At 38.0% G+C, this 288,358-nt stretch overlaps 2 protein-coding genes across 14 annotated transcripts; one reads left to right on the top strand and one right to left on the bottom strand.

Moving 5' to 3' along the window:
* The first annotated feature begins 122,072 nt into the window (after nt 1–122,072).
* Nucleotides 122,073–239,854, top strand: SYBU (syntabulin). 9 transcript variants are annotated; one of them, XM_055287078.2, is made up of 8 exons: nt 122,073–122,742; nt 169,217–169,297; nt 171,002–171,206; nt 194,759–194,956; nt 227,891–227,993; nt 234,047–234,250; nt 236,038–236,187; nt 238,024–239,854. In XM_055287078.2, the coding sequence occupies exons 2-8, from the start codon at nt 169,274–169,276 to the stop codon at nt 239,132–239,134; spliced, it is 1,995 nt and encodes a 664-aa protein (XP_055143053.1). In that variant the 5' UTR covers nt 122,073–122,742; nt 169,217–169,273; the 3' UTR covers nt 239,135–239,854. The 9 variants fall into 9 exon arrangements, with proteins under 9 accessions (XP_055143053.1, XP_055143056.1, XP_055143055.1 ...); XM_055287081.2 differs by having other exon boundaries at nt 122,325–122,742; nt 171,005–171,206; XM_055287080.1 differs by lacking the exon at nt 122,073–122,742 and adding an exon at nt 132,641–132,896.
* An 8,983-nt stretch (nt 239,855–248,837) lies between these two features.
* EBAG9 (estrogen receptor binding site associated antigen 9) lies at nt 248,838–274,476 on the bottom strand. Of its 5 annotated transcripts, none has more exons than XM_055287074.2 (7): nt 274,240–274,476; nt 263,189–263,286; nt 260,118–260,196; nt 259,177–259,335; nt 257,005–257,112; nt 253,085–253,176; nt 248,838–249,560 (listed from the first exon to the last, which is right to left on the bottom strand). In XM_055287074.2, exons 2-7 carry the CDS (start codon nt 263,269–263,271, stop codon nt 249,440–249,442), a joined length of 642 nt encoding a protein of 213 aa, XP_055143049.1. In that variant the 5' UTR covers nt 263,272–263,286; nt 274,240–274,476; the 3' UTR covers nt 248,838–249,439. The 5 variants fall into 5 exon arrangements, with proteins under 5 accessions (XP_055143049.1, XP_063499578.1, XP_055143048.1 ...); XM_063643508.1 differs by having other exon boundaries at nt 274,047–274,430; XM_055287073.2 differs by having other exon boundaries at nt 273,697–274,429.
* Nucleotides 274,477–288,358: the final 13,882 nt, after the last annotated feature.

Below are 288,358 nucleotides of genomic sequence, written 5' to 3'. Positions count from 1 at the left end.
TTATGGAGAATAAGTTCTAACTGTGAATTTTCTTTTTCTGTAATTTCAAAGTATACAAGAGAAACATCTTTAATTATCTCCAGTGAGTTCCAGGTATATGAAACTCAATAATAAAAAAATCAATACCACACTTTGCATGATGACTTTGGCAAGTACTCTACCCATCACAACAATCTGTCCAATTGGGTATTATTGTCCTTATTTTACAAATAAAAAGAATCAGAGGGTATGAACTACTTTCTTTTTTTTTTTTATAGTTTTTTTTTTTTATTATAATTTAGGGTTTTAGGGTACATGTGCACAATGTGCAGGTTTGTTACATATGTATCCATATGCCATGTTGATTTCCTGTACCCATTAACTCGTCATTTAGCATTAGGTGTATCTCCTAATGCTGTCCCTCCCCCCTCCCCCCACCCCACAACAGTCCCCGGAGTGTGATGTTCCCCTTCCTGTGTCCATGAGTTCTCATTGGGTATGAACTACTTTCAATGCCACACAGCTAATTTAATCTTACCCCCGATTTTTTTTATTTCCCGTTCATTTTACTGCTTCATTTAAGCAACGTAATAACTCCCTTCATGTACTCAGAAGTGTTTTCCTCCTTTTCCCTATTGAATTAATGAATGGAAAAGCATATTCTCAATCACAGCATTTGTAAATGGAGGCAGACTATTTCTTCATCTTTGTGGCATAGAATAGAAGCACTCTAAGAAACAGTAGAAAACTGGACTTAGCTATTTTCTTAGCAAACATAAAAATTATAACAAATATCAAAATTTTAAATTTTGAAAATGCCCAATAAGAGGGTTTATCTAGTCTATTTCAATTAATTGTGTTTACTCTATGATGATTTTAGATATTTCCCCATTATTATTCTAAAGTGTCCCAAATTATCACATTATGAAGACTAATTTTATATTCTAAAGTTAATTTATTTTTTTTAAAAAGTCAATTTACCTTACTGAAGAAACTCATCATGAGTTAACATTTGCTTCTATGTTATTTTTATAACTCATTGTTGGTGTTACGTACTTTCTCGTAAGATTTTTTTTTTTTTTTTTTTTTTTTTTACCTTACCTGTGTTCTAGAGCTACGGGTACTTTTCTTCAGTGACACCTAGCCATTGAAAGTTGACATCCAGTCTCGATGAATCATCAGTCTTCCAATTTAGAGGTGACCACTGTGACCCTGGATTCATCTTCTATGTCAAACTTCAATGACTTTATGTGGTGGTTTTTTATTTCTTTCAACAACAGGTAAAGCATTTTACATATTCCCTTATTCCATCCAAAACTTCTGAGTCAAGCTAAGCATCTGCATTTACTCTCTAGTTGTGGATAAAATGTTTCAAAAGATGAACACAATTCAAATAAGAAAATATCCTTGTTCTCTACCAAATTCTGCTAGGCAGCATATAGATTCACTCTTTATGATCTCTAATGCTTCTTTAAAAAATAAAGTATTGGTATAAAGGAAGCACTTTCTGCTTTTAAAAAGAATTATCTGGCTTGCATATTGCTTAATTTTAATGTTCCCTTAAGAACTGAAACAGCATTGGGGAGTTTCCAAAATCCCACTTAGTTTGAGAATTAGTCTGCACAAATCTACGCTCTTAAATGGAGATTTTGGATATGGGCTTCCTTAATGGAAGTTCTGTATCAAGGACATGTTAGGAAGAGGCTGAAGTTTGATGGCACAATATAATACTCTCTAAGAAGAAGCTTTTGATTAGAAATCTTCTTACAAGTAGAAGTGAGGCTTAATTAATTCTGAATCCTGCTCTTTTTATGATATTCCAGGATATAACTGCTTTTCTCATATCAGGCCAGGTCTCCTTAAGTTTGAATATGATTATATCAGTTTATTAAAAAATATGTCTTTTGTTTATTTTATTTAAAAAGGTAAGTATATATGAATGAAGATAATTTTAATGCATTTTAAAGGTCTGCTTATTCACTTTGAATTTAGCTACAGAAGTAGGAAATCACAATCTATTTGTGAAGATTCATTTAAAATATAGTCTAATTTATATAGTTTCTAAGATTATGCAGTGTTAACAGAAGGGTTAAAACAACTATCTCCAGACTTAAGTTGTTCCAATATAATAAATGTTTTTTAACTGAACCAATAAAATGTATTAGCTCTGAAGAGGATCTCTCACAAATTATCAGAAAAAGAGAAAAATTAAGCTCTCCAGCTTTCAAGTGGGAGGAAAATACTGTTTCTGGAAACTGTCCATCTCCTTCCTGCTGTTTAATTAATTATCTACCTACTTTCATTTTTCTTTTCTTCTTTTATACTATTTCCTTACACAAATTATCTTTTTCCCTTGTTAGTTCTTTATCTTTCCGTAATCTCTCTGTTTGGAAATGCGGACTTCAAGCTTGATTAGTAATTCCACGTGGAAATTTTCCTGTTACGTTACTTACAGACATATACTGGAGTGTTGTATTTAAAGACAGATGGCAAAAATCATATGAGCACACCATGTGGCCAGTTCTGAATCCATCAGTTTTCAGCTGAGGAGGCTAGCTTAAGCATCTGCAATCACTGGTCGACAAGAAAATAAAAATGGAGAAGACCGGAAATTTTCACTTGTTGAAGATGTGGTTTTATTTGTTCTGATACCAAAATATACTGAATTTGAAAGCTCTTCAGATGGTTGTGGTATAAAGCACTCCTACAGAGAAGCAACTGTTTTCTAAATATACATAGCTTCTTTCTTCAGAGTGGGAATTTAAACTAGGAGCCATGAACTTATACAGCCACGTTAATGTTTTATAGTGTCAGCCAATAGAGGTACCCATCATATAGGATTCTTCGTGACTTGGCTCCCAGAATGATAGATTTAAAACTAACAATATCACCCACAGGCTCTTCCTTCTAATTGTTCTCACCTGGATCTTTAAAATTTGCTACTGCTGTTAAATATGTAGCCCTGCCCTAAAAACACTGTACCAAGAGTCAGAGAATCTCACCAAATAAAACTAAAACAAACAAAAACCAAAAACCTCTCCTCTGTTTCGCAGACTTACCCAGATTCACTTCTTTCTTAGGCAGTCCATTCCATCTGTGAAATTTTAACTACAAGGAAGGCCTCTCCAATAAAGCCTCTTGCTCCACTGAGTTCCCAGGCTCTTTCAAGGGCATGCATATCGCAGGCATCACTTACTCCGGCCATGACTCGGGTGACCCTGACTCCTCCATCTCAGAGTGAAAGAAGGCCTATGTACCCCACCACACAAATGTAAAGCCATCTGACTGTAACACACCAAGTTTATACACTGACATAAGCATACATGTACACAGACATGCAAACACAGAGCCACACACACACACTCTCTCAATATTGATGAAAGTAATAATCCTGAGAGATGGAATAATAGACTACAAGAGAGAAATGTTAGAAGAGTTAAAATGATAAAATGAAAGAAAAGCCAAACTGTGGAGAGAGGTTATGAGCAAGAAAGACAAAAAGCAGGAGAGATGGAGAGCTGAGGAAACGAGAGAAACAGGGATAAAGAAGAACATCCTTAGGAGGAGATATATGTTGGTGATCAGCAAGGGTGTCAGAATGCACTTATAACCAGTAATATTACTTTCAGTCCTAACTGATGCCTTTTTCTTAGCCTTCTAGACTCTGCTAGTATAAAGCCTTTAACCTGCTCTATGACCTCAGAAGCTCTGAATTAAGTTTACCAAGAATGTTCTTGGAATACTTGAAGCATGAGTGCTTGGGGAATGTTAAGACGCAATCAGATTGGAAAAATCTTTCTCCGAACTCTCTCTTTTATATATCTTCTCTAGTCAAAAGAATCTTTTCTGTAATTCATTAATTCTGTACCTACTATGTGCCGAACTGGTTCTAAATATCATTTATAACATAGGTGAAAGTGTTCTTTATCTCAGAACTTTATAAAGACAACTAAAGAAATATTTGACAATAACTGAGCCCACACTAGAGAACAAAACCTTAAAAAACATAACTTTAAACATTTTGGCAGACACAAGCTAAAATAACCTCTACTACATTTCTTAAGGATGTGTGATCCCCTTCCCAACTTACATAATCCCCTCTTTTGGGGTAGGCAGAACCTGTGATTTCTTGTCTATAGAATATAGTAAGAGTGATGGAATGTCATTCCCTTGACTAGATTACACATATGACAAAGAGGATGAGATATCACTCCCATGATGTCTCCACCTTAGCCAACTGAATCAAGTCTTTAGGTGAGACCACAGCCCTGGCTGACACCTCGATTTCATGCCAGTTAGACCCTGAATGAAGGACTCAGCTAACCCATGCCCTAAGTTCTAACACAGGGAAAGCCTGAGGTAATAATGTGCTGTCTTAATCTGCTAAGCTTGTGGTAATTTGTTACGTACCAATAGAAAACTAAAACAAACATAGTTGTACATAAATCCATTATGAGTTGTTTAATGACAACCATCCTAGACAAGAGGCTCTCTTAATTTTAAAAGTCTCACTGCATATCATATCAAGCATATTTTGCAATGCTTACATCATGCATTAAGAATATTTTTATTGTAACATTTTTAGAGAGAATTTTTATAATTTTGCTTATTTGAGAATAAACATTTTCCTTGCTATTTATTATCTATCATAAGATATAGCAGTTAAGTTGCAGTGAAACAAGTAAAATAACGTTATGCTTTGTGGATATTTCATTAAGTATTAATTCCTTTTAATTTTTCAGTTTTATTTTCATATTATAGAGTTATTAAGTCATTTTTCAGGTTGCACATACATTTGTAGACCATCCAAAAGTTTACAGCCCTAGGAATTGCGCCTATATCACATAATGAACAAAATGGTTCCCCCACAAAAAAAATTGTAAAAAATAAAAGACAAGGTTGAGAAATACACTTCTAATTATACTTCAATAAGGATTTGTTGAAACATTTCCAAAAGTTTGGCTAAGAAAAAAATTTTCACTATTTGTTCTCCTCTTATCCTTTTTCTCTTTCATAGCCTGACATAGTAGCCTTGGCAGATCATCCTTTGTGTGCAATCCCGATCCTTCTCCCATGTGAGTCTGCACTGGAATGACAGCACAATTGCAAAGGCATTCCATTCTTTCTGAATATAACGCTCAACATGATCACCCCACGTGGAGTTTTTATGAATTACTTGTAGCTCCAGCTGTTCCTGCTCCCATTAGTTCCTTCACAGATATGTTCAAAAGCTGAAGTGATGGAGATCTTGTCTCTTTTAATTCTCTGAAAAATGACTGTCTTAGTTACCAATTTTCCTGGAAATGACTTCTCTAACTGGGCTACATGTTTCAGGCTTTCTGAACATTGCTTCTCTTTTAGGAAAAGAACTTGCTGTATGGAAGATTTTTATAAGGCTTTGGTAGGAAGAAAAATCCCTTCTATGGTTCTAAGCACCCCACCCTCAAGACACCCCCTCCTTTCAATGTAAACCCAATTCAGAAGTTATTAACTCCGTAATGCCTTCCTCACTGTGATAGCAAATATCATCCTCCCACTACCCAAGCCCAGATCTTACTGTTTACTTTTTTTGGTCAATTCTGTGTGGCCTACACTTTCTCAATCTTTCTTTAAAATCATGGATATAAAATTAGAAACAAAAGAGACCTCTTACAGGCAGTTATCATGTACCAAAAGACAGAAACTAAACAGAACCTTCCCATTTAAACAACCAAACAGAAAGATATGACAATGGATAATAAACTTGAAGATCATGAAGAGAAAGAGAGTAGCAAATGCATTTGAAGTACAACTTGAAGGAACAAAGCATGGCAAAAGATTGTTCGAAAGTGCCAGGAAGTTTTTGCTACATTCTAAAAAAGGATTGTTGGATGTGTTTCCCCATATGTCAGTAAGAGGCACACATTTCTCCGGGGTTGTACACCAAGTTACATATGGAGATAGGCCTTGAAATCATTCTTGGCAGTAAAGGCAAGATGTGGCGAAACACTCGCACCATCAAATTGTCAAGCAAAAATATGAATAATAGAGTTTTAGAACATGTATTTTTTAATTATGTACGTTCTTGGTCAAAATTAAATATTCAACTACATCAGAAACCTTTGATAATAATTCTACAGCAATGATAATAATGATAGTCATTTGTTGCATTATTTTACTTGGTAATAAATGGCAGTATAATACAATGACTAATCAACATGAATTTTAGAATCAGATAAATCTACATTGGAAATCAATTTCCTCCATTTACTAGAGGAAAGCCACTAGATGAGTCAATTTACTTGTTTCTAAGCCTTGGTATCATCATTTGTAAAAGATAGGAAATGATATCTTTTGGGCAAAAAATAAAAGAGATAATAGATAGTGCTTATCACAGGGCCTAACATGTAGTACGACTTCAAAATATGGTAGCAATTATTATCTACCGCAGATATCTTACAGAAAACAATCATTTTCTATTTAGATATAGTATCACCTCATTCCAAAAATTATGTAGTTTTTAAAACACATGTAGCACATGAAAAGGGAAAAGTGAAGAAATCATGAACAAAAGGAAAATATAGCCAAAAATAACAAGTTGAAGACATTGGTGAGGTAAAATAAATATTATAAAGTCATATATATTTAGCTAGATATAAACCATGGATTTAACTCAGAACTGCCTAGAAGCCAGTGTAAAGAGGAAAACACAATAAGTTATATATGACTTTAAAAATAAATACAGAAAGCTGTTGTTTAAAAGTAATCCAGACATTCTGAGAAAAATATGTCATGTCTCCAGGTATTCATTAAAAAGGATACTGTAGGAGGCATAAAAACTTTCCCCAATTACTTTTCTACACTAAGGTGAATAGAAAAGTGTTTTAATTTTCTTATCATGTCCCTCAAGTTTGGTTAATAGATGCCAAAATGCAGTTTAGTAAAATTAAAACAGTGCAGTTTGGGTGTGTGTTTCTCTGATGAAAAACAATACACCAATAAGTCAGTCTTAGTAACAACCAACTTTGTGTAGCACTTTAAAATCCTCGATTACTTTTAATTTTAATAGCCAGGTCAAGCAAGCATATTATTCTCATTTTACATATAGGAAAACAGTCTCAAACAGGTTCAATGATTTCCCCAAATTTATGCAGAAGAGAAGTAGCAAAGCAGCGCCTTGAACTCTGTCATCTGTTTCTTAATTACCTGCCATTTTCACAACCCTGCTATTGAATGAACTGAGCATCAGAAAAGCATAGAAAGAACTTCAGCCCCTATCACTCACAGGGATAGAAACCATTTCCAACAGCCTTGTTTCCATACACAAAAACAAGATTTGAAAATCTTGTCCCGGCAGAGTTGTTTCCATGACAACTAACTTGGAGGGATTCCCAAAGGTAATTCTTAAAATGGGGGTCACCTTTAAGCTATAAGAAAATAAGAACAATAATGTTTTTTTATTTTCATGGCACTTTATATTTCTCAAAAGATGTGTATATGATACTTTGTAGTTCCCTAGAGAAGTTTGCACCTACAAAACAAAACAATTCGCTTACACCAAATGAGATGTTAATCAAGCTTTTTTTTTTTTTGCAGAGAGCTGCAGATTAGCAAGAGAAATTAAAATTTGATCATGGGCGCTCTTAAATAAGATCCTTGTACACAGAATAACCTTAATCAGTGGCCTTTTACAAATGCATCCGCATGGCATAGAAATTACTCATACATTGAGGGAAAATAGTAGGTAGCAGCTCACCAATTTGCAAGCTGACATTTCACGCACATGAAAGAAGAAATGGCAAAAGCGGGCAAAGATTAAACATTTTAAAAAGAAAAAAGGAGCTAACAATCCATGCTCAGACCTCAGAAAGGATAAAGGTTCCCAACTGCAGTTTGAAAATTTCATACTGCTATTCTTAAATGCAACCCACAACAAAGTACAAAATCTGGTTTTAGGGAAAATATTTGCTAAGTTCTTAAATTATGGAATATTCTGGTTTCCACAAGATGCAAATATTTAGTCTGTCAATAATTAAGTTTCTGTGCTTCCTGTAGGCAGCTGGTATAGGGATAAGAGGTGGTGGTGTGAAACTCAACAGTTACTAAAACTGAGCTGCTCAGAATGAAAATGGGCTTTTTAAATGTTATTATCTAATACAGCTCTGAATATGGCAATGACCTAAGGATTATTAATATAGAAAACATGTCATTAGACTAACATTTTGATCCTAGTACCTCATCTTCTACCAAGAAAATAACATAATGAGGTTGAGAGAATACATACAGAGCAGAATTTAGCCAATTTTAACTAATGCTTTCTGGAACAAGTGCACAGTGTACAAAAGGGACTTTCATTATCTGGGTGATTTGCACCTGATGACAGGAACCTGACTTCGCTGACTACCACAGACTTCCATCTGGTGGCAAAGCGCATTCCTTGTTCGTCTCATTCAGACTGAGCTCTTATGCCAGGGTCTGTTGGGAAACTATCTTGAAAATAATCAATCTGCCAAAACCAAACACATAGCCTCTCAGACAAGGTAAATAATTTCTTTGTGGTAAATCAAAACACCAAAAGATAACTTTAAATTTTTTTTTTAGTCATTGAATTTTCAAATAAGAAAACAGACCTCTTTTAGTAGGTATTTGGACCTACTAAAATTGCATTTTGGAAGTTATTATTTTGCTATTCAGACTGTAAGCTCAATTTTTTTTTTTTTTTTTTTTTTTTTTTGAGACGGAGTCTCGCTCTGTCGCCCAGGCTGGAGTGCAGTGGCGCAATCTCGGCTCACTGCAAGCTCTGCCTCCTGGGTTCACGCCATTCTCCTGCCTCAGCCTCTCCGAGTAGCTGGGACTACAGGCGCCTGCCACCACGCCCGGCTAATTTTTTTGTATTTTTAGTAGAGACAGGGTTTCACCGTGGTCTCGATCTCCTGACCTCGTGATCCGCCCCCCTCGGCCTCCCAAAGTGCTGGGATTACAAGCGTGAGCCACCGCGCCCGGCCCCGTAAGCTCAATTTTTTAAAGGGATATGTTGAGTTTCTGCTTAAACAACACAGCAAAATATAATACTCAGTGTATAGCAATTATTGTGGTAATATATCCTGAAGTATCATACCTCCCCATGATTCTATATTTAACATGAGGCATATGGGAATATAATGTTTTCTTTGCTTGTTATCTTCTTCGGCTTTGTTCCTTATTCATCTATGAACAAAGTTATATAATTAACAAAGAGTAAATTTATGGAAAATGTAATATTTTTATCTAAATCCTCAAGAAGTTGGTTCCAATGGTGATGGAAAAGTTTATAGAAACACACTTGGTTCATTTTTTACTCACAAATTATTTTGGTTACCAAATATTGTTTTGACATATGGTACAACTTCTCGGTCTAAATGCAGACTATGCTCCTATGACAACCTAAGAACAAACACTTTTTCTTCTCTTGCCATTAAAATAGGTGCTGAGGACTCAGTGCCTGGCAGTGCCATTATTCTCATGGGCCCTGGATTGGAATGATAATATGTTGATGACAACTTAAAGCCTGATGACATTCTTTAGATTTTGTTACTTTTCAAATCTGACAAGCATGGCTTTTACGTTGATTCCTTTTTGTTCATGTGTGTGTATATGTGTGTCAGTTCATTTTACTTTGGTTCAACAAACATGTACAGACAATTCACCATACCCCAAGGACAGGGTTAGATCCTGGGGAAACCAAGACTGCGCTAGACCCTAAGGAACACAGTTTTTGTCCTTAAAGTGCTGACATTCTAAGAAGCAACTGATATATAAACAGAACGCTTTAATACAATGTGATAAGTGCTACAATAGGAGGCTTTGGGAAATGCTACTCTCCCTTCGCTGAAGACAAGCAGCTAAAGATAGAAGAGAAACATTTAATTCAAACATTTATCTGAACAAATACACACTTGGCCTTCCACGTTAATTTAAGGCCTGCCATTAATCTGCATTTTCTTCTTGATGGCGCCTTGAAATATTTTCACTTGATCAAATGATATGCCTTGTCTTACCTGTGAAAGTAACTGCAGATGTAGATGTTTAGGGCATAATGGAAATTTAACATATCACATAATCCAACTTCTTCATTTTAGAATTGAGGTAACTTCAGGTTAGAGAAGTCCTGCCCAAATTCCTGTCCAACCCAGTTAAGTGTAACTTTGATCTGTCTTGATAGCAGCCCACCATCCATGTGTCTACTCTCCAGTTCCAAGTCTCTTTCCTAAGCAGGTTGTTGTCTTCAGACCTGGACCATGACCATCCCAACCAACCTTGACAAAGCCCCCATCCTTATGTTCAAACTGAATTAATGTATAAACCATCCCTTTTCATTTTGTTCTCACTTTCAGTGCTGATGATAGTCACATATTGGCCTGATTAGATTCACAAATCTTTTGACTTGCAAGTAAATTTTTCTGTATGCGAATGTGTATTTTTCTGAATTAAGAGGCCATAGATTTATTCAGATTCTCAAAGGTTTAATCACCCCCAAATATTAAAAACCAACTTATTTAGAATATTAAAAGTTGGAAGAATATGATTATTTGTGATCTCAGAAGTTAAACTGGCTCGAAGAACAAAATGCAATATTTTATAGCAAAAACCTGTGTGACCATGGAAAGAGTATTTGACTATCCCATATTATATCACCTTCTCTCTCTCTCTCTCACTCTCTCTCTCTCTCTCATAGTCCTTTCAGTCCTGAGTATTCTCATCTGAAAAATTTAAGTAACATCTGGAAAATTTGGAAAAGTCACTGTATTTCTATAAGCTTCCTGTATAATAGAAAAAATAATCATTATTCAATGGACCGATCTATCTAAAAAATATTTACTGAGTAAAGATGATTATGGACCATCTTTGCAGATATATCAGCGAACAAAAAAACCAAGATTCTTTTTCTCATAAATCTTATGTTATAGGCTATGAATAAATGGAAGACTAAAAGTATAGATAAAGATGTAGAAAGGCTGGTAAATTGGGCATTGGGAAGTTTATGGAATTTTTATCTAATTGATCTTACTTAAAGTATGAGGCAAGATCTTCAGCTGAAAATAAAGTGTGAGAAAGAGGCTATAAGAAGGAAAAAGAGAAAATGTAAAATATTCATTTTGTAGCATATGAGGGTAAAGTGTAGCAAAAATAGTCAAGCAATATCGAGGAATCATTGGAGTTTTGTAGAGAAATAGAAAAAAGAGAGAGAAAGAAATAAAAAAAGAAAAGGAAAAACAGGAGTTTTCACAACATACAGCTGTTCAGGTTCTGTTAGACGATAAGAGAATAATTGGATTTAGGCACAATTAGAATTTTGATAGATGCATACAACAGAGGAGAAGGGGTGCTATAATTTGAACTTTCCTTCAAAACTCATTTTGAAATTTAATTGCCATTGTAACAGTGTTGAGAGGTGATTATGCCAGAAGGGTTCCACTCTTGGTTTAATGCCTTTATTGCAGGAGTGGGCTCTGATAAAAAGTTGAATTTGGCTCATTGTCTTTCTCTCCAACTCATGTGCTTGCTTGCCTTTCTGCCATAGGATAACGCATCAGACAGGGCTTTGCCAGATGCTGGCACCATGCTCTTGAACTTTCCAGGCTCTAGAACTGTGAAAAATAATTTTAAAAAATTTATCCAGTCTCTGGCATTCTATTTAAAAAACAGAAAATAAGTTAAAGTTGCGGCAAGAGAGTTGGATATTGCAAGAGATTGATCATAGTGATGCACTGTGGACAATTAGTAAGAAGAGAAAGGGGGGAAATTAGTGTAAGAAGAGTGAATGAGATGTTTCTATGAGGTTGAAGAATTGAATGAGTCATTTTTATCATTTTTAGAGGTGTTACAGTTCTCACAATAACAAGGTCTAATGACAAAAATAAACATGGGACTTGGCAGCTAAGGAGGAGTAGAAGAAAAAATCATTGGAGGTAAAGAGGTCAAAGAACTGAGAGGAAAGTATAACAGCCATTAAAATATGTCCCACAAATCTCCAGCCGAGGGGATCACAATTAACAGATGACCCCAGCTACTGTGTACCAAAATCCATCACCATGTCACTACAAAGCCATACTTCCCATAGGTTTCTCACAGCCAGTGACTGAGTGCAGCAGGGATTAAAAGGCAGGCCCATTCCTGGGAGACACAAGACCCCTCTTACAAGCAATTTTGCCTCAAGCCTTCCCCATTGTCCTTGAAAAGCTTTCCTTACAACTGAACTGCAATTTAAGTTACTTTTTTTTTTTTTTTTTTGAGACGGAGTCTCGCTCTGTTGCCCAGGCTGGAGTGCAGTGGCGCGATCTCGGCTCACTGCAAGCTCCGGCTCCCGGGTTCACGCCATTCTCCTGCCTCAGCCTCCCGAGTAGCTGGGACTACAGGCGCCCGCCAACACGCCCGGCTAATTTTTTGTATTTTTAGTAGAGACGGGGTTTCACCGTGTTAGCCAGGATGGTCTCGATCTCCTGACCTCGTGATTACTTTTATCCAACCTCTCTTCTCTCCCTCCTTCCTCCCTTGGGGTAAAACCTGCAGTATAGTCTGATGACTCTCAAAATTTCTCTTGAGTTCCTCCACAAATTTTACTCTCAAAAGCATTCATTCCCCTAATAAATTTTATGTATGTTTAATCCTATTTAAGCTTCTTTTCGGAGGACCCAGACTAACACAGCAATGTATTAGCTGAATCTTCCACTTGGATTTTGAAATCACGAAGAATGGTAAATAGTTAAGAAGATATAGAGGGAGACAGTTATCCACATAGTAAAGTCTGCAAAAAATAAAGAAATACAATAAAGATTAATAAAATGTCAAGGTAACACAGAAAGCGCTAATAGTAGCAAAGTCTGATGGCATAAACTTTCAAGGAGGTAGAGACTCAAAAGTGTTAGAACAGTGGGTGAGATGTCTCTTATGAAGTCAAATAATAGTTAAGAAGATATAGAGGGAAACAGTTATCCACATAGTAAAGTCTGCAAAAAATAAAGAAATATAATAAAGATTAATAAAATGTCAAGGTAACACAGAAAGGGCTAATAGGAGCAAAGTCTGATGGCATAAACTTTCAAGGATGTAGGGACTCAAAAGTGTTAGAACAGTGGGTGAGATGTCTCTTATGAAGTCAAATAATTGACTGAGATAAGAAGAAAGAAGGTGTTGAATAAACAGACAAATTGTAAAGGTAAAACATTCTCCTCAATTATAAGCCCTGAGATAAGAATGTTAGGAAGAAAACACATCATCCATTCAAAAGGACCTAAGGAATAAATGGCACCAAGGGAAAGCCTGGTTTCTGCTAGAAAAATAAGATTAAGGGAACAGGAAAAGACAAAAGTAGGATGAAGGTAAAGAGAATTTTCCTAATGACAGCACATGGGAAGAGTTTGGGAAGCCTATGCGGAAAAGAAGACTGGGTCAGAAAATGGAGAAAGATGGCAAGGGGGTTGGAGCAGTGCAGTGATGAGAGTACTAGTGATGCATGACATGAAGAGCTGAGTTTCTAATGGTGACCAGAGGAGGGAGAGATACAAATCATGATGGGATCTGACCTGAGAAAGTCTGGGATAAAGCAGATAAGTGGTTCATGTTGGATGTTTCAAGACCAAGGGATAAGTGAACATCTGCTCAAAGAACTTTGGCCAGAACCATCAGTGGCTAAAGGACCTCTTCTCTCTAACACCTAAGTGGTGCTGTAGTCTGGGAAGGGGTAGATCTTCATGAAGCAGAAAACCAGGATAAATCTCTTTCATTAGTGAGGGTAGTGTGGTGCCTGAAGAACTTATATCATAGGAGTGATGGGAAAAATAAATAAAATCCTTATCAGATGACTTATGATTGTGTTAATGTACCTTATACATTATTTTACTGCTATTGGATGTTCAGAATAATGAGTGTTCTTGCTGCCATCCTTTTTTCCCCAAAGTAACCAAGACTTAGTACTCTGCTTCTGGGCTCCACTGCCTCAGAGAATCTCAGATTAGAAAGTAAAATCTACTTTACACAAGCGCTAACTTCTCCACAGACTTAATTTGAGGAGAAGACCCTTAAAGGAAACAGGGGTGAAAGCTGGTGCTGAGAGAAGAAACCGATGAAGAAGAAATTTTCCCAGGCAGGGCAGGGTCTAGTGGTTTGTAGAGATACCAAGAATGCAGATAACTTGATGGGTAATTCCTCCTGATATAACCGTGGAGACCAAGAACGGATTATCAAGGGTCTTTAGTAACAAAGCATGTGGTCCCTGGACAGGATCTCTGGAGAATTCACTTCTAAGTTTGCAGAGAGCATCAGTGCTTGGTAAGCAATGGAGGGGAAAATGGAAGGTAGATTTTCCAGCAAAAGGAGCTATAAGAACAAGGAGGCCCACTCCACCTCCCACATCTTTCTATATCCACATAAGTACCCAAATTTGGAATACAAGGAGTGAGAAGACACTAAAACCCTTGATTGAGATTTAATTCCTTACCTCCTTGGAGAGTAAGGGCACATAGACATTTTATTTGACTTAGAAAATTAAACCAAAATAACAACATTTCTCGTACTGATGTGTAAGGAGGAAATACTTATCTATTAAACATATGAAAAGTCTGTGTAAATTATTGATGTTGGTCAGTACTCCAACTCCATCTCAGTCTTCCAAGGTTATTATCAAACCAAAATGTATTGAAAACTTTTGATGTTCCAGGAGTAGTACCTACATTATATAATTTAATCCCCTCAACTTCCCTAAATAAGTAGCATCACCTCTATTTTTGATTCGAGGAAATGAGCTCAGACAGGTTAAGAAACTTAACCAAGACCACACAGACAGCAGGATGCCAGTTAGGATTTAAGCCTAAGGTTGGCTAACTCAAAAATTCATGCCTTCATTTCACCAGGGTGCTACAAAAAGCACATGTGAAGGTATTTTTAATGCATAAAAGATCCTCAAATGCAGCATCATTATTATGTTCAAGGCTCTGAGGATGACAGAACATAGGCACAGCATTCTCAGAGCTTTTTTATTCACTTGCAGGAATAACAAGGGGGCCTGCACTTTTGAAGTACATAACTTTGGGAGTAGCATGTAAAGAAATTCTATTTTTGTCTTAAAATATTATCATGTAATGGTCAAATTTGATTTTATAAAGTTAGTTATTCAGATAGGCTGTCATTAAACAAGCCTTAATTTTTTTAAGTGATCAGAGCCAATAATAGAAGTGAGATTATGTAAAACTAAATTTATCAGTAAAAACTAGTTTTTAATCTAAGCTGAAGAAGAAATAATGAGATAAAAATTGCCCTTTGCTGATTGGAAGAAAGTTTAGGGGAAGATATGTTGATCAATATGTGGGATACATGTAAGAGCTATCATTGTTCTTCTAGATTCAATACTAAAAAGAAGTTCTTTACTTCAGAAAGGCTCATGAAATGGACAAGGCTTCAGTGAAATTAAACTTAAGGTTCAGACAGGGATTCAAAATTGTGTTTTAATTAAGTCTAGAAATTAAAATTTGGTGTTAGTAAAAGCAAATGTTATGATAATAAAAATGAAAATGAATACTAATATTTATGCAACAGATGATTGAAAACCTACAACATGCGAAGTACTGTGCTGATATCAATTTTGCTGATATTAGCTGTATGGGAGCTACAGCTTGCCATTAGTGAGTCTTTAGACTTTAGGACATAGCCTGGAATACAGTAAGTACTTCATAAGTATGTATGTTTTGAAAGACAGGGAAATCTACCTCCTTCCCTCAAACCCAGTCTCTGCTCTTAGATAAGATATCTTTGACTGGGCCCAAATTATAACTTAGATCAGTGAAGTTCCTAGTATCTTGAAGAACAAATATATCAAACCTTTGAATAAATTGTCCCATTCAAAATAGAATTTAAACAGCATGGCTTCTTCACAGTAAGCATTGTTGAATGTGTGCTATATAGAAGAACCTGTTACATTAGAAACATGACACAACATGTCCAACAATATCATCTATCTGGGCAGTCTCAGACATAAGAGAACCTCAAGAACATAGGGCCAGAGGGAGTTGGGGAGAAAGAGGAGAGGGCAAAATCAGTACCAAATTGGGGAAGGAGTCAGTCCATTTAATATTTAATAAATAGATTCCCATCAAAATTGTCACAAAGATGATACCCATGTGATTAAGACATGGTGTTTTGGGACCTAACTCTCACAACTGAGGTTCTGGAACTAGTAGCACCATAATCTCCAACCAGGAAGATACATAGAGCAACCAGAAGATTCCTGTATACTTGGTTGTCAAGGAAGAAACAGCTAATTTGCATGAGATCTATATAAAAAAAAAGATAAGGCCCTCCGGAAGATGACCCAATCTCAAGGAAGCTGATCCAGCCCAGTGATATATGGTTAGGGTCAGGACTCCAAGTCCAGAGAGGAGGGACAGCATACAGAGTCACTACTTACACTGAATGAGAAGAAAACCTGAGTCAAAATACAAACCAGGAGCCTAAACAAAAAAGAAGTGGAATGAGGATAACAGATGAAAATGTTTGGTGTTTTGAGCTACTCAGAAACCCAGAGTCCTGTCCTTGTATACTAGATCCCAAGTCTATGTGCAGAAAAGAACATAGTGGGACGGGGGAAAAGTGTGGTAGGGTAGGATAGGAAGCATGAAACAGAAATAATGAAGGCAAAATCAAGGGCCTAGTGGTCATTTCTAGAAAACCAGGTTTATTCCAGTCTCCTAAGAGCCATGCAGAAGATGAAAGATGGTATAGAGAGGGGTCCTTTGATCAGGGCTACAAAGACATACACAGGCCCTGTGAAAATTAATTCAGACTCCATGGATAAAATGGGTTCACAGCCAAAAGCTGACAAGGGTCTCACTTTGGAATAGCTGGATAAGACAGAGGCTGACTGTCTCAGCCCAAAATCTCCTTAAGCTGATTAGCAACTTCAGCAAAGTCTCAGGATACAAAATCAATGTACAAAAATCACGAGCATTCTTATACACCAATCACAGACAAACAGAGAGCCAAATCATGAGTGAACTACCATTCACGATTGCTTCAAAGAGGATAAAATACCTAGGAATCCAACTTACAAGCGACGTGAAGGACCTCTTCAAGGAGAACTACAAACCACTGCTCAATGAAATAAAAGAGGATACAAACAAATGGAAGAACATCCCATGCTCATGGGTTGGAAGAATCAATATCGTGAAAATGGCCATACTGCCCAAGGTAATTTATAGATTCAATGCCATCCCCATCAAGCTACCACTGACTTTCTTCATAGAATTGGAAAAAACTACTTTAAAATTCATATGGAACCAAAAAAGAGCCCACATCACCAAGTCAATCCTAACCCAAAAGAACAAAGCTGGAGGCATCACGCCACCTGACTTCAAACCATACTACAAGGCTACAGTAACCAAAACAGCATGGTACTGGTACCAAAACAGAGATATAGATCAATGGAACAGAACAGAGCCATCAGAAATAATGCTGTATATCTACAACTATCTGATATTTGACAAACCTGACAAAAACAAGAAATGGGAAAAGGATTCCCTATTTAATAAATGGTGCTGGGAAAACTGGCTAGCCATATGTAGAAAGCTGAAACTGGATCCCTTCCTTACACCTTATACAAAAATTAATTCAAGATGGATTAAGACTTACATGTTAGACCTAAAACCATAAAAACCCGAGAGGAAAACCTAGGCATTCCCATTCACGACATAGGCATGGGCAAGGACTTCATGTCTAAAACACCAAAAGCAATGGCAACAAAAGCCAAAATTGACAAATGGGATCTCATTAAACTAAAGAGCTTCTGCACAGCAAAAGAAACTACCATCAGAGTTAACAGGCAACCTACAAAACGGGAGAAAATTTTTGCAACCTACTCATCTGACAAAGGGCTAATATCCAGAATCTACAATGAACTCAAACAAATCTACAAGAAAAAAACAAACAACCCCATCAAAAAGTGGGCAAAGGACATGAACAGACACTTCTCAAAAGAAGATATTTATGCAGCCAAAAACACATGAAAAAATGTTCATCATCACTGGCTATCAGAGAAATGCAAATCAAAACCACAATGAGATACCATCTCACACCAGTTAGAATGGCCATCATTCAAAAGTCAGGAAACAACAGGTGCTGGAGAGGTTGTGGAGAAATAGGAACACTTTTACACAGTTGGTGGGACTGTAAACTAGTGCAACCATTGTGGAAGTCAGTGTGGCGATTCCTCAGGGATCTAGAACTAGAAATACCATTTGACCCAGCCATCCCATTACTGGGTATATACCCAAAGGACTATAAACCATGCTGCTATAAAGACACATGCACACGTATGTTTATTGCAGCACTATTCACAATAGCAAAGACTTGGAACCAACCCAAATGTCCAACAACGATAGACTGGATTAAGAAAATGTGGCACCTATACACCATGGAATACTATGCATCCATAAAAAATGATGAGTTCATGTCCTTTGTAGGGTCATGGATGAAACTGGAAATCATCATTCTCAGTAAACTATCGCAAGGACAAAAAACCAAACACCGCATGTTCTCACTCATAGGTGGGAATTGAACAATGAGAACACATGGACACAGGAAGGGGAACATCACACTCCGGGGACTGTTGTGGGGTGGGGGGAGGGGGGAGGTATAGCATTAGGAGATATACCTAATGCTAAATGACAAGTTAATGGGTACAGCACAGCAACATGGCACATGGATACATATGTAACAAACCTGCACATTGTGCACATGTACCCTAAAACTTAAAGTACAATAATTAAAAAAAAACTATTGAAAGAATAATAAAAAAAAAGACAGAGGCTGACAACAAATTTATTAATACCAATATAAATGAACCCACTTCTAAACATTTTCTTTCCCCTTCAGAAATTGCCCATACTAGACACTGTATTTGTTTAAACTGAACTTCCTTATTTTCTCCAATTCAAATATAAAAGTATACTGAAGAAATGTAAAGGCAACCACTCATAACTGCTGTGTTACAAAGAAGGTGTAACAGACTAGGTTCAGAATTCGCTAGGAAAATGGAAAGTTCGGAGGCTCTCCGTGAAAACCAAGGTCAGAAGCCACGCCTCTGACGCCAGCTTCTGACTTCAATCCAGCTGTCAAGATCTGTTCATTACTGGGACTTCTCCCTGCTCTGTATCTTGTCCAAAATGGATTATCATTTTCAGGGTATTATTATGCTTTTTTAAAACTTTTTTATAACAATAACTTTCCTCCATAAAAGAAAACTCTTGCTGACATAAATGTTTGATTAGAAGCTTTCATATATTCCAATATGAAATGTTCCCTCTCAACCAGGGCTCATGAAATATACATCAAACAAGTTCTTTATGCAGCATAAAACAAATTTCAATATTCCTCTTCAAATAAAATAGTAACAATTTTATACTATCTCTAATTCTTATAATTGGCCTCAGGAAGTAGCTATTACAGCCCATGGATATATAAGCAAATCTGGATTTTCAGTAAACTGATTCTGCCAGCCCTGTGAATCCAAAGATAATGGATAACATTTTTTGTTTGTCTTTTGGTCAAATTATCTTACCAGGAGACATTTACCTGGGTGATTTTTTTCAGTCATCTTACTTATTAGATTTTGCTAGACAATTATTGATAATCCACTTTATTAATAATAACCTTAGTTCCCAATTACACTAAAAGTTCTGGTGCAATAGGATTTACCCTTCAGATCTCATCAGCACTCATCCTTAAGTAATATCTTCCAGTGTCAGAATTTTAAATATCATTTGTAGGGATATAACTGGGCATTTACATTTTTAGCCCAGACCATACTTTGAACCCCAGATTCACAGATCCAGACACCTATTCAACACCTCTGTTTGAGATACTAAGGCTTAATATGTCCCAAAATACACTCTAGATTTTTTCACTAAAACTTTCTTCCCTATCAATATTTTCTGATTCAGAATATGGGAACTCTATGTTTCCAATTCAGGCAAAAGTCTTTGGGGACATTCTTGACCCTGGGTCTTTTCTCTTTCTTATCCAATCCATCATTATATCCTGCCAATTCTTATTTGGAAATAGCCCTAGAACCTGACCACTTCTCCCCAAACCCTACACATCTCTTCCTGAGTTGCAATAACTTTTTTTTTTTTTTTTTTTTTTTTTGAGACAGGGTATCACTCTGTAACATAGGCTGGCTAGAGTACATTGGTGCAATCTCGGCTCACAGCAGCCTTGACCTCCCCAGGCTCAGGTGATTCTCACATCTCAGCTTCCCAAGTAGCTGGGACTACAGGCATGAGCTACCACACCTGGCTAATTTTTGTATTTTTCTGTAGAGATGGGATTTCATCATGTTGCCCAGGCTGGTCTCAAACTCCTGGACTCAAGCAATCCACCTTCCTTGGCCTCCTAAAGTGCTGGGATTATAGCCGTGAGCCACCTCACCAGGCCTTGAATTGCAGTAACCTCTTAACTTGAGTTCTTGCTTTCCTCATACTTCCATTCCATCTACACTGCACACAGCAAACAGAGTAAACATAAGTCAGATCATGCCATCTGTCAGCTCAACACACTCCAGTGGCTCTTGATAGCTCTCAGAGTAAAAATTAATTAACCCAAATGCCCACCAATGATATATTGGATAAAGAAATGTGGTACATATATGCCATGGAGTACTATGCAGTCATAAAAAGGAATGAGATCATGTTCTTTGCTGGGACATGGTTGGAGCTGGAAGCCGTTATCCTCTGCAAACTAACACAGAAACAAAAAACCAAACACTACATGTTCTCACTTATAAGTGGTAGCTGAACAATGAGAACACATGGACTTGGGGGTGGGGAACATCACACACTGGGGCCTGTCAGGTGACAGGAGGGAACAGGGTGAGCATTAGGAAAAATAGCTAATGCATGCTGGGCTTAATACCTAGGTGATGGGTTGATAGGTGCAGCAAACCACCATGGTACAGGTTTACCTATGTAACAAACCTGCACAGCCTGTACATGTATCCTGGAACTTAAAGTAAAATAAAATAAAGTAAAAATAATATAAATAAAACGAAATGAAATTTACTATGGCCAATCTTCTCTGCATACACAGGCACCTCGCTACTGCTCTTACTTCGTCTACTTCTACTCTCCCACTTTTTCACTCTGCTCCAGCCACTGGTCTTCCTGCTGTTTCCTGAGCAAACAAAGCATGTTCCAGCTTCATGGCATTTGTACTTCTGTTCTCAGCCTTAATTCATTTAATTCACAAAATAACCCTACTGGATAAGTACTACAATCAATTTCCTTACTTAGAGTGTTTAGGAAAGCAGATTCTCAGGTCCCACTTGGAGGTAGGACTCCATCATCTGTGCTTTAACAAGGGCTTCCAGTGATTCTGATGCATAATAGAGTTTGACAACCACTACAATACCTGGAGGCATTTTGGGTTCTTGCTACAGTAGAGTGGGGTGGAGAAGGCTACTAGTATCTAGTGGCCACAGATGCTGCTAAACATTGTATAGTGCACAGAACATCCTCCACAACAAAGATGATCTGGCCCAAAATGTCAATAGTGCTAAGGCTGAGAAACCCTGCTGTATTGTCTAGACCAGGCTTCTCAATCTCTTTTTTATTATCATCTACCTAAGGCACCTTAGATATTTTTCCCCTAATTAACTACCTCCCTATAAAATGTTAATACCACAGATATACAGTGTATCTGTTTATGGTCTGTCATCCTTTGGAGGGACAAAAATCATTCTAATATCTAAGAAATTTTTTGTGCTCCTAAAACCAATTTTTACTCCCGTTTAGAATGCATGGACTACCAATAACTAGAATCAAGTTTTAGCATAGCTTGAACAGAGAGGTTCTATGGGAAGAAAGACTTATTTTCTAGCAGATCTGCAGCACTCAGCTAATATGTAATAGCAAGAAATTGGGAAATGAGTTTGAATAGACTGTCAGATTGAGAGCTGAGAGCTTATTGATAGAGGGGTACTCTCCCTTGACATTATGGTGGCCTTAGAGTTTGAATATGATGATGATCTGTGATAATCAAGGTTGAAATGCAGAACTGCCTTGGCAGGGTAATGAGGAAAGGGTCAGAGAGGTGAGCAAGTCAAAATGAAATCAGAAGTCCACCAGCTAGCTATGTTTCATAAAAGAGCCTGAATGACACCTCCTTCACTAAAGCGATAAGGTGTGCATGAGTGAGGAAGATACCAGATTCACTGAAAAGCTTCATGGTCTCCTGTAAGCCAGGGTGATGGTAGGAAATAATGCTTGAAAACAGGCTTCCTAGTGTCAATGAGAATAACAGGATTTTGGTGGACATATTTTATCGCCCGGGAAAACGGAGGAGCAAGGCCAGAGAGGAAACCAGGGGGTCTTGACCACATGGATTTGTGACAATGGCTGATAAACAATGGTATTCCTTGGAACAAGATGAATAGGCAGCCAATAAGGGCACCTCTGGACTTAACAATAACAACAACAAAAGGCCAAAGATTCTTCAGGAAAGGGTTGCTGCAATGACAAGTCATTATTTCTTGCCAGTTTCCAAATCTGAGCTAGTTATTGAGTCCATCACTTAAAGATGAGGTTCACTTAAAAAAGAACCCTGGAATGCCACACCAAGTTGTGCAAAAATATTCTCCCAATTCTTTCCCATAGAAAAGTATGGCCATTTAACAGAATAATTATACACTAGAAGAGGGATAATACCCAGATATTTTGAGAGCTATGATAGAGAGTTTGAGCTGACACTGTTACCAGGAGACCCAAAGTACTATGATAACTCCTGTTAGAGTGGGGGCCTGTGGAGACCAAGGCCATCATACAGTGTGTCCAATGGGCTTTTCTGTCATCATTTCCCTAGGTGATTAGTGCAGCTGGCAGAACACTCATATTGTTTTCTCAATCTATGGATTAAGACCCATTATGATGGGAAAAGTCAAATGGAAACCCTGGAACTTTCCCCTAAAATAGTAAATCTTTAAAATTTAATTTTCTGGGGTAGAATTATAGAAACTAGTGTCAACTTCGGTGACTGAAAGTTTAATTCACCGATATGGTCATTGAAAATTCCAAATAAATCATGGCAGATGATGGTAATCCATTATAAGCCAGCTGTGATGCCAGTCATATCTCCTGTGCCAAATTTGATATCCTGACTAGAACATATCTACCCAGCTCTGACACGGGATGGGTAGTTGTTGATCTGAGCAACACATTTTTTAAATTCAAGCTGTTTGTATTCATCTGAGATAAATACTTTCTTGCCCCAGAGCTGTCTTAACTCTCTTGCTTCCTTTTGTTCACAAAACGGACCTGGATTATTTTAACATTTCACAGAATATCAGATGTGTTTACGTATTGGTGGCACACTAACTGGACTTGGTAAACAGGAAGTGGCAATTACTCTGTAGTCCTTGTAAGACACATGCATGGCAAAAGGTTGAGATAAACTCCATAAAGATCCAAAAGCCTTCTGCTTTGGTGAAGTTTTCAGAGATATGGTTTTCTTGGGCATTTGAGATATTCTCTACAAAGAAAAAGGCAAGTTAGTAAACATCATAACTCCTACAACCAGGCACAGCACTGAAAGGATTGCCCTGAATTTTGGAGGCAATATATTTCGTAGTTGGAAATACTATTCCAGCCCATTTATTGGGTGACTTAGAAAACTACCAGTTTTGAGTGGGTCCTACAGCAAGAGAGGACTTTCAGTGAAAGCTTCACATTCTTTCAGGCCAGCAGATCCAACAGTATCAGAGATACCTGTGGTAGGTATGGACACTGTGTGGACTCTCTGTCAAGCCCTTGAGGACATGCTCTGTAACATACATTTTCTAAGATTCTGGAGCAAGACCATGCATTCTGTAGCACTGATCACTTGCCACCTGAAAAGGACTACCTGGCATGTGACTGAGCCCTAATAGAAACTAACCATAGTTAAGTGAGCATGCAACTGGAACTACCCACCATGAAAAGGATATTGTCAAAACTACCAATCATGAGATCAGGGAGGCATAGCAGCAATCCATCATACAATAAAAAAGATAGTCAGCATTGGGCCTGAGTAGATCCAATAGGCAAAAGTAAAATAGAAAAAGATGCAATACAGACCCTACTTCTATTGTATTAGATCAGCAGCAGTACTGGCCAAGAGTAAGGGGAACCTACAATGAGGAGAAGAGGAGGAAGATAATGCCTATCAAGTATGTGTCAAGACCAGCTGCCACAGCAACAACTGTCCATGAAACCTTCAGTTGTAAGTCTTTCTTACAGATGATTACAGGCTAATCTCTTGAAGAGTCAGTAACAGAGTGGACTTACAGAGAGGCATGAACCAATTTGAGTAGAGATGTTGATGCCATGTCTCAGAATCTCTCGGTCTACTCAGATTACCTGCAGTTGTAATTGAGATGGTTCCTAAAACACAGAAAGCTTTCTACCTCAAGTGCTGATTCCTTCTGCTTTTCTGGCTAAGGGCTTTCTTCAGGACCACAAAGCTTGCTGGACCTATACACAGGGTGTTGCTGAAAGCCAGGTAACTCTAAAGCAAAGAGGGATGAGAGTTGATGGATAAATAAGCCATTTCCTCTTCCATTGGTGAGACAATACTGAACATTCTCAATGGTTTCTCAAAAGATCCCCAGAGAGGCCGGGCGCGGTGGCTCACGCTTGTAATCCCAGCACTTTGGGAGGCCGAGGCGGGCGGATCACGAGGTCAGGAGATCGAGACCACGGTGAAACCCCGTCTCTACCAAAAATACAAAAAAATTAGCCGGGCGTGGTGGCGGGCGCCTGTAGTCCCAGCTACTCGGAGAGGCTGAGGCAGGAGAATGGCGTGAACCCGGGAGGCAGAGCTTGCAGTGAGCCGAGATCACGCCACTGCACTCCAGCCTGGGTGACAGAGCAAGACTCCGTCTCAAAAAAAAAAAAAAAAAAAAAAAAAAAAAAAAAAAAGATCCCCAGAGAAATTGAGTTCCAGTTGTCAACACTGGTAACCAACTCAATCATGCTTTCTTTATTGGCTTTTCTCCTTTCTCTTTATTTCCTCACACACTGTCTGTGCTTTCTGGGATTACTTCCTGAATAAAATATATGTAGTTATGCCATTCTCTTAGGGTCTGATTTATGTAAACCCAAAGTAAGAAAGTGTCTTTCCTGCCTTAACACAACCAAGTATTTTTATGACTAGTTTTTTTTTCCTTAGTTACAGCTAAGAAAAACGTTCTAAGAGAAGTTCAGAAATACAGTGTAGGCCCAGTTCAGCACCTAAATGCAGATAGTTTTAATAAAAGTTTCATAGATTATTTTTGTATCAAATGTCTTCAAGATTAGTTCTATAGATATGAGGATCTTAGTCTCTGACATTTTACCTTTGAAACTGTAAAGTTTAAGCTACCATTTAGGATAAAGAAAATTTTTAAATGTTCCAGGAACTATTACCATGAATTTGAGAAGACTATGCTTTGGGGAACCAAAAGACTTATCTTGTTTTCTGCACATCCTTGTTTCAATCATTTTAGGAGGTATGTCATTATCTGTGGGGAGTGGCATTGCTCTGATAGGCCTTTCCAAAGCCAGCGGAAAATGGAGACCACTTTAAATTTTCATTAGCTTCATCATGCCTCATCGTGCTTGTCATACTGCTAGCCTGCTATTAGAGGGCAATTACCTGATAAGTTCTTTTAGAGGAATGGAAATTATAAATGATGTTCACTTAGTGGCAACTTAAAAATCTGGCCTCATTTCAGGCCCAGAGTTCTTGCTACAGGAGAAGTCCAGAAAGAGGTTAGAGGCACCTCATCAAGATGGAAAGAAGCTAGTTTCTGCTGGGACAGAACATTGTGAAAATTCCTAAATGACATCTTTCTCTCAAAACATCTGACATTTTGTTATTCTCATTCTTCAAGTGAGTAATCCTTGCATTGATTTTTAGATTATTTCAACTACCTTCTAATAGTAAAGTGACAAGACTTTATTGCTAAAATACATCTTCATTCTATCTCTACTTTAAAAAGATTTCTTTGGGTTTGCAAATCATCATTTTTACTTTCACGTGACTTTCTGTGGCTCCTCCAGAGTACTCCCCACATTTGTACTATTGAATTCTGTGCCTATACTGACATCCCTTCTTCTTTAAGGCATAATAAACAGAGATAGCTAAGTCAAATGACAGCACAGGAATCAAACTCAAAATTGTAAGAAGACTTTTCAGAATCTGCTCAGATAAAATAAAAGCATTGCTCCACCAAGATGGACAGATGCTATGAACCATTAACATGTTTAAACTTTGGGAAAACTTATTTAAGTGTTTGTTGCTTGCTTAAACTTGCCTAGAGGACTCAGAATTAAACACATGCACACAATAAATAGCCACTTCATGTGGGAGACAGTATTATACAATCAGAGAAGGAAATGAAATCAGGGTCAGATCCAATGAATAAATGATATGTGCAAGGTGTACGCCATCGCTGGGTAGACTCCTTAAAGAGATGGCACTCATGATCCCACAAAAATTATACTAACCATGTGCCTACCCAACCTCTCTGCTCTTCCCAGAATTTCTAGTCAATTAAATACAAGAAAGGCCATTTCATTTGGAGTAGGATTTCTGAGCCAGAGTCTCATCCCAGATGTTATTATTTTTTAAGGCAGTGATCTAAAACCTCAGTGTTAGCATAGGCTGGTGATTATACCAACAGCTCGAGCCAAGCTAGAGAGGCTGAAGTGATTGCACACTGCTCTGACTTTAATGCCAGCTTTCTCACCTGATACTAAGTCCTCAGAGAGCAGAGTACGAGTGCTTAAATCAGGTACCACATAAATTAATTGAAGTCAGCTAGTTGCAAATAAAGTCATCTAATCTGATATACCTCCATTTTTATTAGAAAGTAAAAAATGAAAATAAACCAGCAGTGGTATTCTGTTCTGTAAAATATGTTATTCATCTTTATGAGTTTTAAATATTTTAATGTTGGATAGTTGCAATTCAAATTTTTCACACATTTGAAAAATTATTTTCCTTTATTTTTTATTTTTATTTATTTTTTTTGAGACAGAGTCTCGCTCTGTCATGCAGGCTGGAGGGCAGTGGCACAATCTCAGCTCACTGCAAGCTCCGCCTCCCGGGTTCATGCCATTCTCCTGCCTCAGCCTCCCGAGTAGCTGGGACTACAGGCACCCGCCACCACGTCCAGCTAATTTTTTCTATTTTTAGTGGAGACAGGGTTTCACCATGTTAGCCAGGATGGTCTTGATCTCCTGACCTCGTGATCCACATGCCTCAGCCTCCCAAAATGCTAGGATTACAGGCGTGAACCACCGCACTGGGCCTTTCCTTTATTTATTAGATAAATCTGCATAAATGAGCTAATGGGGGAAAAATTCTGAGTCATGCTTTTATCCAAGAATGAGCTGAAGTGGAGTACCCTACTTCACTACTCCCTAGTTGTACAACCATGGACAGTCACCTAATCCCTCGAGGTCTCAGATACCTTGTTTTCAAAGAGAGGAGATTGTCCTAGGTCATTTATATGGGCCTTTCCAGCTCTACCATTCTATGATTAGCCAATAATTATAAATTTTCTATTTTGACATCAGATTTCAAGTTATTGTATTCCAAGGCAGAGGCAGAAGTTTCCTTATAAAAATGAGAAGATAGAATTAAATGTTCACCCAGAAATATCTGTCCACAATTATTTCCACTTGGTTTTGATACAGAACAAACCATTTAGATTTTCTAGTTAGAGTTATAATTCAAGAGAGGCATAACTCATAGTTATATCTGTGCCACTATGTGCCTGGCACCATGCAATGTACTTTACACATACTGGCTCATTTGATCTGCATGACAACTCTGTGAGGATATCAACTCAGAAAAAATGAACGACTCATCATTTATCTTGCCTGAAAAAGTGACTGAGGCCAGAACGGCCGGCTCCAAAGCCCATGCTCTTCAGTGCTGCATTACAGTGACTTAATTAGGGAAAAGAAGACAGCACTACACTGGCATAACCTTTCAGCAGGAAAATTCAGAAGCTTGTTTGGAAAAGTGTGTGTTGGTATTTCCCAAGGAGCAAAGAAGTACTAATGGATGTGCAGCAAAACCATGACAAACATCCTTGATGATTTACTATTTAATGTTCTCCCAATATACAAAGAGTAAGTGATTGCTTTAAGGACAGAAAACAAGTCTTTTTATTATTATTATACTTTAAGTTCTAGGGTACATGTGCACAACGTGCAGGTTTGTTACATATGTATACATGCACCATGTTGATGTGCTGCACCCATTAACTCGTCATTTACATTAGGTATATCTCCTAATGCTATCCCTCCCCCCTCCCCCAACCTCATGACAGGCCCCGGTGTGTGATGTTCCCCTTCCTGTGTCCAAGTGTTCTCATTGTTCAATTCCCACCTATGAGTGACAACTGCAGTGTTTGGCTGAGGACAGAAAACAAGTCTTATTTTAAAAATCCTTTTGATTTTTAATTTTTGTGAGTACATAGCAGGTGTATATATTTATGAGACACATGAGATGTTTTGATACAGGCATGCAATGTGAAATAAGCACATGATGGTGAATGGGGTATCTACCCTCTCAAGCATCTATCCTTTGAGTTACAAACAATTCAGTGACAATCTTTAAGTTATTTTAAAATGTACAATTAAGTTACTCACTACAGTCACCCTGTTGTGCTATAAAATAGTAGGTCTTATTCATTCTGGGTTGTTTTTTTTTTTACCATCCCCACTACCACCACCACCACCATACCCCTACTACCCTCCCTAGCCTCTGGTAACCATCCTTCTACCTTCTATGCCCATGAATTCCATTGTTTTGAATTTTAGATCCCACAAATAAGTGAGAACATGTGATGTTGGTCTTCTGTGTCTGGCTTATTTCACTTAACACAATGACCTTCAGTTCCATCAGTGTTGTTGCAAATGACTAGATCTCATTTTTATAGCTAAATAGTACTCCATTGTCTATATGTACCACGTTTTCTTTATCCATTTATCTGCTGATGGACACTTAGGTTGCTTCCAAATCTTAGCTGTTGTAAACAGTGCAGCAACAAACATAGGGGTGCAGATATCTCTAAAACATACTGATTTCCTTTCTTTTGGGTATATACCCAGCAGTGGGATTGTTAGATCATATGGTAGCTCTATTTTTAATGTTTTGAGTAACCCCAGACTGTTCTCCATAGTAGTTGTACTAATTTACATTTCCACGAACAGGGTACGAGGGTTCCCCTTTTTCCACCTCCTTGCCAACATTTGTTATTGCCTGTCTTTTGGATATAAGCCATTGTACCTGGGTTGAGATGATATCTCATTGTAGTTTTGATTTACATTTTTCTGATGTGAAATGATGTTGAGCACCTTTTCATATGCCTGTTTGCCATTTGTATGTCTTTTTTGGAGAAATGCCTATTCAAATCTTTTGCCCATTTTTTGATCAGATTATTAGAGTTTTCCCTTTAGAGTTGTTTGAGCACCTTATATATTCTGGTTTTTAATCTCTTGTCAGATGGGTAATTTGCAAATATTTTTCTCCCATTCTTTGAGTTATCTCTTCATTTTGCTAATTGTATCCTTTGCTGTGCAGAAGCTTTTTAACTTGATGTGATCCCATTTGTCTATTTTTGCTTTGGTTACCTGTGCTTGTGGGGTATGCTTACGAAACTTTTGCCCAGACCAATGTCTTGGAGATTTTCCCAAATGTTTTCTTGTAGTAGTTTCATAGTTTGAGGTCTTAGATTTTAATCCATTTTGATTTGAATTTTGCATATGGCGAGAGATAGGAGTCTAGTTTCATTCTTCTGCATATGGATATTCAGGTTTCCCAGCCCCATTTATTAAAGAGGCTGTCTTTAATAAAGGCCTCAAGAGCAAAACTGTGGTATCTCTGAGAAAAAAAAAAAGTTCTGTCTCAAGACTACGGTATCAGCTCCAGCTCCTACCCAAGAGTTTCCAGCCTGCCAGCCTGCCCTACAGATTTCAGACTTGCCATCCATAAGTTGATTCCTTGAAATGAATACAAACACACACACACACACACACACACATATATTTATAAATTATTTTCATTGAGGGAGATGATAGAACTAGTGTTGCAGTATTTCAAACTTAATAAGCTAAATTCCACTTGTCAAGATAAAGACAGCAAGGAAGAAGGCTAGTTCAGGTAGAAATAATGACTTTACTTGTAGACATCTTGAATTTCAGATACAATCATGAATCACTTAATGACAGGGATATGTTATGAGAAATGCATTGTTAGGTGATTTTTTTCATTTTGCGAACATCGTAGTGTACTTACACAAACCTAGATTTTATAGCCTAGGCTATATGGTACATACCTGTACAACATGTTACTGTACTGAATACTGTAAGCAACTGTAATACAATGGTATTCGTGTATCTTAACATATGAACATAAAAAGGTACAACAGAAATATAATGTAAAAGATTAAAAAATGGTATTCTTGTATATGGCGTTTACCATGAATGAAGCTTGCAAGACTAGAAGTTGCTCTGGATAAGTCAGTGAATGAGTAGTGAGTGACTATGAAGGCCTAGAACATTAATGTACACCACTGTAGACCCTATAATACACTGTGAACTTTAATAACACTGTACCCTTAAGGCTACACTAAATTTATTTTAAATTTTTTCTTTCTTCACTAACACATTACTTAGATCACTGTATTTCTTTTACTTCATAAACTTTAATTTTTAAAACTTTGACTCTTTTGTAATAACGTTTAGCTTAAAACACACATTGCACAGCTGTACAAAATATTTTTATGTCTTTATTCCATAAGCTTTTATTATATTTTTAAAAATTTCTTTTTTTAGTTTTTAAACTTATTTGTTAAAACTAAGACACAAACACTGACATTAGCCTAGGCCTACACAGGGTCAGAATCATCAATATCACTGTCTTCCACCTCCATATACTTTCCCAGTGGAAGCTCTTTAGGGGCAATAACACACATGAAGCTGTCATCTGCTATGAAAACAATAACTTCTTCAGGAACATCTCCTGAAGGACCTGCCTGAGGTTCTTTTACACTTAACTTCTTTCAGTAAGTAGAAGGAGTACATGCTAAAGAAACAATCAAAAGCATAGTGTAGTAAATACATAAACTAGTAACAGCCATTTACTCTCAAGTATTATCTACTGTACATAAATGTATGTGCTCATTTTTTTTTTGCTAAAAACTAAGACACAAACACACACACACATCAGCCTAGGCCTATACAGGATTATCAAAACACCAATGGGCAATAGGAATTTTTCAGCTCAATTATAATCTTACAGGACCATCATTATATATGCAGTCTGTCATTGATGAAAATGTCATTATGTGGCACATGATTGCATATGGAAGATTCCAGCAGATATACTGAGGAGGCAGGTAGAAATTCGAGTCTTATGTTCATAAGAGAAGTTATTCCAGTCAAATATTATATTCAACCACAGTAAATGTAGTTTCTGGCTGCCTAGATAGCACATATAACCCATATCTCTAAAGAGGCTGAAATTTACGCATTACAACTCACGTGCAAAAGAAATGTCTAGCTCTAATTATTCTTTGAACATAACTTACCTTCAAACCAATTTTACCCTAAATGCAAAATTTGCCTAGTAAAGATAATTCGCCGTCTTCCCATTTAAGGCTGTTTCTTCTTGGGTAAATAGCCTCTCAAGTCAGAGTTGAAACCTCCTGTCAAAGCTGTTTCCTCCCTCTTCTAACTTTTCTTTCCCTAGAGCACCTGGATAAAGGTGAAAGTTCAAGTAACACCATGACAGTAAGAAGGGGGAAGAAAGAGGGTTGTTTCTGTGGCCCACAAGGTGCCCTCTAGATTCTAGCTGCCCTTCACTGAGACGTCATCTTCCTGCCTTGTTACTGAATATTACATGCTTTTGTATACTTATAAATGAGCTACATTTACTCAAGAGCCTGATAAATCCGGAATGAAGTATTAGGTAAGTCACACAGTAGCTGCAGGTCTTTGGGAAAGCTGCTTAACTTCACGCATTTTATCTCACTCATCTGCAAAATAAGGTTCTTTCCTACATTCTAGGGTATAATGAAAGAAACCAGTTGACTCACAGAGGTCCTCTTCCCACCATAACCATCTAAGCTATTAGCAGTAGCCACGACTAGTGACAAACTTTCATGTATTAAACAGCAGTCTCCCTATCAGAAAATCATGTGATAATAAAAAAATCTTCTAAGTTATTTTCCTCAGCAGAGCCTCTATAAAAATACTAAGATTTAGGTACTGCACTGCTTAATATTTTCTTGTGCTTTTTATATAACATTCTTTTTTAAAATCATGCTTTACGTTTTATTTACACACAAGATTAATAAAATAAAATAAATTGGTTATTTCTTTACAACATTTTATAACATTCTTCATACACACGATGAAGAAAGGAGAAAACTATGAGAAGACTAAATCTCTTAGTAGACAAACCTTTGTCCACAATCCCATGGGCCTAGGATGAAAGACATTTTTAGAAGACAAACACTTTTAGGATGACTAGACACAACAAGTAATCTTAGAGGTTTCATTAAAGGACTTCACCTGGGTGGTTCAACTGCCAAAGGCTGACTTCAGTGGTTCTCATCTGCCAAGTAAGCCAAATGAAGTCCAATCATTTAACAATCAAATGTTCTCTTTCCCTTTATCTCATAGCTCTTCTACAGATTAAGCAAGATTCTTTTTACGGCAATCAGTAATTAGCAAACCATACAAGAGACATCTGTGACATGAGTCATGAAGTCATAGCAATGACATCTTCAAGACACCCTAGTGTTTCTCAGTGCTTTTCTAAATCCATTCTAGGGGTGTCTGCTGATGGGTAACTGAACATTTTCAGTTTCAAAACACCTACCAGGAAAAGAAAAGAAATATTGCAGAACACAAAGAGGGGTGTGCTTTCTCAGGAAGCATGCTTCTTTCATGTAATAAATTTTTTTTAAATCAGGAGAACTATGGTTGTTTAGTTGCTGCTACCATTGTTGTTTTCTGAGAGCATGTCTTGCCTGCATCAGCATCATAGCTGTCAAAGCATTTTTAAATGACCCATTTTTAGGGGTGAGGATGAGAGTGGAATTGGGTTCCAGGCTTGAATGAACCCAAATCCACTATGAGATACAATTACAATGTGTATTATGTTGACAGTAAGTACAGCCCTAGATTTTCTTGCCCAACCTCATTCATATTATTAGACTATCACTTTCCAAATGCAATTCAGAACCTGCCATCCAAACATTTTGAAGGGAGAATCTTCCACAGTAATAAATTATCACTTTTTCCTATGTGAAAACGCCAAATATCTCCCACCAGAAAGACAACTCTCTTTGCATTTTTCAAAATAATTTACTCTTGTTCTTTTATTCTCTTCTGCTCCCCTGCATATTTTGAGCTATTTTTCCTCCTTCTCAAGCCATCAGTTTTATTAGTTCCTTCGTATGCATTTAACACTGAGCGTGGCAGGTTGCAGCAAGCAAAGCAGAAGATACAGGGGCAGTCAACTATCTGATTCAGGTGATTGTATTTAGGTCCAATTAAATTTGCACTCACACATGCTTTTGGTGTGGTTGCAGATTATGACAATAAGAAATTTAAAAAATACAAAAGTTCAATTTTAAAATGAAAAGGAACGTGGCCAAAAAATTAAAATTAACACATCCATTAAGCTATTAAGTTCAGTCTCTCACAGTCAAAAATACAATAATAATTTCACACATCAAATTGGCAAGCAAAAATTTCTCTGAATTGAAAGTAGTGAAATATGCACACTTATATGCTTGGGAGTAAGAATTCCTAAAATCTTAGTGTCATTATGGTTTAGCATAATTTTTAGTGTTATTAAGGGCCTTGATCTATTTTTACCCTTGACCTCAGTAATTCTACTTGTAGGAATTTATTCTAATAATCAAAGACACATATAAAAATTCATTTTTATTATTTATAACAGAAAAAAATTTAAAAATTGAAGAATCGTAAAACAAATTGTGGCATACCCATATAATATATATATTTTTTAATTCTGGGATACATGTTCTGGATGTGCAGATTTGTTACATAGGTAAATGTGTGCTATGGTGGTTTGCTGCACCTATTAACCGATTACTTAGGTATTAAATTTTACATGAGTTACCTTTTTCCTAATGCTCTCCCCACCACTGCCCTGCCCCAACAGGCTCCCATGTGTATTGTTCCCCTCCCTGTGTCCATGTGTTCTCATTGTTCAGCTCCCACTTATAAGTGAGAACATGTGGTGTTTGGTTTTCTATTCCTGCATTAGATTGCTGAGGATAATTGCTTCCAAATTCATCCATGTCCCTGCAAAGGATATGATCTTGTTCCTTTTTATGGCTGCATAGTATTCCACAGTGTATATCTACCACATTTTCTTTATCCAATCTATCAATGATGGGCATTTGGGTTGATTCCACATCTTTGCTATTTTGAATAGTGCTGCAGTGAACATACGTGTGCACGTATCTTTATAATGGAATGATTTATATTCCTTTGGGTATACACCCAATAATGGTATTGCTAGGTCAAATGGTATTTCTGGTTCTGAATCTTTGAGGAATCGCCACACTGTCTTCCACAGTGGTTGAACTCATTTACATTCCTACCAACAGTGTAAACACATTCCTATTCCTCCGCAACCTTGCCAGCATCTGTTGTTTCTTAACTTTCTAATAATTGCCATTCTGACTGGTGTGAGATGGTATCTCATTGTGGTTTTGATTTGCATTTCTCTAATGATAAGTGATGATGAGCTTTTTTTCATATGTTTGTTGGCCACCTGTATGTCTTCTTTTGAAAACTGTCTGTTCATATCTTTTGCCCATTTTTTAATGGGGTTGTTTTTCTCTTGTAAATTTGCTAAAGTTCCTTTTAGACTCTGGATATTAGACCTTTGTCAGATGGATAGATCGCAAAAATTCTCTCCCATTCTGTAGGTTGTCTGTTTGCTCTGATGATAGTTTCTTTTGCTGTGAAGAAGCTCTTTAGTTTAATTAGATCCCATTCATCAATTTTTGCTTTTGTTTCAATTGCTTTTGGCAATTTCATCATAACGTGTTTGCCCATACCTATGTCCTGATTGGTATTGCTTAGATTTTTTTCTAGATTTTTTATAGTTTTGGGTTTTACATTTAAGTCTTTAATCCATCTTGAGTTAATTTTTGCATAAGGTGTAAGGAAGGGGTCCAGTTTCAATTTTCTGCATGTGGCTAGCCAGTTCTCCCAGCACCATTTGTTAAATGGGGAATACTTTCCCCATTGCTTGTTTTTGTCAAGTTTGTCAAAGATCAGATAGATGGTTGTAGATCTGTGGTTTTACTTCTTAGTTCTCTATTCTGTTCCATTGGTCTATGCCTGTTTTTGTACCAGTACCAAGCTGTTTTGATTACTGTAGCCTTATAGTATAGTTTGAAGTCAGGTAGTGTGATGCCTCCAGCTTTGTTCCTTTTGTTTAAGATTGTCCTGGCTATACAAGCTCTTTTTTGTTGCATATGAATTTTTAAATAGTTTTTTATAATTCTGTAAATAATGTCAATGGTAGTTTAATGGGAATAGCATTGAATCTCTAAATTGCTTTGGGCAGTATGGCCATTTTCATGATATTGATTCTTCCTATCCATGAGCATAGAATGTTTTTCCACCTATAATGATTTTTTTAAATCATCTTTTAAGAGAATAAATATGTAAGAAAATGATCATACTTGGTTAAAAATATAGGCTATAAAATTATATAGAATGTTTATTTCCTTTTTGGAAATAAATAATTTTCTTGGCAACCTCCCTTAAAAAGTTATATTGATTTGTATATATGCATCTGTAATATAATATAATATAATATAATATAATATAATATAATGGTATATATACATATGTGTATATTTATATATTTTAACTCAATAAATAAATTTCTGCTCATCTGTCTTAAGAAATGAATTATTCCAGATAAAAAGATCTTTATTAATAATTATTAATTACTAATAATACTAAAAATATTAGAAATATGAATACTTGAGCAAGCAATAATAGAATGCAACCATCAAAGAAGCAATAAAGATAATGCAATAACAAATATTTGTAATTCAAATAATACTAGGCTGAAAAGATACTTAATGAATATAATTACAACTAAGAAAAACATGTATGCAGAGGAAACATAATAGGCTATAAAGAACAACTCAAACCAACAAAAGTGGTTATGTTAAAAAGAAATGACCTTTGGGTTTTTCTTTTCTTCTATTTTTCTTTAGTTTGTTGAAATTTTCCTAATAAATATAATAAAATGCCAAAAAATATTTAAGAAAAACATTGAGAATAAGTGACAGAAGGTTTAATTGAAACAGAAAGGCTTAGCTTAGAGCAACTGAGAAATATGATGAGAACTCAAGAGTGAGGAAAAAGCCACATATGGAATTTCTCTGCTTATGATGGGAGCAATGGGATCTGAAGCTCAGTTAGTGAGGGGTACACCAGTACAAAGGGGATCGCAAATGCCTCAACAACTTGGGGTGCTAAAAAAGTATTAAGTTTGGTTTTGAAATTTGATGATCTATCACGGAAGAAAATTAGGGATTGGCAAAAGAGAAGACATTGATGTTAATACTTTTAACACACTTTAGTCAGATAAGGTTGTGGATTTTAACTTTTATCCAGTTTTTTTTTGGACTCACGTCTAAGTTTTGCTAATTGTGGAAAATGAATTACTTCCTGAGGTGCATACCAAGTAGGAAAATGAGGAAAAGTCCCCAAAGACAATTTCATGGTAACCAAAGTTAAAAAAATTGAGCAAATGTAGAAAAAAATGCCAATATTAAACCATGAAATACCTATTCCCAGATTATCAAAGCAGAACTGTGTGTGCCAATCCTTGGAGCTATTACTATCATGCTTGGTTAGACAAAAGAAAAAAAAGTATACCATAGCAGTCTTGGCCACTAACCCTGTTCTAGCTAAAAGTAAAACCTGAACTAAGTATAGAATAAGGTAAAGACATGACCAAGAATTGCAATGGAATCCTTCACCCTGACAACGAATTTTAGAGGTTATATTTATCGAGTTTTCACAGATGGCAGAGACCTACCTTAGGTAGTAGGCAAGGTCTCATCATAAAACAACTTTAAAGGAAAAATTTCATGTCACACAACAAGCTAAGCAAATTAGTGTACTACTTAGCTATATCTGGACTTGGGAATGCTTCCTGAACTTGCTACTTTACCATAAGAACGCTATGCACTGAGTTACCCTGATTTTGAGACTTTTTCAGATAGAAAACATGGTTTCAAGCCAAGATGACAAAGAAGGAAACTGAAGACTGAACACTAAAACTCTACCCACAAGTAGATACAAATATTCATTTACACAATGTTTACTGTGAACATTAGGTGCTTACTCAAGACAGAGAAACAAATTGAGTTTGATTCATAAGTGCTGAAGGAGTAGACAGCAGAGAGACAGACTATGTCATCTGATCATCTTCCACTCTCTTTGGAAGTGCTGGATTTTCTTGATCTCCACACTAGAGCTTCACTTGCTGTCCCCAGTGCCAAATACAGAGGGTATAAGGTCCAAACAGATGCTGACGATGATAGACCCCATGGTGCTGGAAACGAGTGTCCCTGGCCTGGATAAGTCCAGCAGGCCTTTGCAGAAGTCAAGAATGTTATAAAGGTCCCAGGTTATCAGAGTCTGGCCTGGTCATCCTGGACCTCACAAACCTCTCAAACACAAAGGGCTGGCATAGAATGTACTGATTCTCTCTCTTCAGATCCCCCTCTAGGAGTCTGATGGCTGCCCAGGCCCTGTGGTCTTCTCCCCTCAGGACATACACTGTGTTGACCACAGTCTTGGGTATGATAAGGGGAAATTTACCAGAGGTGGCAAGTTGCTGGATGGTTGCAAGATGCTCACAGAAGGCCCAGAGTTTGCGAAACAGGTAAGGGGTCAAGGCTGACTGAGTCTAGAGGCCCCTGAGGTCTTCATGAATTATGCCACTTCATGCTAAAGCCAGAGCTGGACCATATGTTTGGAAAACCGAGTCCTTGAAGTTCTCCCCGGAAGCTGCTGAGATGGGTTTTCTGCTCCTTCAAATGTAGTGCTCACAAAGACACCCAACTTACGGTCAAACCTCAAGAACCGTCCAGGGAGTCTAGTTACAAAGTAGCTAATGCTTCTGGGGAAATAGAGGCACACAGCAGCTTCATCCTGACTGCTGAATGGAGGTGGGACCTGCCCTAAATCCACCCTTTCCTGGGAAGCCTGCAGGGGAGACAGCCAGCACAGAGCAATATCCTCAAGAAGTTGCAGCAACCTGGGGATGTTGGAACCTTTACAGCTCTGCAATAGGTCATGCAGATGGTGGGACGGGCCCAGGCCTGGTGCCTGAAGGCCTCCCACTGAGGGAAGCAGGTTCAGCAGCATCAACAGGTGGTCCCACAGGCTACGTGGACTCTACTAACCTGAGTTGAGGAGGTTGTGGTTGGTGAAGACCCAGCCCAGCATCACCTTGATGGTGGGCAGCAGTCCCTCCCACAGAGAGGATCTTCATTTCTTTTTAGTGGTCTGGAGAGTATTGTGAAACTGGCCAATGGAGGCATTCTGCCCCAAATAGGAGCCAGTTGGAGGCTCTAGCTCAAAAAAGCTGCTCATATCATCCTTGTCCTAAGTGCCAAATGCACTGCCGGAGGCAGGGCTCAGCTGAGACTGAGGCCTCAGAATACCGTGACTGAAGGCAGGAGCCAAGCGCAAGCCAGGTTTCGCTTGGAGCTTTTGGCTCAAGGGGGCTGGAAGGGTGGCAGAAATTGTTGTTTTCAGCAGATCTGGGAGATGATGGAAAGGTTTATGTGCCCTCCACTTATCCCTGGGATAAACAGCTTTACATTTGGATGTGGCCCCACTTTCCTGTACTGCTTCTGGATTTGAGAAGCCAGTCTCTTCTTCATCAGTTGTATCTGAATGAAAGTCTCTCTCTGCTTGTTTCTGAGTGGACCTGTGAACTTAAGGATGTGTTTTCCTATTCATCTGTTTCATCCAACTCACAGCAAGAATGAAAATTAGCTTCTGAGTTGTAGTCCTCACTAGAAACATAAGACAGCCTGTGGTTTTTCTGCTATTTTCTGTAGTAGGGCCCAGGACAGGGAGCTAGAAAGTCTTGTTGCCCCTCCCCAGACTTTTCAATCCTGACTTCCATCACCAGGGACAGCGACCTCTGCTGCCAGCTTGTTTATCTGGATCTCAGCCTGGATTCATGCATCCACATGTTGAATGAGATGAGAGAAAGTCAAGGTGAAGATGACTGCTGGCCTGTGCTGTTTTAAGCCTGTTTTCCTCAGGCTGTTCACATTCATGAGTCAAAGAAGCACCATGTGGAATATGAAGAGGTCTGGGAGAAACAAATCACCTCTTAGGAGCTTTCGCTTCATGGACGCTCAGCTTGGGTAAGATGGACATGGCCGATAGGAAAGACAGAGACAAGAGTCTTCCAGAAGTAGCAGAACTAGCTATCAACTTGACTGCCGTGAATTTCCTTTGAGGCTGCAGAAGGCTCTGAAGATAGAGGAAGCTAACCAGTAGCCTTTGGTTATCTCAACACTGCCTCTGCTTGGGAGACACTTTCTTTCCCTGGTACATTTTCAGATGGCTGTACCTTTTCCCTGCATGATCAAAGAGCCCTTTGAGGTTCCAAGATGCCCCTTTAAAAGGCACTTCTGAGTACAGCCAGTGCTGATAGAAGTACATGGATTCAATGTCATAGTATTTGTTCCTTGTGATAGCTCCCAACAGGTTGAAGGGCATTCCCATGTGCAGGGCCACTGACAGGGCTCTCTAATAACTTCTCTCTGCCAAGTTCTTGGTGACCAGAGGTAGGAACTCCCTCTGGTAGCAGAACAAGTCTCTCAGGTACAGCAGGCAGTGATGGCAGGTCATTCAAGCCCAGGTGGCCTCTTCCTCTGAGGTGGGCCCCACTTTCTTACAATCAAATGGATCGTGCTGTGAGGCCAATCTATATAGCTCTGTAACTTCAGCTCGTAGTGATCCTAAAGGAATAGGGAGATATGTTCATAGAATGTGAGGCTGCCTTTCAGATGAGTCTGCAAGGGGCCTTTCAGTGTTAGAAAGTGCCCATGTGTCGGAATGCTGGTCATTAGCAGCATGACAGCCTCAGGGTACATTTTCCACCTTAACAGCTCTTCTATTCTCCTCCCATAAGCCATGAGGTACTAGAACACGAATTTAACGCAGATGTGCTGAACCAGATACTGACGGGCCAGGACATGAGGCTTGAGTGCCACTTTGTGAACATTTCCTTTTTGAAGAAACAGGTCAAGACACTGAGCTGCCAAACAAACCTCCTAGTAGAGGAGTTTGGTGTTCAGGGTGTCTGCCTGGCTTCTCTCCATGGACATGGACTCTTTTTCTGTGATGCTTAAGTTTGCCTTCTGAGAAAATACAGAAACTACCTACTAATGCTCACCCACAGAGACTAAAAACAACCATCATCATCACCATCAGAACAAAAGAATGGGGATACATAAGGCCCAGTTAGATAGAGCAGGTAACTCCTGCTCCTCCTTTAGCTCTCAGTTAAAGTTAAATGAAATGCTTCCCTTTCACACTGCACTGGCCTCCTTTGGGTTTCTTGGACTCACCTGGTTGTGAATTTTTCTTGATTTTGTTTCTCCTACCGTGACACATCTATTTACATTATTTATCATTCTTTCTGATAATCTAGATCACAAAGTTCCCTGAGGGCATGGTATGAGCCATTTCACCATTGTGTCTCTCCCCTCCTTAACAATACCTGATTCAAGTGAATGCTCAGTAAATACCAGTAACTGATGATCCTGCCGAATGTCAGTTCCTTAAATATAGTTATCAATTACATGGTTACAATGTATAAAAGGACTTCATTTTACTATTTAATATACATGTCTAAAGTGACGTAAAATTGTAGGTAATTTCCATAAACTGCAATGCAAAAGAAAGAGGAAAAAAAACTCTCATACCAAAATTTAAGTTTAATCAACCTTGTGGGTTCTTTGGGGAATTCAACCTAGATTCTAGTCAAATATATTTATAATATAAATAATATTTAATGCAAAAAATATAAAATTTCTTATCCCTGAGTAAAGTTTGCTTTTAGACTCTTGGGAGAGAGGGAGAAGAGAAATACATATCTTGTAATACAAACAGAATTCATACAAAATAAAATGCAAAGAGTAGAGGGTCCATTCCAAGATGGCCGAACAGGAACAGCTCTAGTCTACAGCTCCCAGCATGTTTGACGCAGAAGACAGGTGATTTCTGCATTTCCAACTGAGGTACCTTGTTCATCTCATTGGAACTGGTTGGACAGTGAGAGCAGCCCACAGAGGGCGAGCTGAAGCAGGGCATGGCTTCGCCTCACCTGGGAAGCGCAAGGGGTCAGGGGATTTCCCTTTCCTAGCCAAGGGAAGCCGTGACTGTACCTGGAAAAATGGGACACTCTCGCCCAAATACTGTGCTTTTCCCACAGTCCTAGCAACCGGCAGACCAGGAGATTCTGTCCCATGCCTGGCTTGGTGGGTTCCACGCCCACGGAGCCTTGCTCGCTGCTAGCACAGCAGTCTGAGATTGACCTGCAAGGCTGCGGTACAGCTGGGGGAGGGGCATCTGCCATTGCTATGGCTTGAGTAGGTAAACAAAGTGGCTTAGAAGCTCGAACTGGGTGGAGCCCACCACAGCTCAGCAAGGCCTACTGCCTCTATAGGCTCCACCTCTGTGGGCAGGGCATAGCTGAACAAAATAGAGCAGAAACTTCTGCAGACTTAAATGTCCTTGTCTGACAGCTCTGAAGAGAGCAGTGGTTCTCCCAGAATGGCGTTTGAGCTCTTAGAATGGAGAGACTGCCTCCTCAAGTGGGTCCCTGGCCCCATGTAGCATAACTGGGAGACAACTCCCAATAGGGGCCAACAGACACCTCATACAGGCAGGTGCCCCTCTGGGATGAAGCTTCCAGAGGAAGGATCAGGCAGCAATATTTGCTGTCTGCAATATTTGCTGTTCCACAGCCTCCACTGGTGATACCCAGGCAAACAGGTTCTGGAGTGGATGTCCAGCAAACTCCAACAGATCTGCAGCTGAGGGACCTGACTGTTGGAAGGAAAACTAATAAACAGAAAGGAATAGCATCAACATCAACAAAAAGGTCATCTACACCAAAACCCCATCTGTAGGTCACCAACATCAAAGACCAAAGGTAGATTAAACAACAAAGATGGGGAGAAACCAGAGCAGAAAACCTGAAAATTCTAAAAACTAGAGTGCCTATTCTCCTCCAAAGAATTGCAGCTCCTTGCCAGCAAAGGAACAAAGCTGGATGGAGAATGACTTTGACGAGTTGACAAAAGTAGGCTTCAGAAGGTCGGTAATAACAAACTTCTCCAAGCTAAAGGAGCATGTTCTAACCCATCGCAAGGAAGCAAAAAACCTTGAAAAAATGTTAGACGAATGGCTAACTAGAATAAGCAGTGTAGAGAAGACCTTGTGTGACCAGATGAAGCTGAAAACCATGGCAAGAGAACTTCGTGACTCTTGCACAAGCTTCAATAGCCAATTCAATCAAGTGGAAGAAAAGGTATCAGTGATTGAAGATCAAATTAATGAAATAAAGTAAGAATAGAAGATTAGAGAAAAAAAAGTAAAAAGTAACCAACAAAGCCTCCAAGAAATATGAAACTATGTGAAAAGACCAAATCTATGTCTGATTGGTGTACCTGAAAGTGACTGGGAAAATGGAACCAAGTTGGACAACACTCTTCAGGATATTATTCAGGAGAACTTCCCCAACCTAGCAAGGGAGGACGACATTCAAATTCAGGAAATACAGAGAACACCACAAAGATACTCTTCGAGAAGAGCAACCCCAAGACACATAATTGTCAGATTCACCAAGGTTGAAATGTAGGAAAAAAATGTTAAGGGTAGCCAGAGACAAAGGTCAGGTTATGTACAAAGGGAAGCCCATCAGACTAACAGGGGATCTCTCGGCAGAAACCCTACAAGCCAGAAGAGAATGGGGGCCAATACTCAACATTCTTAAAGAGAAGAATTTTCAATCCAGAATTTCATATCCAGCTAAACTAAGCTTCATAAGTGAAGGAGAAATAAAATCCTTTACAGACAAGCAAATGCTGACAGATTTTGTCACCACAAGGCCTGCCATACAAGACTACCTGAAGGAAGCACTAAACATGGAAAGGAATAACCGGAACCAGCCACTGCAAAAACATGCCAAATTGTAAAGAACATTGAAACTGGGAAGAAACTGCATCAACTAATGGGCAAAATAACCAACTAACATCATAATGACAGGATCAAATTCACACATAACAATATTAACATAAATGTAAATGGGCTACATGCCCCAAATTAAAAGACACCGACTGGCAAACTGGATAAAGAGTCAAGACCAATCAGTGTGCTGTATTCAGGAGACCCATCTCATGCGCAGAGACACACATAGGCTCAAAATAAAGGGATGGAGGAAGATATACCAGGCAAATAGAAAGCAAAAAAAAAAGCAGGGATTGCAATCCTAGTCTCCGATAAAACAGACTTTAAACCAACAAAGATCAAAAGAGACAAAGAAGGCCATTACATAATGGTAAAGGGATCAATTCAACAAGAAGAGCTAACTGTCTTAAACATATATGCACCCAATACAGGAGCACCCAGATTCATAAAGCAAGTCCTTAGAGACCTACAGAGAGACTTAGACTCCCACACAATAATAATGGGAGACTTTAACACCCCACTGTCAACATTAGACAGATCAACGAGACAGAAAGTTAACAAGGATATCCAGGAATTGAACTCAGCTCCACACAAAGTGGACCTAATAGACATCTACAGAACTCTCCACCCCAAATCAACAGAATATACGTTCTTCTTAGCACCACATCACACTTATTCTAAAATTAACAACATAATTGGAAGTAAAGCACTCCTCAGCAAATGGAAAAGAACAGAAATCACAACAAACTGTCTCTCAGACCACAGTGCAATCAAATTAGAACTCAGGATTAAGAAACTCACTCAAAACTGCAGCACTACATGGAAACTGAACAACCTGCTCCTGAATGACAACTAGGTACATAACAAAATGAAGGCAGAAATAAAGATGTTCTTTGAAACCAATAAGAACAAAGACACAATGTACCAGAATCTCTGGGACATATTAAAAGCAATGTGTAGAGGGAAATTTATAGCACTAAATGCCCACAAGAGAAAGCGGGAAAGATCTAAAATTGACACCCTAACATCACAATTAAAAGAACTACACAGGCAAGAGCAAAAAAATTCAAAAGCTAGCAGAAGGCAAGAAATAACTAAGATCAGAGCAGAACTACAGGAGATAGAGACACAAAAAACCCTTCAAAAATCAATGAATCCAGGAGCTGGTCTTTTGAAAAGATCAACAAAATTGATAGACCACTAGCAAGACTAATAAAGAAGAAAAGAGAGAAGAATCAAATAGATGCAATAAAAAATGATAAAGGGGATAGCACCACCGATCCCACAGAAATACAAACTACCATCAGAGAATACTACAAACACCTCTACGCAAATAAACTAGAAAATATAGAAGAAATTGATACATTCCTGGACACATACACCCTCCTAAGACTAAGCCAGGAAGAAGTTGAATCTCTGAATAGACCAATAACAGGCTCTAAAATTGAGGCAATAATTAATAGCCTACTCACCAAAAAAAAGTCCAGGACCAGACGGATTCACAGCCAAATTCTACCAGAGGTACAAAGAGGAGCTGGTACCATTCCTTCTGAAACTATTCCAATCAATAGAAAAAGAGGGAATCCTCCCTAACTCATTTTATAAGGCCAGCATCATCCTGATACCAAAGCCTGGCAGAGACACGACAAAAAAAGAGAATTTTAGACCAATATCCCTAATGAACATCGATGCAAAAATCCTCAATAAAATACTGGTAAACAAAACAGCATATCAAAAAGCTTATCCACCACAATCAAGTAGACTTCATCGCTGGAATGCAAGGCTCATTCAACATATGCAAATCAATAAACATAATCCATCACATAAACAGAACCAATGACAAAAACCACATGGTTATCGCAATAGATGCAGAAAAGGCCTTCAACAAAATTCAACAGCCCTTCATGCTAAAAACTCTCAATAAACTAGGTATTGATGGAACATATCTCAAAATAATAAGAGCTATTTATGACAAACCCACAGCCAGTATCATACTGAATGGGCAAAAACTGGAAGCATTCCCTTTGAAAACCAGCACAAGACAGGGATGCCCTCTCTCACCACTCCTATTCAACATAGTGTTGGAAGTTCTGGCCAGGACAATGAGGCAAGAGAAAGAAATAAGGGTATTTAATTAGGAAAAGAGGAAGTAAAATTGTTCCTGTTTGCAGATGACATGATTGTAGATTTAGAAAACCCCATCGTCTCAGCCCAAAATCTCCTTAAGCTGATAAGCAACTTCAGCAAAGTCTCAGGATACAAGATCAATGTGCAAAAATCACAATCATTCCTATACACCACTAACAGACAAACAGAGAGCCAAATCATGAGTGAACTCCCATTGACAATTGCTACAAAGAGAATCAAATACCCAGGAATCCATCTTACAAAGGATGTGAAGGACCTCTTCAAGGGGAACTACAAACCACTGCTCAACAAAATAAAAGAGGACAAAAACAAATGGAAAAACATTCCATGCTCATGGATAGGAAGAATTAATATCGTGAAAATGGCCATACTGCCCAAGGTAATTTATAGATTCAATGCCATCCCCATCAAGCTACCAATGACTTTCTTCACAGAATTGGAAAAAACTACTTTGAAGTTCATACGGAACCATAAAAGAGCCCACATTGCCAAGACAATCCTAAGCCAAAAGAACAAAGCTGGAGGCATCTTGCTACCTGACTTCGAACTATACTACAAGACTACAGTAACCAAAACAGCATGGTACTGGTACCAAAACAGAGATATAGATCAATGGAACAGAACAGAGCCGTAAGAAATAACACCACACATCCACAACCATCTGATCTTTGACAAACCTGACAAAAACAAGCAATGGGGAAAGGATTCCCTATTTAATAAATGGTGCTGGGAAAACTGGCTAGCCATATGTAGAAAGCTGAAACTGGATCCCTTCCTTACACCTTATACAAAAATTAATTCAAGACGGATTAAAGACTTAAATGTTAGACCTAAAACCATAAAAACCCTAGAAGAAAACCTAGGCAATACCATTCAGGACATAGGCATGGGCAAGGACTTCATGTCTAAAACACCAAAAGCAATGGCAACAAAAGCCAAAATTGACAAATGGGATCTAATTAAACTAAAGAGCTTCTGCACAGCAAAAGAAACTACCATCAGATGAACAGGCAACCTACAGAATGGGAGAAAATGTTTGCAATCTCTGACAAAGGGCTAATATCCAGAATCTACAGAGAACTTAAACAAATTTACAAGAAAAAACAAACAACCCCATCAAAAAGTGGGCAAAGGGTATGAACAGACATTTCTCAAAAGAAGACATTTATGCAGCTAACAGACACATGAAAAAATACTCATCATCACTGGTCATCAGAGAAATGCAAATCAAAACCACAATGAGATACCATCTCACACCAGTTAGAATGGCGATCATTAAAAAGTCAGGAAACAACAGATGCTGGAGAGGATGTGGAGAAAAAGGAACACTTTTACACTGTTGGTAGGAGTGTAAATTAGTTCAACCATTGTGGAAGACAGCGTGACAATTCCTCAAGGATCTAGAACTACAAATACCATTTGACCCAGCGATCCCATTACCGGATATATACCCAAACGATTATAAATCATGCTACTATAAAGACACATTCACATGTATGTTTATTGCAGCACTATTCACAATAGCAGACTTGGAACAAACCCAAATGCCCATCAATGATAGACTGGATAAAGAAAATGTGGCACATATACACCATGGAATACTATGCAACCATAAAAAAGGATGAATTCATGTCCTTTGCAGGGACATGGATGAAGCTGGAAACCATCATTCTCAGCAAACGGTCACAAGGACAGAAAACCAAACACCATATTTTCTCACTCATAAGTGGAAATTGAAGGATGAGAACACTTGGACACAGGGCGGAGGAAATCACACACCGGGGCCTGTTGTGGGGTGGGGGGCTAGGGGAGGGATAGCATTCGGAGAAATACCTAATGTAAATGACGAGTTGATGGGTGCAGCAAACCAACCTGGCACATGTATACCTATGTAACAAACCTGCACGTTGTGCACGTGTACCCTAGAACTTACAGTATAAAAATAAATAAATAAATAAATAAATAAATAAATAAATACTGAAGGAAAAATGTTTAAAACAAGACAATACAAAGAGTAAACACAAAATAGAAAATGTCTTGCTTTTCCTCATAATAAAAAAAGCAAATTACAGCAAACTTGAGGTAACAATTTAATCACATCAAAGTATTAAAATAGATTTTAAATTATAATATTTGATACTTCAGGCCATGGTGAAACTTTATTATATACTTACACAGCTGGTAGCATTGAAAGTTTCAAAATTATTCATTTATAAAAACATTTATGTTTATGTTCTTTTACCCAACAACCCTACCTATAGAAATGATTCCTAAAGAAACACACTTAACAAAAGCCAAATCCACATTAACAAAAGGTCTACTCCAAATATATCTTTAATAAGAAGGAAAGAAATTAAAATTAACTTAATATTCTACAATGGATGAGTTTTATATATATATATTTATGTATAAAATCATTAAGTCCATTATATTTAATAATTAATGTAGACTTATAGAAACCACAGGTACTTGGAAAAAGAGTGGAACACAAAACAATATATATACTGAAAAACTACATCTTCAAAAACTAAAATCTAATCTGTAAAAATTAAAAGAGGTTAGTGTGATAATGGCTTGTCCTCTCCCTGCCAAAAGATTCTTGGAACTGTTATTATTCATCATTCCTTTTTTTACCATTATAATATTCAATTTAATTCCAATCCTGTTTTCCTCCGGACTTATCTGATAAGCCTATCGAAACAGTGTATGTTATGGTAGTCATAGGTGTACTTTACCAGATGCTAATAACTGCATCTGATCCTGATTTCTAAGTTTATTTGAGAATGTGTGGCATTCTCAGAAGTGAGTCCCAAAAAGCCTCCCAGGACCCTTTACCAACCCATACATCAAATCCACTAACAGCAAATAAGAGAAAAATCTCAGCTGTTTTTCCCACAGAGCCTAAACTTTCTGGTTTTGTCTAAATTTAACATGCACTAGAATATAGTTCTGTTTGTTGTTGTTTGTTTTTTATTTTTATTTATTTAAATATTTTAACTTTTATTATAAGTTCAGAGGTACATATACTGGTTTCTTATATAGATAAACTCATAACTTATTAGTTATTATAATTTATTAATCTACATTTTTAAATAACTGGCATAAGAGGAAAAATAGTAATTAATCACCTGCCATAAAGATTTGATTCAATAGCTCAATAGTCTTAAATGTCTACTACATAAGACTCATTGAATATGTACAATATCCACTTCGTTTTAGCAGAGCTAGAACAGCATATGAAAGTGCCTATGATCTGTTTATTACTAGGGTGTGAAAAGTTGAGAAGAAAGAGAGCTGGAAGCAGAGAGAGAGAGAGAGAGGATTTGGGTAGGAGAGCAAGGACACAGCCAGAACACAAAGTTGAACCAGCAGTTTGGAGTTCACAATCTCCAAGGCAGCACAGAGGTCTTTTCTGGACAAGGAAATAAATAGCTAGCCTGGCATTTGTCAGTTGTGAGAAAGCTGACTGAAGGAAGGGGAAGAACATACTGAATAGATATCTGGAGAAGACAGACCTGTGTTAGATTAAAACACACACACATGCACACACACACATTTTACTGAAAGAAAATGTAGTTTTCTATCAGACCTAGGAGTCAGAGGTTAGAAGGCACAAGCTAGAGAGAAAAAAAAGTTTAAGCCCTAAAATCTATTAGAACATTTTAGGATAAATGGATTTCACTTGAAAGCAGATAAGAATAGGAACTGACTGAAGTCTTTTATACCAGCTTCTTCTCCTTTCCCCTTAAACTGTAAACACACCTTGTGACTTCAAATGGCAAAGTTTTTATGTAGCCCTACTGGGACCCTACCTGAGCATCTGTGGAAAATCTGCTTGCAAAGAGTGTAGGCCTAGAGCCACTCAGGTTTGAACTGGGCTCACAACAGGATTAGAGACCTCCTTTCCAATCCCCAACCCCATCTTTGCCAGCTCCGATGCAAGGACAGGACCTCAGATGTTAGAACAATTTTGTAATCCTCATAACCCCGAACTGGGATGAAACATGGATGTAGATACACTTAGATTACATTAAACTCATGGACATAGGATATACTAGGAAGAAAACTAGTTCCAAAAACATGTTTTCAAGGGTTTGCCTAAATGATTCTCTCTGAGAACTATAAAAAAGCCTTAAATTAAGTAATTCACTCATAAATGTGATAATATGAAGGTTTTCTAAACATAATCTTACCTCTTAGAGATTATTTAATTCAGGAAATTTCCTTCATTCAACATGTCGAGACAAAGCAGAAAACTGATCATCTTAAATCTATTTTATCAGATTTTAATACATCCAAATAATGTTTGTGAATATTTATCAATTCTCCATTAAGTTCGGTAAACAACAGCAAGCCATGAATTTTGGTCACTGCACTCAAAGACCATGCACACAAAAACACCATAGGGCACATAAAAAATCCCTGGTACTCTACACATCTAGGCATAAATCTATGAAGTTAAAACATAATGACTTTCTCACAGTTAAACATTTCCAAACTGAACAATTCATGGGAATTGTTCATTCTCTGAATAAACATGAATGCAGCCTGGCTCCCTGCCCCACTTCACTCTAACACTAATGACTAGGCCCATTTAATTACTAACTTCCAGGACCTCTTTCTTCTTTTAAGTACATTAGGATAAATTTCCCAGCATGCTTACTGATGCAAGGCAACCCAGCACAGCTATCTCTAATAAAGCCCTAGACCAATCACAATTCTCTGAACTTTGATGTTCCCTGAACTAAAGCTCCAAGAAGCCCAGAATCTTGTTTATTACAGGAATAAAATTAAATCTGTCTGCTGAGATGAATCCATAGGAACCTCTCTGCATCCTGCTTCTGAACTCACCAGAAAGCTGGGGCCCCTGGAGTTCACTCCCACTCAGCCTTCTGGCTCCCCAGGCTTGAATCCCACACACTAGACTCTCAAAGTCGCTAGAATCAATTGCTCTATGTAGGCATCTGAATTGGCTCTGCATAATTGGCATCAGCTGGGTACACTGTGGCCAGGAAGGCTGATTCAGGCTGCTTCCCCAGGCAGGTAATGCAAAACCAGAAATGACCCAGACAATACAGAGACAGTAGGAGAGGCAAAGAGCAGAAGCTGAGATAAATTACAAAAGGACCACAGAAACAAGAAAAGTAAAATCATTCTAATGTACATAACAATATATTTTTTATTCTCTTGAGAAATAAGGTAAGTTAATTACTTGCAACCCAAGTAAGTGGGAGAGTACAGGCATTGCCTTATAACGATGCCTGGTCACTAAGAATTAAGCCCTAAAGGATAAAGTCTTCCTCATCAATGCTAAAGGGTCATCCCTACTTCCAATGCTAGATCCACCTTGGGAATGTGAGAGTCCACACTCTTCTTGGGAGAACTAGCTAGTTGCAGTCCCCACAATGCCTTCAGACTCAAGTATATTTTATACCTGCTTCTTAGTACCTTGATCACTGTTTCTGAATCCTAGCAAAGAAGAATATTCTCAAGGATGCTTTTTTATGGCCTAAGTTCAATAAAGAGATTCCAAGCCCAGATATAGAGATATCATAGATTCCTAGGGAGCTAGACATCAATGTGCTTAAAAATTATTTGGACATCTTAAAATGCAGATTCTTATTCAGGGAGGCTGGGGTGGGGCCTGAGAATTTTTACACTTCTAACTCTCAGGTAATTCCAGTGCTGCTGCTCTGCTGACAACACTCTGAATGGCTAGGCTTTCAATATTTTAAAGAGTATAGTAGGTACTCACAGGACATCTTATTTGCCTTAGAGCCAGTACATAGTATTTCTAATTTCTGCCTTAGGCCTAGAATTAACTCCGTTCATGACAAGTCCTCTTGTAAATTCCATTTCAGGGCTGATTCTTAAGAACTATGGTCAACTTTCACATTAGAGCCACTCCTAGTAAAGTCAACACAACTGAAATGAGATTAAAATCCATAATGAAAATCACTTATTCTCATCCCTTAAGTGTCCATGGTGATGAGATTGATCTGCAGCCTCCACATCCGTAAGCCATACTAGAGGTTAATGCTGTGTAAAGTGCATTTCTGTAACCCAAAAAGCCACCTATGCCTTGCATAAGAAGGCTGATGAAAATAAGACATCTTCCATAAAGACAGCACCACAGCTGTTTTGTCTTCACCCAGCCTACTCTGGTCATTAAAACTGGTTCTCTGGAGTCTTGTATAAGTATGGGAATCAGGAAATCCTTGACATAAGCCTTAGAAAAAGAATAACAAAAAGAAACATCCCAAGCAGACACTGATCATAAGCACCTCATCTTGCCCCCTTAGTCGTCCTCTGCAGACCCTGGAGTAGTAGAGGCTGTAGTTTCTTTTTTTTTCTTTTTTGTTATTATTATTATACTTTAAGTTTTAGGGTACATGTGCACAATGTGCAGGTTTGTTACATATGTATCCATGTGCCATGTTGGTGTGCTGTACCCATTAACTCGTCATTTAGCATTAGGTATATCTCCTAATGCTATCCCTCCCCCCTCCCCCTATCCCACAACAGTCTCTGGAGTGTGATGTTCCCCTTCCTGTGTCCATGAGTTCTCATTGTTCAATTCCCACCTATGAGTGAGAACATGCAGTGTTTGGTTTTTTGTCCTTGCGATAGTTTACTGAGAATGATGGTTTCCAGTTTCATCCATGTCACTACAAAGGACATGAACTCATCATTTTTTATGGCTGCATAGTATTCCATGATGTATAGGTGCCACATTTTCTTAATCCAGTCTATCGTTGTTGGACATTTGGGTTGGTCCCAAGTCTTTGCTATTGTGAATAGTGCCGCAATAAACATACGTGTGCATGTGTCTTTATAGCAGCATGATTTATAGTCCTTTGGGTATATACCCAGTAATGGGATGGCTGGGTCAAATGGTATTTCTAGTTCTAGATCCCTGAGGAATCGCCACACTGACTTCCACAATGGTTGAACTAGTTTACAGTCCCATCAACAGTGTAAAAGTGTTCCTATTTCTCCACATCCTCTCCAGCACCTGTTGTTTCCTGACTTTTGAATGATGGCCATTCTAACTGGTGTGAGATGGTATCTCATTGTGGTTTTGATTTGCATTTCTCTGACGGCCAGTGATGATGAGCATTTTTTCATCAAGGCTACAGTAACCAAAACGGCATGGTACTGGTACCAAAACAGAGACATAGATCAATGGAACAGAACAGAGCCCTCAGAAATAATGCCACATATCTACAACTATCTGATCTTCGACAAACCTGACAAAAACAAGCAATGGGGAAAGGATTCCCTATTTAATAAATGGTGCTGGGAAAACTGGCTAGCCATGTGTAGAAAGCTGAAATTGGATCTCTTCCTTACACCTTATACAAAAATTAATTCAAGATGGATTAAAGACTTACATGTTAGACCTAAAACCATAAACACCCTAGAAGAAAACCTAGGCAATACCATTCAGGACATAGGCGTGGGCAAGGACTTCATGTCTAAAACACCAAAAGCAATGGCAACAAAAGCCAAAATTGACAAATGGGATCTAATTAAACTAAAGAGCTTCTGCACAGCAAAAGAAACTACCATCAGAGTGAACAGGCAACCTACAGAATGGGAGAAAATTTTTGCAACTTACTCATCTGACAAAGGGCTAATATCCAGAATCTACAATGAACTCCAACAAATTTACAAGAAAAAAACAAACAACCCCATCAAAAAGTGGGCGAAGGACATGAACAGACATTTCTCAAAAGAAGACATTTATGCAGCCAAAAAACATATGAAGAAATGCTCATCATCACTGGCCGTCAGAGAAATGCAAATCAAAACCACAATGAGATACCATCTCACACCAGTTAGAATGGCCATCATTCAAAAGTCAGGAAACAACAGGTGCTGGAGAGGATGTGGAGAAATAGGAACACTTTTACACTGTTGGTGGGACTGTAAACTAGTTCAACCATTGTGGAAGTCGGTGTGGCGATTCCTCAGGGATCTAGAACTAGAAATACCATTTGACCCAGCCATCCCATTACTGGGTATATACCCAAAGGACTATAAATCATGCTGCTATAAAGACACATGCACACGTATGTTTATTGCGGCACTATTCACAATAGCAAAGACTTGGAACCAACCCAAATGTCCAACAACGATAGACTGGATTAAGAAAATGTGGCACATATATACCATGGAATACTATGCAGCCATAAAACATGATGAGTTCATGTCCTTTGTAGGGACATGGATGAAACTGGAAACCATCATTCTCAGTAAACTATTGCAAGGACAAAAAAACCAAACACCGCATGTTCTCACTCATAGGTGGGAATTGAACAATGAGAACTCACAGACACAGGAAGGGGAACATCACACTCCGGAGACTGTTGTGGGGTGGGGAGAGGGGGGAGGGACAGCATTAGGTGATATACCTAATGCTAAATGACGAGTTAATGGGTGCAGCAAACCAACATGGCACATGGATACATATGTAACAAACCTGCACATTGTGCACATGTACCCTAAAACCTAAAGTATAGTAATAAAATAAAAAGAAAAATAATAAAATCAGAGCAGAAACAAATCTGAAATTGAACTGAAAAAATGCAAGAGATCATTGAAACAAAAATTGTTTTTTTTTAAAGTGAGGCAAACTTGACAAACCTTTAGCCAGACTAATGAAGAAAAAAAGAAAGATGATCAAAATAAATAAAATCAAAGATGAAAAAGGAAACATTAGAATTGATACTTCAGAAATTCAAAGGATCATTACTGGCTGCTTCAAGCAATTATATGTCAATAAACTGGGAAATCTAGAGGAAATGGATAAATTCCTAGACACATAAAACCTACCAAGAATGAACTGTGAATACCCCCAAAACCTAAACAAACCTATAGAAAGTAATGAGATGGAAGCTGTCATAAAAAAATCTCCCAGTAAAGAAAATCTTTGTATCTAAGGGCTTCATTATGGAATTCTACCAAACATTTAAAGAAGAACTAATAACAAACTATTTGTACTCAGACTATTCTGAAAAATCGGGACTACTTCCAACCTCATCCTACAAGGCCAATTTCACCCTGATACCAAAACCAGACAAAGACATATCAAAAAAGAAACCTACAGACCAATATCTCTGATAAATAATGATGCAAAAATCCTTAACATAATACTAGCAAGCTGAATTCAACAATACATTAAAAAGATCATCCATCATGACCAAGTGGGATTTATCCCTGAAATGCAAGAATGATTCAACCTATGCAAATTAATCAATGTGATATATCATATCAACAGAATGAAGAACGTAGATCCTTCGGTTCAACTTATGCTGAAAAGCATTTGATAAAATTCAACATCCCTTCATAATAAAAACCCTAAAAACAACTTGGCATAGAAAGAACACACCTCAACATAGTAAAAGTCATATACAATAGACCCACAACTAGTTTACTGAATTGGGAAAGGCTAAAAGCCTTTCCTCTAATATATGGAACACTAAAAGGAGGCCCACTTTCACCACTGTTATTCAACATAGTACTGGAGTTCCTAGCTAGAACAATCAGACAGGAGAAAGAAATAAAAGGCACGCAAATTGGAAAGGAAGAAGTCAAATTATCCTTGTTTGCTGATGATATAATCTCATATTTGGAAAAACCTAAAAACTTCACCAAAAAAACTATTAGAACTTATAAACAAATTCTGTAAAGTTGCAGGATACAAAATCAACATACAAAAATCATATCATCTCTGTATGCCAAAAGTGAACAATTTGAAAGAGAAATCAAAAAGTCATTCCATTGACAATAGCCACAAATAAAATTAAATATCTAGGAATTAACTATAGAAATGAAAGGTCTATATAATAAAAACCATAAAACACTGATGAAAGAAATTAAAGAGGACACCAAAAAATGGAGAGATATTCCAGGTTCATGGATTAGAAGAATCAATAGTATTAAAATGTCCATACTACCCAAAGTAATCTACAGATTCAATGCAATTCCTATCAAAATGCCAATAACGTTCTTCAATGAAATAGAAAAAAGAGTCCTAAAATTTATATGAAATTACAAAAAGATCCAGAATAGCCAAAGCTATTCTAAGCAAAAAGAACAAAACTGGAGGAATCATATTACCTGACTTCAAATTATACTGCAGAGCCTAGTAACCAAAACAACATGGTACTGGCATAAAAACAGGCACACAGGCCAATGGAACAAATGAGAGAACCCAAAAACAAATCCACACAACTACAGTGAACTTATTTTCAACAAAAGTGCCAAGAACATATGTTGGAGAAAAGACAGTCTCTTCAATAAATGGTCCTGGAAAAACTGGATATCCATATGCAGAAAAATGAAACTAGACTCCTGTCTCTTGCCATATATAAAAATCAAATCAAAATGGATTAAAAACTTAAATCTCTCAAACTATGAAACCAGTACCAAAAAATATTGGGGAAACTCTCCAGGATTTTAGTCTCAGCAAACATTTTTTGAGTAATACTCCACAAGCACAGGCAACCAAAGCAGAAATGGACAAATGGGATCACATCAAGTTAAAAAGTGTCTGCATAATGAAAAAAGTTAAGAGACAACCCACAGAATGGGAGAAAATATTTGCAAACTACCCCATCTGACAAGGGATTAATAACCATAATATATAAGGAGCTCGAACAACTCTAGAGAGAAAAATTTAATAATCCAATCAAAAATGGGTAAAAGATTTGAATAGACATATCTCAAAAGAAGACATACAAAAGGCAAACAGGCATATGAAAAGCTGCTCAGTATCAATGATCATCAAAGAAATGCACATCGAAACTACAATGAGATATCATCTCACCTCAGTTAAAATGGCTTATATCCAAAAGACAGGCAATAACGGATGCTGGCAAAGATGTGAAGAAAAGGGAACACTTGTACACTGTTGATGAGAATGTAAATTAGTACAATGAATATGGAGAACAGTTTGGAGGTTCCTCAAGAGACCAAAAATAGGAGTACCACACAATTCAAAAATCCCACTGCTGTGTATATACCTGAAAGAAAGGAAATCAATATATCGAAGAGATATCTGCACTCTCACGTTTGTTGCAGCACTGTTTACGATAGCCAAGATTTGAAAGCAGTCTAAGTGTTCATCAACAAATCAATGGATAAGGAAAATGTGGTACTTATATACAATGGAGTACTATTCAGCCATAAAAAGAATGAGATCCTGTCATTTGCAACAACATGGATGGAACTGGAAGTCTTTATGTTAAGTGACATAAGCTAGGCACAGAAAGACCAAAATCACATGTTCTCACTTATTTGTGAGATCTAAAAATCAAAACAATTAATTTCATGGAGATAGAGAGTAGAAGGATGATTACCAGACACCAGTAGGGTAGTAATGGAGTGGTTGAAAGCTTGGGATGGTTAATGGGTACAAAAAAATAGGAGAATGAATAAGACCTTCTATTTGATAGCACAATAGGGTGGCTATTGTCAATAATAATTTAATTGTACATTTTAAAAATAACTAAAAGAGTACAACTGGATATTGTGTAACACAAAAAATAAAAATTAGAGGGGATGGATACCCCATTTTTCCATAATGCAATTATTATGTATTGCATGCCTATATCAAAATATCTCATGTACCTCATAAATACATACACCTACTATGGATCCATAAAAATTAAAAATATTTTTTAAACTACCAACCAATATCTTTTATGAATATATATGTAAAACTCCTCAACAAAACACTAGCAAACTGAATCTAACAACATTAAAAAGAAACATATAGCATGACTAAGTGGCATTTGCCGCAATAATTCAAGGTTGCTATAACATCTGAATATCAATTAATGTAACACACCACATCAATATAATAAAGGGGAAAATATTCTTATTTCGTAGTATGAAAAAGCATTTGACAAAATTCAACACCGTTTCATGATGAAAACACTCAGTGAAGGAGGAATAGATGGAAACTTCATCAATCTGATAAACAGCATCTAGAAAAAACCCATAGCTAACAGCATGCTTAATAATGAAGGTCAATGTTTTCCTTCTAAGAGCGGGAACAACATAAGATGTCTACTTTTGCCACGTCTATTCGATATTGTAATGGGAAGTCTAGCCAGGACAATAGGGCAAGAAAAAATAAAACGCATCTAGGTGGGAAAAGAAAGGTTAAAACTATCTCTATTTGCAGATGGCATAATTTTGTATATAGAAAACACAAAGGAACCCACAAAAATGATTAGAACTAATAAATGAGTTCAGCAGTGTCATAACACAAATCAATTGCTCTTATACACTAGCAATGAACAATCTGAAAGTGAAATTAATAAAACAATTTTATTTACAGTAGCATCAAAAAAAATAAAATACCTAGGAACAAATTTAACAGAAGTACACATTTGTACTCTGAAAATTATAAAACAGTGCTCGAATTAAGACATCCAAGTTTATGAATCGGACAACTTAATATTGTAAGATGACAATAGTCCCAAGTTGATCTATAGATTCAATACAATCTCTATCACAATCCCAGCTAACTTCCTTTGAGAATTTATAAGCCTATCCTTAAATTAAAATGGAAACACAACAGATCAGGAATAACTAGAACACTCTTGAAAAAGAAGAACCAAAGTGGAAGACTCACATTGACTGATTTCAAACTTAGAGCAAAACCAAAGTATTCAGATAGTATGATAATAAAAATAGACATATAGATCAGTGAAATAGAAGAGTTCAGAAATAAATTCTTAAATTTATAGTAAATTTTCAATAAGGGTACCAAAACAATGTAATGGGGAATTGTCTTTTCAGCAAATTGTGCTGGAACAAATGAATATCCATATGTGAAAGAATAAAGTTGGACCCCTTCCTATACCATACACAAAAGAAATGAACTCAAAATGGATCACCGACTAAATATAACAGCTGAAACTTTAAAATTCTATGAAAAAAAAACTAGGAAAAAATGTTTGTGACCTTGAGTAAGGCAAAGTATTATTAGACACGATACCAAAATTTAAGAGACCATACTAAACCTGTTGTTTACCTCTTATCAGATATGTTTTCATGAGCTTAAATGCTAATTCTAATTCTGTATAGATAATATTATTCTATATTTACAGAATAAGAGAATATTATTCATCATCATCTGAATATAAAGATTAAAACAATGAGAAGTTCTCCTCCAGTAGTGACACCAGTTGTCAGATGTTCTGGCTGTCAATGTGATTTTAGAAAGTGTTTGTGTGTACCTGACAGAACGATACCTTAATGTCCTGAAATATTCAGGGAAGAAAGTGTTCTGTTAAATGTGGAGATACTGTGTCCTAGCACAGTCCAGAAATTTTTGGGTGCTGTGAAATGGAACAATAGGTATTAAGAGAATTAAATATTTATTTGAATTCTTTTCTAAGCAGTTAAAACATACATACAGAAAAGTTAGAAACACCTCAGAAACAGATTACAATTATAAATTGTGTTTTTAAACACTAAACAGAACAGTAGATCTTTTTCAAAAATACAAAATGTTCTATGTTTAGAACAAATAAATGGGAATATTTTCTTGTTTTAATTTGTCCACATATAACATAGATGGATATAATTCCTGGCATTAAAAAACATGTAGCAATTGAAGGCAAAGCAATAAAGCTTTTAGAATATAATAAATAGAGATTATTTTCACACCCTCAAGGTAAAGAATAAATTTTGAAAAGGACTCAATATTCAAAATGCACTGACCAAAAGAGAAGAGATTGAAGTAAATCAATTGCATTAAAATTATGATCTTAAATTCAAAAATATTTAAGGCAGTAAATATTTTATTAGCAATGTATATGTGTGACATTCATAACAATAAAGAATTAATATCAAGAATATTATTTTTAAGTCTATGAATTATAAAGAAAAAAGACAATCTAATCAAGAACTTTAAAGAAAGGACAATCACAAAAAATAACAGATGCTGGTGAGATTGCAGAGAAAAGGGAATGCTTATACACTGCTGGTGGGAATTTAAATTAGTTCAGCCAAGGTGAAAAGCAGTTTGGAGATTTCTCAAAGAACACAAACTACCTTTCGACCCAGAAATCCCATTACTGGGTATATACTCCAAGGAATATAAAATGCTCCATGATAAAGTTGCATGCATGTATATGTTTCTCACAGCACTATTCACCACAGCAAAGGCATGGAATCAAAATAAATTCCCATCAATGGTAGACTGAATAAAAAAAATATATATGTGGTACATATACTCCGTGGAATAAACGCAGCCATAAAAAAGAATGAGATTATATCCTTTTCAGCAAAATGGATGGAGCTAGAGGCCATTATCCTAAGCAAATCAATGCAGGAACAGACAACCAAACACTACACATTCTCACTTATATGTGGGAGCTAAATATTGCGTATACGTGGACACAAAGAAGGGGACAACAGACACCACGGCCTACTTGAGACGGTGGGAGGAGTGTGAGGATCAAAAAACTACCTACTGGGTACTATGCTTATTAGCTGGGTGGTGAAATAATCTGAACACTAAACCCCCATGACACACAATTGACCTATATAGCAAACCTGCACATGGACCCTGAACCTAAACTAAAAGTTGGAAAGAAAAAAAAAAGGACAATCAAATGACCAATAAACATTTGAAAATATTCTGAATCTCAGTAATCAGAGATTTACAAATTAAAATCAGAATGAAGTACGGGACATCCTCCAGTTGCCAAAAATACCTAAAGCCTGATGAAACCTAGTATTTGCAAATAGTAAGAATATCTTTTACATATTGCTGATATAATTACTTTAAAATGGTTTAGGCGAATCTACTAATGTAAAACATTCACGTACCTTACAATACAGCACCTTCAGTTTTGGGTTTACATGGTAGAAATCTCTTGCATCGGTGCACTATTTGACACGTGAAGAATATTTCTAGCAGCATTACCTATAATAGATTAAAAAACAAATAAAAAAGCAAAAATTAGGAATACTCTAATTGTACATCAACAGTAAGTTGAATAAATAAATTGTAACATATCCACACAACATTAAAAATAAATGGCAGTCCTCTTCTAGTCTACTAAAAGAATAAAAATAAAGGGCCTAATAGAAATAGGAATATTTCTAATAGAAATAATTCTATTATAGATATTAGATATCTAATTTATATTAGATATTAGATATTTCTAATAGAAATATTTCTAATAGAAATAGAAATACAGGGCTCACGCCTGTAATCCCAGCACTTTGGGAGGCCGAGGCCGGCGGATCACGAGGTCAGGAGATTGAGACCATCCTGGCTAACACGGTGAAACCCCATCTCTACTAAAAATACAAAAAATTAGCTGGGCGTGGTGGCGGGCACCTGTAGTCCCAGCTACTCGGGAGGCCGAGGTGGGAGAATGGCGTGAACCCAGGAGGCAGAGCTTTCAGTGAGACAAGATCACTCCACTGCACTCCAGCCTGGGCGACAGAGTGAGACTCCGTCTCAAAAAAAAAAAAAAAAAAGAATAGAAATAAAAATAAATGAACTACACAACGCACATCCATGTGACTCCATCACATGAACATACTACTGAACAAAAACAGCTAGAAAACAGAAAAATATATAAAACATCATGGTATTTATACCAAGGTCCAAAATAGAAAAAACTGAGCAATGCATTGTTTATGCTTAGCAAAACCACAAAAAGGTAGTTATATAGTTTTGTATGTAAATTTAACAATTAAAAAATCTTAAGATATAATTATTTATAGTAAAAAGACTAGCCACTAAGTATACCATATTTATTTTTGTATCTTCAAAGGATAGTAGAGTAACTCTTGTGACTAATTTGAATAATAAATGTCATTAACCATTAACTACTTTTATTTTCTTTTAAATAGACTGAATCTAATCAAGATGTTTAAAATTATCAAAATGATTATCTGTGTAGAGTAGGAACTAGGAAAAAAAGAAAAAAATAAGTTTTAAAAAAAGTAGAATCACCTCTCAACTAATCTTTCAAATTACAAGTGATTCCCAGGTAGGTGGGAAGAATTAAGAGGTCAGTCACCTGTATGGTTTAGGACGGTATGATGTGTAAGATTCTATCAGAGTAAGTCAGATTCTTTACAAATATTTTAGAAAGACAACACCGGCTATTTTTCTAGTTGTAGCATATTTAAAAATTAATTTTTCTATTTGATTTTTCTCACATTATTGGCCATTAAATTGAAGCTGCAATTAAAGATTAGCTCTCAGGTATAAATGATTATCTTTTCATCTATCATTATAAACTGTATTCCTATTGAAATCACTATGGCTTTGTGAATATGCCCTCATAAAACAGTTATGATCAATTTAAATGTTACCTCATAATAAATGTGCCGTCTCTCAGCAACTGTGTTCTAAGATAAGACTGCCAGAAATAATATGTACCTCTAGATATATCACAGAGAAATACCACATTATAATAATTTTGGACAATGCGTCTAAGATACTTGTAAAGCAACATATCTCAAGTCAAGACCACAGGAACAGAAAGTGGTTCCACTGTGTCTTGTAGCCACTATGTTCTCCCTAGAACCATTATTTTAAGAATATGGACAAATTGGAAAATATCCACGAAAGCATTTGAGATGATTAGGGGTATAAGCATCATAATGTTTTTTAAAAAAGAAAAGAAAAAAGGAAACAGAAAAAAAAAAATCCTGGGTGGCCTAAAGATGTTTATCTCAAAGAGGAGAGAAAATACTAAAAGGAGACCAAATAGATGTCTTCAAATATTGGAAGGACTGTGATGAGGAGAAATATACTTTTTTCTGTATCACTTCAAAAGGAAGCCAGTGTATCTTTAAGTAGATTTTAAAAGGACAGGCATTAATTAAAAAAAAATAGAGAACTTTTAATTTCAGCTGTCCAAAAATAATGGGCTCTCTAACAAGGTAGGGATCTTCCAACCATGAAAGGGCTCTGATCAAAACTGATAGACCATTAGCACACTATAGCTAAGTTTTGCTTTGGGGTAGGAGATTGACTTAAAGGACTGCTCACATCCTTTTTTAAATCAACAATTCTCAAGCTCCCATGATGATTCATTAACTATTTTCAGATGCTACTTACCAAAATACTATGGGTCTACATAAAAACTAAAATTGTGTTATCTGAACATTCATTTTGGCCAAATAAGTTAGAAAAGAAGTGTTCTCTCTTCATTTGATTGCTTCAGTTGCACTGAACAATATAATGATCACTATCAAATCTGGACAGGATTAATCTGGAGCATAACTTTTGCCTTTCAGATAAGATCTGCCATAGTTTAAAAATAGCCCAGATGAACAAAGGAAATTACAATTTCAACTCAAAGGAGAATTGACACGAAGAAGTACCAGAGTGTTGATGGAAGAGTGTAGACAATCATTGTCTAAAGGCAAATACTTCAGTCAGAGAGAACTTCAAGGACAAACTTCTTTTCTCTTTACAGTATGAGAATGAAATCTGAACTTTTCTGTCAGTGACAAGGTTAAGGCAGTACACCACCCACACAGAAAATGAATCAGACACAAAGAACCAGATTCTCCCAGAACTTACAGCACTTTCAGAAGCTGCCCTAACTCTTTCAGAATACTGAGAAACAACAAAACAAGGAAAGTGCACAGTAATATACATTTGTACTTATAAAAAATTTATCCATTTAATGCTATTAATAATGTTGAGACAATGGAAAGAATCTCAAGTGTCCAACAGTTCGGGATAACTAGATGAATTATAGTTTACCCAAGTAATGTATTATTGTTATATTCTTCTATCATTATGCTCATTATGCATCATAATTATAAACCATAACGTACAATGACAGGTGCTAGGTAGACAAAAATTACAAAACTCTAAGTGTGCAATATTTTTAAAACTTATGTAGAAATTGTAGGATGCCTGACAAGATATCAAATTACCAAAAGATGCTGGATCTGCCCTTGTGCTGGACAAATGATCTGCACAAATTAGAGGAAGACTGATTAATTTCAGGTCATAAAACTATAACAAGCTCTGAGGAAACAGAAGTTGGTTAGGCCCAAGTCAGGCAGGACAGTGAGGTAAAGGGAAAAGTTCTGTAGGAGCAGAAGGGGGTACAAAAACATGAATAGACTAAAATGTCCTTCTTATACCTTTTATCCTAGATCATGTGGTCCTGGATCACAGCCCAGCCAATTACCAACTCCAAGCAGTATAACAGCAGGAGGACCAACCAGAGCTAACCAGAGACCTCAGGGCAACATCCAAGTTGAGATAGGTCATGGAACCAGTAAAAAAGGAAGCAAAAAACAATATGTGCCAGGTAGGTGGGCCAACACCTAATTATTTGTTTTCTTCCCTCTCTTTAATCCCATTGTCTAAGTCAGTAGCTCTCAAAGTGTGGTTCCTTATTAGCAGTATCAGCATCATCTCCTACATTATTAGATATTCAAATACTTTTCTCCTCCCTAGATTTATTGAAACTCTGGGGCCCAAACTTATGTGCTTTAACAAGCACGTCTGATGATTTTGATGCGTGCAAACATTATAGAACCACTGGTCTAGGTGATTTAATCCAAAGAAAGCAGCTCTTAGAATAGAACCATTCCCTGGGAAAGATATGGAGTGGATTAATGAGAAATAGCACCAAGGGCATTAAAAGTGAGAGAGGAAAGGATGGGCAGAGGCAGTTGTCTAGCCCAAGTGGTAACATCAGAGGTTCACCACCCTAAGGTGCCACCCCTGAATCTACTCCCTAAATTCAGCAGAAGCTGAAGCCCTATAGGAGGAAAACAGCAAACTCAATACTCTGCAATGGAGGAAGCCAAATTAATGGATGGAATTAAATAAGAATTTTAAGTAAAAATTTTAAAATAAATATCCTCTAAGAAACAAGGGAGAGTCCTGCTTCGAAACATGAAGCAGGAATAGATATAAGGAGGTAATATCTGGAGATAACCAGCATGAAAAATATAACAGTCGAAATTAAACACCCAAAATGGCCATCGAAGAACAGAAAAGATAGCTATGAAGAAATTACTTTAAAAGTATAGGGTAGGGACCGGGCGCAGTGGCTCACACCTGTAATCCCAACACTTTGGGAGGCCGAGGTGGGTGGATCACCTGAGGTCAGGAGTTTGAGACCAGCCTGGCCAACATGGCGAAACCCCATCTCTACCAAAAATATAAAAATTAGCCAGGCATGGTGGTGCATGCCTGTAATCCCAGCTACTAGGGAAGCTGAGGCAGGAGAATGACTTGAACCCAGGAGGCGGAGGTTGCAGTGAAATGAGATCACGCCATTGCACTCCAGCATGGGCAACAGAGCAACACTCCGTCTCAAAAAAAAACAAACAAACAAAAAAAGGAACATAGGGTGGAGTGAAGGAGATCTGTATATCATTTGTATAAATTAAAAGCATGGATTAATGAAACAACACTATATATCTTTCCAGAATGTGTATATGTATGCATCTCAATGAATATCAAAAAAAAAAAGAGTGACTAGTTAGGGGGGTGGGGGGCGTGAAATTAGAGTGGAGTTGAAATGAAGGAGGAAAAAAAAGGCTTTGAATGGAGCATTGATATGTTCTGCTATGAGAAAGAATATGATAAACTCAATTTTCTGCCTCAGAGAACCAAAAATAAGATTCTTTTTAAAAGAAGGCTAGCTATTTAAAAGGAAACTGTAAGGAAGGGAATATGCAAAATAACAATAGCTGTGTTCATATGGATAAATTTACGAGTATGCTTTTCCATAATTTTAAAATTTACTGTAATTTTGTTTATATAATAATATCTAAACAAAAAAATGAATGCTTTCCTCTTAGAGGTAGTTCAAGTACTGAGATAATCTGACCCTAATCAAGTTATACATCTGCAATATTAGATTCGTTTTATTTTGGCTGTGAGTCACATGAAAAGTGGTACATTCAACAGTACAATGCCATTTTAAGATATTAATGCTGTAGATGAAAATACAGACCTTTCAGTCAGTAAATGTCATCAAAAACAGCTTATCTTCATTAAAATACTAAGCTTCTTGAAGTTAGTGTCAGTTGTGTTTTATTTATTAAAAATTCCTATTGTAGTGTTCAACCAGGTTAATAACAAACAACCTTTATATTGTGAGATTAAATTGCCTGATATTTCTTTCTAGACATACAGGAAAATTCGAATAGCCCTAATCTGCATTCTTAACAGGACATATAATTTTTAAGCATATTATTTATAATTTGAATCATTCTAATACATTTTAATTGAGAATAAATTCATGTAACACAAAATTAATCAGTTTAAAATGCACAGTTGGGTGGCATTTAGTTCATTCACAGTGGTGTGCAACCATCACCTCTGTCTGGTTTCAAAACATCTTCACCGCCCCTCATAAAGATCTCAGGTCCATTAAGCAGTCACTCCTATTCCCCTTCCTCTCTGCCCTTGGCAACCACTAATCTGCTTTCTGTCTCTACAGATTTAGCTTTTCTTGATGTTTCATATAAATATAATTATAAAATATATTTTCATATTATCTTTTATAACACTTCTAAAGGAAATGATTTTAATACATTAGTCATTAAAATTTCTGATTAGGACAGGCCTAATGATTTAATCTATATTGCTTTTCAAATAAATATTATTGTTCATATCTGTAAACAAGTTAAACTTAATAAGCTGTTAAGAAAAAGCTAAACAATAAGGCAAATGACACACATCTAAGTCTAGCCTCATCTCCTTCCCCTACTTTTTAAACTCTGTAATCCAATAAGTCAAATCCCTTGCAGTGCCCTGAATCTCATGAATATGCCTTTCGTGTTCATTCACTCCTCCATGTCTTTACACATATTCATTCCTGGAACGCATTTCCCCCTTTTGACCAGCTAAAGAATCCTGACTCATAACTAAGTTAAACACCACCTGTTTTTCAAAAGTCCCCATTCAAAACCCCTCTTACCTCTTTTACATCCCCATGTTGCCGCTTTGCCTTTTCCATGCCTCTCCTATTATACTTACACTTTGGACTATAAATAATAAGTTTACATGCAAATCTTCTACTAGATACTGCATCCCTCATGCCTAGCACAATGCTTGTAACTTTATAATACATCAATAAAGTACTGAATAGATAAAAATTAAGGAATGGATGAGGTGCTCACAAATATTCTGTGGATCACAGTTAGATAACCTTTGACTGATAACAGTGGTTCTCATATTTTAGCCTCTGAACAAGCAGCATGAGCACCAGCACGAACAACCTGGGAGCCTGAACAAAGTGCAATTTCTTGGGCCAAACCCTAGACCTACTGAGTCAGAAACTCTGTAGGTGGGCTGCCAGCAATTTGTGGTTTAACAAGCCCTCCAGGTGATTGTGATATACACTCAAGTTCGAGAACCATTAAACTAGAGAACTGATAACAACGGACAGCTGTTTTGACTTGACCTCTGAAAAACACACCTCCTGATTTTCCTCGGATCAGAGGCTGCTCATTCCAAGTATACCCTATGGAACTTTCTCCAGTTGCCCACACCTAAATGCTGGAATGCCTCTGGGCTCCTGCTTCAGGCTACTTTTCTGTCTACACTCACTCTAGACCCACATACACCTTCTGTATATTGATGAAATTCTAATGTATGTCCTCTAACCCCTACCTCTCTGAACTTGTCTCTCATGTTAACCTGCCTTCTCAGTTTTTCTACTTGAATGTCTGCTAGGCATTTACTGAACTCACTCTTCCCGATAAACCTGTGGCTCTCCGCCTGCCCCCTCTCAGCAGATGGAAACAATTGAGGCTAACAGATATGCTTACATTGAGCTAAAGAGTAGAATACCTGAAAAGAATCTTAGATGACCGTAGCTGTAAGATGAGAGTATGTTTAAGAGGTTACATGCAGAGATTTAGATCTGGGGTGTGTCTGCATGGAGATAATAACTGAAATTATGAAAATGGAAAAGTCCATGAAGAGAAAATCTGTACAGAGAAAAAGGAACAAACTCCCACCACTCAAACAATGAATGTGCTCTTGATTTCTCTGTGTTCTTCACTCTTAGTACCTAGGAACACTCTTAATGTAAATCATAAAGTGTTGGAGTTAGAGGAAACCTTGGGGACCCTCTTTATTCCACTAAGGAAAATAAAGGCCTGAAGGTGAAGTGCCTCTCCCAAAGACAAGTCTGCTAAATGCCGGTAGAGACTGATTCCAATTACAGTACTTTTTTTCACCACTACCAATTGTCTGAAACAATTTTATTTATATGTTTTAAAGAAACAGGAATATTTTTAAGGACTTTGAATTTTATATGGGCTTAATGTAGGTAAGTTTTATGTAGATGGCTATGAATGAAGTCTGAATATATTGTCTAGACCCGTGCTATTCAATACTAAAGCTGCTAGCCACATGGGCATATTTAAATTTAAATCATTAAAATTTAATAAAACTAAAAAGTCAGTGCTTCTATTTTACTAGCCATATTTCAAGTGCCACATAGCTATATGTGGCTAGCGCCCACCATATTGGACAGCATAGATATAGAATAGTTTTACCATTGCACAACATACTATTGGATAGTTCCAGTCCAGCACATTCTAAAACTCAGGAGATACTTCTTTCAGGAAGTTTGAGAAGGCTTAGTTTATAATTCTCTCAAATAGCAGGTGGTGGCTTGTTTCAACTACACACACCCCTATATGTTCTTTGGCAAAAAAGAAACATCTTTCCAACTTTTACTTCATATATTTCAACTTCCCATTGATTTTCATTCAAATAAGGCTAATTTGATTTTTGAAAGGTCAAAAACAGTAAAGTTTTTGATTTTTAAAAAATATAGTTCAGCCAAATTTTAGATTATACCAAAAACTCTCGTTTTCTAAAGAAACTCTGTAGATTCTTCTTCCATTTCTGAAACACGGTGGTCAAATGTGAATAGTAGGTGATTATTTATTATTATTTTATCTAAATGTTGAATTTTCCATGAGAAATTCCTTCACCCATATGCAAATTTTAAACAAAGTAATTCAGTTTCTAAATTCACAAGGAGCTACATAATATGAAAACCACAAAAATGTATCCCTTTATTTTTGAACAAGAATGCAGTTTGATGAGGTTTATGTTTGTACAGAGATAAATTAATAATATGAGAGGTAGGAGGGCACATTGGAAAGATGACTGTGGAGTGAGATTTGCCTTAAGAGCAGGTTTGAAACCCTCAGTTTCTCAGCGGGTGTTAGGAGTCTTCTCAGAAGCACCAGAGAAGGTTGTCTAAAATTGAAGACTCCAGAACTCCTCCCCAAACCTACAAAATCAAAATCTCTGTGGACAGTAGTGGAATCTGCATTTTTAATGTATATCTCACATAATTCTCCTCCCTACTAAAACTTAAGGGGAATATAAATGCTGAATCTAATTGAAGGCTCATAGGTTTGCTGTAATATCTGTACAAATTAAATGTTCTGGCCATAGGAGTTCTGCAGCAAAATATGAAACAACCCGTCATAAGCAGATATCATTGTTTCCTTTTTTGTTGTTTTGTTTTGAAACAGGAATACTGACAGTGGTTTCAATTATAATTAGAAAGTCAGAATATCCTACACACTGCTGAAGAGCTATATAACCTGCATATCCAATTCTGTGATCCTTTTGGATAAATAGAATTGGGATTAAACAACTTCTGAAGGTCCTTTTTAAGTCTTGAGATTTTACATTCTCACTTAAATTAATTTACAATTGCTTTAACTCTAAAGATCAGGCTAAAAAAACATCTGGGCAAAAAAATATGTCTAAAGAATTGAAACCAAAAGTCAAATATTAATAATTAGAGAAGGCATTAAATTTTCAAAACACTAATCTGTTGTTTATAAAGAAAAAAATTAGTAAGGTGTATCACTTGAGTTAACATGTAAAAAAAGTCCAAAATTAACCTATTGAGTTTATCTAATATTTGGTCCAATAGCAAAAAGAAAGAAAAAGGAAATGAATTCATTTATGAGATTAATCTTACCCAGTGACTACTATGTTAGGAATGCACTTGAATTTGGGGAAAGGTGATTCAATATTTTTTCAGCATTAAATGTTTTCATAAAAAGGCAAATTTATATCACATGTGTATGTCATATGTAATATATAGACACATATAGATATTTCATGACTTATTTTGCAAGGTTGCAGTCTTAACAACTGTGACCCCACATAATTATTGGGGCCTTTTTCAATTTTGCTTTCTTTTCATTACAATGTGTCTTTTGTTCTTTTGTGTATCTGCAATGGTTGAGAAGGCAGTTGAAGAGCTTCAAGGCATATGAATGAAGAATACACACTACACCTTCCATAAAAGCTAACTGAGCACCTACTATGTGCCTGGCATTTATTTATGCCCTTTTTACATACTTCAGCACATCTCGTAAACACAGCCAATGCAACACTCAGCTCCATCTTCTACAAACGAGAAAACAGGGAAGTACCCAGAGAATCTCATTTATGCTGAGATACTGCTGGCGCCTGAGTCATCATTTACTTTTTGGGGGAAAGGGTGGAAATTGCACTTATAAACTCCTTTGCACCTGCTAAATCATCTTATTTGGCAACTGCTCTCAGTGTTGCTGACATGCCCAAAGATGACTAAGTAATAAGGAAGCATTTTTTCCTTCTTTTTTAGAAGCCTAAGCCCTCTTCATCAGTTGATCGCTGGTCAAATAAAGTGAAATGATGGCAGGAGCAGGCTAAGGGGGCTCATTCTATTTGTTCTCTCTCTCTCTGTCTCTCTCTCTCATTCTGGCAAGATGATCTATCATCCATCTGAAAGACATTCAGTCCCTGAAAACAAGATCTTAGATTCATCAAAGCTTGAGGAAGCCTGAGGATATGTTGGAAGTTAGCCAATTAGGTGTGCCTGCAGGGTGTCCTGCTTACTTTTTCACTTTCTTTTATCCTTGGCTTTCTGGATTCTTTTATCCTTAGCTAAACAGCAGCTGATGAGCCTGAGGCAGTAAATAAGATCTGAAAAATACAGGTTAAATTGACTAAAGGACAACTCCTTTACTCAGATGGCACATCACAGACTTTACCCTGATCCTGACCGGTCAGTTTATAACTAAACACTATTAAGCAGAGCCCCAAGGGTGAACAAAAATTGAGAATTGTTAGAGAAAATGTATGTCTCTACTAGGCAAAAAAAGAAAGATCCTCTAAAAGTATGTAACTGTCAGGTTATTTTTCTGTCTCCCTTCTTAGACCATGAGCTCCTTGGAGGCAAAATCACCATTTCATTTATCTCCCAAACTCTGGTAGTCACATGGTCTGGCACATGGTAAATATTCAAAAACTGTTCAAGGAATACACGGGAATAAATAAATGCATGCTAGTATTTTTCTTATATTACTTTAAGTAACTCTTTTTAATTTTTGTAATCTTAGAGCCAAGAATGTCAACTTTCATTCTCGTTTATTCCTCAGTTAGACTACTGCAACTGTCCTCTACTTGAATGCCCAGAGTTTTCCTATCCTCAGTACTATACACTGACACTGAGTTCAAGTTACTGTAATATTACTTTAATTATGCTAACCCCCTACAAGGAAGCCTTGCATAGTTCTTCATTCTTTGACAAATGAATTCACCCATAAATGAATTCGCCCATCCAGCCAAATTTCATGTTTCAGCTCCCTTCCACCATTCAACTAATGTTCTTCCAGACATAGATAGGCACTGATTGCATCTGTCTGCAAACGTGTCCTTGGATATCTATTTCTCCATTATTTTTCTCTTCTCAAAAGAGCTTCCTTCCCTCCTTTTTATCACTGAAATGTTGGTTCAGGCACCATTTCCCTTGTGACACCAGCCAAAAAATAATCTTTCCCTATTTGAAACCATAATTTGTTGGTAACCTTCCCATTATGTTTATAGCATACACTGTTAAATTAATTATTAGGAATGCCTTGTCTAAACCGCCAAGCCATAAGGGGAAGAGACTATGATGTGACCATCTCTGTAGTATCCTTAAGCACCTTGTGTGATATCTTGCACACAGTTTGCTCCAATATTTTTGAATGAGTGAATGAATAAAAATGATTTTGCAGAGACTCAAAATATTGGATTTCCTACTTTCTCATTCATCCCCCAGTGGGCATTGCATATATTTTGTTTTTAAGTATGGTAGAGACAACAATAGGAAGGAATGGTTGTAAAAGAAAACCAACAGAACTGTCACCTAAATATGAGAATTGAGAGAAAGTGAAGACTCAAAACTAAATGAAGAAATAAGTTATATTATTAACCAAAAATACGATTTAAGAAAACTGGCAATTTGAAGGGAATTGGTGATTTTATTTCAGGACTTTAGTAAGCATTTCTTGAGGGCTACTAGCAACAGAAAGCAGTTCTAAATTCTGTTTTTAGACACAGTGAGTATTCCTCTGGGCACACAAAATGACAACAATTAAATGCACAATACAGTCGTTGAGAGGAAAATTCCCTATCTTTTCCAGTCTCACTACAAACTGTCAGGAGTTTTGACAGGTATGTCACTAAAAAAAAAATTTTAAACAACCATTTCTGTTTAAGAAGGAAAGCCTCTTATAGGAAAATGGGGACTTACTACTTTTATAAATAAGTTTCAAAATCTTAATTCCATCAGTTTGAACTGCGGAGGCAAAAGCAATGCTAAGCACTCACATCTAAGCCCCCTCTGTGATGCGGAAAAGGTAGGGAAACTAAAGGAAATGAAAAAGACAGGGACATTTTTGTCCTCAACTTAGAGCTGCTCTAGAAAGCATATAGACTCCAAGCAATGTGAACAATGTTCTTAGATACATCTGGCTTTACCCATTTTATTTCTTGAGCAACAAAAATTTACCCAGTACCTATTACTAGCAAAGAGCTATGCTACAAGTCAGTGTTCTTAAGAACTTATATATACTTTAAGTTTTCATCAGTGAAATCACATCTTACAGTTATTAATGTCATTTGATTTAAAAGGGATCTACTCTGAATCCCTTTATAGATAAATGGCCCTTTTGTATTTATTCCATTATGCCTCTATGTATATGTCTCTTCCCTTTTTAACTTAATTTTTTACCTAATACAATGCTATGGAAAAGTCATTGTGAAGAGGATTTTATTTATCAAATATATAGAAATGCTAGAAAGTTGAAATTGTTTTTATCCTGGAAACTGACTGTGAATCAATAAAAATGAAAATCTAGATATACAATCATGTCATCTGCAAACAGGGACAATTTGACTTGCTCTTTTCCTAGTTGAATACCCTTTATTTCCTTCTCCTGCCTGATTGCCCTGGCCAGAACTTCCAACACTATGTTGAATAGGAGTGGTGAGAGAGGGCATCCCTGTCTGGTGCCGGTTTTCAAAGGGAATGCTTCCAGTTTTTGCCCATTCAGTATGATATTGGCTGTGGGTTTGTCATAGATAGCTCTTATTATTTTGAGATACGTCCCATCAATACCTAATTTATTGAGAGTTTTTAGCATGAAGGTTTGTTGAATTTTGTCAAAGGCCTTTTCTGCATCTGAGATAATCATGTGGTTTTTGTCTTTGGTTCTGTTTATATGCTGGATTACTTCCATTTAAATGGAAATTTAAAGACAGGGATAGAGGAAAAATATTCCTATAATTTCACAACATGATATATTACATCAGGTATCATGATTTGTAAACTTTGAAATCTTTTGTAACAAATGTAAAAATTACAATTGTCAAAAATGAAGACCTTTATAACCTACTCAACAAGCAAGAGAATTTTCAATATTGAATTACTCAGAATTCTAAAACAAACATTTATTAGCAAAGGAAATCAGCTACATTAAACACCAAAGAAAAATTTAGTATATTTTCTTTACTTGTACAAATTATTGTTTGCAGACTTATTTCTAAGTGAAATAAAATGAGTGTACATTGCAGAAATAATTAAGAACTGTACAACAGTTACAAATTGTATACAGTGGTACCAGAAGTTATTATTAAGAAGTACTAGTGATACCAATTATTTTCCTAGCAACCAGCTTCATTTTCAAAGCTGTGGCTTTCATGCCTCTTTGTAGGTTGTAAGAAAATCTCTGGATATATAAATCTGTTTTCAAACTGTAAACACTGCTTAACCAAACACCACCAGAAGTCTAAAATATTCTTTATTTGTGAGTTTCTAAAAGCTGTGAAGAATGTTTTTCAATCCAATTGATTTAGCAAATATTTATTTAACATCTATTATGTCCAAACACGACACTAAAATATAGTTTCCATTTTCAAAGAGCTTACTATTCAGTGTGGTAAGTATAGACTAATGAGATAGTGATGTGGTCATATTTGAACAATGAGCTTTTGGCCCACTGGGAATATCTGTACATCAGAGCACTATAATTAGAAGCATCAACTCTGCACTCAGTTATACGGAGTTCAGAAGCTGATTCTTACTCTTACTACATGTGGGACTAGGCAAGGCACTTAATCTCTCTGGTCTACAGAGTTTCTTCACTCAGAAGATAAGGATTTAAGAACACCTATCCTGTAGGGTTGTTTTGATGATGAAGCATTTCCTGGCACAAAGTAATTGCTCTGTAAACAATTGTTATTCTGGTTGTGGTTTTTATTGTCGTTAGAACTGTGGGTATTAGTACTATAGAAGTAGTGCTCGTCTCTGAAGAAGTTATGAGATTTTACCTAACCAAAAGAAAGGGAAGTGTATCTCCGATAAGAGGAACTGTATGTGAAAAGAGGTTTGAAAAGTATATATATTCAAAAAAAAAAGTAATTTTGTATTCTCATATTAGGTACCAATTAGGCCAGTGGCCAGAGAAGAGGTGAGAGATAAGATAAGATAAAATTAAAATGGTTATATTCTCTATATAATATAAGTTTTGGATGTTTTAGTTATTAGTTGTTAGACTAGATAAACATTGGTACCTTAAAAAGTTACTGAACTCAAATACAAGCAACAGAAACTTTACTGGGGGAAAAAAAGCACATTGTAAAGTCAATTCCTCAAGGTATGAATCATACGCACTTGAAAGGAGTCTTCCTCTCTCTCTCTCACAAACACACACCCACACATACATACACGACACACAGAGAGAGAGAGGGAGAGAGGGAGAGGGAGAGAGAGAGAATATACTGTACATCAAATGGGAACCTCTAAATTAAGAACTACTTCCACTAATTGGCAGCAGGTGGGGGGGTATTCCTTTTGAAATAATTAAAATTGGTTCTAATCTCATCATTTCCCCTTTTTAGAAATGTTATTGCTATTTACAAAAGGTAAAAAATGAAAACAGAATCATTTCTGTCTGATAGACCTCTGTAGACAGAAGCATTAATACATATTCATTTGAAAAATTAACAGCTCAAAAAATATTGTGCCAATATACTTCATTTTCAAAATAAAACTTCTACTTTATGATAATGCTCTGAAAAGTATAGGAATCAAAAAGAATATATTGAAATCATTAGGTAGCTCTACCTCCTTTCAAAATTGATGTACCCCACATGGAACTGGGGTACATCAAACAAAATAAACCCTGCTTAAAGACAAAGAACGAAATATATTCAGGATAGGAGATCTCTGAGCTAAGATGAGTAACAAAAACAAGAAACTGAAAACTCCCAGGTGTGTGAATCCTCAAAAAGTAAGAGAAGGGAGGAACATTCATGTACCCAGCATCATTACTTACAGATGTTTCAACCAGATGTCCATCATCTTCGAAAAAGTCAGACTTAAGCTGGACTTCTGGCTGTTTTAGGTGAGCTCAGACAAATCATCTCGTATCTTTGGGCATCGTTTTCCGATTTCAGACCAACTGCAACTGAATCATCTAGAATGCTTATTTAGAAATGAAGATTAATGGGTTCTACCCCACTTTTACAGAATTAAAATAACTGCATAAGAGCTCCATAAATCTGAATTTATTACAAACTTTCTTTGATAATTCTTATGAATGCCAAATTTGAGAGCCAACAAGTTTGGAATTTTATCACATTTTCCTAAAGATAAAAGAGTTCAAATTAAATAATACTTGTTATTGAGCATCTACCATGCAACTTATTTCATGCTAAGTGATAACAGAGATAAGATGTCAAGGCCAACTCTTGCTGTCAAGAGGCTTACAACAGTGGAGGGTGAAGACCTGGGTGACAGACAGGAGATATCACGTTTACAGTCTGCTATGGTCTAGGTATTATGCTAAGTACATTGCAAAGAGAACTTCATGTAATATCACAATAATCCTGAAAAATTTTAAGTTGAGCCTAGCTCATGCATGTCCTTTCCACTAGAGGAGATGAGGTAATTCAATAAGACAGAATAAGATACAAGAGATAGGAGCAATGTAGGCAGTTTTGTATGAGTTCACTCACACGCTCTCATCATCTGCAATGATTGCCATGTGTGAGAAATGTACATTCCCAGAACTCCACCTCCCCAAGAAGAAACACAAAGACAGAGGGAATCACAGCAGGATTCATCACAGAAATTTTCTAGGATGAAACTGGGGACTTCATTCAAGAGTAAAGAACTTGCAGACAACTCGTATGAAAACGATGCTAGAGAAATATAGGAAGCTGGTCTCATCAAAGCTTTCTGATATATTATTTGAGCCCCAAAATAAGAGTATCCACAAAAATTAAAAATAAAAAAAAATATTTTAAAAAAAGAGGAAAAAGAGTTCTAGGGACCCAATTCTCCCCTGCTTTGGGAAGTTTGATTCTTTCAACCTTTACCCAGACCAGATCAGGGGCCTTCCAATGTACTCCCATAGTTGCACAGGTTTACCTGATTAATAGCATATACCTATCAGTATCATAGCACTTACCCATACCATAGTATATCCGTGTTTACTTAAACCATCTCCCATTGAACCATAAACTTCTGGAAAGAAATAGCTACGCCTTTAGCTATATTTCCAACATCATTATCCTCACATACTACCAAACACATAGTAGATACATGTCTGCTGAATTTATACATAAACATCACAATTGCATGATTAATTTACATAGTAAATAATTGTATATAAGTATTTTTATTTGGTTTAGAGAACAGAAAAGGCAACCCTTAGAGGAACACTTTTGAAATGACCTTAGAAGTAGGGGCAGAATTTTAAAATGTAGTGATGGTAAGGGAGATTGTTCCATACATTCAGAAAAACATGGCAAATGGCATGATGGCAAGAAAGCAAGAGAAACTCAGTTTGGCAGGAGCAGAAGGACATCATGGGAAATAAGATTTGGTTGGGTGCCATATTTTGCCAGAGTTCACATTCACGCTCACATAGGGAGTGGGTAGCAGTTGAGTAGAGCTGTAATATAATAAGAGGGACACGAAAATATATCTGGTGGCTAAGTGTAGGGCAGGTTCGAGAGGCAAGACATAGCCATAACATGTGGCTACTACAACAGTAGAGCAAAGAAGTGATGTATGATGGCAATAGGAATGGAACAAGAGCAAATGGGTGAGAGAGAGACTGCAGAGGTAGATTCTACGAGATTTGGTCGTTGCTTGGGTATAGGAAACAGAGAAGACTCACGGATAACAAAAGTTTCAAACTGGTACGCTAGAAGAACGGGGGCCATCGTGGTGATGGCCCAAATATTCCAGGAAGATACCGTTTGAAACTTAATTGAGGGCTTTCAAAGAAAGGTCAGGGTTAAAATTAAAGCGCTGGATGACATAGGGTTAAAGATAAAGGTTTGGAAGACACGCAAGTAGAGGTGATAAAGTTGTGAGAATGGATGAGATCTCAAAAGGAGACAGAACACAAAGGTTAAAGGACAATTATTGGAAATACTTACATTTAAAGAGACAGAGGGAAAAGGATACAAGACTTTTTAAGATGCAGATCGTGTTAAACCCCTCCTTCTTTGTGCCCCATCGTGTCTTTAATCTACCTAACACAGGTCCTTTCAAACTGTTTCACTTTTCTTGTTAAATGCCTGTCTCTATTATTAAGACTATGAGCTTTTTAATAATTGAGTCATGAACTATATTCATCTCTATCACCAGCACTAGTCCCTAAACTTAAAGGAACATTGGGTTTCCAGTGAATGGAGGGATTGAATGCATGGGTGAGGGATGGATGGATGGATGAATGGATGGATGGATGAATGAATGGATGACGGATGGATATACAGTGAAAGAGACAGAGTGGAGGGTGAAAGAGGTGACTCAAACCATAAAAGTGGTACAGAATTAAAGAGAGGATTTTAAAATACACAATGTTCCTCTGCATCTCTAAAATGTAATAAATCTAAAGCAAAGAGTTCAAAGGTTAACAGTTTCAAAAGCACCTCATGGGATCATTATTTTTGTATGATTCATCCTGTTAGTTCAAAATATATTTAGGATTCCAGAACCCAACCAGCTCTCATTATCCGAACTTCCGGCATTTTAGTCCAACATATGATCAGGTCTCACCTGTATTATTAAAACTTTCTCTTCAATGATTTCCCTGCTTCTACCCTTGGCTTCCTATAGCCTATTTCTCAAAACAGCAGCCAGATTGACCCTTTGTAAATAGAAATCAGGTCTTGCTGTTCCTCTGCTCAATTTTTTTCAGTGGGTTTCCCATTTTATTCAAAGTTAAGCCAAAGTCTTTAAAATGGCACACATGGCCCTGCATGAGCTGCCTGCTCCCCTCAACACTCAATCCCGTAATGATCTCTCTCCAACCTCATCTTTTCCAGCTTTCCCCACTGCTGTCTCAATGCCAGCCACTCTGGCCTCCTTGCTATTTCTCCAACATTCCAAGCATGCTTCTGTCTGAGAGCCTTTGCATCTGCAGTTCCCTCAGGCTTGAATGTTACTTCTCTGGATATCCGTGTGAGTCACTCCCTCATCTACTTTGCTCAGCTAACAACTTCCCATGAGGGCTTCTCAGTGAGGTGTTCCCTGTCCACCCTATTTAAAATTGTAATCTGCCCCAGGACTGCCTTTTCTCCACGCTTGTTATTTTCCTCCATAGCAAGTTACTATTTCCATCCAAGTTCCCACATCTGCAAATCTTACTTATCCTTCAAAACCCTCCAGGACTTTACTATTCCTCCAGGCCCATCCCAACAATGGTGGCCCCCAATATTCTCTACCTTTTCTGAAATCTACCAGACTTGATTATGCAGGATGTCATTTATTACTGACACTTGGTTATTTTACATGGTTACTTTAGGCAACCATGTTTTCACCTGTCTTTTTTTCCTCAACAAAGCTGTAAACCTCTTGAAAGCAAATGCTATCACATGATTTCCGTGTATATTCCTTGTTAGCACTCAATGTAGCGCTAAACACATAACATGGTTTGATTTCAATAAATGTTTTAAGAAATGAACAGGCAATGTCAATAATAATAGTTGACACTTGCAGAATTATTACCAAATGCCAGAACAGTAACCCAGTAAACAATGTTATATTATCATCATTTTACAGCTGAGAATTGAGTAGCTCACCCAAAATCTTGCAGCCTGTAAGAGAGGAAGTGTAGGATTTAAACCAAGTCCTCTTGAACTCCACTGTCCACATTCTACTATTTCTCTACCCTTGTTTCCAAATTAATACCTTCTATTTATTAAGCACTTACTATGAGCTAGGCACAATGCCAAACACTTTACATATGGTATCTCAGTTTACTCCAGAACAACAGTGTGGGGTGGATGTTACCAAATTTATTTTACAAATGAGAAAACTCGCTTAGAATGGTTAAGTAACTTGGATAAAAACATCTAGTAAGTGACCATATCAGAGTATTAACTAGTCAACTTAGCTAAAACAATCACACTTACTGTGCATATGCCACTTCACAATTCCGACCTACATAGAACTATTGGAATAAACTACTATACTCTGAATTCTCTGAGTTTTATTAGGGCAAATATACCTCTTAGCAGTGAGTTTGTGGTCTCAGAAATTGCGTCACTTTGAGGTCTGTTCTTTGCTTTTAGTCTCCCGTCAAGAACTGGTATTTAACTTCTATTAAATACATCAGGGTAAAAGTGAGTCAGCACATCAGTGATAGCCACAGAGGGAATTTTCATAATCTCATTTAGTATGGACAGGTTTAATTTTAAACTAGCATAAGTGTGTGTTCTTTTATTTGTATGTTTGTGGAATAGCGTGTGTGTGTGTGTGTGTGTGTGTGTGTGTGTGTGTGTGTGTGTGTGAAAGAGAGAGAGGGCGAGGGAGGGAGGGAAGCACCTCTTCCTTGATGCCTTAATTGACAGCTGGACCTCTCAAAACCCATGGCTTACCAGCAGTGCCCAAGAAGTCCCCCCAAATGGCACCGCTAACCCCTGAGGAGCTCTATGAAGCCTGCCTTTGAATGATTGAGGGATTTGGGGAGAAAATTCTACTTCTGTGCTTAAGAAACCAGAACCCAGTCTTCAAAAGGAGAAGCCTTGGAGGATGGAAAAATTTTTGAAAAAGAAAGGAAGATTTACTTGGCAGAGAACAATGACTCCAAGAAGGAGAAAGATCAGGAAGCCTAAATCACGCCCTCAAGTATGACGCTCAATTGCACAGCTGTTATTCAAACGATGATGACTCCTCTACGGAATGGATTAGTAAAATGGTAGCTCATTTTTCAAGTGCTGTCTACAGCCAAGTTATGTTGTAGATATTGTTTATTTCTGTGTTTTAAGAATGACTTCAGCACAGCACCTTAATCATTATCAAATCACCCCTGTGATAATGTCACAGAAACGTGAGTATGGCTGATGGATTTAGACAGAGCTGCAAAGATCTTTGAGCCTATTTCTCCTTTTCTGTCCTGCTCTTCCCCACACCCACCCTCCCCTGCCACCTGCCAGAGCATGAGAGTGCAGGGCTGAAAGCATAAGGCTTTCTGAGCCTTCAGATCCTCTGAAGATTTATCCCAGCTCAAGAATAAGGCAGTTATGAAAGACCTCTTGAATTCAAGAAAATACTTTGTGCATTTTTAGTATTTAAATTACAAGTATGTATGACGGGTTTTCAGATCCAATTCTGAAGAAGCAGATAGAGTTATTTAAAATTATGACTAAAAACACAAATACAGTGTGGAACTGAGAGAAGAGACGTGGTAGAATGAGAGAAGATAAGCACTTCTAAGAAGTGGGAAGACTGGGGAAAGGAAAGGAGAAACACAAAAACTAGTTTTTTACCGTTAGAGGCTACATTTTGTATTTTATGTTGTTCACTCCTGCCATCTAGTGGTTATTATGTAGTAATGCTAAAGCCAGCTCTGCCTGAAGTCACCAAACTTAAAGATACATCAGTCACCTGAGTGTTTACTTCCGCGACAAGTCCCCTGAGTTCCTCTCTGGTATGAACATAATTGTGAATGTTCAACATCTGTTAATGTCCATAGCATTTCAATAAGAAGCCAAGGCTAGGCCGGGCGCGGTGGCTCACGCCTGTAATCCCAGCACTTTGGGAGGCCGTGGCGGGCGGATCACGAGGTCGGAAGATCGAGACCATCCTGGCTAACACAGCGAAACCCCGTCTCTACTAAAAATACAAAAAATTAACCGGGCGAGGTGGCGGGCGCCTGTAGTCCCAGCTACTCGGGAGGCTGAGGCAGGAGAATGGCGTGAACCCCAGGGAGAGGAGCCTGCAGTGAGCCGAGATCGCGCCACTGCACTCCAGCCTGGGCGACAGCGAGACTCTGTCTAAAAAAAAAAAAAAAAAAAAAAGAAGCCAAGGCTACTAACCTAGAATGAATGGAATGTGAAAAGTTCCAAGATCTCCCCTCACTCACTCAGTATCCCACTGGGCAAGTCGTCTCCCCGCAAAAAAACTGTTCCATTCTGAAATGCCAGCATTTTAACAAGTTCCTTTTGTCCTAAATATTTTATGACCCAGTACCAGTATAACTGTTTCTTGCAAGATACTCTTAAAGAGCTAAATATACTAATGAAATAGAAATGTAGTCTCTAAGTAGTGATCCAATCATAAAAAACATACCCTGCCTTTTTAAAAACTTGATATAAAGAGAAACTCAAATGTGTATTATGTGGGCTCTAGTTTTAATGTTGTAAGTTGCTTTTAGAAGAGTATGGTTCAAAACTTTTTTCTCAAACGCAAGCCTTTTCCATTTCTCTGATTATCGGTATGGGGTAGGAGGTTCCATTGCAAACTCAGCAGCAGCTCAGGCTTGGATGCTGTGCTGGGGGTTCCCAGTAGCACTGTAAAAAAGGCTAGTGCACTGCCAAGTGGCTAAAGAGGTCAAGAACAAAGCCGGCTGTGAGATAAGAAAGTTTTTAAGGGTTGGAAACCTTCAGTGAGAGGTCTGATCTTGGCAATCATATCAAAGGCAGTGGTTCTACATTTTTTAAGGTGGAAAAAACACAAGGGAAGATCCGTCTAAGAAGTAATGAGCTGCAAGCATGACTGGCTTTCTGGAAGAGAGTTTTGCAATGGCATAAAACATTCCCAGGTCTAGATGTGTGGATGACAGGCACGGAGATGGAAAGTGGCAGGCTGAAACAGAGAAACTCAAGGCATATTTTTAAAAAGATAATTTGGAGGTGAGGGGATGTTTGACCTACACTTTCAAAAAACACAATGAAATTTTTTTAAATACAGCTTTTTTTTCCAGTAAGGAGGAAATTATTACTGATCCGTTGTCTTTCTTGAGTCTCTAGATAGGGAGAGAGAAAAATCTGGTATATATAACGAAGCAATCTTGGTGCATGTACGTGACTAACCAGATCTCCACCAGGGCTGTTTTCACTAGTGCTAGGCTGGGCATTGTGACACTTAGTCCCTTTCATGTGCTCCTTACTTCCTGTTCCTACACCCTGAACTCACTGTGTCCAGCCATCCCGGCCTTCTGTGTCTTTGTTCTTTCTCATTCCTACCTCAGGACCTACTGTGCCAGTGATTATCTTCCACCCACACATTATTTTCCCTCCTCATTTTGGCAGTCAGGCCTCAAATATCACCTCCTTCAAAATGTTTTCTCTGCTGTCCTTTCTAATGCTGCACCCCACCCAACACCCTAGTTTCTTTCTATCAAATAAACTTTAATTTTTTTCACAAAGATTATTTCTCTATTCCTATCTTTCTTATTTTTGTTTAATTGTTAATCACCTGTCTTTCCCCTCTAGAATCTAAGTTCCATATGAGCAAAGTCTTTCATATCTTGTTTATTGCTTAAATCAATCAGGGCCCCAACAGGAAACAGACGAGTAACTAGGAGATGCTTAGTAAGGGACTGTTTAGGAAGCAAATGTTTCGTGGCTCCTCTCAGCAGTGCAATATTTTGGTGCTACTAACAGTGGGGCAGGCTATAGCCACTAGTAGGCCTGAAGACCGAGGTAGGTGCATTACCGGGACACCTAATAAGAAAAGAGACCTGCAGTGGAGAGACACAATCAGTCTGTGGTCCCCCTTCAAAGAGAGCTGGGAAAATCAATGTCTCAACTTCCTTCCCCTTCATCTCTCACATTGCCTACTGAGGCTTATACTAATGTGTGCTTATGCTTAACACTTATGTGTGTAATCCATGAATAGCATAAGGACTAGAAATTCAAAACTGAATGACCTTTGACTTTAGAAAAAGCAAGTGATTTTCCCTGAAGATTGCCGTCAGCCACCAGCGGACTAAAGAGACCCACTTCTGCTTCTCAGCAAGGCAGGAAGGAGCCAGACTAACTGGTATGCCAAGGACAAATGTTTAGTCGTGAAGTGCATTACAGAGATAATGGAAAGCTTTTAGAGATACCAGATTGTGGGACTTCAAAATTTGAAGAAGTACATACATTAGAGAGTAGTATAGGCAGTTCATTAATACTTTATAAGCCCTTACTCTAGGTGCCACAGTTCACAGAGAGCTCCACATATCCTATCTCATTCAAGTCTCAAAGTCTTCAGGCAGATAGCAAGTAATGTCCTCATTTTAGAGACAAGGAAAATTTGCCTTAGCAAATTAAGTGTCTTGCCCAAGGTCATGCAGCTATCAGGGGTGAAACACAATTCAGAGAAAGGGAAAAGAATCTTTTAGGAAAAAAAAAATCCTCTAAAACGTGTGGGAGATGAGTCTGAGGGAATTTGATGAGCTAATCTGACCAAGAGTTTTGATAAATTGTTACTCTATTCAAAAATTGCCCATTTCTGTGGGAGTCTTTGCCCCAGGTGTATTAGTAGGTGAAATAAAAATGAAATAACAAGACAACATAACAGAAGAAAAAGTCAAGGATCTGCATAATCCGTCTGAATAATACACAGCCTAGGGAGATGACATGTAATGATCAAAGCACCTCTAAAACTATTGCTCTTTTTCCTACCACCTAAATCTTAGCCTGGGAAGAGAAAGTAAGGTACAAAAAAGGCAATTCCAAGTAACAGCAATTCCCATGAAACAGGAAGAAAACAGAGCTTTCACTTCTCAAATATTAAATCTCTCCGGATAGTGGAATTCTGAACTAGCAGGAGTTGAGTGTTGAAACAGACTGCTAATTTTCAACTACTTATATTCATTCACCTTCTGTTAATGTATTTAATCTCCTTACTCGTTATTTTACCCTAAAATCAGAATTTTATTTTTCACATGCTAGTTGTAGAAGGAATGTAGCATATTCTTACTAGGAATAAAAGTGGTTAGCCTTTATAGATAAGTTTCACCTCTCCTGCCTGCCTCTTGGCAGACATAATAAGGCCAAGGTACAGTCAGCGCCAGAAAACCTTAATGAGATGGGAGACAAGAATTATAAGTTATCAGAGGTACGGTATTCCTGGAGATTTTTAAAGCAATGGCAATGAGCCATGTTCTCAGCAACAATTAAAATATGGTCTTTAGAGGTGCCTCAATCAGTCTCAAACATCTTGCAGCAGGTCTTCAGGGCTAGATTTAGATTTTAGTGCACCAGGCTTGTGGGTAAATACAACACTTAAATTTTCTTTGTTTTTGTTTTTGTTTGTTTGTTTGTTTTGAGACTGAGTCTTGCTCCATCGCCCAGGCTGGAGTGCAGTGTTGCGATCTCAGCTGACTGCAACCTCAACCTCCTGGGTTCAAGCGATTCTCCTGCCTCAGCCTCCTTAGTAGCTGGGATTACAGGGTGCCCACTAACATGCTCGGCTAATTTTTGTATTTTTAGTAGAGACATGGTTTTGCCATGTTGGCCAGGCTGGTCACCTGACCCCAGGGGATCCACCCACGTCGGCCTCCCAAAGTGCTGGGATTACAGGTGTGAGCCACGCACCCAGCCAAGACACTTAAATGTTCAGCCATCAGTGAAAGCCATTTATGTGGCTAATACTGAATGATGAAAAAAACGGTGGTACAGCTGCAATTTTGTTACATGGATATATTGCATGGTGGTGAAGTCCTGGCTTTTAGTGTGCCCATCTCCCGAACAGTGAACATTGTACCCAATAGATACTTGTTCAACCCTCAACTTCCTCCTACCCTCCCCCTTTCTGGAGTCGCCAATGTCTAGTATTCCCCTCTGTTTTTCAACGTGTACTCATTGTTTAGCTCCCACTTATAAGTGAGAACACACCATATTTGACTTTCCAAAACGGTATTATTAAAATGCATTTTTTAAAGTTGGGAGTTGAATCCTTAAGGACATTGTTTAAAATCTACTTTTCAAAGGATCCAATGAAAGTATTTCCCCATGAGTAATGCAGGCACTAATCTGCATTATTCAATGTGATCTATCGCAATTAATCTGAAATCCTTCAGCAAGGGAATAGAACAACCAGAAGAAGAATCCTCTCACTTTATTATTCACAAGCTGTGTTCTGTAGTTGTTATTCATAAACAACTTTTTTCTGAAACCAAAAACAATCAAGTGGACAGAAACTTAATTCTGCAGCATATGCAAGAGAATTCAATAATCTACCTCATAAGTGAGCAAAACCCCATACTGGCTTGGCTGCTCATTTTCTTTATGATACAGGCTGAGCCTTTTGTGCCTCAGCCTTCCAATCTACTAAGCATGACTTGATTTACCTCTGTGTTCTGTGCCTCAAGCAGAACTTACCAGAATCAATCCTGAGCCATGTAGATTGAAACATGCCTTCTGTTTGTTTATATTAGAACAATTGTTGTTTCTCTGTTCTAGGGAGGCTCGTCTATCTAGCAGGATGGCTCTAAAAATGGGATTTGGAGTTGAGCAAAGTTTGATGTTAAAAACGTTCTCTACCAGTTACCAGCTATGTGGTTCTGAAAACTTACTTATTAGTCACCCCCTCAGCCTCAATTTCTGCATCTGTAAAAAGAGGATAATCATAGTACTTGATTCACTGGGTGACTGAGAGAAGAGAATGAGAGAATATGTATAAAATGTGTAGTTCAGAGTCTGGCGTATCATAGGCCCTCAGAGCATATAAGCTGGGTACTGCTCTCTGCACTCTTGGAATAGGAAGCCACACTTCCTCCTTGTAGCTTCTCTAGGACTACAACAAGCAGCCTTATCCTTCCACTCGCAATGCTTTGCTCCCTCTTCTCTCTCACCATTTGCTCTTCTGTATCATTGCTTATATCCTACTTTCTCTAAGAGTCTTAAGGTGGAGGGCTATTGGTACCTGGAAGACTCATCTTCCCCTAACCCTGGGCAACCTTTGGGGCTTTGCAAATAGGAGCATAGGAGCAAAAGTCATAAACACGTAGAGCCCTAGAGCAGGAATGTGGAAGGAAGATCAAAGCTTCAATAAAACATGAAACCACCAAATCGAGCAGAACACCATGCCCTTAATTCCTAAGGAAGTCCTTCATCGCACCTATAGCTTTTGTCATTCAAGTTGTTCCAGGAACTCATCACTATTATTGTTTGTGTGCCTATTTGATGTTCATTCTCATATTTTCATTGGTTTTTGCCCTTCCTCTCTCATTAAACTATAATGCTTTTTAAGCCAGTGTATATTATTTTAACAACAACAAAAAAATAACTATGGCCTAAAATAATTGATATGCTTCTGCTATGTGCTGCCAAAGTAATTCTCACTTCCCCTACTAGAATAATTATCAGCTTGTATGGTTATTGCATGAGTTATCCAAGTGTCTGCCTCCCCATCTTTCGAAGGCCCCCTTCATCTAGTGTATATGACCCGTATCCACTCCTAAGTCACTGTGCCTTATAGCTCTCCTTTACCTACTGCCAGAGCCATATTCACCACTTTAGGGGCTGATTCCTCAGACTAGCTTTTCCCTCCTCGCCCTCTTCCTCCTTCTCTTTCTTCCTTTCTTCCCCCCAAGCATTACCAATTCAAGGCAGTAGAAAGGGGCAAAAGAATTCTAAAAGTTTAGGAAAAGATACCCAGAGTGCACTCTGGGAAGTGGAATGCACATCAGCAGAGCTGGAAGGAAGCACATGTCACTGCTGTGCTCAGGACACAAGGACACAATCTGAATCTTCAGATTGCTTGGTCCTGGAGAGGCTGTTTGGTAGTGCACAGAGCATGCATCCTGTGGACAGAGCACTTGACATCTCTCTCCTTACCAGCCTGACTAGTCACTGGTGCAACTTTAGAAAAGTTGTTTAACCTCAGTGCACTTTCTCAACTACCTGGTCTCTACAATGATAGAGACCTTAGACAGCTTTTATAAATGCATTATTGTGCATAAATCCTGGCTCCAATAATCACTAGAGAAGTATTTGCTATTATTGTTGCCTGTACCTTCCCAAGCCATCTGCTGCTTACTTCTTCAGCCCCGTCTCTTGCTACTTCTCCTTTGCACTCTATGCTATAGCCATGAAGAGCAACTTGAGATTACCCTAAATGTACCCAAGATTTATCTCGCCCTTGACTCATTGCTTAGATTGTTCCCTCTGTAAAAAAGGTATTTGCTCTCCCTGCTCCCTTCACCTAGGTCCTAGTCATTCTCAGGTCTCAACTTCCAAATTACATCTTGCATCTTAAAAAAAAAAAAAAATCCTTCCTAGATCCTCCAATCCAGAGTCCCTTCTATATCTCACATATCATGATGCACTCAACATAAATAATGCCTAGTTACGTGCAAGTGACTTCTTTTCTTTTCTGTGTTTGTCTTGGTCGTACAAGACTGCAAATTCTTTGAAAGCAGGAAGCATCTATCATGGTTCTGTGTCTAGTACCAGCACAATGCTAGCACTTACTAGATGCTCCATAAATGTTTTCAATACAAGTTGAAAGCAAAGAAATTAAACAACATGAGAGCAAATTTTACCACTTATGCATACTTTTCATATTGGACACAAAGGCTTATAAAACTCTAGTAGTTCAAGCCTTCATATTTTAAACTGTAACATCTTCAAAATGGAGTTATATGATCTTCATTATTTCTGAACATGGTGTCAGCTTGGTAAATAGAATAAAAACAAATTTTCTCAGGTAAGCAAAAAACTCTGCACTTCTTTCAGCTATGTACAAGGTATATAGGGCAGACTGGCTCAGGCATCCCTTCCAGGCAGGATTTGAGATATCAGAAAGGGACAAAAATGATATATTTTTTTAGAGCACCTCATGCCACTTGGAGATTTATAAATGTTTCTCGATGATGCTAATGATAGTGATGATGAAAATTCTGAAACAGTGAAAATAATGTTTAGTAGAATAAAGGTCCTAGATGTTCTCATTGGTTATAAATTGAGATTCAATAGAAAGATGAAGAAGGAAAGTCAAAAATCTAATCCTCTCCTACCTTCTGAAGACTTTATAATATTACATTTATTATTGCTTTAATGTTTGATCTTCTTTAAAATGTTTATTATTCTCTGCAATTGAGAGACAGAGAGAAATATAAATCCCTCAAACGCACATCTCTCTACTTTCTTTATTTTTATAGATTTAGGGAGTACAAGTACAGTTTTATTACATAAACATTTTATGTAGTGGTAAACTCTGGCCTTTTAATGTAACCATCACCAAAATAGTATACATTGTACCCAATAGATAGTTGCTTATTCCTCACACCCCTCCTACCTTCCCACCTTCTGGAGTCTCCAATGTCTATTATTTCACTCTTTATGTCCATATGAAGCCATTGTTTATCTCCCATTTGTAAGTGAGAATAGGTGATATTTGACTTTCTGTTTCTGAGTTATTTCACTTAAAATAATGGCCTCCAGTTCCATCCAAGTTTCTGCAAAATACATGATTTCATAGTTTTTCTGGCTGAGTAGTATTTCATGGGAGATATATATATATATATATATTATATATATACACACACACACATACATATACACAAACACATGGTGGTATATGTGATTATATATATACCACAGTTTCTTTAATTATCCATCAATTGTCCATTGATGGACACTTAGGTTGATTTCATGACTTTGCTATTGTGCATAGTGTTGCTATAAACCTGCAAGTTCAGATGTCATTTTATATAATAATTTATTTTCTTTTGGGTAGATACCCAGTAGTGAGGTTGCTGGATCAAATGGTTTCTTTGAGACATCTCCATACTGTTTTCCATTTACATTCCTACTAACAGCATGTAAGCATTCCCTATTCTCTGCATCATTGCCAATATCTGTTGGTTTTTGACTTTTTAATAATAGCCATTCTGACTGGTGTGAAATGGTATCTCACTGTGGTTTTGATTTGCATTTATCTGATGATTAGTGATGTTGAGCATTTTTTCAAAAATTTGTCGGCCACTTCTATGTCTTCTTTTGAAAAATGTCTGTTCATGTCCTTTGCTCACTTTTTAATGGGATTATTTGGTTTATTTCTTGTTGATTTTTTTTGAATTCTTGGTAGATTCTGGATGTTAGTCTTTTGTCAGATGAATAGTTTGCAAATATTTTATCCCATTCTGTAGGTTGTCTGTATACTCTGTTGATTGTTTCTTGTGCTGTGCAGAAGCTTTTTAGTTTAATTAAATCCCATTTGTCTATTTTTGGTTTTGTTGCATTTGCTTTTGATGTTTTAGTCATAAATTGTTTGCCTATGCTACTCTCCAGAAGAGTTTTTCTTAGGTTTTCTCCTAGAATTTTTATAGATTAAGGTCTCATGTTTAAGTCTTTAATCTATCTTGGGTTAATTTTTGTATATGGTGAGAGATGGGGGTCCAGTTTCATTCTTCTGCATACAGTTATCCAGTTTTCCCAGGACCCTTTATTGAATAGTGTATCCTTTTCTCAGTGTATATTTGTTGTCAACTTTGTTGGAGACAAGTTGGTTACAGGTATATAGCCTTTCTGGATTCTCTATCCTGTTCCATTTGTTTATGTTTCTATTTTTATACCAGTACCAGGCTGTTTTGGTTACTATAACCTTGTAGTATAATTTGAAGTCAAGTAATGTGATGCCTCCAGCTTTGTGTTTTTGCTTAGGATTGCCTTGACTATTTGGGCTTTTTTTTTGAATTGTAAGATTGTTTTTTCTAATTCTGTGATACATGATGTTGGTATTTTGATAGGGATTGCACTGAATCTGTATATTACTTTTGGGCAGTATGGTCTTTTCAATGACATTGATTCTTCCAATATACGAGCATGGGATATTTCTTCATTTGTTTGTGTCACCTGTGATTTCTTTCATCAGCATTTTGTAGTTATCCTTGTAGAGAACTTTCACCTCCTCGGTTAAATGTATTCCTAGGTATTTTATTTCTATTTTTAGTAGCTATTGTAAATTGGATTAAGTTCTTGATTTTGTTCTCAGCTTGATTGCTATTGGTGTATAGAAATGTTACTAACTTTTGTACATTGATTTTTGTATCCTAAGACTCTACTGAAGTCATTTATCAAATCTAGGAGTCTATTGCAGTAGTTTTTAAGGTTTTCTTGGTATAAGATTATATAATGAGCAAACAGAGATAATTCGACATCCTTTTATCCAATTTGGATGCTTTTTATCTCTTTCTCTTGTCTGATTGTTCTAGCTAAGACTTCCAGCATTATCTGGAATGGTAGTGGTAAAAGTGGGCATTCTTGTTTTGTTCTAGTTCTTAGGGGAAATGATTACAACTTTTCCCCATTCAGTATGATGTCAGCTGTGGGTTTGTCACATATGACTTTTATTATTTTGAGGTGTGTTATGTATATGCTTAGTTTGTTGAGGGTTTTTACCATGAAGTGATGCTTAACTATATCGAATTCTTTTTCTGCATATATGGATATGATCATATGGTTTTTGCTTTTATTTCTGTTTATATGGTAAATAACATTTATTGATTTGCATATATTGAACCATTCTTATGTTCTTAAAATGAAACCCATCTGATTGTGGTGTATTCTCTTTTTTATGTGCTGGTCGATTCAGTTTGCTAGTATTTTGTTGACTTTTCCATCTGCATTCATAAGAGATATCGACCTCTGGTTTTCTTATGCATGTCTGCGTGTGTGTGTATGTGTGTCCTTGACTGACTTTGGAATTAGGGTGATACTGACTTTGTAGAATGATTTAGGGAGGATTCTCTCTGCCTCAGTTTTTTGCCTTGTTTTTTCAGTATGATTGGTACCAGTTCTTTACATATCTGGCAGAATTCAGCTGTGAACCCATCTGGTCCTGGGCTTTCTTTTGTTGGGGGGGATGGAATTTTTATGCAGATTCAATCTCACTACTCATTATTGGTCTGTTCAGGATTTCAATTTCTTCCTAGTTCAATCTGGGGAGGTTGTACGTTTGCAAGAATGCATCCACTTTCTCTAGATTTTCTAGCTTAAGTGTAGAGATGTTCATAGTAGTCTCTGTTGATTTTCTGTATTTCTGTGTTAGTAGTTGGAATATTTCCCTTTTCATTTCTGATTGTGCTTATTTGAATATTCTTTCTTTTTTTCTTGGTTAATCTAGCTATCGGTCTATCAATTTTGTTTATGTTTTCAAGGAATCAACTTTTTGTTTCATTGATTTTTTGTATTTTTTTTGTCTCAATTTCATTTAGTTCTGGTCTGGTCTTTGTTATTTCTTTTCTCTTGGAGTTTTAAGCTTGATTTGTTCTTGTTTTCCTAATTCCTTGAGGTGTGACATTAGGCTATTAATTTGTGATCTTTCTATATTCTTGATTTAGGCATTTAACACTGTAAACTTTCCTCTTAGCACTGCTTTTGCTGTATACCAGAAATTTTGATATGTTCTGTCTTTATATTCATTCATTTCAAAAATCTTTCTGCATCTTAATTTCATCATTGACCCAGAGGTCATTTAGGAGCATGTTGTTTAATTTCCATGTATTTGCATAGTTTTGAGAGTTCTCCCTTGGTATTGATTTCTAATTTTATTTGACTGTGGTCCAAAAAATAATTCATCTCATTTTGATTTTTTAAATTTTATTGAGACTTGATTTGTGGCCTAATAGATGGTCTATTTTGCAAAAATACTTCATGCACTGATGAAAACTGTATCTTCAGTTTTGGATACAATGTTCCATAAATATCTGTTATGTCCATTTGGTCTAGAATCCAATTGAAGTCTGGTGTTTCCTTGTTGACCTTCTACATCGATAATCTGTCTAGTGCTGTCCCTGAGGTGTTGAAGTCCCTCTCTATTATTGTGTTGCCATTTATCTCTTTTCTTAGGTCCAGAAGTATTTGTTTAATGAACCTGGGTGCTCTGGTGTTGGGTACATACATATTTAGGATTGTTATATCTTCTTGTTGTATCAATCCCTTTATCATTATATAATGACTGTTCTTTCTTACTGTTGTTAATTTAAAATCTGTTTTATCTGATATCAGTGTAGCACCACCTGTTCATTTTTTGTTTCTGTTTGTGTAGAACATCTTTTTCCAGCTCTTTACCTTGATTGACTCTGTCATAACCAGTTAGGTGTGTTCCTTATAAGCAGCATATGGTTGGTTCTTGTTTTTTATTCATTGTGCAAATCTATATCTTTTAAGTGGAGTTTTTAATCCATTTACATTTAAGGTTAATATTAATATATGAGGTTTTGTTTCTATCATAATATTTATAGTTACCTAGTTGCTTTTTCCTCTCAATTGTGTAATTGTTTTATAATACTTCTGAGTTACATACTTTTGTATACTTTTATGATGGTGAGTATTGAACTTTCATTTTCATGTTTAGAATTCCTTTGAGCATTTTTGTAGGGCTAGTTTAGTGGTGACAAATTCCCTCAGAGTTTTCTTTCTGGGAAATACATTATTTCTTCTTCATTTATGGAACTTGGTTTAGTAGGATGCAAAATTCTCAGCTCACAGTTTTTTTTTTCTTTAAGACTAAAAGTAGGATCCCAGTTTCTTCTGGTCTGTGGAGTTTTTTCTGAGAAGTCCACGGTGAGTCTGATAGGATTTCCTTTACAAATGATTGGATGCTTTTCTTCTGATGCTTTTAGGATGTTTTCCGTCACATTCACTTTAGATAGTCTGATGTCTATATGTCCTGGTGATATCCATCTTGTAATGTACCTTCCTGGAGAGATCTGAGAATCTTGCATCTACATGTCTAAATCTCTAGACTAGGAAAATTTTCCTCAGTTATTCCCTCAAATAGCTTTTCCAAACTTTTTATTTTTTCTGACTTGTAGGTTTGGATATTTTACATAATCCCATGTTTCTCAGAGGCTTTGTTTTTTTAATTTTTTTCTTTATTTTTGTCTGGGTTAATTTGAAAAACCTGCCTTCAAGCTCTGAAATTCCTGCCTCTGCTTGGGCTAGTCTATTATTAAAGCTTTCAGCTGTATTTTATAATTCCTTCCATAAATTTTTCATGTCAGAAGTTCTGTTTGGTTGCTTTTTAAAATCTCTCTTTAATGAATTTTCCATTCATATCCTGAATTGCTTTTTGATTTCTTTGTTTTGGTTTTCAACTTTCTCTTGGATTTCATTGAATTTCTTTAAACTAAATATTTTTAACTCTTTATTTGGCATTTCAAAGATTTCATTTTAATTAGAATTCTTTGCTGGAGAGTTAGTGTGATCCTTTGGGGGTGTTATAACACTCTGTTTTGTTTTGTTTTGTTTTTAACAAAATCATTTCTCTGATTTCCTCTCATCTGAATAACCTCTCATTATTTTTCTAATTTACTTTCATTTGAATGAAATTTTTTCCCACTTGAGGTGTGACTATAATGTATGTTGTGTAATCATTTGACTTCAATTCTGAATGCTTTCAGTGGCAAAGACTCTGTATGAGTTCCTTGGTCATAGACAGCCTTTGTGCAATGGCTTTCTCAAATGCTGGTTTTAGTAGCAATGTACTGGACATAAGAGCAGGATCACTGCCTTCTGCAGGGCAGGGAGTGTGGAGGTCTCAGGAAGCTTATCTCATGCCCTAGAGCTGTGCACTACTGTGAGCAACTTTGCATTAGGTTGTGCATTTCAACCTCCAGGCCAGTAAATGGCACTCAGGAGGAAGAGCTGGCTGCGTAAGAAGCAGGTGGATATATGCATGATTTTTGTTTACCAAGAGGAGTTCTTTTTTGCTACACACAGTGGGCTGGTCTGTGGAATGCCCAGTGTCCTGAGTTCCTTGTTCAATCCCAGAGTGGGGGACAAAGCCAAACAGAGCTGGACAGCCAATCTCGTCCTCAGATACTTCAGTGATGGGCACAAGCACTGGCCCTGATGAGGGTGTGGGAAGCTCCTGGTGAAATGCACTGAGGTCTTCATGGAGGGAGGGGGCTGCACCATCTCCACCTCCTAAGCAGATAGGAATGTGACCCACTTCCTTATCATGCCCCTGTCCTGGGGCTCAGGACTCAGTTTAGGTAGTCAGTGCCATCTATCTCCAGGCCACAGTGTAGTTGACAGCTGCAGGAAAAAAAAAAAAAAAAAAAATGCCTGTCTTGTGGCTCTCTGCCAAAATGGCTTTGAGGTGAAACCTCTTCCCTCAGCCCAAAACAGAAAGCTTTGTGGCTTGCCTGTTCTACTGCAGGAATGCTGCCACTCCGTGTGGAGACCTCTCTTGACTTCTGACATTATCTTTTCTCTCTCTTTCACACAAAAATTTCCCAAATGAGTAATCTATTTGGGATCACCTCTCACTCTTCAGCCACCTCTGGCATGGCTTCTGTCTCCATCTGTCTAGCATATCAACTGTTCTGATGAATATTTTTCAGTCTCCTCTTATTTAACCTCTTAGCATTACACTTTCCACTCCAGCCTCCTCCAAATGGACCTTTCCTTAGCACATGAACACTAATGAATGGACTCCTTTCCTTAGCACATTCTAATCGGGTTTCCATCATCCCTACTCCACTGTAACTTTCTTGCTAAGATCATCTAAGACCTCCATGTAGCTAAATCCAATGGACAGTTCCATTTTTCACTTTTCTTGACACTCAGCACATTTGATACAGCTGCTTCCCTGTTTTTGAAATAGATCCTTTCCTCAGCCCCTGTGACACCATTCCTCAGTTTTCCCTACTTTTCAGTGCTTTCTATATCTCTCTTTTATGAGCTCACCTTCCCTTATCTGACCATTAAATGTTAGAGTTCTTCAAGACTAATCTAGACCTTCTACTTACTGTATATACTCTCCCTAGGCAATCTCATCTATGCCTATTTACATATAAGTGATTCAAGTTTTTATTCCCTGCTCTCTCGCTCTCTTTTAAGGTCTGGTTGCACAAACCCAGCTACTTCCTTGGCTTCACCACTTGAAGTCCAAAATGGAGCTCTACCACCCCATTCCCTAAGACCCTTCCAATAGTCATTACTTATATCAAGGATGACATTATCAATTGAATTGCATTTCAAGAAAACTAAAGTCTTCCTTGACAATCTCTTCTTTCATAACTTGTCCCTTATAAAGTCTTGTAGAGTTTACCACTCAAGTATCTATTAAGTTCATTTGCTTTTCTGTATCACCCCTACTATGATCCAAAACATCTGCCATCTAGTACTGGAAAGGCACCTCCTAGTCACAGTCTCATCAATATTCCTTTCCAATCTATTCTTCAAACTGTAGCAAAGTTAACACACACACATGCATGTATACACACACACACACACACACACACACACAAACACACACGCCAGTTTGAAGCCAGTCATTCTCCATGATCCATTGTCTGTCCTTCTTCTCAGCTTGTACTGTCCTACTCTCTAGTGCTCCAGTCACAGTCCTTTCAGTTCCTTAATGAGGTCATATTTCCTCATGTCATAGTTTTTGCATATGCTATCCCCTCCTCCTGAAATGCTCTTTCTACGCCCAGCCCATTTACTCTTCACTCATTTAATTTTTACTTACCCTTCTGCTCTTAGCTCTCATGTTATATCCTCAGAAAACCTTATTTGATCATCCATATGAAGATGGGCCCCACTGTTAGACTCCCTCATATCCTTTTTGTATAGCAATTATCACATTTGCCTTTGTGATCAATTAATTAATACTCATGTTCTCCTTAAGAATGTAAGCACCATGAGTGCAGGGATCACGTCTCTCTTGGACATCAAGATAACCTCAGTCCCTCAGTTATTTTGCTAAAAAGACATTCAGTAATATTAGTTGACTTTTGAATAAAAAAAGGAGTGTCTTCCTATTGTCCTCTCTGCTGTTGAGAAGAGAGAACAATTGTCAGCATACCTGTTTCTCCACTATTATTACGAAGTAGAAAACAAATTACTCATCTGCTGCAATAATAACTTCATTTTGATAATATAAGGACTCTTAATAAAGTTACATTGTAAGTCTAAAAAGAAACGGAGAAACCATCTATTTTCCTGCATAAGATAGAGACGTGCATAACAGAGAAGATATGGTGTGTTGTGTCATAGTCAGAGAATGGGCTTCAGCCTGAGCACGAGATGCACCCCTAAAGGTAGTTTAGTGAAGCAGAAAGGATTCAAATGACAGAACCAGGCTGTTAAGGTCAAATGCTGGACCACCACTTACATTTGTATGATCATAGCAAGTTAACCTCTCTACTCCCCAACTTCCTCATCTATACATGGAATTAAATTAGGACTGCTTCAGTGGGTGGTCGTAAGTGTTAAAGGAGAGATCTATGTAAAACGCTTAAAACAGGTAACAGTTATTATTTAACATTTTCTGGACCATTATTGTGTGTGTTAGTTCAGACCCATTTATTCCACCAGGAAGTAGAATGGGTTTTTTAAAGATCCTTTTGAGTTTCACCATTTCAGTGATTTTAGGCAAACTAATTTATGCCATGCCTAATAATAATAGTTTAAACTATATCAGATTACAATAACATCATAGGAGCTACAATATCCGAATGATAACAGATGACAATAAAATCACAGGAGCTATTATTAGGCACTAAACTGTCTCATGTTAAAATGTGATCCCCAATGTTGAAGGTGGGGCCCGGTGGGAGGTGTTTGGATTGTGGGGGTGGATCCCTCATGAATGGCTTGGTGCCCTCCCCATGGTAATAAGTGAGTTCTTGTTCAATTAGTAACCATAATAAAAGAGGCTGGCAGCTTTCTTGCTCCCTCTTTTGCGTTGTAACACATCTGCTTCCCCTCTGCCTTCTGCCATGAGTAAAAGCTTCCTGAGGCCTCACCAGAATCCAAGCAAATGTTGGCACCATGCTTGTACAGCCTACAGAAATGTGAACCCAAAAAAAGTTATTTTCCTTATAAATTACTCAGCTTCAGATATTCCTTTTTAAAAGGAATATCTTGCTATAAAGCAAGGCAAATGGAATAATACATTATCTCTAGTCTGCAGAGGAGAAAATTGACTCTCTGAGGAACTAAGTGTCTTGTTGAACACCAAGCAATAAAACCAAGCACCGGACCTGGAGGTTTTGTGTGCAATTTGGTACTCTTGACTCAATGTGCACTGCCTCTCTGCTATATCACTTAATAATTCCACTTCCTTGTGTTTGTACTGAATATTACTTAAAGCACTTCCTGTGCCTTATCTTCTTTGGTGCTCACAACAACTCTTTAAGAAGAAATCTAACAGAAAGGCCATGGAGTAGAATGGATAAAGGGCTGGCCAGACACTCACAAGTTTGTTATGATTTATTGGCATTTTTGCTTGGGAAAGTCACTTAATTTCTCTGATCTTCAGTCTCCACACTTGTAACATAGAATAATTGAGCTAGACAATCCTTATTGTTTTCTCTGGATCAAAAATGCAAAAACTCATCAGTCTTCAACCATATTATCTATCCTTTAAGTCATCATTTAAAGGCCATCCTCTTCTGAAGATTGCTTCTCAAGTAATATCACCATTTCTCTCATCAACTAGAACAAGAATTTACCTATACCTATATGGATCTATTGTAAAGTGATTTCTTTGTGGCTGCTGTGGACTTCAAGCCGAAGCTATCTCCATGAATCTAATAATATTAGATATAATTTTGTATATTTGATATAATAATTCCTATGAGTCTAATAACAACTAATACTGAGATGTGTACATTCTGTTTGAAAAGATAAGTGGCTAATGAGAATAGCATGATGCCAGGCTCACAACATCTAAAAAATCTGAAAATACCTTTATTATAATATAACACTGTTCCTCCAAAATATATACAAGTATAATTTGTCACTTTGTAACAAACTAAAACACAAAATACATAAATAAGTCCTAGGAGAAAACGCTTGCCCTGTAACCTTAAGATTTACCACAAGAGGGCAGGGTTGATTCAGTTCTGGACTTCATCCTTTTCTTTTTCTTTCTTTTTAAAGGTATTGAATATATAGATGTAGTGTAGATGGGGCTATACATCAGTAAAAAAATAAAAATAAAAAAATAAAATCCCAAAAATAGAATGATTCTTTTCAAAAGAACCATAAAAATCATCATATGCTTTGACTTGTAGTACAACATATTGAAATAGTTCCATAAATAATAAGCCCTAAAGAACTAAAAAGCTGTATATAAAAGAATAATCCTTGTAACACTTTCTAAATTTTCTCTTCAAAGTGGAAATAATCTAGATGTCTAACATTGTAGATTTAAATAAATAAATATTATATAAATCTGGTGGCATATACTACAACTCTTTTAAATGAATATTTAGAAGATTGGGTACAAAGAGATTAAAATACACATGATTTATTAAGCAAAACTGAACAGAATATATAATGTAATCTATTCCGGATTAAAGATATGTAAAAGTTATAATTGCATATTCAGTGGGACCAGAAAGAGACATAGAAAAACAAAAACAGTACTTTTTAAAGGAAGGTATAGTTATAGGCAATTCCTTATTTACAGTATTTTTGTCCAGTGTTGTATACACCGTGCATTTTAATCCCTTTGCCTGTAACAGAATCAAGGATAAATCGTCCACATTTTTAGGGCCTTCTTTAATACATTATCACCTGAGTTGCCAAGTATAGCAGACACAACTGGTTTCTGCTCAATCTCTCGGTCTCCATTTTTCCCTCCATCTTTATTAACCAAACTGATAATCCAGTCTCAAAGGGCATTGTATAGTATGCTCATTTTCTGTCTTCTTGCAACTAGGAATGACCATGTATCCTAGTTCTGGAAAATGAGATGTTAACTGGAGGTCACAAGTTGAGGTTTCTGGGAAAGCTCTTTAAAAAGTGATGGCCTTGAGTGGCTGGTTTGGGAAAAGGTCTTTTGTCCTTTGGCCAAACTCTCTCCCTTTTGGTCTAGCATGTAGATGTCATGCCTGTAGGCAGAGCAGACATTTTCCAGCCATGAGGATGAAAAAGACATGAAAAGGATGGCAGAACAGGAAGATAGAAGGACCCCAGACCCCTAGTGGTGTCATGGAGCTTGTCATGTCTGCTCTGGACAGATGGCCTCTGAGCTTGTTTTGTAAGAAAATTTAATTTATTTGGGTAAATTTTGTTGACAGTGCTACATACAGTCAAAAACTTTTTATCTGATATACTATGAAGGGAAACAACAAAAATATGAAGTTATCCCATATTTTTGTAACATGAAGAGTTCCACAATCAGCTTGAAGGGCTGCAGTGGGCATGTGTGAAGGATTGGAAGGGTAATACTAGAGACTTCCTTCAAAGAGTACATCATATTTATTATTTGATGAAGTACATCATATATATCATTTATTTCATTATTTATACCATAGGATGAACTGAGGCTACCAATTTTAAAACGTTTAAGATCTCAGAGCACCCCTGATTTAACTCTAGCTTGTAGCCCATTTTTCTTGTTTTTTGTCCAGTGAAGAGAGTATGCCACTTTTAGAACTCCATTCCTGAGTAAATGGTTACACAAACACACAATTATTTTGTAAAATAATTTTTCATACAGCCTTGTTTTAACAAAAATAACAACATTTAAATATCTAATATGGTAGTAAGAAAATAAATTATAGGTTATATATAAGCATATTATTTAAAAACAGAAACATAAGCATTAAAATAACTAAAAATAAATGTGAATCAAGTAGGTGCATGGTGAATGCAGCAAATGCAAAAATGCCAAATCTCACATATTTTATGGTAATGTATTAGTAAATATATTTATATTAGTTGTGTTTATATCCCTACTCTATCTCTCTATATTCATGGGCCTGCATTACTCTTTGTGTTTTTCTACCATCATTTCAGGGAGGTTTTGAGAGAGAGGAGAAGAAAACCGATGTGTTAATCTCTACCTAAAACATCAGCCAAGCTTGGACTTACCCTCTGGGCAACTGAGTCCACTGAGGGATATTAATAAGGGTAACTAGATTTGCGTCACTGGTTTAGTATCGAGAAGAAAAAATCAGAACACAAGGTTAATTATCTTCAAAGGATTGGTGTTCATTTATTCATCCATTCAGTAAATATTAGTTAAGACCTACAAAAGGCCAGAAATGATGCTTGATATTTTCATACGGGAAATGAAAGACAGTTCTTGCTCTCAGGAAGCCAGAGCTTTGTGCCCACTGCAGTCAAGTAAACTTACAGTGATATTATGTGAGGTATCAAGAAAGGCTTCTAGAAGAAATGACATTTGCGAGTGGCCAGCAAAGCAGAGTATGTGTTATTCTGCAAAAGGAAAGGGCGAAGATTGTGAAAGAGAATGGGGCATGTGTGAAACTTTGGCTGTTTAATTGTGCCCAAGGACAAATACATGGGAGGAGCAGAGAAAAGACTAAAAGCTAGCAGAAGTCAAAACTCACCAGAATGTCATACTAAGAAATCTAAACATAGTCTGGATGGTGATAAAATGAGACTGACATATTTCCAGTAGGGAAATAATATGATCAAATTTCCATTTGATGGTGATTACCACAATCATATTCTGGAGAATAAGTTGAAGGTGCTGGTAGGGTGAGATTTGATGCTGTTACAATAACTGGAGGCATAGGTAATACTCACCTGACACTCCCATTGCACCAACTAGAGACAATATGTATGTAAAGCATTTTCTATTGTGGTAAGAACAAAGAAGCCATTCAATAATGATCACAGTGTACAAAACTTATTCTATTTTGTTCTCATAAAAATTATGTGAAGTATTGTTAAGCTTAGATTATTGATAAGGACACCGAGGTTCAGGGAGTTAAGTGACTTATCTAAGGACTCACAGCTAGTAAGTGGCAGAGTCTGCAATCAGATACAAATTGGTTTGATCAGAGCTCTCTGAACCATCACACCGTATTATTCACTGTCTGAACAATTCATTTGAGATTCAGAAGTCCACTTAGCAGAGATACAGACGAAATTCAGACAGATGAGTACAAACACCATCAAAGCTTTCAATTTTATGATTTCATTGTTCTTCAAAATAGAGGCAAACCTACAGAACCGATGCTAATCCAGACCAAACCTGACAGCAGGGAATGAAAGCAGTGTTGTGGGCACTGCAGGTTCCTGACATTACTTTATTTCCATTCCCATTAACTGGCAGCATCTACCACAATATTTAGGATAATTACCTATGAGTCTCAAAGGAATATGCCCATTCCCTCTCTCCTGTCTCCCTGATGGACATAAAAATGACTTTAGGAGAAATGACAAAACATCTCTATGAAAATGAACCCTTAAGTCTGAGCTCCCACTGTAAACCCATCTTATTTTTTTTCTCTCCCATCTTCCAACACCTTGATAATATCATCGTTTTAATATGATTTCTGAGAATAAAGAGCTCTGAGGAACTTGTATTAAGCAATTACCCCAGGGATCGGCAAACACAAGCTCATGATATTTACTTAAAATTCTCAATTCTGTGAATATGTCAAGGTCTTTATAAACAAAACTGACTTTTCGAGGGTTGGCAAATTAGCACCGTGTCCAGAATAATCATTTCTACAAGGAGAACGACATGTCCTTATTTTCCATCCCTGTTCACTGGCGACAAGTGCCATTTCAAGCAATTTGCCAAATAAATTCTGAAGATTGCATGGGAATAATGCCCAGAATGTATTTTTCATGAAGTAAAACATTCTTTATGTGGCATGAATGTTGAAAAAGAAGAGAGAAGGATCTATACTTAAGATCAATTGTAAATAACTATATTGTTCTTGGATGGATTTTGTTTCCAAGTGCTTTGCAAGGCAATAATATGAGAAAAGTTCTTACGATATGGAAACAGGGTAATTACAGAGACCACCTAGGTGGATTAGTATCAGAGGAATTACATACATCAAACTGACTAGGGACCAACTTGAATAGTTCTATGGCAAAAACTTTTCTTGATGATGAAAAGAAGAAACTGATTTAAAATTTTTAATCTAATAAAGATAGATCTTGCCCAGCAATTTCATTCCTGGATATATATCCAAAATAATTGAAAGCAGGGATTCAAACAGATATTTGTCAGCCCACGTTCATAGCAGCATTATTCACAGTAGCCAAAAGGTGGAAACAATCAAGTGTCTATCCACAAATGAGTGGATGAACACAATGTGGAATATACATGCAATAGATTATCATTTAGCCATAAAAGGGTATAAAATTTTGACATGTCTACAACATGAATGGTCCTTGTAACTATTATGCTTAGTGAAATAAGCCAGACACAGGACAAATATGTATTCCATATAAGTGGAATCATATACACCTAGGCAAATTCAGAGTCAGAAAATGAAATAGCAGTCATCAGGGGCTGAGAGGATGGGGGTGGAGGAGAGAAAGAGGGATTATTATTTAATGGCTACAGAGTCTTTGTTGGGGATGATGAAAAGTTGTAGATATACATACTGGTAATGTTACACAATGTTGTGAATGTATTTAATACCACAGAATTGTACACTTACAAATGGTTGGAATGATAAATATGATGTATATTCTACCACAATATTTTTTAAAAGAAGTCTTTCAGGTTTCACCCTAAAAATATTTGGAGTTTATGTAAGGTGTTCTCAGTTGCTCTAAGACTACATATTACAACACAATGAGGTACCGCAAAAACATTTTTTAAAAAATTAATGGATCCTTAAGGAATTTTCTGGAAGCTATGGAATCTCTCTCAAAGTGAAAAGAGATAACCCATAATCATGTACAATGTTGTTACAAACAGGAGGACAGGAATTGTGGCACTCTGAAGCCTCCCCATTGACCTCTGATTCAGAGAGCAGTGGTATTGTGAGATTCAAGTCTATGGCCAGCTATTGAGGATGTCAGAGGGCTCTCATCAAAGGAAGGAGAATCTCAGTTGCACATGATCTCTAACTTTAGCTAAAGGCCCAGAGAAACACTAAAATCCCAAGTTCGATAATAGAGCAAATAAGACAACCATTATCAGGCCAAACACTTATGAACTCATGGATGCCATTTCAGCTTTGCTTAAGCTGAATGCCTTTCTCACAGCCTGAGATCACAAATGGTGAATGATAATAAAGTTAACATGAATGATAAAGAATTAAACGATATGACTTCACCTCATTAAAATACTGAACCTTTTTAATAAGCTATTGCATTCAACTTTGGGGCTATTTTTGAGACCTGCCTGCACACAGCTGTATTTTTTTTCTTTTTTTAAGGAAAGCTTAATAACATCCTTTCTGGGTGAAAAGAGATTTTTGTATTCAGTTGTAATTTGAAAAGGAACAACTAAAATTATACATTTCAGAGTAATATAAGAAATAAACACCACTTCATTACTGGGTACAACGTTCTATTTTTATACTACTATTTAATGTTTACCATTCTCTTGGAAATGTTAAAGATTGGCAGCATTTTTGTGCATTTTGTAGAAATTGGTACTTTATAATCCTGGAATGAGAGGTGTAACAAATTTGTAAAGCTTAAAATAATACCTTTTTTTAGCTTTCACCTTATTAAATGTTCAGCTTCTATGTTGACACATTCTTAGAAAATAAAATAATAGGAAACATTTGGAAGCAGATTATTTCTATTGCACCTCATCAAATGTACAAATCAGTACCTAGAGATTAAAAAAAATGAAGAGAGAATGATAGACAGTAATATGAATTGCATATTTAAACTTTTAGGAAAAATAACAGATCCTTTTGAGATTTTTAAGAATATAGAATACCACAGAGTCAAATGACACATGTAATTAAATCTAGCCTGGCAATGGTCCTCAACCATTCCCAAATCTAAATATAATATTGTGTTTTCTTCTAACTCACATTCATTCTACCACAGAATCTAACAAATTAAGCCTGACGGACAGAGTTTTCTGTAACAACATCTCCCCCCTGAGACCCTACATCCCATTTTCATTGCCCTGCTGATTTCATTTTCCTTTATCTGCATTTAATACTTTCTCTCCTGAATTAAGACAAATGCCATGGAATAGATGGACTAAGAAACAGTTTTAAAGCACAGTCCGTTTGTTTGTAATTCAGTCAGTGCATGGTGAACCAAGCCTTGCTCCATTTGCACATGGTAAAGATTAACACCTTTTAGGATGATAAATAACTAGAAATAAATGTGGGTATCCAAAGATCTGTTCAAACTCTTGCCAATTTATGTCTTTTTATAAGCTATGATTGTACAATGATCTATAAATATACCACGGAAAATATCTCTCTTAAAAGTCTGCCTTTTGATAATTTAATAAATGGTAAAATTGAGTAGTGCTTTGCAAAAGATAGCAGGTGCATAAGTGTTGATGTGCAGGATGATTTTGGGTGGAGCACAGGTAGATTTTTGTAGTAGTTATGCTTTTGTGGGGGCTTTTGGTATAAATTTTGGAGTCCAGGTGTTATTTTGTTACATGCATATATTACTGTATAGTGACGAAGACAGGGTTTTTGTGCATCCATCACCTGAATAACGTACATTGTACCCACTAAGTGATTTCTTATCTCCCACTCCCTTCCCACCCCTGCAACCTTCCAAGTCTCTATTGTCTATCATTCCACACTCTGTTTCCATTTTAATGGTTTTCTCCTATCTATTGCAAGTAACATGGTATCTCCATTTACAGTAGAGATATACAATTTTAGTAGTTATATTTAAATTAAGAATGGTATGTATTTAAAAGAGCCTTTATGTAAATAAGACTACAGGAACATTGGTACAGCAAAAATTGGTGACACAGTGCAAAAGAGGAATATTTACTGTGTCATCATATTTTAAACAAAGAATAATCAATGCACCCAAGCCTAGAAAAGTAAATAGAAATTCCTAACAGGTCAAGGAAAGAGGAAAGTCATTCCAGACGAAGGGGGACCACATACAAAAACTAACATGAATTGCACCCATGGTGTATCTGAGCCCTGTTGGGATAATATGGCTGGATAATTAGATGGTGGCGGCAAATGATAGACTATGTGTTGAATTGGCATCGAGGTACTAGATCTCTAAAAACCTTTGCCATGCTGAAATCAATGTAGACAATGGGAAGACGTGGAAAGGTTGGAAGCAGGAAGAAACAGGGCTGATTTATGTTGGGAAAATATAACTCTGTGACAAATTGGAGTGCAGAGGAAGAGTGAGGAGACCGTGGGAGAGAGACTAGTAAGAACTATGTTGCAGAGACATACAGGAAAAGACCAGGAGTTGAGACTACATGAAAAATACTTCTGAATCACAAAAAGTAACAAACATTATCAAAAGGCAAGTAGCAGAGTGAAAGGGAAAAAGTACTACACATGCACCAATACCCCAGAAAGGTTAATATGCTTATTGCATAAAGAGGTCCTCTAAGTCAATAGAAATGTTATTTAAAGTTTATGATGATGATGATTATGAAAATTCATGAGAATAATAGGTAATTCATATTTAAAAAATGATAAAGATACAAAAATACTCAAACATTTTAATAGTCATAAAAATATAACTTAAAAGAGAATAAAATACAGCTTTTGCCCATCAGATTGTTAAAAACAGATATTTAGCGTTTGCAAGAATGTGCATGAAAGGACTTTCATATAACGTTCGTGGAAGTATAAACTAGTGGAATCACAAATTGATGCAAAGGACACGTCATCATCAGGTAAACCATCCTCATGGCTTGTCTTTAAACTTGAACTAATTTACAACCTTTTAAAATTATATTCACAAAGCAATATAAGAAGGAAAAAGCTTGGGACGTTAATACATTCAGTTTCCATCCTATCCTGACAGAGTGCGCACCACGTCAATGAAAACACTTATCTCCCTGTCCACTCACTTCCCTCCTCTACAAAATATTAAAGAAATCCCCTACCTTAACTGATGTTGTGTAAGTAGTCATGGAAAAGAGGGGAGAAATCCGAGATGTATTCAGAAGATGAAATTTGTAGAATTTAGTGACCTGGAATGCGAGAGGTGACAAGAGGGAAGAAGTCGTTATGACTTCATTTTTGGCAATTGGATGTGTCATTGTCCTAGATCAGAAACACAAAAGAAGACATATTTGAGAATAAATATAATAGTTCATTTTGGGACCTGATGGGTTTGAGGAACCAAAGATATATCCAAATAAAGATATCCAGCAAGGTGCTGAATAAGGTGAATATTTGGATCTGGGTCTCAGGAGAGGGTCTGTGCTGATAATATATTTTCAGAGTCTTTAGGAGATGATGAGAATCATGGATTTGGTAAAATTACCAGGGAGTATGCAGCATAAAAAGAGAGAGGAACAAAGGAAGAGCTTTGGGAACACCAGCGTGTAAAAGGAGAGCAGAGGAAGGAAGCACACCAAGAAAGAGTTTGAGGGGCAGCCTCGTGGACGCACACCCAGGCTCAGACAGAGGGCCTATCTCCCCCTCTGCCAGCTGGTCTGGATGCCCGGGCCTCAGCTCTGTCACAGTAGTGGCCAGATGGGAGTCTGAATCTGTGCCTACAACCCCTCATCACTACTGGAAAAAGAGTTGTGAGTGAAAGCGAACTGATGTGTCCTCTTTGTGTTGGAGATGCATCCTTGTTTCCAGAGAAAGCAGGAGCACTGTTTGTAAGGAAGTCTTAGAAGCCACATGGGTTTTTAGCCCAGAGACACTTTCTCCTCCAGATGCATATGTAAAGAAGCTGGCAGGAGAATAGTCACCTCTCTTTTCTCATATATTATTGAGCAATCTATGCACTTTTGCATACACACAAAAAATAATCATATTAGTCCAATTGGATTAGTTCAATGCATATCATTTGTAAACCTCCTGGGAAAGGATGGGGAGTACTTTTCTTTGTTTTCAGAAAATCTGATTGAAGCAGATCATACGTATGTTTACAAAGGATAAAGAGCCAGATTAATTTAAATAGGTGAAGCTACAGGGAACATTAGTCACAGACATCATTCATTAACAAAAGCCATCTGAAAAATTAGAATAAACCGTTGTCGAGGGGTAGTTGAAATTCATTAAAATATACCCTAATCTATGGTCCTTACATAATAAATCCCAAGGTAAATTTATTTATGAAATCAAATCCTGTGCTACTATCTGTTATACTAAATCCCAGGGTAAATTTAGCTATAAAATCAAACTCTAGTAGGAGAAAAAATATTAAATGTATTTAAAATTAAGGTTAAATTTAGTAAAAATAAAGTAGAATAGGTAACAGAAATAAAATCAAGTATTCTGTCCATTTTTTTCTATTTCTAAAAGTAAAAACCACTTTTTTATGAATCCCAATTTTAGTATTTGCTTTTAAATTAATACCTAAATATAAAAATGTTAATGTTAGAATTGTGTTTATTCATAAATCATCTGGCCTCTTTTAATAGAGTCTAGTAAAACCAGAACTATGGAATCTTGTAGTTTCTGGGTCATTGGATAGGACCCTGAAATCTTTTACTACACAGGGATGTTTGTTGTATTGCTCCTTATTATAACTGCACTTAACTCATGTTTCAAATCTTCATGAAAAGAAAGATTTTTTTTAAATCCAGGAACATATTGAATTCTATGTCCAATTATATATTTTTTTCTGCACAGATACAGCATATTTTTAACCCAGCTAAACCAAAAAGTGCAATATCGCTAAATCTCAGGAAGGGAAGACAATGAATTTTCATCTACATTGGATGACATTTAAAATCTCTGTGTCCTCTCTGCCTTCCAAATAAATGTGGCTCACAACATGAAGAAAGGAATCAGAAATGAAATAAAGACTATGGGAAAAAATTGAGACAGGATGACAGGCTCATTAAAATGTGCAGAAAGCATTCCCGACTCCCTCGAGAAAGCTGTTATCATGAAATAATCACATTGACGAATATGGAAAGAGTGGACTCCGGCAGGGCCTTATATTGCACCCAAGAAGTTGGTGATTATATCCTGGAAATGTGACCCCATGAAAGCCTTGCTTCTTTGTTGCTTAATAGAGTTCACAGAAAACGCTTGTCTCCAAAATGAGATTTCTCCCCTATTCACTGTGCAGCCCGGCAGTCTTGACAGGATGAGCAGGGGGCCATTTCTCCTAATCAAGGGGGGATGCAAACCCCTGGGTGTGGAAGATTGTAAGCAATCAAGCTCAACTGTTGCAGGGAAGAGCCACTGCCCTCTGCTCCTTGTCAAGTGGTCATAAAGGAAAGGTTAAGAAAGCTGTTAGAATTTGGTATAAATAAGGGATAATAGGTCAGAGGGATCTATTTTTCTCAGCAATTATCCCATTTCCATCTCTGAGGCTATGAGAAATACTTCCTTGCTGTCTATGCAGCCAATCTATATAGAGTATTTAGCTCTTAATTAAAATCTTTGTTAGCATTTCCATTTTCTCACCCTGTTGGTTCAAACATCGCATGTATACTTTAATCTGAAGACACAAGCAAGGCTTTCTAAATTGTTGCACTGATTAGAATGTCTTTCCGCTTGATGCAGCTGAACTGTGAGACAATGGGAATGCTAGTGGGAGTGAAATCAAATAGTACAGAAAGGAGGGAGTCTGAGGGAGGCCTTTAGAAAAACTTCTCAAATCTGGGTTTGCAGACAGGGATGCATTCCCAAGCCCTGATAATTTCTGACTTAAATATAGTTAATTTATATTTTTAAATAAAAGTGCAAATAGCAAAAAATGCATACTCTATGATTTATCTAATATTTGCTACACTATATATTTGTATACATTCATATATGTATGAATATAAATGCGTTAAAAAGATCAGAAAAAAGATTTTCTGCTACGAATAATGGCTACTTTTACAGTTGAATCATCTGGAGTGGGATTACAGGCAAGAATGAAGGATGGCTAACTCTTTAATCCCAAATATCGTTTTCCAAAAATATTTTGTTGTTGGAAAAGTTTCCACAAGCATGTATTCATGTGTTGCCTGTATAAGCTAATGAGTACTTTTTAAAAGATGAAAAACTGTGGTTAGTTCATGACCATACTGGGATTGGCTGTGGAATAAAATTGCAACCTAGACTCAGGGACTCCCAGATACAGCTATAATCGAGGGGAAATCTAAAATAAACACTCACCAGTGAGGGATGTGTCTCCTCCAAAGGGTCAGTAAGGTAAGGCCTACGGTGCTTAAAGACCACTTGTTTTTATCAAAATAATCATTTTTTCCCTGGAATCTCCCAAAATGTTCTGGAGGCCATACTAAAAGAGATCCTCAAATAATATGCCAACCCTAGCAAGCTGTGAAAATTGTGGCCCAAACGTGACAGGCTGATTAAGTTACTAGTAGAATTGGTGTAATTTCCCTGTTGTGCATATACACTCTCTGCATCAGAGACTTTAGGAAAAAGGAACTCAGAAATGTCATGTTTCTTATACTAAAACTTTCACAATCCTGTACTAACACAATATGCTGAACAGTTGAGGACATGTGGGAATTCAGGCACAGCTCACTCCCTAACATAAGACTAAAAACTGCCTAACAAATCTTACTTGGAAATGACAACATTTGGAAATGTGAACTAAGAAACCAAATGAAAATAGTCTTGATTGCGGATTTTCAGCCTGACAATTAAGCTCTGGATTTAGTGCTCCCTGGAGTCAGTAACTTCCTACAGATCATTTTGTTTGTTAGAGGTAGACCTGACCTAAGTCCTGCACACAAAAGCTAGCAATGTCTAGGGTGGCACATGTGTCAGGAAATGTTAGTAACTAAAGCCAGGCATCTGGTTATTCACAACATCCTCTCTCCAATTTCAAGGGGTGAGTTCATTCCATGCCACATGCAGCTTCTAGAACAGAGGGCCTAATTGGCCCAAATGTCTAAAATCCTTTTAGCTGAATCCATTATACTAATATCTGACAATTATAAACTAAGTCTCATTTAATATGGTTGGATGCTGTCCCTTAAAGGCAATAATTACCAAAAAGAGTTAGCTGTATAAACCTGTTTCTCAGCATGTTGGTTGACAAGACACCCCACTGGTTATAATGCGACCATCAGGCAGAGCTTTTTATATTTAATGTTGAAGAGATTATCTTTTGTAAATGGAAAACTGAAGACTCTCACTGTCAATCTTGCCTTGTACTCAGCTACATTTCCATTTCACAGAACATCTTGAATTTAGCTGAGGGAAGTAGTGGTCCCTAAAAATACAGAGCAAGAATAAGTCCAAAAGGAAGAGAGAAGACTAATAAGAACCTTTCTGCTAAATCAATGACAGGAAAGTATCCTTTTGGCAATACTCCTTCAAAGAGTGACTTCTAAAACCCTAAGGTGAATTTTTGCTCTGTATCCATGGCAAGAATATCAAGAGGAGTAGGGGTAGGAGGATTTCACTTCCAGGGGTAGAATTGTGTCTGCACTATATGAAACGCCTTACATTGCAGAAAAGGTATAGATTTTAAAGCTGTAAGATACTGTTAGAAGTCAGAAAATCTGACCTACTGTGGAAATTTCTATCCAGATGGAAATTCAAACTCCATGTGATTGCCCTTAATAATGGGTCGCTTGCAGCCTCAAGAAGCAAGTCTTTGCATTGTTGGATAACTCTCTCCCCATATTCTTCTTAGTCATGAGCCATAGCCTGCAGCCTTTTAATTTCATCCCCCACTCTCCTCCCAGAGCAGTATACTCCAGCTGATTTTGAACAATAAACCTCTTCCACTAAAATATAAAATCTCAAAAGTCTCCCTTAAAAATGTTTTAAATCATGTCATCGTTTTGTGAGGATTAAGATTTAAAAATTTTTAAATGATTTTTTTCGTTTTATATGAGGATATTATTAAGCATTCTATTAGAACATTTATTTTGTTATAATTGTGAATACAGAGCAAATATCTGAAGATAAATTTTTGTTTTCTTCTATTTATCAAGTTCTATTAAATGTGTTTAATCATGTAAGAGAATATATTCAAATTATAATATATATGGTTTGGTGAAAGAATGGATCGTGAGCTAAAGATTAAATTTTAAATACCTGTTTTAATGTCAAGAATACTACTTACTAGGCACTGGGGATCCAATAATGAACAATATGTAGCACCAGTCCCAGTCCCCAGAGATTCAGATTCAATTGTTCAGGAACGATGCACTGACATTGGTGTTTTTGAAAATCACCTTGGCATTCTATAGTACACTAGCTTGACACAACCAGTAGTTGGCCCACGTGGAGTATCTGTACTGTGAATGGACTGCAGGTTAAAATTATTCACACAGAGAATATTTGTAATACATATACTTGACAAAGAACTCTTACAACATAAAAGGAAATAAATCTACCCACCCCCTTAAAGTGCAAAATCTTGGACAGGCACTTCATAAAAGCAATGACCAGTAAAAACAAAACAAGACAAAAAAGCTCTTTTTCAGTAGTCATCAGGGGAATGCAAATTAAAACACACTGTAACACCACCATACCCATCCAGAACGGCTCAAACGAAACCAAGTGTTGTCTAGAATGAAGAGCAACTGAACTCTCATATGTTGCCGATGATAATAAAACTAAATATAAATTCTTGGGAAGATTGGCAGTATACTAATTAAAGCTGAATATATCTGTACTCATCAGCAATCTCCCTCCTAGGTATGTCTGCATTGGAAATATGTGCATATGTTCACCAAAAGACATGTAGAAGAATATTCATTTTACTTTCATCATAGCCCAAAACTGGAAGGAACCCAAATGTCCCTCAGTAGTAGAAAGGATAAATACACTTTGGTATATTCATACAGAGGGATACTATACAGCAATGAGAATGAACAAGTGATAGCTACATCCTAAAACATGAATGGATTGCACAAACTTGATATTGAGCAGAAATAGTGAGACACAAAAAGTACATTCTGTATGATTCCATTTTATGAAATTCAAAAACAGGCAATATGAATCCATAGTGTTGGAAGTCAGAATAGTGACTTTGGGAGAAGCAGTGACTGAAAGGGGCATAAGTGGGACTTCTAGGATGTGGTAATATTTTGTCTTTGATTTGGGGGCTGGTTACATGAGTTTAATCACACTTATGATATTGTACTTTTCTGAATGTAGTCATCTTTCAGAAACATTTTTTAAATTATTTGTAACAGTAAATGTAATATTAATCTCTTATTAGGGTAGCATTTTATATTTACAAGCTGTTTTTGTACATGCTATCCCATTCAGTTATCTCTTTAATTTATGAATTCACTCATTCATATCCCAAAATTTAGTATCTTATATATGCAGGGAATAGTTCTAGGTGATGCAAGCAACTCAAAGGTTAGTAAGACATGGTTATTAGCCTCTAAGAGCTTATAGAACTAAAAATTTGAAGGCATGTCTGTAATGCAGCTACAATAATTTGTTGTTTAAAACAATGATAATTTATTGTGTCTTCTAGGTACGGGGCATTGTACCTTACTATGTACATTACAGGCAGTCTCTCATATTTAATAACTTCAAGAAAAATATATTTTTAATGTCATGCTTACTTTCCCCTTAAAACATTTAATGTTATATGAGGGAAAATATAATACAATTTACTGGAGAAAAGAAAAGAAATTTGCCTCCTGAGGGGCAACGTAAAATGCAAATGTAAAATGCAGGACGACAGCCTTCTATCTTCAGTGATTCCATTAACTAGTTCAGGGGATCAGATGATGAATTAAACTGACTTACAGACACAGGAATATTATATAACTGTAAATTCCATTCCAATATTTGTTTTAATTTGATTATTTCACATCACAACACCTAAAAGGAACAGTGTACTAGTCAAAGCTTATTTCCCAAAATTCAACGAATTTCAACTTTTCAAATAAAATATCATGCTGAAAGAAATATAAGGAAATAAGTGAATTAATGCAGAAATGAAGAAGCAAGTAAGCATGTTCTCACTTATAAGTGGGAGCTAAACCTTGGGTTCTCATAGACATAAAAATGGAAAAATAGACACTGTGGACTACTAGATGGGGGAGGAATGGAAAGCAGCAAGGGTTGAAAAACTAACTCTTGGGTACTATGGTCAATACCCTGGTGACAGGATCAATCACACCACAAATCTCAGCATCATGCAATATACTCAGGTAACAAACCTGCACATACACCCCCAAATCTAAAATAAAAGTTGAAAAAAATGGTAGAAAAAAAGAAATATGAGGAAAGCTATAAAACATGACTATGAAGATGATAATATGGCATAAGTATTTCGAAGAAAAGTATGTCTTACATTTAATAAAAAGTGGGTTTTACAAATGCATAAATCTCCCCTGAGTGGGTTTCAAAAAATGTGACAATTTGCAAGTTTTATAGCATTTTAAATGACACTTTCAAAAGTATATGAATATATTTTACAAGGTAAATCCTGTAAAACCCATGGAATTTCAGATTCCCAATTCTGTACCTTTTACTGGATATTTGAGTGGTGCTATTTGTTCTATTGGTAACATTTCATTGATTTTACCCATGTTTGGTCCTTTCTTAAAGTATATATTTTCTACTGTGAGTTTAGTCCAATACCTTGAAACAAAATGGTAGTCTATAAACATCATATGAAGTCATCTGCTGTAACTACAGCATTTACTCGGATTTTATTATGTGATGTTTCAGGTACTGTGCTAGTCACAGATAAAGCCACTGAATAGCTATAGGTACCTTCTATAGGGCAAGGCAACTTGGAGCCATCATGCCTTGGAGGGGCACTCTTAAGGCCTGAGAGACAAGAACACAAAGTTCCATGCACTGTGCTTAGCACTGGAATACAAAAACTGAGGGGTCCTGCTTCAGAAAAGCTCACAGTCACTGGAAGTGAGTGGCATACAAATGCATGAATATGTGTGGGATAAGTATATTATTTAAAAATATTATTAAAAAGGTATAACAGAAATCAGAAAGATTTCCAAGAAGCAACACTGGAACTGTTGGTGAAGGCAGACAAGGCCATTCGCGGCAGAGAAAACTGCATATGAAAAGCGTAGGGGAAGTTATCTACTCTCTCTTTGGAAGCTCCTGTTTCAGATCATCAACAGGGACTACGGAAACTGAAACATGACTGAAAAATATGTCAGATAATATGATTTTAAAAGAATAATGAAACTTGGAGAGTAATTTCATCCACTCATTGATTCACTCAACCGAATAACAATGTTTGAATGTCTTTGATTGTCAAGCCTTGTGCTAGACAGTGGGTATACCAGGATAAAAACAAAGTCCCCAAAAATCTTATCGTCTAGTAGAGGTGGCAAAGATAGAATTATTGCAATATGATGCACTAATTCCTATGATACAGTTAACATCAGGGTGTCAAGGAAGACTTCTTAAAGAAGATAAAGCCTTGAAGAATTCGTAAGAGTTCTCTTACCATTTTGTGAGTGAAGATGTGGCATGGCTGAGGCTCTGGAAGTAATTCAATATGGCTGGAGCGTATATTGTGAGGTTAGGAAGAATGGAACGTTGCGCCTGGTGAGATAGACAAGAAAACTAATGAAAATCCATGTTAAAATGTCTGGATTTTATTCAAAATATAAATTTCTCTGACTTCAAATAATTTCAAGTGCTGCCTCCAAGAATCTGCAGCAGAAAATGCAAGATGACATAGAATGCCAAATAACCCATATGAATTCAGCCTCATGTTTGTCCATATACGATCAAAGATTCTGGTTAAAAATAAACTGGTTTAGACCCAATCCTGAAAATACAGGAGACCTCTTACTGATAGGGCAGATGTAACTCCAAATGTTTACATCAAATTTATTTTGTCTGTTGCAGGAGTTGTTTTTAATAAATCATCTCAAGAAAGTCTACAAAGGTCACATTAAGGGATTTAGACAAATCTAACTCTATACCACATTAATTTAAAACAATACAAGTAAAACCTATAAATCTTTTAAAATCATGGATGAGTAAAATAAAGAATTACCGCACTAAACAGGAACAGTATTTTACTTTCACTACAAAATAGTTAGGGATGACTATCTTTTAATAACCATGCCCTCTAACTATTTGATTATATGATTCCTGGTTAAGGGAATAGTCATAGTGAAGATTGTAAGGAAAAACATTTAAATATTCTATCCCTTTCTCTAGCCACATTTCCACATATTTAATTTCTTTCATACTCTTAGGATGCTGGAAAAAAATCTATAACTGAGTGGTTTCAAAACACCACACATTTACGATATGCAGCCTCAGCTGGGCTAAGCTCCATGCCCTGACCAGAATGTCTTAGTCAGCTCCCATTCGTACTTCCCTCAGCAGCTTTGCCAAACTTTCACCTCCTTACTCAAGACTTTTTATTCATTTGCATCAAATTGCCTTGCTCTTCTTCACTGGATGTAGGAAATGAGTGTGAGAGGTTACATTTGCAGTCACCTAAAGACTGAGAGAACAGCAGACAGCCAGGGAAAACCACATTTAAGGAATAACTAGATGGTGGTTTGCCCTTAGAAAAGACTGAAAAAGGAGAGGATAGGAAATTAGAAGGTAACCAGAAGTTTTATTATTACAAAGCCAAAGGAAAAAGAATATTTTTAAGAAAGAAGTAGAAAGCAGAACCAAAGGCTGCAATGAGATCAAGTGAGTTAAGGGCCAAAAGTGTTCACCGAATGTGGCAATGTTGTGATCACGGAAAGTAGTGAATTTATTTTAAATAATTTCAACTGAGTGATAAGAATAGAAACCAGTTTTTAGTTGGCTAAGTAACAAATAAGAGTAACAAAAAAGGAAAGGCAACGTGATACTACTCTTTCAAGAAGGTTGTTGTGAAACAAGGTGATGTCATGACTGATGAGAGGAATGGAGAACTAAAGGAAGGTTATGGATATGGCAATGGTGGTGATTGTGGTAAAGCTGGTGAAGGAGATAGCAGAGTTGATGTTGGAGGTGATAGTGGAGGTGGTATAGGTGGAGATGGTAGCAGCAGTGGTGGTCTTGGAGGTGATAAAGGTAGTGGGAATGAATATGGTGGAGGTGGTGGAGGTACAGTGGTCACGGGGAGGTGATGGTTTAAATGATGATGAAGGTGGTCAAAGTGATGACAGTTAAGGCTAAGGTAATGGAAATAGTAAAGGTGGAGGTGATGGTGATAGTGGTGGTGATGGTAGTGATGACAGTAGAAATGAAAATAGTAGTTTAAAATATAGGAAACTTTTGAGTATGTTTATCCACTAAGGTAAAAGAGCCAGTAAGAGAGACAGAATAGAGGAAAAGAATAATTGAGTGGGCCCCAGAGGAAAATAGACAAAGAAGTTATAGCACAGATAGAAGAACTAAACTGCGAAACCATCTTCCATAGTTAAAATTCCCGCACCGAACTACCTGCAGCCCTCCAAATGTATCATGGGGTCCCATGCCTGCTGCTCTGCCTTTGTACATGGTGAGAGATTACAAAGGATTTTTTCTTCTTTATGCTTTTCTGCATTTTAAAACTTTCCATAATGTACTTTTCTTTACTTTAGAAAAATCAAATAGAACTATAAGGCAAACTCTGTGCCAATTGATAGAAATTATTCTCTAAAGGTAGAATATAAAGTCATTGTGAAACCTGGGTGTTCCGGGGCATTAGAGGGCCTTTTTGATCATAGACTATACCTTGAGGAAGACAATACCAAAAATCTGTAATCTTTGGCTTCATTATTTCCACTCTAAATTCAAAGTTTTTTTTTTTTTTTTTTTTACCTGAGAAGAACTCTTACAGTAACTGCTACCACAGCACTAAATAAGGATTATGGGAGTTATATTTTCTAACATGCCATAAAAAAATTACACGATAAGCAAAAATGGGCACTCTGGATAATTTTGATGAGAAAATCTAAATTGAGTGATGGTTTGCACACATATCTTAAAAAACAGATATATGAAGAAGCCATTATCAAGTTCAGCTTAGAAGTTGGGGTTATTTGGACACATAACACACTAATCAAAGCATGTTCCTCCAGAGGAGCCTCCAGTCGCGTCTCATCGCAATCTCTGAAATGGATTTGAGGCACATTTGTGGGCCTTAACACAAGGAATAGAAGTGTGGCCATAAACACCTTCATTTTATGATGGCAGACATATGATTAAAGCCTCAAAACGGGAAAAGATTCACTCTCCTCTTTGACAAGATCCGTTGCTATGGTGATGGTCTGCTCGGCCCTGGCTGAGCGGCTTCAGGTGGCTTCAGTTTTGGAAGACAAGCTAGGTCATGTTTGAACCACCTTGCTTACACAGCAACCGGACAAAGGAAAATCACTTACATTTAGGAATGAATTATTCACTTAAAAATTCCATTGCTGTAAAATCTTCTCTGTGATGAAGACTGAAATATTTACCTCCAGCGTGGAAATTTCTGAGCTCCAGGCTTCCACTCAACAACTCCATCTTCCATTTTAACTTCTTTAAAACAATGATTAGTGCCTGAAATGACCTTGTTTTCTCGCACTCATTTTGTCTAACTCTCTCTATTAGAATATCATTTATTTGAAGGCAAATATGCTATTTTGTTCATCACTATAGTCCTAGCATCTAAAACTGTGCCCGACATATAATAGCCACTCAATAAATTTTAATTGACTGACGCTGCCTGTTCTCATTATGCCATTTTTAAAAATTTTTTTTGAGACAGGATCCGGCTCTGTCACCCACACTGGAGTGCAGTGACACAATCGTAGCTCACTGCAGCCTCACCCTCCTGGGCTCCACTGATCCTCCTGCTTTGGCTTCTGGAGTAGCTGAGACCAAAGGCACGTGCCACCTGCCAGGGTTTTTGTTTTTTTTTTTTTTTTTTTTTGAGACGGAGTTTCACTCTTGTCGACCAGGCTGGAGTGCAGTGGTGCGATCTTGGCTCACTGCAACCTTTGCCTCCCGGGTTCAGTCGATTCTCCTGCCTCAGCCTCCCGAGTAGCTGGGACTACAGGCATGCACCACCACGCCCAGCTAATTTTTTGTATTTTTAGTAGAGACGGGGTTTCTCCATGTTGGTCCAGCTGGTCTCGAATTCCCTACCTCAGGTGATCTGCCCGCCTCGGCCTCCTGAAGGGCCGAAATTACAGGCATGAGCCAACATCCTCAGCCCCACTTTCTTATTTTAGAATTTTCAACAATATTCTTAAGAATGTAATGTGATTGTAGACAGTTTACTTTCTCTGGGCATTTGTTTCCTCATTTATAAAACATAGGAAATTAACTAATCTATGCATTTCTTATCTATGCTAAAATTTCATGACTCTATGTGTGCAAAGCTTACTTGAATTATAAAATATTCATTTTCCACTTCATTCACTGTGTTTCTAATGAGCTCTTTTCTTATTTTCATCTACAATAATGTATACATAGTTACAGCTCACAAAGCACTTTTGTTTCCATTATTTCCTTTGACACTTACTTCAAATTCCCGAAGCATGATAGTACTTACTCTTTCTGTTTTCCGGATAAGGATTATAAGCTCAGAGAGGGTATATGACTTCAGCGTGCATCTCATTTCACTAAATGTGTCTGTTACAAATAAAAGTTGTTCGGGCGGGGTGCAGTGGCTCACACCTGTAATCTCAGCACTTTGGGAGGCTGAGGCGGGTGGATATCGAGGTCAGGAGATCAAGACCATCCTGGCCAACATGGTGAAAACTTGTCTCTACTAAAAGTACAAAAGTTAGCTGGGCATGGTGGCGCGAGCCTGTAATCCCAGCTACCTGGAGGCCGAGGCAGGAGAATTGCTTGAACCCGGGAGGCAGAGGTTGCAGTGAGCCAAGATCGTGCCACTGCACTCCAGCCTGGCCAAAGCGCCAGACTCCGTCTCAGAAAAGAAAAAAAAAAAGTTGTTGACTAATATTTTAATACTTGTAAAATTATGACGTAGACCCAGGAATTTTAATAAATAATCTTTTTCCAAAATATGTTTTCAATAAATATTAGTCAGCATATGTGTGGTTTAAGGGAGTCTAACACTACTGCATGTTTAATACACAAAAGATCTACTGTATTCCTAGCACATGACCAAATCTACTCCCCCTACATCCTGCAGTAGCATCTAATATTTCTCTCATTTGACTTATTCCTTTGAGTGAAAGCATCGCCTCCAGAAAGCCTCTACAGTGAGTAGGAATACAAAATAATCATAAGTATTTAGCTTCAAATCCCCATTGGACAATTTAATAGCTTTGTGATTGTCAACAAGTCATGGGTCTCCTTTTTTGCATCAGCAAAGTGTATAGGAATAACTACTTCTTAAGATAAATGTAATAATTAAATTAGACAACGTAAATTAGTGCTTAGTTTGCAGTATATACTCAGCAAATGTGAATTCCTCCCCATTCTGTTACCTTAGAGGAGTAACATATCAATCTAATCACACTTTAGCGAACAAGTCTTGAGGAAATACAGAGAGAGAAAGGAAAGATAAGATAGGTTTGGAATATGGCACTGGATACAGATTACTGAATAAGTAAATTATAGATAGATCTTAAATATTAATTATATTAATTATTAATAGAATATTATTATTAATTATATATGACTAATAATATCAATAATTATTAATATCATTCATATTTTTGATAGAAGCAACAAAAACTGAACTTTAAGTATTTTTAGAACAAGAAAATTACACTTTATACTCTCTATATAAGAAAGGCTAGCATTGCTTTGCAATCACTTTAACTGAATTTGTTTTCCTTTAACTTTGGATTTCTTATATGAGCATGTGGCTTCTGGGCACCATTTGAGCCCTCCAACTTGTGAGCTGCTTATTTAGCACCCTTCTCATGTCTTAGGAAGTTAAAAGAGGGATTTTCTTTAGTCTAATTCAAATCTAAAATCTAGGGGAAAACAAGTAGGTATGGGGAAGGTTTGTAGTTGTTGTTGTGTTGTGTTGTGTTGTATTGATAGCTATGAGGAATAAGTCCTGGTTTGGAAACATATGAGTTTTGGGAAGAAGTTGGGAGTCAAAAAGGAGAAAAACCTGAAACCCAAAACTAAGGAAGCATGACTGATATAACATCTAAAAACCTGGATTAGATCATCTTTTAAAGTCCTGCAATCTCCACTCCACTCTGCAATCTCCAATTGCATAAACTCCCCGATTTAAACCTTCCTCCTAAATGATTTCTACAACTGTTTCTACAATTACATTGTATTCTTGGAATTCCAGCAAAATTTGAGTTTGATTATTTGTGCTTTGATATTCATTGAGAGGTATTTACTATATTCTCAGTTTCAGAAGGTGCTCTTATAGCAGAGACATCATGGAGGAATTATTTAGACAAGGACCAAGGAAGAAAGCGCCTGCATGTGAGCCTCCTCCTTTTATTCCACAGTACAGTCAGGACTGTGGCCAGTCTGATGAAAACCAAAAACAAGATTTTTCCCTTTCCTCTTTCTATCTTCTAGTCCACTTGACCATTCCTGCTCAGGAACTCCATGTCTGCCCTTTCCTCTTCCCTACTTTACCACCCTCACCCCCACCCCTCCCACCTCTCTCACATATACACTCTCGGTGCCCTTAAGTCTTCAGAATAAAAATAGAGTGACATTTCCTTCCAGATAGGTAGCAATCCCCATTCTAAAGAAAACTGTTTATGTGCAAGGGCATAAGACTGGTTATCTTTAACCTAATAGTCTTACATTTTCGTAGCACTTTGTGTACACTTTTTTTTTAGCTTCACAAATGATCTTATAAATAACTAGTTGGAATTCAATAAAAACAATCCAGGAATACTTGATGCAGAGGTCCTGGAAGCCTGGATTATGGATAGAAGGAAGACAGAAAGCCGAGTTCCTAGAGCATACTTCGAAGAGGACATAAGCTAATCTGGTGAAGGAAATATTGGGCAGAGAGCAGTTTTGACCAAAAGTCAAAGGAGGGCACTTACATCCCTTTAAGGCCAAAGGAGGATTAAACTCAATGGTTGGACTTTGAATAGAGGTAGAATGGGAGGAGTGGGGAGGGAGGGAAGGAACATACTAAGACCTCCTATGTCACAGTTTGGCAAAGAGGGAAGGGAAGGGAAGGGAAGGGAAGGGAAGGGAAGGGAAGGGAAGGGGAGGGGAGGGGAGGGGAGGGGAGGGGAGGGGAGGGGAGGGGAGGGGAGGGGAGAGGAAAGAAAGGAGAAAAGAAAAAGAAATTGTTGGGATGGGTTGCACTGTGTTATGAATATGTATTTTCAATGGGGGAGGGATTTCTAGGGCTTAGAAAACACTACAGAGAAGAAATCTTCACGTCTAATCCTTACAGTGAGAAGTAGAAGAAATGATCAGATAACAAAAATAACCTGGAACTAAAAATGAAATGCTTAATGCATTTAACATGTGCCAAGTTAAGTAGGAATATGAGATTGTCAGGTTACCATTGCATAAACTTGCGCTGCCAAGTTTCCTCACAAATGAATGTAAGCAGGTTGGACTTTAAGCTAACTGTGTGCTAAAGGCTAGTGAATACAGTAAGGAAGGGAGGCAGGGAAAGGAGAAGGGGTAGGATGCAGAAGCATCCCTTCCTTTTGTGCAGAAACTTCCTTCAGGGGTAAAAATGAAGAGTAATCTCAGAGTAAGCAAACAACATCACAAGAATCTCACCTAGAAGAGTCTTTAGCCAAACTGTGGTAGCGACTCTTTCACCCTTAGCTATGATAGGACGATGTAACTGGATTCATCATTAAGAGCCGTAGGAAAGCTAGGCGTTCTTTATGGGGCTACCTGGCTGGGACTCTGGCAATTCTGAGGGAAGAAAGCCCCTTTGCAACAGTCTCTTCAGAAACCTATTTTCCAAGAAAAGCAGGTAGTGGGGTTGATTATTAAACTTGCATTTGGACTAAGAAATTAGAACACAGTATCCTTTCCAGTCTGGGGTTCCCGTCAGCCCTACCTAAAGTCAAAACAAATTACATCTCTATTGCACTTGCTATTAAGGAAGTCTGGAGTATTTCTGTTAAACCCAATTGCTGTTATCTCCTGAGAACTAGAAAGTGAACAGCCACATTTATCCCCAGATCAAAGATCAGGAAACTTAAACAGAGACACACTGTTCAGATGAGGCTCCCAAGGTCACTGGTGAAGTTAGAAAGAGCTTGAAGCTGTAGTTAAGTCTTCGCCCCCTAGTTTTGAGCCACGCCTCTTTAGCTGTCCCCAGACAGGCAGGCTGTGGTCGCGAGATAAATTTTCCGAGGGAGACTGTCCTAAAGGGCACCTTAGGTTCACGCTGAAGTCAGTGTTCAGGGCTCTTCCTCTCCAGCGTGAGGACAAGGGTCCTCCTTAGCAGGGGTGTGAGTAAAGACCTGGAGGGAGACTGGGGTCCCAGGCCCTCAGCCACCCCCAGGGATCCGCTCCAGATTGTGCAACGCAAGCCCTCCCGGCCTCCGCTGGGGCTTCCTCATCTGGCAGGAGCCCAGAGGCTCTGCAGCGCGCCACCCCCGCTGAGAGCGGCTTCTTCAAGAAACAGATCCTGCAGCATAATCTGCCAGGGCCCTGGCAACAGGAACCGGTCCTTCCGGCAGCGAGCCCAGGGAGCAGAATCCTGGCGCCCCCCGCGCGCGGCCCTCACCGTGCTCACGCCGCTGCGCCCCACCCAGCGGTGCCTGCCTTTTGGTCCCCCGCCCTTCTCTCCGTTTCGTCCTCAGCCCCAGCAGCCTCCGGGCTGGCTGCAGAGGCCGAGGGGCCAAGGGCACCGGAGAGCAAGGGATTCCGCGGCACCACGTGTCCGAGCCGGGCTAAGGCGGGCGGAGCGGGCCGGGCCCGGCTCCCCGGGCCTGAGCGCAAACCAGCAGCGACGCGGGGTCCAGTCCGCACCGGCACCCGGCCCAGCCGGGGCCCGGTCTTCCGGGCGCACGTAGGTGCCTCCTCCTGGACAGCGCGATGGGGCCCTTCTGGGCGAGAAAGGGTAAGACCGGGGCGCCTATGCGGGCTCTGCTGTCAGTGCCCGCGGACACGGGAGGGCGACTGATGGTCTTCGGTCCAATGAGGGCAGTGATGGGGCGCTCCGGACCCCAGGACCACCCTTTCCAATGCGGGAGGTATCCAGGGTGCTCGGCGATGCACAGAAGAAAGTCGTGGAAAATGGGGAATCAAGGGCACTCTCAGCACATGGAGGCCAAGGGAAAGGCACTCCTGTTTGATTAGTTTGATTGGTTGTTGAGATGGTCGGGCTGGACTCCTTGTTGCAAGGAGCAAGATTGGCCAGGCCAGTGTGTAGGCCGTCGGTTTTGAATCTCCCTGTACTGGTTGTTCTCAGGAGTGGGTTTGGAAATGGTGGCTTTTGATAAGGGAGGTTCATTAAGAATAGGTGTTCTCCAGGAAGCCTCCATTGAGCTCTCCAAAGAGGGAGACAGTCCCAAGTCCCCAGAGGACACTTTTCAAATTTCTGCTGCCTGGAGAAACTTTCGTAAAGACTATTCCGGGTGAGAAAGGATGACCCATTTTCCATTAATGTGCTGTTGAAGGGCTACGTTGATGAGCTCAAAACTTCCTTATGGTAGGTGGTATCAACAGGTTTGGATTTAAAATAGAGGTAAATTGTACAGTAAAAGATATCTGTAAGCTTAATTTAGTATGTGGAAAGAGATTCTGAAAGCTTTTTAAATGAAAGAAGCTACTGGGGAAAATCGTTGCTTTTATCTTCCCCAGTGTCCAGCAGGTAGTGCTATCAAGGAAAACAGGAGACTCCACTGCTAGGTTCCTCTTGCGTCCTCTAGCCCTGACCCCAGAGCCTGTGCAGCAGAAGCAAAGGGCAGCTGTAACATCTGGATATCTCTTCTCAGAAAAGGGCCACATTTGAACCCTACAGATCAGAATCTTCAACTCAAAGTTTCTGCCAGATCAGATTCGTCAGTAGGCACATTTTAGGAATGTTTGCCTTTTCCTCCCCATAGGGCGCCCTTGGGGCAAAAGGAGTCAGGTATTCTCTATGCCAAGTTTTCTCCACTTGCACATTTGGGAGAGCAGTAGCACCTATCTCTGAGAGATGAGCCCAAGTGAAATCATTTTTTTTATATGCTTCGGATTTTAGAGCAGCAATACATTATCATAGTGCAGAGTTTGATTGCTTAATTTATTTTACAATAGCACTATTTTAATGCAGAATATATTTAAAATACGCTGTTCAATTCATAATGATCTGTACGTATTTAAATAATATTTAATTCACTTGATTTGTATTTAATAGTCCTTAAGGTGATATCGTAATTGAAACTAATTGTATGCATTCTTAAATGCTGATGCACTGAACAAAAAATTGGTCCAAAACTTTATTTCTACAGATGATCTACTGAGGCTTACAGAGAGTGAGTAATTTAGCCAGTGGCGCACTTAGAACCAGCTGTCTCTAATAGTCATGTTTTTTTTTTTTCATATTGTAGTAACAGTTGGTAAAAGATAAGCACAAAAGAGTAATACTACAAACTAGTGGTTGACAAGGTTTGGAGATGGGATGAGGGTGAGAAGAATGTGACACTAAAAGTGTAGCATGAAGGAGATCTTTGTGAGGATGGCATAGCTATGTATCTTGATTATTGTGGTTACACAAATCTACATATAAGACAAAATAACAGGCCTGGTATGGTGGCTTGTGCCTGTAATCCCAGCACTTTGGGAGCCTGAGAAGATGGGTTGCTTGAGTCCAGTAGTTAGAGACCAGCCTGGACAACATGGTGGGACCCCATCTCCACTAAAAATACAAAATATAAAAAAAAAATATGTGGACACAGCAGTAGCTGCCTATAGTTCCAGCTACTGAGGAGGCTGAGGCAGGAGAATTGCTTGAGCCCAGGGTGCAGGGAGCTGTAATAACACCACTGCACTCCAGCCTGGGTGACAGATCAAAACCTTGTCTCAAAAATAAATAAATTAATTAATTAATTAAAGAAAATTAAAAAAAATCATAGAGCTGTAAACAGGCATTGCACCAATGTCAATTTCCTGGCTTTGATATGATACCGTAGTTATATGATATAACCATTGGGGAAAACTGGGTGAAGGGTGCATGGGATCTCTCTGTACTATCTTTACAACTCCCTGTGAGTCTACAATAATTTCAAAATAAAGAAACTTTTTTTACAGTCATTTTGTAAGTACATCAAATTCCAACATTGGCCATTTTTCTAAATCTGAATGTATACAAAATATTTCATTTTACTATATATGCTGTTATAAGTACGTAATACATACTTAAAATACTTGTGGTACAAACTAACACCTGCATATAACTTTATTGATATTTAAAAGAGCATACACACCTTTAAGATATAACTAATCATGCTGGAATATCAAATAGCATCTTAGCAATAGGTATTAATTTCATTTTAGTCAATTTCTGTTTATTTAAAATTTTGGAAAACAAAGAGAAAGTGTTTTATTTAAATAGTACTTGTGTGAAAATAACAGCTGGTGTTTTTATTTTCTTCTCTGTTTTTTGTCTGTGTAAAAATACTGAGGTTTTGAGCCTACATCCTTCTTCTTAGCAGGATGTTTTCTGTGGTTCAGGTGACAGAACCCAGAGATATCACCAAGCAGACATGATAGAGGGGATAGGATAGAAAAAAAAAAAAAGAACGAAACTGATGTTCATAAAGATCTCTCATTGAAAGAAATTAAGAAAGTAAATTAAGTTATTTGAAATATCTGAAAAGTCTTTTGTGGATGTTCAGAGCCACCCTCACCAACATCAGGGTTTTTTCTTTGGGGTTGGCCACCAATGGCCGAAGTCCCAGAATACCTAAATCTATCCCCAAAGAAAACAGGGAACTAAAGCTTCTGTGGTCTTGTAGACTGATGGCAGGTGCTGGCAAAGGAAAGAAAGGTTCCTGTGTACACACTTCTGACGAAAGAAATGTTCTTTTGCATGGGAGAAGGCAGTATTTCCAGAACTTCAGTTTTTCTAGTATACTTCACAATTTTTATCATCTCTGAATATGAATCATACTACTATGTACTGATTCTTACTTAAATTAACACATTATTTTTTACTCAGACTTTATCAAAGGAATAATGCCCACCTATGAAATAACATGTTTCATCTGTTTGTTACATTTCTCCTAATATGTACAAATAAATATATATTATAACTTTACAAAAGACATCCATGAACCACCTAAAATTCTCTGTGTACCACCTAATGTATCAGGAAACACTGTACAATGACACAACCTTGGGAGGTGCTCCAGGATCTGAGGATGAGGAGAAGCCTAGCTATGCAGAGTAAGTAGAGAAAGTATTAATTAAAACTTTACCTCTAGATTATTTTTCCTATATGGTCTTGTGAATTGTCAAAATGTGGTTAGAATGAGTACTTCTATTGTTAGAGCAGTCCATTTAATTATTGGGACAATCCACTTATCCTTATATTGAGAGTAGATGTGAACTCACCTAATTACCTCTACTGTATCTCTACTGCCACCCAACCAAAAATTCTCTATAATAATACCATGTGACATTTTGCCAGATGCCTCATCAAAGTCCATATGCTCTGCCAGTTCTAACCCTATCTGTAATAAGAAAAAAAAATCTAGACTTGGTCCAAGTAATTCTTAGAAGCCCAGGACGATCTCTGTCACTTTTTTCTTTTCTAAGCACCCAGAAACCAACATTTTATTAACTTGTGCCAAAATATTGCCCAATATTTCATTTCAGCCTCATCAATCAGTGTTTTACAGGCTTTCCCTTCTCTCTGGCTTTGGAAAATCAGAACTATATGCTTGGCTTCTACATTTCTAATGTCTTGGAATCTCATGCTCAGGGTTCTTCATAGACATTAACAGTGGTGCCATAATTCTATTTGTATGAGATGAGATTGTAAAGCCCAGTTCATAACTTGTTAAATGTCTTAAGAGAAGCTAGTGACATGACTTTCCCTGAGCTTTATTCTCTTTTGCCAAGTTTTATTTTTTCCTTTTTAGTTTGGAAATAATTTTTACTTGACAGAGAAGCAAACGAGTCACTAGAAAGTTATGTGTTCTCTTACTTATTCATCAGTATTAAATGAACTGTAACAAGTAGGGAGTTTATACTTTTCTTTTTCTTCTTACTTAAAACATAAAGTGAATCTTTTTCTATTTCTTATGGTAAGCCATAGTTCAAAATTAGAGTTCAGTCTTCTTGAAACTGTGAACTGAAGTTTTACCGTATCAAATGTTCTTGGGACCAGAACCTTAGATTTTCCAGTTTTTTGCATTAATAGTAATGGTATTTATTATCATAATATTTAATTCAGCTTTTAAATTAACCAAACATCATTATTTTATCTGAAAATGGTGGGATGTGAGAGAGATTACAAAATAAGAATATTCCAAATGACCTTCTAAGTAAAGATGTGCAAGTTGAATGCAGAAAGAGAAAGAAGTAAGAAATTATCTATTTCTCTGAAAATAAGGAATGAAATATGAATTTAATCTCAGAAGAGTACATATTTTCTTATTCCCTAAAGAAAACTGTGAACTTTTGGTGACCCAACTAAAGACAGTTTCCTGACTTAAAACCTTAAAAATCAATTTAGTTTCAACGTACTAACTGTGAGAATTTTCTTCCCAAGGGCAGAACTGATGTCTTTTGTAGTATAAATGAAGAATGGGTGGAAGGTAATATTAACCAGTTCTCTTCCTTCTTTCTTGATTTAACCTGTGCCTGGGGAAACTCAATTCATAATTTCATCAATTTTGCACCGTTAATACACACCAAATTAACTTTAAATGGTATGGAATGATAGTCTAAGTGAGTAGGAGCCATTAAACCTAATGACACTTAAATGTATTCATCACATTGATGCATGTCTTTTAAAGGGCCATTATGTTTTTCCACAAGAGAGAAGGGGTTTGAAAGTGTAAACTTTATATTATCTATATGAACATTCTTTAGTATCCATTTGGTTCTTAAAACATATTAAAATGGAAGTTGGCTATAATAAAGTTATTTTTAAATTTTAATCAAAGGGGAACATTTCCTGTCACTCCCAAGAGTAAGGCTGTCGGAGGGTGCTTTGTCCATGGTGTTGAAACGGGCTCTTCCTCAGTGACCTCACTACAGAATTAGGTACAGAAAGAAAAAAAAAAAAAAAGGCATTTCTTCCAGTTAATGACTTACAAGAATACAAATATTGACTTTAAAAATTATGTATTCTTCAGTTTTATAATCAGCATGGAAAGAGGATTTGCAGACATTACTAGCTTGTATATTTGAGTGATGTGCTTGTAGGACGAATTGACAAATATTTGTTTTTAACCTATTTGAAGTATAGCTTGGAAATTTTTATCACTTTACTCCTACAATTTCTTGATTAATTAAATTACTAATATTTAATGGTTGTCAGTTTCTATTTCTTTTTTAAAAACTCTTCATTTCATAATCTTTTAGTCCCATAGTATTGCTTTCTCTCTGACTTTTATTACAATAGATACTTTGGACATTTTTCACATAATTTTAAATAAGAAAAATAATGCCTCCTCAAATAATGAGCCATTATTTCCATTACAATTTATATGTTTGTAGAATACTTATTGTCCATAACAAATTGTCAAGAAATACTTAATGCATATAATTGTGAGGCTTATGAAGAATTTTTATATATGGCCCTTGCCCCTGAGAAACCTTAAATAAAATAATTACTGCATTTGCATAAAAAATAAAATAACAACACAAAGCAGTGTATATTACTAGAATTTAAGGTCATTGAGGGACTGGACCTGTTTGATATTTTATAGATTTATCTCAAGTATGTAACACAGTTCCTAAGTCATAGTGAGTGCACAAAAAGTATTTGTTAAATGCCATAGAACATTAGTGAATGAATAAGTGCAAAAAGAGCTAGAATTTGTGGCACAAATCAGATGATGTTGATTTACAGCTACCCACTTAAGAAGGGGTATGCATTGTCCAATTATTATGTTACAGAAATTGATATACATTTATCTGTTTTCCTCCATGCATTAAATTATGTAAAGCAAAAATAAGTCTAACATGTTTTCATGTATATTAAATGTTAGGTATTTTTTAAGTGTTTTACACATGGCACCTCACTTATTGCTCACTACAATTATTACAATTTCCTCTTTACAAATGAGGAAAGTTAAGAGACTGTCTTAAGTAACCCAGTCGGTAATTAGAAATTCAGAATAAAACTCAGCCTGTCTAATGCTGTGTTTTTAACTATTACTATGCCAAAACCCCAAACTATCCTTGAGCATCAAAGAGCTTTTGTAATTTTCATGCCATCATGTGAATTCTAGCTCTTTGGAAATCTTTCTCTTGATCTGTTTATGGAAGATCTGTTACCTAGGCAACCTTGCTTTTCTAATTAACAGTAGAGAAGTCACTTTCCTCCCTCTTCATAACAGGCAAAAAGAAACTTTATTCATGGGGAAAAGCATAAAATCCCAAAGCCAGAGCCATCCTTTGGGTTTATGTAGAAAGCAGAGGAAGAAAAATGACAGAGTGGGAAAAGAATAGATAGTCCTCTCTACCCTCTACCCTAAGTTGGAAAGGTTTTGTGGGGACTCCAGTGATTATTCTCTAACAACTAGACTGTTCTCTCCTACTTCTTTTTGAAGTGAAGTAGCTGTGGCATGAGGTTCAGCCAAAGACTTTTGAAACAATGTTCCACACAGAGGCTTATTTTTCAGTTTCCAACAAGACCAATATCAAACACCCTGAGCTAGATTGATAATGTTTATACAATTATATTAAACTTATATACAGTTTAATAAGCCCATTATATAATTTCCTCACAGTATTTCTCAGTCTGATATTTCTTATCTTTATGCCACATTTTTTAAACCAAAACTTTTAAATCCAGCATCTATTATTCAGCTGTCACCACTAATCATCACTGAAGTTTGTCCAGAAAACTTATCAATCATCTTGAACTTAACTCACTTATGATCACTTTTCGTAAAGAAGTACAAAAAGAACAGATTTAGTAGCTTAGCTGTGTTAATCACATAGAATTCTTACCATTCTTAAATTTGCATCTGGACATCCAGCTAGAAACTTAAAAATGAAAGTTAACTAAGCCCAATAGTTCTGAAGACATTCCACACACTGACAATACCTAAACACTTATTTTCCTTACTGGAAAACACCAAAGACAATCTGATTTTCCTTGCTGAAATAATAATAAAGTTATGCATTAGGTGAAGTGTATTAGTTTGTTCTCACACTAGTAATAAAGACATATCTGAGACTGGGTAATTTATAAAGGAAAGAGGTTTAATTGACTCACAGTTCTGCATGGCTGGGGAGACATCAGGAATCTTGTAATCATAGTGGAAGAGAAGGCAAACACATCCTTCTTCACATAGTGGCAATAAGGAGAAGTGCAAAGAAAAAGGGGGGAAGCTCCTTATAAAACCATCAGATCTTGTGAGAACACACTCACTATCATGAGAACAGCATGGAGGTAACTGCCCCCATGATTCAATTGCCTCCTACCGGGTAACTCCCATGACATGTTGAGATTATGGGAACTACAATTTAAGTTAGGGTTTGAGCGATGGACACAGAACCAAACCTTATCATTCTGCCCCTGGCCCCTCCCGAATCTCATGTCCTCACATTTCAAAACACAATCATGCCTTTCCAACAGTCCCCCAGAGTCTTAACTCATTCCAGCATTAACCCAAAAGTCCAAGTCCAAAGTCTCATCTGAAAGCAAGTCCCTTCTGCCTATGAGCTTGCAAAATTAAAAGCAAGTAAGTTACTTCCCAGATACAATGGGGGTACAAGCATTGGACTAATAGACCCATTCCAAATGGGAGAAATTGGCCAAAACAAAGGGGTTACAAGTCCCACCCAGGTTCAAAATCCAATATGGCAGTCATTAAACCTTAAAGTTCCAAAATGCTCTCCTTCGACTTCATGTCTCACATCCAGGTCATGTTGATGCAAGAGGTGGGCTCCCACGACCTTGGACAGCTCTGCCCCTGTGGCTTCGCATGAGACAGCCCAACTCCTGGCTGCTTTCACAGGCGGGTGTTGTCTGTGGCTTTTCCAGGCACACAGTACAAACTGTCAGCGGATCTACCATTCTGTGATCTGGAGGACAGTGGCCCTCTTCTCACAGCTCTACTAGGCAGTGCCCCCAACCCCACATTTCTCTTCCACACTTCCCTAACAGAGGTTTTCCATGAATGTTCTGCCCCAGCAGCAAACTTCTCCCTAGACATCCAGGTGATTCCATACATCCTCTGAAATCTACGTGGAGGTTCCCAAACCTCAGTTCTTGATACCCTAAATCATCACTCTCGAGTTCAAAGTTTCACAAATCTCTAGGGCAGGGACAAAATCCCACCAGTCTCTTTGCTAAAACATAGCAAGAGTGACCTTTACTCTAGGCCCCATCAAGTTCCTCGTCTCCATCTGAAACCACCTCAGCCTGCACTTAATTGTCTATATCTCTATCAGCATTTTGGCCAAAGCCATTCAACAAGTCTCTAGGAAGTTGCAAACTTTCCCACATCTTCCTGTCTTCTGAGCCCTCCAAGTCTCCAGAAAGTTCCAAACTTTTCCACATTTTCCTGTCTTCTTCTGAGCCCTCCAAACTGTTTTAACCTCTGCCTGCTACCAATTTCCAAAGTTGCTTTCACATTTTCAGGTATCCTCATAGCAGCACCCCACTCCTGGTACCAATTTACTGTATTAGTCTATTCTCATGCTGCTAATAAAGACATATCTGACACTAGGTAATTTATAAAGGAAAGAGGCTTAATTGACTCACTTTCGGATGGCTTGGGAAACCTCAGGAAACTTACAATCATGATGGAAGGGGAAGTAAACATGTCTTTCTTCACGTAGCAGCAGTAAGAAGAAGTGCCAAGCAAAAAGGGGAGAATCCCCTTATAAAACATCAGATCTCATGGGAACTCACTCACTATCACAAGAACAGTATGGAAGTAACAGGCACCATGATTCAATTACCTCCCACCAGGCCCCTCCCATGACACATGCAGTTTATGGGAACTATAATTCAAGATGAGATTTGGGTAGGGACACAGCCAAACCATATCACGAAGTGACTGACATATTATTGATATGCTTTCCAGTCCTGTATATATCAGTAAATATCTAGAGGTTTGTAAATTAAGTGTGTGATCGCTTGCTCCAGAATATTTTTTTCCCAGTTATTGAATTACGTATGCTGTTATCCAATTATTGTATATAAAAAGAAGAAAATAAACTTCATCATTTATAAAGACCCTAGGAGAAGGGATGAGATAGCACATAACACATCTTAAATTTCTTCTTAAAAATTTGACATTACATAGCAATCCCTGCTTTACATTCCCTCTGTACAATGAAAAACAATATTAAACATAATTTGAGATTAAACTTTTCCTGTACTTTAAAATATATCATGTTAACACATGAATAAATTGCACTGCTAGGTTTTCTTTTACTCTTTATGGCCTTAACTTTTTCACATTATTTTTCATCCCATTATACTAAGCTTAATCTATATTTCACTGCCCTAAGGAATTTCTTTCTCCTTTTATACTAACTGCTTTTATGTACGTTAATGAAAATTTTGCATGCCAAGGAGAAGAGGTGAAAACATTCAGACACACACTCTTGACTTCCTTAATGGACATTCATAAGAAGTGAAACATTTCTTTCTCAGTGTCTGTAATATATGTTACAAATGAGATCAGGTTAACATTAATGTGACCACAAACTGCCAGCTGTTCAAATTTACACATTCATCGTGTTGCTTGTTTTACTAGTGCCCAAGGGAAATACCATCTTCTGGGACTTTTCTTCCTCCCATCAGGATATTTAAGCTGGAAGCTTTGTCAGACTGCGTCAGTGTTCCCTGAGTAAGCAGGAATGCAAACTGCAATTTTAGCATTAGCATTCTACTTAGAACAAAGGGAGGTGCCTGGAAGCAGTACACATTAGTGCAGAGTTTTCTGGTTTCCCTTTAAAGAGAAGGCACAGCCATTTGACTCTTGAGCTTATTTAAACATGTCACCAGTCCTTGACTCCAGAACTGAAGCCTTATATGTTCTTTCTATTTGGCTGAGCCAGTAATTTTTGATCACTTCTTCTTCCCAAGAGGTAAGTTTGCTTGTTGTGGTAAGGGAGGTATATTTGTTTTGCTAAGGGGTTATATTCTTGTCAAAGATTTGTCATAAACATATTAAGGAAGATGTGGTTAACTAAATCACATTTCATAAAATATTGCTGATATTCCAAATAAGCCTAGTTTTGGAGTTAGAAATGATCAGGAGAAAATTTAAGTTTTCAAGTGAGCATTTAAATAGCAAAGAATTTGTACGGTCTGACTTATGATTCCTGCAAAGAAATTGTAAATCATGTATTATAAAATTGTTCCTAATTTGTCATTAGTGTAGAAAGCTGTTTTCCTTTCATCAAACTGTATAAAACTAATTTCTTCGGGTTCTTCACTCTGAGTCTCTCTGATCTGATTGACCAGGAGAGAGCTGCTAACTACAGTAGCATGCTGCCATTCCTACACTTGGCAGGTTGACAGTAGTTGGGCGAAGGAGTTTAAATTAGTTTCTATTTAGAGTTTATCCCAGATTATATAATAATTTTGTACTGCAGGCTTTGCTCTAGAATGTAAGTGAAAATTAATGCTCTTGATCTAGAAACATTTTAAATTGAATTAATTTGAATGTGATATGCTGTTGTTTTGTAGTTGTACAAATTGAATACGTCTGTAGTATATGAGAGTTTATACATGTTCTCCTGGTTGGGAGCTTTCACAGGTTAAGGTTGATGTGCCATATCTGCTCTTAAGTAAATGTGTTGTATTATTTATTGTTAAACTATCAAGTGTGTACATTTTCAAAAATAGCTACCATGAAGGTAATGGTTTAGTTTAAAACTTGGAGACTCTCACAGGTGAAACTGGATTTAAATACAGCTATTTTTCTTATTGACTCCAATACCATTTGGCATTAAGTGGGTACCAGTTAAACTCCCACCTCAGCAAGAGGGGAAAGGTTGTTGGCCAGTGCTCTAAAGGCAGTTTTATCTCTAGCAAGACTTATAATATTTTTGCAGGTGTTCAGAAATCTATCCTGAAATGGTGGTAATTATTGTTACTGTCAGAGTCATCTCATTCCTAATAACATAGAGAGCTGTCTTACTTGTGCTGTCCTTAATTCCTCACACCTACCTAATGTCCCAAACCTCAACTTGTTTGAGGTCACTTAGGTGTAATAGCAAAGCAATTACATAAGAATAGTGCCATTATTGTGTGGACAAACTAAGAGCAATGTTTTCCAACCTTAACTGCACATTGGAAGATGTTACCGGAAAGGGGTCCTGATCCATACCCCAAGGGAGAGTTCTCAGATCTTGAACAAGAAAGAATTCAAGGCAAATTCATAGAGTAAAATGAAAGCAAGTTTATTAGAGAAGTAAAGAAACAAAGGAATGGCTACTCCATAGGCAGAGCAGCAGCATGAGCTACTCATTGGCTATTTTTATGGCTATTTCTTGATTACATGCTAAACAAGGGGTAGATTATTCATGAGTTTTCTGGGAAAGGGTTGGGCAATTCCCAGAATTTAGGGTTCCGCTCACTTTTTAGACCATATAGGTTGATTTCCTTACATTGCCATGGCATTTATAAACTGTCATGGTGCTGGTAGGAGTGTCTTTTAGCATGCTAATGAATTATAATTAGCATATAATGAGCAGTAAGGATGACCGGAAGTCACTTTCATGGCCATCTTGGTTTTGGTGGGTTTAGGCCAGTTTCTTTACCGCATCCTGTTTTATCAGCAAGGTCTTTTTGACCTGTACCTTGTGCCAACCTCCATCCTGTGACTTAGAATATCTAACCTCCTGGGAATAGAGCCCAATAGGTCTCAGCCTTATATTACCCAACCCCTGTTCAAAATGGAGTTGCTCTAGTTCAAACACCTCTGACAGAATCACATGGTGGGCTCCATGCATCAGTATTTTTTAAAGGTCTTCTTGTAATTCTAAGATTTATTAAGGTTGAGAACCTCTGCCTTAGTAAGAATTGTCTTCCTTCATGATTTTAAAAGTTATTTGAGGCTGGGCACGGTAGCTCACACCTATAATCCCAGCACTTTGGGAGGCCAAGGCAGGCATATCACAAGGTCAGGAGATCCAGACCATCCTTGCCAACATGGTGAAACCCTGTCTCTACTAAAAATACAAAAATTAGCTGGGCGTGGTGGTGCACACCTGTAGTCCCAGCTACTCAGGAGGCTGAGTCAGGAGAATTGCTTGTACTCGGGAGGCTGAGTCAGGAGAATTGCTTGAACTTGGGAGGTGGAGATTGCAGTGAGCAGAGATCACACCACTGCATTCTAGCTTGGGCTACAGAGTGAGACTCTGTCTCAAGAAAAAAAAAAAAAGTTATTTGAAACTGCTCTTCCACCCCACCCCCAGACAGCAATATCAAGTAGTATGTTATTTATCTACTTATAAGACAAAGTGAGAAGTGGGGTCTCAAGCTTAACCTAACAATCTTGAGTTATGGGACATGACATAAAATTCATAGGGGTGCAAATGTGATGCTTTATCTAAATGCTAATATACTTGAGGTCAACTCTGGAAAAGTAAACTTTAAAAGGGTGTGACTTTTAAAGTTTACTTTTACTCTTTTTACTTTAAATGTTACTTTTCCTTTCTCTTTTTTTTTTTTTTTTTGAGGTGGAGTTTCGCTCTTATTGCCCAGGCTAGAGAGCAATGGCGTGATCTCAGCTCACCGCAACCTCTGCCTCCCGGGTTCAAGTGATTCTCCTGCCTCAGCCTCCCAAATAGCTGGGATTACATGCATGCACCACCATACCCAGCTAATTTTGTATTTTTAGTAGAGATGGAGTTTTTCCATGTTGGTAAGGCTGGTCTCGAACTCCTGACCTCAAGTATTCCACCTGCCTCGGCCTGCCAAAGTGTTGGGATTACAGGTGTGAGCCACCGCTCCCAGACTTACTTTTCCATATCTAAATGTAATAAAGTTGTGTTTGAGTTATTCAGCAATGTTTATCACAGTTCTGTGTCTGAGACCCATCTTAGTCTGAAGTTTGGAAAACACTCACTCCAGCCAGTTTGCTCAGGTAGAAAAAGTGACTAGAATACTGCATTTATAGGGTTGCTGAAAGAATTGAAGATATAATGCATGATGAAAGTCTAGCATAGTGCCTGACATACAGTGGGTATTTAATATGTTAGTTTTCACCTTCCTTCCTCAGCTTATTAATTTTAACATTAAAGCGTCTCAGGTTAACCTTAAGGCAATGAGTAGAGAAAAACTATTATTTCCCATATATTATAATGGTTCATCTGTTGTTTTTCAAAGAGGATTAATTCAAAGCTTTGCCTGGAACATGAGGTGTATTTTTTGCAATTTACTTCAAATAATTAAAGAAATTCAAAGTCATTAAAAAATCATGCAGAAAATGCGAAGTTTATTAATTTGTCTAAATGTTAAAATAAAGAAAAGAAATAACTAAAATATGCCCTTATTTTGGTCATTGGCAAATATACTGCAGAAAGCATTTCAAATTATTTGTGTGTGTTCATATTTTTTAATTGAAAAGGTACCAGGGGTTAACTTGTATGTATTACTTTTCGAGTATCTTAATTTTTTTTTCAGTTTTGTAAATGACTATTGTCACTTATTGGCACAAGTTCTTTAAAGGCCTCTCACAAATCTTAATCCATGTGCATAGCACTCACCTGTATCCAACAAACTAACTACAGATTTCTAGCTGTTTTTTCCTATATCTTCCTTCACACACACAGACACACACACACACACACACACACACACTCACACACCCTGAAAGACAGGGAAAAGAGAGAGAAATGGAGACTCAGGCACAAAGATACAAAGAGTGAGTGAGAGATTTTTCCACAACATATATTCCAAGATCTTAGCCAACATAAATGTTGATCACAACTGACTACTGCCAAAGCAATCCAATAAATACCAAAGTGACATGTTCTTCATTATGCAGAGAATCCCATTCCCTCTTGGGTGCCATGTCCATAGCTCAATTTCTGAAGACAATATTTAAGTCATTTTTAATCATACAACTTCTGGACATCAGACTCTGAATCTCAATCCAGAAATTTCTAATACTTTTTCTATTCCAGTTGAATTCTCAATAATTTATATTTGTGTATAAGAAACCTGATGCTATACTGTGAAACTGGAGTTAAGCAACTGTGATTTATAATGAAACCCTGGATTCCAAGTTGCTTGACTACAGTTGATTAAATGCACAGCAGCCTTCAAATGACTTACATTTGCTATATTCTTTCTAATAATGATAACCAACTACACGATAACTTAATTTAATAATGACAGTGTTTTCCTAAGATAAGAATGTTTGTGATTTTTGCACATTGATTTTGTATCCTGAGACTTTGAGGAAGTTGCTTATCAGCTTAAGGAGATTTTGGGCTGACACAATGGGGTTTTCTAAATATACAGTCATGTCATCTGCAAACAAAGACAATTTGACGTCCTCTCTTCCTATTTGAATACCCTTTATTTCTTTCTCTTGCCTGATTGCCCCAGCCATAACTTCCAACACTATGTTGAATAGGAGTGATGACAGAGGGTATCCTTGTCTTGTGCTAGTTTTCAAACGAAATACTTCCAGCTTTTCCCCATTCAGTATATTGGCTGTGGGTTTGTCATAAATAGCTCTTATTATTTTGAGATATGTTCCATCACTACCTAGTTTATTGAGAGTTTTTAGCATGAAAGGGTGTTGAATTTTATCGAAGGCCTTTTCTGCATCTGTTGAGATGATCAAGTGGTTTTTGTCTTTGGCTCTGTTTATGTGATGGATTACGTTTATTGATTTGCATATGTTAAACCAGCCTTGCATCCCAGGGATGAAACCGACTTGATCATGGTGGATAAGCTTTTCGATGTGCTGCTGTATTTGGTCTGACAGTATTTTATTGAGGATTTTTGCATCAATGTTCATCAGGGATATTGGCCTGAAATTTTCTTTTTTTGTCGTGTCTCTGCCAGGTTTTGGTATCAGGATTATGCTGGCCTCATAAAATGAGTTAGGGAGGAGTCCCTGTTTTTCTATTGTTTGGAATAATTTCAGAAGGAATAGCACCAGCTCCTCTTTGTACCTCTAGTAGAATTCAGCTGTGAATCCTTCTGGTCCTGGGCTTTTTTGTTTGTTTTAGGCTATTAATTACTGCCTCAATTTCAGAACTTGTTATTGGTCTATTCAAGGATTCGAATTCTTCCTAGCTTAGTCTTGGGAGGGTGTGTGTGCCCAGGAATTTATCCATTTCTTCTATATTTTCTAGTTTGTTTGTGTAGAGGTGTTTATAGTATTCTCTGATGGTAGTCTGTAGTTCTGTGGGATCAGTGGTGATCTCCCCTTTATCATTTTTTATTGTGTCTATTTGATTCTTCTCTTTTCTTCTTTATTAGTCTGGCTAGCAGTCTATCATTTTGTTAATATTTTCAAAAAACCAGCTCCAGAATTCATTGATTTTTTAAAGGGCTTTTCTTGTCTCTATCTACTTCAGTTCTGCTCTGATCTTACTTATTTCTTGTCTTCTGCTAGCTTTTGAATTTGTTTGCTCTTGCTCCTCTAGTTCTTTTCATTGTGATGTTAGGGTGTCAATTTTACATCTGTCCTGCTTTCTCCTGTGGGCATTTAGTGCTATAAATTTCCCTCTACACACTGCTTTAGCTATGTCAGAGATTCTGATACATTGTGTCTTTGTTCTAATTGGTTTCAAAGAACTCATTTATTTCTGCCTTAATTTCATTATTTACCCAGTGGTCATTCAGGAGCAGGTTGTCCAGTTTTTAGTGAGTTTCTTAATCCTGAGGTCTAATTTCATTGCACTGTGGGCTGAGAGACTGTTATGATTTCAGTTATTTTGCTTTTGCTGAGGAGTGTTTTACTTCCAATTACATGGTCTATTTTAGAATAAGTGTGATATGGTGCTGAGAAGAATGTATATTCTGTTGATTATGGGTAGAGAGTTCTGTAGATGTCTATTATGTCTGCTTGGTCCAGAACTGAGTTCAAGTCCTGAATATCCTTGTTAATTTTTTGTCTCGTTGATCTCTATAATATTGAGAGTGGAGTGTTAAAGTCTCCCACTATTATTGTGTGGGAGTCTAAGTCCCTTCGTAGGTCTCTAAGAACTTGCTTTATTTTGCTCATTAGTTGATGCAGTTTCTTCACAGTGTCGATGTTCTTTACAATTTGGTATGTTTTTATAGTGGCTGGTACTGGTTTTTCCTCTCATATTTAGTGCTTTCTTCAGGAGCTCTTGTAAGGCAGGCCTGGTGGTGACAAAATCTCAGCATTTGCTTGTCGGTAAAGGATTTTATTTCTCCTTTGCTTATGAAGTTTAGTTTGGCTGGATATGAAATTCTGGGTTGAAAAATCTTTTCTTTAAGAATGTTGAATATTGGCCCCCATTCTCTTCTGGCTTGTAGGGTTTCTGCAGAGAGATCCGCTGTTAGTCTGATGGGCTTCCCTTTGTGAGTAACCTGACCTTTCTCTCGGGCTGCCCTTAACTTTTTTTTTTTTTTTTCATTTCAACCTTGGTGAATCTGATGATTATGTGTCTTGGGGTTGCTCTTCTCGAGGAGTATCTTTGTGGTGTTCTCTGTATTTCCTGAATTTGAATGTTTGCCTGTCTTGCTAGGTTGGGGAAGTTCTCCTGGATAATATCCTGAAGAGTGTTTTCCAACTTGATTCCATTATCCCCGTCAATTTCAGGTACACCAATCAAAAGTAGGTTTGATCTTTTCACATAGTCCCATATTTCTTGGAGGCTTTGTTCGTTCCTTTTCATTCTTTTTTCTCTAATCTTGTCTTCATGCTTTATTTCATTAAGTTGATCTTCAATCTCTGATATCTCTTCTGCTACATAAATTTGGCTATTGATACTTGTGTATGCTTCACAAAGTTCTTGTGCTGTGTTTTTCAGCTCCATCAGGTCATTCATGTTCTTCTCTAAACTGGTTATTCTAGTTAGCAATTCCTCTAACTTTTTTTGAAGGTTCTTAGCTTCCTTGCATTGGGTTAGAACATGCTCCTTTAGCTCGGAGGAGTTTCTCGTTACCCATCTTCTGAAGCCTATTTCTGTCAATTCGTCAAACATATTCTCTGTTCAGTTTTGTTCCCTTGCTGGCGAGGAGTTGTGATCCTTTGGAGAAGAAAAGGCAATCTGGTTTTTGGAATTTTCAGCCTTTTTGCACTTTTTCCTCATCTTGGTAGATTTATCTACCTTTGGTCTTTGATGTTGGTGATTCTTGTATGGTCTTTTTGTGTGGACATTCTTTATGTTGATGTTGATGCTATTTCTTTCTGTTTGTTAGTTTTCCTTCTAACAGTCAGGCCCCTCTGTTGCAGGTCTGCTGGAGTTTGCTGGAGGTCCACTCCAGACTCTGTTTGCCTGGGTATCACCAGCGGAGGCTGCAGAACAGCAAAGATTGCTGCCTGTTTCTTCCCCTGGAAGCTTCGTCCCAGAGGGGCACCTGCCAAATGCTAGCCGAAGCTCACCTGTATGAGGTGTCTGTTGACCCCTGCTGGGAGGTGTCTCCCAGTCAGGAGGCACGGGGGTCAGGAACCCACTTGAGGAGGCAGTCTGTACCTTAGCAGAGCTCGAGTGCTTTGCTGGGAGATCCATTGCTCCCTTCAGAGCCAGCAGGCAGGAACGTTTAAGTCTGCTGAAGCTGTGTCCACAGCCGCCCCTTCCCCCAGGTGCTTTGTCCCAGGGAGTTGGGAGTTTTATCTATAAGCCCCTGACTGGGGCTGCTGCTTTTCTTTCAGAGATGCCCTGTCCAACCCAGAGAGGCAGTCTGGCTACAGCAGCTTTGTGGTGCTGTAGTGGGCTCCACCCAGTCCAAACTTCCCAGTGGCTTTGTTTACACTGTGTGGGGAAAATCACCTACTCAAGCCTCAGTAATGGCAGATGCCCCTCCCCCCACCAAGCTCCAGCATCCTAGGTTGACTTCAGACTGCTGTGCTGGCAGCGAGAATTTAAAGCCAGTGGATCTTAGCTTGCTGGGCTCCGTGGCGGTGGGATCTGCTGAGCTAGACCACTTGGGTCCCTGGCTTCAGCACCCTTTCCAGGGGAGGGAATGGTTCTATCTCGCTGGTGTTCCAGGAGCCACTGGGTTTGAAAAAAATGACTCCTCCAGCTAGCTTGCTGTCTCCCCAAACAGCCACCCAGTTTTGTGCTTGAAACCTAAAGCCCTGGTGGTATAGGCTTCCGAGGGAATCTCCTGGTCTGTGGGTTGTGAAGACCATGGGAAAAGCATAGTATCTGGGCCTCGAATGCACCGTTCCTCATGGCACAGTCCCTCACAGCTTCCCTTAGCTAGGGCAGGGAGTTCCCCAACCCATTGTGCTTCCTAGGTGAGGCAATGCCCCACCTTGCTTTAGCTTGCCCTCTGTGGGCTGCACCCACTGTCTAACCAGTCCCAGTGAGATGAGCCGGGTACCTCAGTTGGAAATGCAGAAATCACCCACCTTCTGCGTTGATCTCGCTGGGAGCTGCAGACAGGAGCTGTTCCTATTCGGTCATCTTGCCAGCCACCCCCAACTTTTAAATTACATAATGTATTTTGGCTGGGCTTGGTGGCGCATGCCTGTAATCCCAGCACTTTGGGAGGCCAAGGCAGGCGGATCACCTGAGGTCGGGATTTCAAGACCAGTGTGAGAAACATGGAGAAACTCCATCTCTACTAAAAATACAAAATTAGCTGGGCATGGTGGCACATGCATATAATCCCAGCTACTCAGGAGGCTGAGGCGGGCGAATTGCTTGAAACTGGGAGGCAGAGATTGCAATGAGCTGAGATCATGCCATTGCACTCCAGCCTGGGCAACAAGAGCGAAACTCCATCTCAAAAACAAAACAAAAATTCATTTTGCCTTAATAAATCAGTTTTTCAAAAAGGTTGACACTAATAACTCATTTTTAATTCAAGTAGAGAGAAACATGCCATCCTCATTTTTGTAATTAAATATTTATAAAGTACCCATAGCATGTTTTGTGCATATTAAGTCATAGGCCTAAATCAGTTGTACCTTCTTGCAAGAAGCCTAAATCCAATTTAAATAAATGATATGAACCCTACGAAAATTGAATTAGAGATTGGTTTATTTTCATATTTCAGAAAATAATGTTTCTGAAACACATTGAACAAAACTAGTTTGAAACATTTCAAATGCTTTAATCACTCAAAGTATTTTAGGGTAAGGTGCTATTGGCCTAATTCATGTGGCCAAAAATTAAATTGCAGTGGAACTTAGAACCCACAAGAGCATTACTATAGGAATATATGTGAGGAGGGCCATCTGCCATCCTCAATGAGCTTCCCTCCAGCCCCCACTGAAAAAGACTCTTTGAGGTTTAGGCTGAGTGTACTTCTCAGAGGGCACATCTGAGAAAATGCCCCGTGTGTGTATACTCCTTCCATCTCTAATGGCATGAATAATGAATAAGAAGCTTATGAAATATGCACTCAAATAGCCTTCCTCTCTTTTTAAGAAAACACTATGCCACACCTATAGTAAAGAAAAAAAAACGAAATGCTGAAATAAGATTTGTCTTGAATTTAATGATTTTGACATAAATAATTTTTTTGTATGGAAATTTGAGTTCATTCTTTCTGAGAGAATTATTCTGGGGGTAGGAAACCAACACTACACATTTGAAATCAGCATTTTCATACCCAATTACTATGCTATAAATTAGAAAAAACAAATAACTTCATCTAGAAGATACATAATTTGAGAGCTGTTGACTCTGTCTTTTAAAAAGAACCAATTTTTTATCTGTTTAGCACAAAGAGGAAAAATTCTATATTAAGGTTCCCTTTGATGCCCACATAAAGCAAAGTCTCTCTCTCTCTTCCAGTCTAACTCTATTTCTACCTCTCCCTCCCTCCTTCCTTCCCTCTTGTTTCTTTAGAGAAAACAATTAAATTATACTCCTAGAATTCTATTATAAATGGAAGAAATGAAGGGAGATGGAGAGGGAAGAAAAGAAAGAAAGGAATCAGGATTGTTTGGTAAAAACTGATATGCTGGCAGAAATAAAGCAAATCCTCTTTAATTTAAAATTTTATTTAAAGATCTTATGTTTAAACAATAATGAAAGATAAATTATAGAAGTGAATGACCATTTATATCTTCATTCAGTAGTATTCACAAAAACATAAATTATTACACAGTAGCCTTATCAAAATAGTCCTATAGGAAAAACATCACAGTAAAGTTCAGGAGGTATTTAGAAATTCAATGAGCTAGTATACATGAAAATTATTTGTAAAACTAAAATATATAACGTAATAGTATTAAAAATGTATTTTTCTAAACTTTTTTGTAAATACAAAAAGTCTAATTGTTAGTTTTACTTTTTATTTTTTATTTTATTTTTATTTTTTTGAGATATACCTAATGTAAATGATGAGTTAATGGGTGCAGCACACCAACAAGGCACATGTATACATATGTAACAAACCTGCACGTTGTGCACAGGTACCCTAGAACTTAGAGTATAATAACAAAAAAAAATTTTTAAAAACTTTTAAAGTAGAATTTAAACTGCTTAGTATTCAGCTTGGTATGTGGATGCATACATATATGTGTTGGAAACAGCTAATAACAGAATAATAAAACGGAAGCTAATTTCTACATCATGAAAATGAATTTATTAGAGTTCTGCTCATAATTCTGTTACCATTACTGACCTTTTTTTGTTTAACCTAAGCCTGCTAAAACCTCTACATTTATACTGAAAATAAATGTGACTATGATGAGCATTCATCAGCTTTTGAAAGATTAAAGTGCCTCTATTGCTCACACATGTATGGATTTTTTATTTTACATAGGTAGCTAGGATCCAGGTTATGTCAATATCGCTTGAACAAAGACAGTTGTAATCAAGGAATAAACATTTATTTAAACTCACAAATAAATGTTCATCCTATGGGAATTATAAAATCAATGAACACATTCTTCTCTATTATGAAATAGTAGCCTCTGGCTGCATCAAATTTTCCTTGGATAAGTTGGGGAAGAGATGTGGGGAAAGGAAAGAATCAACGCAAAGAAGCATTTAATTGGTATAAGTGAATTCACATTTTTCTTACTTGCACTTCAGATATTAAAACATACAGTGTTTGAACCAAACCTGACTTAGGATTAAATCGGAAATGACAAAAAGATGCTTTACCAGCTAAACTTCAACACGTTGATATGTTTTATATTATAATACCTCATACATGTAATCTATTCAATCAGATTTTACAAGTATTGGTGACAGAGACAATAAATATCTTCAAACTCATAGATCAGTTGATTTTTTTTTTTTTTTTGACGGAGTCTCACTCTGTCGCCCAGGCTGGAGTGCAGTGGCGCGATCTCGGCTCACTGCAAGCTCCGCCTCCTGGGTTCAGCCATTCTCCTGCCTCAGCCTCCCAAGTAGCTGGGACTACAGGCGCCCGCCACCACGCCCGGCTAAATTTTTGTATTTTTGGTAGAGACGGGGTTTCATCGTGTTAGCCAGGATGGTCTCCATCTCCTGACCTTGTGATCCGGCCGCCTCCGCCTCCCAAAGTGCTGAGATTACAGGCGTGAGCCGCCACGCCTGGCTAATCAGTTGCTTTTTAAACTAATTCAGTGTCAGAGAAATAAACCTAAATTTTCAGTCTAGTAACATTTTTGCTGTTTTCAATGTCTCCCCTTTCGTAGGCTCTTAAAATTTGACATGTGGATGAATTTCAATCTATTTGTATGTAAAATTTAACATGATTGAATTAAATACTTGTGTTCACTAATTTTCATAAAATATTCATCATACAAATTAAGAGGAATTTTAAGTTACAAGTTATTGAGCTTGAGTTACTAGCCCAATCTTTTTCACTGAGACTCCTTTGAAAGACTGTCAAGTTTGAAAATAAAACATTTGCCATCCAGTGTTCACCCTGAGATGCTCTGAAATATGTTTATCTTTGACAGCAACGATCTGAAATAGCAGGATACTATTTTGCTATTTTTAGTAATACCATGAATACTATGTTTTCAGGTTTCATTTTTCTTGTTGGAAAATTGTGTGGCGACATCCCCTCAAAATCATTCCTTCCCCCCTACTCTCCATAGCACACATACATACAGACAGACAAAGGTAGAAGAGTTATATTACATGTTGGTTTGGATTTTAAGGAAAGCAAGTCACAGTAATATAGTTAAAATACCTTTGAAATATTTTAAATTGCCTACTAAGTTACCTAGCCAGTTTCCTTCTACCATAAGAACAGGTCAATTTTTTCAAAATACCAGATGAAGTTGTTGATGTATAATTAGAATCTTAATGTAAAAATAGTTGGATCTTAAAACAGTAGCAACAAAATGGTTCAGTAAGATGTGAGAACCAAGGAGACAGCAGATCTACACCTCACATTTCACTTTAAATCTCAGGCCTTAACTGGAAATGCCTACACTATTAAAAGTCTCTCTCTCTGTCTCTCTCTCTCTGTCTCTCTCTCCTTTCTCTCTCTCTCTCTGTCTCTCTCTCCTTTCTCTCTCTTATTCTCTCTCTCCCCCTCTCCCCCTCTGCCTCTTCTTCCTTCCCCTCTCCCTCCCTTATTCCCTTGTTCTAAACTTGAATACTTGTGACTTGTGTTTGCTTAATTTAAAGGAAAATATGACAAGACTCTACTTTTTTGCCAAAAAGTCCATTAGCCTCCTGTAATTACAAGCTTTGTGGTGGTGTCACTCCAGGTCTCACTAAGAGTTGCCCAAGAAGCAGTAAAACATACAGAATGAACTTGACTTCTGTCATTTTAAAATAAGCTAATAGGCTTTAAAATATGGAATATGCTTCTACTTAAACTGTTCAAATTTTTATATGACAATGAACAGGCTGGGCTAAGGTGTTTTTTATCTGGTCTGGTTTTAAAAAACAAAACACATAAACAACAACAACAACAAAAAAGCCTGTAATCCCAACACTTTGGGATGCTGAGGTGGGAGGATTGCTTGAGACCAGGAGGTCAAGGCTGAAATGAGCTGTGATCGTGCCACTGCACTCTGGGCAACAGAGCAAGACTCTGTCTCAAACAACCACCAACAACAGAACAATAAAAAAAAACAAGAAATGTAAAATTTGCTTTGAAGCATTTTATTTATGCACAGTATTTTATGTGGTAGGAGAAGTTTTAGATACCATTTAAAACACAAATTACTGCGTTTTTTTATTTTTTTTTTTGTGGCACTACTGAAAAATACCAAATTGATGGCAGTGGTGTTTTAATATTCTTGTTTATTTCTAGGGAGTACAGTCATTATAAAAATAATTTTAGTAGGGGCCAGGCGCGGTGGCTCACACTGGTAATCTCAGCACTTTAGGAGGCTGAGGTGGGCGGATCACGAGGAGATTGAGACCATCCTGGCTAACACGGTGAAACCCCGTCTCTACTAAAAATACAAAAAATTAGCTGGGCATGGTGGCGGGCACCCGTAGTCCCAGCTGCTCAGGAGGCTGAGGCAGGAGAATGGCCTGAACCCGGGAGGTGGAGGTTTCAGTGAGCCAAAATCACACCACTGCACTCCAGCCTGGGTGACAGAGCGAGACTCCATCTCAAAAAAAAATAATAATAACAATAGTAATAATAATAATTTTAGTAAACATCCTTGAAATATATCTAAGTTAGTTCAAGCTGCTACATCTTTTCACTCTGTTGTATGTAATAATTAATTTTGTATGAAAGTTGGCATTTTATTATGGTATGCCAATTCCATGTAAAAATGAGATGGGATATTTAAATTAGAGGATAAGCTAAAACAAGATCATTAAGATGGAGAAGGTGGGATACAAGAGAATCTCATGTGAATCTAATACATCTTCCTAAGGCTGTAAGTTCTTTTGAAAAATAAATGTAGTATAGTTTATTATTAATACATTTGTACTCTGAGATTAAAGCTCACACTGTAATTTTAAATATATATTTTCCAGATTTTTTTCTGAAATGGAGTCTCTGTTGCCTAGGATGGGGTGCAATGGCGTGGTCTCCATTCACTGCAATCTCTGCCATCCCCCACCACTGGCATGCAAGTGATCAAGCCTTGGTCTCCCAAATAGCAAGGATTACAGGCATGCATCACCACACCTGGCTAATTTTTGTATTATTAGTAGAGACGGGGTTTCACCATGTTGGCCAGGTTGGTCTCAAACTCCTGACCTCAAGTGATCCTCCCACCTCAGCCTCCCAAAGTTCTGGAATTACAGGCATGAGCAGTGGTTCTCAATTGAGGATGATCTTGTCTCCTAGGAGATGTCTGGCAATGTCTGGGAGACATTTTTTATTTGTAATGACCTGGGTCGGGGGTAGGGGGAGCTGCTACTGGCATCTAGTGGATGGAGGCTGGAGAAGCTGCTAAACATCCTACAATGCAAAGGACAGCCCCTGCTACATGAATTATCCAGCCCAATAAGTTAATAGTGTCAAGGTTCAGAAACTCAGGAATAAAGCCATGAATTTTCAAAGAATATGTTGTGTTGTTGGATATTTTCCATTCCTAATCCACATCCACGTTGGTCAAGTAGCTTCCTACTCAGAAGCACAGCAGTTGCCATGGTGTTCTCTTCCATCTGAAAGCAGCAATTTTCCACAGCGTCCATTTACAGAATGTGCCATATTTACTCAGATTCTAATGTATATTAAATATGCTTTGGAAACTTAACAAGAAACGTGCAAGCTCTCAGTAAAGAAAAGTTGTAGAAAACAAAAACTGAACAGCAGGCTTCTAGTTTCTCCTCTCCCAAAATGGCCTTAGTGGATTCAAAAATGGGAAGTGTGAATAAAACTGCTTTGTATTTTAAATAGAAGCATTTGGTAAGTATTGGTATAATGCCTTCAGGACATGAAATCTTCACTTGTTATGTGATTGCTTATTTAGAAATGTGATGAAGTGTGAAGAGACTGTACCAGCAGGAGGAATCATTTAAAATTTTAAAAATCTAAAAAATAGTTTCTTAGAACATGTACATGGTTACCAGTCAACTGAAATCTACAATAGAGCCTTCTTGTTTCAGTGTCACAAATGCACTGACCGTTAACTCATTAATAGGCCAAAGAGAGCTTCATGGTCATTCATTTACATTAATTAGCTGATTTGAAGTCAAAAGTGAAGCTTTTCACTTTTTCCCTATAATTTGCCTATTTTTAATCCAACCAAAAAAATGGAAACATAAATTTCAGAAACTGGCAAAGCAAGTATGCCTTACCCACTTAATTTTAACTAATTTAAAACTTTTGATCATGGTGAAAGGTATTAGAAAACTACCCAAATCAACTCTGCTTTACCCAGCTGATTTATGCTAACTGGTAGACCTGTGCTGTCCAGTATGGTAGTACGAGGCACATGGTTATCAAGCACTTGAAATATGGCTAGCCTAAACTGAGATGTGTTGTAAGTGTGAAATACAAACTGGAGGTTGGAGGCTTGGCCGAAAAAGTCAACTAATTTTAATTTTTATATTGATTACATACTGAAATAATATTTTGAATATATTAAGTTAAATAAAATACATCATTAAATTAATTTTACTTGTTGCTTTTTTACTTGTTTGATGTTACTGGCAGCAAGTTTAAAAGTGCATTGTATATTATATTATAGACTTATAGTTGGCTCATTATATTTCTGTTGGACTCATTATATTTCTGTTGGAAGCATTGGCCTAGACCATTCAAGTGTTAATTAACCAATAACTTTCCTGATCAAATAAGCATTTTAAAAAGGATATCAATGAAGGGAAATTAGAATATATCATTTGCTAATCACTTCACTGGTGGCATGGATTTCACAGTGTTAAAGCCCCATTTCCCCATTTATGCCCTATAGGAACCTTCTGCTTCCCCAGAAGGAGAGTTTTATTATCAGAATGGTTCTTCTGCCCTCTAGGAACCTTCTGCTTCCCTAGCAGGTTCTTCCAAACCATTCCTCCCAACACCCAGTATTCTCTTTTCTATGTTTTCGGTCACAGTGTTCCCTGTTTGGGATGCCTCACCTGCTCATCTTTCTTCAAGCTTCAAGGCCTCACTCAAATTTTTCCTTCTTCAGAATGGTTTTTTCCAATTTCAAGTGGACTCTCCCTCTTCTAATCTCTTTAATATTTAAACAATACCTGCTTTTCTCAAAGTGTGTTTCTTCTAACACTGGGACTGCCAGGTGTTACATTTTCTGAGAAAAAAAAATAGCTTTGTGGTTAAATGAGTTAGATAAATACTGAGTTAGATAATTACTGAGTTAAATGTAGTCAAATTGGTCTCTACTGGAGGATTTCTTAGGGCCCTTAATAGCTTAATCTGAATTGAGCCATATGGTATAGAGCATTTCTTAGTCTTTTCTTGTTGTTTTTGTTCCATTTATTTATTTGTGTGTTTATTCATTTAAAAACACTCTCATTCTTCTATATATCCCAGGCTCATTCTTCCCTACCTCATAAAATGACCTACACCCTTCCCCACATAATAGAGCACATTTGTTTCTCCAAGCATGTTACAGGACTGAGTTTCTGGCAACAAACTTCGAGAAATCATGTCATGGGCCATTAATCAGCACGTACTTCTTTTGTGACCTTTTTTTCCTCTCAATTGGAGCCATTATATAAATCTTACTCATTTACTTAAACTTTCAATTTTTTTCTTGTTTCCTAAATACATTGTATGTGATTTACTGAAGCCAGAAATTACTATAATTAGCATTGTGCAAAATTAGTCATTATCTGTTTATTTAGCTTAATACATCAAATGATCATACCACATTTGTATTAGTCCTGTTAATAGTAATAGCAACACTAATTGGACATATACAGTAAGCTGAACCTATGGTTCTTGCTCTTGCACAATACTTTTAAGTTTTAACACTGATTTAAATTTTAAATCAGAAGTATAGGACAACCTGTAAGTTGTTTAGTATGAAATAACATCAGAAACAATAAGCAAAGCCAAAAAATACCACTGGCATGTTTTTTGTGGGCAAAAGGAGTAAAATCACTGTAAAATACAGGTCAGGGTCAAATAGATGATTAGAAAATGAGAAAATGAAAAAAAGAGAACTTAACATTTTAAAAAATGTACTAGCGGTAAGGAAAGACTAAAAGGAATAATAAAGTACCACCAGAAATATTTTCATTGTGAAACAAAAAATGCCCACTTCTATCAAATATTGACATGGTTGTATGTTAACTATAATTTATTTTTTCAAAAATATGCACTTACCGACCAGTTTCCAAAGCCTAATTGATTCATTACCATTATACACACTGCACTGACTAACCAAAATTGGAATATTTATGCAAGTTAGGAGATACAAATGAAAGATATTACTTAGGAAATATGATGTGAATTCTGACCCAGAAACTACCTTGTATTGACCCATTGTATCTTTTATTGTCCTGATCAAAATCAGTCCTACTGCAGCCTTTATTCTATTGGTATCTATCTATATCTATCTATCTATCTATCTCTCTATATGTATTTTTATTAAACTGACCCTTCCACACACATAAGATATGACTGAGAGATCCTATGTTTTATGTCTCTTCATGTTTCTTGTGCTTGATATAATTCACTCGATATTTGTGGAATCTCTGACAATGGCATTAAACTAAACATCATATTGAAGAAAGAAGTAGCTATCTTCCTGATTTCCACCTCAAAAATCAAGAGTATATCTTAGGATCCAGGTTTCTTTTAATGACCCATTTAAATGTCATTCATGACTTTGTGTCATCATAAAATATCTTAACAGATTGATCAACGGTGTGCATCTACAATATGTTTACTGTGTTTGGGGCCAGGTCTTAGGGAGAACAAAAAGAAAGTGAGACATATACTTTCTTTGCCTTCAGGATCATGATCTGGTTGGGAGTAAAAGACAAACATAATCTGAAAATAAATGGAGAGTGAATGCTAAATTTTGCGGAACCTATACTCTAGTTCAGAAAAGTGGAACAGAAGGCAAGCTGGAATAACCAAGAAAGTTTGTAAAAGAAAGCCAATTTTGAAAAGCTATTGAAGCCCAAGGCATGGTTTACATTATGTCCTGATAGATACTACAAAACCCATGAAAATTTTTGAGGAGAGCATCTACAAGATAAATCCTGCACTAAAATTAGATTCATATAGTCCAGTGTGGAAATAGGTTAGAGTCTGGGAGAGTCTGCAGAGAGAAGACCATGTCAGAGATTCTTGGCTTTAGCCTACGTTGGAAAGATGAGTGGGCAGTGACCATGGGACTAGAGCAGTGGCCATGGGACTACACCAGGAGTAGTTTTTGAGAGGAGCAGACAGGACCTGGTGACTTACTGGAAACAGCAGGTAAAAAAGTATGGATGAGATGGTCAGAAATGACCCCAGAGTTTTGAGCGCTGATGAAAAAGTAACAATAGCTAATTATTATGAACATTTGCTCTGTGCAGTGTTTTGTGTGCTTTTACTGGATTTTCCCAAGTTTCAGGTTGCATTTATTGATATAAGTAATAATAGTGCCCCCAATGTATAAGAAAACTAAAATTCATGGAGGAAATGTAAATTTTCCAAAGTCAGAGCTGAGCAGAAATTTTAGTTTAGGCAGTCTAGATCCAATGGTCTTAACGTCTATGCTATTCTCTGTCTCACTTCCTAAAGGAATAATGGTAACATGGATAAATTTGGGATGATGAGCTAATTGTGGGAGAATTTTAAAAATGACATATAATTTGAAATATAGTTTGGGTTTGGGACAACAGCATCCAGGTGAGATTTGAAAATAAAAGACCTCGGCTTGGACAAGCTGGAGATCTAAATTCCACAGTAAGCATGAGAAAGAAGTTAAAAGCACTGAAGGAAAGAGAACCTAACAGAGGTACAGAAGATGTCAATTTTAAGTATCTCTTGGAGGTAATAAAGTTGGTAAACATGCACGTTGATATTTCATGTTATGTGACCCTAGACCAGTGCTCTACCAACTTCTTTGATCACACATCTCTATAATAACAGAATTGTTGAGTGCACACCCTTAATATTTAATACATGTGGCTTACTCTCCATTGTTTCTACTTGATAATTTTGCTAATGAAGACTTCATACTGGGTAAAGAGGCAGCTCCATAATTTTCTGGTTTGCTTCTTCTTGCACTATTGGCATTAACTTCAATCTGCATTTCCTTTGCTGAGCACTTTTTAAAGCCATTTCTCCATTTTGTTGAGTTAAAACTATTCTGTATGGTCCAGGCACATGCAAACTGCACTCTGCTACAATACCCTGTGAATGAAAGAGGGACATCCCTGTCTAAGCCTGCATAGGGGATCTCTCATTCTCATTGCATTTACATAGATGACACTAGGTATCTCCAGTTAGAAGCTAAATGAGGTTACAAGTATCATTCTACATATTAAACATCATAATTGTTTTATTTACAAAGTTCAATCCTAGCATTTCTTTTCCATGTCCAATAGTTTCTTTAGCTGCTCCTCACCCTGATAGGGAGCTTCTCTGAACTTTGGAGACCACAGACTTCATCTCAAGTTTCTCAGGAGTCAGAAGGCACTCTCTCATGCTCATATTCCAGCATTTGCTGAGTGGGCAAGTGTGAGATTACTGTATTTACACACTGTATGGTGCACACACTTCTGTCCAAAATCTATTCAGCCTTTGCCTTTCCAGATTTGAATCCTTACAATTTTAGACTTCTCAGGACCTCTCTTCTTTTTGATCATTTTAGTTTCCCTTGTTCCTTTTAATCACTGTGGCCTCAACCTTCTCCTGCTTATCTTACAATTCTTGGGTAGGACATTGAGAATTTCTTAGTACTTCCAGAGTAAGCCACTAGGAATTTGTAGGTGGACAAATTCACGTTTCCAAAATCTTTTTGGATAATATTCAGCAATTCATGTATTTTCCAGCTTCACTCACTGTGGAATGAGGACCTCGTTTTTATTTGTCATAAGTAAAAAAAGGTACCAGTGTCAGAATAAATACCCAATAAATATTTGCTTAGTGAGAAATAATGTAGACAGTAAAGTCAAAGAGAAATGTCAAAAATATTTATTTATAATTGTCAAATGAGTAGAAAATAGTATTAATTAATAGATATGTTCGTTTTTTATTTAGAATATTGCCATTTACTTCTTTCAGCTCCCATATTTTCTTGTTAACCACTTTATTCTTTTCTTTAGCCTGAATTAAAGGTTTCCCTATGTTTGGATAGATAGTAATCTGGTAAACAGTTAGGCAGGCTAGCTACACTACACTTGGAAATATATTTTCATGTGAGCCATGGAAAATAAACCTTAGCTTTGAAAAATGGCCAGTGTGAATATTAAGATATCAGACAACAGCCGTGAACTCCAATTTTTATTATGTGAGATAAGATACAATACTAACGTAGTTAAATACACAGTTCAAAAGTTTAAACTTAACTCTCCAATAGGTATAAATAATGAAATAAATGTTAAAATTACTTGTAGCTTGTCAACATAGTACTGATGGAAGCCATTGGTTAAAACTGTAAATGTAAACAATTTAAAGAACTTATGAATAGCTGTGAACCAACTTCCTTCCTAGGTTAACAAGTAAAAGGACTATTACTTTTGATTTGTAAACAAAAACTATGGTTCTAGTTTTATTTTAAATTTGAAATCAATGTGGAAAGATGTGTTTCTAGATATTTGGTATTAAAATAAATTAAGCCAAATAGACACTGTCAGAAGATGGCTCAAAATTAGAAACATTTTAGAGTCATTTAATTAGTGCTATTTGGCTAATTGGCTGCTTGACTTATAAATATTAAGGTTGATATAAAGGCAAATATTTTTGTTCTTTTTTATGCAACATTTATATTTGCACATAATAAATTTACTTAGGATCTGGTCGATAAATTAAAAAAAAACTGCCTTAAGCAACAATTTTACAAAAATACCCACCTCTGTTTCTAAAACTAATTAATAATAGTAAATATATATTTTCCCCTACTAATACCCAGTTCATTAAAGTGTGTGTATTTACAGAAAACTGCAAAAGACCTATAAGATTTTGGGGGAAAGGCACACAAAAAGACTAAGTGGAAAAACTAGTAGAAGGGAACAACCGAATTGTTCTTAGTGTGGGAGTGTTTTAAATGCAGGCAGAACTGAAGTGCTCTTATGAATGTGGTGATGGAGTTGTGATGAGTAAAGTTTATTGTTCTCTGTGTACAAAAGAAAAACTTCAAATTGGACCAATGTGAAATATAATGCTTTTGTCAATGGCATCATGGGCTTCTCATTAAAATGAACAATGTAAATAAACATTTAGGCAGTGAAAGGCAACAAAAAGCCAGCAGCTTTGAAAAATCCCTACCCCTGCAACATTGGAGAACTTCAATTTGATCATCATGAATAGGAGTTTTGTAGGTGCTGAGGCCAAGAAGGAGCATCAGATTGTCACATTGTTTGATATTGCCTACACATTGGCTAAACCAGAAATTCCCTTTGGCTAATTTTCTCACATTGCCACACTAGAAGCTCATCTTAGAATGGAATTGGAGCAAGACTATCTTTCTGAAAGTAAATGTAAGCTGAGCCACATTACTGGAAAAGTCATCACACATCTTCTAATGGCCACTGTTCAGCAAGCCCAGTTCTTTTTCATCGTTACTGGAAAACACAAGGGTCCAAAACCACAGATGCTAATGTCCTTGAAATGATATATAAGTTCTACGTGAGTGAGATCGCTTTTAAAAACATTAAATTATTGAGTTTTAAAGAGGCCAAGCAGGTGAATGCAGAAGGTTTTAATTTGTTGTTGTTTTAGACAGAGTCTCGCTCTGTCTCCCAGGCTTGAGTGCAGTGTGGCGCAATCTCTGCTCACTGCAACCTCCGCCTTTCCGGTTCAAGCGATTATCCTGCCTCAGTCTCCTGGGTAGCTGGGATTACAGGCACGCGCCACCACGCCCAGCTAATTTTTGTATTTTTCATAGAGATGGGGTTTCACCCTGCTGGTCAAGCTAGTCTCAAACTCCTGACCTCAGGTGATCCGCCCACCTTGGCCTCCTAAAGTGCTGGGATTACAGGCATGAGCCACCATGCCCAGCCATGAATATAATTCTTAATACAGTCTCAGAGCTTAGAGTGGACGTAAATAACAAGCATATTGGCTTAATGGATGAAAGCATTGGCCCCAATATCTAAATGAAGAGAGAAGCTTCTGACCTACTAGAGCAGGAAAGCTCCTTCATTCACATACCTTGTCTTAGTCATCATTTCTAGAGCTACCAACTATGAACACATTTAAAACACTGGCTTTGTTTACATTTTTGTCACATTTATTTCTCCTTATAACTTACATTGAACATCCCCAGTTTGTCTTCGTAAATTGAGAAGTTTGTAGAAGAAACTTTAACAACACCAAAGGAAGCAGATGGAATGCATTCATGATAGCAGAAAAATAGGCAGGCAAAACCCTCCTTTATATATATGTTAGGGCCTCAGCTTAAAAGTAGGCAGTTAGAAAATCACAAAAGGCCTAAAAGTGAGAATCCAGAGCCACCCGAACATGCTTAATTAACCTAAAACTTGTCCTACCCATCCTACTCATAGTTAAGATATTAGCTCTGGCACTGTCTTCCAGAAGGACAATGTGTTTGCTACAGTACCTTCAAGAGGATCAAGAAAGGGACCTTGTATGGTGCACTTAGTAGCTTACTGGTGAATGAAGAAAGAAACCCGCAGGTAGCATCTTTCAGTAGGATCAGACTAATTGGAGGACAGTATTGTGATAAAAATTTTAGGGAAAGAGTCTTTATTTATGCTAATGCTATTCAAATCATGTGCATCACCTTTGAACATCTCCATAAAGAAGATGCATCCCAGTGTTTGAAATTATTGAGTATAAATATATGGCCAACAAATGAGCACCCTTAGAAAAATATGGAGTCAAAGAACATGAAATGTTTATTAAACACTTTGAAGGGCTGCTACAATTAAATCATGTGGATGCTTCCCAGTTGGCTAGAGAAGGGGATTGCTCAAAGGTTTCAGATTGAAAAGCCTCACACAGCTCTCTAGGCAAGAAGTTTGGCAGTGATTCTGAAAAATTACAAAGACAGATTCCCAAATATTTATCATATGATTTGTATTCTGCAGTCATTTCCAGTTTCAGTGGCAACAGTGGAAAGAAAAGGATGAAGTCAGGTTACAGGAATAGAATGCTTAAGAAAGGAGTTGAATATCTAATGTGCATTTCTATGGAAGGCCCAATGCCAGAAGTATATAACTACAGACCTGCTGTCAGCCTTTTTAAATTAAGGCTCTCTAGAACAAACAAATTTCCTATGGTCAAAAGACTACCAGAAAACCTTGGTGTTAAAGGGGCGACATATTCTTTCTGATTTAAAACGAAGGGAAAAAAAACCTTAGAATTTTCTGCTCAAACCACCTCTGTAAATGAACTTTTGCTATATTTTTAAATTATGCGACAGTGACTGGTCTATAATAAATGACAATAATAGAACCACTGTGGCAAAATGAAGTGAAGAAATGAGTACATTTTCTACCGTTAAGAAAATTTTGTATGTCTACTTAGTTTTTAATGTTTATAAAAACAGCAGTACTCTGTGGAAAAGATTCAAAGGATTCAACCAAGGGAGAAAAAAAGAGATGCTTAATTTTCATTTAACCAGATTTCTTAATTATAAAGAAAAAGATACACCTGTATATTGTCCTGTGTTAATAAATAGGATTCTTTTGTCATGTCTTTATGTGCTTTTATTCTTGGTTTATCTTAAAATATAGTTTAGAGCTAGAAATATAATTTCTCTATATTAATATTAAATGAGTCATGGGTTTAAGTGTCAAAATAATATTTTATTTTATTATTTAAAATAATAGTATTTGGGTGAAGCTCATTATTCTGCCATTATTCTCCATGCCATATAGCAGTTCAAACATTGCTTATTCCAAAATAAGACATCACACCTATCTGTACTACCTGGGTAAACTACTTAAATGTCTCCCAACATTCACCAGAGTTCTTGGTACACAGCAAGGGCTCAATTAATATTTGTTGAATAAATAACATCACTTATGTACAAAAAGCCTGGAATTCAAGGGGTAGGATTTACAATTAGTAAAAGTGTAAGTCTGTAAGGCAATTCTTAAGTGAGCATTAGGAAAACTGCCCAATTATTGTTTGCTTCATTTCCTGGTTTTTAGCAATGAATAATCTTCACACTTTAAGATAATATTTTCAGATACACTTACATAATTAAAAGACAAAAATGACAAACAAAAGATTCTTAATTCTATATTTATTCCCCATACTCAACATTTCCATTCCTATAGAGGTATTTCTGAATTTAGAACTCTGCAGAGAGGACTGCTGACATTAGTGTACACAGAAAAAAAATATATGCAAAAATTCCAGGTGTTCACTAAGGGAAATATAAGCACATTGGTTTTAACAAACTTACAGTTCTATACTTAGTGTCTCAAGCATTAGGAAATTGGCTACTCTCAAAGTACATTTAAAGCAGGTTTGCAGTATGAAGTTTTCTAATACTCTCTTGCCAAAGTTTAAAAATAGATCTACCTAGATGGTGTGTAATTTTTTTCTTGAGATGGAGTCTCACTCTGTTGCCCAGTCTGGAGTGCAGTGGCATGATCTCGTCTCACTGCAACCTCCACTTCCTGGGTTCAAGCGATTCTCCTACCTCAGCCTCCGGAATAGCTGAGGTTACAGGCAAGTGCCACCACGCCTGGCTAATTTTTTATATTTTTAGTAGAGATGGGGTTTCCCCATGTTGGCCAGGCTGGTCTCAAACTCCTGACCTCAAATGATCTGCCCACCTAGGCCTCCCAAAGTGCTGGGATTACAGGCGTGAGCCACCGCACCCAGCCTAGATCATATATAAATTTGAAACTACACATTTTCCTGAGTTTGTTATAACGAGAAAAATATAGCAATGCAACTATATGAATATGTGAAAATATAAATGACAGTGTCTTGTAAAATAAATTCTTACTTAGAATTGTTTTCTATTTTAATACTAAAAGTCCAATAAGTGATAGAAGAAAGCAGGAAGAAAAACTATAACAAGGAATCATGGGGATACTTTTTTCAAAGAGTATTCTTTGAATTCTCACTCAAGAGAAATGAGTCCATTAAAATAATGAAGCTAAGATTAATATTTTATAATACATAGGATGAAATGTATGTATTTTCTTTGGCAGAAGCCTTTCAAGTTATACCAATTTGGAAGTCATTATTTCACTTGGTCACTTAAAAATTCTTTTGAATTGCTATTCAACTCATGTTACAAGCCCAAAAGCAAACACGGCTTCTATGTTCATCATAGCTTTAATGTAACTTTATCTTTCCATTATACGATACACCCATATAGTTCCCCAAAAAGTATTTTCAAAGCCAAAAAATCATTTTATCCTATTTCACACTCAAGACAGGAGCAAATGCCATGACTCTGGCAAATCAAATTATCCAGTGAATATACTCGAAAGGCAAAAGGAACTGGACAGTGCTGGGAGATGGAGGTTGAAGATTGGGAGGTGTGTTCAAGGTAGAGGGAACGTTTGTCAAAGTCAAAGGTGGAATGCAAGGATTAAATCATGAGGGATCTGGTAAGCTATGCATTAGTGGATGAAGTTTATCTTGAGACTGGTAGTGAGCATTGAAAGATTTTATTTGAGGCTAGAGAGATGGGGTGGGGAAGGAATGATCAGATCTGCACTTTAAAGAGAATATTGTGACCACTGTTCAAAAATGAACTGAACGGGACAAGTGTTGGGGGCAGGTTAGAAATCTGGGCAGGAAGAGGTTGTAGAGAAATGAACACATTTTAAAGTTAATTAGGAAGTAGAACAGATAGGACTTAGGTTCCAATTAGTTGTAATGGTTAAGGGGAGACAGAAAAGTTAAGAATCTCACCCAAGTGTCAGGGTCTTCATGATGATATCGTTTATCAACTTAGGGAACACAGAAGTAAAATCAGCTTTTAGAGGAAGTATGATGAATTCAATTTGGAATGTAGTGAGTTTGTGTACCCTGTGATATATAAAAGTGAGATATCCAAATAAACTATGGGATAATCATGGAATAGAGGTATGCAGTTATATAATTTCTATAAGATCTGCCTATAAATAGCAATTGAAACAATTAGAAAGAAGGATATTGCCCTAAGAGGGAAGGATGGATGAAAGAATAAAAGGGTGAGGGCTTGAAAGTGAGCAAAAGCAACATTTAAGAAATGAGCTAAAAGGATACCAAGAAGTACGGGAAGATCAGGAAGGCAATGTTCCAGAAAAAAACGAAAGTGCTTTTCAAAAATGTGCGAGTATTTCACTGTGCCAAAGGCTGATGAGAAGCCAAGATTAAGATCAAAACTAGGCCGGGCACGGTGGCTCACGCTTGTAATCCCAGCACTTTGGGAGGCCGAGGCGGGCGGATCACGAGGTCAGGAGATCGAGACCACGGTGAAACCCCATCTCTACTAAAAATACAAAAAAAAAAAATTAGCCGGGCGTGGTGGCAGGCGCCTGTAGTCCCAGCTACTCGGAGAGGCTGAGGCAGGAGAATGGCGTGAACCCGGGAGGCAGAGGTTGCAGTGAGCCGAGATTGAGCCACTGCACTCCAGCCTGGGCGACAGAGCGAGACTCTGTCTCAAAAAAAAAAAAAAAAAAAAAAAGAAAAAGATCAAAACTAGCCATCAGATTAAACCAAATGGAAGAATTTGTGACTTTGAGCAAGAGCTATTTGGTAGAGTAGTGGGTACATGAGTGGAGTAGGGATTGGTTCAAGGAGCAGGGAGGTGTGAGACATACACTCTAAACAAGTAACTTTTTCAGACATTTGGTGATGAATGGGGATAAGAAATCAGGTTGTACTAGAAATATATGAGAGCTTTGGACGGTCATTTATTTCGCTGGGAAAGTTTTTGGCATGTTTAAATGCTGATGTGAAATGTCCAGTAAAAAAATGGATTAAAGTTATCAAAAAAAATAGCTAATGTTCATTGAGTGCTTAGTGTGTGCAGGGTGCTCTTCCATGTTCTTTATGATTATTAACCCCTCTGATACTCTCAATAATCCTATGAGAGACTAACTGATAGGATAATATGCCTTAAGAGGTGGGAAAGAATGGGATCCAGAGCTCAGGTAAAAGAATTTTCCTTGTATAGGAAGAAACACAACTTCCGTCCTAAAGAACCAGAAATGGGAAGGATGGGGTGGAGGCAGGTGAATTTATAGGTTTGGAGGCAGCAGATTGAGAGAGTTCTCTTAATACCTCCTATTTTTGTCTGTCAATCAGGAGAAATGGCCATCTGTACAACATGAGGGCAGGGGTGGTAGGCTGGTAGATTTGAAGTATGGAGGAGATTTAAAATAAACATTGTGGAGAATAGGAAAGAACACGCACTAGAAGCCCAAAATGATTGCCAGGCAGCACTGAGGCCCACTGCAGGTGAAAAGAGCATGCAGGGTCATTCATCCACAGGGTGTGGGGTTTTCCCACCGTGCTCAGCTTCAGTCATAGGAGAGGCAGTGCTGTTAAGACTTTTGGGAAACTTCTAGGAGTCTTGGCATTGAATCCACCATGGGAGACAGAGAAGACCTTGGAGGCAAATCCAAAGGTAGTAGGCAGGCAAAGGGCAGGGGAAGATGGGAGATATAGATCCATTTGATGGGCACTTATTTACACCTTCTTCAAAAGCCAGAGTATAATTATACCTAACTAATCAGGTAGATTGGGATGGATCTCAGTAAGGGGGTATATGGGAACTCTCTGTACCTTTTGTTTAATTTTTTTTGTAAACATAAAACTGCTCAAAAATATAAAGTTTATTATTTTTAAAAAAAATAAAATAGGTGCCTAGGAATACATAATGTAGTCACCATATGAATATCATTTATCATTATTGTTTTAGAAGGATTTACCTGAATGTTCAGCTAAAATGGAATTACATAGTTTATCCTCCTCTGGGTCATTGTGAATTGAGGAAGGGGAGAAGAAAGGAGAGCAAGAAATCTATTGTTAAATCCCCAGTTTGTACAAGGGACTATGCTGGGCTTATTACAAGTGTTATAGAATTTAATCCTCAAAATAGACCTATGAAGTAGAACCACGCATGTATTTTACAAATAAGAATACCAAGATACAGAGATGTTACCTAGCTTGCCTAAAGTGGTTCAGCAGGTAAACAGAAGAAAGGAGTTTGGAACCATTGTCTGTCAAAGCACCTGCTCATTATTTCACAACCACTAAATAATGTTCTGTTTATAAAATCCAGTTTTGTATAGCCGTATATTTTGAAAGTTTTCTGAAATCGCCCTGAGAGTTAGAATAAAGGCATTATTAACCCTTATTATGTTTCAGGCCAAGAGACTTTACCTGTCAAAAGAAAATTTCATGAACAAACCCATAGGTGGCAGTATAACATGGTGTTGTTAAAATGTCAACTATTGCTAATTAACAAAACACCACGTATTGTCTTGATGCTGTCCTAGGTGATCAAGATGTGAGAAAAATCCCTTTCTTCTAGAAGGTTACATCCAGGCAGTAAAGATTCAAGGGGAAGCCCAAAACATGTTTTCCTCTGCATCAATCCTTGGGGCCTGGACGGTGGCAGAAGTATCTCAAAGTAGGAAAAAAAAGGGAGAGAGAGAGAGTAGAAAAAGAAGAAGGAGGAGGAGGAGAAAAAGGAAGAAGAAGAGGAGGAAGAGAAGAGAGGAACAGTAAAGAGAAAGGAACTCTGAAGAAACCAGATTATAATAGGATGTATTCAATGCTTCAAAATTCATCTTAAAACTCACCCCTGAACATCTCAGACCCCAGTCTAATTTAGATACTGGCAAGCCCTCTGGGTGTCCAGATCTCAAGCAAACACACTGAATAGTTTACCAGCTGATGGTCATGTCCATGTCTCTATTAGACCTTGGGACACTTGAGGCAGCAGTCATTGTTCATCTTTGAATACTTCAGAACTAGTGGCTGAGGCAGTGCGTGGCTCAGAATAGGAATGAAGAAAGAAGTGATGGATGGATGAATGAATGAATGAATGAATGAGTGATATGTGTCTGTGCATTCATCATGCCTTCTACTCTACTTTCTGGAGGAAAAGTCCTGGCAATATCTTTTCTAATGAGAAATTCAGTGTCCTTCTTTATATGCCATAAGTCATCAAGAGAAAACTTATTGCTTCCCTTTAATAAAAATTAAGATGAAACTTTTTAGGTTGAGGTGAATGTGAAGCAAGCAAGCAGGACACAGCAATGGTGGTTGGAGTCGTTTGATCCTGAGGGACAGAGGATATCTATTAAGCTCTAACCGTGTGCCAGATATAAATGCTAGGCTTTGCGTCTGTTCTTATCTAATCCCTATAACCGTATTATGAACTAATTACTGTTATTAACTTTATTTTCTAGGTGTGAAAATGAGGCACAGAAAAGTTAATTTGCCCAAAGACATTAACTAATGCAACTGGTCCTTCTTTCCTTTTTAGCTAATGTGCACATACTGAATGTTGAGTCCTACAGAGGTTAAATAACTTGACTGGAGTAGCACTGTCAGAGGCAAAAAACAAAAACAAAAAAAGTCTCAATTTCAGGCCTATGAGACTCAAGAATTCATATCTTTTATTAAACTACATTTTCTCATCACAGATCTTTTTCCAGACTTGGGAAACTCATTTCACTTTCCAGTGCTTCCCTGAATTAGCTTCACATTACGGCAAGCTAGTAGCTGGGCTTCTGATTAGAAAGGGACACAGGTACTTCTCTACCAGCCTCTGAGTTAAGGTCACTTCTCCAGCCTTAGCTTTGCTAATGCCCCACCAGCAACTTTTTCTGAAGCTTCAGATGGGTCCAGTCTCCACCAGGACCAGATATCTGGGAAGCCATCCTGAAACTTCTAGGCTTCCAGAAGCAGCCTCAGCTGTTTGTCAGTAGTGATAAGGAGGCCCGAGATCCCTGCATCTCAGATCAGTCCCTGATAATCTGAGAAAAGGCAGAGGGGAGTAGTAACTTCACTCACCATATGTCACTTAGAATTTCATTCTTATTTTAACATGCCGGTTTTGATGCACAGTAGATAAGCCTGAAAGTAAATACGTGAAACTGCTAACAGAAGGAATATGGATAATTGATGTTAAGGCAATGAGATAATGAGTATTTTTTTTCTTTTCTAAAATTTTGATAACATGGTTTAGTATCCTTTTTTAAGAAAAAAACAGTTATCATTTTAAAAAGGCATATTTTTTCTCTTGATAAGCAGAAGTAGCTAAAGAGGACACATGGGCAGATAAAACTACATAGGCCAGATTCCCAAATTCTATATTTATTTTCCTACAAATTCTTCTGCAGTGGATTAGAGAGGAGCTGGGAGTACACAGCAAAGGCTAGCTTTACTCACAAGGTCACAAGATTTCAGGTATAAAGGAAAGTGGTTCACAGGAATAACCTAGGAAGTGGGAATAAAGCAGCAATCAAAACTATCCTCAGCTCTACAAATGCACAAGTGACCCCCACACCAACAGCCCAACCATTCCCTGCTGTAGCTGCCATCACAGTAGTTGGTTGGCCTCTGGGGGTGCTCGGCTCCATTTGGCAATAGTGTTCTTGCTCTTTCAGAAGAGACACTCAAAATCTTCCTCTTTTGCTCCTGCTCTCATTTTCTCAGCAGAAATAAAGACAAAGTTATTTTTTAATATGTTTACTAGAAAGTGGAAGCAAAAATATAAAATCATGGAAATAAAGTGTATTATGGAGAACATACTGTTTTTAATGTAACTCAAATCTACCATTGATCTGCTTTCCGGGGACCCAGATTACAATTTTTTTTTTCTAAGCCTAGACTGCTGTGGATGCTGAGTGAACCCCTCAGAGCCTCCAGCCTGTGTATCTGCTCTGTGTCTGGCATGTCTAAGAAGCATCCTCTCTCTATAGCTGCCCTGCTGGGTTCAGGCAACTTTCAGCTGCTTTTCCCACACCTTCTGGTTTCTTGGGGAAGGAAGGTGCTTCTCTATTAGCCCCAGAATTCATCTACTGGATTTAGGCTTTCCTTTTCATGTCTTACAGATAACATCCTTTGCCTTTTCTGCACATCTGTGAGACCAACAGATTGTCCAATCATATGAAGCATTTCACTCGGTAAATGTCAAGTCTCAGTGTCCCCTACTTAGATGGCAACCTTTACATGCATACTTTCCAGAGCCTCTTAATTTCAATCATTCTGATTCATTGTCCTAATAAGTATACACCTACTTGTCCAACAATGTGTCCCCATTTTGTTTAATGCAATCACCATGCCTATGTTTTTGACAAATATCCTACCCTATTTTCAAAGAAGAACCAAAGGCCACAGACAAAAAGCCATTTTGGGGGAGGCTATCTCATGTTTGCTCCCCCATAAGGCAAGCAGAGGATTAGACCCTTACCATCCTTCAACGTTTCAAGCCCCCAACCTCTGCCTCTTCCCCTGGACTTGCCCTTAATTTCTGTTCTTCACTGACAGAACACTCTAACTGAACACTCATTTGTTGGGCAGAGATAATTGACACACTCTGAGCCCAATGAATGTTCAAGCATGCCCTGCCTCAGGTTACCCACTGCCCTCTCTGCCCCAAGCACCCTTTAGGCCACCTCCTGGGGGAGTGATCTTGTGCAATTCTAGTCATTTCATTTTTTCAACATCAAAGTACCTCAACCTATAGTAACAATAACACACATACATTAAGACGAGGGTTGGGCTGGGCGCGGTGGCTAATGCTTGTAACCTCAGCACTTTGGGAGGCCGAGGCGGGCGGATCATGAGGTCAGGAGATGGAGACCATCCTGGCCAACATGGTGAAACCCCCATCTCTACTAAAAATAACAAAAATTAGCTGGTGTGGTGGCGTGCGCCTGTAGTCCCAGCTACTCAGGAGGCTAAGGCAGGAGAATAGCTTGAACCCAGGAGGCGGAGGTTGCAGTGAGCCGAGATCGCACCACACTGCATTCCAGCCTGGCGACAGAGCGAGACTCTGTCTCCAAAAAAAAAAAAAAAAAAAAAAAAAGAGGAGGGTTGATCAATCACACATGCTCTTATGGGAAAACAGGCAGCTCTCTCCCTGGTAAGAAAAATATGGGTCTCCACCCCACCCCACCACACACACACACGAAAATCTCACGATGCCCCAGAATGCAGTTTCTTTCCTTCATGACGTGTTGTGAAGCACGTCAGCTGCTCCTTGTTGCTGTGCAGATCACCCAACATCAGGTCACTGAGAGAGACGGCAGCTCTTGCTCACACAGCTGATAGGATTAGGAGCTGGTGCTTTGTCAGCCCTGATTGAGCCCAAGAAAGCCCCCAGCATACACAGGTGAGATGTGAGGAAGAGTGAATGTGAGGGACCGTGATGTGTCTGGGTTGTTTGGTGCAGGCGTTTTCTTTTCGGCAGTGCATTTGTATTGTCTTCTCTGTGAAGTTTGCAGTCTAGGGGATTCCTATTAATAAAAATCTATGCTTTTTCAGTTATCTGGTCGTAGAGATTGGCCACACGTACCTCGCAGGATTTTTGTGAGGCTCAAATAAAATTATATATGTGAAAGAGTTCTGAAAATATAAAGTTTTGTGCATAAGAAAGGTAGGAATCATTTAATTACAAATTTTACATAAACAATCAAATAACTTATCCCAGATTTGAGGGAATAATTATATAAAGACATTACCTTCCTTCCCAGTCTATAATACCCTATCTCTCCTGTGCTTTGCCAGGAGATATATATCTATATATAGATATATAGATATATAGATATACAGATATACAGATATATCTATTGATACATATAAATAATATATATATTATTTATAATCTTTCAAGGTTAAATCCTAAAGCAACTGATATTTTCTAAAAGCCAGAAATACATTAATTTTTAAAGAAGCCAAAAGGTGATAAAACAAGACCATAAAATAAGTCTTGATATAAAAAATGAAAATGATGCATAAGACTATTTTAAAGCAGGGGAAAGAAGACCATATTATGCTGTATTAGATTATATCTCTTTGATGGTATAATCCAAATGTTACAAGATATTTCTTCTAATGACATGAGAAACACTTGAATGAAATTAAGGCAGCATAGATATTATCATCAGTAAAACTTGCCTTTTAGAACAGTGGAAAAACAGGCTTGGGTTCCAAAAGTACAGAGCTAAGAGGCATCTGAACACTAAATCATCAGCCTTTCCCTCTGCTAGGTTGCTATGGCGACAGCAAGGCTACTGCACAGCCTCTCAGTGCCTGCACTTCTGCAGTAAAAGCTGTCACTGAACACATGTTGGATTTTTTAGGCACACACCCAATCATCAGATACAAATACATTGTGGAGGCAGCTTTATCTGAATCATTTTCAAAACAAGTTGTATCTATGTTTTTTATCTTGCACTGATGGGCCCCTTATGGGGTTATAGAATTCACTCATTCAGGCATTAATTCATTTGACAGTTATGTATTGAGTGTCCACTGTATAACAGGAATTGTACTAGGCACTGCCTACAAGCTTCGGTGAAAACAAACAAGTAAATGAAGAATTCTGAGGAGATCATAACAGCTCTCTTGGGAGTAAAAATAAATGTCCTGGAATCATCAGGGGAGATTTCCTGGAAGAAGCTGTCTAAAATGGAACTTAATGTAACTTTAAGAGTTGAGGAGGATAGGCAGATGTACTGCAAGAAACGTTCTAAACAGAGGCAGGTGCAGCAGTCTCAAGGAAAAAGAGAATACAAAACCTCCACCTCCAAGAACTGAAAGTGCTACAGTTTGAGCAGTATCCATTTGTATGTAGGGGAAGAGTGGCAGGGACAAAAGGGGCGGGTTAGGCAGGGGAGGGAGTATCTATAAAAGAGAGGAGTGGTAAGAAATGAGATCAGAGAGGTAAACAAGGTGGCCAGATCATGAAAGCCTTGTGTGCCACATTAAGGAGTTTCAGTATTACCTGGAGGACAATCAGGAAATCATTAATGAATTTTCATGGAGAAGCATGACTTGATTTAGCTTTTCATAAAGGCTTGTGGAAAAAGGGAAACACTGATTGGAGAGAAAGGAATAAGAGGCAAGGGTGAAAGCAAGAGACCTTGAGTTAGACCACTATTGCAATAATCTAGGGTGACTGTGGTTTACACTCTACATGAAGATAATGGAGACAAATAGTGGACAGAAGTAATCAGATTCAAGACGGTTATTACTTGGGTGGCATGGAGATCATATGGTGGTTTATGCTATGTGTTGGTCAGGTGAGTGACAGAAAAAAGTCCACAATGACACTGAGGTTCTGACTTGGCTAACTCAGTGGAGGGTGTTTCTGCTATTAGGTCCCCATGTCAATTCTCAATTCTAAGTTGGGAACTCAGAAGCATCCATTAACTTTAAAAGTTTGTTCTTATCTCACAGTATCTGATCCCAGGCTCAGAATTTTAGGAATAATCGGTTGTATGAATCATCCTGGACCATCACTTTCCTGAGGTCCATATTTGAAACAGCTGTAGGTATAGAAAGTACGAATTAATCACCTCTTCTTCCCAAACAAAGAATCCTAAAATTACCAACCTCACTTCTTGAGAGAGCTAAGTAGATTGAAAAGGCATGAAGATTTATGGAGGAAGCTCTCTTTTGGAGTTATAGGAAGAAGGAAAATTGATTCCACTAATCCTTTGGCTTCAGTCTCTCTCTAGACTCACAACATACATTCTTAGGCCTGAGAGTTGAGGACTCAGAGAAATGCTGTTTGGAGGATGGACCAAAGGGGACAATGACCCTCAGTTTTTGAGGAGCACAGTCCTCCCATGTGGGACGCTGGTGCATAAGGATCAGAGTGTTCACCTGTCACACTGCTGCTTGGAATATTCTCCAATTCTGAATAAAGGGTATATAAGTCATTATACATGGTGAATTCCATCACCAGATAAGATTTAAGGGTAGCAATTATAATAAATCAAGGCCCTTGGCCCAGCTAATGTACCGTATTCTAAGTCCGCCGTTGGACAGATTTTCGAGCTTTCTTAAACAAATTTGTGTGCATCACAAATGCTTTTTCTGCCTGTCATGTAAAAGCATCAACAAATATTGACTGGATCACCTGGACCTGACTTAGCTGCCCTTTGGAAAGTTCTGTTCAATCAGCTGGATAGAGCTGTTTGTTTTCCTCATCTAATCCTCACAGCTATCCTAGAGGTAGGTATCACTATTATTATCCCTCAATTTAACAAGGGTAAATTTAAAGTTCAGAAGGGTCAGAACCGTAGGCGTAGACCACGCATGCAAAGGCATCCGCATGTAATTCGAGCACTTTGAGAGGCCTAGACGGGAGGATCCCTTGATCCCAGGAGTTAGAGGTTGCAGTGAGCCCTGATCGCGCCACTGTACTACAGCCTGGGCCACAGAACGACATGCCATTTCAACAACAACGGAAAACAAACAAACAAACAAAAAAAACAACAACAAAAACTTTAGGCATAAAGGCACTCAGGCTGAAGGGACCTATTGGAGTGCTGGCTTGAACTCGTTTTTCTGAGTTCAATTGCAGTGGTCTTCCCTTAGCAGTGTGCTGGAGCTCCTTCCTGGAGCCGGGCAGCTGCAGGGCAGCGCCGGGGAAAAGGCTGTTCTCTGGCTACATAGCAGCCTGGCTTCCCCAAGCCGGAGGGAGCTGCGCTGACCTCTGAAGGCCTTTCTGATGATTCCCTTCCAAGTAGAATCCGTCGCAGCCTTTGAGATACCAGAACCCAGAGGCTGTGTCAGTCCTGCCGCACTGACTTGGCTGGGGTCCGGTATGAGAGGGATCTCCGCCGCTCTCGGGCGAGGCGGTTGTGGGGAGCTGTAGGCTGACTTAAGACCTGGAGGCCAAGGAGGGGTCGCCAGGGGAAAACTTTCTCCATTTTGTCTCTCTGTGATGTCGCAGCTTTTCTCAGTCACTCCATCCAACGCCACCCCTTTCAAACCTGAGATCAAATGCCAAAAAAAAAAAAAGGGTGGGGGCACCCCTTGGCTGGAGATGCCGCTAGCCGCAGCCTGCCCACACCGGGGCGAGCTCCTTGGAGAGGGAGGGACACGGGCTCTGGCTGGGGGGGGCGGGGAGTGCCGTGGCGAAATCCGGCGGGTGGGGCGCGCCCAGGCGCGGTCGAGTTGCCCCGAAGGCCGCAGGTGAGGGAGGGCGTGGGAGGCGCCCCAGGAGCGGCCTCTAGCGACTGCGGCACCACGTGTCCGGCCGGGGCGGGGCCGGGCGCGCCCTCGGAGCCCAGCGCAATCGGCGGCAGTGGCGGCGGCGGCGCGTTGGAGCCTCACCAACAGCCGCCGCCCGCAGCCCGCGCCGGCTCAGCGCAGTCTCCTCGCTCCGTGCTCGCAGGTGCCTCCTCCTGGACGGCGGCAGCGGCGGCGCCAGGAACCGGCGGGCAGCGGCGCGATGGGGCCCCTCCGCGAGAGCAAGGTAAGGAGCGCGGGGCAGTGCGGGCACTGGAGGGCGGGGAAGGCAGGCACTGCGGGGCGAGAAGCGGGCGGGATGAGAGCTGGAGGGGTGACGTTTATAGTCTGTGGAAAGGTGGAAGAGGTGGTGGTGGGGTCCGGAGAAGGCAGGAGGCATTGCTTAGGAGTTGAGATCCAGGAGATGGGGAGGTGGTACTGGAGGAATAGATTTTGGAGAATGACATGACTGGAGGGTTAATCCCACCTCCTGAAACTGGGACTGTGGGGTGTAGCTTTCAGTTGATGTCCTGTGTGTGTGATGTGAATGAAAGGAATTTGATGCATTCGAGACTGGGAAATGAGGACTCGCGCGTGTCAGTGACCCTGCCTTAGCTCAGGGTCTGCGGTGTGCCCGGCGGAGTGGCTGGCGCGTGGTACCTGCAGGGCGGCAGATGTGCAGGGCGAATCTGAGGCTGGGTGCGGCTGGCGGCCCCCGGGTAGAGTGGATGCCTGAGGGCCCTCCGAAGTTCCCCATTGCTGAGGTTTACCCTTCAATTTATGCCATGTGCCGGCCTCCCAGAGGTGTTTATTTTGGCCGTGACCCTTCCTGGTAAGCTGGTGGAAGGAACAGTAGGTCATGTTTCGAAAAGGTGTTTGTTACCTAAGCCAAAGAGTCCCAGTGGCAGAGGTTGGAGGAAGCAGTGGAATTTTTGCAAAACGCTCCTCCTAGGAATCCATTTTAATAAGGCAGGGTGGTGGTGACCCTGCAAAGCACTGGATTTGAATTTTGTTCTACTTCTGGCATGGTGTGCAGAATTGCCTAAGCATCTCTACCCCATTTAGCCTGTTTCCTTATCTGAAAATAGGGACATTCATTGGTGTCCTCTCTATGTACAGTCTGGTGGGTAAAGATCAAATGAGAAAATGGTTGGAAAAGCACTTTATAAGTTGGAAAACATTGTGAAAATATTACTGTTATGCATTTTTAAAACCAAGACGTGGCAGGGTACTTCATGCTGCGTTTTTAAGGAGAGAGAAAAATCTCTTCTTATGGATGTCCTGTAAGGAAAACAAAAATTAAAGATGATGTAAAAGGTGGAGCCATCTTCCCGAGTATCGGATTCGTGTTTGCTTTTCTGTTGGCAACAAGCCCTGTGTACCAGGATATTAACGAATAATTAAGATCCTGTCCAGAAGAGGAGGGATTTTAAAGATAATTGTGTGTGAGCTATCAGGAAATAACTGTTCCAGGTATAGGGTTCAACTTTGTGAGGAGACAAGAAAACAGAAGTCAGATTGTCACAGCTAATTTAGGGAAAGCAAAATGGAAGCCTGAAGGCTATCAAGTAAGTCAGAGTGTGGTGTTAATAAAGAGCCTTTGGGGGGCAGAAGCTTGAATGTGATAGAAGTCAGGGTGGGAAGGTGAGTCAGGACCGGCATAGGGAAGTAGGATGGCCTTCTAGCTAGTGAGTGGAGGTGTGTATATGTGTGGGGTGTGTGTGTGTGTGTATGTGCCACACAGACATGTGCTATTCAGTAGATTAGAAAGGTTAGCTCAGTGGAAGAGTTTTGAAGCTCATTTCAGCAACTGAGATAAGAAGGACTACTCTGTGAAGACTCAATACTCAGAAATGTGATTTCTTAGAAATTGATCCTTGAAGGAACCGACAGGAGTTAAGAGAGGGAAACGCGTTTCTTTTTGTTTTCTTTTTTGATGTCCAATTTTGAGAAGGAGCACAGAGTGCAGCATCATGACAAGGAGATTTCTCGAAGCCGAATTCCCCGGTTGATTCTTCGGCCCCATATGCCCCAACAACAGCACAAAGTGTCCCCAGCCTCTGAGTCTCCTTTCTCTGAGGAAGAGAGCAGAGAGTTCAACCCCAGCAGCTCTGGGCGCTCAGCGAGGACCGTTAGCAGCAACAGCTTCTGCTCAGGTACAGTACCCTGGGGAGGCCACCAAAGGCGTGAAGCGTGTGCACTGCAGGTGTGTTGTGAATGGGCCCATACTGGGTCCCTTATAGCCTAGAACTACACTTCTACTATTAGGATGAATTGTAGAAGGCGGTACATTTCTGGCTGTTGTGACCTACAAACACAGCAGTTTCATATAGTTCAGTTTATTGGAATCTCACACCTGAATTTTCATATGTTATTCTAGCTTATAATTTCGAATGTAAAATCTAACTTCTTGTTTCTATGACTTTTTTCCTTTGTTTTATTATACTTTAAGTTCTGGGATACACGTGCAGAATGTGCAGGTTTGTTACATAAGTATACACATGCCATGGTGGTTTGCTGCACCCATCAACCCATCATTTACATTAGGTATTTCTCCTAATGCTATACCTCTCCTAGCCCCCCACCCCCTGACAGGCCCTGGTATGTGATATTCCCCTCCCTGTGTCCATGTGTTCAACTTCCACTTATGAGCGAGAACATGTGGTATTTGGTTTTCTGTTCCTGTGTTTAGTTTGCTGAGAATGATGGTTTCCAGCTTCATCCATGTCCCTGCAAAGGACATGAACTCATCATTTTCTATGGCTGCATAGTATTCCATGGTGTATATGTGCCACATTTTCTTTACCCAGTCTATCATTGATGGGCATTTGGGTTGGTTCCAAGTCTTTGCTATTGTGAACAGTGCTGCAATAAACATATGCATCCGTGTGTCTTTATAGTGGAATGATTTATAATTCTTTGGATATATACCCAGTAATGGGATTGCTGGGTCAAATGGTATTTCTGGTTCTAGATCCTTGAGGAATCACCACACTGTCTTCCACAATGGTTGAACTAATTTACACTCCCACCAACAGTGTAAAAACGTTCCTATTTCTCCATATCCTCTCCAGCATCTGTCCTTTCCTGACCTTTTAATGACTGCCATTCTATGACTGTTTTTTAAAATGCATTCTTTTGTTAAATCTAGAAAAAAATACTGGATTGAATTTTATACTAGCAACCTCTAGAAGGCTGTGTACCTCTAATTATAAAATTCCCCAAAGATAAAGCAATTCCTAATAATTGAGGTCAAGATCAAGGAGAGTTATAGCCCAAGGCTGGCCTGGCCTTATAGTTTTGTAGGGAAGAGCCCAGGCTTTGTGATCTGTCAAGCCTGAAGGGCTGGAATCCCTGGCCCTTTCACCTCTTACATACTGTGTGACCTTCAACAAGTTGCTTAACCTCCTTAAGCCTCAGTTGTTACATCCATAAAATGAGATTATAATACTTGCCTTGTAGAGTGGCTATGAAGTTGAATGAGACCAGTACCTAAATGTTCACCTAGCACGGTACCTGGCTTACAGAAGTGCTTAATAAATGATGGTTCTTAATACAATGAACTGTGGATGTCAATTTGGGCACGTGATTAAGAAAGTTTCCTTAAAGTTGTGAGCATGTTTGGTAAGGGCACAAATCTCTTGATAGTTCCTGAAGGTGCCACCATTATCACTTGACAGAGCTTTTAATTCCCATTGAAGCACATGACTTAGAAGGACTTACATTCCTTGAGAAGTATTAGGAATTTGGGTAAAATTTAAAGGAGTGACTGTCTTATGACTAGTGAAGAATGTTTCACAGTGGATAATGTTTTAGAACTTATTTAGGGAACATGGAAATTGAAGATTAACACATGTATGAGAAGAAACACGTGAATCAAGATGCTCTAATTAATGCTCTAATTTAGCAGGACCTAACATTCCACTGCATTTAGGGCTCACAGCTACATTTTTCAAGGATTTTATAAATGCAGCTTTGGATTTATTACATACCTCCACAAAGTTATTCTGTCCTCTGCATAAGTTGTATGTTGGAAATTCTGCACTGCCTACTTTTTTTTTCTTCTAACTCAAATCGTCTGCTTGATTCTGAAAAAAAAAAAAAAAAAAAAACCCCTATCAAAATATTATGTTTTAAAACTTATTTCTATTTGAATCACATGAATCTAGTTTAAGATGGAAACCTACTGCTGCTTTGCTTACTATTCCCCCAAGAAGAAAACAAAAGGATAACTGAGAAGCTATCACAGTTAGTATTCCTAGAATCTAGAGTCGTATTTGCAGAATGTAATGCTGTTTACTTTAACTCTGTTTTGGAGTCCAGAGCTCACTCTGGTGAGTGTGGATGAACTCTGGGCACATCATTTCAAACTGACAGAGTTTTGTGTACATAACTCAGTTCCACATTTATTCCTGGTATTCTCTCCCTGTAATCAATTCCTCTGTGAGGGATTTCAGGGTGAGTAGTGTTATCAGAAAAAAAGAAAAAGTTGTTCAAAACAACAACAAAAAAAGGAAAACCCCAAATATATTTTAGAAAATAGGAAGGCAAACCAATATGATTATTGATTTTGGTTATGAATCATTCTTCCCTGGACCCACTTCCTGAATCATCCTCCTTCCTAAGAGACCTGTCTCTGGCTAAGGCTATAATGCTGTACATGAAAATCGAAAGTAGATATTGATCTTTTTGCCATTAACTAGATGAAAATTGAGTGGCAGAAGCATATAATTATGGGTGTCTCTGAACAGCCTTTCAATCTTGAGCCTTGCACTCTGCCTGCAGATAGGATTTCCTCCATTCCTGGGCCTCTCCCTCATCTCTCTTCATCTTCCTGTGTTGTCAATTCCCCAAGGTTTGAGTCTAATGCCTTTCTCTTCCTTTCCTACAGAACTCTGATAAACCCCACAAAGGCTTTTGAGTGTTGTGTAGGCTAAAATTGACAGCAGCAAGGCCTTTGGGGGCATGTTAATGGTGCTTTAGGAGGCCGGTTGGTGGGTGGAAAATAAATGGGTTTGGTACTATGGGGAGTGTTAATGCTGCAGGCAGTGAGATAGAGAATGTAAGACATGTCCAACCAGCAGGGGGAAATCGCTCGTTTTAATCCAGCCACTCCAACACTGAGGCCAGAATGTGTGTTCGTTGTTTAATCACGGCAGTTAAGTCAGAGAACAAGGTGCATACAAATATTAAAAAATACCATCTTTTACTAGAACAAAGCTAAAATAATTTAGAGGGATCTATTGTCATCATAGCTTCACAACCTTCCAGTAATCCTCCTGTATTAGCTTATCTTCTTTATAAATCATCACATTCACTCATGTAAAAGGGGCCATGCCTAGTTAAGGGAATTCTTACAATCTGGTAATGAAATTACAGAGGAAGGTGTCACCTCAACCACAGTGAAATTTAATTTGAAAATTACATTTTCAGAACTGCAAACTGGAGACTCTTTCCTCAAATCTATATCAAAAGCATTAATTATTAAGAGCGTCATATGTTCTAAAATTTTTATTTTTTAAAAAAAAGATAATGTAATGAGCTTCATAAACATTTATTTAATACAAAGAATTATCCTTTATTTTGTGAATCTGGCTTTTCTATCATTTGTAATGAAACAAAAATTCTTGATGGTTGATGGTAGCTGTACTTCGGCAAAATAAATGTCAATTCAATGTTGATGTTTTCTCTACTCCACCCCCAAGTTTTTCTTATAATTTTACCAGCCTGTGAAATGAAAAGAATGGAACTATTTCCAAAGTGATCTGTCCGTTTTTACCCACTTTCTGTTTTCCCTCCGCACTCCACTGCCCCCCTCTTGCTTTCCCATGGGAGCTTTGGCAAGGAACATTTAATGACTTGATGTTCTATATGCTAATTTGTATGTTGTCTCTACCTCATTTCAGAGGGAAGAAGTTGTGTGTGACCTTTTGCAATTCATTTGGGGTGTGTCCCCAAAGAGCTCTTTTTTTTTTTTTTTTAATCGCTTCTTCTTAGCAGAATTTCTCGAAGATCTGCATGTGTTTTGCGCATTTCATCAGCACATGAGTGTTTTTGTGCTTGGACATCATTCTAGTCTTCAAACAGTGTTCCTCACAGTTTGTACACAGTCTTGGTCACTATGACCTTAGGTGGAGACAGTTAAGTTTATACAGTATTAGAGGCCAGGCCCTATTTTATGTGCACAGCAAGTAGAACATTGTACGTTATTAATAAATATTAACTAATGCTTTATTTTAAAAATATGTGAGGAAGTACAGTTAATAGGAAGTTAATAGAAACAAAACACCTCCTTTCCTGTCCCCTTTAAAAAAAAAGTTTTTTGTTTGTTTGTTTGTTTGTTTAAACCAGTGTTTTGGCATAAAGTCAACCTGTCTTTTCTCCCCCATGTTTCTTGTTTTTAACACAAGAAGTGATAGAGCCCACATTGTTGGTTTGTGTTCTGGGTTTGGCCCATTGAATGTAGCCTCTATCCGTTTGTCTCCCCCTTTTCTGTAAGTAGTGAATTGTGTTTGTTACTGCACCATGACCCCAGCCACTATTAGAAAAGCTGATGACCTGGGTGAGTGTGTCAGGCACATACATCAGTCACCTGACATGGTTAGCAGCATGCTGGCATTCCTCTTTGCTTAGTTGAGGCAATAATTACCCCCTTAGAACTGAGAGGCAGATGGATTGCTGGCTTTTAAGCTAGTTCTCCTTGGGGTGCCTTGTAAACATGGCAGGTGGAACAAATTATGCAGATAGAAGACTGGTTGTTTTATGGGAGAACAGTAATTTATCTGAGTTATTTTCATGTTTCTAATGTGCACACAGAGATACACAGGCAAGTGTGCGACTTAACACATTAAAAACGTACCAGGTCATTTTTTTAAAATGGTCAAAATCTGAGATGCTTTGCAGTCTAATCCCAAGTAAGGTGTTTGCAGAAAGTATTTTGTTATTTACAGTAGCTGGGAAGAAATCTTTCTTTGAGTGCCAATGACCTAGAGGTAATCATTGTTGCTGTTTGTGGCACAAGCAATTAAGGCAAATTATAACCTGACTGGTGCCCTGTTGAGGCATGACAACGCCTCCAAAAATTTACCAGGCCTTGCCAAACAGAAATATTTCTCCTGTGCTTTTGTACAGTTGGGGAAACTTGGCATCTGGATAGAGTGAAGCTTTGAACATAATGATTAGAACTGAGATGAACTGCTTAAAGTGAAGTGAGCTGCAATTCCAAATTATACTACAGTTGAATGACTGCTACCCTGCTGTGAATTTTTTAAAAAAAGACCCTATCAATTTAGTGTCACTTTAATGAGTATGAGACCTAGGAAATGTGTAATAAATATTTTAAATGCTTAGCAGCCTCACAACAGAAACATGTACCTAATGAAATAGATTTATAAATGAAAGGCATATAGGCACTATTTCTTTGAGAATGTGGTAACTGCAATTTGCCAAGAGCAAAATTTTTGCCATTTAATCAACAATTCTTAGCAGTAGGAATGGTGAAAGGTAAACATGATGGAATTGGACTATGTCTGAAAGCAAATTAAAGTACTTAACCTGAAAATCTTTCAGGTTCTAAAACACCTGTCTTTATGAGAATGTTTTCCAATTTTAGAGTATGGTGTTTGCCTACTTTTGAATCCTCAGTAAAACTTGTTTAAAATTCAGGTACAATGGCCTTACCCCAAAACTATTGTCTTGAAATGAAAGGGCTCAGGAATCTGCATTTTACAGGCTTTCCTGATAACTCTTGTGCACACTGAAGGCTGAACCTCACTTCTTTGTGGTCTGTGTGTATTTGAGGATTTAGTATGAGGAGTATGAGGGGTATGCCCAAAGTAGCAACACAAGATGAATAAGGATCAAAGATGGTAGAAATGGTGGCCAGCCAGGCTGTTTAAACCAATGACCGTGGGGCAAGGTGGATGTGGAAGGATGCCTCCGCAGTCCCCGGAAATTATAGCTTATGACTCTATATTTACTGGTCCCATGTCATTAGTCGTAGCCATAATATTATTTATGTCTACATAATAGGTTTAACTTGTGTTCGGACAGTAGCAAAGTAAGGAGGAGGAGAAAGAATTTCCTTTTTTATTTTCCTATTTATCATCTTTCTGAATTTACTATATCTATACTTTTTACTATTTTGCATATTCTTTTGTGATATTGGGATGATTTGGGGTTACGCCAAAAGGGGATATACTGATACCAAGAGTGTACCCTGAACACCCAGTAGATACACTGAAAGAGGCAGAAAGAAAAGAAGGTGAGGCCTGGAAGTGATAGGACATTCAGCCTTTTGCAAGCCTTCACCAAAACATGTTTATTCAGTAAGCATCTTTAAATGCCTACAAAGGATCAGGAATTGTGCTTAGGCTACAAAAATGAATGATACACAGGGATTAGAAAAATCAATTGTTTTACTGCCTTAACCCTGACACTGAAATAAATGGGGTAACAAATTATCCCATCTGGATGGGATTCCCACAGTACTGCTTTTACTCACCTGTGTCCCAGTCCCTTTCATTCACACCCACCCCACGTACACTCCTACCTTGTAATTTGAGTTTGTTGTTCCATGTATTATTTGCATTGGCTTCTCACATTTCATAAGCCCAAGGAAGAAAAGAAGTAACATTAATTAGTGTGGTGTAGTAGATAAACATGAGCCTTGGCATCAGCAAATTTGAGTTAAAAGCATGAAATGAGACAGAAAGGCAGGCAGGTCAGGTTATGCAAGACTTCCTATGCCATGCTCAGAACTTCTTCCATGAGCTCAAGGGTCCATACAGGAACTAGGCAAGTAATGTAAACAGTGAGGCCACCTGGATAGAAGATAACAGAGAGAACTCAAGAACTGGACGTGTGTGCCATCATGAAACATATTCTGAATTTTAAAAATTCAGCTTTTAAACTCTGTGGGACAAATAGCATGTGTACATAGGTGAATATAGATCATGGGCTACCATTTTGCAATTTCTAAAGATCTTGCAGAGCCAGTGGAGGGTTTTCAGCAAGGAAGTGTTATGATCAAACTTATAATTTAGAAAGTCTTCCTATTTCTGTGTTGGACAGGGAGGGGGCAGGAGTGACCAGAGTCTGCCTGCTTTGAAGGACACTGCTGCAGTCTAAGTGAAGAACTGATAAATGACATGTGTGAGATTTGGGGCTAGAACAGATGGGTCTAGACACCAGTGGCAAATGGAAGGTGAAGGGGAAGGATTGTGTCTAAATCTCCACTGGATGAATAATATGGAATAGCAGGTTTGGGGAGAAGGGCAGGGAGTCAAGTTAATGAGTTCATTTTAGGCTTTGTTGAGTTTTAGACAAAAGTCTGGAGCCCTAAAGAAAATTCTAAGATGGTGACCAGCAGAAGTGAAGGGTTTTGATAATATTACTAGTGGGGAGTGCATGGGGAAGAAAGTTAGAGGACTAGGAGAAGGACTGTGAGGTATAGCAAGAGGAGGCAGGAAAAGGAAATCAAGACACCTGAGAATGAGCATTCAGGAATAAAGCACGAGACCCAGGTGTGACAATGTCTCCCCTTCCAAAGGAAAAGAGTTTCAAGAAGTAAGTAGCCAAGAGGTTCAAATATCACCGCAAGATTAAGTAAAATGTGCATTAAATAGTGCTCAAGGATCAGACCATTAGGTTATCAGTCATCTTCAGCAGAAACAGCTGCAACAGAAACAGTTGCAGCAAATTGATGGTGAGCAAGAGATGGGATGTATCAACCTCTCATCAACTGGGACATCAGTGAGAGGTAACAAAGTGTAGACAACTTTTTTAAAGGGTTTAACTGGGATGGGGAACAGATAATAAACTAAAAGCAAATATTGCATTTACAGTGAAAATCAGGTGTTTATCAAGTGGCAGGTATTTGATAAAGTTTTTGGACTGAGAAGTAAAGAATAAAAGGGAGAGAGAGATGAAGGGAGAGAAAGATAATAACAATAGTGGAGAAGTATTCACAAGGCCGAGGTAGACCAGAAAAGATACATAAATTCGAAGAAAAGAAGTAAGACTGGATGTGACTACAAATAAGTGTATTTCTAGATCAGAGTAAGAAGCTGAAGGATTAATTTCAATGTCCAGGTTAGGTGCCCCCATCTTTATGCTTTCCACATTATCTGGTTTTAAAATTTCTTGCTTGCTTGCTTGCTTTGGCCTCCCAAAGTGCTGGGATTACAGGCATGAGCCACCATGCCCAGCCTAGTTTTAAAATTTCTTATTTGGTTACCTGACTCCTCAAGACTGTAAACCCTATGAAGGCAGGAACAATATAGTCCCCTGCACTCCTAGCAGTTTCTTAGTAAGCATTTGTTGAAATTTGGTAGAAATTGTAATTATGAGAACAGAGCAAGTGAATAATTCTCTCATTTATAAAATATATTGAGAGCATGGCACTATCTTAGTAGTTGGGGAAATAAAACAACTAGAAAAGTATTCAGTACTCTATTAAATAGCTTGGTTAGACGAGGAAAACATTCCTGTCCTGAGGAATTTAGCATCTCTAAATGTCAAAAAGAGTAAGCTCCACAATAGAACCATGACTCCAGTGTTGTGGGCATCTAGAAGAGAGATCTCTTTGCTAAGAAAACCAGAAAATGCTCCACTCAAGAGCTGGCACATGAGCAAGGTTTTGAAGGTTGTGTAGGAGTTTGAGAAGCAAAGCATAAAATGGCAAAAAGATCAATGTGGGTAAAAGCAGAGTCTTAAAAGCGCAGGGAATATTTAGGGAGCAGTGAGGAGTACTGTCTTCTCTAATTGTTATTTTTCAGTCACAAAAACCATCAGAAAAACGAGCAGCCTAGATTACAATCTAAAAGGTAATTATATCCAGTTGCAGTGGCTCATACCTGTAATCCCAGCACTTTGGGAAGCCGAGGCTGGCAGGTCACTTGAGGCCAGGAGTTAGAGATCAGCCTGGCCAACATCGTGAAACTCCATCTCTACAAAAAATGCAAAAATTAGCTGGGTGTGGTGGCACGCACCTGTAATTCCAGCTACTTAGGAGGCTGAGGCATGAGAATCACTTGAGCCCGGGAGGTGGAGGCTGCAGTGAGCTAAGATTGCACCACTGCACTCCAGCCTGAGTGACAGAGCAAGATTTTGTCTCAAAAAAAAAAAAAAAAAAAAGATAATTAGTACAGGCCACATTTTCATGTTTCCCAGGAGTCTGATTTGACACTGGTCACCACCCTCTACCCCACCCTCCAGGTGGTTTTCATTCTGAGAAAGCCCCAGCCTCTTCCCACTGACTAGAGCAGAAGGTGCCTCCTAACCTGGTGCCCCGGCCACTGCTGGATACAGTCTTTGCTCCGAAGCTTCCCTGCCAGCTGCTAGGCTCCTCTGGCTCCAGAAGGAGATCTGTTATTTCAGGTTGACTGTTCTCTCTTTTTAGGGAACCCAAACCAAGTTTTCAGATGCACAGCTGTGCTGTCGTTGAGATCACACAGCATTCACCCATCCCACTAGAAATCATATCCTTCAACTTTTCCCTGCTCAGTGTGGATTTTCTCTGGGCTCTGCCTCTTTACCAGCTGGCTCAGGCTTTATTCTTTTTGTGTGTGGGTGACCAGGCAGATAGGATCACTGTTAGAGACTGACCTAACTCTCAGAATTCTTAAGACCCTCTGGATCTTAGGCTACCCTTCTATTGATGCTGGAGTGTTTGTGAGGATTATATTTTCTTTAATGCTAATTATATTTTTATTTTTAAATTCAGAAGTAACAAAAACACATTTGTTATAAAATATACAAACACATATATCAGACCAGAGCTAATCACGTTTGTATGATGTATTTTGTTTTGCTTTTTGCCAAAGTGAAATCATGCTATATTGATCTGTGATCCTTTCTGTTCATGAAGCAAATATTTATTGAATACTTATTGTGTGCAAGGCAGTTTTCTAGTTGCTGAGCTAGAGCAATAAACACTACCGGCATGGCTCTTCCTGCCCTCAAGAAATGCATATTCCAGGCAGTACCTGTACCTGTCATTGCTTGTCAGCACAAGGAAGTCCCCCACATTCATGGTAATGACAGCATAGCGTGTCATTCTACAGAGGACCATAATTTATTCAAACATTCTTCTGTGGATGGACATTTTGTCTATGAGACTAACTTTCATAATTTAGAATTTTGTATTATGAATGTCACTGGAATTAGACTATGAGTATATTTTTTCTTTGACTCTATTTTCTTTTGTTCTTTTTTTAAAAAAAGAAGTAAATTCCATGATATAAATGTTATCTAAAACAATTCTTTTTTTCAAAATAGAAAAAACTCAGATGTAACAATTACATAAACAGTATGATGAACATTGCTTTTTCTTTACTTTTTTCCATTTTTATCCCTTACTCTATCTTGACCATCACCATGTTCAGATTCTTATTGTGAAGAAAAATGGAAAGGAAAGGAAAAGATACTCACATTGCTACAAGACAACTCACTTTAATTCAGATGTCCTTAAAGTGGTTTGTAGTTATTTTATTATAAGTTTTTCAAGAGAATAAGAACGAGCTTCTTGGGGCTGGGCACGGTGGCTCATGCCTGTAATCCCAGCATTTTGGGAGGCCGAGGCGGGCAGATCATCTGAGGCCAGGAGTTCGAGACCAACCTGGCCAACATGGCAAAACCCCGACTTTACTAAAATTAACCAGGCATGGTGGCGGGCGCCTGTAATTCCAGCTATTCAGGAGGCTTAGGCAGGAGGATCGCTTGAACCCTGGAGGGGGAGGTTACAGTGAGCCGAGATCACACCACTGTACTCCAGCCTGGGCGACAAGAGCGAAACTCTGTCTCAAAAAAATAAAAGAAATAGCTTCATGGGCTCTGTCTCTCTGTCTCTCTTCCTCTCCTTCCCTTCCTGTCTTTTTAGTTCTCTTTCTTCTCCCTTTCCTTTATCTTCTCCTACCAAGGAAACTTAAAAAAAAAAAAAAAAAAAAAAACTGAGCCTTTAAAAAGGCATGGCCTAGAAACTGCAAATAAACCCATAATGCTAAGGAGAGGGAAGGTCAGAAAGATTTGTAACATGCCTATTTTGGAAAGATCATAACCGTATGAAAGAAAAAATAAGATAAAGTTCTCCTGAAAGACAAATTCACCACCCCCGTGCCAGGGCTCACCTTTCTTCTGTCAGTGATAGAGTCACCCTCTGTTTCCCAATTTCAACACCAACTCCTCCCTCACCAAAACCTCTAGGTAGATTCATTACTCATTCTACATTAAATATTTGGACCAAATATTTTCTCCTCCAAATTCCTTTTTCAGGGGCTGCTAGTGCAAATCAAACAACTTGATGCTTGGTAGAAACCAAGTATTCGGCCCGTGTTCCAGAGAGAGAGCACGGAGTCTTCTGCAGAAATGGAGCTTACCTCACCTGGCCCTGCATCCTCCTTTACTGCCCAGGGCTTCACCAGAGTGACTTTTATGGGAGCACTCGAAGCTCCAAAATAGCTCAGAAATCCTGGGAATGTTTATCCGTGAAGTGATTATTTTGTCTCCAAGAAACAAGGAAGGCACTCAGTAAATAATTACTCCACTCTCCACTTTGCTTTTGTAGATGTAAGTTACATGTCTTAGTGTGAGGTGTTCATTTCAGTCACTCTGACAAGCTAATTTCCATTAGCACATACGCACTCGCCATCTATAAAGAAAAAAGAGCTCCCTTCCTTCTTTACAACTACCTTCATTTGCAAAAGACTCCCCATTTCTTTGCAACTGCCATCCTGTTTCTCTGCTCCTCTTCATGGCAAAACCTCTCCAAAATCCTGGCTCCATAATGTGTCCTGGCAAGCATGTGAGTGACCATGTTGGCAAATCTAATATTCTCCTTGTCTGCCCTCATTTTCCTTGACCTGTCAGCAGCATTCAACATAATTGAACAAGCCCCCCTCCTAGGAAAGATTTTCCTCCGTGGCTTCTGTGAACCGCCCCACTGAGCGTTCCTCCTGCCTTTCAAGTCACGTTCTTGGCCTCTTCTCCTGTCCTCCCCAAGGGCTTGTATCCAAGCCTTTGTCTTTCAATGTCTCACCTGTAGGGTGATGATGCTCCAGACATCCCCGCTGGGCCCCAGGCTCACTTATCCAAGTGCCTACTTGCTATCTCCAAGGTCATGTTTAATTTGTGTCTCAAATGTAACATAGCAAAACCAGAATTCTTGATTTCACCCGCTACACACTCATAAACCCATTTTTCTCCAGTTCAGAAATGACTGCCATATACCCACTTGTTTAAGAAAAAAACCTAGAAGACATTATTGATCCTTTCCTATTTTTCATTACTATAAATAAATGCTTTCAGTTATTTTTTCAAATTTATCTCAAATATATGTACTTTTCTTAATGTTCACTACTATCACTCGAGTCAAACCACTGTTACCTCTCATTTCTACTATGGTATTGGCCTCCAAATGGGTTTATTTGCTTCTATCCTTCCATTCTTAAAGGAGCCATGCAACATAGTGGTTAACAAAGAGGCTCTGGTGTTAGCTTGTCTGGATTCATACTACAACTCTGCCACTTACTGATTACAAGCTTGGGCAGGTGGCGTAAACACTAGTGCTAGTTTTGTATGACCCCTGCCAATCAGGATGACAACAGTGCGTATCTCAGAGGGGATATTAGATTAAGTTAGTTAAGACTTGTGTTTAAGAACAGTGTTTAGAAGTGAAGTAAAGTGTTTAGAACAGTGCTTGGTAGTTAATAGGCACTCAGTAAATATTAGCTAGATATATTATCACTGATTCGGTCTGTTCTCCATTATAAGCACAGGCTAAATTTTTGTTATCTCATGCGTAGTGCACACCGCAGTTTCTGTTGCACTCCCAACAAACGTCAAGATTCCTGACCTAAAATTCTTCACTACTTGGGCTTCTGCAACCCTTTGCCCTCATCATCATTCTCTCCCCATCACCCTTCCTCTTTTTGGTTTCCATAATGCACCATATTCCTGCCTATCTCAGAGCTTTTTGTACTTATTCTCTGTATCTGGAATTCTTTTCCTTGTTTTCTCTGCCTTTTGTGTGATTATTTCCTTCTGATTTTTTTTGGTTTAGGGTCAAATGACCTCTTCAGGAGCCTTCCATGACGATATATCTAATGAAGTAGCTTCCCACCTCCCACCTAGTCTACATAATATCATCGGGTATACTTCATTAACAGTAAATCCCAAATATCTTTTTTTTTTTTTTGAGATGGATGTCACTCTGTCACCCAGACTGGAGTGCAGTGGCACGACCTTAGCTCACTGCAGCCTTGACCTCCTGGGTTTGAGCAATCCTCCCACTTCAGGCTCTTGCATAGCCGGGACTATAGACATGACCAGCTAACTTTTAAAAAAAAAAATTTTTTTGTAGATATGAGGATCTCTGGCTGGGTGCAGTGGCTCATGCCTATAATCCCAGGACTTTGAAAGGCTGAGGTGGAAGGATGACTTGAGCCCAGGAATTGGAGACCAGCCTGGGCAACATAGTGAGATCCCATTTACAAAAAAAAAGAAAAAGAAAAAATTAGCCAGCAGTTGTGGCACACACCTTTGATCCCAGTTACATGGAATCCTGAGGTGGGAGAATCACCTGAGCCCAGAAGGTGGGGGGCTGCACTGATCCCTGATCACTACACTCCAGCCTGGGTGACAGAGTGAGACCCTGTCTCAAAAAAAAAAAAAAAAAAAGAGGTGTGGTTTCCCCACATTTCCCAGGCTGGTCTCAAACTCCTGGGCTCAAGCTATCCTCCCACCTTGGCCTCCCAAAAGTGCTGGGATTACAGGCATGAGCTGTCACTACCACACCTGGCCCCAGAACATCTTTTTTATGTGTTTTTTTAACTTATTAAATGTTTCTCCTCACCACTAGAATGTGAACTTGTTAAGAACAAGGATCTTAGTGTCTCACTCATCATTACCTCCCTAATGTCTAGAACAATACCTGACACATGTAGGAAATCAATAATTACTTGTAGAAAAAATATAAGTGGATGAATGGATGAGATTTATACACTTCAACATCAGCCACTGGTTAGCGACATATAGTATAATACTGAAGCAGATTTTAGAGCTCTGTAGATCTCTGAGTTCCCACTACAAAAAGATGCTAAAATTGGGTGAAGGAATAGAAATGCGAGGTTTGCTATTGAAAACCTAGAATTCAAAATTATCAAAATGGCACACATTGGCTACATGTGTTGAGGCAGGAATACTGGAAACAACTAGAAAGGGTTTCTTGCCTCCAGTTTCTGTGGTCTGTTTATTATGGGATGGCTTCTTTCTAACAGCTTCCTTTGTCTGTTTTTAATTTGGGCATTCCCAGAATTGCTGATGTTTCCTCTTGGAACAAACATAAGTTGAAAATTTTAGAAAACAGCTAGCTTATGGTGGTGAGTAAAACAGGCACTTTGTCAGACAAACCTTACTTTGAATCCTGAGTCAATTGTCCAGCAGCTCTGTGCCCATGAAATTTTTAACCTCTCTGAGCCTCCATTTTCCCAACAGTAACATATTATTAAAATTATATAATAATAATTAATGTGTTTGCCACATGATAAGTACTTAATAAATGTTAGTTTTCTTGCCTTATAAATGCACTGAAAGGTTTGTGGTAAGAATTTCACCTGGTTTATATTAATCATGAGTTTAAGCTGTGACACTTTATCTGTCTCCATTAAACTATCTTCAAAAATGCCAGTATCCGGGGCAATAAGCATAATAAGAGCTATATTAGTGTCTGACACATAGTAGATATTCAATAAATATTTGTTGAATGGATGAATAAGTAGTCAGTAAATGCTTCCATTGTTCATGAGAATCAACTAGATTTCCATATAGTTTAAAATAATGTTTCTTTAAACTAGCAATAACTTCCCCCCCAAAAAAAGTTATACAACTGAACATCGGACAGAATCAAACCATAACTGAATGTTTCAAGACATTATGGCACAAAATCATATTTTCCTCCATTAATGTTGTTTTTAAGTGTCTTCTGGAATTGTTTAGTTCAACATTTTTGAAAGCCAGTGGGCTCTGAGATCTAAATTCAAAAAGGAGCCAGCAGTTTTAGAGATGCTTTTTGGACTTTGAAGAAATATTTTATTAATAGTTGTAATTTTTAGAACTTGGTGTTTTATTCTTACCTGTAATTGGTGTAAGAAGATTATTTTTGAGACAGGGTCTTACTCAGACACCCAGGCTGGAGTGCAGTGGTGCAATCGTGGCTCACTGCAACCTCCGCTGGGACTATAGCTATGCACTATCATGCCCAGCTAATTTTTGTGTTTTTTGTAGAGACTAGGTTTCACCATGTTTCCTAGGCTGGTCTCGAACTCCTGAGTTCAAGGGATCTGCCAGCCTCAGCTAGAAGATTTTAGTAGGGACTTGGTCATCATAATTGCCACCAAATGTGTTTGATGGCACTGGTTTTTAGGCATTTTTGTTTAATTATCAGGAAAGTTTATGATATGCACATGCACACTTTGGGCAATCTAATATTTTGAAATATATAAATGAATTATGCAAAAAGTTTTTATTGCTTTCAAATTTTCATCATAAAAGCATTCATTGCAAAGTAATGGGTAGACTTCCTTAAAATTATAATATTAATAATAAAGTTAGTATCTAACCCTCATACCACATTTTAAAATGGATTCCAGATAGATTTAATTTAAATGAAAATAAAACTATAAATATCTAGGAGAAAGTATAGGCAAATATTTGGTTGATCTTTGAATAATAAAAGAACATTCTAAGCATAAAAGTATTGGAAGAAATCACAAAGGAACATATGGAGAGATTTGACAGAATAGAGCAAGGTTTGAATGTCAAAAACATTATAAAGTCAAAAGCAAAACATTATAAAGTCAAAAGCAAACAATAAACAGTGAAGTATGACAAAGGGTTGATGCTTTTAACATATAAAGAGTTCTTACAGATCAGTAAGAAAACCTGAATATCCAAACAGAAAAATTATCAAGGACTTGAACAATTCATAGCATAAATTTAAAAGGTCAATGAACATACAAAGACATTGAGCTTCACAAACAATTAAATACATGTAAATTAAGACATCAAAATTTATTTTTAATTAACTTCAAAAAATGTAAACCAAATAATATTTAGTACTGGCAGGTATTTAATAAGTGGAGTATGTTCATACAATAATAGGAATATAAGTTGTCTCAAACTTCTTGGAAGTTTAGTAATTCCACTAGACATACATTTTATGAGCTCATCAAAGATTTGACCAAGGATGTATCTGTAAAATGTGTAGTAAAGCAATTTTATTTTATTTTATTTTATTTTATTTTATTTTATTTTATTTTATTTTTTGAGACGGAGTCTCGCTCTGTCGCCCAGGCTGGAGTGCAGTGGCGCGATCTTGGCTCACTGCAAGCTCCGCCTCCCGGGTTCACCCCATTCTCCTGCCTCAGCCTCCGGAGTAGCTGGGACTACAGGCGCCCGCCACCACGCCTGGCTAATTTTTTGTATTTTTAGTAGAGATGGGGTTTCACCGTAGTCTCGATCTCCTGACCTCGTGATCCACCCGCCTCGGCCTCCCAAAGTGCTGGGATTACAGGCGTGAGCCACCGCGCCCGGCCTTGTAAAGCAATTTTAATAATAGTGAGAAAAATTAAAACAAACTAATTCTTCCCACAAGAAGGATTGGTCTTTAAAAATGCTATGTTTGGCTGGGCGCAGTGACTCACACCTGGAATCCCAGCATTTTGGGAGCCAAGGTGGGAGGACCACTTAAGTTCAGGAGTTTGAGACCAGCCTGGCCAGCAAAGCAAGATTCTGTCTCTTAAAAAAAAAGTTAAACATAAGCTGAACACAGTGACCTGAGCCTGTAGTTCCAGCTACTAGGGAGGCTGAGGTGGAATAATCATGTGAGCCAGGAGTTGGAGTCTGCAATGAGGTATGATTGTTCTACTGCACTCCAGCCTGGGCAACAGAGCGAGACTCTGTCTGAAAATAAACAAACACATTTTAACAGTGATGTTTATATCTATTTTAAATCAGTACTCCTTTAAAATAATGTTTTCAAGAAATCAAATAAAATATTTTGAAACTTTTAAAAAGCATACTCAAAAACAGAGAATACTGCAGTGAACCCTCATGTGCTTATTACCCACTTATCTAGATTAAATGATAGCAGGATATTCCTGTATTTGTTATGTCTCTCTTTTCTTTGTGGAAGCATTTTAAAGCAAATCTCCAGACATCATGTCATTTCTTGTCTACCAACATAACTCAGCATGCATAACTTTTTTTTTAAAAAAAGCACATTTTCTTACATAATCACAGTGCCCTTTTAATTTCTAACATGATTAACATAATTCCTTGGTATGACAGAGAATGATGAAATATCCCAGATTTTCTCAAAAGTGCCTATTTGCTTTCCTGTGGTATCATTTAACCCAGAAATCAACAAACTTTTTCTATAAAGGGCCAGATAGCAAATATTTTTTATTTCATTGGCTAGACGGCCTCTGATGCAGTTATTCAACTCTCTGCCATTGCAGCCTTGAAAGCCACCATAGACAATATATAAAGGATTGGGCATGGCTGTGTTCCAATAACAATTTATTTACGAAAAAACAGGCAGTGGACCAAATTTGCCCTGCAGGCTGCAGTTTGCCAATCTGTAATTTAACTCATTATTCTATTTTCTATATATTTCATAAGGTGAACATTAGCTTTAAAGCCTTAATTGGATTTGGGGGCAATTGTGTGTTTGTGTGTGGCAAGAATTCTTCATAGGGAGTGCTGCATGCCTCATCTCACATCGCATCAGAGGGGTTTTCACACTGTTGGAGATGGGAAGAAGACTCGATGGGTGCATTTGGGTAAGGCCTGATCCCTCCACTGTAAACTCTCTATTAGACTTTGTCTAATGGTTTTATCTATTACATTTGTTGCCTAAATCAATTATTTCATTCGAGGTTGCAAAATAGCAATTTTCTATTTCTGTTATTCCATCTGCTTTCATTAACCAGAATGCTTTTGTAAGGACAAACTTTCCAATAACAATGAGGGATTTCAGTTACACTGAGATACAGTTTATATAAGAACACTTTTTACAATAAAAATACATGCTAATTCTTTCTTTCCGTTTAATTGCCAATTTTCAATATAAATAATTGGTCCTGGGATCATTTCCAGTGATTTCCAGGGAGTTGGGCATTTTGGGGGTGAAAGGGGCCTTTCTCTATCTCTGTAATGTGTTTTTTTATATGACCATGAACTCAGTTTTTTTATATATCCAGTGATTATCAGTCACTTGCATTTATTATTCTTTTTGGTGCTCAACCAATGGGGCCTCCTTTGCGTTGGTTCCCATTAGTCTTTAATAGCTTCTTTCTTTATAGCCTAGCAAGTTCCAGGGAGAAATTTTCAATGACAGATAATGAAACTGTCTAAAATATATGTTGAAAATTTGATAAAACAAAAAGCAAACACGCAAGTAAACTGTATTCACAAAATATTTTTCTGGGTAACACAATTATAGGAGAATAGTATGTCTTTATTTTATTCTTTACCTCTTTATACTCTTTTGTATTTCAGATTTCACACAATGAGAATTATTGGTTTTATAATTGAAAGTTAAGCTAAAATTTTAACAACCTCAACAGATTTAATTTAATTAGCAAGTACATTTAAAATGAGATTCAAAGTGTTTTTAAAGTACTTAGGCCATATTTTTCAGAATTATAAGTAGTTGCATAATCATTAACTATATCCTATATTTCAAAGACCTTATAATGTAAAGAGAGAGGAAATATAGATTTTTAAAATCATTTTTTAACAACATCTAGGCTACAAAATTGTAACAGTTGCTGGTTTTTCTCATCTGTCTTTATAGACCTTAGCATATTTTTTATTTTCTTGATGACAATTTGGAAACTATTCCATTCCATAGGCATATATTTTTAACAGTACTTTAGATAGCCCACAACCTCTGAGGTTCCTGGATCTGTGAGTATTCTTTCTACTACCCTTAATCCTGTGTGTTCACCAATTTTAAGCAAATGAACAAGAACAACAACAAAAGAACTGATTTCTAATTAAATCAAGGAGGGCATGTAAATTAGTCTCCTTCACTTAGAAGGTGATCATTCAGATGTGGCCTTGAGGAGTGTAGTGTTTACCTGAGTTCCACCAGAGGCTATCTTGGACCCGTTTAAGGAGGATTTAAAATAGCAGCCCCTGGAAGGAAATTGTCCCATATTTTCAAATGGATCACACTGTATAAAGCATGTAAAGTGATCCCATGTTTTTTTTGTTTTTTGTTTTTTTTTTTTTTTGAGACGGAGTCTCGCTCTGTCGCCCAGGCTGGAGTGCAGTGGCGCGATCTCGGCTCACTGCAAGCTCCGCCTCCCGGGTTCATGCCATTCTCCTGCCTCAGCCTCCCGAGTAGCTGGGACTACAGGCGCCTGCCAACACGTCCGGCTAATTTTTTGTATTTTTAGTAGAGATGGGGTTTCACTGTGTTAGCCAGGATGGTCTCGATCTCCTGACCTCGTGATCCGCCCGCCTCGGCCTCCCAAAGTGCTGGGATTACAGGCTTGAGCCACTGCGCCCGGCCTGATCCCATGTTTTTTAAGTAAAGTTATACTTACCTCGAATAATGGAGAAAGAAATGTAAAAACTCACCTATGTAAGAGGGGTGTGTGCTTGTGTGTGTGTGTGTGTGCACACACGCCTGTGATGTAAATTCCTCTCTGTAATAGACCAACAGTCTTCTACATCTTCTTCCCTAAAACCTTGGAGCAAAGCTTCCCTATGGCAAAACCAGACTAAAATGTTCATAGTTTTGTCAGGCATTCTTCTGGAAATTTGAAACATCCCACATTTTGGGGGCAGATTATTCAGTATTTCTGCAATTTCCTGCCCAGAAACGGTTTTCTCATATTAGAAATCTTTGTCATTGATAATTTCCTTATATTAACATAAAAGCTAAAATTATAAATATATCTTTATAAATCTATAGATTGTACAGGAAAATTCAGCAGTCAGGTAGCAGCAGCAAACAGAAGGCACATTCACATAGTTTAACTGAAGCAGGTTTAATAAATAAATCTCTTTAATATGTGCTTGGTCCGCATGTAGTTTAGTATGGTAAGATTAAATATAAACAACCAAAGAACATCAGCTTGGCTTTACTATTCGTAGAATCTCAGAGTAATTGTGGCCAGGCACACTGGCTCACACCTATAATCCCAGCATTTTGAGAGGCTAAGGCAGGCAGATCACTTGAGGCCAGGAGTTCAAGACCAGCCTGGCCAACATGGAGAAATCCCATCTCTACTAAACATACAAAAATTAGCTGAGTGTGGGTGGCACATGCTTGTAATCCCAGCTACTCGGGAGGCTGAGGCAGGAGAATCACTTGAACCCAGGAGGTGGAAACTGCAGTGAGCCAAGATCACACCACTGCACTACAGCCTAGGTGACAGAGCGAGACTCTGTCTTAAAAAGATATAGATAGATAGATAGATGATAGATAGATAGATAGATAGATAGATAGATAGATAATAGATACTCAAATTATTTCATTGTTTAATGAAGCAGAAGTCATTTAAGTCTTAAAAAAAAAGAATCTCAGATAAATGGGAACTAAGAATATTTTTCATAGAATTTTGAAAAGGAGTGTTATCTCCATTTGAATGGTGGTCAGCTTCCAACCGGCCATGAAGAGGAAGAGAGGAGGAGGGAGAGCAGAGAAGGAGCCCTAAACAAGACTTGTAAGGATAACTTCTTCTTCAGTGCTGCACAAAGAAAAATACCTCAGGTTACTCCCTAGCACATGAAGCTCTGTGCCTTTGCTGGGGTCTTACTTTTCATAGATAAAGTGTGCCCTCTGTAGTAGGAAAATTCATGGCCCTGCCCTTTCTGAAACTAGATTCCTTTGTTAGTGTCGGGTGCATTAGACAAAACAGGCAAATGCCCCAGGCTTCTCCCATAACCCACAGATTTTCTTGGATATGGATTAACTTTATCAGACTTGCCAGTTTACAATAACTATGCATTGTAAGTGACATATACCTAGATCCTTTTGGCTTATTTATAAACTCCACCAGGATGGGGCCTGGGTACAATGCCTGTAGGCTGGTTCAATGCCAGCACTTGATACATATTCATTTAACCAGTGAAAGACCATGTCTTATATTCCTATTATTCCCCCCACTCACAGCATATGAAGCACAAGAGTAGATAGTTAAGAGATCTTTTTTGTAGTGATTTAAATCCTGTAAGATGGATCCAAAGTTCAGGATTTATTTAGGTTTTAATCTTTTCATTCCCTGCTTCTGGAGATCCTGGCTGTAAATACTGATGACAGGTGAGGCATCACACTCCAAGTTAAACATTCCTACTGCCTCTTACACACTGCCACCACTCTAAATAATTTCAGTTCTCAAATTTTAACCAGACCCCAGCACTTAATCTTTGAAAGGACTAGCACTGAAAACATGGTGGGCACACATTCTTTCTCATTTAACTGCAGAAAAATGTAATAGAACCCAAGGTATAATTTTGACAGCATTTCTCAATGCCGGAAATTGTTTAATTTTATCCCTGTGAGTCTGAGAGTTTTCAGGAAATCCGAGTTTTTTAGGGTAGACACTCTGAAGCATAGATTTTTATTTTGTAGGGACATCTCTCTTTCAAAAGAAGTGATTTATGGAACTGACTCATAAGGAAATAATGTTAAAGACAGCAGGGAACGCTGAATGATTAGATTTCATTCATTTATCTGCTTTGGGATAGGAATTAAGAGAGGCTCTCCTGAGCCATTGTGCAGACCTGTCATGCCTTGTAAAATTGCTGGAATCTGTGTCTGAGTAATTAGCAAATTTGCACCTTTAAAAAGGAGCTCAAATATCTTTGGGTTGAAGCCTGGGGTGTGTAAGTGTAAGGGAAAGGCAAGGGCAGTGAATGATGAAAGAGCTGAGCAACAGCCACCAAGAAGGGTTCTCATCACCTTGCCATTGAAGGCCAGAGTTTCTTCAGGAGTTCAGGAAGAATGCAGTGTATTTAAAAGAGCCCAAAGACTGCAGGCATGAGCAGCACACTAAAAACCATTCACTTCCAGAAACAGACCGCAGAGGTCCTGCGTATGCTAATACACCGAAAAGTCAAAACACGATTATCAAGAGAAATAAGTCATTTTATTAGTGCCAAGTTCACTCTGTTCCAGGAATTGGGATATTTTGTAACTGAAAAGTGAAATAAAGGCCAAAAAATGAAGCAATGGCAAATCTTTCTTTAGATGGATTCTAGCAATCAGCATGTTTTATTCAGGCCTAGTTCTGTTTCTATCTTTATTCAAGCTGTAGAGTTTTAAGATAGCCTTTGGTAGATGGCACATTATTTTAGTTCCCTTAATATTCACAAGAGGTCTGAAAAGTTATTAGTACTAAATGTCTTTATTTGTTCTTTTGTCTAATGAGTTACTAAAGTAACTCTGGCGTCAAAACATCTTCATATAATAAAGATTATTTAGTAATGTAAATTTACCACTAATTGATCAGTTTGAGTAGATGTACTTTTAAGTAATACTGATTTGGCTTTGAGGTCCAATACAGTTCTGCTCATCAAAATATAAATAAATTAACCAACCATCATAAGTACTTTAATAAATGTGGAAAGCATTTATAGGAGTCAGCAGTACGACTTTCCTGTTTCCATAATAAGCATCTACATAGGTCACTTCATATCGTGCATATTAACTTAATATAATCACCCTGATAATCTGTTACTTGAAAGTTAAAGGAATGTTTCTAATCTGAATATCATTTTCATCTTACCAGTTTACTCCAGACAGCAATATATCTGATTTATGTATTTTTGGTTGTGTGTGTATAATAAAACAGGATCACTTCACTCTGCTTCTTTGAACCCTAAAGTCAGATGACTTATCTTTCAAACTCTGTTAACCAATTGATGGGTCAAGTGATCCAAAACCGGATGTGGTCAGTAATATTCAAATAATTTTATTTTCCAAATATAAACTCTGAAGAGTTCACCCTAAAGATCCTGAGTTGTTCCGGTGAACTTCTTGTTACTAAACACATCCAAAAATCTATGGACACGTATGACCTAAAAATACACTATATAAAGTGTTGAAACAGACATATCTTTATGTTTTGACAAAATGAGTGTTACAGAAATATTTGTGTCAAAAAGCTTACAAGGGGCCGGGCCTGGTAGCTCATGCTTGTTATCCCAGCACTTTGGGAGGCTGAGGCAGGTGGATCGCTTGAGGCCAGGAGTTTGAGACCAGCCTGGCCAACATGGTGAAACCCTCCAGCCTGGCCAACATGGTGAAACCCTGTCTGTACTAAAATACACAAAAAAAATACCTGGGCCTGGTGGCATATGTCTGTAATCCCAGCTACTTGGGAGGCTGAGGCATGGGAATTGCTTGAACCTGGGATGTGGAAGTTGCAATGAACTGAGATCGCACTGCTGCACTTCAGCCTGGGTGACACAGTGAGACTGTCTCAAAAAAAAAAAAAAAAGGTTTTGCATTAAAATATAGAAAAACGAAAGGAGCGTCATGAGAGGAGAGTTCACAGCAGTTAACCTAGGCTTCACAAGCAGAGTGGACGTGTGTGAGTGCACGTGTGCGTGTGTGTGGTGCACCACATGGCTTCTCACCACCATCATTGATTTCCTCCTCATCATTAAACACCTATTGATTCCTGTCTTCTAGATGACACAGGCTGTCCTAGCAGCCAGTCAGTGTCTCCTGTGAAGACACCCTCAGATGCTGGAAACAGCCCCATTGGCTTTTGCCCTGGAAGTGATGAAGACTTCACCAGAAAGAAATGCACAATTGGAATGGCTGGTGAAGGAAGCATTCAGTCCTCTCGATATAAGAAGGAATCAAAGTCAGGCCTTGTGAAACCAGGTCAGTGAACTTACTCGTCATGTTTTCATCAGAACAATGTGATGGGAGTAGTTTCACGTTTGAAACTAAACACCTGTATATCGAGTTGGGGATCACGAATACTGTACCCAGTGTCTAAAGCATCATTTTTAAAGGAGGCAGGGTGGAAAGTGGACTATTTTCTGAAATGGTTTTTAATAACTGAGTAACTATAGTGACCTATAGCGACATGTGTATTCATTATAAAGAGTTTTTTTATAAAAAGAAACAAAAGTTGAAGAAATATAAGCTAGATGTTTTAACAAACATTTAAACTATATGAGTAATTCTAGACTCCATTATACTAAGCAATTAGTTCGTACTATCATAAGTGACCACAAACCGTGAAGAGAACAGGTTATCTCGATGCAAATCTCTGTAGAGCTGGGCATTATCTTGATGCAAATATGTAGAGCTGGGCATACTTGCTAACTTAGTTATAGTCTTTTCTTTTAGAGATTTAAATATGAATATGATATGTATATACACATGTAAATGTTCAATAATTACAAAATATTAGAAGCTATAAGATGAAATGGAGGTCATTACTGCAGTGAATGAAATGCCAGCAGCATCAGAAAAGGTCAATTCTCAGAATCTGCACTATGTAAATGAATACTTTGTATCTCAGAAATACACATGCAGTATATTTACTTTAAAGTAAAAGGATGTGTTCATCATCATTGGGAGGTATCCTCTATATTGCATTATTCTCTTTAGCATTTAGTTATGCTGTCGATATTTATGAGCTGAAAAGACAGATTACTGGCTTGCATGAGTCTCATTTCTTACATTTGTCTTCCAAGTTTTGTTTGGTGATGACATTATTGTGCAAGGAGCTACAGATGGTTTTATTTTGATGGGGCCAAGGCCTAGCCCTGTGTCCTCTTCCATAGGATGCTAACATCTCTTTCTGCTTTTGTTCTTCCTGAGTCATTGATGTACACAATACATCATAATGGATTATTCTTCATCTTGCTTTTGTCAACCAAAGATTAGGCCATTTTGTCACCAAGGAAAGCTTAAACTGTGAAAAAGAAATCCTCTATTTCCTAGTGGTGCCTGATAAATGTTAGTCATAATGAATTCGTTAATAGTCTCCCACTTTGGAATAATATGTAAAAGAAAAGGAATGCTACACAATGAAGCAGGAAAGACAGCCTATAAATGAGAAAAATGGGGATGATACAAAGGGTGTTGAGCACCCTTGATATTTAAGAAAGAGACAATGAGTTAAAGAATGTCATGAAATTTTAGCCAAGAAATAAAACAATTACCTTGTGTACCCAAGGGCTAGGACTGTCTCCCTTAGCTCAACTGCCTTTTTGAAAAATTGAGATATGATTCATATACCGTAAAAGTTACCCTATAAAGTGTACAATTCAATAGTTTTTAGTCTATTCAAACTGTTGTGCAAACATCACCATTTACTAATTCTAAAAAGTTTGTATCACTCCCAAAAGGAAACCCCAAGTCCATCAGCACTGTGTTCCTCCTTTCCCCAGTCCCTGAAAAGCACTAACCTACTCTCTGCCTCTATTTGCCTATTGTCGACATCTCAAACAAATGGAATTATACAGTATGTGGGCTTTTGTACATGGCTTCTTTCCCTTACAATAATGTTTACAATGTTCACCCATGTGGGGTGCATCAGTACTTCATACGTTTTTATTTTATTTTATTATTTTTTTTTTTGAGGCAGAGTCTCACTCTGTCGCCCAGACTGGAGTGCAGTGGCGCGATCTCGGCTCACTGCAACCTCCACCTCCCAGGTTCAATGGATTCTCCTGCCTCAGCCTCCCAAGTAGCTGGGATTACAGGCAAGCACCACCATGCTCGGCTAACTTATTATTATTATTATTATTATTATTATTATTATTATTATTTTTAGTAGAGACGGGATTTCACCATGTTGGTCAGGCTGGTCTCAAACTCTTGACCTCAAATGATCTGCCTGCCTCAGCCTCCCAAAGTGCTGGGATTACAGGCATGAGCCACTGTGCCCGGCCCTACCATCCTCTTTTTGCATTCCCAGAACGCAGGCTCTAGTGCACATTAGAGACTCAGTCAACATTTGTCGACCTCAACAGCAAAGGTAGGCTATGGGATTCAGAAGATAAAATGATGTGGGAAAGAATGTCAGCTTCATAGATTGAAAAAAAAAAAAAGCATGTTTCATCATGAAGCTATTGTAGGGTTTGAACATAACCTGTAATGATTTTATTTTTGTTATCCTCATCCTGCCCCCACCACCTCATTCCCAAAACATTTTATAGTGATGGCAATACAAGGAAACAGTGAAACAGTAGACAACTATGGCACAGTAAGAACAAACTAAGTTTATATGAGAGTTAATATTATCATGGCCCTTCCTTGTTTCAATAATCATAATAATTATATGTTAACAAAATACTTAAAACTCTGTGTATATATACAGAATTCACACTGAACAATTCCCTAATCCTGTAGAAAATACTCATTTGCTAAAGAGCAGCCACTCATCTTGATGAGAAGTATTATGGCTCTCCATCTTCATGAAGAAATTACAGGGAATAGGCCAGGTGTGGTGGCTCATGCCTGTAATCCCAGGCATGGGATTTGGGAGGCTGAGGCGGGTGGATCACGAGGTCAGGAGTTCAAGACCAGCCTGGCCAACATGGTGAAACCCCGTCTCTACTAAAAATACAAAAATTAGCCAGGCATGGTGGTGTGCACCTGTAATCTCAGCTACTCAGGAGGCTGAGGCAGGAGAATCGCTTGAACCCTGGAGGTGGAGGTTGCAATGAGCTGAGATCATGCCACGGCACTCCAGCCTGAGGTGGAGGCTGCAATGAGCCGAGATCATGCCACGGCACTCCAGCCTCAAAAAAAAAAAAAAAAAAAAAAAAAAAAGGAAAAGAAAGTATAGGGAATAAAGGAAGGATAAAAGGATGGAAGGAAGGAAGGAAAACAAAAACAGTTTTTCTTAATGCTATTTTTATTCATGGATCCTTGAGAATCATTAAAACTATGGACCCATACTCCAGAAGAGTGTCCATATACACAAAATATCACATACCATTTCAAAGGTTTCATGGATCTCATTTGTTAGCATTTATGAATCCTAGTTCAATGACCCTTCCCCAAAGCCAAAGCCTCAAACAACCACTTTTGTCAACTTTGTCAACTGCTTCTAATGTAATTGCTCAGAGGCATAAATATCACCTGAGCAGTTTTTAGCTGGTGATCTTTTTGTTTATTCATGTTTAACCAAGGTAAAGGGGTCCTTAAAGCTTATTTTTTTTAGTTGCCTAAAATTTCTAATGTCATCACTGAAAACGTTGCTACAACTTTTTTGTGTGTGACCTAATTCTGTACAGTAAGTTCTTTGACAAAAATCTGCACCATGACCTATAGTTCTCTGAACTTTTAGCAGAACAAACCCGTCAGTCTCATAAATATGAAGAGAGGAAATCCTGGAAGCGAGGCCCCTGGATGACTCTAAAATTTATAGAATCCAGAGACGTAATCTGTTAAAACACAAGAGGATACTGCTCTCAGGTCAAACTGTCCTGCCTCCTCCATAGCCCCAAGCGACCATCTCCTCTCAGCCAAAATGGATCTTCAATTCTTGATGCATGCTCTACTTTTTTAAAAATAAGTCAACTCATTAATAACAATACCAATTTATTAAAATAGCAAGCAATTAGTGGCTCTTATACAGAGGCTCAGGGACTCTTTAACATGAAGTAACCTAAGCCCATTTAATTTTAGGTATCTTGCTCTAGATTCTGGAACACTGCTGTTCACCTCAGGAAGGAGTTATTAAAATGCTCCTTTGGTCATTAAGATAAAGAGCTAATAATGTTCCCTGAGTGTATGATGCAGAAGAAGAAGGGAAATATGTCACAGGACATCGGGGAAGGGCTTGGAAAGGTGAGCCGAGCAAGCCTGTACCTTGCCAACAGGGCCCGGCAGCACACGCAGCAGGAAAGCCCTTCCTGTTTCCAGGCAGGAACTGGTTCTGGAAACTTCTTGGAGGCGGTGAGCCTTCTGTCATTTTGGCTTCTCTCACTTAATGCCTATGCAGATTTAATTAAAAATTGCCACCAAGGAGCAAAAGAAAACAGTCCTACAGTCCTGTTGGATGGTGGCTTTGTGTTTTCATGTTTCTCTTTTATCTACAACTCTGCAAAACACACAAGGCTGAATCTGCAGAGCCTAATATTGTGTCTGTCATAAAGTATAAAGCTGACCAATAAATACTTAAATGAGAAGTAGAGCTTATACTTTGTGCAAGAGATTATGTTTTGTGTGGGAGGAGCGTGGGGAAGTTGTGACAAAGAACCTCCATCCACAGCTTTTAGGGAGCTTCTAATTTAAGGCAGAATACCGTATGATAAGTTTGGACTGATGTACAGATTAAAAGAAAAGAAATGAAGGCTTTACAACTGGGAAAGGTTTTAGGAATCTGAGGTGTTCCTTCTCCCAGGTGCTCCTCCCGTATTTAGTTTGCAGTCAGTTTCCTGATGAAACTGTTTTTACCCAGAAATGAAAGATCTACCTAATTGGATTACTTACTTAGAACGTTAAATGACAGTGCTGGGCCTCATTTAAGGCTTGACTTCCTACTTGGGGAATATCTTAAAGCAAGGAAGAAAAAGATCTAATGTCATTGTTTTACAAAGGGAAGTACTAAATTTTTTGTCCACAAGTTTAATTAGAGAGATGGGAAAACCATTACACAATTTAAACAAAGTAGAAAGTGTGAAAGGACAAAAGCACTGGAGGCGATTAAGGAGACTGGTAAAGAGCAAATAGTTAGGGTCACTAAAATTTAAAAGAATCCACATTTAGAAACTGTAATGTTAAAATTTGTATGTGAAAGATGTCACTGTATCTCCTTAGCATTCAAACTAAGTTAGTATCCCCTTGTCATCAGACACTACCCCTGCTACTGAAATTGGAGACCTAGCTAAGCTGAACTCTAATAACCTTATGACAATAGCAGAGGATTGGTTACTTTAAAAAACCTTATTTCCCACATTCAGAAGCATTTGCTAGAAAACTCAAAAGGCACCAAGGAGGTTAGTGATTAATCAACACTGATTCCCTTAATAGAGGCTCATGCACACACAGTGAAGCTGACAGATGTTTCTGTTCTTGTCATGAGCATCACTTTCACTTCAAAGTTAGTTCTGTGAAATAAAACAGCTAGACAACTTACCTAGAGTAGGCCATTCTTGTAATAACTTGAACAGCCTAGAGGGGAGTTGAGAGCGTAGATTTACACAGCCTCTCCCCAGGTTGCCCAACTTGTCCTATCTTGGGAGAAAAAAAGTACATTTGTGTTATTGGGTGGGGGTGGAGGAGGACTTTCTAACCACCAGACTCTAGAGTCCAGCATACTAGGTTCAAGTCTTTATACCACTGTTTTGTAGCTGTGTGATCTATAGCTACTCGTTGTCTTCTTGAGACTCTGTGTTCTGCATCTGTAAAATAGGTTATGGAAAATATTAAATAGGTGAAATTAATGAATATCAAGTGATCTGTGTTGGACCTGGCAGAAAGTAATTCCTCACTAAATGTTACTGATGGTCATTTGTAGCTCTTAAAATAGATGCCACACATTCTGTGCACTTCATATACAGGAAAACTCCTAAAACTCTCACACACAATTTGCGTGTACTTGGAACAAAAATCTAGCAGGTTATGTTATCCCAATTCACATAAAAGGAGAGGAATACTTGCTCTAGGAGGACAGACAGGAGTGTGAGTTTACAGCTGATGGCTGACAATGAACAGAGATGGGAAAATATAAGTGAGCAGACAGAAACCACTAAAAAGCTGGGTGGTGCTTTTTTTTTCTTTCTTTCTTTCTTTCTTTCTTTTTTCTTTTCTTCTTCTTCTTCTTTTTCTTTTTTTTTTTTTTAACAGAGTCTTTCTCTGTCACCCAGGCTGGAGTGCAGTGGCGCAGTCTCAGTTCACTGCAAACTCCGCCTCCCCAGGTTCAAGCAATTCTCCCACCTCAGCCTCCCAAGTAGCTGGGATTACAGGTGCCTGCCACCACACCTGGCTAATTTTTGTATTTTTAGTAGAGATGGGGTTTCACCACGTTGGTCAGGCTGGTCTCAAACTCCAGACCTCAGGTGATCTGCCCGCCTTGGCCTCCTAAAGTGCTGGGATTACAGGCGTGAGCCACCGCACTCGGCCTGGGTGGCCTTTTAAGTGTTTTAGGCCATTGACAGTTTTATCACTTGTAGCGCTTAGTGCAGTAATTGATGTAAAAGCAGATTGAATCGATGTGATGGTGAAATTGGAAAACACAATGTATATGAAGGCAGAAAAATGTGTCAAGCATTTTAACAATGTCTCCATAGAGTGGAAAAAAATTGAGATTTTAGTGCTAAAAGGGAAGATTTTGGTTATATGAAAACATTCTGCATACTTTGGCAAGGCATTGTTTTTCTAATAGCTTGCCAGTTATAAGCTAAGGTCTTCCAGCAGCAAACCCCAGCCTCAAATACAAGCTGTAAGCTATTTCAGATACTATACGCCTTATGAAAATATTTGGAAGGATATATTAGATGTAATTGTGGGCTTGAATAACAGTCTGAAATTTGATTAGTTTTTTAAAACGAATAGTTATCGAGCACTGCCTGTCCCAAGCAAAATTCCAAGCACTTAACTCATTTCATCCTAATATCAGTGCAAGAAAGGGATATCATTATCCTTCCTTTTACAGATAGGAAAACTGGGGCACAAGGAGGTTAAGTAACTCATCCAAGGTCACATAGCTTGTAAATGGATTTTAAACAGGGTAGCCTTGCTCCTAACTCTTAACTGCTGCCATAGTAGTAAAGTCCACCTTCAAAGGAGTAGTTTTAATTGCACTAGGAGAGTGTTAAAATTAAGAAAGATGTGTTGATATAAAACACAAATTTTTAAAATGTTCGTAGAGCCCTAAAAATTCCTACTAATTTTTATAAATTAGCTGATACAGTCCATATGTACATTATGTTGACAGTTGCCAGCAACAAAATCAGTGAGCCTCAATGTAACTGCAATGAAGTACAGAAAGTTGAACATACAAGGCCATTTGGATGCAAATCAGTAAAATAAACCATAAAGATATGAATATCAAAAAATGTTAAGGTCTTCAGTGTTTTCTACTTAATCATGAGCTAGTCCTTTCTTCACATGTCACGATGTTTTATGTGCTACCCTGCATATCATGAATATTTTCTTAAATGAAAATCATTAGAGTTTGTCAGCTTAAGCAAGAGCTTTTGTATTTATACTGAAATAGATCTCTAAAACTTCCTTTCACCCTGAGAGAAAGAATGCTCCCCTAGGATACAGCAGATCATGTTTATGGCAGGCCATTTTATAGTTTATCACATCTCCCCAGCAGGGACCAAACCAGTAAAATAAAGCTTAAATGTGATCAGTGGACTTACGTGTTTATCTTTATGGCAGGGTTACGTATTTTCTCTCATGCCTTTCTCCCATCTGTGTTTTCGATGATGCACCCAATTGATGTAATGGTGCCAAATGGCCCTTTAATGGTTTTTCCCTAAGAATTAGTGAATTATAATCCTCTTCTTTCCAGAGGTAACTGCCATCCAAATCCTGGGTCTACTGGGATTTATTGCATGCACAGTGTTCTTAGCCACTGATTTGGGAGCCTGCCAAATGCTTACTCAGTACTCTAATATGTTGAGAAGGAAGCGTTATAGGTCTCTCAAAAGTAGTGGAAGCTCCAGCAGACCAGATACCCACCATTCAACATATTTATCAACTGTCAGCATAACAGAAATAAACCTGGAAACTTCTTTTACACACAGACTTCTAAACCAAGCATTGTAGATCATGCAGATATATGCTTTAGGCTGGGCTTTCCCCACCTCCCTAATTGAGGGGCATTTATTGAAGAGACTGCCTGCAAAGGTATGTGCATGATTAAGGGGATTCGATAAAGTATGGTGAAATACTGGGTGCTGGCAACAGCTTGGGGCCATTCCTGCATCCTGAAGGAGCAAGAGGAGGGTAGAGTTACCAACCTAGAGAGAGAACTTCAAGGCCACCTGTGAAGGAACTATGGACTTTGGCAGAGGAATGCAGCCACCAGCAGAAAAGGAGCCAGAGGGATAAATACCTGGACCTCACTGTCTGCTGGTACAATCTGTTGCATGGCATTTTGGTGAACTGTAGGATTATTTACAGAAAGTCACCTGTTGAACAGCATAGTATGTTCACTTGGGCAATTCGATGGGTTAATCTCTTCCACCACCTAAGCCTGTATCTGAGCGCAGCCAAGCAAGCTATATGAATGCCAGCTGTGGTCAAGTGGAGTAATGCTTCAGCAACACAGCTGCAATAGGCTTGTATTCCAACATACACGGGCTGGCATATTTGTAACATTGCAAGAAGGTGATCACTCTGAAGGAGTCTAAAGGAAAGGGAACCCTCATTTCACTATGTAATCAAGAAGAGGTTTCTGCTAAACATAGGTTTGACTCCTGGTTGTACATTTACTAGCTTTCATCCATTCATTTGATGAATATTTATTAAGTGTTTGCTCTATGCTGACACCATTGTTCCAGGCATTGAGGATAGAGGAGTGAAAAAACAAGATGCCTACCTTTAACGTGGGGGAGATGGCTGATGCTTGCACACAAACAAGATAAGTTCAGATGGTGACAAGTAAAACAAGGTAACTGGAGAGTGATGGGGGATGGTCAGGGGAGTGTCTGGGGTGGTGACATTTGAGCTGAGACTTTAACCTTATTGTTCCATGCTTAGGGAGGGTTGGGGATGGGGTGGCAGGTGGTGGGCAGAGCAGTGAGTTAGGAAAGGAGAAGAATGGTAGCAGCTGAAGTCTATATCCTTAGAGTAATGTGAAGACATTGGAGGGTTTTAAGAAGGGAGAAATGATTTGATTTACATGTTTGGGATCCCTCTGACGACTCTGTAGAGCTTGGATTATCATGAGGTGAAACTGCAAGCAAGACACTAAATTTGGATGGCTTAGCCTAGGATGGAGGTGGTGGAAATACAGAAAAGTTTAGGGAGACAGTAAATATATAAGATCCCCTTAATTTTCCTAATGAGATTTTTAGGTGTTTTATTTATTTATTGTTTTAGAGAGACAGTGTCTTGCTCTGTCCCCCAGGCTGGAGTTCAGTGGTGTGATCATAGCTCACTGTAGCCTTGAACTCCATGACACATGTCATTTCCAGTTATAGCCAGGACATCAGAGTCAAATGGGTGCTTATTACGGAAAAGGAGAATAGAGAGGGACATTAGTGTACAACTAGCAAGCAGGTTGTCACTGGATAGCATGGGGCAGCTGGTTTTTCTGTATATTCATATATTCTTGTATACATATATGAGTATCCTTCATTATCGAAAGCTATTCAGTCACTGAATTCAGAGAGCAAAAAAGGAATATAGGTTTTTGTGATTGCTACAACTTAACCACTGACAGTATTTCTATTTAAAGTGATCACTAAAAGGCTGGAGGAGTCATACCATAGGAATAATTACAAAATCTGTTTTTGAATTTCTTTGTCTCTTCCATTTTAAACAATTCCATCAGTTGAATCTCCAAAGGGAAGCAAAATTAGCACTGATTGCAGCCAATTCAGAAGGATATGTCTTTTGCAAATGGCACTTTTTGTTCAAAGAAGGTAATTAGGAGAGAGCCCTGTAATAAGAGGCTTTGGAAGGACTCTAATATAAGGGGATTTCTTCTTTTCTGAGAGGTAATTGCAGGAGGAGGGGTTCTTCACCTTGTATTTAGACATTGAGGTAGGGTGGACCAGGTCACCTGCAGAGCAGCGCGGGTTGGGGGGAGTTTATTTGGTAACATAAGGAAATATTCTCTCTTTTTCTTTAACTGTAATATGAGGGGATAATTAATATGTAGCTTCTTTGCATTATTGTGAAAATCATGAAAGGTGTTAGATATGTAGCCGAATATATGCATTACCTAAATACTATACAACACTGAGAGGTAAACACGCACATCCTGTATCTTTGCAAAAATCGGTGTTGGCATTTGAAAGTGAGCTGTGTTTGTAGTGACAATATTTGCCTGGCATACAGTATGTGCTCAATAAATGATCACTTTTATTATTGTTATAAAATGGGAAATAAGGAAAATTTACGAATAGCACAACTTTAAGGCATTTTAATGTCCACTCAGCATCTCATCTGCATTAGTCTTATTCTGTCACAGATGCCTTCTTAGTAAGAATTATTCTGAAATAATAGAGAGCTTTGGTGGAAGCTTACTAAACATTTTTTCTGAGCAAACTTCTATTTAGAGGGAATCTGCCTTAAATTGTTCCAGAGAGCTCTGTATTACATTTTCTGTCCTCAGAATAATCAGGCTCCCCTGTTCCTTTCTTCTGGGCAGTGTTGTGAATTGTCATGCATATTTAAATAGCTGGAATTCATGGAGTACACCAAGCATTTTTCTCAAAGTGTTGTGTTTGCCATAAAATTTAGGGCTGTGTGGGGTTTGATATAATTTCTTGCTTGCCCATTGGGATATTATAATCAATGTGGAAAGATTCTATACGTTTTGCTCCAATATTGTCCAAGGATTCATCTTGACTGTTGTGTAGGCATTTACTTCTATTTGACAATTTGGTATTTCTTCAAATCCTTTGTGTCCATTCATGAGGGCGATGGTTTCATTGGAACACTGCAGTCACCAGGGAGAAGGCCCTGTGCTCTTCCCTGATAGGCTGGCTTTCCCTCTGCCTCCTGTTGCTATGGTGCCAGCAGAGTAACTTCCTTGCCCTGCACATGCAGAAGGCTCAGTCTCCATGGATACCCCACTCTGAGACTGTACTCTACTGAGATATGAGCTGCACACACTGTATTTCTGCAAAAGACATACCCCAGCCTGTGCTGGGAGGCTGTTTGCAGAGGCAATGTTTGCCATGAAAGTCTATGGAGCTTACCTTCTAAGTAAGTAGTATTAGTCACAGTAAGTAAATAATTATATTGGATCACAGAGGCTAGACTGTGTGTGTGTGTGTATGTGTGTGTGTGTGTGTGTAAGTTAGTTGTGGTAGGCCAAAATGGAGCCTAAAACAAGTTTTCATCTTCACCTCTCAGATATTCTGAATGCATGGTCTTATAACTAAACTTTTAAAAATACACACGTGTTATTTTAAATACTCTTTGTCATTTATAAGTCTATTTGTGCAATTGTAAGTCAATTTGATGCCAAAATGAAAAAGACTGACCATTGGCAATTACATTTAGAATGCTCTTCTAACCATGAGCATTGCGTATTGCATTTGTAAATGAAAAGCCTGGCCTTACCAGTGGTGTGGTAAGGGAATAGATGAACACAGCCACAATTAACGCTAATTGGCACCGCACATAGTTTGAAATGGGCCTCTGTGTAGGCTGAAACACGACGTATTTATTATCAAGAGAGAGCCTGCTCGTGTGATTAGGAAAGGGAATACCCATGTCTGCCTGATTACCATGAAAATTACTCAGAGCACATCTCTCTGGCCGGTTTTAATTTACTTTTCTCACATGGCATCCACTAGAAATTCTGAAACAGTTAATGTTCATGGAACTGGGATGTGGAACATTTTTATTTTTATTAACTGATTTGACCTAACACTTCCTCTTTACTGTACATTCCAAGAGCATAAAGGTTGGGTTTGTAGTGTTGTAAAACACATGAGTCATCTTAAAGTACTTTTCATCTGCTAGGCAAATGATTAATGCCTGTGGTGGTAAAATTAATTAGTAGAAACAAAAGAAAGACTATGTTTATGGTAACTCCAACTTTAGTTTGATAACTTTAAAATTGTGTAAAATTAAGATATTTAGATTGTTCACATATATAGCTGACATCTGGCAGCTCTAAACAGAAAGCAAAGCATACACTATATTAGTATAAGAGAAATTCATCTTTAATCATATAAAAAAGTGAGCACAGCATTATGCTAGATTGTTAACTTTGTTTACTTTTTTATGCTCATGACTACTTAGACAAAAAAACATACTGTTTTTATGTCATCTTTTCCAACGGTTAGTCATGGTTCAATTTTAATTGCCCAGAACAGTGAAAAGATACCACCCTTTGAGAATGTGAATGTACCAAGCACTACTCTGTTCCTGGCTTTGTCACTGGGGTCAAACTTTAGGTGATTAACTTAACATTTCATAAGTATAATTTCTAACAGTAGAAGGAATAGCAGACAAACACGGGTGTGTGAGAAATTCTATAGAGATCATGATTTTGGAGCCCTGGAAACCATGTGGATGACACTTTCTCCAAACTTTTACTGCACTAATAGTATAAAGCCCCATATCCCTTTCTCGGTGGATCTGCAATGAAGTCCCCTGCCCACCTCTAAAAACCAGCATAGTATGGGATTTCTTTTTAACCTCAAAATATCTGACTCTTTTCTCTAAAACTTTTCTTTCATCTATGTAGTGGAGATAGTAAGAGTACCCCTCACATAAGGCTGCTTTGAAAATTCAGTGAAATAATCAATGGCATATGGCATACAAAAGAATTAACTTCTATTGTATTGTGATTACTATAAACATTATCATCATTTTTACAATGCCTGGTAGTCAAGGGAGGCATTAGCTAATAGCTTGAACAATTCTTTGTTTCAATTTGATTCAGCCTATCAAATTTCTTATCAAGTACTTACTAAGAATCTACTATGTGCTTAACATTTTGGTGGGAATTGTGGGATTTTATGTACATGAGAATGTACCTAACAAAAAGGGAAATATACAGTAGTGGTTTTTGTTTCCTTTTCAAATGTGTGGCTTTGTTGTTTTGCTAAATAGCTATATATATGTGTATGTATGTATATATATGAAATTGTTTTGCTATTAACAAAATGGGTAAGATACCACAGTAAATATGTAATATAAAAGAGGCTGAGCCATAGCATAAGTCTAGTTAGTATTTATAACTTGAATTTAAAATGTGATGATTAAAATCTAGGTTCAAATATTAAGTTCCTTTTTTTCCTGGAAGGATTTCCATGACATAGTTTGAAAAAAAAAGCAATTTCATTTTTCATTAGGTTCAAAGTTTGGGGAATGATGGGAGAGGAGGAGATGGGAAATGATTGATTAATCTGTATAAAAATAGGCCCCATGCTGGGATTTTTCCTTTTGCACTAATTCTGTGTGACATCTGAGCCAAAAAAATACATAAAACCCATGCCATATGTGCTGAGCCTGCTGGTGCTTATTTTAAAACGCATGAAGAGTTGACCCAGATTATATTTTGCAGCTTTATTTTTATTTTAATGCCACTTTAATTTCCACTTCTTCTGGCATATTCTCTTCTTTCCTTCTGTTTTCCCTGGAAAGAACGTGGCATGTGCACCAAGGACTATACCAAGTCACTTGAATGAAAAAAAGGAGCAGGGGGGTAGCATTTGTAGGATGTGGTTTAAAATGAGGTCTTGAGAGGCTGGCAACTTGGAATCAATGTATGTTCATACATGCTGAATATGTTTAGCTAAACATAATTTCAGATGCAATATCACTCAGATGGCCTAGCTAGAATAAGCCTTCTATTTTAAAGTTGCAATGGAACAATTAAATCCTTAGCAATATCCCCACTAGCATGGTGACCTTTTACTTATATTCTGCTAGTCTGTGAACAAAATAATGCCCCACTTTCTCTTCCATTGTTATTAGTCACGCATGCACATGCTCTGATGGCGCACAGTTCATCAGTTGTTTGCTGGTACCTGGTGCTTCTGTCGTGATATTCAGGTCATATCTGGGGATCTTTCTGAGGTCTCAGTTGACATTTCTATTTGTTGCATCCTTTTCCTTCAGGAGAGTTTGTGGCACTTTCAGAGGAAGGGATGCTTCCTTGTCTTACATGGCAGCAACATTATTCAGGGAAACTGGATCTTCCTGAGTGTTTGGCTTCTTGTACTCATCTCTGAGGTTGAGAGAGGCAGGCTCTGTGAGCCTCTGCCAGGAAGATCTGATTTCTGCCGAGACTACTGGCGGGCCTGACTGTTCTTGAAAGATGAAGGCTATGCCTGTATCCGATACTGGGTTACTGCCTGACATCCAATGCCTTTTCCCTCATCATTAGAGGAAGAAGTGAAAGATCCAAGCCACGAGCTTAGAAGCACTAGTGCATAGAGGGCAATGGTTTAGAATCTGCAGATTGCGCCATAGCCTCCTATACTGCCCAGCCCAGAGAACCAGGGACAGTAAAGGGATTTTTCCCATGCAACACTGGGTCATTCTCAAGTTTTGGATAAGATTCTCCAACTCAGCATTTCCACCCTTCCTTTTCTTCTCAGTCTCAGCTACCATTTAAAAGAACCGAACCTGGTAATGCTACTCATTTGTTTTTTTAAACGAATGTTTATTAATGTGCTAGGCAGTGACCAGGCACTGGGTACAACAATAAACTAGGGGATCCCTGTACATTGTGATATGCTTCAGGAGGAAGCATAGTGTCCAGTGGGAGCCCAGAGGATGAGCATGTTACCTAGACTCTGGGGTCTGGGAAGGGTCCCAGGAAATGTAATGCAATATTGATACTTATGAAGGGTAAAACTGTATTTTTAAGGCAAAGACACTTAGGGATTTGAACTTTACATGCAATCGTTGTTAACTTAAATACTATGTATGCCCTTAGAGGCAGTGTTTTTTTTAAATTCTATTGTTATGGTAACCATGTTATATTTAATAATAATTTTTTAGATGGCTCTTTTCTCTACTAGAATGTGAACCTCTCTAGGAATAAGATCATGTTTTCTTTTTTCTTTCCTTTCTTCTTTTCTTCTCTCTTTATTTCTCTCTGACAAGCACTGTATTAACTTTTGTTTTAAATTCAGTTTTGCTGCTTCCCTTATTTCTTTATAAATACTACATATAATGTGATGCATAAAGAGAATGTATGTGACATATGCGTGAGCTGGGTAGAATAATAATAAAGCAAAACTTGTGATTTCACCTTCCACTTTAAGATTTACCACCAGGGAAGCTGCCTGCACACTCCTCCCAGATTCTATTCTCTGACTCCCCCAGGGGTGACCACTGTACTGAAATGTGTGTTTTAACATTTCCTTGCACTTTAAAAATAATGTTACCAGCTGAGATATGTGCTCTTTACAATATGTTGGGGGGTATTTTCAAAACTACTGTTTCCAAAGCCTGCTTATTCCCTTGTTTTTACGGCCATGCAAACACTCTTCGATGGTCCTAAAAAGAGTGGCCTTGATTTATTTTTCGTAATACTGTGCTTTGCTTTTCCATTTTATTTTGGTTTTTCACAGAACATTGTGGGCTGGAGAGGGAAGGGGTGGAGAAAGTAGAGAACACTGAGTACACTTGAATTTAAAAGTTAACTTGTGTAGGGGGGTGGGGCAGAGTAGCTGGGCAAGCAAAGGGTTGGCCTGGGAACATGTGCTTTGTGCCAGATGTCACTGAGAGTGAGATCCTGGGGAAGGTTCCACTAAAGGAGTCCAAGGAAATGCAGAGCATAATTTGTGAGCAGAGCAAAATCCAATCGTGAGTATGCTTCGTTCATTTTAAATGCTATAAACCACATCAGGATTTGTAGAAAATGTTTTTGGAAGGATGAGTGGGAGTTCAAAAACATTTTGTTCAGAAGCTTGAGAGTTAGAATAATTTTCAATTGATAGACAATGGTATGAGGTGAAATGTTGTTGCTTGCTGCTGGAGACAGAGCTCTTTGCCTCTTGGCTTCCGCCCCAGCTCGAGAAGGAAGACAGAAGTAGGAGCGAGGCATCCCAAGTTCATGTCCCCTCCTGGGGCGGACGCTGGGCTCTGTGGTCCTTGCACAGGTGTCCCAGGGCAGGCGCGCAGGAGCTGTTCCGCCTGCTTTCCACCTGCTTTCCTCTGACCACATCACCTGACCCAGACACTTCTCTGTTGTGCTGCCAGGACTTATCTTGGAAATATTTTCTTGTGACTTCGTTATTCTGTTTCCCTCTTTCTCATTTGAGTTCCTTGAACACATGTCACAGTTAAAAACAACCCCAATGCCACTAGGCCCTCCATTTCTCCATTTGCTTTTGTTCTCACACTCCCTGCGGATGCCAGAAATTGCCAGAATTTACCCAGCTTACTTGTTTTGTTGTATTGATATTTGTGCTTTCAAATGAAATTTACATTAAAGATTACACAGACACCTGTAATCCCAGCACTTTGGGAGGCCAAGGTGGGTGGATCACTTGAGGTCAGGAGTTTGAGACCAGCCCGGTCAACATGATGAAACCTGTCTCTACCAAAAATGCAAAAATTAGCCGGGTGTGGTGGCATGCTTCTGTAGTCCCAATTACTCAGGAGGCTGAGGCAGAAGGATCACCTGAGCCTGGGAGGCAGAGGTTGTAGAGGGCCGAGTTTGTGCCACTACACTCCAGCCCATGCGATGGGAGTGAAACTCTGTCTCAAAAAAAAAAAAAAAAAAAAAAATTACACAGAGGGTAAATCTAGCATTGATCTTGCAGTACCTCAATCCATTCTTATCAGATTATCCAATTCTTCACAAATTCTTCAGGAAATATATAAGAGACTTTGTTCTTTTCATTTGATTGAGAGCACTGCAGTCAAGCATATGGCATAAGATAAAGCATAAGATAAAGGTGTTTTTTAATGTTTAACTTGACTTTATCCTTTTTCTGTTTTTAATCATTTTGTCCACCTGGAGTGTCAAATGATCTTGAACCCATACAGTTAATTTTGTGGAACCTAAGAGCTACCCGGAAAGGGTCTCCTTTTTCAGAGTTCATCCTCCCTTACCTTATGACCCATCTCCAAACTGTAACAGTCACCTGAATTCCCCGCCAGCCTCCAGTCTCTCCTTCAGATATTGCTGTCATGTTGTCTTCATAAAGCATCACTGTTCATGTTACCACCCCAAACAAAACTCATCATGGTTCTCTCTTGCCTTCATATGTCATGGTTCCCTCTTGCCCGTAGCATAGTTTTTACATTTTTCAACTCTCTGGTTACAACTCACCTTTTTGGCTGCATTTTCTCATTTGATCACTATATTCTAGCCATACAAGGGATTCCATATATATATACTACACATGCCATGTTTTTTTCTTCCTCTGTGTTTTAGTTCATGTGATCTCTTTCACCCAAGGTCAACTCCTATCCATGCCCCCAACACTACATTCTTCCTGGTGTATCAGGGCTATCTCAAGTGTCATCTCTCCCATGACATATTCCCGTGCCCTCATCCCTTCACCTTAGCTAAGAAGATTTCTTCCTCCTCTGTGTTTTCTGAGTGCCCTCCCTCTCTGTTTGCACTCATTGTATTCTGCCTTGTATCCTGGTTGTTTGTCTGTATAGCCTAACTCCTCCTAGGAAACCCTTGAGCATTGGAACTGTGTTTCTCCATGCCTCCCCCATCCAGTGCCTTAGCCTAGGAAGTGTTTAAAGCATAGTTGAGATGGACTAGATTGAACATTGTTGTCTTGGTTTCCTGTTCTTAGATCTTTGTGAATCCTGATCACAGGGATCAAGCAGAGTGATGTCAGACAAGCCAGCTCTGCTGCTTACTAGCTCTGTGATTTGGGGTGAGTCTCAGCATCACTCAGAACTTTGGTTTTCTGGTCTTTACTTGTATGTCTTTGGGGGGAAGGATTAAAGGAAATAGCAGCTGTAGAATTCTTGACAGAGTAGGCTCTGAGTCCACAGTGGCTAGTGGCATTATTATCTGATGCTGTCATCTGATGCATTAGTTATCCCTTCAAGGTTTTGTGTAATCAGGAGTCTGCCGTCAACACCATACCATCCATGATTTCATTCATGTCATTAATAAAGCATGTTAAATAGGATATGGACAACACCAGGGCCAGGTGATATGTTACTAGAGATTTCCCTGGAGGTTGACAGACAGCCCATTTGTCAACATCCTGTGGGTACTGGACTGTGCTATCACCCGGTGCACACACGTTGACCTTGTTCATAAGAGTATCCTAAGTGTTTGCATTAAACGTCTGCTGAACTCCAAATATGTGATGTATGTGGCCATGATAACTCTGTCAGAAAAGGAAGTGCAGATTGTTTTTCACATCTGACCCAGTGAACTCTTGCTGGCTCCTTCTTGCCTTATTAAAGAACTTTCTCTACAATTTTACTGGAGATCAACACCAAACAGCAGTTTGTGATTTTCAGAAGTTATCTTTTCTCTACGTTCATGACCTGCAGACTTTTTGCCCATTTCCAATCTGCTACCTCCCATCCTTTCCAGTTTCTCAAAAGTTAATGATATCATTTCTGCAATCATATATGTAAGTTCTTTTGGCACCTTTCTTCCCTCATTCATTAAATATTCTTCTGAGTCTCCTATAAGCCAGGCTCTGTGCTCTTGGCTCTGGGGATGCAGTGATGAACAAGACAAAGGTCTTTGCAGTTAGCATGGTTTTTGCATGCTGGTATCCTGTGCTGAAAACTTGACTTTTGGCCAGGCGCGATGGCTCACACCTGTAATCCCAGCACTTTGGGAGGCCAAGGCAAGCAGATCACGAGGTCAGGAGATCGAGACCATCCTGGCTAACATGGTGAATCTCCATCTCTACTAAAAATACAAAAAATTAGCCAGGCGCTGTGGCAGGCGCCTGTAGTCCCAGCTACTCGGGAGGCTGAGGCAGGAGAATGGCGTGAACCCGGGTGGTGGAGCTTGCAGTGAGCCAAGATAGTGCCACTGCAGTCCGGCCTGGGCGAAAGAGTGAGACTCCGTCTCAAAAAAAAAAAAAAAAAAAAAGAAAAAAAGAAAAAGAAAACTTGACTTTTAAGAGGTTTGGGCATACAGGCTGGAAGTAGGAGTGGAAGGGAGTATTTTTGTCCTAATCAGAAATAACACCAGTCTGTCAATCCAACCTAAATGGCAAAATAGGAGAAAGAGGAGCTATCCCTAAATGCCAATGGTGGAGAAACTTTTAATGCTGTGAAATAACGTTTCAAAACAACAGCACCTACTCTGTGCTAAACCCTGCGTGACACTCTGGGGTACAAAAGAACACGCCCTCAAGGAGCTGACAAGCATACTGGAAAATATGTTAAAGCAAACAGACAATTGCAGTGCAATGTGATAAATACTTGTTAAATTCTGGGTGGGGTCAGATAAAGGAGGGCCACCTAATCCCCTTCCTGAAGGAAGTAAAGCTCAAGGCTAAACTGAGACTGAAGAACAGGTAGTAGTTAGCCAAGCCCAGAGGGACAGGAAAATAATCCAGCTAGAGGGAACAGCGTGTGTGAAAACTGGGAGTCTAGAGGCTATCGTGCCTCCTTCAGGAAACTGTGAATGGTTCCATTGGCAGTGGTTGTGGTATGACAGTCTGAAGAGATTACGGAGGGTTTGTAAATCATGCTAAAGAGTTTGGACTTCATGGACACAGGGTGCCATTGAGGAGTTTCAACAAGGGAATTGCCTAATGAGGTTTCTTCTCTGGAGTAGTGTAGAAGACAAACTGCTCGGGGCCACAAGGAGCAGCTGGGCACAGTGTGAGGCTGTTTCAGTAATTCTGGGTGAGAAATGATGATGGCCTCAGGTGGAGCATTCAGGATGGGAAAGAGCAGACAGATGACACAGTTACTAAACAGACAGATTTGAAAACAAGAAGCATTTGTTGTAGTGATTTCACAACGTTACTGTGTGTAGAAGATCACCTGGGCAATTTGCGAAAATGGATTATGAGGCTGACTTAAAGAAATTTCAATCAGCGGATCTGGAGTATGAGTTAAGAATCTGTATTGTTAACAAAGAGGCCAGGTGATACTGATGCAGGTGGTCCTCAGACTGTACTATAAAAAAACCCTATTTGATGTTTCAAATGGCAACACTTCTTTAAAATGTATTATGTTAACTTTTTGCTTAAGAATGAAGATTCAATCCTATTATCTTTGTTGAAAGTAGATGAATGACTCAGCCCCAGGGTTTACTGTGTAAGGGCAGTCTACTTGCTAGTATAGTCTGTGTTCACTAATTGTTTGCTCTCTGCTAGGGGGATACAGAATAGAGTAGTGATGATTTTGTTAAGACTTTTTATTGCAGATTGTTTGTAAATGTATTTTCAAAGGTTTCAGTGTGCCCCTTGCAACAGCAAGCAAACACTTTGGGTGGGATGGGGGGTGAGGGTGGCAAAATTGCCCCAAGTCTTGAAGTTCCATACAGGTATACTTTTCTGGTGTTTAAGGCATATTATGAATCTTATTGTGATGTTTCAGATCCCCACATAAAGGCTGTGTGACCTTCAGCAAGTTACCTGTTGTCTACTTTCCTCACCTGTAAAATAGGAATAATAATTGTACCTCTTTCATATGCTTGATATGAAGATTCAATGAGAATGCCTGTAAGGCACTTTGAACAGGGTGTGAACATAACAAGCCATTTCTAACTATTCCTGAGAGAAACCAGGTCATCTATAACTTATCATTTGTATTTAGAGTTTAGTCACTTAATAAATACCTTTCCTTCTTAAATCACATTACTTAAATAGTCTACAGTGCCCATATGCAAGAATTATTAGAAAAATTTAGGGTTTAGCAGCACACATACCAAACACATGGATAAGTAGGCTAATGATGATGATGAGTATTTACTGTGCCCTTATAGTAGTTCATATTATGATGTTTAATTCTCACAAAATTCCATGTGATAGGTACTCTTTTAGTCCCTTTTTACAGTGAGTAAACGGAGGCGTAGAGAGGTTAAGTGATTGCCTGAGGTCACACTGTCATTAATGAAAGAGCGGATATTTGAGCCCTGAATCTGCTGATGCTAGCACCTGCTCTTAACCACAGCTGTTAAAAACATATTGTCAATTACATGCAGCATGGTTAGTACCACTCAGTATTATGCCAAGTAAATTAAGCAGTTCACTCATTTTGGATGTGAAATATGTAAAAATGGTTCCCAAAATATATACTACAGTGTGTATCTGTATGTCAAATTACAGTCAAGCCGGCTGCTCTCACTTTGTCAGAGGCAGCCATTCAGGAAGCTACTGGGGGATCTCAGGCATAGGCCTGTCTTAGGGCAGTGGTTCTCAAACTTTAGTGTCCATATTCCTGGAGGGCTTATTAAAACCTATATTACTGGGTCTCACGTCTGCCCATAAGTTATTTAATCTTACAAAATGTCATCTCTGCTCCTAAATTAGTCGTCTTCTCGTTCTTCTGAAACAGTGACTCTCAAAGAGTGGCCCCAAACCAGCAGCATCAGCACCACCTGGGAAACATGTTTCTGACTCACTGAGGATGGTTTAAAATCTATCCCATAATTGCCTGACTCGCTCAACAGACATTTAACTTCACAAAGACATTTTGAAGTGACAAGTCATCAGCTCTAACACATAGATGCTTAGATAAAAATCAAAAGATAGAAATTTTTACTTTGCCTGTAACATTTATAAAGCATAGCAGTTACTTCCTCATATAGACTCAAAAAAATTTTTTTCGAGACAGGGCCTTACTCTGTCACCCAGGCTGGAGTGCAGTGGCATGCTCATGGCTCACTGCAGTCTCGACCTCCGGGGCTCAATTGATCTTCCCACCTCAGTCTCCCAAGTAGTGGGACTATAAGCGCATGCCACCATGCCTGGCTAAATTTTTGTATTTTTTTTTTCGGAGATGGGGTTTTACCATTTTACCCAGGCTGTTCTCAAACCCCTGAGCTCAATTGATCTGCCTATCTCAGCCTCCCAAAGTGCTGGGATTACAGACGGGAGCCACTGTACCCAGCTTTAATATAGAGACTTACCTGGTGGCTTCTCCTTCTCCAAAACACTGGGGCTTGCCTTAAAATGAAGATCTTTTCTTCGCTTGCAACTTGGAATTAGGCCTTGGAATTAGGAACAAGTTCTGGGCTGCATTAAACACCAGCACGTACCATCAGGGAAGCTTTCCCCCATCACCCTTCCTCCCCATTTTGGGACAAGAGGTTTCTCCCTCGATGAGGTTGTATGTGTAATCCAGCAACTCTGGGTCAGCTTCTCACATTCATTGGCCCAGCTCCTTGCCAAGTCTAAGTACAGGGTTGTGAAGTGACCTAAGCCAGACTCAACAGGGCATCAGGTAATTCCTGATCTTTGAGGGCTATTCAGGGTCGGAGCTACCATGAGACAAGAGGTCACCTTAGGCATGTTGGACCCTATAATTGGGATAAGCTAAAACAGAGATTCTGGCCGGGCGCTGTGGCTCACGCCTGTAATCCCAGCACTTTGGGAGGCCGAGACGGGCGGATCACGAGGTCAGGAGATCGAGACCATCCTGGCTAACACGGTGAAACCCCGTCTCCACTAAAAATACAAAAAAATTAGCCGGGCGCGGCGGCAGGCGCCTGTAGTCCCAGCTACTCGGGAGGCTTAGGCAGGAGAATGGCGTGAACCCGGGAGGCGGAGCCTGCAGTGAGCCGAGATCGCGCCACTGCACTCCAGCCTGGGAGAAAGAGCGAGACTTCATCTCAAAAAAAAAAAAAAAAAAAAAAGAAAAAACAGAGATTCTAGTTTTACTTTTACTCTCCATAACTACTTTTAATTATTCATAATGACAGGAAGAAGGGTATAAGTACAAATCTGTAAGGACAGGTGATCCACAGAGCATTTCTTTTTGCCTATGGAGTATGTTATTAAGAGTAGATTCCCTCTGGATTTTTTTTTTCTTAGACTCTGGAAATGCAAATACGTGTTTATCAGAATGGAAAATCCAGCTAAACGAGTAACTGGAATAAAGTCAACTCATTTTCTCATTATCGGGAGAATGAAGTATAAATTATGGATAAAAATCACACACTCTAGTATTATATAGCAGTCAGATGAATGCACTACAACTATATGGAGAATTTTCGCAATATAATATTGAATGAAAATTGTCCCAAAGGATTTTATATACATCATGATAAACTATTTATTTTAAAAAGTTAAAAACAAATAAAACAAAAATCCTCAAATTCTACCTTTTAAAAATACATAGATGTGATCATTCTTTGTAAAAGTGAATGCAAGGAAATGGTGAACAGGGGATAAGATAAAGGAAGACCACATAGATGCATGTAAGTTAGTGTCAATGTTCTAGTTTTTGTGATAGGTTGGTGGTTTCTTCATTTATTATATTAAACATAAACAAAACATAAATACCTAAACAGAGCAGTCAGTAAATAAATAAATTAAAGATAGCCTTGCATGGGCCAATGATGAGAGAATGTCAAAAACCAAGAATTATGATTAATCCAGTTCTTTGTATCTGAGACTGTTTTAAAAAATACATTGAGAGAACAGCTTTCTAGGTCACAGAGAAAATAATGAAATGTCACTCACGTATAGAAAAATAGTTCCATGCTTAGTTTCGTATGGCACTTTCTGACCTGCCACTTCCTCACCTCACAAATGTCAGCAGGTTCAGCTCTAAATGGAGATCATGAAGGGCACGGATCAGTAGACCATTAAGGGTTGTCAGTGGAATCACTTCAGACAGAATTGTGGCTGTAGGATCCCTAGAATAGGAAAAATTTGTGCTTCCTTTTCTTTCATTTTCACTTCTCTGAGTAAGGTAATATGTTTGCATATTTTATTAGAGAAGTGGAAGTGGGAATTTTAGAAAATAAAAAAGACCTGTGTGTCAAATATGAGCAACTCTTAACTTGACCAGTGGCAACCACTGGGACCTGTGTCTAAGGAAGGTTTTAAATTTGCCTGCCTCCAAGTTCCCTTTATTGCCCCATTCCCTGCTGTTGCTTCTAATTCTTTCAGCATTACCATCTCTGTATGCTGTTCCCTTCACACCGTGCTGTCTCCACAGCTCTGCACGCTACAGTCCTGAATTGTTGTAAATGGCTTCAAAACCTGGCTAGTTCAGTGTGCCTCCTCCATGAAGTCGTCATGCTTCCAGCAGGAAACAGTCTTTCCCATTGTTAACCTCTCTTAGCACCTAACTTGTGTCCCTCCTAAGACATTTGCCTCTCTCTGAAGGCAGGACTATGGTCTCAGCCCACGTGTGCCAGCAAAGTGCTGGGGAACACACAAATATGAACTGATGTGGAGATAACGGCTCTCACCATGTGTTATTTGTGAGCCACAGACCCTATAAGAAGGGCTGGGTCATTAGCTCCCTGTTGTTTAGTGTGCTGCAGGCCTTCCTGTGAAATTGGGGTATTCAGTCAATACAGCGGAGGATTTACTCATTGATTTATAATCTAAAAGAAGAATTTTTACTGTCCTCTGCCAGGACCATCTTTTATTTTTTTTTATTTTCATGCTTGTTTTGAATCCTTTCTTGCCACTCACACTACACAACAGCCTCGCCTCATTCCTTGTCCCTGTTCTAAGTTCTTCCAGATTTTGGCCTCACATGTGTTGGGACCTAGATATCGTTCAAAGAGGGTAATCATAAGAAGAAGAAGAAAAATAAAAATAATAGTGAAATTTTAAAGTGCTTACTGAGTGCCAGCACTATTTTTACATGTTTTACATATATTGTCTTACATCATCCTTAAAACAACTCTGTAAAATGGATACTATCATTATTCTCCTTTCATAGAAAAAAGTGAAGCTCAGAGAGCTTGTCTTTCCCAAGGTCACACAGCTGGTAACTGAAACTACTAAACCGTATTATTTTTAAAAAGGCAAAGAGAAATAACTTCATAGAGACTGAAAATACAAGTGAGAAAGAGAGAGGAGGGTGAAAGCACATCAAGATATTGGAAGGGCAGCATGGCCGAGTCCAGTGTCGGAACTCTGCTCTGTTTAAATGGGGTGGAGGTGGAGGTCAGTGCTACTGAGAAAATCCAGGGAGTGAGCCACGTGTGAGACAGATGCAACCTTCCTGACACTCTGAGTGCCACTGCCAAGGGAAGGAAGGAACCTGTGGGTCGAGAAGATGGTGTGCCCTGGAGGTTGTCACACAGTGGGGACGAAGATGGGGGTTGAATGGTCAAAGTTGTTAGGACTTAGAGTCAATTAGGAAAAGCCATGTTTAAGTACAGAAGTGAGGTTTAAAAAAAAACAAGCATTATTTTAGGGCCCCATTGGATGTCTTGGCAACGAGTTGTGAATTATATCATCTGTTTCCCAGTAAGTGGGTGTTTTATTCCATTTGTGGTCTAGAATTGCAAGCAGACAGCACCACCTCACTGAAATGAAGAAGAGTGGAGAATGAGGTGACTCCAAAACATTCTCATCTTTTCCTTCTCCCTTATATTCTGGACTGAGTCATAGACTTAAATCCTAGCCCTGTCATGACCTTCTGTCTTTCCTGGTGTCTCACTCCCCATTTTTCTCTCCCAGTCCTTCATCACCTCCTTCCTCCCCTATGAACACCTCCTGCAATGGCACCCCTGCTCTGCACCCAGCACCACCATTAGTGCTGCTCTTCCTGATTTAGGTTTTCCTGCCAGACAGGAGGGCAGGCATCTCATTTTGCTAAACACTGGATACATGCTTCTCCTTAAATAGAAGCAGCAGGCTTTCCAGCTAGTTCTTTTAAAGGGGCAGAAATTCAGTTCACTTCAGTAAATTTGACAAGAAATCAAAGATAAGTAACACGTACAAGTCTGTAAAATACTCAGGGAGGATTTGCTCTGTTATTACTGGGTCCCCAAGATAATGAGCTAGGATGAAGTTTATGACCACAGTGGATGTAACCTTTCCCAGACCTGTTGGGTGAAAGGCAGTGGGGGAAGGGTTGCCCGTTGGACATGCCTGCCACTGGAGTAGTTCCTGAGCTGAGTCAGTGTGGGAGATGACGAATGCCTGTGTGTGGTTCCTTTGATGCTGTGAAGAGTGTCTGCCACGGAAAATCCAGGTTGGCACTGATGGAATAACCCCAACGCAGCGTATGCTGGATTGTGAAATGTTTTTTCTCTGCTGAATGGCATTTGACATGCTCAACAGCACACTGGTTGGCCCCTTCTCTTTTACAACAGGATTATGAGGACTTTGAACCATGAACCAACTGTTAAGTATCCTACTAGCTTTGCAAACCAACATTTGTGTGCATGAGTTTGGCTGGAACTGGCCCAGTTTCAAACAACCTGTGCCTTATGTACATTCCGTTTTTCCCTCCAGTCCTCTGATAATGTATTCACTCCAGGAAAGTGTTCCTGGAGGGCTGTGAGGGTGCAGATCATTCTGTAAATCAAATTCTTCTCTCCTGTGCACTTTGCCCGTGAATTTCTTCCTCTTCCTTTTGCCGGCCTGTCTGTCTTCATTTCTGCTCACTCACTGTTCGCATCACACTGAAGAAAGCTCTTGAAATTTGATAGGACTTGGAGAGAAAGTCCAGGCACTGTTTTACCTTTGGAGCTGGAATTTTTGTGAGAGTTTCCCAGAAATCTGCACTATTATTAAACTTCCCAGATAATCTTCATGCACAGTTAGGTTTAGGGACCACTGCATTATTAATAATAATTTTAAGATTCGTATTTATGAGTGTGTCAAGCACTTTCTATGCATTAACTCAGTTCATTTTCACAGCAACCTAATGGGATGGGAATCATTGTCTTTGCACTTAAAACAGGATCTGACACATGGCAGGTGCTCAATAACTTTTTGCTAAATAAATAATAAGTTAACTTTTTTAAATGTATGTGTATACATATATAAGTAAGGCTTAGATGAGTTAAAAAAAACTTGGTCAAGATACATAACTAGTGACAGGTGGAGCTGGGCTTTATAGCTACTTCTGGTCAGAAACTTTCATTTCTCCTTGTTTATTGAAGTTTCTTTACACCCTCTTTGCTTATCATTTCTCTGATTCACTCTTCTTGTTCAGCAGATGGGTTGCCTGTATTTCTGCTTAGACAGGTAGCTGAGCCAGCCCAAGGTACAGGAGTGAACTGGGTGGCATTGCCTCTGACCCTCTTGGCCTCCTTAAGGCCTCCTCCCTTTCTCAGACCTTCCAAGCTACCTAGCTCAGGAGACTGGGCCCTGCAAAGATGAGAGCTGGAGTAAACCTACTCGTATTTCCCCTGGGACTTTCTGAAGGCAGAGTTCTAAACCACGAGAGACTCTAGAACTTTTTGGAGGCATCCATGGGGAGTCTCTTTTAGAATCAAGATCTTTGGAAACATCCTATCGTACACACACACACACCCTATTGTACACACACACAGAAAGAGAATTAAAAAACAGAAACATGCTCTTTGCTGAACAATGGCAAAAGGAAAACCACCTTTTGTAAAGAGTAATTATAAAAATGTATGAGTAGAAAAAAGCATTTCCTATTATAGGTCTTTTTAAGGGATAGATGTAATCAAGACCTTTTTTGAGAAGCCATCTTCTGGCCTTTGGGCCACTGTACCAGTAGTTTCAGCTAAAATGGTACTATTAAGGGCTTGCTGTATGCCAGGCATTGTTCTAATTTCTTTGCATGTTTCACCTGAATTTCCATAATCTTTTAGCAATACTTAATATTAATAACCTCATCCCTATTTTATAGATGAGGATACTAAGGCTGAGAGAGGGTAAATTCATTCCTCAAGGCACCACAGAGAGCAAGTAGAGGAGCCAAGATTCAAACCCAGGTGTCTCAACCCCAGAACTCTTTTAATACTACATAATATGGTGTGACTACTCTTATTATAAAAAGGTTTTCCTTAAAAAATTTACATTTTTTAAAAGGAAAAATGGATTGTTCATACGTCAGTGCACTCCTATGTATATTTTATATACGAATAATGTGCACATGGTTAGAGAAGCCAAATGGCTCAGAAAGATAATAAAATGAAAATAAGTCTCTTTATATCCACACTTTCCTCTTCCCAAGAGACACTGCTATTAACAGATCATTTTATCCCTCAAGAAAAATGTTCTGTGCATATGGCAGGTTACATATTATCTAAAGATTTATTTACAAAAAAAGCAGACTTGCAATACCCACTTTTCTGCATCTTATTTTTCTCGTCTAATAACAGGTGTTTGATATCTTTTCACTTCGACACACCCAGGATCACGTCACTCCTTTTCATGATGGCAGAGTATTCTCTTAGGCTGCTGCTATACCACCTGATTTAACCAGTCACTCTTGATGGACGACTAGGTCGTCTTTTTGGATCCTTATGTGCAGAATAAATTCCTAGCAGTACAGTTTTCTTTTTTATGCATGTAGCATAATTCACACTCTTACTAACTGTTTTCACAAACCCTTAACAGAGCTGGTATTATCAGACTCTTTTGCCTATCAGATAGATGAAAAAAGTCTCCTTACCTTCATTTATATTTTTAGTGGCATTGATAGATTATTTGGCTTTTCATGTGTATCAGCCATTTGTTTTTCTTTTTCTGTCATCTGCCTAATATGTCTTTGGCCCATTTTTCTGTTAGTTTTTTTTTCTAGTTTTATGAGCTTTTGGTAAATTAAGGAGATTAACCTTTTATCATGTGTTGGAAATATTTTTTCAGTGTATCTATTTGTCTTTGACCTTGCTATTTTCCCATAAGCAGTTTCATTTGATATAATTGGATTTATCAATACAAATTATTCACTTCTAAATACTTTAAGTTCGAACTTCTCTTCTTTTGTGTTTAGCTGTTTATGTGTGTGTGTGTGTGTTATTTTAAGTATATGGCAGCTCTGTCAATTGACCATCAATCAGAATGAAGAAAACTATTTTCTGAAACTATGATATAAATGGAAATTACATTTACAATTTTTCAGGAATACTTTTATTCTCAAATGCAAAAAAACCCTGTATATGTATCTTATCAATGTATTGATCATTTAACCAAATATTCCCTTTCTGAGATAAATACCTATATGGGGTTCAGGAAAGTAATTTGCAAAAACTAAAACAAAAACCCTGTTTAGGCTGTGAAGCGTTTCTTGGATACCTTGGCTGGGCCCCCCAAGCCTTAGCAGCTAAGAGTCAGTTCTACTGAATATACTTTAGAGCAGCTTCTTTTAATAGTGTTTTCTATAATTGCATGTGTCCATTGCTCCTGCTGCTCCTTAATAGCTGTGCTTAGCTTCAGTGAAAATGGTTCCTCTCTCCTCCCTGGAGACCTGTAAATTTAAAAATCTGTGTATTTTGGGGGGATGGGTGGAGAAGGCAGATGGGAGAGAAGGGGTGGGAACTAGGTGGGGTTTTTTTTTTTTAATTTACTGCCTCTATTTGAGGTGGTCCAACCTGAATTAATTTGATAGCTTTGCAGTGATAAAGGGTAAGAGAGGGCTTGGGATTACTTAAATCAGTGTTTTAGAATGGCTTAATACTGCTTAGTAGATCTCAGGATTGCTCTACACTGTGATGTTCTGTTGTATGAGGACTGCTCCATATCTTGAAAACAGGCAAAATTAATAATGTCCTAAGAGACCAGATTACAGGCAGTGCTTTAAAAATAAGTCTAGTTAGTTATCAGTTTGGGCACGTATTCTTTTTGTTTTCATTTTTCCTTCCTTTTCTAATTCCCTGGCGTTAGCATACATGCACAGAACGCTTATTATCCTAACGTTATAAATAAAAGGAATATCTCTCAAAAGAGTTCAGCAGTGCTATGAAAACAAAAAACTGCCAGAACTTCTGGAGGTCACTGGGCATAGCTCCTTGAGAGTTGGAAAATGCCTTCTGCAGCAGGATGCTTAGTCACCAAGTGTTTGGCATCAGAGCATTGTCTTAAAGGTCATCAAATTCATCCTGTCTGTTCAGTCCTGGGATAACACTCCACTAACCTGGCAGCTGATCGAAAACAATATTGATGAGGAACAAAGACTGTTGATGAGGATGAAATTCATTCTTTACAAGAAACCCATGAAGCAGGTGCTATGAGTATCATCTTTATTTAACCAATTAGGAAACTGGGACACAGAGAAGTGAAGTAACTTGGCTAAAACTTTCCACCTAATATGGGTTAGGGGCAGGCTTTGAATCCAGGCTGTCTAGCTGAGGTCCTATGTTTTCTCTTTTTGTTTGTTTTGTTTGTTGTTTTTGTTTTTGTTTTGTTTTGTTGTGTTTTTTGAGACGGAGTCTTGCTCTGTCACCCAGGCTGGAGTGCAGTGGCATGATCTTGGCTCACTGCAGCCTCTGACTCCCTGGTTCAAGCGATTCTCCTGCCTCAGCTTCCCAAGTAGCTAGGATTACAGGCGCTCACCACCACACCCAGCTAATTTTTGTATTTTTAGTAGAGACAGGGTTTCGCCATGTTAGCCAGGCTGGTTTCGAACTCCTGACCTCAGGTGATCCACCCACCTTGGCCTCCCAAAGTGCTGGGATTACAAGCATGAGTCACCAAGCCCAGCTGAGGTTCTACGTTTTTAGGTTAGGTACTCTGTGCGTGATTTTAATAACCCAAAAGAGCACTGAAAACAATACCCTAGTTGCATACACTGTTTAAAGGAAATGAATAAAGAATGCCTCTCTTTCCTTGTATCTTTGTTGCCAACTACTAGATAAATGGTGGTGGGGGTGGGGGTGGGGGATGTGATTAGGTCTCCAGCTTTTCTCTTAGTTATTTTGCTTAGTACGTGAAGAAAGTATATCAGATGATGTATTACATTTAGCTTTCCTGTGTATCCCTTAAAAAGAGTTCACTGATTTTTGCACTGCATTAACCAGGTTACGTTTTATAAATTCATGAACTGAAATAGTTGTGAAGTAGTATATACATTTTTCACTATCATACTATTCAAATAGGCCTGAATACAGCTGCAGGGACCTGAATGTGCCTTCAAAGCTCTTTCAGATGTACAGAAGGTAAGAGAGAAAAGTGCTGAAACAAAGTGACCTTAGGCCCTGCAAATACATAAAAGTCAATACATTGAGTTCCAGTAGCAATAAAATATAGAACAAAGTTGTCCTTTTAGTTAAGAGAACATAATTACCACACATCAGAAGCACCATGGGGTAACAATGGATTTTCCGCAATTATCTGTTCCTGTTCTAGAATTTCTGCTTTTAGGCAAACAGTTCAATTATAATCGATGGGCTTTTGTGAAAGGAATGAAAGCTGAGTGTTTTTCAGAGTAATAATTTCACATTAAAAAATAATATATTAAGTCTGATGGCTGTAACTGCAGGATCTATTTTTGAAAATTGCCTACCTTTATCATTTAATAACCAACCTGATAATTTACTAGCAAACAAAGCTGGTTGAGTTAGGCTGTCAGGAATCTCATGTTGCTGGACTGCATTACCAATCATGAATCCTTCAGATTGCAAACTACTACATTTTAACCAGTGCATTCCTTAGAGTCAACTGATGAAGTTTGGGGAGCTTCTAGGAGCTCATTACATCATTAGACAAAGTCTCTGCAATCCAGAGGGAATAGCTGGTCTCAGTTCTGATAAACTGCCATGCTAATCTTCCCAGAATTCTACTGGGAGCCGGGAGTCACTGCTGTCATTTGGCTAATGGGTCATTCTTGGTCTCTTTCCTAGAGACCTGGACTTCCTAGAGGCTGGAGTTCCTGAGAGCTCCTGGAAACCAGGGAAAGGATTTTTTTTTCTCTCTGCCTTGTGATTACCTACCTTCCTCTCTAGCAAAACTAATAGAGGCCATCAGAAAGAGAAATCTGTTCCCTAGTAGGCCAGAGTCTGGCCACATCTTGTACCTATGGTTCTTGTTGGCCTGTTAGAGAGATGGTAATGTATAGTTTCTTTAAGAACTTCTCCTTTTCCCCTGCTTCTTCCTGCTGCCTTTCTGAGGACAAAGCATAGTATGGGAGAAGCAGCATGAAGATTTGGTCCTGGACAGGATTTATCACCTACAAGCTTCAGGCAAACAGCTTCAGTTTTCTCAATAGTAAAATAGTGAGATTAATGTCTATTTTACAAAGATGTCAAGATTAGCATCGTGAACAGGGCCTGGGACCTAGTAAACACTCAATAAATAGTCATTATTATGATAATTATTGTTCACTGCTTGTTAGAAAATCAAGGATTTAGGCTATTCATATTTTCTTCAGCTCAGAAATGTGAGCTGGCTCTGGGTTCTAGACCAGAAATGGCATAAATTGTGTTGTAGGGGTTGAGCAACAAGGTCAAATTAAACTGTATACCTAGAGTTGTTTTTCAAAAGCACATGGTACTTTACGTTTTTAAAAAATTCATTTTCTTCTTCTCATTGTTCTAGCTTGCCTCTTCCACCTCCCCTCACTTCCCCAGGCAGTGTATGGGAATGTTTCCATTATTACTCTTTCAGAACTACATATTTCTGTTAGAATGAATTTATATAATTTATTTTACTGCACAGCATGTTTATAATTACACACCCACCTGTAGTCTGTACTCAAAGTATCATGTGATCTTTGCAAACTAATGAACATCCCTACCTGTAATCCCACCCTGAAGCTAAAATTCCAAATTTCACTTTCTATCACTGTTAAATTTCTGCTTTTCCGTTAAGGATCTATTCTTTAAAGAAAAACCAAAACTGCAGTCAGAGAAAGTCAGCCCTCAGATAGTGCCAGTGCAGCAGTCTGGGAGCCCAGGCTTTGCTCTTTCCTGACTGCCTCTCACTGGTTAACTGTCTCCAAACCTAAAGTGCCAAATTGAAGTATGAGTAGCTGACTACAGAAGCCCAAAGATAAACTCTCTTGGAAAAGCTACTCTTGGACTGATAAGTATTGTATTTTTCTTTTGCTTGAAGTAGGGTAAGCCCGTTATTGTAGAGTGAGAGCCTCACGTACGGGAGAACAGTGCATTTCTTGACGCACTTGGTCACTGTCGACGGTGTCTGCAGGAAGACTGGCCTCTTCACGAAACCAGCATGACTGTGCATCTTAGCTGTGTTTATGAAATGATGTCCTTGTGCTGGGCTTTCTCTTGACTGCTTTGAGGAAAATGCTGTGAGCCTGGAAGCTCTGGAATCTTGGCATTTGCCAATAGTTTGCAAAAGCAGGGAGCAGGGACCTGGAAGGCAGGGAACTGGCCAGTGTGTTCTCCGGTTTCCTTTCCCTCACGCTTCTCTCTCCCCTGTTGTTTTTCAGGTAGTGAAGCTGATTTTAGCTCCTCGAGCAGCACAGGCAGCATTTCCGCTCCTGAGGTCCATATGTCGACTGCGGGAAGCAAGCGGTCTTCTTCTTCACGCAAGTAGGCACCATCTCCTGCTCTGTAATTAAGACGCTTTACACAGGTGACTCACCTGCTGTGCATCCGTAGAACCACCCGGATTACTGTCCGTTCATATTTTATTATTCAATGAGGCTTTTTGTTTTGTTTTTTTACAGTGATTTTGAATTGGTAGTTTTTCCTGCCTTGCCAACTGTGGTCACATGGCTCACCTGTGTTTGTCCATCCATGGCTGTCTCCCATGCGGCCCTTGACTCTATGCCCACTCCTCCTTCTGTCCCTTCTCTCTTTCTGTCACTCACCTGTGTACTCATCTGCATAGAAAGCTAGTGGTCTCCCACTTCCCTCCTACCTCCCCTCCGTGAATCTATGAGTCTCATAGCTGTGAAGCCTCTGACTTCACCCTTCTATTCTTCTAGCTGGACTTCCATTTTTAACCTCTGTGAAGGAAGCAGCTACTCCCTGACCATTCGCAGCATTTACCTGGGGAAGGAGTGAAGAAAGTGTAGTAGAGTTCATAGGCATGGTGGCCACCCCATAGAGCACACTAGCTGGGTGTGTGGGCTCTGAAGCCGGGCTGCCTTGGCTCAAATGTCAGCACCACCAACTCCAGGCTGTGTGGCTCTGAGCAAGTTGTTTAACCGCTCCATGCCTCGTTTACCTTATCTGTGAAATAGACCTACCCACCTCAGAGGGTTTATTGTTAGGATTAAACAAGTTAATAAAAGTAAAATGCTGAGTCAGAGCATGGAGCATAGCAAGCATCAAACAATGCTCTCCATTGATGTTCTCTGAATTGGTGGAGAGGACTATGAGACATGGGAGCCACTATTCACATTCAGTGGGGGGACTGTAAGCCCCAGGATTCTGTGATTGCCACCAGTGGCTTTATTCATTTAACAAGTATTTATTGGGCATCTACTATGAGGAAACAAAAGTCCACAAAATTATATTCACTGTAGTAGGTCAAGAAGGACAATAAATTGAAAAATAATATAATTATTTTTAAAAACACTCAGGGGAAGGAGATAGGGAGTAATGTGGTTTGTGGTACATTTTAGCTTGGTGGGTCCTAGGATACCTCAGTGATGAACTGAGCTCTGAGCAGAGACTTAAAGAAAGCTATGGAGGGAGCCACAGAACGTGAGGGGACCTGGCTTCTGACTTTGTCATGTCATTTGATTCTCCTGGGCCACGGTGTCCAAAAGACAGTTGGACTGTGTGACTTTTTAAGGTCTCTTCCTGGAGAAAATCTATTTAGTTTACAAAAGCCTGCCTTTCCAGGACTCAGCAAGCAAATATTTTCTATTTCTCTTGGGTGAGCTGAAGATTTAGCAGATGTTTATAAGGTGACCTGAGACCCCCAGGGCACAGTTTTATCATTAAAAATACAGCTGAAGCCAGACAAACCTGTAACAAAAGAGTGAAGTCTACAGTAATAAAGCACAATTGTTCTATCCCCGGTCCCCACCCACCACCACCATTTTGGCAATAAAGTGCCTCTGGGATTATAGGACATGAATGTAAACATTCTGTGTAAATCAGATGTGGCTTGCTCTGAGAATAAACCATTTATATAACCCATTCAAGAAATTATGACATACACATGGAACAAAGTATCAAACAATATAGAAAGGCAAAAAGATAAAAAAGGAAGGCCTGTAGATGAAGCCAATTTAAATATTTCAAAGGAATTTGTGTTTGTGGTTAAATTCCAAGGTTGTGTCAATAATACAGAGTGACTAAGAGAAAATATTCTAGTCTAGAATTCATGGTCAAAATTTGATATATTAAACATAAAGTAGCCAAATATAATTATATGCAAATCAGATGAATGCTTATATTAGTATCTGTTATAGCCAAGCAATAATAGACTTCAAAAGCTTAACAAAAATTAATAGATGGAAAATTGAAAATGGCAGTGTTCTATCTATTATCCTCAGTTTTTAAAAATCTCAGCTGGGTGCAATGGCTCACGCCTATAATCCCAGCACTTTTAGGAGGCCAAGGCAGGTGGATCAATTGAGTTCAGGAGTTCAAGACCAGCCTGGCTAATATGGTGAAACCCTGTCTGTACTAAAAACAACAACAAAAAAAATTAGCCTGGCATGTAGGTGGGTGCCTGTTATCCCAGCTACTCAGAAAGTTGAGGCAGGAGAATTGCTTGAACCTGAGAGGCGGAGGTTGCACTGAGTCAAGATCGCACCACTGCACTCCAGTCCTGGGCAACAGAACAAGACTGTTTCAAATAAATAAATAAATAAAAGAATCTCACCCAGGCACAGAGTACCATCAGTAGATTTTGGTCATGGACTATCTCAGGAATTTCACATAAATTTTGTGTTCTGGAGGGCCATGCATTGGGGCGGGGCGGGGGGCAGCTCCTCTAGAGTAGCCTGGTATCTCTGCCGAACTCTGTAGTAGCTTGTGATCCTTTCAATTGGCTGCTTCCCCATGTAGTGAATGAATTTTCTCTGTGGAGAATTAGCTCCCTGAAGGAAGGCTAACAGGAAGATTGGTCAATCAGTGGGAAATGTGAGAAACAGGTGGAGTTGGTGACAATATTTTTGACAAGTTATTTTTAAAACAAAAGCTTTAAAGGCTTACAGATTATCTTGTCTCATAGAAGGGCAACTCTGCTGATATTTCTAAGGAATTATCTTTCTTAAACTAAAACATGAATCTGTTTGGAAGATAAAAATTAGACAGAAAAAGAAAACCCTTGGGATTTGGAGTCAGACAGACCTGGGATTGAGGTTAGCCTCCATTATTTATCAGGTGTATGACCCCAAGCTTCAGTTTCCTGTGTTGGGATATGGGATAATAATAGCACCTTATCTCACTGAGTTAAATGAGATGATATGTGTAAGTGCTTGACATGATGCCCAGAACTTAGTGAAAGTGTTGGTAAAAGGTGGTTTTTGTCAGTAGGGGTGAAAGTAATACTAAGAGACATGGTACTGTTGCTGTTGCTGCTGCTGCTGCTGCTGCTGCTGGTTATGATGGTAATCATGGTGGTAGTGATTATATTAGTCTGCTAGGGCTGCATAACCCAGTACCATAGACTGGATGGCCTAAACAACAGAAATGTATTTACCCACAGTTCTGGAAAAGGGAAGTCTGATACCAACATGTCTGCAGGGTTGGCTTCTTCTGAGGCTCCTCTCCTTGGCTTGTAGTGGCCATCTTCTCCCTGTGTCTCTACGTCATCTTCCTTCTGTTTATGTCTGTTCAAATTCCTTCTTTGTATAAGGACACTAGTTAAACTGGATTAGGACCCACCCTAACTGCCTCATTTTAACTTAATCACTGTTTTAAAACCCCGTTATTCCGTGGTACTGGGAGTTAGGGCCTCAACATATCAATTTGCAGTGGGTGACACAGTTCAACCCTAGATCATGGTGATGATGGTGATGATGATGATGATAATGATGATGATGATGATGATGATGATGATGGTGATAATGATATTACCTGAAGTCCAGAGCCATGGTCAGGGAATCGAAATTCACCTGAGTCACTCATGAGGTTTCATCTTCACTCGTCTGTCTCTGACCTTCTAGTTACGTATTCAGGTTTGTAGAAGGGTTCAGGGTCAGCAGAATTTTCTTTCCTCTTTGTGGACTGCGTTTTTCTTGTCCACCAGACCAAAGGATCTGGGATGGGCTGAAGAGGACAGCATTGGGTTTGACGGTTCATGGCCATGACAAACATGGAATCTCAGTGTCTCCTTTGAAAATGTTTCCTATCAATACCTATAATGAGTTTGCATCTACATATGTTAGCATTTGAACTACTAAGAGAACTGATATTTTTAAGCATGTTACTTCTTTTTAAAAAGTTAGCTCTTACAAACTGTCTGATAATTTATTTCCTGATCAATATTCCGAAGGCACCGGAAACAGCGCTAGGGTCACAGAAAGTCCTCAGTGGAAGTTAACTTGTAATAAAATTCCCCAGGTCAAAATATGGGACAGCTCTTTACATTCCCGCCTAATGTGTAATAGCTAATCCTCCATATTTCTCATAATCAGATTAAGAAATAGTCTGGTTGATGCCAGACTTAGAAGTGAAGCATGGAAAAGAAAATGCACACCAGGGTACATGTTCCTTTCAGCTACTCATGAAGTTCTTTCTACCATGGCTGCTGAAGTTGGTTTTGTCACAAAGCCATCAGCCCATCTGTTCCGTATAAAGTGTCCTCTTCTCACGAAGAGAAGAGCGGCATTCATTTGGATGATTTCAGAAGGAAATAACTTTAACTTTAGAACTTGGTTACGTTTTATTATGTATGATTTGCCAGGTTGACAGCCAGTTGCAATTATATTTGATTGTAAATAAGTAATCATGGTTTTGAAGCCAAGTATACCCACACGCACACTCGCATTCACATTTACACACACTTCTCATTAAGGTCAGTTGGATACAGCTGTAATGAAAATTGCAAAGAAAGGATTGTCAGAAAGCAGTACTACTATATGAAAGCTATCTTGTTTTCTCTTTTTTTTTTTTTTGCCATCAAGTAATATTCCTGACATAGAACTTTATCCTGTTTAAGTAATTTCAACATTCTCAAGATGCTTCCTTACACTAGTAGGTGTCAAATCTCTGTAACAGGATTAATGGTGAAGTTTGAACAAGTTTATTCTCTAATAATACTCTACAGTTGAGTTACCCTTAATAGCTTGTGGAATGTACTCACACGCATTCTTTCATTTGATTTTCACATCAATTCTGTGAGGAAGGTAGGAAAGGGGTGTGTGTGTGCATGTTTTGATCCCCATGTTAAGTGGCTCACTTGCCTAAGTTCCTACTAAGTGGCAGTGCCAATGACTCACACCTGGTTTATTTATTCAGCAGTCCTTTAGGGAACACTTTCCATGTATCAAAAGTAGGAGGATAGAAAGAACAGGCTGTTTCTGCCCTCAAGGTTGCCCTAGCCTAGCAGGAAGGACAAATAAGTATGCAGTTGTGACGCCATGTGAGAAGTCCAATGGTAGAAGTTTGCACAGAGTTTTAGGGAGCATTAAGGAGTGCACCTATACTGGCCTAGGAAAGGAAGAATACAGAGAAGGCTCTTTAGAGTAGGTTCCCATCAGTCTCAAAGTAGGAAGTATCCTGGTATCCAGGGGCTTAGAGAAGGGAGCAGGTGAACATTCTAAGCAGAGGAGATTATGAGTTCAAAAACCTAAGGATGGTCAAGCATGGATCCTTCAGGAAACTGTAAGTGATTTGGAATGCTGTAGTACAGAGGGAGGAGGGAGGAGTGGTGGAGGATGGGGTTGGATGGAGTAGTGGGATTGGACCTTGTGAGCCGTCTTAAGGAGGCTGGCCTTTGTTCTGGAGGCAGTGGGGAACCATTGCAAGGCTTTGAGGAGGACGGTGAATCAGATTCCGTTTTGAAAGGCCACTCCAGCCACAAGCCAACCTTCTACTGGAGGGAGCGAGGCAAGAGGCAGGAGAACCAAGATGGGGCTGTTACAGTATTTCAGCAGTTAAATGACAAAGGTTGTCTTAAGTCATTGGGGCTAGAAAAAAATGAAAAAAAATTTTAAGTAATCAAAATTACTGATGATGCATTTATGTGTGCTCTGTTTATCTGCCCTGTTTTCTCCTCCTCCTTTATGGGCTACCACCTTCCTCCGTCCTCCAAATGAACCACATTAATTTTCTTACCCTGACATGAACCAAATGCAAATATTTCTAAACTGAAACGGGTGGACTAGAACAAAAACCACATCTTGAAAACAGCCTCCAAAATAAACCTGAGCTAAATCAATATTCTACATTGTGTATGTTCTTAGCAGGCTATTGGGTGTAATCCAAAACAAGCTTTATGGTCAGAAACTATTTGAAAGAACAACAGAGGGAGAGGTTGCTTGTGCTGATGACACAAGGAGAGGAAATACCAGGCAGGTGGGAAGAAGGCCGCTCCTAAGGACAGTCTACACGAATAATTGTATTGCCCCTTTGAACTCTATAAATTGGATTTCCTTAGATTTAAGGAGTAAGACATTATCCCTTGGGCATCTGTAGCCCCAAGGATTTTAACATTTTTCATGCTTTTCTCCCAGTCGAGGTCCTCATGGGCGGAATAATGGAGCTTCGTCACACAAGCCTGGCAGCAGCCCATCATCCCCGCGGGAAAAGGACCTTCTGTCCATGCTGTGCAGGAATCAGCTGAGCCCTGTCAATATCCATCCCAGTTATGCACCTTCTTCCCCAAGCAGTAGCAACTCAGGCTCCTACAAAGGAAGCGACTGTAGCCCCATCATGAGGTGAGTCCTGCTCACCTAATTCATGCATCTTAGTTTGTCCTACTTGGTAAGCTTTTCTTTAAAAAAGAAAAAAAATTTATACAACTCTTGATCCCTTGCCTGATTCTACAAGACACTGCATTTTTCTTTCCCACATTTGGCTCATTCCTCAAGGGCTGCTGCAGAAAGAGCGCAAGCCACAATTTCTAACAAGGCACAGCAATCTAAGCAGTTCCTGAATAGGGAGAGAAAATGCCACAGAGGCAGCAGGAGGCTGAGGCAGGAGAATTGCTTGAACCTGGGAGGCAGAGGTTCCAGTGAACCGAGATCGCGCCACTGAACTCCAGCCTGGGCAACAGAGCAAGACTCCATCTCAAACAAACAAACAAAGACAACTTAAGATGATTCTGTAGGCACCTGTTGCTACAGGGGTGTGTGAAAGGTGGGGAGGGTGTCCAACTCAGTCTGGAGCGATCAGGGGAGGCCTCCCTGAGAAAGTGAAATGGAATTGAGGTCTGAAGATCAAGCAAGAAGTTAATTCATATGAGGTTGTAGGGAGTGTGGAGCAGAAAGAAGGAACTGCATTTCCAAAGAGGCCACGACAGGAGGACTGGATGGTGGGCATGGACACAGGTCATCTTGGAGGCAGGCAGGTGCTCAGGGAGCTGGCAGCACAGTGGATGGCACTGGGTCCAGAGTCAGGGAAGGAGCTGGCCGCCCTCCTCCTTCAGCCTTCTTCCTGCTGGGCATCCCTATTCTTGTCAGTCAGCTCTCTTAAAGCAGGGATTCCCAGCTCCCAGCCAGGCCTGAGAGGGGCCAAGATTCCAGCAAGGGCTGTTTTGTAAAACATTGAGCCTGTCTTACAAAACACACTGGGGAGAGTTAAGTAGAGGAAGAAACTTCTTCCCTTCAGAAGAAGAACCTTTCCATTTCCTCCAAACTGGCATACTCACAGCAGGGATTGATTTTAGAACAACTTGGATTCAGCAAATAGCCATCAGGATCTTTAGGCAGTGGCACACTGTGCAGAAAGTTAGGTCCTCTGGCTGGCTTCCTTCTCTTCTGCCCAGGCCCATCCCCTGACCCTCACCCATTGTGCTGCATGTTACTCTGAACTGACAGTTCAGGCACCTGGACAATGGTGCATTATTTTGTATGAGAACATTCCTAAGCCATAGAAAATTCTCCTCCTCCACGGTCCCTATTCTCTCCATAAATACCCCAATACCCCCTTCAATCTTCAAAGTAATTAACAGTCCTAAGATTGGCAGTTCTATTACAGCTCACCTTCTGAAGTGAGGTCACCCATTATTGAGGTTTGTTGAAATTCTTACCCCAGCACACAGCTAAGCTACCATTCCTTCTCAAGCTGTTAGCTGTGTCTGGGTCAATGTGGGTGGCTATAACAAAGTACTCTAGATGTTGGTCCAAATCTTTCGAGAACCATGGGCTACATACTGTAGGTTTAGGTCTGAGATCAAGGTGCCAGCAAGGTCTGGTTCTGGGAAGGGCTGTCTTCTGGGCTGCAGACTGCTGACCTTAGTGTATCCTCATAGGGTGGAAAAAGAAAGCTAGAAAGCTCTCTGGGGTTCCTTTTATAAGAGCATTAATCCCATTTATGAAGGCTTCACCCTTATGGGCTAATTCCCAAAGTCCTCACCACCTAATATCATCATATTGGGGTAAGAATTTCAACATATGAATTCTGGAGGGACACAAACATTCAGTTGATAACACTCTGTGTTACTCTTCTTTTTAAAGAAAAGGAAACAGCAAAAAGTAACATTTCATTACTTGGATTGTTTCAGGCGTTCTGGAAGGTACATGTCTTGCGGTGAAAATCATGGTGTCAGACCCCCAAACCCAGAGCAGTATTTGACTCCACTGCAGCAGAAAGAGGTGACAGTGAGACACCTCAAAACCAAGCTGAAGGAATCTGAGCGCCGACTCCATGAAAGGTGAATCTGCCTTCCTTGCACGCTGGGGTGTAGGACAACTTCTTTTTCCATAAAATGAAATATGAACCCAAACTATAGAAAGATAGAAAAGAAAAAATGATTATATCCAATTTTTGTCAAATTTTTAAAGTCAGCCTCTGAAAAGAGTCATAACTCTGTGTGATATGGCTGTTTCAGGAGTTCAGGGAGGCCCGTAGGTTAGAGGGGATCCTTTGTTTTGTTGTTGTTGTTGTTTTTTGTTGTTGTTGCTTTGCCCTGTATACAGCTTTGATGTGAAATAATCGGGTGTGTGCATGATTATTTTTAAATGGCAAAAACACGTGCGGGAACAATCCCATACTTCCAGCAGAATGGGTCACAACCGTGGACCAATTAAGCCCTGTTTATATCCGTGCACGAATGGATATCTGTGTGCATTGTGATTCCTGCATGCTATTTCTGTGCGAAGGAAGGGGCTCATTGTTCTTGGCCAAGTGTTAAGGTTGAAAAAAAAAAAAAGCCCATGCTTAAGAGATCTTATCTGAGGGAGAAGACTTTTGACATCTGGGCAGCAGGCCAGTTTTTCTGCTTGATGATTTTCCCCTGGAACATTTTGGAACAGACCAGGAAAGCTCTGACCAGGGTAGCTGTGAGCTCAGGGTGAGGGTGGCATGTGCATTCTCTAAGAGTCTGGGCTACCTGATCAGCCCAAACCTCCTCTTCTGCTGCCAGAAAGATATAGAGAAAACTCAATGACCTTGGTTGCTAAAACTGTGGGCAGATAATGGAGCAGACTGTGAGGAAGGGACATTTTTCATCTTCCGAATTAATCTGGTTCATCATCTGTCTGAAATAGACTTGAGACCAAAACTGTCCTCTGGGGTGAGTCAGACCTTATGTCTGGAAGTGTTTGGTCTGTGATTTGCAGAGTCCATGGGAGGACTGGAGCACTTAAGGGAGGAAGGAATGGGAATGCAACAAAACTTGGGAGAATATTCTAACCTAAACTTAAATGAGCAATATTGATGTCTCTTCATATATATGAGGATCCTGAGTACCCTATCTTCATATCCACTGAGAATGTAAGGACTGAATATGAAAAAATTATATGTAAGAAAGAATATATACAAAGATCTTGAAATAGAGTTGTCCTGTGAAGGATCTAAAAAATAGGATAGATTCTCCTTAGTGTAGGATGAATTCAATATTATCCTACCTGAGAGGAGATAGAATAAGCAGCTTGTCAGCATGTAAAGTCCCTGCCACGTGTAGCATTTTATTATTTCGAAAATGTTTATCATTGGAATACTATACGAACAATTTGGCAAGGCTAAAATTTATCAGTCTACCTTCTGTCTTTGATAGGTAATTAAAAGTGAACTGGCCTTCCACAAACTATAGACAGTTGGAAAGGGTAGGCTATGGAGATAAAAACAGGCTAACAGATGCTAAGATGTTCTAATAATAAAGTTTCAAATATTAAGGATTGATTAGAAGATAAGACTTATAACACAGTGCAATATCTGACCCATAATGAGTACTCAAAAAAATTGTGGTAGCTATTTTGATTCTGATTCTGATTACTATTATTACTTTAGCCATTTACAAGTAAAGAGAAAGTTCATAGCTAATCTCTGCCAAAGAGAAAATGTACTGCTTCTTTATGTTTAGGCTGGAGTGTTTTCTCAAGTTTTTCTGTGTTCTCTTGAGTTCCCTGAATTGAAAACTGATTTCACATCTGCATTTCAAGTGGAAGAGTATGAGCTCTTGGCTCTGTGCCAGAACTGCCTGTTGCCCAGTTCAAAGTTTCTTTTTTTTTTTTTTTTTTTATTAACCATGCTTGTCTTGGCACTCTAGGGAAAGTGAAATCGTGGAGCTTAAGTCCCAGCTGGCCCGCATGCGAGAGGACTGGATTGAAGAGGAGTGTCACCGGGTAGAGGCCCAGTTGGCACTCAAAGAAGCCAGGAAAGAGATTAAACAGCTCAAACAGGTCATCGAAACCATGCGGAGCAGCTTGGCTGATAAAGATAAAGGCATTCAGAAATACTTTGTGGACATAAACATCCAAAACAAGAAGCTGGAGTCTCTCCTTCAGAGCATGGAGATGGCACACAGTGGCTCTCTGAGGGATGAACTGTGCCTAGACTTTCCATGTGATTCCCCAGAGAAGAGCTTAACCCTCAACCCCCCTCTTGACACAATGGCAGATGGGTTATCTCTGGAAGAGCAGGTCACCGGGGAAGGGGCTGACAGGGAGCTACTGGTAGGAGATAGCATAGCCGACGGCACAGATTTGTTTGATGAGATGGTGACAGCCACCACCACAGAATCTGGTGACCTGGAGCTTGTGCATTCCACCCCTGGGGCTAACGTCCTGGAGCTGCTGCCCATGGTCATGGGTCAGGAGGAGGGCAGTGTGGTGGTGGAGCGAGCCGTTCAGACCGACGTGGTGCCCTACAGCCCAGCCATCTCGGAGCTCATTCAGAATGTGCTGCAGAAGCTCCAGGACCCCTGTCCCTCGAGCTTGGCGTCCCCTGATGAGTCTGAACCAGACTCGATGGAGAGCTTCCCAGAGTCCCTCTCTGCCTTAGTGGTTGATTTAACTCCAAGAAATCCAAACTCAGCCATCCTTTTGTCTCCCGTGGAGACCCCGTACGCCAATGTGGATGCAGAAGTTCATGCAAACCGCCTCATGAGAGAGCTGGATTTTGCAGCCTGCGTGGAAGAGAGGTTGGATAGTGTCATCCCACTGGCTCGCGGGGGCGTCGTGAGGCAGTACTGGAGCAGCAGCTTCCTGGTGGATCTCCTGGCTGTGGCTGCCCCCGTGGTCCCCACGGTTCTGTGGGCATTCAGTACTCAGAGAGGAGGAACAGATCCTGTCTATAACATCGGGGCCTTGCTCAGGGGCTGTTGCGTGGTTGCCCTGCATTCGCTCCGCCGCACCGCCTTCCATATCAAAACTAAATAGAAGTTGTTGTTACCGTGTGCCAATGTGTCCCATGTGGGTTGTGCCAGGTAGAGAAACAGGAGGTCAATCTGTGACGGTCTCTATTCTGTCGTTTTGCTCCTTGATATTTGATTTGCACTATATTTAGTTGAAGCCTGTTCACTGTTTAAAACCGGAGGTATCTTCAAAGGCATGGAGACCTGGTTCCAGTAAATGTCCCACCAGTGGGGTATAGAAAGCATGCTCATGACCCTGCCGTGTCGTCTGAGGTACCCGTTCTTATCCTAGTGGTTCAGGAAGAGAAAATGCAGTTTGCACTTTCAAGACAGCTTCTCTAAGGCTGGCATGTTATCTCCTTGCTTTGCTTTGTGCCGTTTTAAAATGTGTAATTGTTCCAGCATTCCAATGGTCTTGTGCATAGCAGGGGACTGTAACCAAAAATAAACATGTATTTGTGTAATTGGTTTGAAGAAGTCTTGAATAGCTCTTTAGTGTCTTACTTGGGGTTGATAAGATTTGAGTGTTTGCAATTTTTTACTAAATGTAGCTCCAAAGTCTTAAATGGCTTGTTTGTTCTTAAACTGTTAATTGATGAAACTGTGCATAAGTTTACAATGTACTAACTTATTTTGCTTATTATATATAGTGTTTTATTGGAAATTGTAACCACACACTTCAGCATGATGAAAATAAAGATTAGTGTTTCCATTTAAATAAATGTTTTATCCTCCTATAAAATAATTATTTCTGTGATTTTACTTCTATGTATAAGAAAGACAATGAATAGCAGATCTTACATCTTTATCAATAGGGGTCTGTAAAAATTGAATTAAATTAGGAAGAGGGAAAAAGAGTTATTAAAGAAAGATGAAGATTTCCTACCCTTACTTAAAAAGCATCATTTCTGAATAAAAGTAGTTTTGTTTACTTTTAAATTGCCCATACACTATTTTGTCCACGTTTATGCAGTAAGTATATCTTGAGTGTTTTCACGAACATTGGGTTGATTTAAGCATGCTAAGTGTTCAGGAGAGGGAGAATACGGTAGTGCCGTATAGCTTCCTTCCCCAGAATGATAGGATGAGGATGGGTGGCTGGGAAGGGATGAGAAGGTATTTGATCTATGTTCATCTAGTGCTTACACCAAAATTTCGAGATTAGTATTTTACACATATAAGGGAGCTAAGCCTCAAAGAGGAAAAATGTTCAGGATCTCAGAGCTCATCTCCAGAAGCCACGATTTCAAGTGTTTGCAAAAGCAAATGCCTTTTCTACTTTGCCATACAAAGGGAGGATAAAGAGGCTGGATAATATCTTAAGTTCTCATCCAGAAACTCTTCTTCCATAGCACTTAACACCTTTAAATATACCACCCTTTTACTTACAATGCCTTGGTTATTACCCATCTTTCCCACTGAGATATTATTTCCATGAGGGCAGGGATCTGTGTTCTGTTTTGTTCACAGATGTATGTCAAGAACCTAGAACAAATGAAAGAATAAGACTTAGAATTTGATAGCACAACAAGGAACCTATAATCAATAATAGTTTAATTGCATATATTAAAATAATTAAAATAATATAATTGGATTGTTTTAACACAAAGGATGCTTGAGGGGATGGATACCCCATCTTCCATGATGTGACTATTGCACACACATTGCATGCCTGTACCAAAATAGCTCATGAGCCCTATATAGACACCTACTGGGTACCCACAAATTATTTTTAAAATATTTTAATTTTCTAAAACTAAATTAAAATTTAACAATAACTTAGTACAGCACCTGGCACATAGTGGGAAGTCTAAAAATTGCTGTTGAATGAATGAATTAATCCAGCAAATACTTACCAGGTACTCCGATGCTAACTGGGCACTTTCCAGGATGGGTCTTAAATAGTGAAGGAGACAGAAAAGGTTTCTGTCCTCAGGAAGCTTACGTTCTGTGTCTGTGAGGGACACAACATGCCATCAAATAAACAAAAGATGGTTTCAGATAGTGGTAAATGCCTCAAAGGAAATAAGGTATTTTGACCAAGTGTGGCAGAGGTGAAAGTAAGGAACACATCTCTGAAGAAAAAACATTGGTGGGAATGGATGAAAATGAGTCAATCATGCGAAAATATGGGACAAAATCTTGTTGCAAGAGGAACAAATGCAAAGGCCGTCAGACAGAAAACGCTCAGCGTGTGACAGGAGCATCCTGGAGGTCAGTGTGGCTGGAGCAGAGTGAGAAGGAAGGAGAAAGTTGGAGTAGATAAGAAGCTGCTTCATATGGGGCCACATAAACCATGGTAGAGGTTTCAGTTTATTCAAGGACACCATTTAGGGGTCTATTGTAACGTCCAGATGAGAGATGATGCCAATTTGGAGGTGGAAGTAGATACAGAGATTAAGGTGAATAATTACAGATATAGCTTGAAGATAGAACTAATGTGATTTGCTGATGGATTAAATGTGGAGTAAGGAAAAGAAAAAAAGTAAGGGTGACAGGTTTTTGGCTTGAGCAATTGGATCAACGGAGGCTGTATCTGCTCAGAATGGGAAGAGTTCAAGAGACACAAGTTTGGGAAAATAAAACTGACATGTCTATTAAAATATCTATGTGAAGATATCAAGAGTAACTGCATATATAAATGTGAAAATCAAGGGAGCTGTCAGGACTAGAATTATAACATTGAACCTTTCTGGCATTTGTGTGGTAATTAAAACCATAGGAACAAATGAGGTCATCCAGGAAGAGTGTAGAGAAGGAAAAAAGGTCAAAAATGGATTTCTGAGGTACTTCCATGTTTAGATAGAGGTGGAGGATGAAGAACGAACAAAACAGCCAGAGAAATGACAGCCCAAAAGGTAGGAGCAAAACTAGGTGATTAGTAGTATAAAAACCAAGAGAAGAGAGTAATTCAAGAAGAAGGGAGCAGTCAACTGTGTTGAAGTCCCACCAAGAGATTAATATGAGAATAGTTACATATTCACCAGCTTTGTCAGCAAGGTCTTAATGACTGTGTCAAGATCATTCCTTGGAGAAATGGGGATGGAAGGCCAATTGGAGCAGGTTGAAGAGTGAATGGAAGAGAGAAAGTGAAAGAAATATGTGCTGCTGAATTTTTTTATTAAGTTTTACAATTAAGGAGAATAGGAAATTGAGTGGTAGTTAAAAGGAGATATAAGGTCAAAGGTTAATTTTTCAATATTGAGAAGAGACAGAACATGTTTGTATGCTTTTGTGATTAGGCCAATGAAGAAAAACAAATTAATGACATAGCAGGGAAAAAAATAAGAAAAAAGTATAAATTAATTGAAGAAGGAGAGCCTTTGAAAAGAAGGGATAGGATCCAGGGCATGGGAATGTGTGTGTGAGGAGAGATGGTTTGTCTCTGATAGGACATTTCTATTGGAATACACACGTGTCTCAAGCACACACATTTGTATTTACACGTCTTGCAGCTCTAGTCAGCAGTAGAAGGATTTGTCTGAGATGGAGGGGAAACTATTTCTGGAGGTGAATAATTGGAAGTATCCTGAAATAATGAGCCATGCTGACTCAGGTCCCTTCCTGTAGTCCAGCCCAGATCAATACTTAGATACTGGTATCTTCCTTAAAGTCCCTCCTTGTGCTTATTTTAAGTCATCGCTAAAAGCATTTTTACTTTAAAAAGATTATAAGCCTGTTTTGAGTATCTGCTTGTTTCCATAGAAACAAATATAACTACACAAACTCAGCACTGTTCTCCATCAATTCAAGTTGGAGGGAAAGGATAGGCTCTGGTTAGAAAGAATTCTCCACAAACCACAAATATTTATTAATTGTCAGATTGGATGCAGCTGATCACCAATAGCAAATAGTTTTATTGTCTTAATGTCCTATATCCTCCTTTACATAAACCAAAAGATTCAAACAACCCATTGGAGACACTGGACACCCCCTCACCCTCCCTCTCCTCCTTCTTTAGGGCTTCAGCTGTATAGTCTGTGGAAAATTACTGCTTTTATTCAGAACAGTCTCTCACAAATGAGTCCCTTGGAGTAAATAAAAGATGGAACATGTTTGCCTTTTGGAAGCCCAAGGCATTGGCTGGTTTTGTGGACAGGATGATCTGATCTCATAGAAGTGCCTCGAAGTTGCTTTCAGTAAGTTGAGTGCCTGTGATGTACAAACAGGCAGGAAAATGGAAAAAAACAAGAACAATTCCACTCTATTGAACAAACTGCTGTCCCATCAAAGCAAATGTTAAACATTTCCTACAGTTATGTGTGCAAACATTCCAATTTATAAGACAAGATTTTTCCCAAAGGGATATGTTGACCTTTCCAAGTTGAGCTGTTCAGAAAAGAGGGGAAAAAAATGCCATGCACTCAGATGCCAAGCGTTTCTGACATTTGTGGCAGAAAAAAAAAAGGAAGACTGATTTGCATTAATCATTTGCCCTGCCTAAGTAGTGGTTGGGTCTGATATGTTTTCCTCTTGAGGGTTTTTCATTTAAAAAATTTGGGGTGGTTTCCCATTTCCATTTTGGGTCAGTGAGCACTTGAAAAAATTTTATTTCCTTCCAATCTTGCCGGCAAAATGTGCACAATGAGGCAGTAGCCTAGGAAATTAATAGTTTATAACAAATCTTGAAAGAATGTCAACAATCTCTCAATTGTCCTGAACAAAAACAATTAGAAAGTCCAAATAGAATAAAACAGGCTTATATTAGGTAATTATTTTAAACCCACTGGATGCACTGCTGTGACCACTGATTTTCCCACAATAATAATGATTGTTATAACTAATGGTTACAATAATAACTTGAAAGAATTTTAAAATTTAAAAAAGGTTTAAGTTCTACTTAGAAGACTTTTTGTTAGGTTGAAATATTTTTAGTAAGCATTCAAGTTTGTTAAAAGATGTACAACTTTAATAAGTATTTTACACATTTAAACACTCCAATATATAAAACACATAAAAATGAACGCACAGGCTGGAAGCCCTGCCATTGGCCTGCCCCTGGCCCCCTGCGGGGGTCCAGGTATTACTTCTGAGAAGAGCTTCCATGTCATTTCCCTATATACCAGGTTCTTTGAAAACTTCCAATTCATGTAAGATCTGTTACTTGAAATACTGCTCTGGTTAATGCTGAAGATATGTTTCTCTATTGCCCTAAATAAGGAATGCTTAACAAAATTGTTTTCTAAACCTTTGTTACAAAATTTTGTCTGCCAGTACTTTATTGGTCTAACTATGAAGAAGACTCATTCTCTCTCCCTCAGATTATAGAAGCCATGTTAAGTATCTGGGACTATCATGATACATATAAGATGACAATGTATTATAAAATCAAGTCTGACTCCCCTTGTGAATATTAAAGGTAGGTATCATGGCTTCTCTAATTCGATGGTGCAGTTAAGACCCTCCCTCCCCTTCCTCGCAATTATAGTAGTTCACAATGTTTGAAATGGTTTGCCAGCCTCCCTTTCTACAGTAAACAATAGGTGCTGGCATTTTAAACTGACCTTTAATTCTTCTGAACCAGCACATTGCACATTATTTCTAGCTTGTTGGTTGTATACAGAAAATGAAAAACGAAAGCAGACAATAATTTTTACATCTCCCACTGGAAGCTGTACATGGACAAGTTTTAAAAATGATCGCCCATGCACTGTCTCACTCCGTAAGGGCTCCTTCTAATCAAGACAGATCAGGTAATTATGAGGTTCAGATGCACTGCAGAGCCTCACAAAGCAAAAAAAGCACTTGTATTTTCACATTTTAAACTTAAATGTGACGAGTTAAATATATCTATATTCTTATGCACATCTTCACTTTAGCACTGCAATAAAATGCTGAGTTAATTTCAGAGGCCACTATATCTGATGATGGTGTTTTCTCCATAAAATAGGTAAGCACTGCGTTTATTCAGGAATAGTCAACAGGTTTGGAAATGGCATTGCTGTATAAGAATTCAAATTAAGGTTTGAATATTTTAACAAATAAAACTAATTATGGGCAGTAGTTAATATCTTATAAAGAGCCAAAAGTGCTCCAAGAATAAGTCAACATACTGATCAGAGTATGTCCTTTGAATTTTCTATACAAGATGTTTTCTTCTGTGCCATTCATGCTCTCAACCAAATCCTAGACACTCGCTAATAACTGACAAGGTCAGGGACAGTTTGTAGCAGGAAGGACTCTAGGTATGATACTGAACTGCACATGCATAGAACCTGTGGCCTTGACCTCATTATAATTATGACCCAATCAAGTGAGCTAATTGACTTATTTCTGCAGCTGTGTGAATATAAATCACATTTCATTTTGCCTTATCTGACCCAAATAAACTGCAAATACGTAATTATATGGCACTGATATTCAACTATAGTTGTCATTTATATGAAAATAAAAACCAAGCTAATTTTCTTCATATTTATTAAATTATTAGAAAACACAAATGGGTATTATCTACTATAATTTGTAATGCTATCTTCATTAAGAACTAGGAGAAACTTTAAAAGGCTTTTTGGCGGCTCATAGTTCCATCAAGAGAAGGCTTAGAAATCACAGTCCACATAGATTGTTGATTAACCACTATTATAACCTCCTCTCAAAGGTTGCTATTTTCCATTCCATTAATCAAGTACACAATTTATTTTCTAAGCCTTGGTTCCCTTATATGTGAAATAAGGGTAGTATCTCTCTTACAGGATTGCTAAGAGTCATTGATATAATTAGTCAAAGACTCAGACTTAGAATAAATGTTTTCTTTCTTGCTAAATTTCAAGTTCAATTTAAAGGTGTATATAATACTGCAAGATTAGGCAACCTCTCCCACTCTTTGCAGGGAAGGGGCTGCCAATACCTCTGCATGGTGAGATGTGGGAAGTATACAGGGCCTCATACCAACTTCCAATTATTGAGTGCTTATACTGAACACTTACGTACAGTCTCAATCCTTACAACCACCATTTCCATTTAAAAGACTTGCAAACTCTGGCAATTTGTTTAATGCTGTACTATCTCTACAGAAGCTCTGAGAACTCTGGGAACCTCTCAGAGCAGGGGTGATCTGATCAATGTATATAAGGAAAGCATCTACAGAAAGATCCCCTGAAAAGAACTCCCCTGAAAGGGAAGGCTGAGATTATCTTGGACTGGCCACAGACTTTCAGTGAGCTTCTCTGCAAAAGTTTCTGCTGGTGAACTAGCAGTGTCAGCAGGAGGTATGAAAGGATAGAAATGAATCTGTTGTATGAGGGTAAAAGATGGTCAAGGAGGTCCCTAGAATAGAGTGTTCCTTTCAAGCTATAGAAGATGGAAGGTGTCTGGTGAAAAAGCATTTTACTAGCTCTCAAAACTTACTCTGGTTATTGAGTATGCCCAATGGTCATGACCAAGAGAGATGGAAGATAAAAAGTAGAAGGCAATGTAAAAAAAAAAACAAAAAACAGTTGAGTATAAAAGGAGTGCCTAGCTGTTGCTGTAAGCTTGGGATAGTTTTGATTACATTAAAGAAAAGTGAAAGGAATTACACAAAGAAAAAAATAAATCTCTTCATATTGTATTATGACAGAGCAGTTCAAATTTTAAAAAAACTATGTAAATGATAAAAACAAGTTTATTAGCTACTAAATATGCTCTTCATGAACCCACCATCTTCTTCAGCCCTCCAGTTCACCTGAGAGGGTATAAGCTCCTTCCTGGGAACAAACTGTAGGCTCTAGCCCACTCCCAACGTCCCAGCAGGGATCCATTCAGAACCCTGTCATGTTTGCTTACATGCCTAAAGATTTCCTTTGAGCAAGGGGCTTAAGGAGTATGAAAATCATCGTTGGTTATTCCAAATCTGAACTTCATAGGATCAAACAAGATGAGTATGTCAGCTCTGTCTGGCTCAAACCATCCTTTAGTAAACATATTCTCAACAAAATTCAGGCTTTTGGAATACTGACTATGGTTAGGTTTACGCCATGGTGGTAGCTTGTAGAGTGGTGTTGGAAGCTCGATCCAGATGCTGGTTTCTATAGGTATCTTCTGCCCAATCACCAATCTTCATCTAGAAACAACCTAGAAATAATCACCCAGAGGCAAGTGCATGTCAAAACTGAGAAATTCGGATGCAGAATTTTAAATTTTCAGTTCTAAAATGTCAACTCAATTAAACATGCTATACTAAAAGAAGAGCCAAGTAAAGAACATCCCTAGGTAAAGCTTAAGAAGAGGAAATGGCTAGAAACCATGAAATTACTACATAAAAAACAAAACAAAAAGAAACACAAGGTAAGTTTCACATGTCTTTGATTACTTGTTATCTCAGTATATGAAATGCACAATTTTGGTAATGGTTAAAACTTCACTAATTCTATCTAAGCCTACCAGATTTTTCTTTTTACTTCTAATAAGCATCTAAAATTGACAATTCTTTATTGAAATCAGGAAAACAAAAAATAGAAATCATAAATTTAGTAGCTAAAAGAGACAGTATGCTACCATGATGTCATATGCATTTAACTCAGTGACTACTTTTGGGACCAAAATATACCCAAGTTAATAGACGAATTTAGTTTACACATCAATAGAGATAAAATAAATTCCAGAATTGTTATCTACTCTTTCCAGAAGAAAAATCTATTTCTTCCTAATCATACTAACTATAATTTCTAACGTCTTTATTTTTAAATAATCAAAAACCAAAAAGCCAAACAACAACAACAAAAACCTCAAACACATGAAAATCATGACCAAAGCAAACTTAAATACTTTTCAGCTACTAGGGAAAAGCAATACAAGTAATTGAGCTAAAGGAAGTTATCCTTTATGAACTCCAAATTTAGAGAAGATATGTTGTATTCCCATAATAACTAAATATAAATACAAAGAAGGAAAAGAATACATTATTAAAACTTTGAGCCCAATTCTATTTAAGTTGGGAGTTTATTAATAGAAATTCTAATGAATATAATAACTGGAAATATAATTTGGGGATATAAAAAGCTCTGTACCAAAGTTAAATTTCATCTCATTCTATAATCACATTTAGTCTGGAAGCTTAGGCCAAGGGCTTAAAGGGTTCTCATTGTATAACTTATGATTTTTCTATAAAATATCACTTTAAGTAAAATAAATTAGCAAGGTTTGTCCTGTAGAGTACCTACGACATTTTAAAATCTCACAGAATGTTGATTCTAGGCAGTAACTTAAGAAAGTAAAAATCTTTAAAAATTCCAAAATGATAGGAAAATCAGGCTGGATGCATTTCAATTGCAGTGAAAAGGTTAATGGGATTTGAAACTATGAAGTCTACTTTTCCCCTAAAGACACAGTATTTATTTCCTTAAGACTATTTTGGAGCCAATCAACATCATAAATATTATTATTCCTACCTTTATGATTTAATGAATCAATAATGTTATCCTAGCCAATAACACAGGTAACCTACATAATGTCAGACATCTAAAGCTAATACAGGAATCATCTAAAGGCTTTGAAATATTTGACCTGATGGCTTTAAGCATTTGTAAATTAATGGCTTTTGGGAGGGAGGAAGAACTAAGGCACTCAAAGATACCACAACATCTTAAAATCTATAATGAAAGGAAAAAACTACTAATACTAGTTCTTAAAACTCACAAGTTATAATGTAAAACAAATGTCATTTTAGTTGATTTTCAATGTTTATACGTGCGATATAAATTACATGTATGACAACACTAATCCAAAAGAAAACAATGATGTACAAAATGTTTATGATAAATAAAATTATTGCATTTAATGTCATTTTCATGAAATGAAAATCATCACATTCCTTAATGTTGTATCAAACGTAAACAATACCAGTTCAAATTAGAGGGAATGTATGTTAACACCAACTTTTGACAAAAATAAGAAAGCTAAAGCCCTACAATTTATCTAATTTAGGTCAGATAACCATGGAAACAAAAGAATATTAAAATTATTTATTTTATCATTATGCACATTGAAGGAAATCAGACAGTACAGTTCTTTTCCACCATAAAATTATATACACCCATTTATTTAGCTAGAAACACTAGCTTGAGAGGTACTGATATGTTCCATTTGTGATATTTTTTGTACAGCAAAGAAATGTCTTATATTTGGAGCATGATGAAGAAAACATTGTCTCAAGTCTTTTTTGTTTTTTTGAGTCTCAATCACTAAGAGTTCAAGGTACTTTGGGAGAATCATGGTGTCCTGGATGGCCTGATCAATGTATTAAAATCAAGCAGTGTGTATTCTTAAAATACTCTTAAATCCATACAAATGTTGCTTGGGTTGTGGAGCTGAGATTTCTCCTACTGGCATGATAAAATTTGAAGAACATGTGTTATGAAAGTTTTACACCAATTTTGTTTTGTTCCTTCTTCATTAGTCGTTGTGCTTCCTTTTCCATTTTCTTCCTTTGTTGTTCGGCTGCTCTCTTTTCTCTGTCTGCTAGTTTCTGCTGTCTGAAAAGAAACATACTTATATTTTTAATTTTAGAAAATACCACACAGGTAAAATGGCAAATAAATTCTAGAAAGAAATAGCAGTGCCTTTTTATTATCACCAAATAAAATGTTGAAAGTCTTGAAAGTTTCTCACTAATTTGAAAATTCCAAATATTTTCAAAAACAGGATTTCTCTTAGTCCTTAGAACACGACTTGTGAAATAGAAGAAATATTATCTCTGTTTTACAAATAAGTAAAATGAGGCATAAAGGCTAAGTGACTTGCCCAAAGTCATAGGATTAAGTACAGGGATAAGAATCCACATCTTCTGACACTTTTTATTTAGATTATCTCCATTTTGTAAAACAATACTTCCATTGAACCACATCTTTATCTGGGGATACCATTCAGAAAAGCTTGATATTGAGCTTGATAATCTCCTGTTATTATAGTAGTTATAAACAGCCAGTTTTTAAAGTGCATGATGAACACAGCTGAACAGAACACACGCTCCAAAAAGAAAATGGAAACTTAAGATACACCTTCCACCAAGTAAATTTCAAGATTAACATGTGACTAACTCTACCAAAGAAAAGAGTGGTGGGTATTTAATCAAATACGGCATGTTCCCACTTATAAGTGGGCGCTAAATGATGAGAACACATGAACACATAGGGGAGAACAATGCATACGGGGGCCTACCGGAAGGGCGGAGGTTAGATGGAGGGAGAGGATCAGGAAAAATAACTAATGGATACTAGGTTTAACACCTGGCTGATGAAACATCTGTACAACAAACTCCCTTGACACGTTTACCTATGTAACAAACCTGCACATCCTGCACACGTACCCCTGAACTTAAAAGTTTAAAAAAAAAAAAAGTGGTAGGTATTTACTAATTATACTTTGTGAAATACATACCTCTTCCTTACTCTTTCCATAACTCCACTGACTCAGACTCACTCTCTCTATCTTTATTGATTGGTTTATGTAGGGAGTGGAGGTAGGAGTGGGATGATGAAACAGGAGAGAGCAGAGTAAACATACGTTGGTCCTGGATCTGAAGGGTTAGGGTGTGAGAAAATCATTCAAGTATGCAACGTTGAGGAAGGAAGATACAGGTCACAATTGGGCATGGAAGAGGCAACATTAGGTTATATGTAGAAAAATCCAAAGTGGATTATCTATGTCTGGGGGAGCTCAATATTAACTACAGTGAGTGAAATGTATGTACAGTTCTCAATCATAAACAGGAGTAGGCAGAGTTATGGATGACCAAAATTCAAGGAAGAAACTATTTTTGGCAACATTTTGACTTTTGCTATCAATTTCTGAAGAATAGTTTTAAAAAATTTGTTTTTCATCACTCTGCTCATGTTCAAGAAAAGCTAATAATCTGAACTAAAAATGTCAAACCAGAAGAAAAAAGGGAGGTAGAGAAAAAACTATAAAGGACTGTCTAGGTTATAAACAAGTAAGATAACGAAGTTTTGACCTGGTTACTAGCTGAAATAATGTAAGGGCTGAGCATCCCAAATACAAAAATCCGAAATCTGAAATGCTCCAAAATCTGAAACTTTGAGGGCCTACCTGATGCTCAAAGGAAATTCTCACTGGAGCATTTCAGATTTTAGATTTTCATATTTGAGATGATGAACTAGTAGTAGAACACAAATATTCTAAACTCTCAAAAATTTCAAAATCTGAAACATTTCTGGTCCCAAGCATTTTGGAAAGGGATACCCAATCTGTATCAAAAACTAAAGTATAAAGGAGACAACTTAAGAGATAGCTGCAGACAAAAATGCATTTTACCTATCCAGATTCATGCTGGGAATTATTAAAGTACCAGAATCTTCATTCTTAGCAATACTGATCACAGTACTGGCAGTATTTATAGTGGCAATAGGAAAAAAGCTCAGAGTTAGAAGATATGGAATGTGGATACACTTTTAAAATGCTCAATGTCTATTCAGGGGCAGTAACAATGTACCGACACCTCGATTTCTCTTTGGCTCTATCTATGTACTTGCAGCATGAAGCATGTCTATTACGGATTAACAATCTCACTCTCCCAAGCTGTCCTTAAAGGGTAAAATATTAAGTTTTTAAGTACATTTTTTCATTTGTTTTGTTTTGCTTAGGGGTTAAGAGGCTAGAATGAAAAAGAAAAGGTTTTTGTACAATATTAAGATACTTGTGAACTCATAGCATGAACTCTACAGTGAGATTACTGTATTTAAAAAGGACAGCCCCCTTCCTTTGTCTTTGTGGTTAATGGCACTAATAATTACTAGAATCCCCAAAATGTCGTAAAATACTCAGACATTTGTATCTATTATTTGTTTTTTAAAATAACATGGAATTTTAAAGAGATGATTTATCTTTTTTGATGATCCATGCAATATCCTAAGTGTTACAGCTCACAATTTAAAAAATATTCCCTTTATAAAAGATAAGCTATACTGACTAAATAAGAACTAAATTTTAAAAACTCTCACAATTTTACTGACTGAATTTTGAAATGTGACATCCTCTAACCAGCAAAAAAAAAAAAAAAAAAAAAAAAAGGACAATGTATTTCAAAGGAAAAAAACAAAAACTTCAAACAAAATTCCCAGTTATTTAGCTGCACCCTCTGCTGGTTGCTCACAGTAACTGTAATTTATTGACAAAGCCAAGAAAGGAAAATACAAAAACGAAATCAGCTTTTTTGTTGAGAGTCAGATAAAGAATAATTTGTTTGCTATTCCTGTGGTAAAAACAATCTCAATTTTAAAATAAAAAAATTCATATTGCTGTATCTTACTATACAATTTTAAAAATGTATAAATTCTTTAGATGCATTTAAATATCTGACTTATAAAAATCAGTAATCGGTCACTAGTTCTCCCTTAAGATAAATTTTCTCTTTACTCTTTGACCTAATGTAGCAGTACTAAGAAATATGTTTGCTGCTCACACACAAAAAAGAACAACCAATAAAAATGAACTTTAAAACTTCCAGAATAGTATTTTTTTGCAGAATGGGTAGTTCATCTAACACATAGGGCTTTCATGGACATCATTTAAGATATATATACAAATGTAGAGTGTCACATAAGTTATTTTCATTCAAATGAGCAGTACTGGGCACTATGCTAGATCACGAGGAAATGGAAATAAAGTTGTAACTTCTGACCTACAGGAATATCAAGCTTGTAATACGGTATGTATATGTATATAACCTTATATATATATATAAATATATACATAAAAAACATATATATAAAACCTTTTATATACATGTATATATAACACTTCATTTGCCATTAATAGTTATTTTGTTCCTATAGTGCTTAAAATTCTTGGTTTCTGTGAGGTTTTAATCATATAAAATAGTATCTGCAGTCTGAAATACAAAAAAAAAAGTCCATATTATCTAAGGATCAAATGAAGAAAAATATAATATTTAGCAGAATAGGCTCAACTGACTTGAAACACAGTAGGGAAGAAATCTAGTTCTTCTACTCAGGTTGCAATATAAATGCCACTCAAATACCTCAGAACTTCTTCTGCTTGCCAGGCTGCATCTTCTTCTTCTTCCCATGCATTGGTATTTTCCTGCCAGGTATCTAAGTCACCTAATTCAGACTACAATGAAAAGTAAAACAAAATTAAGAGAGTAAAAGCCATCCTTTCTCCACATAGCCATCAAAAAGGGTATCTTTTAACACATAAATCAGAACCTGTCATTCTCCTGTGTCTTCTCAGCTTCCTTACCCTGTCCTATACAAGGCACAGATGATTTTGCTTTTGGCTTGCCTAGAACTGATGTATGACTTTCAGTGCTCAACAGTCTAGGCAAGGCCAGCTTTCTTCTTTATTTTATGTTTCATGGGATACTCTCTTATATTAAATTCTCTTCTTTGCTGTACTTTATTTTGGAATGAACAAGAACAGAACATGTCTTTTGTTTCTTTCTCTCCTCAGTAAGATTAAGATTAAGATCTCCTCAGTAAGAGCTGGGGATAGAGTGACAAGAAACTGACTGATCCCAGACTGAATTAGAAATTCTTGACTGGACTAATCTGTGCTGAGAAGAACTGTGAGCTGAAGTTTAAAAACTAGCATAGTCATCTTCATTTAAGCATATGTAACTTACTGGAGATTTTTTTATTGGCATTTACTGTCTCAATCCTAGGCAAAAATGACAAATCATGCAAAATTTATCTTTAATGAAATACTTCTATGTCATGCCTCCTTTTCCCAGACTTTCTTACCTGGTTATCATCTACTGGTCCCTACCTCTATTTCCCAAGCCAGACCTCTAAAAGTTCACTGTTTTCTTTCAATAACCAATGAAAATGGTCATGCTGGACTGTTTAGGTAGGTGTGGAAGTGACTGTGTGTAAAATAACTGGTACCAATCGGTGAACAGATTTATTTAATATCATATTGTTTTAAATACTTACCCCTAAAAATGAAACAGAATGTTTTGAGTTTTCTTCTCCTGAGAATATATGTAATACCATACTCTGTTAAAAATTCTTAAAATATTTCTAATTATTTAATATACATTTCTGAAAGGAGCATTTTTAAAGCTACTGAAACAAAGTGCAAATGACAGCCTTGAAAACTACCAAGTTATCCTCTTGACCACAGTAGGTAGAAATCTTGCCTTTTCTTCTCCCCTTTTTTTTTTTTTTTTAGGAATCAGTGTTTCTCTTTGTTGCCCAGGCTGGAGTGCATGGTGTGATCACGGCTCACTGCAGCTTCAAACTCCCGGGCTCAAGGGATCCTCCCACCTCAGCCGCCCTAGTAGCTGGGACTACAGGCACATGCCACCCCACCTGGCTGATTGTTTTTTACATTTTTTTAGAGATGAAGTCTAGCTATGTTGCTCAGGTTGGTCTTGAACTCCTGAACTCAAGTGATCTTCCTGCCTCAATCTCCCAAATTGCTGGGATTATAAGTGTGAGCCACTGCACTCAGCTGCTTTCTTTTCTATCTTTACTAATTTGACAAGATTTAAAATTGTATCTTGTTATTTTACTTTGTTTTGTTTGTTTGAGACAAGGTCTCACTCTGTCACCTAGGCTGGAGTGCAGTGGTGTGATCACGGCTCACGGCAGCCTCAACCTCTTGGGCTCAAGCAATCCTCTTACCCCAGTCCCTCCCAAGTAGATGGGACTACAGGCACACACCACCACACCCAGCTAATTTTTTTATTTTTGTAGAGGGGGGATTTTGCCATGTTGCCTAGGCTGGTCTCGAATTCCTGAGCTCAACTGACCTGCCCGCCTTGGCCTCCCAAAGTGCTGAGATTACAGGCATGTACCACCTCACTGGGCCTACTTTGAGCACTAACAAGATCAAGCTTTTCTTCAAATTAGGTTATGTCTATTTCTTATTTTCCCATTCATATTATCTATTCTTCCACTAAAGTATTTGACTGTTAGAGTACATAAAATATTTAGATTTTTTTAAAAAGTGAAACTATAGAGACCATTAAAAAGGGTGGTATCTGATCCTTTAGTAGAGATGGCCTTAGTAAAAAGAAAAAGGGGGAAACCATTGATAGATTTGTCTACATAAAAACTAAATACACCTGCCCAACAAAAATATCCAAACTAATTAACAAACCAAAAAAGTATAAAACATGACATTTATCTTTAGTATAAAAGATCTCTTACAACAATACAAATGATGAATTCTAGAAAAAAATAAAATGTGTAGTTTAAAAGAAGAATCTAATTTGTAGAATGAATGGTAAGATATTTTTGGTATAGAAAACGAAGTCCAATAGGTTACCATCCTCTCCTATGCAATGCCCCTTTATTCTGTCTGCTTGGGAGGAAAATACGTGGAAATAGCAGTGGAGACATTTTCCATCTACCCTATTTACCCCTTCTCAACTCTGTAAGTAGTTGTATATTTACAACTTTACAATGAGCTATGATAGTATTATAATAAAATTATATTTAGGTGGCAAATATTGCTAATTCAGTGGGTAGGATTAAAGCATTTCACCAATATGGATCAAACATTTATGAATAAAGTTTAATTTTGAGATATATAAAATAAAAAACATTATAATGCTATGTTATTCAGCTAAGTATCTATGGTGTTATGTGTTCATAGCATCGTGTAACTGCATCAGAATTATCAAAGTTTGTAATTATATTGATGTGTGTGATCATTTATTTAATATCATGTCTCCCCTACTAGAATGCATTTTTCTGAGGCAAAGACCTTTCATGCCACAGGGCCTGGCTTTAGTAAAAACAGTGTTTTTACTTAATGAATTAAAAACATACATATACATGGGTCCCCTGGGGAGAGGGACCTCAGAAGCAACTGTGCAGTTTAAACAAATTAATAAAATACACAGATTGACAGATAGATGTAATTTAAAAATATGTCCACAAATTCTTAGACATTCCTTCCTTCAAGAGGTGGAGGCTTGCATGTGGGCCAGATTTAGTGGCTTCTAATGAAATAACGTGGAAGTGACAGTGTATCACTTATAAAACCACACCACAAAAAGGCATTTGGTGTCACCCTCACCCGTGAGCAAGTGCTCTCATTATCTTATAACTTACTGGGAAAATCTGGAGTTATATCATAAAGAAATTCAAGCAGCTCCTTGGAGAGGGGCACAGCAAGGAACTGAGGCTTTGTGCAAACAAACAGCATTAATTTGTCAGGTGTAGAAGTGAACTGTCTTTCAAATGAATCCTTTGACCACAGTCAAGCCTTCAGATGATTGTAGCCCCAACCCAATGACTTGTCTGCAAACTCATGAGAAATTCTGAGTTAGAACCACCCAGTTTAGTCACCTGGATTCCCAATCCACAGAAACTGTGTTACATTAATATCTGTTATTATTTCAAGTCACTGAATTTGGAGTTGTTATACAACAATAGATAATATAATCAGTCAATCAAAGCATGCTTAAAGCTTAGGTAGGGAGGGGTCTGGACATTTGTGCTTTTAAAAAACTTCCAAAGCTGATTCTGATATGCTCCCAAGGTTGAGAACCTCAGCTGTCTACTTGTTTCAAAAATTTTTCCTTTAAAAAGTTTCATTTAAGTCAAACCATTTAAAATTAAGTCATACTTTGAATGAAAATACACTCTATGCAGAAAACAATTCATAACTCACTTTAAAATAATCTACCATTAGGGTTAATCTCTCATTTTAATGGTAATCTCTCTGAAGTTTATATTTTTAAATAACATTGTATCTCTATCTTTCATGTGTACAATGAGACCTTGATCTTAGTATCTAATGTAATTTACAATCTCATAAAAGGTTAAGATTGGTAAAACCCCAGATTAACTTCTATCAAACTGCTAAACCTGTTTCAAAGTTACAAAAATATAAATACTATGTTAAACTCATTTAGATTTTATTCCTCTGCTTTAAAGAAAACAGAAACAAAACGAAATCTCTCCCTAGAACCATTAACATACTTACAGACTGATGAATAAAAGGCAGATCTTGTGTAGCTGCTAATCTACTAGAAAAACCTGTGCTCCCATCTGGGATGCCAAAATTCAATGGTTCTCTCTTCTTAATAACAATCTGAAAGATTAATTGAAAAAGAATTATAGGGATCTTTTACAAATTACTACATAAAAACAGACAACCAAAACATTTTCTAATTACTTATTTCTTCTTAAAATTTACAATGTAAAAACTAAAAAAAAAGTCTGTAAATACCAATTTCCCAGGCAATTGTTGTACAAATCAGTTACATACTAAGAAAAATTGTATTTCACTTTTAAAAATTAATACAGGCTCATTTTCTTTCTTTCTCTCCTACTTTCCCCAGACCTCAAAATATAATCAATCACTTTTAGTTACTGTATTAAATAACAACAGGTATCATATCCTGCCAACAGTATAAACAACTCTCTCAGCATGTGAGATGCCTATGAATACATTAACTCATTCAGGCCAGTAGCATCAAAATACACTTATATGGTATGTTGGTAGCCTCATTCAAAGCATTTCCATTCTAATTAATTTAATAAGGCACTATAGTAATATACTAGGTTCCTACTGAGAGCAGCAGTATACTTCCATAATACAAGGTATTCATCTACTAAGAAACTCAATTAAAGGATCCTTTAAAAATACACAATTTAACGTGTTTTAGCATGGAGACATTTGGACAACTCAACAACAAAGAATGTAAATGTTATCAACCTAGACAATGTAAATATAAATGTATAGCTGAAATCAGCTGAGATAAAGAAGGTGAGGAACAACTGTATTAGAAAATGTGAAACAATGTCCTAATTTTTATAAACTGTGTGTGTGTGTGTGTGTGTGTGTTTATATATATATATATATATATGATAAAAATATTTTCTATGTTTGAACAAGGAAGTGAGCTTTAAGTGTGTTTTTCTGATATAGCAGAGTGATTAGTGAGGTAGACTGGAATAAAGGAGAGGGAATGGTAGTAAGAAATAAATCTTCATTTATCATAATATGAATGTCAATGGACAATGTCTGTTACTGGTAAACAAGAAATGGCAATATAACCATATTGTAGATAGATACGATGACAAACACTTGAAGAAATCCAAACAGAAAATTATTGAGTGGCTGTTTCTTGGAAGAACTGGCTAAGAGTGATGGGTCAGAAGTCTCACTTTTCATTATAAGTTCTTCTACAGTTTTTGATTTAAAAAAAGTACATGTACTATTTTGATAAATAAAAAGGAAAATACTCAAGCATTCTGTTTTTTCCAGTAATTCCCTGCATCTCTAAATGATCTTCCATATTCAATTCAAAAGGGATTAAATAATGTATGGATGACTAATACAAACTCACAATTACTCTTAAGTTCATAAGAGTCCTGCATCAGTTTTATAATGGTTACAAACAATAAAATCTACTTAACAGTTTGTAGATATTACTAAAGTACGAACTTGTTAGAACTCATCCAATTCACCTTAGTCTCCATGGCAGAGACTGGAGTCTAGAATCTGACATATAGTAGGATTTTGATACATTTATAAATATAATTTTAAAAGACTTGGGGTACAACTTACTAGAACTATGCCTAGGTCATTTGAACATATAAAATTCTTACTTAATATGACAGAAAACAAACAATTGATAATTAGAAATAGGCTGATAGACTGGATTAAGAAAATGTGGCACATATACACCATGGAATACTATGCAGCCATAAAAAAGGATGAGTTCATGTCCTTTGTAGGGACATGGATGAAGATGGAAACCATCGTTCTCAGCAAACTATCACAAGGACAAAAAATCAAACACCGCATGTTCTCACTCATAGGTGGGAATTAAACAATGAGAACACATGGACACAGGAAGGGGAACATCACACACTGGGGCCTGTTGTGGGGTCGGGGGAGCGGGGAGGGATAGCATTACGAGATATACCTAATATTAAATGAGGAGTTGATGGGTGCAGCACGCCAAGATGGCACACGTATACATATGTAACTAACCTGCACGTTGTGCACATGTACCCTAAAACAAAGTATAAAAAAAAAAAAAAAAAAAGAAATAGGCTTTCTAATAAATGTGAATTGTATCATCTAATTTTAACTATAGGAATCTAAAAAGTAGTTTAATCTCCAAAAGCATAAATTTTAACATACTTTCTGAGTTTTCCTAATAGTTGGTGTCATGTCCTTAAAATAGTCAGGTTCCAGTTGTTCCAAAGAATTTTGTGGTGTTGCCACATTCCCATTCCCTCCTTCGATCTTTACACTGGTGGGTGCATCTTCATCCCAGGAAGTCCACTCTTCAACATCTGTCTAAATTTAATTGATCAACATTATCAGCCACAAAGGGGCAACTTAATGAACACTTCATTGATGATTTATTAGAAAAATGGGCTTTCCAAAACACTGGTTTTCACACTTTTTTGACTCACGGGAAAATATACATTTTATATTACAGATCAAAACTTGATCAAAAGTTCAAAAAATACAAGACATTCTGATATATTCTGTTCTATTTTATTCTATTATATCCATCAAAAAACAAAAAACAAAGTAAAACAAAAGCAAATGCCCTGAAAACTGAACTGACATTAAAACTACAACCCACAGAAGGGCTGGGCATTTTCACCCAAGCCTAACCAGATTGATCGTCTGATAGAAAATACCAAGCTTCTCCACAAGATTTAAATAAAACGAAGTCTCAAAACATAGTATTCAAAATGTTCATGAAACAACCCAGAATTATTCAGCACATAAAAACAATAAATCTCAATTTGCAAGGCAAGTTAATCAACAGATACCAACACCAAAATGGTATGTTGGAATTCTCTAAGGCTTTAAAATAGCTATTATAAAATGCTCCAACAAGCAATAGCAAACACTTGAAACCAATGAAAACAAAATAGAAAATGTCAAGAAAGAAACAGAAGATAAAATGAAGAACCAAATAGAATTTTCAGACCAGATAAATTTAACAACACAACAAAAATTAAAGTAATTTCTATTAATGATCTGCAATCCAGTTTTTAAAATATTGTTCTGGGACACTTATTCAATCTCTCAAAACAAAACAAAAGAACACAAAAATAACCTACCTGCTTAGGAACTGATGAATAATCAACTGTAGTTGGCAAAGTTATTTGGTCTCCACTTAATTTCCGTCCTCTGCCAGATCTGAAACAAAAATGAAATAATTTATTTCAAGAACCACCAAAACAAGCAAAGTAAAAGCACTACTATGTACGGTAATTTAAGGCTTATAAAACAAGATCTTTCTCAATTTTATGATTATTGATTTTAATAACAGTTACTAATTTATGGTAAAAAAAAAAGTCATAAATCAGACACCCTGTGAATGTTTTTTAAATCTTGGACAGAACAACATAACTGCTTTTTGGCTTAGGACTCAGAATTATAAACAAACTCAAGAGGAATATAAAGTAAAAAACAAAAATGCAAGATGGTTTCAGAGCATGCTCCTTGGAGTGCTGTGGGTTCTGTGGGTGAATTTCTGGGCCACCTTTGCTGTTTTAAACAGGGTGGCTTGGCTTTTATGTTTTATACATGGGGTTTCTTGATAAGACTAACTATTAAGAAGTTTAAAAATTACTGGTTTGAACCAAACGGTAACTTAGTTTTAAGGATTAGTAGGAAAAGTACCACATTAAACAGAACGTACTATAACTCAGTTGTAAAGAACATGGGCTGTGGAATCTGTGTAAACCACAGTTTTCAATGTTACTTCTATTATGTCTAGTTAGAATTACCTACTTCTCAGCCTCAACAGCCTCATCTATAAAATGCAGGTATTCAAACCCACTTTTGCAGGGTTGTTCGGATTTAATTAAGTGACATATTTAAAACCCCTAGACAGTGTGTGCCTGCTACATAGCACAACATACAAAAAATGGCAGGTAATAGAGACAGTCATTTACTTCACTTCAAATAATCTATAAAGCATCGACTAAGAACTAAGAATGATAAAGTCAGCTATTTTTATTACAGATTCAAAGATGTATTTGTTTAAAGGGTAAATAGAAAAGTAATATAGTCCTTTATGAAATTGATGACATAAGCCTGTTTTTCCTTTCCATAGAGATGGGGTCCTGCTGTGTTGCCCAGGCTGGTCTTGAACTCCTGGCCTCAAGCTATCCTACCGCCTTGGCCTCCCAAGGCATTGGGATTACAGGCATGAGCTACCATGCCTGGCCAAGTCTGGTATTTTAAAATACATGGTCTAAGGTTCCTTCAGACACCAAAGAGAAGCTTATCCTAACATATGGTCAGTTTTCTTTAAAACTGAACATACAATCAATTCAAAATATGTACACATTTACAGTAGAAATTTATAATGACAATAGGAATGTCCTTAATATTTTTACATCAAGAAAATTTCTTATCCTAAAAGTAATCTATATTTAATGAAAATTTTTAAAAATAGAAGTACAAGAAGAAAACATCTATATTTCATCACCACTGTTAACACAATGCTTCTTTTAACTTCCTGCCTTCTGGCAATTAATACCCATTTTTAATGTTGCTTTACCTGGTGAATTTCTGGCCATTCTCTTCCTCATTCTCTGGTAATTTGAACACTTAGTTCACTCCTTTTTCTACTTCCCAAATCCTATCCTCTTGGGTGATTTCAAGTCAACCACCTAAATTTTCCATTTCTTTCTTCACTTCTGCCCCAGTGATCATCTCTGGATGATCATTTCACCCACTTGTTCTCTTGCAATACCCTGGACTTTTTTTTTTTTTTTTTTAAATCCCAGACCACTCTACTTCTAGCAATAAATTCAATGGCACTTAAGTCTTAGAGTTTTAGCAGCTATCAAATGGTCATATAGCCAGAGACTGCAGTTCCTATCCTTCCTTGCAGCTAGGGGGCCATATGACTAAGCTCTGGAAAGCAGGCAGTGCAAAAATTGTTGTGTGTAACCTCTAAGTCATGTCTATATATATATAAAAAAAGAGCTGATTGCTGTCCATTTCCTCTTTTACTATACCCTCCTCTTAGTGTGTAAGTAACTTTTTCACAGTACCCTTAGGCCACAGAAACACCTAACTATTCCACTGAATAAGATGGTTACACCCAAACAACTTAATACTTAAGTATATCCAAACTGCTTAGTAGCCATTGTAAAAAATACACATTTAAAGAAAAAGTAATATTTTTATTTTATTCTTAAATAACCACAATCACTGAACTTATTAATGAAATCTGTGTGCCTGTTGAACACTGCACAGCTTCTTATGCCTTAAAATAAGACTGGAGACCATCATTCTTGTTTTCAATTCTACATTAATTTTGGTGCAGTACTCACTTTTAATTACAACCCAAAATCCTGGCTTTGCAACGAGATGTCACCAAAAATATAAGTAAACAAAAACTTATCTCAAGCATTAAAGAACACCATCATAAAAAAATACTGCAGGATTTAATGTTGCAAATGTGAACTACTTTGAGTTGAGGTATTCAATAGATGCTATCACTATGTTTCACTGTAAAATTTAAAATATCCTATGGCATCCCTGTGAATTTCATGTAAAGCCCTGAGGTGCCTCAGCACACATTTTAGAAATCATAGCTCTTGGGTATGATCGTGTGACAAAACAGAAGGAACTGAAGTCTACAGATAATGTCCTAAAGCAAATGACTTACCTGCCCTTGACTTCCTGCATATTCTAGAATGTTACTTAAACAGACAAAAAAATTTTTTTTTTTTTTTTTTTTTTAGGATTTCTCTGTTAAAGTTTTTTTTTTTTTTAAATATAAAAACAACACTATTGTGGTATAGACAGAAATAACTATTCCGAATTTCACCTAACCACTTTAAAACATTCTCATAATGAAACAAATACATCAAAGTTCTGTGATGATTATAATAATGAAAGTTGTTCTGTCTATTCCTAAATAGTATTAAGCATGTTATTTTAGTGGAAAGTGTAAGAATTTGAATGAACAAAAACAACTGAACCTCTATTTTCTAGATCTGAAGTAGAGAAAAAGTATTTTAAAATGACTAGGAATTAATGAATAAATACTGCAATCAAGATATTCAGCTTAAATATAACCTGTCCTGTCCATGAAATTTGAAGTTTTGAAGGTATCCAAAACCAGCGAGGAGATAAACAGGTCAGTTTGAACATAAAACTTATTTACCTGCATATTAATCTCTTTAGGAATGAGAATACTGTTGCTAGGCAGGTACAAAATTTAAATAACCGAAACTGGGTGATGGCCATGGTGGGAATCAAAACCTGTGGAAGAGGCACAAAACAAAAAATGCATTAAATTGATTTAAAAAGTCATACTCCTGTTCTGAAAAGACCTATTATGCACTAAGAAAAATCTAAGATTTTTTTTACCTTTCTCTAGAAACTATAAATATAACACAGTAAATTTTAGAATTATAATTTAAATCATATTAACAAGTCAAAAACCAGGTTTTCGAGTTTTCAATGGTTCTAAGGATAAAACCCTTCATTCTGAGTTTTTGAAAATAATTTTACCTAAATCTATTAATACAAAAATTTACAATTCAAAAAATAAAAAAGTATAAAATAGAATATATTAAATCTCTGTGTACCTTTTAAAGTTTGAACCACATGAATATAATACTACTTAAAATACTTTCAATATTTTTAACTTGCAGATGAATATATTTTCTTATATCCATTTTATAGATGAGGAAATTGAATTGAGAGGTCAAATAACTTGACCAAAGTCACATAGCTAGTAAGTTGAAAGTTACCATGGAGCTCATTTAGTCCAGTGGTTCACAAATCTGGGAATCTATTAAAGAAATGCCAATACCTAGGACTACCTCTAGTAAGTCCATTAAATCATATATTCTGAGGGGCAAGGACTGGTCATAACCAATAAGACAAGCAGGGAGATAAAAACTACTCAATTGAAAAGGCAGCAGGCAACAAAGAAAAGAGAACAAATAACACATGGGACAAGTCAAAAACAAATAAGATGACAGATGTAAATCTAACCATATCAATAATCTCATTAAATGCAAATTGTGTAGCATTCCAATTGAAAAGCAGAGATCGTTAGATTGGATAAGAAAGAAAGACCGCCCCACTCCATGCTGCCAATGAGAAACACATTTTAAATAAAAAGACACAAATAGGTTAAAAGTAAAAGGATAGGAGAATATATACTATGCTAGCACTAATCAAAAGAAAGGTGAAGCGACTATTTCAATGTTAGACAGATTATAGGGAAAATAACATTACCAGGTATAAAAGTGGTCATTTCACAGTGATAAAGGGGTCAATTAATAAAAAGTACATAACAATCTAAAACATGTGTCCTTAATAACAGAATTTTGCCAATATCATAAACAAGACAGATAACATTATTAGAGTCTGCAGATATTAAAAGGATACTGAAGAACTATTACAAACACCTTTGTGCCTGTATTTACTTGACAAGTGAGATGAAATGGACAACTTCCCTGAAAGACACAAATTACTAAGGCATAAGAAGAACAACCTGAAAATCTATATATCTATTAAAAAAATTAAATTCGTAGTTATAAAAATCTCCCAGACACAGATAGCTTCACTGGTAAATTCTACAAAACACTTAGGAAGGAATAATACCAACTCTGTACAAACTGCCAAAAAACTGAAGAAGGAATATTTCCCCAATTCATTATTTGAGGCCAGTATTACACTGATACTAATCCAAAGATATTACTAGAAAAGAAAACTATTAATATTTTATGAATCTAGACACAAATCTCCTTAGCCAAATATTAGTAAATTAAATCCAACAATATATAAATGGATACTACATCATGAAAAACTAGTGCTTAGTTTGGAAATGTTGGATTGGTTTAACATTTAAAAATCAAATGTCATTCACTATACTAGCAAACTAAAAACGAAAAACCATATAAACATCTCAATAGAGACAGAAAAAGCCTTTGACAAAACTCAACATCCATTCCTGTTTAAAAAAAACAACTGCAACAAAGTATAAGGGAACTTTCTCAACTTGATCAAGAACATCTATGAAAAACCTACAGTAATATGAGACTTAATGGTAAAAAAATTTGATAATTTCTCCCTAAGATCATGAACAATACAAGCATGTCTGCTTTTTCTACTTTTAGTCAACATCGTAGTGGAAGTTCTGGCCAATGCGATCCAGCAAAAAAAAAAAAAAAAAAAAAAAAGAAAAAAGAAAAAAATAGAAAAGAAATAAAAGGCATCCAGAATGGAAAGGAAGAAATAAAAGTGTGATACTCTATGTGGAAAATTCAATGGGATTTCTATCTGTTAATTGCATTTCTATACATTAACAACAATTAATAAGAAATTGAAATGCTAAAAAGATTTATATAGGCATAAAAAAATGATACTTGAGGACAAATCTAATTAAGGACTTGATTACTGAAAACTATCAAATATTGCTGAGACAGTTAAAAGGCCTATATTAATTTAAAAAGACTTTCACAGAGATAGAAGATTTTTATTAAGATATCAACATTCCCCAAAATGAATTATAGACTCCAGGCAATCTCAACCAAAATCTCGGCAGGTTTTTTCTGTAAAACTTGGCAAGCTAATTTCTAAAATTCATATGGAAATGCAAAGAACGTATATAACAGCCAAAACAACATTGAAAAAGAACAAGGTAAAACAGCTAGCACTATCTGGTTTCAAGACTTGTTATAAAGCTTCAGTAATCAAAACTGTGTAGTATTGGAATCAAAATACACAAATAGATCAACGGAAAGTATAGGAACAGACCCACATATATACAAAAACTGAAATCTGATAAAGATGCAAAGGTAATTCAGAGAGAAAATAATAGTTATTAAGAAAAAAAAGTGCTGGTTAAACTGGATATCCATATGGAAAAAATCAAAACAAAAACCTTCAATATATATCTGGCACCAGTTACAAGTAATTAAAAATAGATTATAGACCTAAATGTAGTTTGAAACTACAAAATTTGCAAGAAAAAAAAAAAAAAAACTTAGTGACCCTGGGTTAGGCAAAGATTTTTAGGTAGTACAACAAAAGCACAATCCATAAAATAAAAGATTAGTAAATTGGACTTTATCAAAATTAAAAACTACAATTCAAAAATACTATTGATGGAATGAAAAGACAAATCATAGACTGAGAGAAAAATCCTTGCAAAGCATATGTCTGATAAAGAACTTAAACCCAGAATATATAAGAACCTCTCAAAATTCAAAAATAATTTTTAAAAACTCAATTTAAAAACGAGCAAAAGGTCTAACTAGACATTTCATCAAAAAACATATACAAGGCTGGGCGTGGTGGCTCACACCTGTAATCCCAGCACTTTGGGAGGCCGAGGCAGGTGGATCATGAGGTCAGGAGATCGAGCCAACACGGTGAAACCCTGTCTCTACTAAAAAGACAAAAAATTAGCTGGGCATGGTCACGGGCACCTGTAGTCCCAGCTACTGAGGAGGCTGAGGCAGGAGAATGGCATGAACCCGGCAGGCAGAGCTTGAAGTAAGCCGAGATCATGCCACTGCACTCCAGCCTGGACAGCAGAGTGAGACTCCATCTAAAAAAAAAAAAAAAAAGAACATATACAATGGTAAATAAGTACATTAAATGATGGTCAACACCTTTAATCATTAGAAAAATGCAAATTAAAGCCACAGTGAGAAATTATTACATACCTACTGGGATGATTCAAACTAAAAATAATGCCCATAGCAAGTACTGGCGAGGATTTGGAACAACTGGCACTCTCATACTTTGGTAGTGGGAAAGTAAAATGTACAACTACTTTGAAAAACAGTTTGGTAGTTTCTTACAAAGTTTAACAAACATCTACCATATGACCCAGCCATTCTACTCCTAGTAATTTACCCAAGATAAAGAAAAGCATATAGCCATATAAAGACTTGTATTTGAAGGCTGAGGCAGGAGAATAGCTTGAATGCGGGACACGGAGGTTGCTGTGAGCTGAGATTGAGCTACTGCACTTCAGCTTGGTGACAGCAGGACTCCATCTCAAAAAAAAAATTGAAATAAATAAATAAATAAAAGACTTGTATTTGAATAGCAGCTTTATTTTTATTTAATAGCTCCAAACTGGAAACAACACAAATGTATATCAACAGGTGAGCGGATAAATAAATTGTAGTATATAAATACAACAGACTACTACTCAGCAATAAAAAGGAATGAACTATTGTTACAAGTAATAGCATGACTATATCTCAGAATAATTATACTGAATGAAAAGAGTCAGACCACCAAAAAAGTATACACTGTATGATTCCATATATAGTATTTTTAAGCTCTAGAACAGGGGTGTCCAATCTTTTGGCTTCCCTGGGCCACACTGGAAAAAGAAGAATTGTCTTGGGCCACACATAAAATACACTAACACTAACCAGAGCTGATAAGCCTAAAAAAATTGCAAAAAAACTCATAATGTTTTAAGGAAGTTTACTAATTTGCATCGGGCTGCAGTCAAAGCCATCCTGGGCTATATGAGGCCCACAGGCAGCAGACTGGACAAGCTTGCTCAAGAAATTATAAACAAATATAGAGTGACAGAAAATATCAGCAGTGCCTTGTAATGAGGCAGGGAGAAGTGGGAAGGAAGGATCACTGACAGACATGACGAAACTTTTGGAGGTAATGGATATACTTACTGCTTCAACTGTGGTGGTTTCATAGGTGAGTGTATATATATTAATCAAAACTAATCAAATTGTAAACTTTAATTATACACAGTTTATTGTATTTCAATTAGAATTCAAAAGAGCTGTTAAAACAATCTACATGAATACATTTTTGAACAATATTATGTCACTTAAATTAGAACACTGTTCATATTCTGGTTAAAATATTATTTTAAAAAGTCATTAACAACATCATAATCTTGTATCAATTATTTGTTACTTTCTAGAAAGCCAACTTCCATTAGGAAACTAGGACAATTAGTGAAAAGAAACATTATTTCAGAACTTCTCTAAAAACAGAAATCTGATTTCACAATAGCATTTCAATATACTGTAATAGCTTTTTATAATTCATAAAAAGCATTCTTCTTAGTGATTAACATGTAATAACTCATCCAATGCTCACAACAACCCTGGGAAGGACTTGAAGCAAGTACTATTTTGTCTTTACTTCAGATAAGAAAACTAAGGCACAGCAGGGTTAAGTAAGCTGCCAAATATACAGAACTGATAAGTTATAGAATTGGAATTTGAACCCAAACAGTCTGGTTGTAGTGTTTCAGTCCTTAAATATCACACTCATACTGCCTCCCTATGATTAAATAACAAGATATATGTCTTTATGAAAGAGATGATACAGGAATTGAAAACTACAGCCATAGCAATGATAGGAATAAAGATTCTAAAAATGGTAAAACTATGCCAGGCACGGTGGCTCACGTCTGTAGTCCCAGCGCTTTGGGAGGCTGAGGTGGGCAGATCACGAGGTCAAGAGTTCGAGACCAGCCTGGCCAATATGGTGAAATCCCACGTCCACTAATAATACAAAAATTAGCCAGGTGCGGTGGCACATGCCTGTAATCCCAGCTACTCAGGAGGCTGAGGCAGGAGAATCACTTGAACCTGGGAGGTAGAGGTTGCGGTGAGCCAAGATCACACGACTGCACTCCAGCCTGGGCAACAGAGTGAGACTCCGTTTCAAAAAAGAAAAAAAAAAAAGGTAAAACTGGTATTATTTTGGTAGCCTTTTTTTTTTTTGAGACATAGTCTCACTCTGTTGCCCAGGCTGGAGTGCCGTGGTGCAGTCTTAGCTCACCGCAACTTCCGCTTCCCAGGTTCAAGCAATTTTCCTGTCTCAGCCTCCCGAGTAGCTGGGACCACAGGTGCCTGCCACCACACCAGGTTAATTTTTGTATTTTTAGTAGAGATGGGGTTTCAACATGTTGGCTAGGCTAATCTCGAACTCTTGACCTCAAGTGATCCACCCCCTCGGCCTCCCAAAGTGCTAGAATTACAGGTGTGGGCCACCACATCCGGCCTGTATCCTTTTTAAACATGGTTCTTAATTTCCAAAATTTTCTTATACATCTTAGTCACCTATACTATATATGTATTGCATATATTGTATACTATATATGTATTGCATATATTGTATACTATATATGTATTGCATATATTGTATACTATATATGTATTGCATATATAGTATACTATATATGTACTGCATATATTTACCCTAATAATCACTATTTAATTTTTAAAATTTCTTAAGATGAGTTTTCGCACAAGTTAAAGTTGAATACTTAAGTAACTATGACAATGTCCTGACTAAGAGCCTCAAAATACATATGAAAGAGGGAAAAAAAATCTGTTAATCCATGAGAGATAGTCATTTCTCCACTGTTAAGAGGTAGAATAGACCACATGTTAAATCAAGTCACAAGAAATACACAGGCAAACATACATATGTGTGTGCATATGTGCACACACTTACAGGAATGACGTTACTGATAATGGAATCTCATGTCTTAGCTTTTCCTTGCCTTTTCTTTGTCAAAGGAGGAGAATTACTAAGTATTTAGAATCATGATTCCTGTCATTGGAACAGCTGGAGAATATGTCATCCAACTTCTTAAATTTTCTAAATGAGGAAACTAAGATACACTGAAGTTAACGGTTCTGCTCAAGGTGAAACAACCAGGTAATAACAAAATCACAACTAAAACAGACTGGCCTCTCAATCCATTAGTAACACCTTTAGAAACAATCACAACACTTGATTAATACAATTATTTAGAGTGCTGACTTCTTAAAACAAAAAGAAAAAACATACAGTAATTTGATAGTTTTTTTTTCCAAAATAAAAAAGCATAAGCAGTATATTTGGACTTCAGTTGTACACATACTTACTTAAAAGGGGATAAAACCTAACTTAAATAATGATTATCACGTGACCACATTAAAGGGACAGCTATATACTCCTTTTTAAAACTGAAATGTTGATTAGTTTTTTAATTACCTTACATGAGCATAAGATAAGCAATAACATTTAGAAACATAAGGAGTAAAATCATCCTGGATAAATACACCATTCCTGTACTATAACATACTTTTTTTTTTTTTTTAATTCAGACAGAGTCTTGCTGTGTCACCCAGGCTGGAGTGTGGCAGTACAATCTTGGCTCACTGCAACCTCTGTCTCCTGGGTTCAAGCTATTCTCGTGCCTCAGCCACCCCCAAATCTGAGACTACTGGCACATGCCACCACACCCGCTAATTTTCGTATTTTTACTAGAGACAGGGTTTCACCATGTTGGCTAGGCTGATCTCGAACTCCTGGCCTCAAGTGATCTGCCTGCCTCAGCCTCCCAAAGTGCTGGGATTACAGGTGTGAGCTACCGTGCCCAGCCCATGCTTTTTAAAAAAATGCATTTCGTGGGGATTCAAGACTCCTAAAGTCTTGAAAAAAGCATGTAATACAGCTTTTTACCTAATAAAATATTACATTGAATGGGTTAAAAATTATATAGTAAAAAAAAAATGGTCATCTCTGATAGAGTATACTGAAGCATTAGAGAGCTAAGATCTACTATCTCAATCTGAGTAGTAACACCACATACTTGCCTGTATGTACTGTTAGTATGCTATACCTCAATACAAAAGTTCCAAACAAACACATAAAAAATAAGAACAAAACAAAATCAGAAAGCCAGAAAAACATACTTAACTCTCATAGTATCTGATCTTGATTGCTCTGTAGAGCCATCATTGCCAGTTTCTTCTAAGGAAAGGCAACGTGCACTAGTCTTTTCTATTTCTAGGGTCAGAAGGGGCTTGTAGCCTATTAAGGTACAAAGACAGGGCTCCAAAACGTTACCTTAGCAATACTCATGTACTTTTGTACATATGGAGGCTGTCTCTCCATATAAGCTGAACAATTTACTGAATGCCTAGCCTGGAAGTGGCCTACTAATTGACAGGATGAAAAGAACAGAGACTGTAAAAAAAAAAAAAAAAAAAAAAAAAAAATGAACCAGAATACTAAAAATTTTACTCGAGTTATTTAAATACTTCTGTCAAAAACATCCCAACCAGTGGTTTACTCAGGTTCAAATCAAGCAACAATGCTGACTCCTTTCTTTCTCCTTACACCTAACTGCCAAAAAGACCCTATTCAATTTCCCAGTACTGCCCATATTCTTTCCTATTTCCACTGTAATCTATCCAGCAGAAGCCTTTACTACCTCTTGCTGGACTACTGTGAAGTCTTCTTAATTCTAGTATTTTACTCTTCCCGAGAAACAACATTTTTTATTTTGTATTATGGTTATTTCTATACTTTACTTTGCCCTGTACAACCCTTCTCTAGAGTATTTTATTCATTTGGTACCTTCAGTTACCATTTGCAAAGTAAGACTTGAAAAAAAAGTTTGATTGCTTCACTATAAGTAGAGTGATCTGAAAAATTACGATGGTGAACAATCGCTTCATTTAAAGCTGATTTGTCAAGAACAAAACTCTCAATCAAAAGAAAACTTTCTCAAATGAAAGTTAGCCTAAATTTTCTGAAAAATTATAAGAAAAAAGAGCCAGAAAAGAGACTATAGAACGTGTGATACTTGGCAGGGAAGGAAACAGGATCAAGGAGATACTCTATCAGTATGTTGTGAAGAAAAATGATATTTACCATTTGGGACTGTCAGTTTTAGGATATACATGAATAAAAGTTGAGAATAAATTTCATATAGAGCCCTGGTAACCACAGCCATCACCTTTCCAAATACTGTTAGTGTCATTGTTTACTAAAGATTCGCCAACTTGAATGATTTCAATGCTAACTGGAGTTAAAATTTAAAGGTTGTTTTTTTTTCCCCAATAAAAAAATAGAAACTGGGTCTTTTAGTGATTACAGAATAGAATTCTCTCCCTAGCAATCAAGAATATCCTCATTCGGCGGAAAATTTTCTTTTGTGATTAATAAAAGAGGAGAACTGATACTCATTGACTGCCTACTATGAACCATGCACTATCGAAATGTTAACTCAAAAAGCCATCTTATGACATAGATACTATTGTCCTTGTTGCATAGAATTAAACACAGAGTAAGCACATCCAGTGACTCCATTCAAACGTAGGTCTATTTAATTCAAAAGCCAAGAACATCTCATGAACAATGAGCATTCTTAATAATTCAGTGATACTACCACTTCCAAGATAAATTTTCCAACCAGTTGCACTAAAATAGGGAAAATGCGATCAAGCCACACTTCGATTTTACCAATTACACTGACTGGCAGACAGGAATATCCTTTGAGACCTGTATTTACTTAATGTCCCGATTCATCTAAATGAATATACATTAGCACCTACTATGTTTCAGTCGCTACTTTGGATTTGGAAGCTGGGAAATACTACCAACTCCGCGTAGGGGAACTCTGCGTTCACTCCCAATTGTCATGAGCTTGCCCATAAACTTATTCCTGAGGAATCCAAGAAACTAAGGAGGTAGGACGTCCATCAGTCTTGCTCATTCTGGTATTTATAGGTCTCAGTCAAAGCCAGGCACATAGTAGGTACTCAAATATTTGTTGAATGGAAGGAAATTAACATTCCTTGAGCACTTGAACGCTCAACACAATGTTCGATCACCTCACTGGAATCCCAAGGACAACCAAAAGAGGTAGGTTTTTCACTACTCCCGTTTAATAGATGAGGTTGACAGACTTAGATTCACTTACCTAGGATTTAAAGAGACTGACCGAAAGCCCACGGCTCTCCCCACATCATATCCTACTTGAGAAACCTTTTAATTGTGTGCACATTGCCTCAGTGCAATTTTTGAAATGCCCGCTAGATCACCAATTTGATAAGTATCTTACACTACTCTACACTTTGGTTGCTTTAAAACACTTTCTAGAACGGAACAATGTTAATATAATCTAATCTTAACATTAAATTTCCTTAAAAATTACAAAGACAAAAATTTGAGGTATATCAGAATGAGATTCAAAACTATGAGGCAATGTATCCTCATTAAGGCTTTTTGAAGAAATGACAACTCTAGGAAATCAGGAATGAGAGCTCTGCCATGTTAACGGAAAAAAAATTACTACAATTAAAAAAAAAGAATGCTACGTTAGAAACTGATAGATCAAATGTATTATATCTTTTCTTGTTGAAATTCTCGGTAAACTGCTAGAGGTCCTTTCAAGTAGCCTCAACACATCACAATTCATAAAACAAGCAAAGCCAAAATCTATGTCGGTACATACTAAACAAGTGCTGTATTTCTAAAACTCTATTTCCGAATCTTTTCATACCAAAATTTAAAAACCATATGATCTAGTACAGTCCAGAATATCCTCAAACTATAACCCTCTGAAGTGGGTTAGAAAATATTACAAAGCTCCCAAAATAAAATTTACTGGAACTCACTTAAATTTGAAAAATAAAGGTTTGAGCAGCGGCCCCTAAGACAAGGGGAAACAGAAGCGGTGTGAGAGCCGGTAGTAAAATCGAACATTCTGTGCCATGTCTGGCAACCGAGAGTCAGGCCCTCAAATATGTGACACCACTGCCGAAGGCGGAGTAAGGTCTCCCGAATAACTCAAAAGGAAAGAGTTTCATAACTTAGTGGTTTCATTTCAGATTACCCACGTGAAATTGGTTGATGAAAAAAAAATCATACCCACTGCACAGATGAGAAAAACAGGAGCGTTTTCAGGTTATACAAGCCGACGCCTGGCGCCCGGCGTGACGTGAAACGCTCTAAGTTGCTGGAGCTGGATACCAGGTGGACTGGGATTTAAATTGTGGAAAAATCGTCCTGGAGAGGTACAAGGCCTGTAGACTGAGGGCAGTAAGGTCACGCAAATTTCCCTGTGGAAAGCGGCTTTGGAGGCTGGGTGCTTTCCGGGCCGGTACCCCACAGCCCAGTCTCCCACGCGTGAACGGAGCATGGCGAACGCTGCACGCCTGGGTCCCGCTCCCAGTCGCAGTTTTCTAGCCCCAGAGGTCACCCTGACCCGGAAACAGTACCCAGAGCAGCTGTCGGGCGTCGAGGGAGGTCTGGTGGAAGGGCGAAAAGGAAGCTAGGAGGGCGGGAAGTGCGCGGCTAGGCGGAGGGCCGACGGCGAAGGGCAGACGATGCTCCAGAGGCTAGGGCTGGGGTCGGGATGGGGGTAGGGAGAGGAAAGCCCCTCCCAGGCACGCGCGAACCGCACACACTCACCTGCCCCTCCCCCTCCCCGCCCGCCCGGCGGAGGCTCCGAGCTGCCGCGGGCCGCGCGCGCACACAGGGCGCGCTCACGCGCGCTGCCTGTCTCTTCCTCGAGCTCGCGCTCCGCCCGTTCACTCCCAGCCCCGCTCATTCAAAGCCGGGCGCGCGCTCCGTAGCAGCCTGCGTTGCCTCCGCGCAGCTGCCATGGCCGCCCCCTCCTCGGGAAACCCGCCCCCAGCCCCTCCTCTAGCCCCGCCCCCAACCCTCCTTGAAGGCGGCTCTCGGCTGTCTCCATGCCCGCGCTTCTGCACTCCGCCTCGGGTCCTGGCTGGCCCAATAGGTGAGAGGCTACGGGTCTGACGTCGGGACTGGGAGGCAATGAGCGCCGGGAGCGGGGCAAGTGGCGACAGGCACGCCAGGTTCGGTGAGGGGTAGCTTTTTGGGACCATTGCGAACTGCTTTGACTGTTTATTCTCGGAGCGCCTGCTTCTGTCAGATGTCCCTACTTTCCTTCTATGCAGAGTGCCTCCCCTCCAGTGGAGCCCCTTTCTGTTCAACCCACAGAACCCCTCTATCAGATGCGACCAAGGAAAATACACTGCAACAAATGAGGGATCTCCCTGTCTCAGGAAGATTTGGATGTGGCTAGACAGACCCCCTCCCCTCAGTCATTCCGCCACCTCAAAGATGCAGAATGCTGAGTTTAATTCAGGACGTGGTCTCCTCCCAGTAATTTTTAATTGAATTGCGTTTAACTAGAAATGAAGAAGTGGCACTTCACCGTGTCCATGCATTTGTTCCTCACATGCACCCTGGACTTGCCCTTCTTTCAACCTGAGATGTTCTTTCCTTCAGTGCTTCTCTCTTTGCAGCCTGATTCTTCTTTTTATCTTGTATACTATGAAAAGGGTTGTTATGTGCAGGGGACCCTCAGAATACTATGCTCCACAGTTGCAAAGTGACTGGTGAGGGAGAAGTGAATAGGGTCTAAGGCCAAAGTCAGTTTATGCAAATTGTTCCTCAACCAGCCTTTTTCTTTATATGCCTTTAATTTTTTTTTTTTTACTACAGCTGCCTTTGTTCTCCCACCCTGACCCAGCAACCACTTACCCACTTAACTTTGTGATAATCTATCACAACCGTCCTCCTTCCAATTTGCACCACGTTTTTTATTAATAATTTAATTTCCAAGACGGGAAACGTGTTTATGACTCGTGCTCTGGAATGGTTCTGTGTAAAGTTGGGTAAAATTATTTAATCTCTTCACCTCAATTTCCTCATCAGTAAAATGGCCATAATAGTGCCTACTTCATGCAGTAGTAGTGCTTGCAAAGCTCTCTTAGCACAGAGCCTGGCACATAGCAAACATTCATAGATAATAGTTGTTACTACAGCTACTACTACTACTGCATTACTATTGCACTACTACAGTATCATTTCCGGTAATTGCATTTCCCAAAGGCCATGCAGCCCCTGGCAGTCCCTTAAACACCTGCTCTAACTTTAATCTCTAGAATTCTAATGCCTAAATTTCAATATAAAATTTCTAATTTTTTTTTTTTTTTGGATTTAAAAAATGGAGTTATCTAGCAGGGCACGGTAGCTCATGCCTGTAATCTCAGCAGTTTGGGAGGCCGAGGCAGGAGGAACGCTTGAGCCCAGGAATTTAAGACCAGCCTAGGCAACGGGCGAAACTCTGTTTCTACAAATAATTTAAAAATTAGCCAGGTTTGGTGGCATGTGCCTGTAGTCCCAGCTACTCAGAAGGCTGAGGTGGGAAGAATCACCTGAGCCCGGGAGGTCGAGACTACAGTGAGCCATGATTGGGCCCCTGCACTACAGCCTGGGAGACAGAGCAAGACTTTTTTTTTCAAAAAAAAAAAAAAAAAAATCCAAAATAACCTATATTCGGATATAAACATGTTTTTAATTTTTTTTTCTTAAAGAGTTGATTGCTTTAGATAATTTATTATGCCCCGGGATATTTTCTTCTTTTTCCTGATTCTTCAGTTTTCTTTATTAAATTTGCCATTTCCAAATGAAACAAAACGAAAGGTATATACTTTTCCAGAAACAGCTAGTTACTGAGTACTTGTTTCCCAACACAATAGCAAAACAGAAAACAAAGCTCGCTAAAGACTGCAAATTTAAAATTTACTTTAGTAATACCTATAAAATAATAGTTTAAAATCATCTTTACTTGTTAGATAGTAAGCCCATAATTGGGATCGCAAGTCAATAATTTGGGATTGGGTTTAGGGACCACCTCTTGGGAACAGGCAACTCTAAGTCCTGTCCTCTGCCAAAGCTTGTGTGGGGTGGGGGTAGGGAACCACCAAATGTCAAATGGGAGGAACATAAGGGATAGAACCTGGCATATGAATTTCTTTTACTCAATGTAATATAGTTAATTCTGCCTGCTCTGTGTCCAAACCATTTTGCTCACTTTAACGCTTCTGATCAGCCTCTGCCCAATTACCAGCTTGATTTATTCACATTATCAAGCTCCAGCCCACCACTTACTCTCCCCTTTCAAAGCCTACATAGGCTTTGTTTTGACTTCTCCAGCTGGGGCTAACTCTGGCCTTGTCACTTGACCTGGCCCAGGAGGTAGGAGCAGACTGCAAACACAGCCCTCTGCTTCCAGATCTTTCCCAACCCAGTTCCCTGGCTTTTCACCAAAGGGTGGGTTTTTTTTCCCTCAAACACAATTTTAGACCTGCTGTTCTGACTTGGACTTTAATGGCTTTTTATTAATGAGCAGCTGTTCACAGTTGAATACAAGATCATAAAGTCACATTCATTTCTTGATCAATTAAAACAAAGCTTTGCCGCACATAGAGTGATAGCTTTGAGCAGATACATTTGAAAGCATAGGATTTTCTGATGAGAATTTTAATGAATTGTTTTATTAATCTTCCTACTGGAGAATTTTACTTGCTTTCAAAATAATAAACATTAATATTCTGGAAAATTATAACTTCCTTTTTAATATTCAAAATCACCATATACTAGTTAGGGGTCAATTGCCTAATAGAGAAATCAAACAGTCTGAAGCAGATTTTTTATTTCTTTCCTATTAAATGAAAATTAACTTTCTATGAAGCATTTAAATACATTTTTCCTCATAATTGTTATTACAATTAGCAGTAACTTTTATTGCTAAATGCAGGAAGATACAAAATTTAGTAACAATTTAGAGTTAACCAGGTTTCTTCAGAAGGGGCCTGATTAGAAATCGAGAAAAATAATACATATATTTTAGTAGAAATAAATTCAAATGAAAGATGAGGTGAATTCCCATTTTGTGTTCAGTAGTGAGGTTCAGCCACATCATACTTCTGGCTAATGTCCACATCATTATTAGATTTATGACAGAGTTCAGCTATATTATGAATTAAGTAGAGTTGATGTGAACAGCATCTGGCAGTCTAAGACCTTTTGTTATTTCTAACAGTAAATGTACTGAAATTCATACAACCAACATAAAACAGTAGTTTGTAAATCTATCTTGTATATGGATTGAGAAAGTAGAAATAAAACAACATGAAACAATGGGAGACTCATTCATTGAGCTACAGCATGATGGACATCGCGACTTTGACCTTGAACAAGTTTAAGCCTCAGTTTTCTCATCTGCAAAATTAGGTTAGTAATTCCTGCTTTACGGATTTATTTTGCAAATTAAATATCATACCATATGTGGAAATGTGTTGGAAATACAGCAATAAAATTGGTGAAAGCTTTGAAGCAAACAGATTTATTATCTTCAAGATCAGTACAATCCCCTTTAGCTCACAACATGGAATAGTGCTTCCAAGAAATAGAGGTGAATTTTATGTCATCAGCAACCAGGAGTAGACATGTCTACTAGCAATACATTAACAAAGGGAAACAGGGAGGGAAAGCCAGAAGTCAACCCTCCATACCCCCACTTCTACCTTCTTTGTTCCCTTTGTTTTAACGGCATAGGATGAAAGAGCAGCTGTCAGAACTAGGACACCTACAATCCTTCCCCTCTCTCTCCAGGCTTTTATGTACTACTCATGGGATATTTATCTCATACCAAGATCTGTTGCCAAGTTTTGTCTATTCTTTCTTCTCAGTGTCCATCATTTCAGCAAATCCGGGTATCAAAATGATCTGCTAACTTAGTCTTTTGTATTTTACTATTTTCCTTCCTCTAAGTCAGTTTGGTACTTTGCTGTCTGATTAATATAAATATTGTTATACCTTCTTCATTGTAACTGACCTTTTAAAATTTTCCAGTGTCCATCAATTCAAATTCACTTAGAAGGATATGTGTCTTGAGTGTTGCTTTTTAAACTCTTAATTTTGAATTGTTTGTTTGGGGATCTCCCTCTAACCACCCATGGCCCTTTAAGACATACCAGAAATTCTCGTTAAAGGCATTGGTCTATGTATACTGTACATTTCATACGGTGAAAATTAACTTAAATCTATATTTTGTATGTAGTTCTTATTTGAAATTAAATCCTTTAAGGATTATTTTCACCTGAAAATTGAACTCATAATCATACTAGAAATTTTTGATGTGAAAAACTTAATAAATTTATTTTCTTCCTAAGAATTTATAACATTTACATATACAAAGGATCATCTGCCTAAATGCATAAATTACTGTAATGAAAAACCAAAGGAAAATACTCTTGCCATGGAGCCAGGCACAGTCATAAATATCTTGCACAAAAGGAATTATTTTTTTTGCTCATAGGCACAAAGCCCATTACCATAGCAACCATAATTACTCGGTCTACAACTGGGTGTGAATTTTATACACTGCTACTTCAAACATTAAGGCTGTAAGTCAGGATAAAGTGCAGTTTCTGTAATATTTTTAAAAGATTTCTTAATCTCGAAAAGCTAGGATAGGAAAAGTTTCATCATGCTACCCAATCATTGGTTTATTAGAAAGTTTATTTAACACTTACCATGGGCAGACTGTGTGCTAAGCACTTCAGAGAAATTGAAAGAATACATAGTCCTTAACTTAAAAAAAAAACCTCTAATAAAGTCGCATTCATGGGTGAACGGCATTCTTAGAACAGTTTTTCCATGACCATCTTTCTAATTTCAGAATGATGGAATTATAATAACTACAGTACTGTATTAGGACTTGCAAGTAAGGCAACAAGAGGTTTGTAGCTGGTTAGACTGCCCACAAGTATTCAAGTACCTACTATGTCTCCTATGGCAGACTTTTCCTATTTCACAGTGTGTCTGTAGCTACTCTCTGGGGAGGGGAAATTAGGGGAATAAATCTTAATATTTCTTTCACTTGAGACTGAACACTCCTTGCAGCTACTACCATAATGGGGAAGCTGAAAATGCCCACTGATGATCTTAGAAAAAGGGCAAGACCCTCCCACTGTTTGAGTAGATTCCCCACCCTAACACATAATGGATTCAGATTAAAGTTTGTTTTTTTTTTGTTGTTTTTTTTTTGAGATGAGTCTCGCTCTGTCACCCAGGCTGGAGTGCTGTGGCGCGATCTCAGCTCACTGCAAGCTCCACCTCCCGGGTTCACACCATTCTCCTGTCTCAGCCTCCCGACTAGCTGAGACTACAGGCGCCTGCCACCATGCTTGGCTAATTTTTTTGTATTTTTAGTAGAGACAGGATTTCACCGTGTTAGCCAGTATAGTCTCGATCTCCTGACCTCGTGATCTGCCTGCCTGGGCTTCCCAGAGTGCTGGGATTACAGGCGTGAGCCACCACGCCCGGCCTCAGATTAAAGTTTAAGCATTTCCATTTGGGAGGGTATAGTAGTAACTCAAAGATGCATGTGGTATTTTAACCCTGGCATTGTCCACCTTTCCCATTAGTAAGGATTAAATCTCTGTTCTCTTGTTCCTTTCAAATTTTGCCATCTCAGACATCTGATGAAAGCAGGAGATTTAGGATAACCACCAAATAACAATGAAACCCTAAAGGAGCAAGGGCTGGTATAGGGCACCACAATGTCAGGAACCCAAACTCCTTTCAGCTGAGCTCTCTGAGTTCTGGAAGAGGTATAAAAATATTCTTCACACAAGGACAATGTAAAAGCCGTAAAATTGTCCACCATCTTAGTCTTTTCTTACCTAAAGTTTTAACTCAATCCACTGGAATTTTTTTTTTTGTCAAGATTTTTCTGTAGATTTTTAGTAAGGAGAGTTTCTAATACAAGTTATGGAGCAGTAAAAGGCACTGGCCTTTATCATCCAGGTCTCAGGAGCCATCTTGCTCCATGTAACAGGAAAAACAGGAAGGAATGAAGAAAGGGCAAAGGGATGCATAATAGCTATGTTTTAAGGTCAGTTTCTAGAATATGCCACGAGATAATGTCTGTTTTTGTAACCCACTGCACAGAAGTTGATCACTCTCACTGCAAGTGAAGCTGGGAAATTGTCTTTGTTCTAGGTGGCCCAGTGCCCAGCCAATAATTCTAATAATTAGCACTCACGTGGTGCTTATTACATGCCAGGCACTGTTCCAGTGTAATAAGAAGCCTAATGGTTTCCTGGGCCAGGGATTGACATGATATAGGCCACATTATGGAAATAAAAACAAGAGTGGCTATCATTTTACCGCCTGTTAGGCACTGTGTTACATGTCATATATATGATACCATCAGTCTTCAAATACCACATTTTCCACATTTTATAGTTGAAGAAACTGAGAAAAAGAGAAACTAAGAACTTGCCAGAGGGCATAGAAGTGGTAAAGTATAAACCAAGAATTTGAAGAGGAATTTGGATTAAAAACTCTTCCCAGTGAAGCACTTGCCCATGCTTAAGGAAAAGTGGGAAGCAATTAAATGTTGGAATTTGGGCTCTGGAGTTAAATGGTCTGTGTTTGAATCCCAGCTTTACCATTAGTAGCTCTGTGAACTTGGGAATTTAACCTAACCTTTCAACATTTCAAGTTTCCTCATTTGGAAAAGGGAATAAGGTTATCCTCATAGGATTGCTGTAAGGAAAGAGTCCATGTAGAATACACAGCATAGTGTCTGGCATGTAGTGAACATGTGATAAACCTTTACTTTATTATTGATTATTGTTATTATTAGTGCTAGGGGTATTTTAAATAGCACTTTTGGGGATAAAATGGATAAAAGGTAAAAACAGATGGACCATCTAGAAGTCACTGCAATGATCACAAGGTGATGGAATTTAGGAAAGAGTAGAGACAGTAGCACAAGATATAAACATTTCACTTACTATGAGAAATACAAGAAGCTATTCTTATTAACTTCTTATTCTCTGTTTCTTACTTTGACCAAAATTGGAACAACATATTTACTTCACCAACATTTCAGGTCTTAGGTAGAAGAATATTCACACATCAAAGGATTTTTATGACTTGTTCAAGAAGATAGGCACTTCTTACAATAAAAATTATTTTTATTGAAACCAACGAGAACAAAGACACAACATACCAGAATCTCTGGGACACATTCAAAGCAGTGTGTAGAGGGAAATTTATAGCACTAAATGCCCACAAGAGAAAGCAGGAAAGATCTAAAATTGACACCCTAACATCATAATTAAAAGAACTAGAGAAACAAGAGCAAACACATTCAAAGGCTAGCAGAAGGTAAGAAATAACTAAGATAAGAGCAGAGCTGAAGGAAATAGAGACACAAAAAACCCTTCAATGAATCCAGGTGCTGGTTTTTTGAAAAGATCAACAAAATTGATAAACTGCTAGCAAGACTAATAAAGAAGAAAAGAGAGAAGAATCAAATAGACGCAATAAAAAATGACAAAGGGAGTATCACCACCGATCCCACAGAAATACAAACTACCATCAGAGAATACCATAAACACCTCTATGCAAATAAACTAGAAGAAATGGATAAATTCCTCGACGCATACACTCTCCCAGGACTAAAGCAGGAAGAAGTTGAATCTCTGAATAGACCAATAACAGGCTCTGAAATTGAGGCAATAATTAATAGCTTACCAACCAAAAAAAGTCCAGGACCAGATGGATTCACAGCTGAATTCTACCAGAGGTACAAGGAGTAGTTGGTACCATTCCTTCTCAAACTATTCCAATCAATAGAAAAACAGGGAATCCTCCCTAACTCATTTTATGAGGCCAGCATCATCCTGATACCAAGGCCTGGCAGAGACAGAACCAAAAAAGAGAATTTTAGACCAATATCCTTGATGAATATTGATGCAAAAATCCTCAATAAAATACTGGCAAACCGAATCCAGCAGCACATCAAAAAGTTTATCTACCATGATCAAGTGGGCTTCATCCCTGGGATGCAAGGCTGGTTCAACATACGAAAATCAATAAATGTAATCTAGCATATAAACAGAATCAAAGACAAAAACCACATGATTATCTCAATAGATGCAGAAAAGGCCTTTGACAAAATTCAACAACCCTTCATGCTAAAGATTCTCAATAAATTAGGTATTGATGGGATGTATCTCAAAATAATAAGAGCTATCTATGATAAACCCACAGCCAGTATCATACTGAATGGGCAAAAATTGGAAGCATTCCCTTTGAAAACTGGCACAAGGCAGGGATGACCTCTCTCACCACTCTTATTCAACATAGTGTTGTAAGTTCTGGCCAGGGCAATCAGGCAGGAGAAGGAAATAAAGGGCATTCAATTAGGAAAAGAGGAAGTCGAATTGTCCCTGTTTGCAGATGACATGATTGTATATCTAGAAAACCCCATCGTCTCAGCCCAAAATCTCCTTAAGCTGATAAGCAACTTCAGCAAAGTCTCAGGATACAAAATCAATGTGCAAAAATCACAAGCATTCTTATACATGAATAACAGACAAACAGAGAACCAAATCATGAGTGAACTCCCATTCACAGTTGCTTCAAAGAGAATAAAATACCTAGGAATCCAACTTACAAGGGATGTGAAGGACCTCTTCAAGGAGAACTACAAACCACTGCTCAGTGAAATAAAAGAGGATACAAACAAATGGAAGAACATTCCATGCTCATGGGTTGGAAGAATCAATATCGTGAAAATGGCCATACTGCCCAAGGTAATTTATAGATTCAATGCCATCCCCATCAAGCTACCAATGACTTTCTTCATAGAATTGGACAAAACTACTTTAAAGTTCATATGGAACCAAAAAAGAGCCCACATTGCCAAGTCAATCCTAAGCCAAAAGAACCAAGCTGGAGGCATCATGCTACCTGACTTCAAACTATACTACAAGGCTACAGTAGCCAAAATAGCATGGTACTGGTACCAAAACAGAGATAGACCAATGGAACAGAACAGAGCCCTCAGAAATAATGCCACATATCTACAACTATCTGATCTTTGGCAAACCTGACAAAAACAAGAAATGGGGAAAGGATTCCCTATTTAATAAATGGTGTTGGGAAAACTGGCTAGCCATATGTAGAAAGCTGAAACTGGATCCCTTCCTTACACCTTATACAAAAATTAATTCAAGATGGATTAAAGACTTACATGTTAGACCTAAAACCATAAAAACCCTAGAAGAAAACCTAGGCAATACCATTCAGGACATAGGCATGGGCAAGGACTTCATGTCTAAAACACCAAAAGCAATGGCAACAAAAGCCAAAATTGACAAATGGGATCTAAGTAAACTAAGGAGCTTCTGCACAGCAAAAGAAACTACCATCAGAGTGAACAGGCAACCTACAGAATGGGAGAAAATGTTTGCAACCTAGTCATCTGACAAAGGGCTAATATCCAGAATCTACAATGAACTCAAACAAATTTACAAGAAAAAAACAAACAACCCCATCAACAAGTGGGTGAAGGATATGAACAGACACTTCTCAAAAGAAGACATGCATCCAAAAAACACATGAAAAAATGCTCATCAGGCCGGGTGCGGTGGCTCACGCTTGTAATCCCAGCACTTTGGGAGGCTGAGGCGGGCGGATCACGAGGTCAGGAGATCGAGACCACGGTGAAACCCCGTCTCTACTAAAAATACAAAAAAAAATTAGCCGGGCGTCGTGGCGGGCGCCTGTAGTCCCAGCTACTCAGAGAGGCTGAGGCAGGAGAATGGCGTGAACCCAGGAGGCGGAGCTTGCAGTGAGCCGAGATCACGCCACTGCACTCCAGCCTGGGCGACAGAGCGAGACTCCGTCTCAAAAAAAAAAAAAAAAAAAAAAAAAAAAAAAAAAAAAATGCTCATCATCACTGGCCATCAGAGAAATGCAAATCAAAGCCACAATGAGATACCATCTCACACCAGTTAGAATGGCCATCATTAAAAAGTCAGGAAACAACAGGTGCTGGAGAGGATGTGGAGAAATAGGAACACTTTTACACTGTTGGTGGGAATGTAAACTAATTCAACCATTGTGGAAGTCAGTGTGGCGATTCCTCAGGGATCTAGAACTAGAAATACCATTTGACCCAGCCATCCCATTACTGGGTATATACCCAAAGGATTATAAATCATGCTGCTATAAAGACACATGCATACGTATGTTTATTGCAGCACTATTCACAATAGCAAAGACTTGGAACCAACCCAAATGTCCAACAACGATAGACTGGATTAAGAAAATGTGGCACATATACACCATGGAATACTATGCAGCCATAAAAAACGATGAGTTCATGTCCTTTGTAGGGACATGGATGAAGCTGGAAACCATCATTCTCGGCAAATTATCTCAAGGATAGAAAACTAAACACCGCATGTTCTCACTCATAGGTGGGAATTGAACAATAAGAACACATGGACACAGGAAGGGGAACATCACACACCGGGGACTGTTGTGGGGTGGGGGGAGGAGGGAGGGACAGCATTAGGAGATATACCAAATGCTAAATGTCGAGTTAATGGGTGCAGCACACTAACATGGCACATGTGTACACATGTAACAAACCTGCACGTTGTGCACATGTACCCTAAAACTTAAAGTATAATAATAATAAAATTAAAAAATAAATAAATAAAAAGAATTTAAACATCAATTTCTAAGACAGGAATGTTCAGAGAAATATTATTTAAATGCAAAAAATATTAAAAGCAAAAATAAAAGTTGCTTAGCATATGAATAAGGGATATGTGAAGCCATATTGCCCATGGATTCCAATAATTCAAGCATTTTTAAAAGTAGTAATTAAATTGTAATTTATCTGGAATAAACAATTATGTATTATGATAATTCTAGAAAGTTCTTAAAAAGCAGACAGCCAGAAACCTAAAGCAGTTAAAACAGGAACTTTTTAACAAAGTCTGTGGCTAACAAGCAATTTTTAGAAATTCCTTTTACTGCCATATATCTTGTATTAGAAAATTTCCTTATTAAAAACCGACAGAAAAAATCTTGACAAAAAAACTCCAGTGGGCTGAATTAAACCTTTAGGTAAGAAAAGAATACAGATGGTGGACAATTTTATGACTTTTACAATGTTCTGGTGTGAAGAATATTTTTGTATCTCTTCCAGAACCCAAATGTAGGAATTTGTTCCATAGATGCTGGAATTGCAGTTTTTGGAATTTAGTTTTCTAACAGAAAGGAAGTATCATGGAATGAACAGTAAACTGGATTTGCCTTAGGAATACTGATTTTTAAGTCTTAGCATGAAATGGCCCACGTTCGGTCTCTTTCCCCCTCCCTATCCCAGGAACAGAGGTTTTTCACCCCACCAGGGTTGGAACTGAGGGGAGTATAAAAGTGCTCTGTTACCTGGTGCTGTACAATCAAGTATCAATGCTCTCTGGACATGGCAAATGTTCCTCATGAAGGGGCTTTCATGTATACTTTGAAGACTGCCTTGTCAGGGACCTCTTACCTGCAATTCCCTTAAAATTGTGACTATTTCCATTCCAGCTGTTTGTTTGAATTTTTTCTGTAGCCCCTAGGCCTTCAGTGGTCCTCTCCCAGTTTTCTTTCACTGCCCTTCTAGGTAGCCCTCCTGAACAAGGCTTAAGGCCTCCATATTGCTAGCAACCTCATGCTTTCTCTCTCTCTCTCTCTCTCTGTCTGTCTCTCTCTCTGTCTGTCTCTCTCTCTCTCTCCCTCCCTCCCTGTCTCTGTCTCTATCTCTGTCTTTCTCTGTCTCTCTCTCCCTGAGACAGTGATCATGTTGTATTGAAATGGTCTGTTTCCATTCTTTCCCCAAATGTCCTGAAAACTCTTCAAGGGAAGGCATAGCATCTTACTTCTTGTAGCCTTCCTACTTACTAGAACATCCAACAGATACTGCTCAAATGAATGAAATGCCACATTTATACCAAGATATTTCATTTTACTACCTGGTAAGTGTTTATACGTTTTCTGCTAAGTAAGTTTAACAATGATCTGAGGTGAATGTACTAGGAGATGGCATACAAGAGACAAAGGTATGGGCTTTGTTGAATTCTCTCAGCTGTCCCAAATGTTTGCTGAGTGTCACTTGCTGGAAGGCTCTGGATATGGCCACAATGTCTTTATTAGGAGTTCTGTCAAATTAAGTATTCCCTTTAGAATTTTCTGAGTAAAGAATTGCTATTTTCAATACTGTTAGAGAGTTCGGTTAACTTAGCTACCTTAGTCTGTAGCTTTTTTGCATTCTCTAATTTATCTTCTTGAAAATAAGTTTGTTCTGTTCTTTGTTGACTTCCCCACACTTCATACTTCATTCATCCAGTAAACAGTGAATAAGCATCCACCAGTTAAGGGAACCCCTCAACCCTCAACTGGTGCCCGGGGTTGAGGGGAGTCATGCTCTTAGTAGTGGCAGTTTTGAGTGGGAAGGAGGGGCAGAGAAGGAGTTTGGACTTGTTCCAAAAGTTCATTCCAAGGGCAAGAAAACTTTTCCCAATATTGGCCAGAGTTTGGCAGATCCAGAAATACAGGACAGTCTAGAATTCCTGGGATTACTATGAATCTGAAACACAGGAACTCAGTGTGAAAAATCTGAGATGAGATTGTCATCTCAGATTGTGTGAAGACAATCTCATCTCTCCAAAATCCTTAGAAACTAGAATGGCTTAGATTGTTGGAAATCAAAACCTTATAAATGGATAGAGAAAATAAGAACCCCCCGCCAAGTATTAAAAAGAATACTTAAAATGCTTCCAATCTGATGTAAAGAGCTTAAGTCCGAACTAGACAAGCTCTTTTCATTATTTAAAGGGTTCTATGATTTGTTGGTACAATAACTTAGAGGTGTCATATCTACTTCCAAATGACAAATTTGTGCAAGTTTATTGAAATGAAATAAGAACATACAAATATAAAGAATCAAAACAAATTTATATTTTGAAGAAATCTGATTTTAGTGTTTAAAGCTAATTAGTGCATTTTATATATTATAAAAATATTTTTAGTATATTTTCATGAAAATGCTATAGACTTTTGCCTGTTGCCCAACAAAATAGCTAATAATTCTTATATTTTTGTTTCCAGGCTATTCTTCAGAACAGCACTTTAGTAGCTTCCTGAAAAATGAAAACAATACAAAACAATTTTTAAGTAGCAATAGCATATAGTATAATTTAAAATATATTTCATTAATTTTAACTTTTCTCATTTTTATGGTATAGTTAGCAGTATTTCCAAGTTTACCCATTTAATGTTAGAATCAGTAATGGTTTTTTTTTAGAAATTTATAGATTGTGGTGCTTATATAAGATTTTTTTATTTTTTATTTTTCACATTCAAAAATACACATTTAAATTATAAGGTCTTTTATTTAGTGAAACTTCATGATCCTCTTAAAAGTAATATATTATTAGTTCAGAATGCAAAGTTATAAAAGAACCCAGAATTTTATTCCATTAATGGTGTTTAAATTTCTTATATTCTAATTGAAAAATGGTAGTTTATTTAGTAGCAAAGGAGAAGCCATTGATTAATCTTCTTATTTGGAAAGTTCCTGGAAAAAACTCAGGAGCCATATGATTTACTAATTATTTGAGAATAGAATTATATTAATTTGTTAAAGTACCGAAGTTGTCAGGAGTAAGCAGGATGAGAGTCAATAAAGGTTTTTGCACTTAATAAGGCAATGCAAAATGTGCAAATATCTACTGAGCAATATTTAGCCAATTAGACCTTATATTTTAATGCTTCTGAGAAAAAAATAAAATGAATTAAAGAAATGCTTGTCATCCTATTATAAAATAAACAATTGGTCTTACTTTTATTA

The sequence above is a fragment of the Symphalangus syndactylus genome, chromosome 7, assembly GCF_028878055.3.
Source record: "Symphalangus syndactylus isolate Jambi chromosome 7, NHGRI_mSymSyn1-v2.1_pri, whole genome shotgun sequence".
Lineage (NCBI taxonomy): Eukaryota > Metazoa > Chordata > Mammalia > Primates > Hylobatidae > Symphalangus > Symphalangus syndactylus.
This window is presented reverse-complemented; position numbering and strand designations above follow the sequence as displayed.

Bases quoted from the DNA above. Each gene is read 5' to 3' on its own strand.
- EBAG9 (XM_063643507.1), bottom strand. From the start codon at position 263,271: ATGGCCATCACCCAGTTTCGGTTATTTAAATTTTGTACCTGCCTAGCA. The intron at 259,336-260,117 runs GTAGGTTATTTT...AATTAAATTTAG, and splicing joins ATTCATCAGTTCCTAAGCAG to ACAGATGTTGAAGAGTGGAC. The intron at 250,604-253,084 runs GTATTTGAGTGG...CTAACCCTTCAG, and splicing joins CAAGCAGAAGAAGTTCTGAG to ATCCAGGACCAACGTATGTT.
- SYBU (XM_055287078.2), top strand. From the start codon at position 169,274: ATGGGGCCCCTCCGCGAGAGCAAG. The intron at 169,298-171,001 runs GTAAGGAGCGCG...TCCAATTTTGAG, and splicing joins GGCCCCTCCGCGAGAGCAAG to AAGGAGCACAGAGTGCAGCA. The intron at 236,188-238,023 runs GTGAATCTGCCT...TTGGCACTCTAG, and splicing joins GAGCGCCGACTCCATGAAAG to GGAAAGTGAAATCGTGGAGC.